This window comes from Lynx rufus, unplaced genomic scaffold (assembly GCF_022079265.1).
Source record: "Lynx rufus isolate CCGP_SWC_20201006 ecotype Redwood Valley unplaced genomic scaffold, mLynRuf1.p SCAF_16, whole genome shotgun sequence".
NCBI lineage: Eukaryota > Metazoa > Chordata > Mammalia > Carnivora > Felidae > Lynx > Lynx rufus.
The window spans coordinates 29,070,554-29,358,911 of record NW_025814830.1 but is presented as its reverse complement, the minus strand read 5'-3'; the positions used below and the strand labels follow the sequence as shown (position 1 = coordinate 29,358,911).

Sequence of the window (288,358 nt, the reverse complement as noted above, 5' to 3'; positions counted from 1 at the left end):
TCGCATCAATGAGTGGTAACCAGCTATTTGTGTAGTTTGCATTTGGAATGAATCTATTTTGGGGGAGGGGGAATTTTATAATCATTCAGCCTATAGTTGATATCTCAAGTGAGATACTTTACTATTGTGGACATTTCTGCCTCTGGCCATTGCTCTGTCCACAGTATTCACTGACTCTTCCCATGGGTTGACAGGGTTCTAGGATTTTCTTCATCTGGCCCTCTTTGCTGTTGGGGGCCCAGCAGTCATGGAATGGCCCTAAAATGGCAGCTTATGGTCGAGGAACTCACTGTGGCCTCTCTCTATGGTGGTGTGGCAAGTTCTTCTTAATTTTGCTTCAACTATATGGTAGGCTTATGGCTCAGATGAATTTTGGCCAGCACTGGACTTTCTCATCAGCAGAGTAGGAAGCTGTTGCCAGGACATTTTCTTTTTTTAATCTTAGAACTTAGGCTATTAGGCTATTATTTATAAAAATGTCCTCAAGCTGAAAACTCACCTCTGATTTTTTTTAACTGTTCCCGGAAAATAGCCCCCATTACTATGATGCCTATTATGGAAAATCCATCCAACTCAAGTTCTGGCAAATCTGAAATATTCTGTTTCCCTCTGTCATAACGGGAATCATGTCTGGATGCCATCCCTCTCACCTTGTTTGGCTTGGTCCATCTTTCATCTAATAAACACCAGCATCAGGTGGAGGCTGAGGAGGCTTGTGGCAGCACCTGTGGGGGCTGGCGATCCAAGCTGCTCAGCCCTGTGCTGGGGCCACAGGACATTGGAAGAGACCCTTGGTCGCCTCCAAGCCCCAGCTTCTGAAGTGAATTCAGCTCTAGTCTATCCAGGGATCTGCATTTTCATGTCTTTAAATAACAGCTCAGCTGCATGGGCTTGCTGCACAGGCTCCAAAACATTCATATATGGTGCCTTTGCTTTCTTTTGTATAATTAAAAAAAAGCAAGGCTTTGATACCCCTCAAAGCAAAGTGCTATAGAAATACAAGTCTTTCCTCTCACTTTAAGGAAATATGTACAATACTCAAGACACATTATCTCAGATGCTTGCATTATTTTTTTTTAAACCAAGAAGTCTGTCAGATTTCTTTTCTGTCCTCAACTTAATTTGATCTCCTCATCAAAAAACTATTTCTGCCCACTTTTTATTTTACATCTGGTGCTGCGTGAGTTTGTGCTTGAATAGAGACAACTTGGGTAGCCATTCAGAAGACAGGAGCTGCCCCCAGAGGATGCACTGCCAACAGAATAGCAACCACAGAGCAGAGCCATAGAACAGAATAGCAACCAGAGAACCAACACATAAAAAGAAATGAGGAAACCTTCCTGTCATATTGAAGTACAAGACAGTACCTTTTGGGAGAAACCATAAGGAGGACATTAGGTGGACCATCAGGTGTGTATGGTGCTTGGGGCAGAGAGGGGGATTCCTACCTTGTTCCCTCAGCACGGGCAGTCTGCCTGTAGGAGGTGGACACTCCTGACTCCTTCTGAAGAGCACCATTTTGGACATTACATTTGTGTCCTTCCCTTACTATCTTGTAGTTCAGTTCCTGTTGTTTCAGGTTGATTATTGTTGGGATGGGGGCTGGCATTCCCCTTACTGGCTGGAAGCCAGAACTCAAGACAGCTGTTTCCTCTGTCAGGTTCTGTTGCACCCACACCGAGTTGGACATAAAAGTCTCAACAAGTGTCAATGCAAGGCTGATAGTGTCTTTTTATTATTTTGGGGGCTAATGTGAGAAACTGAAAGGCAGAAGACATGTGGATAAATGTGGCAGATTGAGTATGTTCTGTACACTCTGCTCCCTCCCCAAACCTCACCAAAATGATGGCAAAGCAAAGGTATAAACTTACAAAGAAAAATGGAAAGAAAATGACACCAAACAAGAAAGACCCACAATACTTTGAGACATGGAAAGTGGAGGGTTCAGTGCTGTCTTGGCAGAGTAGAGACTGATGCCCACAGAGGAGAAAGCTAAGAAGAAGGAAACCAGGTAGCAACCAGAAACAGTGGGAAGGTTCAGCAATTAGAGGTACCAACCAACTCTCAAAGCTGGGAGAGGGTGGGAAGGAACAGAGGAGGATAGGCAGAAGATTTATCTCAGGAGGTCTCTTTTCCCAGTCCGAATAGCCAGACTGCTGTTCCTCTCCTGCTCTGGTGGCAAGTAGGAGATTTAATCACTGGTAATTGAGCCAGAAAGAATTCAAACTGAGGGAATAACAGGGAACAGCCCTAAACTGGATAGAAAACAGGGAATAAGATCCAAGTGTCCTTACTGGGGGACTCCTAGGATGCTGACCTGTATTTGCCCACTCCCTCCCAGCGGGGTATTAGAGCATACCTCCAGATACATAGACTTCCCCAAGAGGGAAGTCACAGATTCTGACATGTGAGGAATCCCATGATGAAATGGCTGGTCCCTGCTTAAGAACCCCACAGTGAAGCCACCACTGGTGAGCTGCATTTGGATGCAGAAATCCCAATCACTTTGTAGTGCCTTTTCCATATGTGAGCAGACAGCCAAAGATCAGCAGGAATAAATCACACCCTAGAGTGGGTAGCCTAAGAGAGATGAGAAGATAGAGAATCTACGGAATAAGACCAGGATGTCTTATTCTGCAATGCAGCAGAAGTAAAATAGCCAGAGAATGGGGTCAGAAGAGCAAATTGACTTTGTACAGGAAGTAGAACAAAAAGACAAAAATATAGAAAATAGAGAAAATGATGCAAAGATTAGAGGATTAAACCAGGAGGGCTAGCATCTGGCAGTCAACTGAACAGGGTTCATAGCCTTTTTGTGTGCCATAGATCCCTCTGGCAATCTGGTGAAGCCTTCTGACCTCTTCTTAGAATGTTTTAAAGGGCATAAAATACATAGGACTACAAAGGGAACCAATTATATTCGAGTGCAGTTGTCAAAATATCAGAGAGCAAAATGGTGATATAGTAATACATGTGCTTTTTATGAGCACATTCAAAACCAGATCTAGAGGTGGACTACTGCAATTTGGAAGTAGTGATGAGCATAAGTGATTATGTCCAGCTATTTCCAGCTATCTGCAACAGTGTGATGTGAGCTGCTGGGCTGAGCTTATTTTAGACATGGCATCCCTGGGAGACAAAGCCCGGACAGTTTCAGAGAGCTGCTGGTTTGCTGCTTGGAAGTACATCCATAGTCTTGACATTACCCATGTCTGAAATTATTTCCAAATCTGTCCCTTCATGTTGGCCAAAGGTCTTTCCCGGGGTGTTTGTCTATGTGAGCTGTAGATCTTCTTGTTTCTTGCCTCCATGTGGCCCCAGTGCAGCTGTCAGCCATGGTGCCTGGCTTCCCTCACCACACAGTTGGGCCAAAAAATGGTGTCACATCCCTGGACGCAGCGACTTGTCCAAGGGACACAGAACCCAAGGCCAGTCGGGGGCCTCCCAAGGAACCTTCCGATTGGAGGTGGAAGGCTAGTTTTTCTTAGTTTTAAATCATTAAGGGTTTGTCTCTAGAGTTGCTAGGAGCTATTTTTTTTTCTGATATGTGGAGAGAGATTTTCTGATGTAAAAGAGAATGGGATTAAAATAGAGACACAGTAAGATTGAGATGGAGAGAAAGAGAGAAGGAGAGAGAGAAGAGAGGGTGTGATGTGAGATGAACATGTCTGGGATTCAGATATAAAGAGGAGAGGGGAGGTAGAGCTGAGGAGAGGAGGAGAGAAGGGAAAAGAGGCATTTGCTAGGTTTCTAGTGGATTTGCACTTTATGTCTGGGGCTTTCTGTTCCTGGAACTCTTTGTTCTGTAAGCCACTCCAGTATCCTTCCCACCCATGAAAGCCAATACCTCCCTTCTTGCTTAAGCCAATTTGAGTTGACTTCCCTTGTGACTTGCAACCCAAAGGGTCCTAACTACCCTTTGGGGTCCTGCAGGTATTGAGGAGTGTCAGAATTTGCTTATAGAACCCCTCTTTCCCCTGGGTGGGGCCTCTGCTGCTCAAGAGCACACAGCACCCTCCAAACTTCCCAGGGTCCTTCCTGGGGCCCTCTTCAGACACACTCCAACAGAGCTATGCCTTTACATCTCCTCTGATTCCAAACCATCATTTGTTCATCTATTCATCAAGTGTTTATTGAACATAAACATGGTGGAAACACAGCAACCAGTAGAGTGGAAATAAAGACCTATCTAACTAAGAACCAATGTAAAAAGTAATTCATTTCTTAAAATAAATTAAAAGCTATGGGAGATCAGAGGAAGTAATAGCCATTATGGGTGAGTTCTGGAGAGGCTCCGTGGTGTTGTAGATGGGCTGAGAGGCAGGATTGGGGCAATGGAGTTGAAGGAAAATGTGTGAGCTCAGTGGAGGGTATGGAAGCTCCAGAAGGAAGAGGCCCAAACAATCATAGCAGAAGGCCAGACTTGTAAAGTGCTATGGGGAGGCTCAAACAAGGTGCTGGAGCAGCCCATCCTTTCATAGCCCTGCTATCCAGTTTAGGCCATAGGATAGTCCACTTTGAGCTTGACTGTTAATTCCTAGAGAAAGGCTCTGCATTTTGGTATTTTGATGGTATGAGGAGCTTTTAATCCTCTACCCAAGGGATTGGCTAAGGAAATAGTTTCATGCCTGTGGCGATGGGTGAGCTTGTTGTCTTGGGAACCCAGTGGCTTGTTGCCACTGTGTATAGTGCTACTACACCAAGGCTGGCACTGCCACTGCGGCTGTGCTTGGCTGGGTCTGGGTGAGGGCAGGGGCACTGGCTACTAAAGGAGGTTATCGGCAGCATGGCCGACATCCTGGGCAGGGACCCACCTTCTACCCCTTCTCTTTCTCCAACTGGAATTTTCCATGGTAAGATGGAAATATGACTTTCCCCCCGATACCATTTCTTGATACCAAGTCAGTGGGCTGAGAGGGGTTGGCTTCCTATGAGATAAGGAAGAGGACGGTATTTTTAGCTGGTTCTAGGAAGGAAAGATTCAACCTATTTTCTGTGTGTGTGTGTGTGTGTGTGTGTGTGTGTGTGTGTGTGTATCTCCCCAGAAAGCTTTTTTTTTTTCTGTAAAATAATTTAATGCAGATAAATCAGATAACTTTACTAACATTTCTTGAAACTAAATAATCCAGAATGGAGTATTGAAGTTCTTTGTTTTTCTTCTGTTTTAAAATTTTCTGTTACTCATAGAGCTTCAAGAAGACAATCAAATTAGTTTCATTTTCATTTTCATTTTTTAGAGAGAGACCGCATGCACGAGTCGGGGAGAGGGGCAGAGGGAGAGAGAGAGAGAATCTTTTTTAAAAATTATTTTGAAATGTTTATTTATTTTTGAGAGACAGAGGGAACATGAGCAGGGGAGGGGCAGAGAGAGAGAGGGAGATAGAGAATCTGAAGCAGGCTCCCTGCTGTCCGCGCAAAGCCTGACGCAGGGCCTGATCCCAAGAACTGCGAGATCATGATCAGAGCCAAAGTTGGACGTTCAACTCACTGAGCCACCCAGGCATCCCAATCAAGTCAGTTTTAAAATAACCTGGATAGGGCGCCTGGGTGACTCAGTTGGTTAAACATCCAACTTCAGCTCAGGTCATGATCTCATGGTCCATGGGTTCGACCCCCACTTTGGGCTCTTGTGCTGACAGCTCAGAGCTTGGAGTCTGCGTTCGATTCTGTGTCTCCCTCTCTCTTCCCCTCCTTTGCTTGCACTCTGTCTCTTAAAAATAAAATAAACATTAAAAAACTTTTTAAATAACTTGGATGATCAAACCTTTCCTTAAAGGTCCAGATTGCAACTGTAGCAAATATGAACCTGCCAAATATTCTCTGCCCCCATCTGGATTTCCAAATCCTGGAAGTCAGCCATTGTACATCCTTGCCTGGAAGACTAGAGACACTTTCAGGTGTTAAAAGTAAAAGGAGTGCCTTTGGACACCCAGCAGTAAGGCCCACTTCCTTCAGAACACTTCCTGACCATGACGGTCTATCTTCACCTCTTCTTTAGATGATGATGGTGATGATGGTGATGATGGTGATGGTGATGGTTATGATGAGGATGAGGATAAATGCAATTAATTGATAGCCTGTTGTGGTCTAGGAGTTCTGTATGTATTATCTTGTGGTAATCCCCACAAAGATCCTGTGATGCAGGAGTAATGATAATATAATGATGGTGATGATATGGTGATGTTGATAATGATGGAGCTAGAGGCAGATTTATCATGCAGCTAAGGAAGCTTAAATTTTACCTTTCAGTGTTCCTCACTTGCATGGACCCCGTTTGAGGGCCCAGAAGAACACCCAACAATGTTGACATGGTTACATGTTTTGTAAATTTTGCAAAAGTAAAATCTTTTAACTGCATTCAGTTAAGACTGCTGTCTGTTTTCATGCCAGTGTCCCCTCTGTCACCACCTTCTTGTGTTGAGTGGCTCTGTAGTAGCCATAGACATGTTTAAGATGTACCCAGGGGGAAGTGAGTTTGGATTAGCTTGGGTTCAGTGGGTGTGCTTAAGAGGTGTTCAGTTAATTCACAATCTAGTCAAGTTGTGGCATCCAAGAATACTCCTACTATCCTCTGAGCCAAGTCACCCAGTGTAAAGAAATGAGGATATCGAGGATAAGTAATTATGAGTGTTGACTTTTCAAAGGTATTTAAGATGAATCACTTCACAAGGAAACCTGAAATGCCTTGAAATCTTAGTTCATATATAGAAGAGACTTATTCAAGGTTTTTCTATATTTGATCACAATCCTAAAATTTGACATATCACTATAAATAAGAACTTGTAAAGCTGAAAGAAACTTTTCTGAACTATCGATAAGAAAAAGAAAATTTCTTCAACTGTGTTAGAGCAAGGGCTAAATTTAAGCCTTCTAGCCTCTCAATAGAAAATATCACAAAATTATTGTTGAATGAGCGGATGATTACAAAGTGTGAAAATGTAGGAAAAAGTATTCTGAAGGTGTGTCAGGCAGTTAACTAACAAAAATATTATATTCTAGATTTTGTAATGGTTTTGGTATTTGTTAAGCTTTTTATAATTGTATAAATTGTTTTGATCTCTTTTATCATTCTAAATAATCATTTTCATCCCTAAGTTTGTATTCATCATTCTGCATCCTTTTTCCTTAAGAAAAGGATCCCACTTAAAGAGGGACCCTAGAATTATATAAGTATCAAGCCGACAAAGCCTGGACCCAGCCCTGAAGAAAATTCAGGGAAGTCAGAGATAAGGGATTTCTCTTTTTTGTCTAGCCAACCATCTGGCAAATCAGCCAGTATGCTTTGTTCTTCACATGTGTTCTATCTCATACCAATGTAAGAAGGTACTATTAAGACCTCCTCATCATCAAATATCCCATTACTGTGAATAGCAAAGCTATTTTAGATGATAAGGTTCTAGAAAAATCTTTTTGGGGGGCTAGGAGAGATTATACTTTGCCTAATCCTGTTCCTGTTGTCCACAAGTTGCTTCCTTTCTGGAATCAAGATTGGGTGCTGTTCAGCACTGTCCCATGCCTGCAAGAAGCAGAGTATACCATTTTTCTAGAAGGTGTTAGGGTTTCAGTCATTAAGTAGGGAAGCACTTGGAGCCTTTGAGAAGGATGACAGAGCATCCATGCAGTAGACAGCTCACACAGTTGTCTACTAATGTAACTAAGGCTGGCCTTACAAATACAGAGGTTCCTGCACACAGAACAAAAATATAAAGGAAACAGTAGAAAAATTTATCCCAAAATGTGCTTCCCCATTAACCAGTCATTAAAAATCCTTATATTAGAAGGTTTCTTGGCTTTTAAGTAAACTCTTTTAAAACGTGAACTTTTCTGAGAGGGGTTTTCCCTGGATATTAGATGAAACATTTCTCTGCAAGATTTTCCAAGGTTCCTCTCAAGCTAAATGGTCTTCTTCCCTCAGTCCTTAGAAAAGATGAAGTTGACAGATAGAAATCTTAGCTTTCCCCTGATAAATTTTCCTTACAAGTTTAGCAATGGCAAATGATCAATCATAAAGAGAGAAAATAGGAACTGGGCATTTTTACCCCTATTCTCTCGTTTCACCTGTTTTCACCTCCACTCCTACACTTTAACCAGTTGGAACCACAGTTCACTTCTCTAGCAAGTACGAGAAAGTCAAGGTTTCTCATCTGTCCTGTCTTCCCCTCACTTCCAGGTCCATGTCACCAGTGAGTAGATGATCCCTTTTATAATTTTATGACTATATGTGGTCAGGCTGAATCATCTTAGCACATATCAAATAAATATCTAGAAACCCCCTCAAATAGACAAATTTCAGATGGATAGACGCTACAACTAAAGGTTTTCATAATCAACTGAGCTCACTTAGTGAAGGGCATGTGACTTAGAAATGTCATGTGTGTAAAGAAGCCCTTTTCCTATCTACAGGAGATACCAGAAGGTGGTTAAGAGCATGGACTCATAAGCACTCAGCCAGTCACTTAACTTGCTAGTGTTGTCTTAAGAAAATTGCCGTCTCTTTCTGTGGCTCAGTTTCCTCATCCATGAAATGGGTATAGTAATACTTTGCTAGTCAACTGCTAGTTTGTTCTCAGATCCATCCCTGCAACTTCCTTTGTTGTCCTCTGTATCACAGGGGAACTTGTTTCTGAGGATCCTTTGCCCTCTGCCTTCCATGCAGATTCTTTCACCAATAGGAGGCCTTGACAGAAAATTCCTTGGAAACGAGGCCAGGGGGAAGAGAGAGGTCAGGGTATTCGTTCCCCACTCTCTCTCAGCTTCCTGTGAAGAGTTGGTAGCAGTTGTGTCTCCTCTGTGGCTCTAGTGCCCTCCAGATAGTTCCTTCCTCCACAGTCTCAGCTTCCACATGCAGTCCTCAGGATAGTTCTACTTGTTGCCAGTTGATCCCAACTTTCTGGGCATTGGAAACACTAATCCCTCCTGTTGTCTCTCTAGCCGTAGGGTAGGCAGCAATTTCCTGTATTTGCTACTCTGTGAGCGGTCTCACAGCCCCACCCCCACCCTGTTTGGCTTCTCAGTGATTCTGTTACACGCATAACTAATTCCCTGCATTCAGTTCCTTCCATTTGAAAGACCTAGAGTGGTTTCCATTTTCCTAGATGGACCCTGATGGCTATAGATACCAAACCCACAGGGCTATCAGGAGGATTGAGTTAAGATCTATAATTTTGTAGTACATGTCCTAGAAAATAGCTATGGTAACTGTCAACATGACCTTCTCAGCAATGATTCTGAGAGTACAGTGGATGGATGATGATGATGATGATGATGATGATTACTTTAATCTTAGTGGTTACAATATGACATCACTTAAAGCAGAAAAATCTGAGATGGACACGCCTGCAAGGGAAGACTGTTGAGTGCCTCTAGCTCATGTGCAGTTTCTAGTTTCCATAGAAACCAAGCAAAGAAAATTTGCTAAAGGAAGCCTAGGAAATAAGTAGATTCAGGTCTGTATGATTATGTCTCAAACCCTTTAACATACAAGCAGACTCTTATTACTATTATCTTATTGTCTCTTTAATATCTTTTTTCCTTATAAGATGCAATAGAGCCAGACTCTTTCTATGCAGAGGATGACACAAAGTATAGGATTTCTTTGCCACAGCACATTCTGTATCACATCCCCAATAGGAATGCTTCTGAGGCCACTGTTATTATGTTTATCTGCCAAATTGCTGGCTAAACCCAGCTCTTGCCATTCTGTGAATATTCAGAGGTTGTTTGTTGTCTGCTGTTAAGATACAGGAGCAAAGAACCAAAAATACTAGTTTAAGCAAAATCCTAGAATGGAGACAGGCAAACTGAAATCCCAATTAACATTCTGGCAATGAGACCTCAGCTAGAATGGAAATATTAAATTCTCCTGCATGAGGAGGAGGTGGGGATTCTTGGGTTATTTGATTACAATTGAATTCGTTGGAATCCCTCTTTAGCCATCAGAATTGAAGGCAGGAATGACAGAGACAGGTCTGAGTCAGACCTGCCAGAATTTGAATCAATAACCAGACAATCATGCCTCTATTTCTAAGCAATTTTACATCTTTTCTTTAAAATACCTTTGAGAAGGAAGAAATTGAAGGGATGAGAGGGAATGGAAGCAACTAGAATACCAAGGTGAACTTCACCACTTTTCTGTGCAAAAAGAGGCTTGCAGGTGTCCACGAGATGACTCCTGGTGTGCTGGAGAGGCTGGGCTCAGTCATGGTTGCTCCTTGCATGATGGCCTCTCTTGGATGGTTCAGTGCACACTTAGCATAGATGGTTCAGTGCATATTTAACACAGAGAAACTGAAAACAAGCATGGAGGATAAGTCCCTGTACAATAATTATATATATATAATTATGAATTTATAAATAAATTTATAAATATATATAAATATATAAATTTATATAAATTATAAATCATACATAAAATTATCATTATAAATATATAATACATAATAATTATATATTATATATAATATATAATGATTATATATAACATATAATTATTATATATAATATATATAATATATAATCCCTCTCTCTCTCTCTCTCTCTCCCTATATATATATATATGTGTATATATATGTGTGTGTATATATATATATATATATATATATTTTTTTTTTTTTTTTGTTCTAACATTTAGTCTTTGACTCTGGCTCCTGAGGCAGAGCTCCTAAAACTTTTGTAATTTCCTGAATCATGGGAGCATCTGATACTAAGCTCCTAAATCCTTTGGAACTTCCTAGGTGATAAGAATGTCCTTTGTTCTAATAAGGGACTCTTAGTGGGCCCTGGGATAGGGGCAGTTCACCAGAAAGACCAAGCCATGATTTGAAGCTTGGAACTTTCATCTCCTCCTTCCCCCATCCTCTGGAGAAGGGAGAGGGGAGAGGAGCTGGAAATGGAATTAATAATCAATTATGCATATATGATGAAGTCTTCATAAAAATCCCAATAGTATGGGATTTGGAAAATTTCTGGGTTGATGAACACATCCATGTCAGGAAGGTGTTGCACCCCAACTCCACAGGACAGAAGCTCCTGAAACTTGGGACCCTTCCAGATCTCATCCTATGTATCTCTTCTTCTGGTTGTTCATCTGTAAACTTTATCATATCCTTTATTATATAATAAATGGTGAATATGTTTTCCTGAGCAAATGATGTTATCCAAGGAGGGGGAGGGTCATGGGAAATTCCTATTGGTAACCAAGTCAGATAGAAGTTGTAGGTAACCTGGGGACCTACAATTTGCAGTTGACATCTGAAGTAGGGGACCGTCTATGGGACTGAGACCTTAACCATGTGGGGCTCTGCACTAATTCCTGCTAGAGTCAGAATTGAATTGCACTGTAGGACACTCAGCTGGTGTCACTGAAAATTGCTTGGTGTAGGCAGCCCCTTCCCCTCTGGTGTTAGAAGTGCTGTGAGTGTGGTTAGTAGTGTGAGAGTGGAAGAGAAACACAGGAATGTGGTTTTCTACTACATTCCCCTTAAATGCATGTGATTGGGTTGGAGCATGGTTATGGGGGATGGGTGTCAGAGGGGGAGGAGCTCTAGGCTTGGAAGTTCTAGGTGTTGGAAGCTCTGGGGCCATCTTTGTTCTGCCACTTTCAAGCTGTGTGATCCTAGGCAAATCACTTCATTCATTCATGTATTTTTCTCAAGGGTCTTGGGACAGAGAGTATATGAGTCAGTACAAAACACTGCCAAAATTAGAAACGCTTGCTTGTGAGTAAGCACATGATACACATACAAATACCAGAACATCCATCAATCAGCATTTATTAAACACCTACTCTGAAACCACTATTACTATAACGATGACATTGTGAAAACAACACAGCATTTTCCATACAGACTGGCTATGAAAGTGGGTGAGAGAAAGCTAATGTTTCCCTGATGGCAGTAAATAGGAACTCCAGATCCGAACCACAGACTCAATGCTTCCTACATGGCCTCACTCATGCCCTCTCATGGCAGAGCCCCTGTAGGTATATCTTATTGCTTTTTTAAGGGTCAGTTTTCCACCCATGGCTTCTGCAACCACAGTGTTGTTGCACAGAGTGTGCACTAGCCAGAGTTCTTAAAAGCATCCCACATTTCCCCCATGCCTCTGCTTCCTGCCTGAAAGTCAAAAGCATTCTCAGTGCACTTTGATTTTTAAAGAAGGACAAGTCTTCACCTTACGGTTGAGGTAAGGAATATAGAATTGCACTGAGAATATAGAGATGAAGGTTTCCATCAGGCAGGCTTTGATTACCATGGCATCTAGATGGCCACTTAAATCACTCCAGGGAGAGTCATCCCAAAAGGAACAAGGGGACTCTCAAACATGCTATCATTTATGTTCCTTCATTGCAAAGTTCTTCACAATTGCCAATGAGCTAATCCTCCCAACAGGCCTAGCGAGGCAGATCAATACTGTTATCCCTTTTAGAGCTCAATATTATTATCCACTTTAGGGCTCATTATCTTATCAGCCCAATTACTTCATCTTTAAAGTCTCATCAATGTCCTCTCGAAGCAATACCCCATTTTGTGATTGTGAGTCTGTGTTACCTGTGAAACGCTGGATCTGCTCTCCGAAGAGAGGCTGGAGCCAGAGCATGTGTTATAAGAGACACCACGGAGCTGCATATTGTCAGCATTCAGAGTTACTCAAATGTGAGGATTCTGAGTAACAGGTCCTGGGCAGCAACCCAGGGGCCTGGACCACCTGCCCACCCCCCCCCCCCCAGGTAACCTCAGTAAGGCAGCTTCTTTCTGGGATTCTTTTTGTGCATCTGTAGAATGGAGACCAGAGTAATTCCCATCTCTCCTTCAGCTTCTCTTTTCTCTTTCAGAGTTGTTAGAATAAAATGGTACTATAGCTGTGAATATCCTTGGGAAGGAAGTGCAGTAGAGAAATACAAGAGGTGATAATATTGGTGTATATCAAAGCAATGATATCAACCAGCTTTGTTCTTTGTAGATATTTGGGCCCCAGAGTACTCAGTGGGCTCGATAGCATGCCTAAAATGGCTGATTTCAGTAGGATGAAAATCTGCCTTTGTCAAAGATGAAGAAATTAAGACTTGCTTGAAGTCACCCAGTGGAACAATTGGCAAGGTGTAGAAGTTAGAGTCAAAGGTCTCTTGTAAGTTGACCAACTCGTCTCAGTATTTCCCTGGCTTTCTCAGGAAACCAGGATGTCTTGTCACCCATCTCTGAGGTTGAAACCCAATGTCTGTATCCTCCCTAGACTGAGCCAGTCCAGGTGGACTGTGGCCAGCTTTCTCATATACAGTGTACCCAAGGGAAAGACAATAGATTCTTGGTCAATATGTGGTGGGTGATACCTGAATGTCAGAATCCTTAGTGGTTACCGAGCCCATCTTTCCATCACCAAGACCATCCTGGGTGTTGTTACTTTTCATAAAGACCCAGAGGAAGAGAACTTTATAACCTCTGTGAGGAGAGATTATAAAGGAATGAAGGAGTCAGTGAATTCACCCTCAGAAATGACCTGTTTTCCTCAGATCGTAGTCTCTGCCTTCAAAGACCTACTTCAGGGCCTAGGCCCTGCCCAGCAGCCTTGTCATATCTATGCTGGCTCTGAAAATCCACCTGGGCCACACACACATAATTATGTGATCACATTCTCTCACTAGGAAAGTTCAAGTACCCTATCAGAAGAAAAATATACATTTAGGATCTTAACTACATTGCCAGTTTGAGCAGTGTGTAGTTGGTGTCCTCCATATTTGTTCTAGAGGTGTATGTGAATGCCTTAGTCCAAAGCCATGTGACCATTCGAGGGTAGTATTTTGACTTCTATGGTCTTAAGTGGGGATTTGAGATCCACTCTGCATTTTAAATGGGGCAGTAAAAGAGACCCCACACATGAAGCCTAATGTGGCACTTCCTGTGTAAAGCAAGACAAGCTCCTCATCTTTCTTGGGTATGCAGGGAGAATATATACAACTAAGTAAAGGGGAAATTCCTATGGGAAGGCAATTAGGGAAAGGGCAGGTTTCCCTCTTGGTTTATTGGTCCCTGAACCTTGGCATTGCCATCACTCCCAACCTCCATCCTGGAACTGAGTCCCTGGGCCCAATGTCAGAGCCCTCCTGAAGCTGACTGGGCAAGGGTGGCTGGGAGGTTCAAGATGTAGGGTCCTAAAGGCATAGCAAAGACAGCCATTGATCAGCCAATACTGGGAGCCCCACAGGGAGGAGGGGAGGTGTAAGGAAAGTGTGAAGTGATAACTTGGGGTCAGCAGAGTACCAAAAATTTGCATTTGCAGGTGAGCTCTTCATTTCTAGCAGGTAGCTGGAAAGCAGGAAGTTGGTTCTAGACTTTTGCACAAGAGAACAGACCAGAGCTGAGTGAGGAATCAGGACCCTGGCAAATGGATTCTCATTCTCGTAGACCTGGGCTTTTTCCATTAGTGCCATCAGCCTTCTGGCAGTTTGGTGAGACCTATGAATCCCTTCCTAGAATAACGTTTTTAAATGCCTAAACCAGAATACATAGGATAACAATTACATTGAAATATAGTTATCAAAATATTTTTTAAAACCTTAAAAATATGTGATGTGGTGATATGTGTGCTGCTTTTTTAGTACTTTTACAATTGTTTTTTTTAATGTTTTATTTATTTTTGAGAGAGAGAGAGAGAGACAGAGTCAGGGAAGGGCAGAGAGAGAGAGAGGGAGACACAGAATCCGAAGCAGGCTCCAGGCTCTGAGCTGTTAGCACCAGAGCCTGATGTGGGGCTCAGACTCATGAACCATGAGATCATGACCTGAGATGAAGTTGGATGCTTAACCGACTGAGCCACCCAGTCGCCCCTGCTTTTTTAGTGCTTTTAAAATAAAATGAAATAAAATGGTGTATCTATTAATTGCCCAAAGTTTGAAATAATGATATAAATAAATAATATTTCAAGATATATAACAACTGTAATATGTCATGAAAATATCTCTGATCTCTACTGGTGACAGTCACAGGTATGTACTATATATACCAGTCTGGTTTGGTGCCTTCTATTCATAATTGAAGGGAATGCTAACTTTCAGCTAGAGCAGAAGTCAGCAAACTTTTTTTCCGAAAAGGGCCAGATAGTAAATATTTTAGACTTTGCAGGCCATATGGTCTCTGCTGCAACTAGTCAGCTCTGTTGATGTAGCATGAAAGTAGCCACAGATAATATGTAAATGAATGTGCGTGGCTATGTTCCAATAAAACTTTATTTATAGACCGTGAGTTGAATTTCATAGAATTTTTACAAGTCATGAAATATAATACCTCTTTTGATTGCGTTTTCTAACCATTTGAGAATGTAAAAAGACATTCTTAGCTCACAGGCTGTGAGAAAACAGGTGGTAAGCCAGACTTGGCCTGTGGACCTTAGTGTGCCAACCCATGACCTGGAGAGTAGTGAGAATAAAGACGCAGCCTTTGTTTATACTCCGGGTTTGTATATTCCAGGTTAACAACTGCCACCCTAGAGGAGACTGGGGAAAGTGGCAGATCACTGCTAGGGTCTGAATGTTTGCATCTCCTCAAAATTCATATATTGGAAGCTCAGTGCCCATGCTGTTGATTGTAGGAGGTGAGGCTTTTGGGAGGTGATTAACTCATGAGGGCTCTGCCCTCAGAAAAGGGATTAATGCCCTTTTCAAAGAGCTCCCAGAGAGCCAGCTCTCTCTTTCCTTTTGCTCTTCAAGGATACAGTGAGAAGTCTATGACCTGGAAGAGGGCCCCCACCTGATCCTGGTGCCTTCCTGATCCCTTACTTCCAGCCTCCAGAACTGTGAGAAATAAATTCCTGTTGTTTATAAGCTACCCAGCCTGTGGCATCTTGTTAGGCTAAGACAACCACAGAGTGGGAAGCTCATCAGAAATCCAGGCTCATGAACAGCCCACTTAAGGGAATTGGTGGGAGGAAAGGGCAAATGCAATCCTGGAGGCTTTATGGACCTCCACACCAGCCCTGCAAGGACTGGCTCCTGGGGAAACCGGCTGGGAAACATAGGTGGAGGTTCCCATCAAGTGGTGGGTGAAGGATACTGAAATGCTATTGCTGTGGTTGCAATCAGTGCTTTAGGAATCAGCTTATCTCCAGTGCCCAGCACAGGGTCTGGCACACAGTGGGTACTCAAACATTATGTGTTAAATAAACGAATGGAGCCAGCCAGGGTCCATAGGTGGGGTCAGTGGGAGATGCACTTTCGGGAGCTGAGGAAGACAAGGAAAAGAAGGGGTTGGTGATAGTCAATATCTTTTCTCTGACCAGGGCTATGGCCTGCAAGTCAGATCCTCAGATTCTTAGCACCAGCTGCATATGGTCTAACATTTACTTACTTTTACTCCATATCTGTCTTCATATTCAAAGTGGGTTTCTTATAGTCCATATATTAGTTGTATCTTTTTGTTTTTAACATTCTGACATTGGTGCATTTAAGACCATTGGCATTCAAAGTGATTATTGATGTAGTTGGATTAATATGTACCATATTTGTTGCTGTTTTTATTTATTGCCCTTTTTCTTTTTTCCTATTTTTGTGTTCCACTCTTTGTCTGCCTTTTATGGTTTTAATTCAGCATTTTATATGCTTCCATTTTCTCTTCTTTCTTAGCATGTCATTTATGTTTCTTTTTTTTAACTTATTTCATGGCTGTCCTTGAGTTTGCAATATACATTTACAACAAATCCAAATTCATATTCAAATAGCACTATATTACTTCACAGGTAGTGTTGACCATCTTATAATAACAACATAAGCCTGATCCCTTCCTCCTATACCTTGTTTTCACTTATATATAAGCATATATATGTATACATAAGATATATACATAAACACAATCAAATGCATTGTTGCAATCATTATTTTGAACAAACTATTCTATTAAATTAATGAAGAATAAGAAAAAAAGTTTTCATTTTACCTTTACTTATTCCTTCTGCAGTACTCTTCCTTTCTTTATGTAGGTCCAAGTTTATGACCTATATTATTTTCCTTCTTTTTAATGAGACTCATTTATTATTTCTTGCAAGGCAGGTCTACTAACAACAAATTCCTTCCATTTTTACTTGTCTGAGAAAGTCTTTATTTCTCCTTCACGTTTGAAGGAAAATTTTACAGAATACAGAATTTTAGGCTGGGGGGATTTATTTTTTCCACACTTTAAATATTTTCCCACCTCTCTCTTTTTGCTTTCATGTTTTCTGAGAAATTGGATATACTTCTTATGTTTATTTCTCTATAGGTAAGGTGCGTTTTTCATCTCTGGCTTCTTTGGGGATTTTTTTTTTCTTTATCTTTTATTTTCTAAAGTTTCAAAATGATATGCTTCGATGTAGAATTTTTTTGTGTGTGTTGTTTGTGTTGTTTGTTTCATTAATCTGCTTGGTGTTCTGTGAGCTTCCTGGATCTGAGATTAATTTGGGGGAAATTCCCAGTTACTATTGCTTTAGATATTTCTTCTGTTCCTTTCTCTCATTCTTCTTCTTCTGGTATTCCCATTACCTGTATGTTACACCTTTTGTAGTTGTCCCACAGTCCTTGGATATTATATTCTCTCTTTTTCTTTTCTTCAGTCTTTGTTCTTTTTGTTTTTCAGTTTTGGAAGCTTCTATTGAGATATCCTCAAGCCCATATTTTTTCCTCAGACATGTCCAGCCTACTCCTAAGCCCATCAAAGGCATTCTTCATTTCTGTCATAGTGTTTTTGATTTCTAGCATTTCTTTTTGGTTCTTTCATAGGATTTCCATCTCTCTGCTTACATTGCCCATGCATTCTTGAATGCTGTCTTCTTTATCCATTAGGGTCCTTAGCATATTAATCATATTTTTAAATTGTTACTCTGATAATTCCAACATCTGTGCCATGTCTGGTTCTGATGCTTGCTCTATCTCTCCAAATTTTGGTTTTCTGTCTTTTAGTATGCCTGGTAATTTTTTCTTGCTAACCAGACATGATGTACCAGGCAGAAGGAACTGCTATAAACTGGCCTCTAGTAATATGATGGTAAAGTGTGGTTTGGGAAGGGGAAGCATTCCATATTGGAATTGCATTGAATTTATAGATGAATTTAGTGAGGATTGACATTTTTAAACTTAAGTTGTCTCACCTAAAACAAGGCATATCTCTCCCACTTTTTCATATCTCATTTGATGCCCTTTACTTGTTTTGATTTTTTGAGTACATAAAAATTATATATATTGTTTGTAAGGTTAATTGAGAGATATTTATAGTTTTATTGCTGTTTTGGCCGATCTCTTATTTTCTAAGTTTCTGGTTGACTGTTGCCAATATGAACTGTGTTTCCTGTAGTAGAAACAGTAAGACAATCTGTCACACTCTTTCATTTCTCCCCGTTGGTGATGAAGGACTTATGTTTACAACCTAAAGGGATGGGGTTCAGGATGTGGTCTTAACAAAACTGAAACAAAACTGCTAGCTTATATGGAACCCTCAAACACAGACATTTAATTAAAGGTTTGAATCACTTAACTATCTGGCTACGGATGTCAAGTCTGAATCCTTCTCGAGAACATGGAACTCCAGAGCTGGGGTGGCTCTAAGGGTCATCTAGTTCGCCCACTGGATGCTCTTGTCCTCATATGAAATAGCTCAGTGGCTCCCCATCTGGTGCTTTAATGCTTCAGGAGAAGGAAATTTGCCACTTTGTGGAACAGTCTTATCAACATTCTTCAGCTCTCTTGGTACTTTTACCTTCTTTTTGACAGTAGATATGTTCTCTTTGTCACTTCTATGTATTATGCCCCACTGTACCTTGTGTATATATCTGCATAGTGTGTATATATTTTATATTGCAGTGATGTGCTCATGTGTTGCACTTTTAGGACGGTGAGTGACTTTGGGGAAGTGGCCATAACTTGGTGGTTTTTGTTTTTTTGGTTGTTTGGCTTTGTGTTCTTGGGTCTAGTAAGTGTCTGGTACTTAGTAGGCACTAAAAGATATTGAGTAAGGGAGGCTATGTAGAATACCTGTTATATACCTCTTCTGATTCTCTTGGTGCCCTGATCTAGACCCTCAGCTGCTTGTCCTCCTCAGCCAACAATATCTTCTTCCCTTATCTGAGAAGCCAGTCACAGTTATGCCACTATAGCCACTGAGTCAGCTTGGGTCCATGTGGCTTCATTTCCTGGTGTCAACCAGTTTCTTGCCCAGTAAACCATCCACCCCCTCTCCCTTGGCTGTTACTATGCAATGTGGCCAACAGATTATACATCTAGAATCTTTGGTTACTCCTGCCACTTCCATATTTAGGTGGAATGCCACACCATGGGGTATGGGATGTGGCTTTCCAAGCAGCTGCTGAGGGGCCAGATGATGTAACCTGCAAATGCAGAGGAATTTACTCCCTGTGGGGTCAAAATTGACCAATGGAAAACAGATAGTAGGATGGTAACTATCCTTTCTTAACTTACTTCCACAGACTCTTCCAAGGCAGTTTTGCCATCATATCTTTTTGGGGACAGCCTGTATGACCAAGCAGGAACTCCTAACAAATGACCAACTATGCCTCTTTCTGGTTCACAACAAAGCATCCCTCAGTATATTAACCCTTCACATGGCATTCTTTCCCTGCCTCACTTCACTTTTCCCTCACAGTGCCTTGAGATTGTACCTCCCAAATAAAGTCTAAGCATTTAATCCATACCTAAGCTCTCTGTCTTCTAGGAAATCCACACTAAGTGAAGGCCTATAGAAAAAACTCCAATTCTCCAAACTCATAGCAGTCTTTTAGGAATTTGACCTTAGCTATTATCATTGTATCTCTGCCCCTAAGTAGTGTTCCCCCCGCCACTTCCTTCTCCTCTTTCAGAGTGTCAATCTTTTTTTTTTTTTTTTTCATCTTGAACTCTCTTCCCTTAACTGGACTTAGCTTGTCAATATCCTTCTCAAATGTGGTGCTGAGAATGAAATGCCACCTACAATATGAAGCTTTGCTCTTAAAAGAAGCATAATGTGAGATCATTTGTTTCCTTGCTTTAGAAAGACAAAGAAATACAAGTAAACTGACGTGAGACTAGACTGTGTTAGATATATTGAGAAGACCTCTTTTATGATAATTATTATGGTTGGGGCATAAGGGGCAAGGAATTGGGATATGAGGAAAGACCATAGGTTTCTTGGAGACCTTTTGTAATGTACTTGTGCACTATAAATTCCTGTTGACAAAATATTTTCATCTTTATCTTCATTGACCCCCACAGCCACTGGGTAGTGCAAATATTCTATTCTTTCTTTGATGTCAGAATTTATCACCACACATTTAGAAAGGAACAGACCTATTAATTTTAGGTCTCTCCCCATCAGCAAACTGAAGAGTAGCTGATGAAATACCTGGGCTCAGAAGCACCAAGACAGCCTGACTGACATGGTGTTCCTGTGAGAATGACATCAGCCTGTTGTTTTCCCCAAGGCATTGCACTTTGGCTACTGAATCTAATTCCCAACAGGTGCCCCGTAGTTGGGAGAAATTAGTAAATAACACTTGACCTCGTGATTCAGGCAGGGTAATTGGAACAGAAGACAATCAGGGCAAGAAAACTTCCTTGTACTGTATCCAACCAGAGAAACTAGAACCTCTGTAAGTGAGAAACCTAAGGCACTTGATGAGACCAGGTTCACCCACAGAATGGTGAAAGAACAATATAGCAGAATATAATCAGTGTCCTAAAGTATGGCTGAGACTGTAGGTGCTACAGGGTTTGTGTGATACCCATGTGTCATAGCTATCAAGGAAGAAATTAAAGAATTGACTTAAACACTCTGACCTCAATGGTAGCACTATCATAGTTTTTTCTGTATGGCCACATGCAGGCCTCATTTATCTTTTATACTTTTCTTTTCTAGCAAAGGAACATCCTACTTAGGGTCAAAGACAGAAGATAAATAGCCACGTCTTGTAACACAAGGAAAAAAATGTTACGAATTGATAGCCCAGCATGGTTCAATCAATATCGCCAAGCAATGTCCATTATGGGTTTCCATCTAGTTATTTCTCAGAGTCAAACCTCTCCTAATGGAGAATTGGTTAACACATCCTCACTCTGTTCTCCTCCACTGCAACTTCTGCTGTTTTAGCTCATGCTCTTGTCATCTTGTGAATGAATTATAACCACAAACCAATCTTGCTTCTTTCCATTCACTCTTTACATTGTTGACAGAGTTATATTTTTAAAATACATCTTAGTGTGGGAGATTGCATTAATGTCCCCCAACTTCTCATTACTCCTTGCACCCGTACCCTTTGCCTCAGATTTTGCAGCTCCTCCCACAAAAGGGGAGGAGAATATTTTCCACACCTTGATTCTGGGTTTGACCATGTGGCTTGTTTCAGCCAATAGAATGTGGTGAAAGTGATGATGTGCTACTTCTCAGCCTGGGGCTTAAAGAACCTTGGGGCACCTCCTCTTGCTTACTTGTACTTCTGCCATTACTATGAGAGGGACATTCCCTGGCTAGCCCACTGGGTCCAGGAATAGATGAGAGACACATGGAGCAGAACTTTTCTAAGATACCTTAACTAAGCCTGGCCTAGAAGAGTCCCAGCCAAACTGCAGATACATCATGAGTGAACCCAGTCAAGATCAGATCAGCAAATGTAGCCTATAACAGAGCCCTACCTGGTTTGCAGATTCAAGTATATACAAATTACTTTTGCTTTAAGCTACTGAAATATTGGGGTGGTTTGTTATGTAGCAGTTAGATTTGTTATGTTATCAGTTAGATAGTTTGCTATCTTATCATCTTACTTAGACAATCCTTTAGGATTCCTTAATGTATAAAGGATAAAGTTAAAAACCCTCAGCATGGCATTGCATACCCTTCAAATTCCTCTCTATCCTCATCTGCCCCAGCTTTCACGTGCCCTCATTCTTCCCATCCTATACTTGCCATTCACCAAGTCTGTCAAGTGCTTTCCCCACCTCACTGCTCATTCTGGCTCCAGATCTCTGGATCATCCTCTTCTCTACCTGATGAAATCTTGGTCATTCCATAAGCCTAGTGCAATAGTCATTTTCACTGTGAAAGTATTTCTCTGTCAACCGTATTAGGTGTCACACAATAATTAATCCCTCATTCCTTTATGCTTTCACATCACTTGATTCCTATTTTTGTCACTGCTTCCAAATATTGTATTAGAGAAAAGTAGATTGTTGTGGCAGACTACCTAGTTGCCCACCCAAATCTGTGTTTCCCCAGTCTTCTTTAATGCTACAAATCCCAATTTTGTTCAGGGTGTCAATGTTCCCACGTAGCCCTGAATGCCTGTCCATGTTTTCAGGGTTCTGTTGAATGATTGCAATTCTGATGGATGCAGTGGTTTTCATTTCAGCTTTTTCCAAAAGGCATGACCTTCCATAAGGGCCTAGGAACTAAATCCTAACGATTTTTGCATCTTTAACACCAAGCAGAATGGTAGGCACAGTAAATCCTCATAAATGCTTGTTGAATTGATTTGAAATATTCACACAACTGGGAGCTGAAAGTTTGCAGGTTCTATGTCTGAGTTTTATCCTCTAAATTTTTTAAATGTTAATTTAAAACAGAGATAGAGTGAGAGAAAAAAAATGAGTGGGGGAGGGGCAGAGAGAAAGGGAGACACACAGAATCTGAAGCAGGTTCCAAGCTCTGAACTGTCAGTGCAGAGCCAATGCGGGGCTCAAACTGTGAGATCATGACCTGAGCCAAAGTTGGACGCTCACCCTACTGAGCCACGCAAGTGCCCCAAGTTTCTGTTTTCTTAAAACGCAACAACTCCCCCACTCCTTTTATGACTGGTCACTCTCCCTGATGGCCATCCCTTTTTATTTTTCTCCCTTTCTCTCTTATTGTGGCTCCAATTCTTACCCATCCATTCTCTTCTCAATTTGCTGAAACCTGGCTTCAGTCCCATGGTCTATTGTAATGGCTCTTGATAAGGTTTCCAGTGACTTCCATGTTACCAAGCCTGTTGGCTCTTTTTTTCATCTTAATCTTCACCTTTCCCCCACTTCCACTTGACTGTTTGAAATACTGGATGGGTGACCCACTCCAGGCCCACTTCTCCCAGTAAGTTTGCCATGATCATTGCCCATGGTGAGCTCCCCTTTCTCAGCAGAAAACACTGAGCAGTATATTCACCATATGTCTTATGGATATGTTTCTTCTTCTAATACATTACAGGCTTCTTTGTTTTAAAAAAAGTTTTGTTTATTTATTTTGAGAGAGAGAGAGAACACGAGCAGGGGAGTGTCAGAGAGAGAGAGGGAGAGAGAGAATCCCAAGCTGTCAGCACAGAGCCTGATGTGGGGCTCAAACTCATGAACCATGAGATCATGACCTGAACCAAAATCAAGAGTTGGATGCTTAACTAACTGAACCACCCAGGTGCCCCTACATTATTGGCTTCTTGAGACAGAGACCAAATGTTAAGGAATTTGGTCTCCCTATGGATGGAAGAACCTAGCACAAATATGAGTTCATGAAAGATGCTTAATAGAAACTTAACATTCTCAATATTGATCAGTTTAATGCTCTCATTTGTCTCTCCTTCATCAAATTTTATTCATGTTTAAATTTATCCTAAGTCTTTTCTCCCGAGGTCATCCCTTCCAGCTAAAGTTGATTAATTCCCTTCTAGAGCATTGATGCTATTGAGGACTGTGGTAGGCCAAATAATGGTGCCTCCCCCAAATCCATGTTTTTGTGAATGTTACCTTATATGGTAAAAGAGACATTGCAAATGTGATTCAATATCTTGAGATAGTAAGATTATCCTAGATTATTCAGGTGGACCCTACATGTAATTACAAATGTCCTTATAAGAGAGAGATGGAGGGAGATTTGACTACAGAAGAGACAGACGTGTGTCCAGGGAAGCAGAGATTGGAGTGGTGTGGCCACAAGCCAAGGAATGCTGGCAGCCACCAGATGCTGGAACAGGGCAAGGTACAGGTTTTCTCTTGAAGTCTACAAAAGAAACCAGCCCTGCTCACATCTTGACTTTGGCCCTAGTGCAACATATTTTGGACATCTGGCATCCAAAACTGTAAAAGAATAAATTTGTTGTTGTTTTAAACCACCAATCTGTAGCAATTTGTTACAACAACCATAGAAAACTAATACAAGGACTCTACATACTTCAATATTGCCTTGACATTTCTTTTGATTAACTCAAATAGGAGATTTTTGCTTCTCCAATCACACTGAAGGCTCCAAGAGGTCAGGACATCCACCCATAATTTCTAACCCAAATTTGGGCACAAAAGATTTTTGGGGTTGACTTTAGTTTGAATCTCTCAAATAGGTAGATCTGCCTCCTAGGTAGAAATACAGTGCTTAAGCTGATCAGAACATGAAGTTGATGGATTTTACTGTGAATTATTTGTCAGTGTAGTTATGGAGAAGACCTAAATATCAGTGAGGTCTTCTACTAACTAGATGCTCTCAGAGTTCCTCTTGATTTCAAGATACTTTGATTCCAAGAGACTATGGTTCTTTGAATACTGATAGGTGTTCCCTGTGTTGCAATGGTGATGGCCTCCATAAATCCCAGACCTGAAAGTTCATGCCCTACAGCCAATGATACCATTGTTTACATTGTTACAACAAACCTTCTCATGTGAAAAGTATTTCATAGCTTTCAAATCATTTCCCATCCATGATCTCACTTTATTCCCAGAACAAGTCTCTGAGGTGGCATGGCAGGAACTATTTTTCTGCTGAGAAGTTGATCTCCACCAAAGTCAAACATCTTGCCCAAAGTCATGCAGCCACAGTTTTATAGTATCAATGGCACCAAATAGCAATTTCAGTCTGATAGCAATCCTGCCAAGCAATCAGGGAGCCATAATGAAGACAGAACTTGAGAACCTATGTCTCCAGCACTGTGCATCTTGGTGCTCTGAAAGGCAAATTGAACAGTTTGTCTCTGCCTCAGTGAAGTACAAATAGAAGAATCCTGAAATTCTAGGACAATCACTCTGCCTCTTGGCATGCAAATGTCTAACAATACAGTATAGAAGATTGTCATCTGTTTTGTACTGTTCTTCGGGGTGAAAGGTCATAGTCAAATGTCAGTTTAAATTTCCATTTTATTATATCACATCAAACCCTTCAATATATCCAATTTCCATTAATCTTGTTTTTGACTAAACTCATATTCTTTTGAGGGGGACTTCTGTAGCCATAAAAATATCTGATTTACATCTGTTCGAGATTGAAATTTGGGGTGAAAGCCATTAGGAAATTATTTCCCACTTTTGTGAGAACATATCTCTGCAGTGAGAAAAAGAAGGAAGTAAGGAAGCTGAAGGAAACTTTCACTTCCATTTTCTCTAAGGCTGTGCAAGGATGTAATCCCTTTAAATTACCTGTAAGCTTTATTGTAATGCATTTTAAGGTGTATTTAAGTAATATATTCCTTTTTTAAAACAGCTTTATTGAGTTGTGGTTCATATACGATACATTTCACGCATTTAAAGTGGTTGAAATCTTTTGTTTTTGTTTTTTAGTATATTCACAGAGTTGAGCAACCACTATCACAAACTACGTTTAGAACATCTTATCTCTCTCTCTTTTTTAAAATATTTATTTATTTTTGAGAGAAAGAGACAGAATGTGAGTGGGGGAGAGGTAGAGAGAGAGGGAGACACAGAATCCAAAGCAGGCTCCAGGCTTCGAGCTGTCAGCACAGAGCCTGATGTGGGGCTTGAATTCCTGAGCAGTGAGATCATGACCTGAGCTGGAGTTGAACACTCAACCGACTGAACCACCCAGGTGCCCCACATCTTATCTCTTTTAAAAGAAACTACTCATTAGCAGTCAGTCCCCTATCTTCTCACCCCATCCCTAGGCAAGCCCTAAATACTTCTATAGTTTGCCCTATTTGAGACAGTTGCCCAATTTGGAACATAAATGGAATCATACACTATGTGCTCTTGTAATTGGCTTCTTTCATTTAGCATAATGTTTTCATCCACATTGTAACATATAAGTTCTTCATTCCTTTTTTACAGCCAAATAATATTCCATTGCATGGACTTACCACAGTGTGTTTACTCATTCATCCATTGATGACTATTTGAGTTGTTTCCACTTTTTGGCTATTTGAATAATACTGCAATGGACATTCACATGCAGGTGTTTGTGCAGCCATGTGTTTTCAGTTCTTCTGGGTAGATAATCTGGAGGTTGAATTGCTATTGGGTCACATGGCAGCTATGTTTACCTTTTTGAGGGACTTCAAAACCCTTTTCCAGTATATTCATTTTAAAGGATTGCATGAAAACTTTAGGAAAGAGAAACAGAGAAGAGAGAGAGCAGAGGCCCAGAGGAGAGGAGGATAGGGACGTTCTTGGTGGTGGAGCCTCTGGGAGCTGTAGAGGATGCTCAGCCCAGAGCATCAGGTCCCAGGCTGATTGCTGTCATGGAACTGATCCAAGTTAATCTACAGAAGTGCAGCACATCTCGAGGGGTGTTGGTTGTGCTTTGCCAAGCCCAAAGAGTGGCCTAGAATTAGATCTTTTGATTGGAATAAAGATGGAACAGAAGGTTCATTTTTGACCTTGGAGTGAGATGGGGAGACCAACACATTTTGTTTGTTAGCCAAGGAGATGGCTGTAAACAAAGGGGCTCATTGCCAAGTCTCTCTTCATACCAGCCCACCCCACTCCATGGCAGGCTTGGCTGGGATAATGTTTTCTGGCCACCTTTGTCCTTTCATCTGCTTAAGCTAGTTACACTGTCACTTTGAGCTCTGGCTCTGCTCTCTCTGGCTCTGATTCCTCTGGAAAGGCTGCTGTCCAGATGTTTAGGTATTTAGCAAATGCACTTTTCTGATGCCTTGGCAGGGTTACTCTCAGATAGGGATGAATATTTGATGCTGTTGGCTGTTGGGAACATGTACACTGAAATGACCAACAAAGTCCCTGCCTTGAACTCCCTGCATATCTAATTTTTTTTTATAGTGACAGCTGATACATCATTGAAAGGAAATTCACCAGGGAGCAGAGGGAAAGCCACTCCTGGATTTTTTTTTCTATTTGCCTTCCTGCATGGGTGCTACACAAACTCCCTCCCAGATTTTAGAGCTAAGAGCACTATGTGTGGGTCCCTTCACATTTCAGAGAAGGACAAAATGGCTATTTCTATCTTTGTTTGGAGTTTTTTTTCACCTCTTTTCACTCCTTGCCCATGCATATAAAAATTCCTACCCACTGTGATGCACTGCCTCACTCACTACTTCCATGTTTTTTACCTTTTTTGACCTTAGATCTTAGAGAATATTTAGACCATCCTCACATTTTGCAGATAGATAAACTGATGCTGGAGAGGGGAAGAGACTTTTTCAAAGCCAATAATGGATCAGTGACAGATCTATGTCCCATAACCCTTCCTACTGCCTCCTTGGCCTCAGGCTTAACCCATCACCATCCTGAGACTCTTTGGTGTTATCTGCCATTATATTCCCAAGTATCTAGCTCAGTCCCTGGTATGTGTTTCTGGGGCCAGACTGTGTGGGCTTGAATCTTGGCTCCAACCTGTGATACCTGTGTGTTCTTGTAGAACTGACTTAGCCATTTGCGTCTCAGATTAGAATAGTGCCTTTTACAGAGTAAAAGCCCAATAATTGTTGGTTCTTACCATTATTATTGAATGACCGAACAAACGAATGAATGAATGGTTCTTTGCTGATCCCTTCAGGGGCCATCTTAGTGTCTTCTAATCTGTTATTCCCTTTTCTAAGCAATCATGTCCTACACCTGGGCTGGGAGGCTGGGCTGAGGATGGCAGATCTGTAGGGCTAATGTTTTTGGTTGGAAGCCTTTTGGGTGTACTCTCTTGGATGTTAGTCTAACTCTGAGTACTTTCATGAGGATTTCATACGGATTAAGAGGCAGAAGCATAGGCTTTGAGGCCTGGATGCAATTCTTTGTTTTCATTTATCACCAATCTGTTATATAGTAGATATTATCTCAGGCACTTCATTCATGCAAAAGCCTTTGGACACTTAACATGATTTTGTGAAGGTTTCTAAGTCCTTTGCGCTTTACTTAGGAACAAAGCAAACAAAGTTTTCAGCATCTCAAAGGGAGGCTTAAGCTGATAAAAAATTGAATTGTAGGCAGCTAAAGCTTTGTTGAACATTTCACTTCTGGGTATGCAGAGCAACTGGTCTAACACAAATCTTGATATTTGGAAGTACCCTTGACGCATGATGACCAGTAACCTAGCTGCATTGTGTTCAGGGGCTTGGGGGTCTGTGCAAGAGGGTGTGTGGCCACAACTCCTGCAAAGCAGCTCAAAATGTGTAGCACACACAGGACTAGGTAGGGCAAGGGAAGATTGGACAGAGAAACCTGTTTCTGGCACTTTCTCCTCACTGACTGCATCACCTCCCCATCTCTCCTCTAATTCAATGAATTCATAGATGTCTGGGATGAAAGGGTTGGATGAAGTCATTGGACCCTTGGACAGAAACCTTCCAAATGAGGATGCTATGGGACAACGAATGGGCCCTAAATGTTGACGTTTCAGATGTGACCCTTACACCAGAAAGACAGAGAGGAGCTGAGCCTTTCTGAGACTCTTCAGCTTTTAACATGTGACAGGTACCTGTGGTTCCTAATTATCAGCCTGGGGCCTGGCTGCAATGGATTTACTTGGGAAGGTTTTGAAAACAGATTTCTTGGGCCCTAAACTTTCTGATTTAGTAAATCTGGAGTAAAGTTTAGGAATCTAAATTTTTATGAACATTCTCCCAAGTAATTCTGTCACACAATCAGGTCTGTGAAAGCCTAAGTCCATGTATCTTGTTCCTAGCTGGGGAATTCCTGGCAGCACTGCCTGGGGAGCTTTTAACATTTTAACAAAGTCCTGTTGCCTGGGGCTCACTTCCAGAGTCTCTGATTCAACTGATTTGTTGGGGGAGAAGGCCCTGAGAATTCATTATTTTTTTTAAAGGCTACCTTGTGAATCTAGGTGCAACAGTAGTTAAGAATCTTCAAAAAATAGACAAACAACTACTCCTTTTCTTGGTAAGGGTGGTGCTGAGCTTGGCCACTAGCAGTTGTGGCAGTCAGACACAGAGGGAATCCAAGCCATAAGGGGCTTAGAGAACATCCAATCTAGTTGTTCCCAGTCCTCTCAATTTGGTGGACCAGTATAATTGAGACAATATTTTCAGGACAAAGAGTTGAAGGTTTGTTTTATCTTGTTTGCCAAGTTAAGACAATAAAAACAGGGGCGCCTGGGTGGCGCAGTCGGTTAAGCGTCCGACTTCAGCCAGGTCACGATCTTGCGGTGCGTGAGTTCGAGCCCCGCGTCAGGCTCTGGGCTGATGGCTCAGAGCCTGGAGCCTGTTTCCGATTCTGTGTCTCCCTCTCTCTCTGCCCCTCCCCCGTTCATGCTCTGTCTCTCTCTGTCCCAAAAATAAATAAACGTTAAAAAAAAAAATTAAAAAAAAAGACAATAAAAACAAAACAAAGCAAAACAAAACTCTACTACCATTCATTTGCATTGTCATTTAATTTTTTAAAAATGAAGTTTTAACGCTACATATAGGAAAGACCTAAGGTCAAAGTCAAGAACAGTCCTTTAGACTGAATACATTTGGCTCTGAAAGGACTCACTGTATGTTCCCCATCTTTCCTCATTTCAGTAAGAAATTGGTTATGGACCACAGTTGGTTCAAGAGCAGCCTGTTTCCAAGCCAAAGTCATAATTTTACAGATGTGGATATTGAGACCTGGAGAATGGAGGGAACTTGGTTCAGTTTCCCACTAAGGCAGCAGCAGGGCGGCTGGGACCAGAACCCACTCTCCTGATGTCTGGTCACATCCCCTCTGCAGGGTTTTGATAAAAAGCCTGGCATTCCAGGCACCTCCCACTTTTAACATACTTGGGAAAGAGCTACTGGGCGTGCCTGCTCACTCTTCCTGGCCACAGCCTGTATACTAAGAGCAATACAAAGCTAACACTCAAAGACATGAACTCTGTTAGGAGGGCTTCATCCTTGAACCTCCAGAAGTGATGGAGAGTGTCCAGGTCTGAGTGACAGACGTTCATTTGCTTTTGTTGTAAAATGGGGAGCACATTGTTTGAAATGGGGAGCACATTGTTGCTCCATCACGATAGGGTACTGTGCTCTGAAAGCTACAAGTTTTGTAGAATTACTTTCTTGATTGTCTCCTATAAAGTCCAAGCCATCTCTTCCCATCTTATGCTGTTATTTTTAATAAGCCAACAAATTGGCTAATTCTCCTGGAAATGCTTTGATTTGAGGAAATGTGCATTTCACACAATTCCCTTAGAGAAGGAGGAAAACAGATTTCCAAATGCATTACCAGCAAGCAGGACATTTGGGCCCTGTGATCGGAAATGGAGAAGACACAGTGAGCTCTTGGGTTCAGATGTTCAATTCAATATGTGGAGGAGATGATGGAGAATGGGCACTGGCAGTACGCTCACTCCCTCTGGATGACTGCAGCACTCTGGAAGGGCAGGCTTAAAGCCAACTTGGATCTCAAGTCCACCTGAACTGGTGGCTTAGAATTATTCCCTAACAGAGGCAGGAAGGGACATTCTTGAGTGTGGGCTTTGGAGCTGCCTCTTTTGGAAAGGGCCATGTCCTATTTTGTCCACTGGCACAAGTCTGTTCCCGTGTAGATAGGGATACCTATTTGTTGAAATGAAGTGGCTTTTAGGGACCCAAAGGTATTTCCCTACACTGAAATCAGGTGACATCTAGAGAACTAGACTTAACCAGGGCAGTTTTGTGGGGGCGGGAAGAGTGTGCCTGAGAGCAGTCAGGAGGGAGTTGTGTCTGTCACGAAGCCATTGGATGGCTGTCCTGAAAATGGGTCATGAAGGTGCCCTCGATGGGAGGGAGAAACATAGAACAGAAATGTCACCGACCTCATAATTTTGTTGAAATCTGGCCCTGCTTCCCTCAGCCCATCCTTCTAAAGCCTATTTCCTAGAACAAAAATACCCCAGGTTTAATACCCCACTCCAAATCCCTCCATTAACTCAGGCTCCTATGGGATCCCACCTAGCAGAGGTAAAGACAGAATGAATTCAGTTTCCTTTAAAAGTATCATCTGACTTCCTTTTGACCTCTTTCCTGATTTCTAATTTAGTCAAATAAACCCAAACCCACATACCTTAAAACCATGCCCTGCACCCCACAGGTGCCTAAACTCATTTTAAGTACCTTTGGAAGGGAGGAAGGGAGCTCCTCAGCCCAGCTGGCTTCCTGTACTTGAGCACCTCTGTTTCTCAGGGACTATAGAGGGGGCACCTCTCTGTCCTTAGGAAGATGAAGGAAGCAGGGGGAGCCCAGAGCCACAGAGGTTAAAGTGTGCACCGAATGAGACCAACATTCTCATTTCACATCAGAGACAACTGGAGCACAGGGAGAGAAATGACAGGCCTCAGTCACGTCAGAAAGTGTCAGGAATGGGGCTAAAACGGGGTTTTGACCCCTACATAGAAGCAGCCAGGTCATTTGACTACAAGAACTCCTGGCTGCCTGGTGGAATGGGCCCTTCTCTTTCCTTTGTTAAAAAAAAAAACTCCAGACTTCCTAACTTTAAACAATAATCTTATTTTGGGGGGAAGGTGTTCAGTATAGATGTTAAAAGGCTTAAGCTACAGTAGTTTGTAGGGATTCATTTGGAAAATCCCCCCTGTATGTGTGTGCTTGTGTATATATGTATGTGATTGTGTATGTATGTATATATGTGTGTCCCTATGCCTGTGTGTGTGTGTATTTTGGCCTGGGTGTGGTGGTGGTGTAATTGTGGTTGGGGGGGAAGGTGGATCAGCAGGGCCAATCCCCAGTATCAGAGGGCCAAGCCCATGCTCCTGAACAGCTGCTCTGAGCACACACCCAGGAGGGCCTGCCACACCCCTCCAGACTGGCCTGGGTGTGGACTGCAGTGAGGGCACCACTGCCCTCTGCTGTACTGAGAGATGAATATTGCTGATAGGCCTGCCTCACCTTGTCCCAGGCGGGGTAGGGAAATGGAGGAGACGAAATAAAAGGCTGTGCCCCATCATGAGGCTCAGCTAATCTACCCCACTTGGGGTCTTTCCATTCTACCTTTGAAGTTCTTAGCTTCAGGTGGTGAAGCGGAAGTACCTGGTGCTTTGGTTGAAGGTGCTTGATTGGGGCAGAAGCAGTCATTGCCCCAAGGTTTTCCCAGAAGGGTCTGAAGATACAGGGATGGTTCTGGCAAAGCTTGCATTGCATTTCTTACCTTCTTGGCCCCATTGGGATCAACATTCAGGATTTTTTCCAGTGCTACAGATTGGATACTCTTTAAAGGTAAAGCCCCTGTTGGCCTTGGGCCAATCCTCTCAATTCTGCAAACACAGTGCCCTGGGGGAAGAAATGTAAGTACTGCTTTCAGATAAGTATACCCCACAGTTGCACAGTGCACTATAATTTGTCAGCTGTGTTCCCATAGCTGTCTCAGTGATCTTCACAAACTTGTGAGTTAAACAGAATAGCAATTATTATTCTCATTTAATAGATGGGGAAACTGAGGTCCAGACGTTTGTCATTCTTTGATTGCCTTGAATTTTAGCTAAGAGATAAAATGTACCTCCAGCTGGAATTGAATCTATCAGTCTTTAGATTAAAATAAAGCAAGGTACAAGGTAGTAATGCCAAGCAGAATACACAATAATCACTCAGGTATTATGAGGGGAGAATTCACAGCAGTGCTATCTAGTCACTTTCCAACAACTCTGGAGAGTTTGCAGCTTAGCCCCTGAGTTCCAGAGTGTCCATTTTTAACAGGGTCACTAGGATTTCATGGTTGGTGACTAAGAGCTAACAGCTTAACAGCTTTCCTTTCAATATTTAAAATGTTTATAGCTTTTGGTCTTAAATTTTAAAATAATCTCTCTATCTTGCTTTATCCCCCTAATATGTTTGTAATGCAAACGGGGCAGTAGCTACTCTTGCTCCCATTTTGCTGATGCAGAAACTAAGGTCTGAAGAACTTTCATACCTTCATTCAATCAACATTTGTTTGGGTGTTTATTCTGTACCAGTCACTCTGCAGTTCAGAGATTATAGTGAACAGGATGGCCATGGTCCTGGGTCCCATGGAACTCACAGTCAAATTTGAAGGGAGACGAATAGATAAGTACCTACTACAGTAGACGATGAATATACATACAGTGAGTGCCATGAAGTTGAACAGGGTGCTATGAGTACAAATGGCTGGAGACCTCACCTAATTGACGCATAGGGGAAGCTTCCTTGAAGTCAGATGGCTAATTGGAATGGGCCCAGTGTGTGTGTGTGTGTGTGTGTGTGTGTGTGTGTGGCAGGGCACTTCAGGTACAGAACAGTCCAGGCAGTGTGAAGTTCCTGAATAAGGAGTTATTTGGCGGTATTCAAGAACCTGAGTGAAAGCCAAATGAGCTAGAACCCAGAAAGAAAAGGAGAGAGTGGTTCAAGGTAAAGCCTATGAAACAGAAGTTAATCTTTGAGCTGAGTCCCATAGCTAGTTAGAGGCAAAGTGGGGGCTATAATTGTGTCTTCTTCCTGCCAAGCCATAAATCTCTACCTTTCTTTTCTCCCCTGATTCTTCTACTCTCTTTCCAAACCTGACTGCCTTGATTTTCCAGGGCCACAGCTTTTCCCCCTGTGTCATTGCTCCTGCTGTGCTTTCCACCTGGTATGCCTGCCTCCCTGTCTCCCCAAGTCAAAAAATCCTACTGACCCTGAAGCCAAGAATTTTAAACACAAATTTATCAGCAGGTGAAGTAAAAGAATGACATGGCCTAATATATTATCAGGTGGTAGGGAGTTGGCAAACTGGGACAGGCATGCCTCCATCATGTACAAGCTGAGTGCTGTACAACAGAACTTTTTACAGTGATGGAAATGTTCGATATCAGTAGCCTCCAGTCATATGTGGCTAGTGTAACTGGGGAAGTGAATTTTTAATTTATTTGATTTTACTTAATTTAAATTTAAAATTAAATAGTCACATATGGCTATTGGGCTATCGTATCAGACAGTGCAGCTCTGGCTGCCTCTTTCTATTCTGGAGTGTGGTCCAATATTGCCAGCTATGCCAGCTTTTTAAAGAGAAGGCACATCTCCAGATTCTTATTTGAAATCTTTTTGATTTTTAAATTTTGGCAATACATTCAAATTTTAAAGATATACCGTGGATGACTCCCACCTGTGGGAAGATGAAGTAGACATACTTTTCTCTATTACTCCTGCTAAGTACAACTGAAAACATGGACACTATATATAACATAAGAATATGACAACTCTAAAAAGTGGAGAGAAGAAGACAGACTGCCTAGGAATCTTGGGACCAAAGGACTGGCACAGTGTGAGTTCCCTGGGTTTTCTTTGTATGTCATATATCCCAGGTTTGTAATTGAAACAGCAGCCCAAACACCAATGAGCACAAACAAAGCCCCAACAAAAGCCTTCTTTCTCCGGCCTAAGTACTAGGAAAGGGACAGCCTAGTAAGAATACTTTTAGATAATAACCAATCTACACTTCAGCCAAACACCATGGGAAAAAAAAAAAAAAACTGTGGTCCTACCCAACATGTGCCAACACAGGCCAAGTGAGGAGCCTTGACTAACATCTTCATGAGGCAGTAATGAAACACCTAACATCCCTGCTGGCATGGTGTCAGATAAAGCCAAGTAGAGGACTGGGACTTTCATCCCTGTGATCTGGTCACAAGCTCGTGCCCCTCTTTCCCTCTGCAACCATGATGTCAGTAGAGACCCTTGGGGATATTGGGAGCTTGGACTTCCACTCCTACCTGACAGTGATAAGGCTCCCCTTCCCTCCTCCCTGGGACAGTATTGAGGACTTTTAGTGGAAAGTCAGGACTTTCATCATCACCCATTGGTAATAAGGCCATACCACTATGGAGACCTTCTGAGGAGCCAGAGCTCCTGGCACTGCCCATCAGTAACAAGGAGTTCCCTTACCACCACCGCCACTTTGGATGTCAACAAAAGCTGACTGGGAAACCTGGGCTTTTACTTCCAAATGGCAGTAACAAGCAGGTGCCACCCCTTCCCCTTCTGGAGTGGTATCAGAGAAAGGCAGTTAAAATGGAAAGTTTACATAAGATCCAGAGTCTCATAACTTAATACAAAAATGTCCAGGTGTCAATAGAAAATCACATACCAAGAACTGGAAGATCTCAAATTGAATGATTAGAAGACAGTCAATCGATGCCAACACTGAAACGATAGAGATCTTTAGAATTATCTGACAAAGATTTTTAAACATCCATGACAAAAATGCTGAATGAGAAATTATGAGCACAGCACACTCAAAACAAATGAAAGATCAAGAAGTCTCAGCAAATAAATAGAAAATATAAGGAAGAACCAAATGGAAAATGAAAAAGAAAATAACAGAAGGAAAAATAGCTTAGTGTATGGGCTCAATAGCAGAATAGAGAAGACAGAGGAAAGAATTAGTGAACTAGAAGATAGAGTAATAGAAATAACCAATCTGAATGGCAGAGAAAATAGACTGGAAAAAGAAAAACTTCAAACCGCAGAAGCTTGGTGACCTGTGGGACTATGATAAAGCATCTCACATTCATATCATCAGAATCCCAGAAGAAGAGAAAGAGAGGGGCTGATGAGTCACTCAAATAAGAAAAGCTGAAAAACCTCCTAACTTTAGTAAGAGACATACACCCACAGATTCAAGAAGCTTACTAACCCCATAATAGGATAAATCCAAAGAAATCCATGCCAAGATGCATAATAGTTGAACTTCTGAAATCTAAAGACAATGGAAAAATGTTGAAAGGAACTAGAGAATGACACCTTACTTGTGGGGGAAAACAAATGGAATGACACAGATTTCTCATTTTAAATCATGGAGGTTAGAAGAAAGTAGCACAGTAGATTTTTTTCCCTCCCAGATATGGAAAGAAAAGAACTGTTAACCCAGAATCCTATACCCACTGAAAATATTCTCCAAGACTGAAGGAAAATCAAGACATTTTCAAGTGAAGGAAATTTAAGAGCATTTGTTGCCAGGGAATTGGGGAGGAAATCACAAATGGCTCAGTACTTGGAGAGGATGTGCAGAACACTAGGAATGTTTTAAGCAGCCAAGATTGATTACCTTAGAAATGACACTGAAAAGAAGTTAATGAGAAATAAACACATCTTGGTGAGGAGAAAGGAACATTCTAGGATGCTGAAAAAGTTCATGAGGAAAATCTGAGGAAAGTAGGATTAGACCATGTTGCATAAATGACTGGGTGAGAGGAGGTATTTAATGATCATCTTCAAGGATACCTTGAGAAATTTTGTATTTTATGATGCAATCACCAAAAAATTTTCCCTAGTACCAGTGTGATTTTTTTCCCTAGACCACTTAAAAAGCAGTAATTTTCTTCTGATGAAATACCCAAAGACTACGAGAAGCATAGAATGATGAAGTGATTTGCCTCAGGTACCACTGACCACAGCAGAGAGATTAGAATATACCTTTTCATCCACTGTGCTTTTCGTTACCAAGGGAGTCACCATGTTCCAGCTCCTCGAGGATGGAAACAAGCCTTACATGATTAAGATGGTTTTAAGATTAGATGAGAAGATTTTCCTATAAATGACAGGTGTGAGAGAATGAATCTGGCCAGACAACTTCTCTAAATCTTTAAGATTAAGGTTCTGGGCTTTCAGGACTGTATGCCATATTTTACTTAAAGGCAGGAAGAAGAGTTGGTCTTTGGGAGAAAGAATTTTTAACTTCAGATACACTTGCAGGATAGTTTTTAGAGATAGAGTATTGGGGTAAGTTGTGCTAAAAACCTTTCATTTTCCTCTCCAGGTTCATTATCCATCATTCTCTGACTCAGGAGAATAATTTGTGTGGACAAAATCTAAGAGCTTTCTTGTTCTCTGGCTGATGGGAAGCCTTGCTGGAAAATGCTGAGGGAGGGAGAGAAAGCGGAGTCAGAGTATCTGTTGTCTCCCTATGGTTTCACCAAATAGAAGGCTGCTGCCTTCTCCTGAAAATCATACCTTTTGTTAGATGGTCTTTTCCACATAATGGTTTTTGCTTGTGGATCCATGACTGGTTCCTTTCCCCCACCCCTAAAGTCGTGGGTGGTAATTGCCCTGTTATTATTGGTCCTGGGGTACTACATTATCTCTTGTGGTTTTTCTACACTTTGGTCACAGCTATGTAAATATTTCCCTTATTAAGCTATCTCTAATTTAACATGACATGTGTGTGTGCCTTCTATTTTCCTCCATTACTCTGACTGATACGCATATTCAGCCAGGTGAAAGTTCCCAGTGACTGTATTAGAAAGGATAGAGATTGTAGCAAGGGTCTCACCAACTACAAAGTAAATGTGAATATAATGCTCTTTCCTTTCTGAAGCTGGGAACTTCTGGAGAAGACACTTCAGGAAGGCAGAGTATAATGTTCTAAAACAAAAACTATCTGTTATCTGACTCCATTATCAAAGTTACAGTAATCAGATCATAAATCAAAAATCAATAACTGTCTTTATCACTTTTAAGCACTTAGCAATAGTCATCAGTAAGTAGAATGATTCTAACGTCCTCCATATTTAGGGGAATTTGGAAGACTGGAAGTAGAACTACTTTAGAATCAGGATCCTTGAGCTCTGTCTTGATATATGTGGTCCTGGGCAAGTAGGATGCTTAATTTCTCTGAATCTTCTTCTACACATTTGTACAGTAGAGATATTGGGCAAATGATTCTTAAATTCTCTACTAGCTCTAATCGTCTATGTGATTATGAGGAGGTAGAGGGGAGGGTATCGTATGGTATATGGATGGGTAGTGATGAGGAATATAGCATGTAGACAGGGAGAACTGGGGAGTGTGGTGTGTAAGGACTCTGCCCTTAGGTCTAGGAACTGAGGTAAAGAATGGTGCTGAAAAGTCCATGTTGAAAGGATATATTTGAGATGCAATTGGGATATTTCTTGATGATGCTGAGCCAATCAGGACAATGACACCACTTCTGATTCCAACTAATACTGGGGCCAGAATGAAGAAATAATTATTGAATTATTTCATGTGGAAGTTACAAGGAAGATTGTAGTGACTCAAGGTTTGCGGACTTGATTCCTGCCACAGGTGTATGAACTGGTCAAGTCTTTTTCCTCTTTGAGTTCTTGGCTTGAAGTAAATAATACCAAATAATCTTTGAGGTCACTTCCAAAGTATAGAACCCTAGAAGCCCATAATACAAAATCCATGTTCTCAAGTAGTGTGTGATCTAACAGGGTGATAAGACAGATTCATATAAAGCAAGAGGTGGGAAGTGGGACTGGGACCAAGGGAAGAATAGTGGTGGGGGTGCAATAGTCTTCATCATCCTATTCCTCAGGCTTATTTTGAGGGCCAAACACTATCTTTCCCCAGGTTTGACATCATGTTGGAAAAGCAGTCACATACTAAAAGACTAATTTTATTTAAGCAATCTTATTTATTCACTGAACCTATTCACAAATATTCCAGTACTCCTTCCTGTACGGGGCACATTCAGGTTTTGTGGGGCCTACAGCTTGTACCAAACACTAAAACATATTTTACTTGCACATGACCATGTAAACACATTGTATTGGCCTCCCTTAGGGACCTGGAAAGGTCTCTGTGTGAGTGAGGGGACAGGAGCTAAGCTTTATTAGTTTCAAGATACATCCACCTTTGTTCCAGGCTCATGGAAGAATTGCACTTCTTTATATGACTTGGTTATATGACTTGATGTAGTCAAGAATGAAATATGAAAAGAATTGATATGTGCTACTTCCAGGTGGAAGATTTAAGACATGTCATGATTTATCACATCCATTTTCCACTGGCAGGAGGACTGTGGAAACAGTTGTCACACAGAACCCTCACCATCTGGGTCCCTGGGACTAGGAAGAGTTGAGCCCCACTGCCATGGAAAATGGGGAATGAGTGAAATAGACTTCTGTGGTGTTCACTTACTGAGATTTTGGGGACTGCTTCTTACTACAGCACATCCTAATGAAGCCTGACTAAAACAATATATTATGAAGTATTTCCATGGGCATAGCCTCCTTACTTTGTGGGAAGGACATGGGCATTTCTCATCCTCATTTTTGAGACTGAAGTCTGAGACTCAGAGGGGCTGGGTATCTTCAGGGAAGGTCAGAAGGTAAGTGGGTGGCATGCCTGGACTGGAGCCCACACCTTTTGGCTCTCAGGCTTTATTTTATCCACAATGGGATACTCGTTGTTGCGGTTCATTTGTGTGCCATCTACATTCCTCATTGTCTCCATCTGCCTACCCCAATTCATGATCCCTGCAGAAGCCCCAGCTGCCACTTGGGGCAAATGCCTCAGTTCCCTATGGCCCTGGTTTCTGTAGGGTCCATTCTCATGAAGCTCAGATGAAAAATCCTAAAGAGGGGCCACAAGACAAGAGAATCCTTTCTAGAGTCCAGATAGATTTTAATGTGTGCATTTATAATACAGAAATATCTTGATAGTTAAAAGGACTTTTCTCCTATTTATTTACAGACTATAAGTTATACTTTCATATAGTACCTTATCAACTTTTTCCCTAAACACACACACACACACACACACACACACACACACACACACACACTTACATGGAAAATTGGGATTAGATGAACACTAGCAATTTAATTGCATTGAAGAGAACAAGCCTTGGTTTGAACTCTTAGTCATTACTAAAATGTTTAATGAGTGATTGGGATGACTTTGACTTGGGGAGAAGGGGTATGTCTTAGTCCATTCTGGCTGTCATAACAAAATACCATACTGGAAGTCCAAGATCAGGGTGGCAGCCTGGTTAGGTTCTGGTGAGGGCTCTTTTCTGGGTTTCAGACTGCCTAGTTATTGCTGCACCTTCACATGGTAGAAGGGGCAAGGGAGATTTCTCAGTCAGCTTTTATAAGCTCATTCATGAAGGTTCCATCCTCATGACCTAATCACCTCCTAAAGGGCCCACCTCCTAATACCATCACCTTGGAAGTTAGGTTTCAACATATTAATTTTGGGGGAACACAAACATTTAGACCATAGCAAGGTAATTTAGGGTAAGAGTCACTTCCATGGAAGTGTAATACAAACCTCCACGTGTATATCCTGTTCTAATGATAAGGTAAGGGGGAAACAGGTGAGAGAGAAAAATTCTCCTATTTGGCTGAAGGGTGGTTAATATAGGGCATTGATCAAAACACTTCAGTAAACAACACACACACAGCTTCCCTGATCATCTGGCAGGAGATCAATAGACTTGAACTGAAATGAAAACCATCTGAAAAGCCAAGAAATATTGCCTGTAGAATTGCATTAGACAGCATTATACTCAATAAACTTTGGTCTTATCAGCTACTTGTCTTGCCTCAACTTCAGGAAGACTCTTTCTTATATTGGAACTGCCGTCGCTGAGGAAGGCAGTTGGACGCATGCAGACTCTTGCTTTATGAGAATTGGATCAAGCCCTATAAACTGCCTGGGGGTGGGGCTTACAAATCCTTTCACTTACAGGTGGGAACTTGATGGTGTAGGACTTACTAGAAGAGGTATTACTGTTGGCTCAATTTCCTTCTCCCTCTGTCTCCATCTTTCTGTCTCTGTCTTCCTGTCTCTCTCTCTGTATATATCTCTGTCTCTGTATCTCTCTCATTCTCCCCTTTTCTGTCCTTCTCTTGTATCCCTGAAAGCCTATCATTAGGTGAGACTTGCCACACCACATCTTGTAAAACATTGTCCATGGCAACCCATATAATATAAAACACAAAACTAGAGCAAAAGTTAAAACTCAGGAAAAATTGAATTTTTCTCCCCACTATACCCTCTCTCTTTAAAAAAGTCCATGACAAACCCAAATAATTCTTTAGTAATAGAATAAAATTCCCATGATCCAGAATAATTTTTAAAAATGCAATATTCTGTTAAAAGAGGACTGTCATGTATATTACACACAGATTGCCAATGTCCAAATAATTATACTACAATAAAATCTGCTGTATAAAACCCTAAGGACTACTTCTGGTGATTCAGAAGGCCCATCACGGTCTAGTAGGGCCTTGTTACATCATTATGAGTAATTCTCATTATTTAAGACTCCAACTGGGCAAATAGAGGAGGCTGAACTGAACCTTTGCTGACATGTGGACTCCCAGGGGAAAATTTGTATATAATCTGTCTGATGTAGGTTTGATTTCTTTGACATTTATCTCTTTCATGAAAGTAAAAGGCTGATTAAAAAAAAATATCTGTTTATTTTAGCTTTACTGTTGTTTGGGTTCTGAGAAGCAGGAGGCTTATAATCCTCTGAGCTTCTTACCATATTCCCAATCAATCATTTTCTCATCCACAATTTCACTCTATTGTTCTATCTGCCTCTGAGGCTAGAAAGAGGCAATTAGCATCATCCCCACATTATGGATTGGAAAGTAGAGCTCTTATCATAAGCAAGGTGTTTCCCAGGCTCTTCCCCACTTTCCTCCCCCACCCCTGCCCCTGGTCATTTAAATTGGGCCTCTTCGTCCATTGCCTTATCATAAAAAGCACAGTGGTACAGAGACATCCTTTCTTTTTCCAGGTTCTGTACCATGTGTCCCAACACTCTGCCACTTGGACAATTGGTCTGCAACCTTGGGAACTCTTACTAAAGAGGCAACATAGTGTAGGTGGAAGAAGCAGTAAGCTAGGAGTTGGGAAATCAAGTCTCAAATCCTGGCTTTGCCTGAAACTTTTCAGCCTTTACCAAGAGCAATTTACCAAAGACAAGTTCTGATATAAAATGAATGAGCTAATTGGCAGGGAAAACTGTGCAGGGCTAGCTGAATGAGAGGGCTTGGTCTTTATCTGTCTCTGGGACCCACTTTGTGGAGTTTCAGTGGGTGTCAGGTTCTCATGAAGAGGTGTTGGGAGCTTGGTCTGAGCTTTAGCATTTTGCAGGCACTCAGCTGCCTGAGTGATGAAGCGTCTGTGAAGAACTCCCTCTTAGTTGAGGTTCACATTCATCTCTTGATGGGGGTCTGGTGAGGTATGGAGGTCAGTATCCCAGGGAGACTGACCTGACCTCTTGCCACTTAGCTTCTGTCATTTACTCTGACTTTGCAAGTGGCCAGGTCTCACCTACAGATGCAGCATGTGAAAACTCAAGAGGTGTGATTTGAGAGCCTCCAGAAAGTACTTTTGTTCACATTATCTGCCTATCCTATCTGAATTACACAATCAATGTCAGCACTGTCCTAAAGAACTTTCTGAGATGGTGGGAATGTTCTTAATTGACCTGATACAGCAACCACTAGCCACATGTAGCTGTAGAATACTTGAAATCTGGCTAGCATGACTGAGGAACTGAATTTTAAATTTTATTTCATTTTAATTAATTTAAATAACCACACATGGATATTCAGGTAGTGTTTCTCCTTTTCAGTAAGGCATTGTGTCCAGAAGAGCCCTGTTAAATTGTTTGTGTATTATTATTATTATTTTTAAGTGAGGCCATATGGCCAAAAATGAGGTTCTGACATGTGCATGGGGACAAGGGAGGGGGAGAGGAGAGGTAACTTGCAAGGAAGGCCAGCTTGCTGGCTCCCATGAGGCCTGTAGGGGAACATCTGGCTCTCAACCTTGCAGGCTGAGAAACCTTATTTTTCAGGGCATGGAGAATCAAATTGATCTTCAGAGTTGTAAGCCCTTTCATAAAGTTCCCAAAACTGATACAACCAGTCAGAAAGCTAACATGTGGAAGTGCAAGGAAACAAGTACCCACCTAACCATGGTTTTCTGCATGGAATCTGGAGTCTGCAGAAGAGGTGCTTTCGTAAGCATGGTCCCAAAGCAGGTGTCCATAAGATGATTCAAATGGTTGATGGGGCCATGCACTCATTACAAAGTAGATCTTATCTGTCCTGGGAATGTTCTGTTTCTGTTTCTGACTACAGTTCTCTTTTCATAAATGGTGGTTGGGTGGTTATCCACATTTTTTTTTTGCATCAGACCCTATTTTCTAAGCTTTTATTGTTGAATACCCCACACCTATTGACACATTATTTCTTTAGTTATGTCCCACATACAGTGAGGTTTCTGTCTTGTATCGCACACCTGGGGGACATTTATCTCTTTAAAACAACTTAGCCTGCCTCTGCTCTGCACAACTGTGGGTTGACTTCACAATTTAACTGTCAGAGGAGAGTTGTGTTTCCCTTGCTTCCAAAGTCCTGACTGACTACATGTATTTGCTGCAAGGGGGAACATATTTATTAGCATATTGAAAAATAGCTCGGTGTGCTCAGGGGCTGATAATAGAAATGCTTATTGGGGCCAGATAGTAACTGAATGAACGAAGAAGGCATAATGGTGGGCTGGTTGGTGTGGATGCCTTAGAAGTAGACAGCTGGAGCTTAGCTGAGGCTGTTTATGGCAAGACTGTGGGCCCAGAATTGCTGGATCTTCTGATGTTTAAAGAGAAGTTGAACATCTGGAAGTTAATGTGGAATCTCCTGATTTTTCAGGGTTGGAAACTAATTCAGTTAAAACCCAACATTGGGTACAAGCCTAATGAAATATATAACCAAGGTGGATTGAACCCATGGTCACCATCTCAGAATTTCTGGGTGTCATGGGAGGTCCTGGCCTGGGAGTGTGCCTTGTTGGGTCCTAGTCTGAACCCTGAACCCTCTAAATCGGCATGAGGTCTTGGGGAAGGCACAATACCCTTGATGCTCAGACTCCTCTGTGATTCAAAAATGTCAGGTGGGACAATCTCTAAGGTTCCCTCTTGCTCTGCATTAGTCAGCCAGGGCTGCCATAACAAAGAACTACAGATTGGGTAGCTTAAACAACAGAAATTTATTTTTTTCACAGTTCTGGAGGCTAGAAGTCCAAGATCAAGGTGCTGGCAGGTTTGGTTTCTCCTGAGGCCTTTCTTCTTTGCTTGAAGTTGGGCACCTTCTAACTATGCCCTCACATGGCCTTTCCTTTGTGCACATGCATCACTGGGATCTCTTCCTCTTCTTGTAGGGCCATCACCAGTCCTTTTGGATTAGGGCCCCACCTGTATAACCTCATTTAATCTTAGTTACATCTCTACAGGCCATATCTCCAAATATAGTTACACTGAGGGTTAAGGGCTTCAACATAAGAATTTAGGGATGGGAAGACATGATTCAGTCCATAACATGCTCTTTGAGTGGGTACTTTGTTAACAAGGTCACTGAGGCTAGACCATGACTCTGACATCTGTTCTTCCCTTTGCTTCTCCAGATCTGCCCTCCACCTCATTCCACTGTGCCCTGAACCTGGGGAGACTGACTGGATGGTATCAGGGGAGACTGGATGATATCAGTGGGCTTCCTTGCTCTCTGGCTCTGGTTAGGTTCAGCCAATGGAGAAACTGAGAAGTAGATTGGATGGTGAAAGGAGAGTGAAGGTGGAATAATTTGCCCCCGAGCAACCTTGCTTTAAGGTTGTCATGGTCTAGCTGTGCCCCTTGTCTGAAGATCATTGCTCTCACCAGACAGTTTCTCTGTCTCCACTCTTTCCCTGCCCTCAGACACAATGGGTGGTAATGCCTCTACTGTTATGCACCCTGAGACATAGCACCACCCCTACAGCTTCCCTACACCCTACCACACTCTTGAGAAGGGTCTCTTTATTACACTTTTCTCAGATCTCTCAATTTGTGGGTGCTGGTACTTTCATACAATCAGAGTATGAAAGAATCTCATCCTTGGGTCATATGTCTATCCCCTCTTTTTGCATCCTCACCATCCTTGCTCCAGTTTCCGGACAACTCTGCCTAAGCCAGAGGTTTGGCTGGCTTCCCTCAGGCCACACATTTTTTTCTCTGAGATGAACCACATCATGACTTTTGCTCTCTCAGTGGGTTTGCTATTATCCCATCACAGTTCCTTTAGAGAAGGATAGAAGAAAGAGCTGGAAAATGCAGCCCTCTGCAGCTGGGCTCTAGGCTCTGTCTGGCTGAGGTGACTGTAGCTTCCTGACTCCTTGAACCAAGTAAGTAGGCATTGATTCAAAGCCTATGAAATGTATTTAGAATGAGATTTACCCTGTTCGCTCTCATGGTCACAGACCTCTGGGAATAGATCAAGTTCCTTCCTTCATCTAGAATACTCACATTGACAGCCTCCCTCCCCACTTGTCGAAGTTCCCTCCACTAAAGTTTCAGAAACTGTGCTGGTTATAGATATAGATGGATACAGCAAAGCTGATAATGCATTCACTAATCTGAGTGAAGGAAAGGAAGACAAATGCATAGAAGGTAATTATAATACAAGATGGAGGTAAAGTAAACAATGAGTTAGTCAAGCATTAGGGGTTGGGTGTAGCACCCAGGAGAGTGGTTCAAAGGTAAGGGCCCCAGACTCAGGTTTCCTGAGTTCAAATCCTGCTTCATTATTGAATAATTCTAATACCTTGGGCAAGAAACCCAACTTCTTAAACTTTGTTTTATTAATCTGCAAAATATGGGCTGTAATAGGTTGTTTTTGCTAAATAAATGATGTATAATGCCTATAATGTGTTTAGCCCAGTGCCTGGCATATCCTAAGTGCTTACTAAATGTCAGCTCTTATATTTACTTAGCAGAATTTGTACAAACAAGGATAAACTTGTTTAGGAATTATTAATCAATCCAGCTGCTATATGAGAGGATATTTATTAGGAAAAAGGGCAGGAAAAGCTGGTATAAATTATATCAAAGAGGACAGTGAATTCCAGGGTGAAGGGTTTGTATGTAATTCTATAGGCAGTTGAAGAGCCATTAAAAACCAGGGTTTTAATCAGGGCTATGTATGCATGGGTAAATTTTAAGAAAATTGATCTGGACAGCTTTGTATAAACTGGGTTGAGGGTGGGGGAAAAAGATGTAAAAGTGGGCATTGAGTCTATTATCCAGAGAAATAGTAACAAGACCTTCATTAGGGAAAAGCTGATAAATTATGATCAAACGCCTAATACCTAACAGAACTAGTTTGGCAGGAGGCAGAGCAGCTGGAAACTGAAGTGTTTAGAGCCATTCACAGTCAGGGGACAATTGGAAATTAAAAGGAGGCACTTAAAGCTAATGTCAATCCATGATAAAGTGACAAACACTTCACAAAATTCTGTTTTAACACATAATTTTTCAGGAATGAAACTACAGAGCTCACCTGTATTGCCACCAAGTGGTGCTGGCACTAAGGAGTCGAGAACCCTGGCTTGGAGAGAGGGTAGGGAAATGGGGCATAAATGCACATTCTCTTATGTGGGCAGCCACATGTAACAGCATGTGGCAGGAACTCAAGAAGCTGACGACAGTCATCAAAGAGCATGTACACATGTTTGTTCAGCCCCCCTCACAGCTCCTGCCCCATTCTGACGAAGAAGGCTGTTAACATTTAGTCAGTGTTCTATTTAGAAAGATAGTGCCTTGGCTGGTATTTTCACTTGTAAGAGCTGGCTGTCCTAAATGCAGTAGGAAACTGCCCTGAAACCCACACACCAGGCCAAGAAAGGTACAGGGTAGGGCCAGATTATTTTCCCTGAGAAATGAATGTTAGTCAAGAAATACAGTCTTTAGGGTTGGAGCCGGAGTAAAGAGCCCTAAGCCCTTTATACTCACCTGGAAGGAAGAAGGATCTCTAAAGAATGGTCAGCTGGAGACTTAGCCACAGGATACTGAAAAGAAACTCAAGTATCTAATCCAGCAAGACCTCTGAGCACTTAGATCCCTCTCTTAAGCCTCACATCTAATGGGGCGCACCTTCAGGCAGAGATGGAGATGGTTTCCTTGCCGCAAAGCCAGAGGTTGTCTAAGTGGTCAAGGTCCTTTTCAGAACCAGATAGTCCTCCATAAAGTAGGGTTACCTGGTAAGGCATCCAGCAAGACCTCGGAAATGGCTGACTATAGGAGCTGTCCATGGTGCTGTAGTTACCCTTGCTTGAGCCCATTGGATAGTTTGTATTAGCTGCTGTCTGACAGGTGCCGTGCCAGGTTCTTTACATACATGGTGTCCTTTAATCCTCCTGGCAACTCTGCAAGGTTAATATTGTAATCAGCTACCTTGTTTCTACAGATGAGGAAACTAATACTCTGAATGTCACTTTTTTGCCGTATTCAGTGTGAACAACCTGAATAACTTCTTCAGACATCATATTTGAAGACTTCCAGCCTAACGAAGAGAGGATATCTACTTAATACCCTTTCTCTGGTCTGTGTAAAGAGATATTGTTCCTTTCAAAGATGGTGGCAGTGGAGATATACACCAAAGGTGACAGAATTATGTCACAGGGGAGTCTAAAGTTAATGAGATGGGTTAAGCCTGTATAACCATATTTTAGCCTGTTGATTAGAAAGGAGTACAGGATCTTGAAAGCTGCTTGCCAAAAGAGAAATAAAAATCAACCCCTCCTAATTAGGAGAAAGCGAATCGTGGCTTTTTTGTGAAGATTAGCAAGACCTTGTTACTCTTTAAATTTTTTCTCCTTTTTCTTTTCCTGGCTATAGGGTGAAAAAATAATAGGTGCCGAGGCAGACAAGGTATAAGTCAGACAAAGGCTATCCTTCATTAAATTGGAAGAAATCTTTGCTAGGGCGGTTGAAACCATAATAAAGGAAAATGCACGTGAGCTTTTGATGCCAGACATTTCTAAATCTCAGGTCCTGACACATTTTTGGGGTTAGGGAAGAAGTTTTCTCAAACTCTAATGTTACAAAGACTCAAGGGGAGAAGCATAGGATTTAAGATAGGACTAGGGTGGAGAACCAAGCCAGAGGTTCTCAATCTGGGTCCATAGACCCTTAAGGTGGGGGTAAGAAGGGAGGTTTATGAAATGGCTCCATGGGATCTATGCAAACCTTCAAAATGTGACAAAATATTATTTATGGATGCAGTTTTTGCAGGAAGTGTTGATAACTTCCAAGAGATTCTCAGACTGCCCAAGAATATCTATAAAGTAGAGAGCCATTTGTTTAAATAGTCCACAAAGTTAAGCCTCAGTGAGCAAAACTTCTAATTATACCTACATATTTATATATCTGGGTTTGAAATAAGCAACCCATTTAAGTATGATATTTATGCTAGTTCAAATTAATGCCTATACTTGTATATTTTAGTAAAGAGCTCTAGTTTTGTACAAAACATATCTAATGAAGTAGAAACTGTGTGTTGTTTTCAATTGGACGTATTCCTTGAGGAGCCTATAGAGTGAGAGAAAACATCAATCAGTCAGGAAATATTTGATGAGAGCTTATGATGTGGGAACGCCTAAAATTCAATAAAGCTTCCCACATAAGACATTCACATTCTAGTACAAATGCTGGAGGTCACCCTATATCTCCATTTATCACCAAGTGGCTCATTAACATTGACGACACAAGACAGCAGGGGAAACACCAAATGTGGCCCACTCTTCTTGTTGCCCACTCAGCACAGTTGCTTACTGAACTCTGATTGCCAAATATTTTACTCAGCTTAATGCAGATAAGAGTCAGGAGTCAGCTGGATTTTTAAAGCCCACAGATTCAACTTGAAGGAAGAATGGGTGAGCGCATATAAAATTCTCCTCTTCGTGCACTTCAATCCTCCATCATTTCTTGACTCTTTCTATATGGTGATTTAAAAGGCTGTGTGTGTGTGTGTGTGTGTGTACATATGTGTGAGGTGTGTAGCAACACCATTTACAAAGAATATTTGATTTGTCTCAAGTGTCTTTGACAGCTCAGTGAGCTGACATAACCCAGAAAGCATATGCTGTTATTTTGGGCAGGGAAGAAAAACAAGTATAGTTTAGTCACCTTAGAGCTTCCCCTGAAAAGATCTTACTGAAGGCAAAAGAAGATGTGATCAGTAGGCTGTAATCCATGGGGTCCAGAAGATTTTGGGTACCTATGAAATAGGTGGGGATTCCACAAATGTGGCAGATTTATAAAGGACACAAGCCCTTCAGCGCCATCACATCATGTTAGGACAGAGGCGGTTATGAGTTGGAGGAAGCTGTGACCTGGAATAAGTTCAATCCTGTGTAATGAAGCAGGCATGAGAGCTGCAGATCAGGATTTTCAAAGGCCCAGCAGCCATGATGCTCAGCACCTCATTTCCCAAGACTGGTGTTGGGCAAGGATGCTGGGCTCCTGGATGTTAGAGTCTTAGAACTGGGAGGAACCATGAAAGCCATCCAGGTCAACCTCCACAGGGATTACATGCATCATCTAAGCCAGAACTGGGGCTGGAACCAAGTGTCTTCACTGTCCAGTCATTACTGTTGTCACTGCCCTGCATGTCTTAGGTCCTACTCCTAACTATCCTACTTCTTACTCCTCTTTCCTGGCTTAGGAGGAATGAGGCCAGGAGCTGTTCATAGCATGTGTATTTCCCTAGTGAGAAGGACCTGGAAAAGTTATTCTCGTTGGCTGGCTACAGTCTACTAGGAGACAAACCGGTGTGGAGCCAGCTTAATTTTAGGGTTATCTTGGTAGCTTCAGAAGCCCCAGAGCAACAAAATAGCCAACGTGGAATATGTGCCAGGAACTTCTCTAGTGCTTCATATGTGTGATGTCATTTAGTCATCCAATAGCCTCATGGTAGTAAGCACTGTTACTCTCCCTATTTTATTGATGTGGACACCTATGAACAGAGAGGTTAAGTAATGTGCCTGACTTCACGCTGCCAGCAAGTGGCAGAGCTGGGCTTCAAACCCAGACAATTAGGCTCCAGTATTTTAGCCACTATTCCTTGGCTCTTAGCCACCATTTCTTTATTCTTGGAATTGTTTCTTGATTCTTGGAATAAGGCATTATACTGTCCTTTTTCTACATGGTTGTCTTTTCCTCAAACAAACTCTTGTCCTTGCTTACCCCAAACTCTCACTTGCTCAAAGGAGAAAGGAAGGGAAAGCTTTGGGGCATACATCAGAGAACACATCAAAGCAAAGAGTCCAAAGTAAACTTTGCTTGGGTGGTCCATTTTAACACTACTTCCCACAAGTCAGGAATGGTGGCTATTTTCTTTTCTGAATCCTACTCGATTGTTCAGCAAGAGAGAAAAGTAATTCATGGTGCTGACTCACCTGACACAGATGAGGATAGCAACCCATTGAGATGATAGAAGGAGCATAATTTCTTTTTTTCCCTTTCTCTTTATTTATTTTTAAAAATTTACATCCAAGTTACTTAGCATATAGTGCAACAATGATTTCAGGAGTAGGTTCCTTAATGCCCCTTACCCATTTATCCCACCCCCCCTCCCACAACCCCTGCAGTAACCCTCTGTTTGTTCTCCATATTTAAGGGTCTCTTATGTTTTGTCCCCCTTCCTGTTTTTCTATTATTTTTGCTTCCCTTCCCTTATGTTCATCTGTTTTGTATCTTAAAGTCCTCATATGAGTGAAGTCATATGATATTTGTCTTTCTCTGACTGACTAATTTCGCTTAGTGTAATACCCTCTAGTTCCATCCATATAGTTGCAAATGGCAAGATTTCATTCTTTTTGATTGCCGAGTAATACTCTATTGTGTGTGTGTGTGTGTGTGTGTGTGTGTGTGTACCTATACACACACCACATCTTCTTTATCCATTCATCTGTCGATGGACATTTGGGCTCTTTCCATACTTTGGCTATTGTTGATAGTGCTGCTATAAACATTGGGGTGCATGTGTCCTAGAAGGAGCATAATTTCTGAGGGAGCATGGGCCGACCACATCCTAGTGTTAGCAAATGGTCCTGTTCTATCTGCACCCCAACCTCTGAGGCGGGGAGCCCTTGTTGATATATAGGAACACACATCTCAATACTCAAATCTGGGGGTATGGGGGCCTGCATTGTTGTGAAGTGTCATGTATTCTTAAATAAAACTGCTACTGTCTCCTCAAATTAAAGAACTGAGAACCCTCAGCTTATAAGTCAGTGAGTGGGCAATTCACTTTCTCATGAGCATCATGACTTCTTGCTTATAGTAAATTATAAGCCCTTAATAAGCTACTTAAGAATTAAGGTGAAGCTGAATATTGTTTTTCAAAATCATTGATATAAATGTACGGTGTGGTAAAATTAAGTTATATTACATTCCTAAGAGGGAAGAGAAAAATTCTGATGAAGAGAATTTCCTCTTTCTTAGTGAGTTCTAACAGTGTGTATGCATGATATTAAATCTAAATGTATTAATACATGTCAGCATGCAGTAATGAAGTTTGACCTCAAGAATGAGATATACAGGGAGAAACTGGGGTCACGGTTTCCAGAGGCTCCGGAGAAAAGTCCATTGTTGGGAATCTGAGATTTGATCTTACTCTCAGCCTAGCACCAAGTCATGCATAGCACTAGCCAAAACTGATGACGTTATCACTTAGAATTCTATGAGTGCATTTGAAGTTGATGGCAGATGAGTAAGATTCGGGTCCTACCTCATCCCTTTAGAATCACGAAGTGTCAGAGCTTCAAGCAATCTCAGAGATACTCTTCATTGTCCAGATGGAAAAAGTAAGGCTCAGTGAGGGAGAGTGATTTGCCCAAGTTCACACTGCAAGTTACCAGCAGGGTTAGGAATCCAGGTTAGCTAACGCTTTGGGAGCAATGCCTGTAATCCTTGTCTAACTCCAAATTCAGCCTTTCCCTAGAGGTTGAAATGGGATCAATTCTTTCACCCATTAACTCTGAGCTATGATCATGCTCTCCCACCTAATAGCAGCTTCATGGGTCCATCAATATTAATGGGAGGTGAGTGTATGGACTTTGCAGAGCTCATAAATGTAATGGGGGCTGTACTTTATGCACAGAAAGATGTGCCATTTGAATTCTTTGGAGATTTATTTCGATTTGATCCTTGCATTCTTTAGTCTCTAGTCAGCAAAGCAATGAGCTTGTGTGGCTGAAACAAATCAGTCACTGGTCTGTGGCAGAGAACATAGATCACACTGACCCTTGGCCTTCAGAGACATATTGGCAGTGTGGCTCAGAAGGCTGCCATTCAGAAGTACCTGCTCAAAGGCCAGATCTCAACCTTCCCAGTCAGACTTACTCCCCACTGTTCTCTTTAGGGCTCCCTACTTTCAAACTGGAGGCCTTCCTCTTCCTCCCCTTGCCTTCTCCCTGTGGTCTCGCTTCAGTGGCCTTGCTTTGATCATCTTATTCTCATTTTCTTTGATGCCCTTACTCCCAAACATGCATATATTCAAGTCCTATTCACCTAGCCTGTCTAAATTCAAGTAATTGTGCCATGTTTATGTAATATATTGATGCCTTTGATGAAATACAGTTTTTTCTGATCCACTTTGCTATGCCCCTTGGCATCTGCCACAGTACCTTATACAGAGGTATTCTTCATTGTGTTTAAGTTGGATGAATGAATGATTAAAGAAATGATTGAACAGAAACACAGTCCTTCCCAGAATCTTGAAGCAAATCAAGGACCACAGAAACTGAAGTTCTGTGATCTGACTTAAAAAAAAAAGTGTTATTGCTACATTACAAAACATTCCAAAACTTAGTATCTTAAAATACCACGTTATTATTTATTTTGATTCTGTGAACTGAATTAGTTTAGCTTGGTGTTTTTCATTTGAGGTCTGCCATACAGTTTGAATCATGTGGAGGCGGGGGCTGCAGTCATCTGAAGGCTCAACAGGGCTAGATGTCCACAATAGTACAGTTGTATGGCTGGTAGTTGATGCCAGCTATTGGACCCATAGTTCTTGACTAGGCTGGATAACCCAGTGATCTAACAGTGTGTATGATCTTAGCCTCTCTGTGTGGCTTGGATAGCTCACAGCATTATAGCTGGGTTTCCAAAGATAGCATTCCAAGAGTGAGTATTCCAAGACTGCTGGGAGGAAGATGCAAGGTTTCTTATGACCTGGCCTCAGAAGCCCCAGAATGTTACTTCTGCAATATTTTGTTGGTCAAGCAGGTCACTAAGGCCAGCCCAATTTTAAGAAGAGGGAGTAGCATATGTGTATGGAGAAGGAAGGCATTAATGGTGTCCATTTGCTATCCAGCAAATATATTATCCTGGAGAACAACCTACCTCTGTAAGCTCCTTCCTTCATCAGGTTAGCTACTTCACTGCAGAGCACTGGGGAAGGCTTTAATACTAGGAAGTATTTTGGGAAAGTAGCTGGCAGGAAAAAGGAGAGCAAGAAGTTGGTAGTTTGAGATAACAGTTAAGGAAATAGGCCAGGGAGAGATAATACAGGGTGTAAAATGAGGATATTAAGGAGCGGGTGTGGGAGAGCGAATGAAAAAAATTGCCTCCTTGTTTTATTGGCTCAATGTATGTTAGGAGTGTGTTGGAGAAAAGCGTAAGTACAGTTGATAAAAGTACTGCAGAATGCATTTATTTATTATTTTAATCACATATACTTATGATGATTCTTTTTAAAAAATTTTTAATGTTTATTTCTGAGAGAGAGAGACAGAGCATGAGGGGGGATGGGGCAGAGAGAGAAGGAGACCCAGAATCTGAAGCAGGCTCCAAGCTCTGAGCTGTCAGCACAGAGCCCGATGAGGGGCTCAAACCCACAAACCATGAGATCATGACCTGAACTGAAGTTGGACACTTAACCAACTGAACCACCCAGGTGCCCCTATAATGATTCTTTTTAAAGATGGAAAAATCACCTATGATCCCACCCACTGGTTATAGTTATATTCATTTTTCTTTCCAATCTTAATTCCTCCTATGTATATTTCACATCTCTGTCATTGTCCTGCTTTGTGCATGGGTTATCTACTTTTCATCCAGACTCATTTTATAAATGTTTCTCCATGTTAGCTGTTGTCTTCACCTGCCTTGTTTTAGAGGCTGAATCCAACTCTGGCTGAGGAAGATTTGTCATGGGCCAAAGAACTGAGTGTGATTAGCAAGGACGACTCAGGTCTCTTGTGGTCCTGTCATCCACTGGTGAATGGGTAAGGCTCTGGGGAAGTTGAACCGGATTCTTCCATGCCTTGGGGGGCTGTCCCTGCCCTGGTTGCCCTACTGGGGATGAAGACTTCCGGGTGCTTCATAAATGTTTATAGGTGCCAGTAGGAAATACTCTTCCTTTAAGAGGGGAGGCAAGCCAGGTTTTTTCTTCCCTCTCTCTTCAACCTTCCAAGGAGCTTTTGGTTTCTTAAAACAGTTAAGCTAGGGCACAAAGGTTTAGGTTTCTCATCTCTTACATGAGTTTACATTTCTTCCGGAAAGGAGATTTAATTTTACTGCTGTAGCAATTTTTCACCACAAGAATCTGCTTACTTCTTTTCCTGATACTGAGATGCCAGGCTTGGCACATTCTGGGAAGGTGGAGGGCATCCCCCTCCAGCTGCAATGCCCTCTACTTTCTGCCTGGTTAAATACCACTTCCCGTCATTTTGTGTCCTCCTTGAAGCCTTCCCTGGCTTTTTGCACCTACACTCAGATATATGACATCTGAAAGCATTTACTATTTGCTCATAGTGACATTCTCCTAGAGGGCAGCATGATGTCATAAACAGACCCTGGGCTGGAAATCAAGATACTTCAAATCATGTCCCATTGCTAAACCATCTGTGTGACCTTGGCGAAGTCTTTGCACTCCTTGGGCCTTAGCTTCTCCAATTTTAAAACAAGCGGTTGATCTTCATTGTTCCTTCCAGCTATGATTTTATGATCTGAGTGCTTTGACCCTAGAGGTCACTCTTGTACACTCTAGAGACTGCAGAAATTTTCCTGGTCAATTCATGCTCATTCTCCCCAAAGACTCTGAGTCTTCCTGCTCATAAGACATCATCTGGACAATGCTGAAATGCGTATGGCGATTGAAAACATGGATTGGGTCTCTTCCACAATCTGCCTCTTGCCCTATGCTCTATTTATCTGCTTCTTTTCATCCAATAAGTAGACTTCAGACCCTCCCCTTTTTTTTTTTTGGTGGAAGCTCTCAGTCTCTGATTATGATAAAGTACAACAAATAGAAGCCTACTTTCTGAAGGCCATACTTCAAACACTCTATTAATGCAACATGTCACATATGAATCCCAATAGAATGCCCACAAACCAATTTGATTCTCCTTTGATGAGACAGAGATGCAAGGCAATAACTACTCCTCTAAGAGGGAGAAGTGATTAGCTGGAGGGCAGCTGAATCTCTGCTATCTCTATCACCAGAGCATGAAAGCCCATTGCAAGGACAAGCAGTCAGTCCTGGAAGTCTGTGTTTACTCAGATCAAAATGGCTGAAGATTTGGTTATGCTTAAGAAAAGGATTATAGGAACACTGCTGAGGGTTGAGGGAAATAGACACAGTTTGGCCTAAAGTCAGAAAAAGCCAGAGCTTTCTAAGGTGGTTTTTATGTCTTAAAATGTGATGTCCTCTGGAGAAGCCACCATTCTGGTTAGCCAGTGGCCACCAAATGATAGGACCTCCTCAATATCCAGTCAGAAGCCCAGCCTATCTATATGAATTCTAACACATTCCCTTATCCTTCCACCCAAGGCACACACCCTACAGTTCTCTGCCTCCAAGTGTTTCCTCACTCTCTTCCCTCTGCTTGGGATGCACTGGTCCACATCACCCCTTATTAACATTCTGTTCACTCTTTGGGGCAAAAAGGAGTTCAAATTATGCCTCTAACATGGGCTTTGGAGTCTGAATTACTTGAGTTAAAATCCTAGTTCTTCTACTTCTAGGTCAAATTACTCAGCTTCTCTTAGCCTCAATTTTCTCATTTGTAAAATGAGACTAATAATACATCTTGCGGGCTGTTGTAAAGATAATATGAGATAGAAGAAGGCTTGCAGCACTGAACACAGTGCTTGACATGTAGTAGGGACCCAATGAGTGGCATTACCATTATTTTCCATTTTACCATTATTTTACCTTTTTAGAGCAGTAACGTAGTATTATATGTATACAGACATAGAACTTTATCCCACTGCAAAATAGAAAACTTGTTAAAGGCAGAATTTATTTGACACTCCTGTTTATCACTTTTCCTCGGAGAACTTTGAACAGAGTGGATTCTAAATATATTTTGTTCAAATGAATTAACAATTAATTATTATTATTTTACCTACCTTTTCCTCTTGGTGATACCAAATAAAGACAAGAGAAAGTCAACATTGAAAACACAGGCCAAGAAATTATTTCTACATTTTTAGGTCACATTATATAGAGTTCAGCTTTGGGGTCTTGCCTCTAAAGTTGTAAATTCCTGGGAATGGGAAGGGGATTGAGACCATGACCTTTTATGTGTACTTTTGGTATTTAATGCTCTGCAGGGCACTTGCTGAATATTTAAGTGTGTTTCCATTCATGATAAAAGCTTGGAGCAGAAAGACAACTTGGTAATGGTTTTCATCTGAGGCAAATACAGGAGAAAGACTGCTCAGGATTGTAATTGTCCTAACTACTCCAGCCCCATTCTAGAATCCTGTTTTCCCATGCAGCTCTGGAGTTTCTGGGTTTCATTTTTGTCATGAGCCCCCTGGACCTCTCTCCTGCAATTAGAGGCCTGGTGGTTAGGCAGCCCCTCTCCTGGCATGTCACAGTAATGTCTTTTAGGCAAGAATTATCTACATTCTCTTTAGGAGTGTTCCAGACTGTGAAGAAGCTGTTACCCAAACTGGGCTCCATGTTGGTGACCCTGGGAAAATAAATAAATTTTTGGGCTCAGCAGAAGCAGTGTCTCACAGTGGTTAAGAGCATGGACTCTGGAACCAGGTTCCCTGGGTTTGCATCCCAGCTCTTCCATTTCCTTGCTTGGTGACCTTGGGAAAATTATTCAATTTCACTGAGTCTCAGTTTCCCCATCTGTCAAATGGGGATGTGATAATAAGCATGTCCACCTCATAAGATTGCAATGAAGATCAAAGGTATTAATGTGCATAAATTACCTAGAGCTGTGTAAGTGCTCTATAAGTGTTGGCTATTATTATTTTTGAGCTATAAGGGCTATTCTCTAAAATTATATGAAAAGCATGAATCATGTGCTTCTTTTGTGCCTCAGCTTGGCTGTTCCTCATCCCTATGCAATGAGATGAACATGGAGGTGGAAAGGGGAAATTTCCACAATGGTACAGACAGGAGACAAAGTGAACAGTGGCAGCAAGGATAACTAGAGAGGACAGATTTGGAGATATATAGGAGGAGCCATGGTAGTTACATATGCAGCTGAGGAATGGGAGGATCCAGGGGTGGTTCTCATATGACTGAGACACAGGATCTGTGGGTGGTGATGCCATTAGTGAAATAGGAAGAGAGGTTCATATAGGGAGGGCTTCTCAGGTTTGAGAAGCCAGCAGAATATAGGGATAGTAGGTGAAAATGCCCAAAAGTGCTGCAAAGTTTGACTCTCATATTTGAAAGAGAGATCCAGATAGAGCTATAGATTTAACAGTCACCAATGCTTGCAATGAAGGCCAAGAGAACCAGTAAGAATCTTCAGACAACTTTCAGCCAAGTGCCTACTGTCTAGACTAAGGCAGATAGTAAATATTTCAGGCCTTGCAAGCCATATGATCTCTGTTGTAAGTGTTCAGCTCTGGTATCTTGGCTTGAAAGCTGCCATTGACAATACATAAACAAATGGTGTAGCTGTGTTCCAGTAAAATTTTATTTATAAAAACCCATGAGCCATAGTTTGCCCACCCCTGATCCAGACTAGTCTTACATATAGTAGGTATACAATTAGTATTTGTTGGATTAGTCTACTAGCAAGTGACACAAATTAGAGATAAGCCATTGAGTTGCAAAGTATACAATTGGAGATCTTTTCTGAACTAAGTCCTAGGTCCTCAGCCAAATATGATAGATCAGACTGGTGAATGACAGGGTGATGAGAGACCCATTTGATGTTAGACCCCTTGAGGGCCAGGGCTGGTGTGTAAGGCAAGAGGCCTCAGCTTCCAGGAGAGGGCACTCTTAGAGCCCTCAGGATCCTAGATGGCTCCCTTGTCCGGTCTGGGAAATTGACTGCAAATGTGTTAAATAATTAAGAAACTGCCTACAGGTATTTGTGGCTTCCAGTGCAAAGAAGTGGCGATAAGAGGAAATAGAAAATCAAACAGTAGATAAAGAATTGAAGCCATGAGAGGGAGTAGGCATTTTGCATGCAGGAAGCTAGTCACAGAAAAGTTGAGAGGGAGAGAGAGAGAGAGAAAGACCCCAGCCCTTTCCTTCAAATGGCAGGAAGATATAGCAGATGATGAGTGGTAGTTAAAACAGCTAACGCCAGGGCTGAAGGATTCGGCTACTAAATTACTGCTGAGCCATCCGGAGGGTGTTCCCACTCTTTCATGTCTTGTACTTTCAGTTGGTGGATCAAACTTCCCAAGTCTGTCTCTTGCTGTTGAAGACTGAAGTCACGCAGCTCAATTCCCTGGCCAGCTTTCTGGAGATTATTTCAGGGTCTTGGATACCAAGGAAGGGGAGAAAGTCTAGAGAAGAGAGCTGATATTTGACCACAGGTTGTGAATGGCTTCTCTGTGTGTTTCCAAAGAGAATGTGTGAGAATGTGATGAAGCTCATAGTTCCTGGGTGTCTGTGTGATTCTCAGGTACAGGTTGTTGTCTGTGGCTGCAGTGCTGGCAGCAGCTGCATGTCAAAATTGCTATATATATGTATGTATGTATGTATGTATGTATATGTACGTGTATGTACGTATATACAGATATGGGTATACATACATGTATACATGTATGTGATATCTATCTATAGATAGATAGATAGATAGATAGATAGATAGATATATGAGAGAGAGAGAGCACACGAGGGGCAGGGAGAGGGAGAGGGAGACAGAGGGAGAGAGGGAGAGAGGGAGAGAGAGCAGTATTTTTTAAATGCTTGAATTGGTTGCTAACACAAGGATCCTGCATGTCAAGATCTGTCCTATCTCTGATTTCCAGTAGTAAGTGCTCAGATACAAATGAGTGAGTGCAAGAGAGCAAGCAATTCTGCATTTGCTTCCTGGGTTTGGACAAGGGATTGAAAGGAATACCAGATTTAAAAACCCAAGATATTTTTTAAAATCTAAAGATTTAAAACTTTGTATTTCTGGGCCTGCTTTCCAACATGGCCATGCCCAGTGGAGCTGGGCAGGGATAGCTGACATGGCTTCAGCCTCAGCCCACACTCCACAGTCTGCATGGGCCTGCCTGGCTTGCTTCTCGGATTGGCGGTACCTGCTTGCCCTCAAGGCTTTGTGATTAGTCCCTTGGCTTCCATGCTCAAGCTCATCTTCCTCATTTTGCCATCAGACTGTTATTTCTAGAACCCCGTTTAAGCAGACCACATCTTGCTTTTAGGGCTCCCCAGTCCTTAAGACTAAGCTGGAGCTCCTTGCCTGGTATACAGGATTCGCCTCTCCTTCATCCACACAGCCTGCTTCTTCTCTTCCAGTTCTCAGCACTTCCCACCACATTCTCTACAACCCAACAACATTAACCTTCTGACTCTTCTAGGAAGTGGCCCTGCTCGCTCATTGCTCATTGGACCATTGCACAGGCTTTTGCCACTAACCTAAACTCCTGGTGGATTTCTACTTATGCTTCATGACTCAACTTATCTGCTACCTTCTGTGTGAATGTTTGCTTTATCTCTACTTCCTCCCCATGCTCCCACAGTCCTCTGTTGATGTTTCTTTAGCGTGCTACTTACTAATATATTGTAATTATCTGAGCAACTGGGGTTAAATCTAGATTTGAATCTTAGCTTTTCAGCTTTCTAGCTGCGTGACTATTGACAAGTTACATTAACTTCTTTGGGCCACAGTCTTATGATCTCCAAAGTGTGGCTGTTCAGACCCATCACAGGGTTTGTTGGGAGGTCTGTGTGCAGTTATGTGTGTCAAAAGGCTTACTTAGCACAATGCCAAAACACAGTAAGTATTCAGTTATTTTTAACTTTTCTTCTTTTTCTTCTCCACTTGACCTTGAGCTTTTATGGAGATCAGGTACATGACTTGAATATCTTTGTAACCCAAGTTCTTAGCTCTGTGTCTAGTGTATGGCTGGGTTCAATTTTGTTGCCTTGCTTCTGATGAAAATGCAACCCAGTGGAGAGTAGGAAATCAGTGCCCGTTTGGTTGAATGGTGTAGTAATTTGAATGATTGATCCCAAGTTTTTATCCCTTTATAGCAGATAGCCATACCCTTATCGTGGCCTCATGATATTCTCCATTTCTTGACTTTGGAACTATCCACATAACCTTTTGGCCATTGGGATGTTAGAAAATGTGATTCAAGAGGCTTTAAATGTCTTGTGTGAGTGGGTTTACCCTCCTGTGCTTCTTCCATTGCCAGAAAGAAGTCATGTCCTGGAGGCTGGTCTCAGAAGAATGAGGATTATTATGTAAAGCATGCCTGATTCTAACCCATGGCCTGGAGTCAAGCCTACTTGAGTCCAGTCTAGATCAAGCAAGCTCTGCCCCATCTTCAGTTAACTAAGTGATGTGGTGGTCTCTTACATAGCAAAGGCTGAATTACACACGCTTCTAGTCTGAGGAAAAGAACTGACTGCTACCACTTAGTTTTTGTAGACTGGCTTTAAAGACTAAATCATAAACATGACACAATAGCAAACAATACATGATGGGGAAAATTGAAAAGGTGGCACTGCTGAAATATGGGAGTGGGGTTGATAAAAAAATGTATTGAAATTCAGTCACATTAAGGGTGATGGCTGAGTCCCCTGTTTGAATTCTGTTTCCATATCTGGATGAAATCCTCCAATAGCTAGAGTGAGGATTGATCCTCTTCTGACTACCCGTTCCATACACGGACTCTTAGAATCTCCCTACTGGGAGAGATGTCCAGAGTTCATCTAGCCTAGCCTCTTGTCCCCTGAACAAATGAATTCTGTAGCATCCCTGGCAGAAGCTGATCCAAATTTACTTGCTGTATAATCTTGGGTAAGTGCAAAGACTGTGGGGTTTTTGGAGTCAAACAAACTTGGTTCAAAATCCCAGCATTGTGACCTTAAGAACATACCCCTCTCTGGGTCTCTTACCTCCACTAGACAATAGAGATAATGAGAATGCCGTCCTCACAGAGCTATCAGGAGAGTTAACTGGACAACAAAATGGCACATGCTGCCCAGCACCTATCACCAAATGTGAGGTCTCCCTTCTCGCTTTGGCGTAGCACAGAGTACATCATCCCTTTGCCATATGAAAGCCCTTCTGACATCTCTATAGAGAGGGGGTGGAAAACCATGCTGAGCTCCCAATTGGAGCTCCAGGCCAGATGCTGAACGTGTGGACTGAATTAGCTGTCTCCCTCCCAGCTCACTTTATGGGACATTTCAATCTAAAATTGTCAGTTGTCAGCACATTTAAATGTCCCAGGACTAAGAAAACATCAGAGGCAATTATTGACCATTTTATTGATTTAATCAGATGGTTTCGTACAAATTATGGTCCATAAAATTCTGGGTTCCCTGAAGTCTTCTACAAGCTGAGTTATAGTGTAACTTAAAATGGAAACTGCCCATCAGCCTTATAAGGTAGGATCTAGAAGAGCAGAGATGGGTCAGTGTGAGCTGAACTGATGCAGAAAATAGGGTGGGGGTTGTTCAGAGAACGAAGAGAAGTTGCTAAGTGAGCTAGTCAGTGAATCATCAGGGAGAAGAGAAAATGAGAAAGGCAGGTTGGGGCAGTTAAGGAACACCTTGAATAACATGAGGAGTTTGAACTTCGTAGGCACTAGGGAACCACTGGAAGTTTTTGAACATGGAAAGAGCATGGTCAGAGCTTTGCTTCAGGAAGATAACTCTGGCAAGAAGGTGAAAATGAATTGCTTTGGTAGGGGACAGAACAACCAGAGGCAGGAGAATACTTAGGAGTCCATTGCAATTGTCTGGATAGGAGTTGATAAAGGTTTTGCTTGGGTCCTGGAAAATATGAAACATACTGCAGTGCAAAATCCACAGGACTTATTAACTGACCAGGAAAGGCAAAGAGAGAAAGAAGGATGACTCAGGTTTTAAGCCTGGGGAAAGAGACCGAGTTACCTAATTTAACATACAGGATGTGAAGCATATCCATTGTCACCAGGCTTTTCTCATTTATTCTCAATGCATATATTTTTGCATATATAGTTCTGTGCACATATTGAACAGTATAAAATAAATCAGTAGCCTGATATCTTATATACACACATGTACACACACTCACTGTATTGCATTTCAATCTTCATTCACTTTAATTGTATATAAGCATGTATGTTGTGCAATGAAGGTCTGAGGCTTTCTACTTTCATCTGAGAAATTAGTTTCCATACTGACAATGTAGGGGATATATTCTAGGATCTTGAAAATATCTAAGCTAGTCCTGCTGATCATAGTAGCTTAATTGACTAAGTATTTATGTGCCAATGTTTTTCACACATCACCTCACTTGTCCTCCCAACATTCTATGAGATGAGCACTAGTAGGGGTCTCCCCAAGCCAGTCACAACTCGATCTTCCCTTCCTTCCCATGGTAAAGACTGACCTCTATTGCAGCAGGGGTGGCCACATAACCCAGGTCCAGACAACAAGAATGTAGATAGCATCTGCTTAGAGAGTTCTAGGTCAGACGCTGGCTGGCTGGGAGAAGGTAGCAGCATAAGAGGAAACAGCTGGCACTTCCTCTGTTCCCTCCTTCCTGGCCTGACCATGCTGCTTGTGATGGTTAAAGCTGGGACAGATCCTTGTAACCACAGATGACACACATGAAGATGAAAAGCCAGTGGCTCAGTCTATCAGAGCAAGAGACAGAAAAGGTGTGTGACCTCAGTGACATCCCTGAGCCACTGAATCAGTCTTGGGACCACTATGTCCAGGTTTCTTGAGAAGTCAAACAGTAAATATCTGCCACATTTAAGCCACCATTGGTTGATTTTTCTGTCACTTGCAGGCAAATGTATCCAGACGTTCAGTTACTTACTTGAGGCCAAGCCTGGAGCTGGGATTCAAATTCAGAACTTTCTGACTCGAGTTATGCTATTGACTTCTGCACTTTTTCCTTCTTCAAACACCCATAAAGAATAGTGTGCCGGACTTATTTTATATGTGGTGGGTACATCTGCTGTCCCTCCAATGGTCTCCCTCTCTTGCTTCTTCCTCCATGGTTTTGGATATCTCCTAGGTGTCAGGCACTGAAGCCAGCCTTAGGAAATAGTAAAATGATTATAATTCAGTCCCTGACTGCAAGCTGTTCATGATTTAGAGGAGGTATTGGCAAATTTTGGCCCATGGGCCTATTTGGCCCACTGCCTGTTTTTGTGCAACCTGCAAGCTAAGAATGTTTTTTTTTTTTTTATATTTTCAAATGGTTTGGAGAAAAATCAAAAGAAAAATAGTATTTTGCGAGCTATGGTAATTATATGAAATTCAGATTCATGTTTCAGTGTTCATAAATACAATTATACTGGAATACAGCCATGTCCATTTTCTTATGTATTGTCAATGGCAGTTCTTGCACTAAAACTGCAGAGTGGAATCATTGCAACAGATAGAATTTGGCCTGTGAAACCTAAAATATTTGCTACCTGGCCCTCTACATTTGCTGACCCCTGCTCTAGAGGAGTGGAGTTTGGAGAGGGATTTGAAAAATGACCAATTCATTCTAGATGAGAGAAAAGATGTATACTTGAGATACTTAGAAAAATTTCCCAAAGTAAAAGGAGACTCCAAAGTGTTAAGACTTATCTCTAGACTTTTCCCTTTTAAAGATAGATTCTATAAAAGAGGTTGGGGGTGGGAGTATACTGGGATATTTGCCAGGTTTAGTTACCTTTGTCTGCTGAATGTCTTGTGTTACTTGTTGTTCCTTAGACCCAGAACGGTATGCTTCAGTAGGTTTGAACTCCACCCAAAAGGAGAAAACAAATCATGAATTTTTTTAGTGCACACTGTAAAATTGTCTTGGAAAAATTGATTGACCTTTTAATTAACCCTCAGAGCCTCCCACATAATGGCTTTTACCTGAAACTCTTGTGTGCTAGATATTTCTGTGAGTACATGAGCCATTCCTCTTGGATCCTGGTTCCGGTCAAGCAAGTCCTGCTGTCCTGGGGGACACCACATACTTTATACACACCCCTGGGTTAGTGGAAAAAGACCTTTTCATAAACCCAACTCTAAAAATCAACAAGAAAGAGTGTTTAATTTTCTTTGTGGTTTTTTTCCCCAAAAGAAAGTAAGTGCCAGGAAGTCTCCTGGAATAAAAGTGGTGCTTGTTGTTTGCACAGTATTATCCAACTTAGAAAGCACTATTCTGTCTGTTTTTATTCTGACTCTTAAGCATGACACAAATAATTCGATTATAATGAAAAATGATGAAACTATATAAAAATATAATTCTGATATACCAACAAAAGAGGCCTTTTGAAATCAATGAACTCATGTCCTTTTTGTCTTCATTTTATAGAGGAGGAAACTGAGGCTTAGCAAGGAAGGCAGCTAATCAATGGCAGATCCAAGCATGTGCTTTCTAGTTATGATGATAATGAAGGCCAAGGTTACTTGGCATCTTTGTCAATCAAACATGTGTGGTCTATAGGTGGGGTGACACTCTGTAATTTGTTATTCAAACTGAAATACTTTGGCTCAACAACCATAAAGCAAAACTGTTCACAGAGACCTATGTCACTTTATATATAGATTAAGCAGGTACAATAAGCCACATAGACCTTTGACTCCTTCTGATAATGAGATGTATCTCTAAAGTTTACTTCTACCTCCAGTCCTATGGATCTTGTAACCTTTGCATTTGATGAGAGCCAGGAGTCTGGAACAATTTCTTTTCTTTTTTTAATTTTTTAAAAATGTTTTGTTTATTTTTGAGGGAGAGAGAGAGAGACAGAGACAGAGAACGAGTGGAAGAGGGACAGAGAGAGAGAGAGAGGGAGACACAGAATCTGAAGCAGGCTCCAGGCCCTGAGTTGTCAGCACAGAGCCCGACACAGGGCTTGAACCCACAAACTGTGAGATCATGACCTGAGCCGAAGTCAGAAGCTTAACTGACTGAGCCACCCAGGCGCCCCTGGAACAACTTCTTAGTAGAAATGCAGTCTTGGTTTTTACCACTGATTACTAGTTTTATGCCACCTCCAGGGCCTGGGAAATAGAGAAACCAGGAGTTGGACCTAGGAGGAGAGTATTGGTGTAACATGTGTTCCTACATTGACATAACCATTCTCTCTCTCCAAGGTGTTAGGATTCCTGTCTTTAGGTCCAGGGAAAATGTTTTAAAACAGATGTGGTGTCTGGTTCTAGATGAACAAGTTAGGGATATCCAGATGGAAGAGAGAAGAGAATGAATTTTTTCTTGACATTGTGTGTGTGTGTTTTATTGTGTTTTGTTTTAGAAAAAAGTAACAGTTAATCAATATTTATCGATTATAACAGTGTCCTCATCTTTGAGCTATGTGGGAAAACTAAGAAACATGACAGGGGAAAGGAAGGGAAAATATAACTTTCCCATTATTGTTTATGGTAGGTAACGAACTAAGAAAATAGAGTGTTAGAGCATTAAAATAATACTGTAAGCAACTATTAGAATAAACATACAAATCTTCCTAAACCTCAGAATAACTATGCATAAAAATAACAATAGACTACATTTTTAAAAGACTAAGAAATAGCACTATTCAACAGCATCATGGTACCAATAATATGATAGAACAAAGATGAAACATATTTGGATTGTTAACAAAAGTAAATCTTTATTAAGATAAAATAATTTTCAGAATGGACCAAAGCAAACACAGCTCTAAAGAGACACATTTAAAACATATCTTTCTAAAGAGATTCAGAGATTTTTAGAATTAAAGGATTGACAAATATATACTGGAGAAATACAAATACAGAGAAAGCAGGAGTTGCTATCCTAATATCAGATAAGGTGGAATTCAGGACAAAGATCATTACATGAGGCAAAGAGTACATTATAATGTAAGGGGTATAATTCAGTAAAGACAACTTTCTTCCCCAGCTTTATTGAGATACACTGACAAATAATAAAATTATATAAAGGTATACAGTGTGATGATTTCATATACATGTATTTTGTGAAATTATTACAGTAAGATTAGTTACATCCATCCCTTCACATAGTTACCTTAGTATGTGTGTGTGTGATAGAACATTTAAGATCTACTGTCTTAGCAAATGTCAAGTATACAATACAGAATTGTTAACTGTAGTCACCATGTTGTACATTAGTTACTCAGAACTTACTCATCTATAACTGAAAGTTTGTACCCTTTGACCATCATCTCCCCATTTCCCCCACCCCTCAGCTCCTGGCAATTCCCAATCTACTTTCTGTTTCTACGATTTTTACTTTTTTAAAAACAACATTTATAAATATCTCCACACCAAATAATATGTCATGAACATTTGTAAAACAGAAGGTACAAAAGACTCAAGAAACAAGCAGATGTACACTAGTAGAAAGGGAATTTAATTCACTTCTCTAGGTTTATAGTAGACTAAAAGGACAAAAGTAAGTAAGAGTATAGAATACTTAAATAACCAATTGATAAGATAGACCTGATCAAGTCATGTAACCAAAGAATAAAGCCTTTCTCTCCAAAAACTGAGAATCTTTATAGAAATTGATCATATATTAACCCATAAATAAATCTTCAATGAATTCTAAAAGTTAAATGTAGTATGGATAGCATTTTATAACTAGAGTTCCTTAAACTAAAGAGTGATAATAAAGAAGAAAACAAAAAGCTCCTTCCATCTGGGAATTTTTGAAAACACTCTTAAATAACTTTCAAAGGGGAAATAAAAACTGGAATGGAAGACTGTCTTAGGAACCATAATGAAAGTACCTTTTTTTAAAATCAGAATTTGTGCGATGCAGCTTGTTATGGACTGAATTGTGTCCCACAAATATTCATGTGTTGAAGTCCTAATTCCCAGTACCTCAGAATGTGACCTTATTTGGAGATAGGATCTTTACAGAGGTAGTCAACTTAAAATGAATTCATTAGGGTAGGCTAATATGACATCCTCATAAAAAGGGGAAATTTGGACACAGAGACACACACAGGGAAACTACTATGAAGACGAAGGTGTAGATTGGGGTTAATCTTCTGTAAGCCAAGGAGCATCATAGATTGCCAGCAAAACACCAGAGGCTAGGCAAGAGGAGCAACATGCTCTTCCTCACAGTCCTCAGAAGCAACCAGTCCTACTGCCTACTGCCACCTTGATCTTGGGCTTCTACCCTGTGGAGCTGTGAGACAATATATTTCTGTTATTTAACCCCCCCCACCCCCTCACCCCAACTAATGGTATTTTGTTATAGCAGCCCTAGGAAACTAAAACACAGCAGAGCAATGTAAGAGAAAAAAATCATAGCCTTAAATAACAAAATAAAGAAACAAAAGAAAGACAAATTAATTAAGCATTTTACTCAAAAAGTCAGGAAAACTATACCAAAATAAACTGAAAGACAGCAGAAGTCATTAGTGATGATAAAAGTAGAAATTAATGAATTGGAAAACAGATAAACAGTACTAATAAATAAATCCTAAATGTAGTTCTTTGAACCAATAAAATAGATAAAAACGTTAGATAAGATAACCAAGAAAGAAGGATCAGTATATAAATATACTGAATGAGAAACTGAAAGGGATAGGAAAACTTATCATAATAAAATGTCAATTCTCCTTGATTTAATTTATACATTTAATATTACCATAATAAGATATTCAGGGGTTTATTTTTTTAATCAAATGAGCTTATTTAAAAGTTCACTTGAAAAAATAAACTAGAAGTGCAACCGATTTCTGTACATTAATTTTGTACCCTGTGACTTTGCTGAATTCATGTATCAGTTCTAGCTGACTTTTGGTGGTGTCTGTCAGGTTTTCCTTTGGGACTGCAAACTGGTGCAGTTGCTCTGGAAAACAGTGTGGAGGTTCCTCAAAAAATTAAAAATAGAACTACCCTATGACCCAGCAATAGCACTGCTAGGGATTTACCCAAGGGATATAGGAGTGCTGATGCATAGGGACACTTGTGCCCCAATGTTTATAGCAGCACTTTCCACAATAGCCAAATTATGCAAAGAGCCTAAATGTCCATCAACTGATGAATGGATAAAGAAGATGTGGTTTATATATACAACAGAATACTACTTGGCAATGATAAAGAATGAAATCTGGCCATTGCAGCAACATGGATGGAACTGGAGGGTATTGTGCTAAGTGAAATAAGTCAGGCAGAGAAAGACAGATACCATATGTTTTCACTCATATGTGGATCCTGAGAAACTTAACAGAAGACCATGGGGGAGGGGAAGAGGAAAAAAAAAGTTACAGAGAGGGAGGGAGGCAAACCATAAGAGACTCTTAAATACTGAGAACAAACTGAGGGTTGATGGGGGCTGGGGGATAGGGGAAATTGGGTGATGGGTATTGAGGAGAGCACCTGTTGGGATGAGCACTGGGTGTTGTATGGAAACCAATTTGACAATAAATTATATTTAATAAAAAAAGAAAAAGGAAACTAGAAAATGAGAAAAATACAGAGAAATGACTAGCCTTACCAGATAGAAAAACTTATGATAAACGTTTAATAATTAAAGCAAGGTTGTTGTGGCAAATGAAGCATGCCCATGAAACAATAGAGACAATATAAAAAAGAGATATAAATACTATGGCAATTCAGAATATGATAAGATATTTCAAACTATAGGGGAAAGGACGAACAATTCGGTAAATGATGTTGGGATAATTGAATAGTCATTTGGAAAATTTTCAAAGGTAGCAAAGGCTTAAATCCTAAATATTAAACCATAAAGGTACACAAAGAAAACATGAAAGAATTCCTTTATAACATTGGAAAGGGAGAGGCCTTTCTAACTCTGACTCAAAATCTAGAAGCCATAAAAGACTGATAAATTAAATTTCATTAAAAACTCAAAAGTCTTCATGGGCAAAAAATATGAAAACAGCAAACTGGGAAAAAGTATTTGCAATTCTTAACAAAGATATAGTGGTATTTCAGTTATTTTTAAAAGCCTTATCCCTCATACAACTCAATAATAAAAAGACAAAATGTGGGCAAAGGATCTGAATAGACATTTATCCAAAGAAGACATACAAATGACTAATAAGCACATGAAAAATGTCAACATCATTAGCCATCAGGGAAATGCAAATGAAGACCACAATGAGATACCACTTTACAGCAATTAAGATGATGATAATAAAAAAGACAGAGGATAACAAGTGTTGGTGAGGATATGGAGAAATTGGAACCCTTATGCAATGCTGATGGGAAGGTAAATTGGCTCATCCACTTTGGAAAAGTGGTCTGGTAGTTCCTATAAATATTAAACTCAGTTACTCTATGACCCAACAGTTCCACTCCTATGTATATATCTGATAAAATTAAAAACATTTGTGCACACAAAAATTTGTATGCAAATATTCATAGCAGCATTATTCATAATAGCCCACAGGTGACAATATCTCAAACGTCCATCAACTGATGAATGGATATAAAATGTGGCATATCCATATAATACAATGTTATTCAACAATCAAAAGAAAGAAAGTATTGACAGATACCACAACATGGATGAACCTTGAGAACATTTGCTAAGTGAAAGAAGCTAGTCACAAAAGACCACATATGGTATGGTTCATTTATATGAAATATCCTGAATAGGCAAATGCATAAAGCAAGAAAATAGATGAATGACTGCCTGGGACTGAGGTGGAAGTTGGGGGAAAGTTGGAGAATGGTGGAGAGTTAGAGGGCAATGGCTAAAACGTATGGGTTTTCATTTGAGGGTGATGAAAATGTTCTAAAGTTTATTGTGGTTATGGTTGCACAAGTCAGAATATACTAAAAACCATTGAGTTGTATATTTTAAGTGCATGAATTAAATTGTTGTGAATTATACCTCAATAAAACACAACTTTTATATAGAAATTAAAGCTGTTAGGTTACCAAAAAGGAAAAGCCTTTATTCATGGTGTCATCCAAAATCATCTTGGTACCACTAAACCACCCCCACATATATCAGCAGTGATATACACCCCAATGTTTGGCAAACATTGAGTACCTAAGTAAAAACATCATGGGGTACACTTAGAACAACTGTTTAAACTGACTCTAATCATGAGGAAACAATGAGACAAACTCAGAATGTGAGACTTTGTATGGGACACCACACCTGCGTTCTACAGAAATATCAGTGTCATCAATGATTTTTTTAAAAAAAAGTAACTATTCTAAATAAAAGAGATACAATATATGTGACAGCTAAATTCAGTGTGTAATCCTTGAGTGGATCCTAGATTTTTAAAGAAGCCATAAAGACACTTTTGGGGAAATTGAGGAAGTTTGGATATGGACTTAATGTTATATAATATTATCAATGTTAAACTCCTTTTATGTGATAATGGTATTATCAATATTTAGGAGAATGTCCTCATTCATAGTAGAAATATAGTTGACTAATAGGGACTAAAATGTCATGATGTCTTCCATTTAAGCGGTTCAGCAAAAAACCCCTCATATATATAAATACATATATATGTGCAATATATGTGTATTATATATTCACAAACACATGTATATAGCAAAAGTGGCAAAATGTTAAACAGTCAGTGAATCTGTTAATAGGTGAAAGGTGTACAGGTGTTAACATGTATATGTAAATATACTATTCTTTCATCTTCTGTAGGTTTAACATTTTTCAAAATAGAAAGTTGGAAAAAATAAATTGAAATAGATTTAAGTATGAAAATATGAAGAACCAAAGCAGTGATAGCCTTTGGCTCACATGATTTAGATAATTGTCTTAATAGGAGGCTCACTTTTCCTTGTATGTGCATTTCACATTGTATGACATAATTCTCATTTTTGTTATCACTTTATGAAAAAATATTGTAATTTTATTACCACTGATTCTCCCAAGTTTAACTTGAAAGTAATTTATTATTACATAAAGCTATATCTTGGAATCCAAGTCATATAAGCTCTGCCCCCCCATATTATATGACCAACTTCTTGAAAAAACTTGGTCAAGTTGCCTCCCCATTTTGGGCCTTAGATATCCCATCTCTTAAAAAGAGTATTAAGTGAGTGAAACAGCAAGACACAGAGAGGGAGAAGATGTTTAAAATATAATATCCAGATTATATAAAGAACTCCTACCAAATTAAAAAATAGACAAACAATACAAAAATGTGCAAAAGACTTGAACAGGCACATCATGAAAGAGGATATCCACATGGCTAATAAACACATGACAAGGTGCTCAGCCTCAATAGTCATCAGGAAAGGGCAATTAAAAATACCACAAGATACTTTTCCACACCCATCAACATGACTGAAATAAAGATTTACAAAATCAAGTTCTGGCAAGGATGCAGAGAACTGGACTCCCACACACTCCTGGTTCAACTACAAATTAGAGCCATCACTTTGGAAAATAGTTCCAATATCTGATTATGCTGAATGTTCACCACTCTCTGACCCAGCATTCCTCTCCCAGTTATATATTCAACAGATACCTGTGTACATAAAAACTATTATTTGTATTATCCCCAAACTGAGAAAAACCCACATGTCCATCAACAGTAAAATGGATAAATAAATCAAGGTATTTTCATATAATGGGATACTATACAACAATGAAAATGAATAAGTGACTTAACAGAGAACAGTGTGGATGAAGTCCACCAATATGATGTTGAAAGAAGCCAGACCAAGAGCACACACTGTATGATTTTACTTATCAAAGTTCAAACACAGTCAAACTTAGTCTATGATATTACAAGTCAGAGTAATAGTTACTTTTGGGGAAAGGGGTGGTAGTAGTGAGCTTGAAGGAGTGTGATGGAGGTTTCTGAGGGGCCATTAATATTCTAATTATTGATCTAGGTGGTATGCGTGTGTTCACTTTGGAAAAATTCCAGTACTTTATGTATGACATGCTGTAATTTAGTGGAAATTTATTAAAATGAAATTTTAGGGGGCGCCTGGGTGGCTCAGTCAGTTAAGCATCTGACTTCTGCTCAGGCTGTGATCTCACAGCCTGTGGGTTTGAGCCCGCGTCAGGCTTCTGTGCTGACAGCTCAGAGCCTGGAGCCTGCTTTGGACTCTGTGTCTCCCTCTCTCTCTGCCTCTCCCCTGCTCACACTCTGTCTTTCTCTCCTTCAAAATTGAATAAACATTAAAAAAATGAAAATTTAAAATATTTATTGAAACAGAAGAAAAAAGATTTAAACATTTCTTCTATCAGATCTCACAGGATTACTTGCATCAAGGATATGAAAGGGCGATATATTTTAGTTTGAATTACACACTTATAACATACATCCAGATTACTTAGGTGCATATTTATTTTGTGTATACAATGTATAATGCATAATTAATAACACTCTTGGAACAGTTGCAATTTCCCATTCATTTTCTTATTTAATTCTCATTTAAAAATAGTGTAACAGGGGGGCGCCTGGGTGGCGCAGTCGGTTAAGCGTCCGACTTCAGCCAGGTCACGATCTCGCTGTCCGGGAGTTCGAGCCCCGCGTCAGGCTCTGGGCTGATGGCTCAGAGCCTGGAGCCTGTTTCCGATTCTGTGTCTCCCTCTCTCTCTGCCCCTCCCCCGTTCATGCTCTGTCTCTCTCTGTCCCAAAAATAAATAAACATTGAAAAAAAATTTTTTTAAATAAAAAATAAAAAAAAATAGTGTAACAGGAAGGCCAGAAATTATCTCAGTTTTACAGGGGACAAAATTAAGACTCAGAGAGGTTCAGGGACATATCCAAGGTTACCCAGCTAGAATTTGTATGTGATTTTAAAAAATTATAGGCAATTAGCTAACGGCATATAATCCACCGCATGCTTTTTAATCTTGTCTCACAGTTCAGAAATCCCAGGCAGAAGGAATTTGAGAGCTGAGATCCTTGGGTGCAGTTCTTCCCCTTTCCTAACACAGCCAGATTGCACAATCTTTCCATGTTGCAGTTGATACCCACTAATAGACTCTGGCTGGAACACGACATTTATCTCCTTCTCATTTGTACCACACAAATGAAGTTAGAATAATGGCACTTTGTTGGCACAAAGGAAAGCCAGTTCCTAAGTGTCCCACTTTTTCTCTTCTGTTCAGTGTTCAGAGTTGACGCAAAATAACAAATGCCCTGGCCCAGTTTGAGAACACAGCCCAGTCCTGTAATAAAAAGACCAGAATTTGTCCTTCCAGTGAGTGCTTAGTCATGGGACTTCCCATCCTATGTGGACATGCCACATCCCAGCCCCTTGGAGAGTGTCCTGAAGTAAGCATCTATGAGGTCAAGTAAGAGGGGGAGACTGAGCTGGTGACTAGGCAGAAGGTCCCACTGAGGCCCCAAGGGAGGTAGTGGGAAGGAGCCTGGATCAGAAGTTGGAGGACCCTGGTTGAAGTCTACTCCAATACCCACTAACTGTGGGAACAGGAGTAGGCCACAAACCATATCATCACACACAAACAGGTTCGAATTCTGACTGGGCATCTTGCCAGCTACGTCACCTTGGCCCAATGTGTCAGGATTTCTAGATCATTTTCCTCATCTGTAAACTGAAGGGGCTGTTTGGATGCCCTTGAAGGAGCCATTTTCTGCTAGTTCATATTATGATCTCCAAGGATCCACATCTTCATCTGTGAAATGGAGAAAATTATTCTTGCCTGTTTATTAGGTTGTTTGGAGAGACAAGGGGACCAGCATGTGGTAGGTGCCTGGTAGGTTTTCTTAGTACTCAATGTATTTGGCTTGAGAGTTCTTCCCTAGATTCTCAGCAACATAACCACTAACGCTGCCTCCTTTTTTTTTTTTTTTTAATGTTTATTTTTGAGAGAGAGAGAGACAGAGTGCAAGCAGGGGAGGGGAAGAAACAGAGGGAGACACAGAATCCAAAGCAGGCTCCAGGCTCTGAGCTGTCACCACAGAGCCTGACATGGGGCTCAAACCCATGAATCGTGAGATCATGACCTGAGCTGATGTCATACGCTCAACCAACTGAGCCATCCAGGTGCCCCAACCCTGCCTTGTTTTATGGTCCCTTTGATAAGCTGCATTTTGTAGGCCGTATCTTACATTAGCTGCCTTTATAAGGTCTATTCATTCTTCAGGGGAGAGGCAATTCAAATTCATCACATGGAACCAGCAGAACATTCCACTGGCTACCACAGGGAAGGAGAGGTCCTCTTGTTTCCAATTCCATGTATTCTCTCCTCTTTCACTGCTCAGCCAACTCATGCCTAAGTAGCCCAGAGACCTGGTCTATGGTACCCAGCTCCACAGGAGACTCTAAGAAAATGATCCCTGTCCTCTGCACACACACACACACACACACACACACACACATATTGTCTGAAGTTTACTGGGTTGTCTGGGGAGATAGTGAAAGCCAAAGTTATGACCCTCCGCAGAAGGACCAAGGATTCCTTGCAGGAAGTGTCTAGAACAACCAGACATGTGGGAAAGAAGGATGCTGGCTTCAGTGGTCTCCCTGTCTTGAGTTCATATGACTTCAGGCATATCCACGCCCTTGTGGTCAGTCTGGGTAGTAGGGATCTTATAGGGTCTGTGCCCTGTGGAGATGGACAGGAGCAAGGCAGGACCTTCCCTCTGAACATGAGGGGACCATCAGATTATCTGGCTATCTGTAAGTGTGTGTGTGTGTGTGTGTGTGTGTGTGTGTGTGTGTGTGAGTGCGCGCGCGCAGTGTTTTAAAGGAGGCACAGCGCCCCCCTGAGCCCAGCATGTTAGTTGCAGGAGAGGTCAGAGAAGGTCCCCAGGCTATGAGGTCCAGCCATGCTCCCTTATGGAGAGTGTCCCATTGGAGTCCTTTGAGGCTGTGCTGAGTTGATTAGTGTCCTCTAAAACTTCATGTCCACCTGGATCCTAAGAATGTGACCTTATTTGGAAATGGTGTTTTTGCAGATGTAATTAGTTAAGATAAATTCATATTGGATTAGGGTGGGACCTAATCCCATGACTGGTGTCTTTTAAGAAGAGGGAAGTTTGCACAGAGGAAAACATAGAGACAGAGGGAAGAAGGCCATGTGAAGACAGAGGCAGAGATTGGAGTGTTGCAGCTATAAACCAACCAATGTCAAGGATTTCTGGCAACCACCAGAAGCTAGGAAGAGGCAAGGAAGGATTCTTCCCTAGATCCTTCAGAGGCACCATGACCCTGTCAACACCTTGATTTTGGACTTCTAGACTTTAGAGGTGTGAGAGAAAAAAATTTCTGTTTTAAGCCACCCAGTTTGTGGTGCTTTGTTATGGCAAGTCCTGGGACACTAATAGAGTCCAAACTTTGATTCTTCTTGTAACTCTGACTATAGCCTTAACCCATGCTTCTCCCACTCTCTGCTGAGCTCTGATTCATTTCACTGGAAGCCCATACAGATATAAATCTGCCTCCCCCAAATCCCTCTTCCAGTGGAGAAAGGCACCCAGTTGCCTGTGGATCAGCTAGCACCGTATCATGGCTCTTTGAACATAAATGAAAAGAGGGACTATCTTGTCTCCACTCTGCTCCCCACTTTGCCCTCATCCTTGCAGGTTTAGGTAAAATCTCAGGGTTCATATAGATCTTCAAGATCCCTGGTCCACACTGATTGCTTGACTTCTCTTGGCGATATTCTCAGCAAGAGGTCATGCTGCCTCCTGTTTGGGACATTCTTGGATCTTTGTAATGTCATATTGCTCCTTCTTTCTCCCTCTTTCCTTTCCACAAACATTCACTGATTACTTATGCAGTGAACAGATTCAGTCTCCTCCCGCCCATGAGGTTTATATTCCAGTGGAGATTTAATACTGGAAAACTCTTCCTTTGTTGGCCCCTGATCTGCCACCAAAGCAAGGCTGTTCTTAGTCTAGCTAGGTGGGGATTGTGGTGGTGAACACCACAACACTCCCTTTGAGTCTGGGCACATCTTGTTTTCACATCTAGATTGATGCAGGTGTCAGGCAAGGGAAAGACTACTGAAATGGCATCTCCCTCCCCTCTGGTCAGCCTGAATTGCTGTAATTGTTCTAAAATTCATTTCATAAGGCAATTGGTGTTTAAACACTGTAACCACAAGAGATTGGCAACTTCCATGTTTTAGTTATCCCCAAATCAAATTAAGTATCTATGTGTATACTGGAGGGAATCATCACTTTTATTATGTGGGACAGACATTGTCATATCGTTTTGAGTTTTATTGGCACACATATATTTGAAAAAATGCAATTTACATGATGTAAATTATACAATATGGTCTACTAATTAAATGGATGGTTTCAATATACTATATCTTTTATTATATGAGATAAAATATTTGGCAAGTGTATCAAATTCATTGAACAATCTGAAGACATTTCATGGATGTTTAAAGATGACAAGAACCTTAGTAATTAACTAGGCTTCTCTGATTTTTATGACAGAGGAAACCAAAGTAGAAAGAACTAAACTAACTTGTTACACAAATAGAAATTGATTGGCAACTCAAACTCAGATCTCTGGGCATCTTCCCAGCAGCCTAGTGAGATGGATTCCACTTTGTAAATGAAGTTGCTGAAGTTCTTGAGAAGTGAGGACTTAACTGGTTGGCCAGGATCATGTGGCTGGTATTTCTATATATGTGAGGAGGACTGTGCTTGTTTTTTGAGATATCCACCTTAATCTCAGCTGGATAGAGACTATTTAACATGTGTTTCGTTTTTACTTTAAAGTTGTATGGTGGGAATTGGTCTTCCACTGATGACAGAACTCAGTGGAGAGGGGACCAAACTGACTGTGAGTAGGTCTTCTCTCCACTGCCTAATGTAGTCAAGATGGGTCATTCATTTGCTCTCAACAGGATGGTCCATGTGCTCAGAGAAACTCTCAGGGTTAATGGGGTCCCTTAGCTGGAAACTAGCTCAAGGAACCCATCCTCATGAAGGAGGTCCTAGAGATTATGAGGAATTCAGTTTGTATTATGCTGCTGGTCCAGAAACCAGTTGCCAGAGCTTTGTCCCAAGACCTCTGCTGCAGGGAGCAGCTCCTTCCAGCTTCTGATTTGGCTCCCTCAAGCTTCCAGACTGGTGATCATACATGGTTGCCAGAACAGTGACTGAGAGGGTTGAAATGGGGATAAGTCCATGGATGGTTCTGGGAAAGTTTGGTACTTAACATAGGTGAGGCAGTGAAGTGGCCAATTCATTTACTTGTTTGATTTATCCATTCAACAAATGTGTACTGAGTCTTTGCCGTGTACCATTCATTCATGCTTCAGGATGCTGCTAGATAACTGCAGTGAACAGACAAGATCGCTGCTCTCGTAAGCTCCAATTCTAAAAGAGGAGACAGAAAATAAGCAAGGAAACATTTTCATGTACAATATATTATCACAAAGTGGTATATGCTATGAAGAAACGCCAAGCACAGTGGAAGTATAGAGATTAATGAGATGCACAGGTTTAGATGGGATGTTCAGACACCTTTTAAGAGGGCACAGTCAGACAGAGAGCTGAATCAAGTGAGAAAGCAAACTGTAGGTATATTTGGGGGAATGACATTCTAGGCATAGCAAACTGGATGTGTACCGAGAGAGAAGGATGCTTGCTGTGCCAAGGAATAGCAGAGACACACATGTGGCTGGAGAGGGGTAAGCTGGGACAGAGGCAGTAGGAGCAAGGAGCAGAAGCACAGCCTTATTGTGAGCAAAATGGGGAGCCGTTGGAGGATTTTGAGCAGATTCTCTGGCTGTTGCATGGAAAAGAGACCTCCGGGGGCAAGATGAGAAATGAACATCAGCCTAGGATGCTCTGAAGGCATCCTGTGGGTTAGTGGCTGGATGAGTAGAAGTAGTTGTAAGATATTTGGAGGATCTTGTTTTGTGTGAAGAGATAAAACCATTTTCCCTGCTCCATCCTGACAGTTTTCTTCCAATAACTTTTGACATCCACCTCTTCTCTGAAGCCTCCCTGGGTAGGACAGGAGAGAATCAATGGCTTCCCACTCCCTGTGCTCCCTTTGTTCTTCCCCATGGTGGGAGGAAGGAGTACCAGGCAAGGGGTTAGGAAACCTTAATTCTGTTCCAGCCCTTTTATACCTGGCCCATGAACTTGGGCACATCAATCACCATTTCTGAGCCTTCATTTCAGCACTCTTAAAATTAGTCTTATCTTCTCTTTGTTTCTTACCCCAGGAGACGGTTGTTAGTGTCAAAGGAGCTAATGTGAGCATAAGGATTTTATAAACAATTAAGAAGTAAGCAAATGAAGGGGTGCCTGGGTGGCTCAGTCAGTTAAGTGTCCAATTCTTGGTTTCAGCTCAGGTCATGATCTCATGGTTAGTGAGTTCAAGCCCCAAGTCAGGCTCTGCATTGACAGTATGAAGCCTGCTTGGGATTTTCTCTCTCCCTCTCTCTCTCCCCATCCCTGCCTCAAAAAAATAAATAAGCCTTAAAAAAAAAAGTAAGCACGTGTAAAGGACTTTGGTCTTTTGTTTATTTTATCTGTATCCTGGCTATTCAGAAATAACCTTATCAAATGCTAACTCGATGGTGAAAATAGTTACAAGTTATAGTCTCAGTGAAGCAAACTAACAACTAAATAACTAACTGTTAACTAGTTAAACAGAGTCTTTTAAGAACATGGAAATAAGAAAAAGTGTGTTGATGGGAGTTTGGTATTTTTTCTTTAAGTTTTAGAGAATTCAGCTCCAACTCCCCCAAAACCTCCCTATCTCTGGGGGTAGATGGAATCAGTGCTATTCGGAACAATGGTCTTCACTACCCATCATCGAACCAGTATTCCTTTACAATCCCTGAGCTCTGTTAAGTGAGGAAGGAAAGTGATCTTGACTTTATCTTATAGAATCTCAGTAAAGTTTGGAAAGGAAAGCGACTTTATGCCATCTTCCATGTTAGAACTTGTTATTTGTCCACAATTCTTCCTTCTCTATGTCCTGGCCATGGCTTTTGTGTGGCTCTAGAGTATTTCCCTGACCCTTCAAGTTGGGGTTTGGTCATATGACTTGCTTTGGCCAATTGGGATGTGGATGGATTCTTGAGACTGTGAGAGGCATGGTAAGTTTCGCCAGCCCTCTTGGAGCTTCTGTTCTACATTTAAGAATAACATGCCGTAGCCCTGTAGGAAGACACACAGAGCAGATCTGAACCATCCCAGCCTGTGGGTCCAGTCTAGTTTCTTGAGCCCAGATAAGCCTCCCCGAGAATGGCCAACTCCAGCTGACCCATGAGTAGAAAATAAATACTTATTGTTGTAACCTAGTAAGATTTTAGGATTGTTTGACATTCAACATTATTACAGCAAAATCTGACTCATACCTTCTGAGATGACAGAAAGCTCTGTTAACCACATTAGCCTGTTCCAAGCTATTTTGATTCCTTGAGGTTACTCTAAGCTGTGTGAGAAGCTTCTCAGGCTTCTGTGGCTTTATCTTATCTATTCACATCAATGAACTTTTACTCCATAGAATAGTTTTAAAGAGCAATCTCCATGCCTTTTCCCAAGGCAGCGCCTCAACCAGAATCAGTCCCATGTTGATACCAAACTAAAAGCTTTAAAGTTAAGATGACCAATAGAATGTTTGGAGATGGAAGGCCAGACTGCACGTGTATCAGGCCCTTATGGATTCAAACAAGAAATAGATCAAGGCAGTCCAATAAAGAAAGACCATAGAAAATGACCTACAACTGCAATGTCACCTTCATGTTTGAAGAGTGACTCAGATCAAAAGCTTTGAGACTGGGTGAATCTGGAAATAACTTACCTCTTGTCAGAAATTACCATTAGCTATTGGTTTAAACAGTGAAATTTGAATCTCCAGCCCCTGTATGTCTGGCTATGCCTACCTGATGGAGGACCTAGTGGGTCCTCTAGCTTATTAGAACTGGATAGCTTCCCACAGAACTGACAGTGCAGGGAGAATGTAATGTGCCAGCCTGAAGGCACTGGAGATCCCTGGACCAGTCACCTTGGAATTCTCTGGTCTCCAGGACAACTGAGTCATAAATCCTGGGCATTTCAGAGCTGGAAGGGGCTTAAAGATCGTCTGCCAACTCCCTGTCCTGATGCTTGAGATCCTTAAAAACATCTGAGAAAAGTCAGGTATCCATTGCACTGAGAAAAACATATTCCTTTTCAAGGGTACATATATCATCTTTGGATAACATCCTGTGCTATGGAATGAATGTTTTTGTCCTCTAAAATTCATATTAAAGCCCTAATCCCAGTGTGGTATTTCCAGATGGGGTCTTTAGGAGATAAATAGGTTTGAATGAGGTCATGGGGGTGGGGCCCTCATTATGGGATTAGTACCTGCATAAGAAAAGACAGGAGATATCTTCCCCTCTCTCCTCTGCTCTCCACCGTGAAGATATAATGAGAGAAGATGGCCCTCTGCAAAGAGGAAGTGGGCTCTCACCAGACACCAGATCTGTCAGCACCTTGACCTTGGGCTTCCCAGCTTCCAGAACTGTGAGAAATAAATGTTGTGGGTATTTTCCCCCCAATCCACCCAGTCTATGGTAATTTGTTATAGCAGCCCAAATGGACTAAGATACTCTGGTTGTGGAGCAGTTCTCTCTTCTACCAAGATAATCTCTGTCTTACTCTCATTTGCTCATTCTCCCTTCACGTTTTTGAAGGCTTAGAAAAGGAGTTGGCAAACTTTTGCTGCAAAGAGTCTAAATATTTTAGGCTTCGTGGACCATTCGATCTCTGTCACTACTACTCAACTCTGCCATGTAGCAAGCAAAAATAGTCATCAATATGTAAACGAGTGGGCATGGCTGTGTTCCAATAAAACTCTATTTAGAAACACAGAAATTTGATGGGGCACCTGGGTGGCTCAGTCGGTTGAGTGTCTGGCTTCAGCTCAGGTCATGATCTCACGGTCTGTGGGTTCGAGCCCCGTGTTGGGCTCTGTGCTGACAGCTCAGAGCCTGGAGCCTGCCTCGGATTCTGTGTCTCCCTCTCTCTCTGCCCCTCCCCTGCTCATGCTCTGTCTCTCTCTCTCTGTTAAAAATAAACAAACATTTAAAAAAATTAAAAAACACACAGAAATTTGAATATAATTAGATTTTTACCTTGCACTAGATATTACTCTTCTTTAGATTTTTTCCCAACTAGTTAAAAATGTAAAAAACCATTCTTATCTTGTGGGCTGTACAAAAACAGGCGGGGGCTGATTTGGTCTGCGGGCTATAGTTTGCCAGCTCCTAGCAAAGATTTTTCCTCTTCTTTAAGACAGGCTTTCAATTACAAATAATTTCTGCTCCATCCTGGACACTTATCCAATAAGTACTGAGCACTCACTATGGGCTAGGGAGCAAGTTTGCATCAGGTGCTGGGGATATGCATCTGAAAATGACATGGTCCCCACCCCAAGGGGACTGGGTAGAGGCACTTTCTAATTGGACCTTCACAGCAGTCCTTTGTGGCACATGCTGTTATCATACAGAAGAGGAAATCAAGGCCAGAAAGGGTAAATAATTTGCCCAAGGTCTAAGAAGTGACGTAGCTTGGACTGGAACCCAGGCAATCTGGGTTCAGTGTCTGCCCTGCTGTCCCATCTCTGCATGGAAATCGAGACAGTCAGCTATATTTTACACATCTCTTTTGGGCTGGGCACTTTGCTCCTAATGTCTCAATCCAAATGACGTCTTAGGAGGTAAACGTTAGCATTCAAATTTTACAGATGAGACTTTTACAAGGCAGTGACTTGCCTGAGGCTATGCAGAGCCTTGAGCATTCCCCACATCCTGTCTGTCTGTCTGTCTGTCTGTTCTTAGCCCCCCACCAAGGGATAGGAGAGAAAAGGACTCAGAGCTGCCCTCATAACACATATAGTCCTGGTAGGAGACAGATTTACCCAACCCGCCATTAACTTTTGACATTTAGGACCCCTCACTGAGGTATGGAAGACAAAGTGTGCTCATTTCTGTGGCTTCATCCTATGCAGAGACTGGAGAACACTGGGTGCTGGTGCCTGATGGGTGGATGTTGGGATTTAAAAAGAAGGAGGAGGCATTATAAAAGGGTTATGGACTCTTGCTACGTAAAGTGTGGTCCCCAAATCAACAGCACTGACACCATCCAGGTGTACAATCTTCTGAAGGGTCATCCCCTGCAATGTGACAGTCATTCCAGGGCATAGGGCTCTTTCTTGGGTGCCACTGGCCATGCTGAGCTGAGCTTGGTCCTTCCCCACCCTTTCCTTTCTCCTTCACTTGCCCTATAACTTGGGGCAAGTTCTAAACCTTCTCTGGGCCTTAGTTTCTCTTTTGTAAAATGCCCAGATCACTGTTCTTTTCTCAATCCTGACTGTTCTGTTGTTACTGGGGAATTTTAAAATATTTTAATTCTGATGTCCAGGGCCTACAGCCAGAAATTCTGATTTAACAGGTTCTGGGTGAGGCCCAGGAATCAGTGCTATTTAAGATCCCTGAGCCATTATATCGTACAGCCAGTGTTGAAAACCGAGAAGCCAGATCCCTGATTCTCAAACATCTGGACGCGTCGGCATTACCTGGGTGCTTCTTAAGGATTCAGATGCCCAGGCCCACCCAGCACTTCTGAGCCAGAATTTCCCAGTGAGCGGCTCTGGGGCTGGGCATGAGTGTGTTTAACAAGCTCCCAAGATGATGCTCACAGGAAAGCTTGAGAACTCCTGGAATCAATGGCCTCCGAGGTCTCTTTCAGCTCTGACTCTGAGATTCCCCCAGTCAATGATTCTGTTCTTTCTCCCTGTGCTGGCATCGCCCGCTGGCAATGAGCAGAGGCATCATCAGCTTGTAAGCAAAGCTCCAGTGCCCCCTGAGAATGCAGCCAGCTGGCAACAGTGGAGAAAAGCGATAAACACATTTGACTTTTCTTTATCAGCTGTGCCATGTACATGATGTGCAAGAAGACTGGGTCTCTGTGTCAAGGCCGTCTGAGGCCTTGTGTTAGGACCAAGGGCAGGCCTGGGCCCTGCTCTGTTTGCCTGCTCCCTGCTTTGGCCCCAGGGTGGGTACTAGTGACAGGCTTCTACTGCCTAGATGCCAGTCCCCAATCCACTTGAAAGAGGAAAATGAGCCTTAGAGTAGATGCGAATTTTCTCACCTTTCTTCGCCTTTCCGGGTCAGCCCCCTTGGTAGGCTAGATCAATACCTTGACTCCCAGGAGGATCCACGGCTGGAATGAGGAACCCAGAGCCAGGCTTAGAACAGGCTCTAGGACAGGGCTCTGACCTTGCCCTGGCTCAGGGAGGCCATTCTGGAGTCTCCATTCCTTTATGTAGCATGTGGCGATTTAATGGCAGTGAAATTTATTGTGGGTAATGGAGTGTCAAGCTCCTTATTGCTAATGGATGATTTCAAATGTGGAGAAGGATTTATTAAATAACTCAAGCATACGCCTCCAAGAGACGATTACTGTGAGTAAAAACAATTATGTAGTTAAACAAGGAGTAAAGAAATTTTAAATTCATCTTTTTAAAGTTCTCTAAATCGGTTTAAATGTGTGATTTTAGAAGGTGGGGGGGGGATTAGTTTCGACAAATTACTCATCAAGTTGTTTTTCTTTTTTTTCCCTTCAATTCCACAGAAACCAATTGCCCTATTTGGCTGCCATTTAAAGAGGTTACAGATTGGTGTTTGGAGAGAAAAAAAAAATAACTAAGAGAGTGGGACCTAGTTTGGTAACTTCCTGCAGTTCCCAGGTTCAGATTTCCTTGTATAAGTGGCTCTCACCCTGAAATGGAAGGAAGGAGTCAAGGAGGCAGCAGGAACTGTCATGCAAAGAGAAGGATCAGAGATGTCTTCCTGACACTAGACAAGGGCCTTAGAGCTGGGAGGACTTTGGAGGACCAGTTTCATTGTGCAGATGGAGAGGCTGAGGCCCAGAGAGGGAAAGTGACTTTGTGAAGATCACACAGCTCGGAGATCACAAGGCTAGAAGCCAGAGTGCCCCATTGGTCTCTCTGTGAAATGGGATTATAAATAGTGACCTCACAGGGCTGTCTGGAAGGAGACAGGAAACAGGAGGGAAAGTGCTGTGGGAAGTGTACACATTTAGTACCCAGAAGGGGCTGTTTATGGGGGAAGGATTGGCTGTGAACCTCTGTGGTGGTTCATTTTGGTGAAGGGCTTGCCGCCCCTCAGTCGCTGCAGACATTCTGCAGCCAGGACCACAGCTGGCTGAGGTCCTTGGCCTCCTTTCTCTCCCACTGTGCCGAGGAAAGGCACAGGCAACCACAGCCCCCTGACATTTTCTTTGAGATGGTGACAGCTGGTAGGACTTTTGACTAAAGGCATAAAGAGCAAGCAGGGAAAAAAAATAAGTTACTGTGTTAAAAAGTGGTTTAAAAATGTGCTCTGCCATCTGTTTGGCCACAGTGGCTTTTTGGGGTGGGTGGGGAGGGGGACAGAAACCTTCCCCTCTCCCATTCCTGGGTCTTTCTGTGGTCAGGGCCCACATAAGAAACTTGACCAAGTCTGCAAGTTTTGTTTTCCATGTTTCCTTCTTTCTGCTCCTTTCTGTTCCTGACGCAGGCCCTCAGTTCTGCTTCCTGAAAAGACATTTCCTTAATTGCCCCAATTGCTAACGAAGTCCACCCTCTGCCAAAGCCTTGCACTCAAGAGGCAGGGTTTTTTGGTTTGGCCTTTTGCTGAGTCTGGTCCTAGTGTAGAGAAATGGGATTTGAAAAGACAGGTATTTAAGCCCTGCTCTACCTTGCAGTATTACAGCCTTTGTATTTACGCAGGTTTTCCCTCATGTCCTAAAGCTTTTTACTTTTCTCCTGCTGATATTTCTTACTGAGTTTGTCAGAAGCATTTTTCAGGTTCTGTTTTCTCCTTTTGTGAATAGGGTTATAAAATGCATATTCTAATTAGCCATTGCTGTGTAATACGAAAGTTATTAATCTTGTGCATGGATTTTTATATCTGTCACCTTGATGAATTCATATTTGATTATAATCACCCTTTGGTTTCTGTGGATTTTTTAGGTAAATGGTTATATTGACTGCAAATACTAACAGTTTTATCTCTTTCTGTTCAGTGTTAACATTTCTTATTTCCTTCTCTTGTTTTTCTCCATGGGCAGGCCCATGCTACAATATTGAAAAGTAGCAATGATCATGGGCATCCTTGCTTTGATCTTGACTATGATGGGATTACTTCTGGTAATTTACCATTAACTATGATGTGTGCTGTGGGTCAATAGTAGAAAACATTATCAAGTCAAGTTGTTGTTGTTGTTTTTGTTTTTAATCAGAAATGGGTACTGAATTCTATTAAACTTTAGCATCAATTGAGATGATCTGCTGAGATGATTTCAATCTAGTCAGAAACATAGATGGTGTTCAGATGTTGAACCATTCTTGTATTTCTGCTCATAATGCAATACTGGTTCTGATTTTCTAATACCTTACTTAGGATTTTTGTATCTTTGCTCATAAATGATATCGGCTTGTGTTTTTTTTCCTTTTGTCTGTGTTTTCCTTGTCCAGTTTTGGAATTGGGTTATGTTAGTCACATAAAATGAATTGGGTGGTTTCTATTTTCTATGCCCTGGAGTATGTGTTGCATGGAATTTTGGATTTCCTGAATGTTTGGTGGGATGTTCAAGACTGTAAACTTTTTTGCTTTGTGCATCTTAGCAGGATAGAGCTTTAGTTATGATTTCAATTTGTCCTATGATTATTAGTCTTACTTGATTTTCTTCTTTTTGAGCCAATTGTGATTTTTTGTTCTCCAGAAAACTATCCAATCCCCCTAGATTTTCAAATGCTTTGGTATAAAATTCTCTTTACTTTAAAGTATGTGTTATCTTTTCTGTCTCATTTCTTATTCTTCTCTTTAAAGTTCATTTATTTATTTTGAGAGAGAGAGAGTGAGCATGTGAGCTGGGGAGGGGCAGAGAGAAAGAGGGAGAGAGAATCCCAAGCAGGCTGTCAGCGCAGAGCACGGTGCAGGGCTTGATCTCATGAACCGTGAGATTAGTCAGGACCTGAGCCAAACTCAAGAGTCTGACACTTAACCGGCTGAGCCACCTAAGCATCCCACATTTCCCATTCTTAACATTGTATTTTTCTGTCCCTCTCTCCCATCATACCCTTGCCATAGACTATTCTAGTTTATTGGTATTTTCAAAGAATCAACTTTTAGTTTTATTAATCTACACTACTGCTGTGTTTCCTACTTTGTTAATTCTGCATTTTATCTTTATTAGCATTTCCCCAAATTTCATTGTTTTAATTTTTTTAACTTCTTGAAAAGCTTAGTTACTCTCCTTTTAACATTTTTTCTTTTTTCTGAGAACTTTAAGACTATAAGTTTCCCTGCATTAGGTATATGCCTCAGAATTTTGATATATGGACTCTCCTTGTCATTAATTTCTAAACAATAATATTAATTTTACTTAACTAAGAATTATTTAAAAGAAATTTAACATTTTCAGATGCATAGGAATTTTTTGGCTATTTCTTTGTTATTAACTTTAAATTTTACTGCATTTTGGCCTGAAAGTAACTTGCTTGACTTCTTTGTTATGGGATTTGTTGAAATTTCCTTTGTGACCTAATACAGAAGTTAATTTTTAATGTCCCACGTGTGACAGAAAATAATGAGCAGTCTTTTATTAACATCTATGTCTATTAAATCATGTTTTAAAATTATAGTATATATGCTATTCACATCCTCTCTGTACTTGATCTATATAGCTACTTGATCTAAGTGAGTGCTGAAAGCTAACTAACAAAATCTCTTACGATGATTGTGAATTATCATTTCTCCTTGTTCATCTTTTAATTTTTGCTTTATGTATTAAAACTATGTTATTGAGTGCATAAAAGTTTATGGCTGATATATCTTTTCTGTAGAATTTATATTTTATCTGTGTAAAATGTCTCTTAGCCCAGTCCCTTTCATTGTTCTTTGCCTTGATTTTTATTTTGTTTGATATTATTACTACTCTACCTACATTGTTTTTATTACTATTTGCATGGCATAGCTGTTTCCATTCTCTCATTTTTAACTTCCAACCGTCATTTTGCTTTTGTATAGTTTACAAGCAGCGTATACCAGGCTTTTATTTTTTAAACCTAGTTTAAGAGTTTCTTTCATCTGGGGTGCTTGCATGGCTCAGTCGGTTGAGTGTCCAACTCTTGATTTCAGATTAGGTCATAACCCCAGGGTCATGGGATCAAGCCCCACATTGGACTCCATGCTAAGCAAGGAGCCTGCTTATGATTCTCTCTCTCTCTCTCTCTCTCTCTCTCTCTCTCTCTCTCTCTCTTCCTCTCTCTCCCTCCCTCTGCCCCTCTCCCCTGCTCATATGCTCATGCTCTCTCTCTCTCAAATAAAAACATTAAATTTTTAAAAAAGAGTTTCTTTCATTAAATAGGGATTTAAACCAGTCATACTTATTGATATTATTGATATAGTTGGATTTACTCCTGTAATTTTTTTCCCTTTTTTAAATCATTATTTTGTTTTAATCATTTTAAATCATTATTTTGTTTTAATATAATCATGTATTTCAATTAGTAAAATCTTAATTTCTTTAGTTGTTTTCTTTTGTTTGTTGTTTTGTTTTGTTTTCCTTAACATTAATTCTTATAGCCCATGTTTTTCTCTTTGGTTCATTTTTTCATTTTATACTGTTTTATCCTGTCTAAGAATTCTTTCTGGAATGTTTGACAATATCTTTATTTTCCCCTTTTACTTCAAAGATAGTTTTACAGGGCATCAAATTCTAGGTTAAAAATAAATTGCTTCAGATATCCGAGATTATTATTGTTCTATTGTCTATTGCCATCTATGGCAGGATGAATTTTGATGATGCTTGATTCTCATTTCTTTGCAAGGAATCAGTTCTGTCTGTATGGAGGAATTTTCTCTTCTGTGTAAAATTTTCCACATGATACCTAAATGTAGATCTTTTTAAATTTAACTAGCTTAGCACTTGATGGACTTTTAAATATGGAGACTTTCATGTTTTTTTCAGGAGTTTTTTTCCCACATCTTACTTGAGCATTTCTTTTCCATTCTCACTATACCCTCTTTCTAGTCTCCTATTACATGGATTTTGTCACTGTTTTGATTCATTCTCCATTTCCCTTAATTTTTTCTTCTTTATCTCTGTTGCTTTCTATGCTTTGCTCTGGGTCAAGTCCTTTGTTCAATCTTGAAGTTTAGTAATCTGCTCTTTAGGTGTGTCTATCCTGATACTCCACCCATATATTGAGGTTTTTATTTCAATCCTAAAATGTGTCATATCCAAGACCTCTCATTGATTATCTTATATGTTTACAAATAGCTGCTCACATGAAAATACTAATTAAACTTTTCTAAAGGCTTTTTCTATTTGTTTTATTGATTCTTTCCATGGGTTTTAGTTCTTCAGGTTGTTATTTAGTTCTTTTTGTTAAATTTAGCTCCTCAGATTGTTAAATTTGGTACTTTTCTTTCATGGTGTTGATTTTTTTTTCAAGACCATTTACCCTATCAGTCATCCTTGGGTCCTCCTGCTGACTTCGGTGCCACAGAGCTGCTTTCCCAACTTGTTTGCAAAAATTCTTTCCTTTGTGCAACTGGGATGTGGTTTTCTTCTTCAGTTTTCCCTGTCTGCCTTACTTTTTTCAGGGATTTTTAATAATCTTTGGTCCACAGGGGGCACCTCTTCTTTTGTTCCAACACTGTTTGGGATTTTTATTATTCTTTCTTCTTCTTATATATATTATTTATTATTAACTTATTTGTATTGTTGTCATCAGCTATTATTGTTATTGTTATCATTATTATTATTTCTTCACTTTTTTTTTCCTAGGAGTCTAGGGTAAGAAGGAGAATGTAGAGCTTCTGCGTAGTTCACAATTGTTACCTGACCTCCTAAGCTTTTTATATGTTGAAGACTGATGTTTTACATCAAGACTCCAAAGGTGAAGGTGAGTTGCGCAACTACACTTAACCAAAGTTGGGTCTGCCCTCTGGGTCTGGCTGACAGCTGCACTGATAGACTCGGGGTCCACAGCGGTGTCCTTCCACCAGGAATTCCTTCTGTGTTTGTTTTCCATTGTTGGGATGTTTTCCTGCCTCACGTCTGGCTGGAAAACCCATGAAGTTGGACAGGGTTTCCATTTGCTGGCCAGCCGTGAATAATGAGTATGGGGCAGAACTGGACTTGAAGCACTAGCCTTCCTGGTGTCTGGCACGAGGGAATGTGGTGTACATTGTGCTGCACCCCCCAGATTCCCCTTCTGGAATAAAGAACCTAGCTGTTGGCCTAGCTGTAGTTTCCCTAGCTGTTGGCTATGTCTCTGGAATACAGATGTCAGCTGTCAGCCCTTTAGGGGTTGCCTCAGATAAAGAGAGTGACTTTGCTTCATGCCGCATCTTCCCACAGGAAGCCAGTGACCCTGTTGCCCGGCCTTCTTGCCCCAACTCAGGTGGTTCTGAAGGATCATCTCATTTTCAGAATTCCCCACACTTCCACTGATACTACATCATAGCTCTGTGTCTCCCTGGGCCCACTCTGCCTCCTTCCCTTCATCCCATGGGTGTTGATCTCAAGAGCACTCTAATAAACCTCCTGCATGCTAACTTCATGTCAGAGTCTGCTTCCTGGGGATTCTGACCTAGGACCAAGAATTTACTGGAAATTACTACATCTATCAGAGGAAAGCTGATGTTTAGTTACAGAAATGCTTTAACCTACCCTGGGCTTAGGTAGATGAGTTATGTAAGGACAAACACAGGAAATCAGAAAGCAAAGGAAACAATGGCCTCTTAAGCATGCCTGATTTGCTCACCCAAATCTGCTCCTTCTACAGCTTTCCCCAACTTAGAAAATGGTGACATCTTTTCAGTTGCTCAAGATGAAATCTTGGGTTCTTTTCTGACCTTGATCTCTAACACCACATTCACAACCCATCAGGGAAAAATCCTCAGCTTTACCACCACAACTGGTCCCAAGTCTGCTTCTTCCTTACCACCCAGAATGACAACCCCTGGTCCCAGTCCCCACTCCTTTGGATTACCGTGATTGCCTCCCAATGTGACCCTCAACCTCAATCTTTTGCCTCTGCAGTTTGTTCTCAACACAGCCAAAGGGATCTTTTAAACCTAAGTCCAATCATGTGTTTCCTTGGTTCAAAGCTTTCTGGTGCTTGCCGTCTCATTTGAAGCAAAACCCTAAGTCTTTCTATGGCCCCTGTCAGGGCCCACCAGAGAAGCAGAATCAGTAGGATCCAGATAGATACAGATGATGGGTATAAAGAGGAGATTTATTATAGGAATTGGCTCATGTGGTTATGGAGGCTGAGAAGTCCACAGTCTGCCATATGTAAGCTAGAGAACCAGGAAAGCCAGTAGTATGATTTAGTCCAAGGCTGAAGGCCTGAGGCCTAGGAGGCCACTGGTGTAAATCCCAAAAGCCTGAGAACCAGGAGCTCCATCCAACATCCCAGGAGCTTCACTGTCTGAGAACAGGAGAAGATGGTCATTTCAGCTCGAGAAGAGAGAGAGGAAATTTGCCCTTACTTCATCATTTTGTTCTGTTTGAGCCCTCCATGGATTGGATGATGCCCATCCACACTGGTGATGGCAGGTCTTTTTCACTTAGTCTGCTGAATCAAATGTTAATCACTTCCAGAAACACCTTCACAGACACACTCAGAACTAGTGTCAATACAGTCAAATTGACACGCAAAATTAATCATCACAGCCTTCTAGGCCCTACCCCCACACTGTCTTGCTGCCCTTTTCAGCCTTCTCTGTGCCAAACCTGTCCCTGACTCAGGGCCTTTGCACTTGCAGTTTCTTCTGCTGGAAAGGCCCAGATATTTTTCTCATGGCTCTCTAATTACTTTTTTCACTTCCCTGATTGTATTAGTCTGTTCAGGTTGCTGTACCAGAATATTGCAGACTGGGTGGCTTATGAACGACAGAAATTTACTTGTCAAGTTCTGGAGGCTGGAAGTCCAAGATCAGGGTGCCTACATGGTTGGGTGAAGGCCCTTGTTCAGGTCGTAGACTTGTCTTCCTTACTGGACAGAAGGGCGAGGGAGCTCTGTGGGGCCTCTACACTCTTAGTATCATTATTTTGAGGATTAGGATTTCAACATATGAATTTTTTTAACATTTATTTTTGAGAGTGAGAGAGAGAGAGCAGAGAGAGAGGGAGACACAGAATCCAAAGCAGGCTCCAGGTTCCGAGCTATCAGCACAGAGCCAGATGTGGGGCTCAAACTCATGAGCCCTGAGATCATGACCTGAGCTAAAGTCAGATGCTTAACCGACTAAGCCACCCAGGTGCCCATAATTTCAACATATGAATTTGATGGTGATGGGGAAGTGGGGGAGGGCACACAATTATTCAGACCATAGCACTGATCAAATGTCATCTTCTTTGTGAGACCTTCCTTGACCACCAGCACATGACCCCAACCTCCTTTCCCTACAACCCCAACTTGCCCTGCCCTGCTTATTTTTCTCATGGCACTTACTGCCATATGATTAATTCACTTGTTTACTTATTTATCATCTAACCCTTTCCTCAATAGAATGGAAGCTTCATGAGGGGTGTTTGTTTACTTCTTTATCCCCAACACCTACAACAGTGCTTGGCATGGAGTAAATGCTTAATAAGTACTTGTTGAATAAATGAAATCTTAATTACCTGGCTGTTTGGAGATGTCTCTAGTGGGAAAACTGCATAAGCACGGGTTGTATTCCTTGTTCTGCTGCTTACTTGCCTAATGACCTTCCCCAAACCCCTTTTCCTCTCTGAAAGCTGAGGAGGCAGGATAAGAGGGTCATCCAGAATCCCTTCCCAAGTCTGATATTTTTTAAAGCTGTGATTTTTTTTTTTAAAGCAAACAACCAGCTGTGGCAAAGAAGAGATCAGAATCCTCTCATGTGGTTTTTCTCACTTGGAGATGGGGAGAAGGAGCATTGAGAAAGTTGGGGTTCAGGCCGTGGTGTGCTGTGTAGTTGGAGATAGTTATGTTTTATTTTTTTCTGATTTACACTTTCTCCTTCCCTATAACCCTCCTCCCCAAGGAGATATTATTGCAGCTATGCTTCTATTGCTTGAGTGACTTCCACATGAAGCCTGGCTCCAGGATCCTTCTCTGTGTCATCCTACCTGAAGGAGTAGCTCCAAGGTGCTTGACTCCTTTTTTTCATCTTAAACTTCCTGCCCCTCATGTGTGTTCTGTGACTTGTTTTGGCCTCCTGTCAGGCGGAGTGAATGTCCTTGCCTTTTGATCTGGTCAATGGGATGTGAGCAGATGTGGCACCATCAGTGGCTTGAAATAAGCTTGGACTATGGACTTGTCTTTGTGAGCTTCTTCCACCAACATAAGAGAAACACACCCTGGCTAGCCCAGTGATCCAGGAAGAATGGAGGGATACCCAGAGCAGACCTGAACCAAACCCAAGGCTGGGACCAAACTCAGCTGAGCCGACCAACCCACACATGCATGAGCGAGCATAAATTATTGTTGTAAACCACTGAGTAGTGGGGTGGTTTCTTACATGGCATTATTGTGGTAATAGCTGACTGATACCAGTCTTAACAAAACCCAGCCCAGGGTACTCACTCTTCCAGAAAATATTCCCTTAACACAGATTTGGCCAACAGTAAGAATTTCAGGTATGTTTCAAGTCAGTGGGGTCACTCGTTTGTGGGGAATGAGAGAGGGACTGTAGCAGAAAGAAGGGAATGGGAGCAGCCAATATTGCTCAGTTGTACCATCTGATGAGTCTGAAAACAGGAAGAGCAAGGATGGAAGGGATTTATAGAGAAGCTGGTATGATGAGGCTGGTATTGGCGTTGTGTCTTGGGGCTTCTTCCTCAAGGCCTCCCTCCAGGTCATGGGGCTATTAACCCTGTCCATGGCCTGAAAGGTAGTCTGACCTAGGGCTCCTGGGTATTTCACACTGGAGCAGCAGGGCACTGCTATTCTGGCAGTGGAGATTATGCCTTCCACGTGGACACTGTGGACATTTAGAATCAAATCTTGTTAAAATATCCTGATTTGCATATTAAGAAAGTCAATGGAGAAGCTACTTTTTTTTTTCTTCTTACCCATTGAAAAGATGAGCCTTGGGGCGCCTGGGTGGCGCAGTCGGTTAAGCGTCCGACTTCAGCCAGGTCACGATCTCGCGGTCCGTGAGTTCGAGCCCCGCGTCAGGCTCTGGGCTGATGGCTCGGAGCCTGGAGCCTGTTTCCGATTCTGTGTCTCCCTCTCTCTCTGCCCCTCCCCCATTCATGCTCTGTCTCTCTCTGTCCCAAAAATAAATAAACGTTGAAAAAAAAAAAATTAAAACAAAAAAAAAAAAAAAAAAGAAAAGATGAGCCTTAAGGAGACTTTACTGCAACTACGTTTTTAGGGCTTAAGTGAATTCCAAGTGCTACTGTAAATTCCATTTATTATTTATACAGCTTCAGCTCCCTTGAGAAGCTGAGTGCCTTACAGGAAGGAAGGAGAGATCAAATCCATGTGGAATGGAGAGGTCTTAGGGGGGCAGACTGTGTGGCAAAGGGACAGGGTCTGTGGTGTTGATGGAGGTGTCTGTAGGGAGATGGGTCAGGAACCTGGTTGAGTAGCAGTGGGATCAAGATGGACAGAGCTAGGAGAGTCTCTAAGATCATCTGGGCCTATGATGTTTTGCTAACTTTTCTGGTCCTGAGAATCATGAGTTACTTGTTAAAAATACAGATGTCCAGATCCCTCCCTTGGAGATTCCATTTTAGCAGTTCAGAAGTAGGGTCCAAATATACATACTCTTAAGAAGGAGACCAGGTGATTTTGACAACTAAGCATGTGTGGAAAATAGCGATCTATCAAGATGCCTGTTTCATAAATGAGTAAGTTGAGGCTCAAGTAGGGGTCTTGCTCCAGATGAATGCTAGAGTGAAAGGCCCAGTGAATGCTAGAGTTGATGTAGGACAAGGTCTCCGAGACTTGAATGGCATGGTTTAGTATGGCCAATTTACAGCCAGTCTGAGACTGACAGTATAGTCTGCAGGTTTGCTAACCTTTTGATTCTCTGACTTTTGCTGCTCATTTTCTCTTTAAGAGTAGCTGAAGGCAGGAGTCATGGAGCCAGAACCCAGTTCAAATCCTATCTTTACTTCTAACTGCTGTGCCACCTTGGGCACATTGTTTAACTTCTCTGAGCCACTGGTATGATCATTAAATGAGATAATGTACCTATGCATAGCAGATGCTCAATAAATATTATTGCCTACAGAGTGCCAGGCCCTATTCCAAGCACCATAATAACCAGCATAACTCATTTAATAATTTTTTTTAAATTTTTTTAACACTTTATTTTTGAGACAGGGAGAGACAGAGCATGAACAGGGGAGGGTCAGAGAGAGGGAGACACAGAATCTGAAACAGGCTCCAGGCTCTGAGCTGTCAGCACAGAGCCCCATGCGGGGCTTGAACTCACGGACCGCGAGATCATGACCTGAGCCGAAGTCGGACACCCAACCGACTGAGCCACCCAGGCGCCCCTAATAATTTTTTTTTATTAATCCCATTATAAAATTAAGTAATGAACACAGAATGAGACTGGCTTGTTCAAAATCATGCATATAGCAGGTGAGGGGCAGGAGAAGATTCGAACTCAAGCAGTCTGTAGTTGTCCTTTCCTCTGAGGGCTGGCCCAAGTCACTCTTACTCAGTACGCCCCTGGTGTAAGTAGACAGAAGTGCCTGATGAACTCATTTGAGATTTAAAAGGCAGGACAAGAAATGCACTTCAAGTGTGCTTGAGGGTGGGGCAGTTGGAGAGGGACGTCCAGAGGCCTTGGGGGAGAAAGGCCTGTACTCCCAGAAGGTTGGGCAGGGGCCCCAGAACCAATTCCTGGGTGATAAAGACTGATCTCAGGCCAAGTAATTAGTATTGAAATGCGCAGAAGCCAGGAAGTTTCCTCGCATTGTCGTCCGCAATAGAGAAAAATCCAGACTGAACTGGCTGCTTCCATTAGAAGTGATGTAACGAGCCGGCTTTGGCCTAGTTTTCTTAAAGCAGGCGGCCCCCTGGCTCTCCCACACCCTTCTTTCTGGATCTGCAAGTGACAGCTACCGCCATCTAGCGGTCTAAGCGGCACTGCACAGGCACCAGGAAAGAACGGTTGGTTCTGGATCGCAAGGATTTAAAAGATGACTCTGGCCTGACTTAAAGATAAGAGCCCCTGATCTTGGTAGGGAGCTTTACTCTGCTCAAAGCACGTTGGCGATTTTTACTTCGTTAAGTCTTCTCAACAATCCAGGGAAGTAGGCAGGGACCATTGACTCCTTTTATGGACGAGGCAGCAAGTCCCTACAGGGGAGGGGTCTTTCTTAACAACTGCATTGCCAGCTATTAATGGAACTAGGACTGGGACCCACGTCTTCACGACTCCAGTTTATTGGATGAGAAGTGACACATAGAGGCTGTCAGGTCCCTTGAAGTCACTTTGGACAGGGGAACAGAAGATGATTCTTCCTGGAGGTCCCAGGTACTTCTCAACATGGAGTGGGGGGGGGGTGGTGGGAGGCATGGGGATCCTCTTCATCTCAGTGACTTACAAGAATTTTCTCTGGAATGAGCATTAAGGTGGATATCTGGGCTGATAGTTTTCACACGAGAGGTTTTGAGAAGAGATGAATACTACCTTTCCAGCTCTAGACCCTAGTGCAAGACACCTGGATCTTGTCTAGTCCGGGGCCTTTGTACTGAAGATGGGGAAACCAATACACTGAGAGGGGGAGTGACTAGGCTGACATCACACAGTGGCAACACCGTGATTAAGGACTTCCTCTCCAGCTGTTCTTTCGGGTTTAACTTCTCTGATGTAACAGCTGGAAATGCACCATTCCAGGCAGATATAACTGTTTTAGCCCAGAGTGAAAATCAGATTCCAGCGTCTTGCATGTCCTGCCACAGAGGGTGCAAAGGAAGAGAGGAGCCCCTGGACATTTATGTTTGTTTCATCATCTGTAACGTCAGCATTTCTCAGACTTTTCACATTAAAGCATAGGCAGGACTTGAGTAGGTGGAGGGCATAAAAGTGGAGAGAGTGGTGGAAGCAGACAATCACCCTGCCCCAGGCAGCTCTGCAATGCCCAGGGGTACAGGAGAACACAGGTTGAGAGTCGAGGAAGGAATGTGTAAGGAGCACTGTGGAGTCCCAACACCTGGGCTCTGGTCCTTGCTCTGACACAGGCTGTGTGGTCTTGGGGGTCCCTTTCTCACTCTGCTCCTCTGCCCGTTTCCTCATTCATAAGATAGTCCAATCTTCCCACTTCCCAGGGCTGCTGAGAAGATCAAATGGAGGGAACAGGGGAATGGGTGTGAAATGTTTTATAGAAAAGTCAAGTGCTATATTCATCGAGGATTTCTTTTCTTTGTACTAAATTGAGGTAAAAAGTGTATACAATAGAAATGCACAGGTCTTAAAATGTTCAGTTCTATGAGCTTGGACAGTTGTCATCAGCTGTGAAAACATTACCCAAAACAAGATAGAAAACATTTACACCAACCCAGAAAGTTCCCTTGGGCCCGTTTCCAGACAGCCTTTCCCTCAGGCAAGTACTGTTGTGATTTCTATCATCTTAGCTCAGTTGTGCCTGTTCTAGAACTTGGCATGGATGAAATCACACAGGATGTAATCTTTTATGCCCAACTTCTTTTCCCCACCATAATGTTTTTCAGTTTCATCCAAGTCGTTCTTTCCTTCAGTGCTAAATAGTATTCCTTCTGTATGGATGTACCTTTGTTTTTCTCTTTTCCCATTGAAAACATTTGAGTTACTTCTAGCTTGGGGGTATTATGATTACACCCACAATGAGCAGTCTTGTACATATCTTAAGTGCACATATGTATGCATTTCTGTTGAAATGGGAGTGGAATGTTGGAGCATATTATAAATGTGTAACTTTATTAGAAATTGCCACACAGATATCTAAGGTAGTGGCACCATTTCACATTCCCAACAGCAGCACTTGAGACTTCCAGTTAGTTCATAAACTCCACCTTGATATTGTCAGTCTTTTTGACGATAACCATTCTGATGGGCATCCATACCTGTTCCCAATCTAAGGGGAAAGCATGCAGTCCTTCACCATAAAGTATAATGTCAGCTGTAGGTTTTTTATAGCTACCTTTTATTACATTGAAGAAGACTCCTTCTATTCCAGTTTCACTGAGACTTCATTATGAATTGGTGTTGAATTTTATCAAATACTCTTCCTGCATTAATTGATATACTCATGTGGAGTTTTTTTTTCCCTTTTAAAGTTTGAATATGGGAATTAACTACATTCATGGATTTTTCTAATATTTAACCAGCCTTGTATTTCTGCCTTAAATGTAACTTGGTTGTGTTTTTTCTTCTTTTATGTATGGCTGGATTTGGTGGCTATCATTTTGTCAAGAAATTTTGCTTCTATGTTCATGAAAGATATTAGTCTATAGTTTTCTTTCTGTCACTATCTTTGTAAGTTCTTGGTCCCACGGTATTGCTGGCTTCATAAAATGCATGGGGGATATGTTCCCTTCACTTCATTTTTTCTGGAAGAGATTGTGTAGAATTAGTGTTATTTCTTTTTTATTTTGTAGAATTTGTCAGTGAAACCACGGAGCCTGGAAATTTTTTTCTTGAAAGATTTTAAACTACAAATTCAATTTCTCTAATATTTGTAGGACAATTTAGGTTGTCTTTTTCACCTTGAGTGATTTTGGTTTTTTTGTGCTTTTTTAGGAAATGTTCGATTTAATCTAAGTTATGGAATGTACATGTATTGGTGTGTTTGTGGTATTTCCTTATTATTCTTTTTAATGACTACAGGATCTGTGATGATATTCCCTTTTTCATTTTTGATGATAATTTGTGTCTTTTTTTGTGATTCTTGCTACCCACATTTCTATTTTATTGATTATTTAAGAAAAGAACAACTTTTGGCTTGATTTATTTTCTCTGTTATCTTTCTGTTTTCAATTTTCTTCACTCTGTATTAACTTTATTGTTTTCTTTCTTCTGGTTGCTTTGGTTTTAATTTGTTCTTCTTTTAATAGTTTCTTGTGGAAGTTTACTGATTTGAGACCTTTCTTCTTTACTAATGTAAGTACTCAATACAGATCTTCCTTGACTTACAATGGGGTTATGTCCAAATAAACCCATTGTAAGTTGAACATATCATGTCAAAAATTCATTCAATACATCTAACTTACCAAACATCATAGTTTAGCCCAGTCTACCTTAAATGTGAACAGAGCATTTACATTAGCCTATAGTTGGGAAAAATTATCTCATCCAAAACCTCTTTTATAACAAAGTTTTGAATATTTAATGTAATTTATTGAATAACATACTAAAAATTAAAAACAGAATGGCCATATGGATACAGAATGGTTGTAAGCATATCGGTTGATCACCCTCATGATCATGTGGCTGACTGGGAGCTGTGGCTTACAAGAGAGTGTTGCCAGCCCTGGAAAAGATCAAAATTCAAAATTGAAAGTAAAGTTTTTGTTGAATGCATATCTCTTTTCCACCATTATAAAGCTGAAAAATCATAAGTCAAACCATTATAAGCTGGGGACTGTATGTACTATAAATTTCCCTCTAAGCACTGCTTTAGATGCGTCCCACACATTTTGATATGTTGTATTTTCATTTTCATTTGGTTCAAATATTTTCTAATTTCCTCTGAGACTTCCTTTTGGACCCATGAGTTATATAGAAGCATGTTGTTTAATATGCTAGTGTTTGAGATTTTCCTCTTCTCTTTCTCTCGTTCATTTCCAGCTTAATTCCATTATTGTTTGAGGGCACACTTTGTATGACTTCAATTATTTTAAATTTGTTAAAGTTTATTATTTTAAATGTTCATTTGTTTTTGAGAAAGAGGGGGGAGGGGCAGAGAGAGAGGGAGACAGAGAATCCAAAACAGGCTCTGTGCTGTCAGCGCAAAGCCCAGCATGGGGCTCGAACCTACAAACCGTGAGATCATAACCTGAGCTGAAGTTGGACACTCAACTGACTGAGCCATCCAGGTGCCTCAAAGTTTATTTTATGGTCCAGGATATGGTCTATCTTGGTAAATATTTAATGTGCACTTTAAAAGGATGTGTATGATGCTTCTCTTTGAAAAGACAAGAAATCTGTAAATGTCAGTAAGATCTAATTTGTTGGTGGTGTTGTTCAATTCATCTGTATTTCCTTCTCATTCCCTGAGCCAGAACCCAAGAGCCTCTCCTAGAGCTCTGTAGGAGCTAATGCCCACTTCAGGGTTTGGCTGTGTTACGTTCAGGTCCAGGGATACGAGAGTGGGGAAAGGTGTCAGTGGTACTTTGAATCCTTGTCTTATTCCCCTTTCCACCTGTTATTACTTATTTCACAGAGTCCTCAGAATGCTCCATGCATTCTGTCTAGGTTTTAAAACGGACTTTTAGTGGGGGGATCTGAACTACCCCTGTACACTCTCAGTTCATCAGGCAAGAATGGGGGGCCCTCATTCTCAGTTCCATGTGCCCTACTCTAGCCAGTTAATGTATTCTACCCTAAGGCTACAACAATTAGTTGAGGAATGGCCATGTGACTCAAATTATGCAACAAGAGTTATTTCTGAGACTTTCGTTGAAACCAGTGGGAACCAGAATCTCTTTCCACTGGAGTTAACTGCTAGGAGAGAATCTTGTCAAGCTTGGGCAAAGTTTGCCTGAGAGTAAAAGAGCACATAGAGAGGGAGAGAGACAAATCCCCAGTGAGCTTACTTAAGTACCTAGATCCAGCCATTCCTGAAGCTAGTTGGGATCCCCATGTTCTGGACTTTTCAGGTATATGAGCCACAAGAAAAAGTTACCTTCTCTGTATTAATCTATATTAGTGTTCCTATCACTTAATACTAAAAGAATCTCAATACATATCTTAAGTTTCCTTTCAAACCACTTAAGTTCCTTAATCAAGATTCTAGGGACTCATTGTCCCCTTCAGCCCTCGGGTAGCATTCCCTTCCTTGAGCAAGCAAATAGCTGATTTCATAGTTGTCCAAACAGAAATGGTTGTCCTTAGAGAATCTCAGCATGAAAACTGGCCAGAGAAGCTGGGTCTCAGCACGGAGCCAGAGAGTGTGTGTGCATCTGTTGGCAAGATTAATGTGCAAGGCAGGCTGTGGGCCAGGGTTTATTTTTAATAATCAGAAGCCCTTCTTTCTTTTGCAAAATGCTACAGCTTCCTCTGACGAAAGGGAAAAGATCATTCACCCCTCCTTTTCTTTCACTCCCATGGAATCTAAATTTCTGAACATTTGGAGATGACATAACTTATTCACCCCTGAGACTCAATATTTAAGAAGGAAAAAAAAATGTGTGAGGGTGGAAAAAGACAGACGTTTTAAAGATAGGAAAAGGAATATTTGTTTCTCTATAGTGGTTTGCTGCATTTGCTAAGGTTCATCAGACACCCAAGTAATGGGGTAGGTAACATTTTTGGCATGTCGGTGAGCCAGGCTTGGTTGTCAGGATCATACAACTTTAGAACCACAGAGACCATGAACGTATAGCCCAAGGTTTTCCTGGTGGAGGAAAAGAGAACCATTGAGGGAAAAGGATGTGCCCAAAATCACGTGGAAAATTAACAGTAGAATTGGCATTATGTGCCCGTGTGGATTCCTCCGTGTGTCCCCAAACCTTCCCTTTGTAGCCTGCACAATACAGACCTCACTTACAACTTTCCCACATTACTGGAAGTGTCCCTTGTCGGGGGATTCCCAAGATGTGAATACGCTGAATTGGCTTGGTTACCTTCTGCCTGTCTGTCACTGATCCATCTAGCAGTCCCCATGGGGGTCTGTCTGACATAGCTGAGTTTTATCAGGCAAGGTCTGAGGTGTGAAAAGTGCAACCAGAAGCATGTAACTTGCTTTGGGCAATGGAATGTGAGTAGAAGTGACGTGCGTCACTTCAGGATGGAGGCCTTCAAGTAAGCCTGACTTACTGCTGTGTCATTCAGCCAGGGGTTATTGAGGACCTAGTGTGTGCCATGCTCTGTGCTGGGAAGGCCCTGGGTGCACTGTCTGCCTCTGCTCTCCAGGAGCTCACAGCCCAGTGAGGGGGGGCAGGCACGGAAGCCGTTGTTACACCGGGTGATCAGGCTGGGTCAGTGCTATGCCCCAGTCAAGTGGGTCAGCAAAGAGAGCGGCCATTTCTGCTGGGAGGTGGGGGTCACAGAAGGCTTTTCCAGAAAACGCAGACCCTGAGTTGGATCTTGAAGCATGCATACGATTCTTGAGGTAGGCAAGGCAGGTAAGGGAATTGCAGCGAGGGACCTAGCCTCTCCACTTTCCTCTTTTGTGGCATATATGTTACTCTGTCCTTGATATCACCTGTGTGTAGGCCTGGTGACCATTTGCTGCTGTACTTAACATCTTTGTGCCTCAGTTTCTTCATCTGTAAAGTGAGTGTAATAACAAATGCTCCTGATTAGAGTTGTTTTGATGATTAAATTGTTTAATATGTATGAATATGTATGAAGCATACCGGGGGAGTACCCTATGCACAGGAAGCACTCGGTAAAAGTTAAAGCACCATACTTTATATATAATGTATGCTCAAAAGATATTTTCTTCCTTAAAGTTTACCTAACTTCCATAATACCTCATCTAAACTAAAAACCTGACTCTGGCTGTTGGGACCTTCGGTAGCCTCATGCCTATCCTCAAAGGGCATGCCTTCCTTGAATGAGCTAATTCTCTGATCTGAATTTGTGTCACTCAGTGGTCAGCCAGGACTGAAGTAATACCTACTTCTAAAAGTCAAGGAGGCACAAAGGAAAAATTCTCCAGCCTGGCTCTAAGACTTAAGGGCCAGCTGGAGAAACACAACATATAGGTGGACCTGACCACAAAAAGATACCATAGAACCAGCCGGATTTCCAGCTTGTACATACTTTCGCATCAGTGCATTATCCCCAGGAAGGTGGGCATGGGGAGTTATCAGATTGGGCAGAGAGATCCCAGTGGATTCTCAAATGGATTCTTCAGCGAGCACTCTGAACAGACCCACTAAGAAAGGGAAGACGTTGGCCTGTGGAGCTGCAAAGACGGCATTGTGAAGAGTAAATACCAGGTCTCTCTTTTCTTGTTCTCTCCCATTAATTCTTTGAGGCATGGGAAATAGATTTCCAAATATGACAGGAAGTCAGGAGTGCTGCTGAGGATGATCCAGAAACAACAGCACAGTTACTGGGGTCCTGGGTGGACTGGAGATGGCAAAGGCCTTGCAGAGATAGGAGAGTTGAGATGCTGCCTCAGGGAATGCCGAACTGAAGTCCTGAGAACATGGGCTCTCCTTTTTGGTGACAGTGAAGGACCCATCTACAGATTGGAATTTTGGCAGCAAAGGCAATTTCAGCTTTTGTGTGTCATTTCTCTGACTCAGTGTTTTTATATGTTGCTTCCTGTTTATTAAATTCTATTCCTGATAATTTTTGATGAGAGTGTTGGCAGGCACGCCTGTCTCATAGTTTATGTGGTCCCAGGAGGATTGGGTGGAATGTGTGTGGAAGTGAGGATATGCCAAAAAAGGCATTAATCATTGAAAAAGATCACCAGGAGAGTTGATGGAAAGGTACACTGACAGAGCAGTTACACGCAAATATCTACCAAGAGAGAACCTGAGGTTGCCTGAGTTTACCCAAAAAAAAAAAAAAAAAAAAGATGTAGAGTTTAGAGCTGGGAGAGAGTAAGCTGGATGGTTCTGACTGGGCCTTGAAGGATGGGTGGAATTAGGTCATTTGAAGGAGAAGGGATGATATTCTAAGATGGGGAACAGAATTTGTGAAGCAAAGTTGTCCTAAACGAATGCTTACTGAGACTCTAATATGGCTCAAGCACTGTGCTTGTCATTTTCTGTGATCTCATTTCACCCCTAGGCTCATGTTGTGGGAAACATTTCAAAATCTGGCCTGTGGATCAATCTTGTACCAGTATTTATTGAGCATCTACTATGGGCAAGAGTTTTCTCCATCCCACCCGGTGGGAATTTCACATATCTGTTTATTTGATCAACAATTATTTACTTAGTGTCCACTAAGTGCTTGTAATGCATCAGAGGACAAAATAATGGTTCCTGTCCTCTTGACGTTTACAGTTGAGCTGGGAGAGACAGAACGATCAACAACAGATACAGCAAATAAGTTGACTAGATAGTATGTGAGAAAGTGACAAATGCCATAAAAATGCTGAGTATAGGAAAGGATTAAACATATTGAGGTAGGGTTACAATTTTAAATAGGTTAGTCAGTGAGGCCTTACTATGAAGGTAAAATTTGAGCAAAGAAGGGAGAAGGAGGTGAGGGAGTGAGCCATGCAGATGTCTGGGGGACAACAGACCAGGCTGAAGGAACAGCAGGTGCAAAGGTCCTAAGATGAGAACATGTCTGGTACATTGGGGGAATGGTAAGGAGACTGGTGTGGCTGGCCAAGAGTTTGTGAGGAGGACCCAGAGTAGGAGGTCAGGCCAAAGGTGAAAAAGGAGAGGTCAGAGTGTGTAGGGCTTTGTGCTCCATTGTAAGGAATGTGATTGTAACGCTGAGACAGGAGCCTTTGGAGGGTTTTTAGCAGAAAAATGACTTAATCTGCTTTACGTCGTAACAGAATCACTCTGACCCCCATGTGGTCATGGTCCAGGGGAAAGATGGTGGGGAGATGGGCCAAAGTAGCAGCAGTGGAGGTAAAGGAAGTGATCAGATTCTGGATATGTCTGTCTGTCTGTCTATCTATCTACCTACCTACCTACCTACCTACCTACCTACAGCTTTATTGTGATATAGCATACCATATAATTCACCCACTTAAAGTGTACATATTCAAGAAAGATGCCAAGGTATTTGAGCTGGGCAACCAGAAGCACGAACTTGCCAACAACTAAGATGGAAGAAGAAATTAGGTTCATGGTAGGGGAAGAGCAGTTTCTTTTTGGATGTGTTAACTCTATACCCGGTTGCCAAGGCCAGAAACCTGGGAATTATCCCTGACTCTTCCCATTGCCTCCCCACCACCACCTCCCGCCCTCACACCTGGTCCATCACGTCAGATCACCTCTGTCTCCAGTAATAAATACATTTCTGTGGTCCACGAAGTGCTCATTGGATAGCTCACATCCCCATTTGCCATTTTGCAGATGGAGTCATGTGACTGGTTCTGGCCAATGAATTATGAGCAGAGGTGACACAAGGCACTTCTTGGGCAAGGCAGTAAAGAACGGTGTGCCTCCTTTGCCTCTCTCTTTCCCTGACACGATATACTGGAGGCCACATGTTCCAGGCTCCAAGATGAAGGGCTGCCCTACCCACATTGATCTTTTGTGTGGGCAAGAAATAAACTATATGTACATGTGCTGAGTGTTAATTAACCACTGAGATTTCAGATCTTTCCCTAATACAATTTTACTTCTCTACTTCTACCTGAACATCCACCATTGTTACTGCATTTAGTGGAATGGCCACCTAGTGTCCCCACTTCTGCACTTACATCCCTGAAATCCATTTCTCACATAGCAGCCAGAGGGATTAGAAGTCAGAGCTCTTCAGTGGCATCCCATTAGAGTTGTGTTTGCCCTCCAGTCAATATGTGATCCTGATCACAAAGGCTTTGCCCTCATCATTTCCTTTGCCTGGCTCACTCACAGCTGGCTTCTCACCCTTCAGGTCTCACCTAAGATGCCGCTTCCTCAGAGAGGCCTCCTTGATGACTCTATCTACAGCTGCCCAACTATTCTCTATTTATTTGAAACACTAATAACAATCCATCCTTTAATGAACTAATTAAAACATCTACTCTGTCTCTCCCATTTGAAGTAAACTTCACAAGAACAGGGACTTCTATTCATCACTATACTGCCTGGGTCTGATACGTATTTCACAAGTAGTAGATACTCCATCGCTGTCCTATGATTCAGCATCAGAGATCAGAGGTGCCCAGGGCAAGGTCTCTGTCCTCCAGAAGCCCATGGCAGAGTAAGGAAGCAGGCCATTAAGAGCTCTGAGTGAGAGGCCAGGGCACCTCCCAATCTAAGGGGAGGTTGGAAGGGTTTCCTGGAGGAAGGAATGCCTGAGGCAGGCCCTGAAGGACTGGGGACCACTGTCCTGATGAAAATTAAGAAAAGGGCATTTTAGAGGATAGGGGTGGAATGCATGAGGTGGAATATGGTGGGCTCAGTCCAGAAATGGCCATGATGTGGAATATGAGTTGAAGCAATAGGCAATGAAGGTAGAGAGAGAGCAAGGACTGGTATGTCATACTAAGGAGCTGGGACTTGACCTAGAAGCAGTGAGCAGTTATCGACTGACCCAAGTGTCTTGTAGTCTTGGGCTAGCTCATTTTGGGCATCATGGTGAGATAAAAGACCTCTGATTGAAGACTCTGTGTTTGCTACCCATTAGCGTCCTGGGCTTTTCTTCCCCCATGGCTCTCTGATCTTTTCTTTATGGGGTATCCACGTTGGTGATCATGGCCTTGCCCCATCTCCAGGGCTAAGGGAATTTATAGATAGGATAAGAACACAGCGAGTGTTCCCTTTCTCCTCTAAAACCCTTAAATATTGCCAAATTATCCCTTCAAAAAATTTTTTTACATCACTTTTACTCCCCAACAGAGTACTTGTTTCACTACATCCTTATTTGCCAATGCTGAGTAGTCACAATTTTTTACATTTTTGGTGACTGAGTTACAATGATCTCATTGTTATTTTAATTATATTCCTTGAGTTCTGGCAAAATTAAACAACTTTACTTGTGTTTATTGACCGTCTTTATTTCCTCTTCTGTGTATTGCCCATTCATATGCTTTGCCCATTTTTTGAAGGGGGGAGGTTCTTTGTCATTTCATTGATTGATAGGAGCTCTTTACATATTATGGTGTTATCTTTTATTTCTTGCAAACACTTTCTCCCAGTTTTCCAATATGGCATTATATTTTGCTCAGGAAGCCTTTTCCCAGCCCAGATTTTTAAAAACTTCCTAAATGTACTTGTAAAAGCTTTTAGGGTCAGTTTTTGTTTAAGTGTATATTTAGGTCTTTACTTTGGCTGGAATGCATGTTTGTGTGTAGTGTGAGGAGGGGACTGTCATTTGAATAATTGTCCCCACTAGGTTTATTAAACATGGCATAGGATGAGGCCAGACAGGTGGCTATTGAGAATATTGCTTGGGCAAGATCTGGGGGTCCTGAGTTGGTCAGGCATTGATCCTTTGGTTGCTGGATTGTGGGAGGTTCTGACAGGATCCTGTGAGAGTAGCTAGGATGACAGGAGACCCTTGGAGTGAGGTGCTGGTGCTTCGGATTAGGAAGTATTCCAATATTTTAACAACCCCTATGGCCATATGGGTGTGTTCCAGCAGGCTACCAGTGGTTAGGATGGAGCAGTGGGCAGAGATCCAATCATGAGGACTTAGAAGAGTTTTGTTTGTATCTTGAAAATATTGGGAAGGCACTGCTAAGACTGAGGAGAGTGAGTGACCACATTTGGGTTTGTAGGACCAGGACCAAGATGAGGAAGGTGAGGTGCTTGCCTTGGATGAAGAATTTAAGGGGCATCTGGGTGGTGCAATCATTTGAGCATCTGACTCTTGATTTCGGCTCAGTTCATGATCCCAGGGTCGTGGGATCAAGCCCTGTGTTGGGCTCTGCACTGAGTGTGGAGTCTGCTTAAGATTTTCTCTCTCTTTCCTCTGCCCCTTTCCCTCACTCACATGCTGTCTCTCAAAAAAAAAAAAAGAATTTAAGTGGGGGCCAAAAATCAGTAATTAGAATAAATACTTTAATGCAGTATTAAAAATTTTTTTAATAATGCAAAAAAATCCATTATGGACGAAATACCAAAAATTTTTTAATGAAGGCATCTACCCCTGTACTTGTAGGATGAGGCCTTAATTTGCCTTAACCCAAACCCCACCTGTCCAAAACTGTCTTTTGTATAAATTTTTGATATTTGCTTATCATGCATATTTTTTGCATTAATTTTGATTTTTAAAAATATTGCGTGAAAATATTATTTATCTTGTTTGCTGAGTAATTTTGGCATCTACCTAAATTTTGTGCCTCATCCACCTCACCCTAGTCCCAGCCCTGATTTTGAGGTGGTAACTGAGGCTAGTTGGGGCTGGGGACCTGCAGGGCCAGCGTGGTCGGGAGAGATCAGTGGGGGTGGGGTTCACGTGAGAGATGCTGCCAGATTGTGTGAATGTGGCGTGGAAGAGATGGTGCGGGCAGGCCTGCGGCTCACTCCCCCTTTGGAGTTGTCTGAGGAGGGGGCAAGAGGGGGATGCTGTCAGCAGCCCATCTGCGCTGCATCCCTGCCAACCAGGCCTGTGAGCCAAGCGCCCACTTCCCTCAGCAAGGCTGCTGGAGAACCATTTTCTCTGAAAGTAGGAAGCGCCTTACGGTTGGACTTGGCCTTGCGTTGGGGTTGATCCCAGGTGGTCCTCAGGAGCAGATGGGCCCCTCTCTGCTCCTTTCCAATGTCCACTCTGACCCACTCTCCTCCCCAGTACAGCACATGTGAGCCCTGTTCCTGCCTATGACTTCTCTCATGTGGTCTGTGTGAAACCCTCCAGCCACAGGCCCTGAGACCCCATGGGCAGGTGGACCTGCTTGTGTCACTGAGATCTGAGATTGTACCCAGACCTTGAACATAACCTACCTCTGTGGTCCTGCAGGCTGTGGCTGGAAAGCAGAGCTTGGACATCCACAGAGGGCCTTGAGTGCATGGGCCTTCAAAAGTCATTCCCTGATGCAAGGCCAGAGTCACGTGGGATCTCTGAGTCTTGAGGTCACGCTTGTCAGGACAGTGCAGGTCACAAGAATGTTTTCCGAGGCTCTGAATAAAGAAATAAGAGGGGAGGAGGGGATAGGGGAAAGACACTGGCTCAGAAGTCAGCAGCTGTTCTACTTCTGCCTGCTGGCCTACCTACTCAGTGTGATCTTAAACAAAGCTCTTGTTTCTCTGAGCTTCAGTTTCCCGATCTGTCATATTGAGAAATTAGAATGGAGGAGTCTTGTTGTTTTTCTACCTGAGTGGACACGAGGTACTGCTTGGGGAGCTCAAAAGGAAAAGAATTTATTGTCCCATTTTTGAGGGTGAATTATTAAGCTGGTGTATTAGCTACTGCCACCGTGATGCTGTGTGACAAAACAACCCCAACTCAGTCTCAGTGACTTGACACAGCAATCATTTATTCTCTTGCTCACAGTCTTGCAGATCAGCTGCCTCTCAGCTGGGCTAGGCTGGGCCCCAGGCTCTAGGCTGCAGATTGGGTACAGACTCATTCCACATGTCTCGTCTTCCATAGGCCAGCAGCCACTGGGGACATGCTCAGGATGTGTGCTCTACTCCATGGCCACCGTGGCACAAGACAGTAAGCCAAACTGGGCAAGCAGGTTTCCAGCCTCTGCAGGTTTCACCCCACCCACTATGGAGCTATGGCAAAGATGTAGATATATAACATTGCTGCAGGGGAATGAAGAATTGGGACCAAATTGCCACAGTTAAGGAAGAATAGAATAACCCAGGGAATTTGAAAATGTACTGCAACACATCAGGGTGTGGTCACTTCATCTCTATTCGCTCCTTAGCAAATCCGCCTGGTGGCATTGGCATCACGAGCCCGCTCAGACTTTAAGGACACCCAGGTCGGGCGTGGAGTGATGAGACACTTGGAGCCTGCCATGTAGGAGAAAGTTCCAGCTTGTCAGGACCATCCCACCGTGTCTTCATTCCTCTGGCAGCCTTCGTATCACTATGTAGAGCCTGGGAATGAAGGCTTCCCAGCCTGGGAATGAAGGCTTCGTGTTGGCACGAAGTGCAAACTGAGCAGTTTTGAAAAACCAGGTCCTCATACATCATCAGAGCATCTAGATACAGCCTTGCCTGAAGCCAGGACTTCCAGTTACATTAACAAATAAATTCCTTTTTTGTCTTAAACCAATGTTTGAATTGGGTTTTCAGTTACTTGCAATGGCAAGGGTGGTCTGTGCTCAATGCAAGAACTTACCTACCCAGGAGGATCTGATGTCAGTGAGTGGGTGGCAGGTACTTTCCAGATGGAGCGTGGTATAGAACCTCACCACACTCAGTGTTAGCATTGCTTGGGGGCTTGTTAGAGATGCAGAATCTTGGGCCCTTCCCAGACCTACAGAATCAAAATCTTCATTTTAATACATTTTAGTTAGACCCCCAAGTGATTTCCATGCATATTAAAATTTAAGAAGTATTTGTATGAAAGAGCAGGACGAGTCTCTTCACCTCCCTGGGCCTTCCTTTGTGACTGGGTGTGACTGAGCAATTGACTGGAGTTGGTGACCAGGGTTCAAATTCTGGCTTTGCTACTTAATATGTTGAGGGGCAATGAATAGGGGTGTTTTAAAATATCTCTGACCCTCAGTTTTCTCTTCCGGAGAATGAGGATAATAGCAATAGCTACCTCCCAGGACTTTTGAAAGAAATTCAACTCACAGAAAGCGCTTGGCACACCTCTAGGCAAAAAGGAAGAGCTCAAAATTTGCCAGGTATGGTTATTTCCACAACTCTACAGTGGAGCTGCTTTATGTTCAGCCCACCTAATAGCTTTTGATCGATCAACAGCAGATGGGAAAACATTTTTGGAAAGTATAAATTGATTAAAAAGTAGTGATTTTTCTAAATCTTAAAAGAAGATAATTCATGGGGCACCTGGGTGGCTCAGTTGGTTAAGCGTCCAACTTCAGTTCAGGTCATGATCTCACGGTTCATGAGTTCGAGCTCTGCCATTGGGCTGTGTACTGGCAAATTGGAGCCTGGAGCCTGCTTCAGATTCCATATCTCCCCCTCTCTCTGCCCCTCCCCTGCTTGTGCTCTCTCTCTGTCTCAAAAATAAACATTAAAAAATTAAAAAAAAAAAGAAGATAATGCACAAATGTTGCTTAACCATTATGTGGTTAATGGTTGTTTTTGACCTGTACCTCTGGGCAAGGGTATGAGGCAGTAAAGGGGTAAGGAGAGGTCACCAGGAAGGGGGACAATGCTCTGAGCTGAGTCAAAGGGGCAAAAGGGCCCATGTCTTCCAGGGAGAGGGAGGATCAGAGCATTTGTACAGTGAGTCCTGGCTGAAGACAGACCTCAGAGAGCTCTGACAGTAGGTGAGGATGTTGGGCTTTACCCAGCAGGCGCTGGAGATGAAACTAATCATAGTGACACGGGCTTCTCTGTGGCCCTTTGACTTGCTGGATTACAAGTCTGTTTCTCCGACTGCATAGCTTCTGAGTTGCATAAACCTCAGAAGAGCTCCAAATGACGCTCCTTGAAGGCCTGACACAGCCCAGCCCTACTGCAGGCGAACACAAGATATAGTTGCCTGCAAGCGGGTGAGGGCCATGAAGAGGGGAGGCCTGCTGCCTGGGAGTCGCCTGGCCTCTGTGATAAACACGGCCCAGCTGCAGGTTTGGTCTGTGGCCTGGTGCCTTGTGTTGTTGATTTTGTGTGGGGTTGAGAGATGGGCCACCAGCCCACCTGAGATTGTGAGCTGAGAGAGGAGTGGGGTAGAAAGAGGCCCCGGCAGGGCACTGCTCAGGGTCCAGAATGAAATCTGCCACCTAGTCTTGGAGAGGACACATGGATCCTCGGCTCAAAAGAATCCTGAGCATCCTCGATTCTACTCCAGATCCTCCCCAGGGGAGATGGCTCTTGAGATCTGTTGGGGCAGGCACGTCACAGTACTGAGTAAATGCTCAGTGCTCACAACCAGTGTGAGGTACTAGTGATAAAGACACTGAGCCAGATGTAGAGAAGCTCTCCCAATGCCAGCTTCAGGCACAGGGAGGTGTTATATGTGATGAAGAGAATGGAGTAGAAGTCAGGCAGCACTGGGTTCTGATCCCCCTTTTACCATCTGTTTCATAGCTTACTCTGTGGGATCACGGGAAGATCACATCACCTCTTTGTGCTTTCATTTCCCCATCAAAAAAGTAGGTATAAATATGCCCTTTTTGCGGAAGTATCCATGGCAGCACAATTACACAATATTGTGCAGATGAGACATAGTAAAGTGGTAAGGTTGGCTAATAATGATCTCATTCAGAATCTGATGGTCTGAGAAATTAGAACATGGACAGGGTGGTGAATTTAGGAAAGGCCTGTCTGAGGAGGTGACACTTCAACTGAGAGCAAAAGGAGACAGCAGTATAGGATAAAGCATTCATTATAAGAATTCATTGTCTTATAACGGGAGATCCTGGGGCAGTGAAGTTTGGAAGGGGAAGGGTGAATTGAAGGGTCAGAGAAAGAGCCAACAACAGTCCTGAAGCCCGTGTGGAGCAGTGGGGACATCCAAGAAATCAAGCATATCCAGCTAGCAAGATGAGGCCATGAGGAGACTCATGGAGAGGGCTCTGGGGTGCTGTTGCCTCTGGGAATCTACCACCTCCCTGGGGCCACAGCCACACATCTGGACGTGGGCCTGGAGTAGCTGTTGGTCAGTTGTTGGCCAGCAGTTAGGAAGATAAGCTGGACACAAAGCAGAGGAGATATGGACAAACCGCAAGGCTCCAGGTACCTCTGTCTGCTCAGCAGTATATGTGACTTACACGATCTTTCAATAATAATGACTGATGCTTCACTTCCTTCCTCCAAATCCTGTGCCGGTTCCCTCTTTGGCCAACTCTATCCCAGAACCATGCACTAAGGAGATTCTGGGAGATGTAGTTCCAGCTTATCCAAATTGATAGTACACTCCATTCCGATGCTAGTGCACTAGTTACTAAGATAGAGAAAATACGGAGAGGAGCAAGTTTGGGGTGGGAGATGTTAGGAGTTCTTTCATGGGCACGTTTAATTAGAGATGCCTATTTAAGATGGCCATCAATGATCCTGCTCTTCATGCCCTGTGTGATCTTCTCCCCTTGGGGTGGGCTGGATTTAGTGACTCACTTCCAACAAACAGAATTGGGCAAAGAGGATGGAATGTCACTCCTGAGAACAGGTTACAAAAAGACCCTGGCTTCTGTCTTGGGTACTCCTCCTTGTCCTCTTGCTCACTTTCTCTGAAACAAGGCAGCTGCCATGTTGTGAGTTTATGGAGAGACTCCCATGGAACAGCCATGTGAGTGAACTTGGAAGCAGAACCTCCTGCATCACACCTTCTGATGAGACTGCAGCCCCCACTGGCAGCTTGAGAACATCAGCCAGAAGCACCCAGGTAAGTGGCATCCAGATTCCTGACTCACAGAAACTTGAGATAACACGTTTATTTTTTCAAACTGTTACATTTGGGGGTAGTTTGTTATGCAGCAATAGATAGCTGTAGACACCAAAGTGGATATTTATGCTTGAAGCTTAAGGGGAAGGTCAAGGATGGATGTGTTTGTTTAGGAACCATTAGTGTTTGATGGCATTTAAAGCCACGGAATGGAATAATGTTAAGTAGAAACAGTAGTCAGAGAAGAGCAGAGGTCTGAGGAGTGAGCCTTGGGGATTCCCACCGTTCAGTGGTCAGACAAATGCGGGAGATTCAGCAAAGCAAGTGGACACCAAGTGGCTAACGTGGAAGGAGGAAAAACAGAAGGGTGTGGTATCAGGAATCAAGAGAAGGTCATGTATCAAGGAAGTGGGGGAGCTCAATGCTGCTACAGGTCAGTCAAGGTGAAGGCAGAGAAGTGCCTGTTGGCTTTGACCACGTGGATTTGGTTAGCAACCTGGACAAGGCCGTTTGAGTGGAGCAGGAGCTCACGTGGACAGGACTGAGGAAGGTGGGGGTGTTCCGTGCTTAGCTGTGTAGCATGAGGCATGCCCAAACAAATGGGACTCCCCCTTTCGGTTCTACTATCGCTGTGTTTGCTTCCCTCTCTGGTTCTTGGCTTTGGGAGATGATGACAGAAGATGACAGGGGTTGGGCAGAATGGATGGTGGCTGTGAGGAACAGGAGCAAGTTTGGTAGCACAGCTGGGGAGCTCCAGTGGACATGTTTGTTCGCTAAGATCATTTCTTTGTTTGGCCTGAGCTAGAAATTTGAGTGAAAATCAGTCATTTGACAGACCCTTACTGTGTGCAGAGTCTGCCAGGCAGGAGTGATCTGTCATCGAGTGAGACATTACCCCGAAAGGAGCAGATTCAAGGTCCAGGGGGAGGCACATGTTTAAATAAACATTATAGGACCTTGTGATTAGTCATGTATGACAGAGGTACATCCTGTGCTGTGGGAGAGTAAGAGAAGGAGGGCCTGAGCTTGCTACAGGGGGTTGGGAGTGGGTGGGTAAAGAATGAAGGCTTTCTGGAGGAGGTGGCCCTGAGGCAGAGGCTTAGAGAGTGCCCACTGAGTTTTTAAACTTAAAGTCTGGGAAGATTATTCCAGGTCCCTTCTCTCATCTCCCCTCCAACCCACCTGCTTGCCCTCCTTTTCCAACTCATACCCCTGCCCCTCTCTCCCTCCTTCTCCTCTTCTCCTTCTCTCCCTCCTCCTTCCCTGGCCCATGATGAAAGGCTTTAGTGGCTTCCCAGTTAATGAATTATGCATGCCCTTCAGCGGGTGTGCCTGACATCCAATTAGGGCCTTGGCCAGGTTGATAACATAGATTAAAATGTAATTCATTGAGGTTGACATTTAAGCCCCAGTGTGAGTGGCAGGAAAGAGAAGCAATGCTTCCCCAGAACCTGGTGTTTTGGGTGGGGGATGGGGAGGCTCTCAGCTACCAGCATTTGCTTAACTAATGCTGGTTTAGAGTCCAGCCAGCCTGCGGGCTGGGCCTTCTGATGCACCTTTGTGCCGGGGAAAGGTGCAAGGCAGGCTTTGAGTCAAAATAAGCTTTTTTAAAAAAAAATTTATTTAGAAATAATTTGAGATTTACACAAGAGTTGTGATGACAGTACAGAGAGTTCCCATATACCCTTCACTGAGTTTTCCCTCATGTTAACATCTTATGTTACTATGGTACAGTGATCAAAACCAAGAAATTAACATGGGTACAATACCCATTAACTAAACTACTAATGTTTCTTCAGATTTCACCCAGTTTCCCACTAATGTCCCTTTTCAGTTCCAGGACCCAGGATTGCCAGGATCCCATATGTCAGTGCAGGCTTTGGTGACTGCGTCTCAGCAGGGACAGCAGTCCCTCTCCACGTGCCAAGCCAGGGGTTCTCAAACTCTTGAGTCCAGGGAGTTTCTGGGGATTTTGTTGAAAAGGCACATTCTTCCCTAGACATTCTGATTCATTAAATCTTGCAGAGAGCCCTGACATCTATATTTTTAACAAGCACCCCAGGCAATGGAGAACTGTTGACCCTGACCAGCACTCCAAGCAAAGTTGGTTTGATTCCTAGTTCCTTTGGCAACCCAGTTGTCAACCTGCAGATTTCCCTCATCCCCCAACTGAGCCTTTGGGCTTCGCAGGGTTATCCTCACCCAGACCCTGGGGGGAGGACGACTAACACGCTGGGCAGGGCAAAATCCCAGGTAAGTCTTATGAGAGAGAAGAAGGAAGAATATTTATCTGCCAGTCATTAATATACAAGTTTTCTGGTTTAATCCACACAACAACCCCTATGAGTAGATACTACTTTCCCCATTTTATAGATGAGGAAACCAAACAATCATGATATTAAGTGTGAGGTTGCCAGATTTAACAAATAAAAAAATCGGAGGTCCAGTTAAACTTGAACCTGAGATAAGGCAATGTTGGGGTTATACTTATATTTTGAAAACATTGTAGTTCATCTGACATGCAAATTTAACTGGGCCTCCTGTATTTTATCTTGCGGCCCTACTAATATCCTTTGGTTGCAGAGCTCACTAGTAGGCTTCGACCAGATCTGGCTTCAATGTGTGTAGCAAAGGGGCACCCTGTGCTTACCTGTTTAGTGCCCGTCTCACCTGTTGGACCACAAGCAACAGGAGGTGGGGGCCATATGTAATTATCCCCCGCTGTATCTTCAAAGCTTGGCAGTGTGGCAGTAGGTGCCTAGTAAATATTTATTGAATAAATGAATGGCTAAATGCATGCACGAGTAGAATCTCTGCTTCCTTTGTACCATCATGGTGGTTGACGGAGAGCTAAGCTGGTGAGGTGTCATGTGATCAACTTGCTGATAGAGATGTGGGAGGAGTTAGAGGGTCCAAGGTGCCATGCCCACATCTGGAACCCTAGCCCTTGCACCCTGAACAAGGACAAAGTGCCAGCTCTTCTCATCTCATCCTCTCAGGGCCTCTGCTCTCCCAACTGGGAAATGAGATTGGGTCCCTTCCAGCTCTAGGCTTCTGCGATTCTGTGATTCCTAACCCCACCCTCCCGTGGAGATAAAAAAAATATGGCCAAATAAGAGGATGTGCTGCCGACTATATTTACTTCCCAGCTCATTCTTATCTCTCCTCTTCTTCCTCTCCTCCCTCCTCCTCCATAATGATTTTCTCCCCACCCCGTGGTGCCTGGCTTTGGGTTCCTTTCCTCGAATGCTCCCTTCCGCCCTGTCAGACGAAATCAGAACCCCAGAGAGACCCGGCACCGCACAGTTCTTCACATTCAAGGGAGACATTGGGAGCGCATTGTATCTTTTAAAATAGACCCGTTGTCGTCGGAATGTATTTTTAGCTGTGGGAGAGATTGGCATGCTCTCCGTGCCACCATCTGCCAAAGGCAGTTGCTAGGCAACTGACACTGACGACAGCAAGGGGATGACTTCATGGAGGATCTGGGGACCCTGATGGCCCCATCCCTCTCCACTGTCTAACTCCTGCATGCGAACAGCCAGGCCCAAGGGAATAAGCACTCCTTGCTTTCTGGGAGAGGCCAGGGAGCTGGTTCAAGGCCTGTGGGCAAAGTACGGGAGATGCTATACAGGTAACAAGAGACAACGGGCCATCACTGCCACCCTGACTGGTGGATTTTCTATTTAGAAATTTAGATGCTATTGTGATTTAGGGCTGGGATCCGGACTCAGTGAATCCAAAGGATACATATCCTTCTTCTCAGCAGCCCCACAGGCACTGGTCTGAGTCACAGCAGGAGCTGTTTGGAGGTCATCAGCCCAGAGCAGGATTCATGGATGAAGTAGCCAACTGGTGGCCAGAACCCCTAGGTTTTTGCTCTCTGAGTGATTTGGGGTGAGTCTCTGCCCTTCTGTGTCCCCCAGTTTTGTTATCTTCAAAGTAAGGATATTGAGCCAGAGTATAATTCACGGATAGGGATAAAAAGCAGAAGAACCACAGAGTAGAAAAACCCACGAGCCAGACGTCGGTTTGGAGCCCAACTTTGCCCCTTAAAGCTCATGTGTGACTTAGGTGAGATGCTGAACTTGTCAGAACAGTCCCAATCTGAGAACAACGTCAGTAATGGGCTCATTTTGTGTTGTGGGCGTTCAGCAAAGCAGAGCAGGGAAGGTACGCAGCAGGACGCCTTCACTCTGGGGCCCGGTAAATGGGCAGGTAGATTCCATTTCTGCAGCAGAGCCTGTAAAGCATCTGCTGCAATTATTTCCCTTCATGCATATTAACACTTCATGCTGGGCACATTTCCAGCCTCCCTTGCAGCTAAGTTCTCAACAAGGACACGTGAAAGGAAGGGACAGCTGCAATTTCTACCTCCCTCACTTAGAAGAAATTGCTTCCCTGGATGTCCTTTCTCCTTTCCTTTCTGGAATCCAGGGCATGGATAGGCCCGTGACACCACTTTGACCCTGCGGAGCAGGATGATCTGCTTGGGGTAGGGGAGCAAGGAGAGCAACAAGATGAAAGGACCCTGGGTCGCTGTTCTAAGAAGAGGACTGAGCACGTGTGGTTTGTTTGCTTGGGGGAGGGCAAGAGCACTGGCAGGTGAGTGGGGAGGCGACAAAAGGAAGAGAAGGTAGCCAATAAAGGCCAGCCACCTCAGCAGGTGACAAGAGCTTAATTCCCTGGGGAAGCTCTGCAAAACAGAGTAGGCCAGGAGCTTCAGAGATAGCCGAGGGTGAAGGAACTGGGCCATGTTGCCCCCCACCCCCTTGATCCCTGGACCACTCTTCCAGTCTCCTGTGTGCCCGTGGGCAGAGTGAACGCCTCCAGCCCGAGGGCAGCCCTTTGCCATCAGAAGCCAGGCTGGTGGGCATGGCGATGATAAGGGGATCTGAGCGGATGTGGCACAGCAAGAGAGCAGCAGCTGAAAGAGAAATAAACTTCTGTGTTCTTCAGGCCACGTAGTGAGGATTGTTTTTTTGCAGCTCGACTTTTACCCTAGCCAATTCAATTTCCAAATGCTATGCATATTAGGAAGTCTCAGTTTTATGTAATCCCTCTAAGCTCCTAGACTCCATGCGACATTCGTGGAGGTTACGTCACGGTCGGGAAAGCAAGGTTAATGCTAAGGAGCACAAGTATCTCAACGGAGCGTGCGTCACATGGCACTGCTGGGATTTGGGGAGAAAATGACGTAGGTCCTCAGAGAAGGGCAGATGAGTATAGACCAGCACAGTCACAGGAGTCTTCTTGGCGGAGGTGAACTGAAGCTGAGCACTGTCGGCTGGGGTGGAGGGCACCCTGGCTGAGCCCTGGGTAGCTCCTCACGTGAGGTATGGGGCAAGCAGGTACCTGGCTCACAGCACCGCCGTGTGGTCTCCACCAGTGGACGCTGGGTTAAGCTGCACTGTGCGTTTAAGGAGTGGGCTGCTTGGTGCCTGTTAGCTGGGAGTTCTTCCTGGTGTCTGACTGCAGTCAGTCCTGCTTTACTTCAGGTTTTATTTTAACCTCTAAGCATGGGTTGGATTTGACGATGACTGCGAGGAGTGGGTTAAAATTAGCAAGCCCATGTCACCCCCATTCTCTGTGGGAAAGGGGGTGTAGAGAAGAGCCCAGCCCTCCCCCCTACCCCCATGGATTGGGGACAAATAGGAAAGAATGAGGCAGTCCACCCAGGCTCCCAGAGCCCCAGTCATCCCCAAGGCTGGGAGAAAGAGCAGAGGGCAGTGTCTCTTAGGCGAGTGGACTGTACGGCCTTGATCCAAATGCAGGTAACTCAAACTCACCCTTGCCTGCTTGTTGCCAATGCCACCACCAACTCATGTCTGTAAACATGGGGCATTTCCACCCCATTCTAGATTTTCCTGGCATTTTATTCTCTTTGAGAAAATAAGAGCAGCTTTCTTTGTTCTCTTTGGGAAATATGTGTGGAATGGGGAGAAAAGAAGGGGTGCAGCCTTTAGAACTGAGGGCAAAAGGAGGGTCTCTCTGTAGCTAGTACTAATTCCCTGTGCCCAGGGAAGATGGGGACATAGGAGGCTCCGTGAAGCACCCTGTCTCTGGAGAGTAAGAGCCACAGGCCAGGGTACTTATGGCCAATACAAGACATAAGATGGACTAAACTGCGGGGCTTGGGGCCCATCTGAATATACCAGAAGCAAGAAAGGAAAGATCGGGGACACCTGGGTGGCTCAGTGGGTTAAGCGTCTGACTTCGGCTCAGGTCATGATGTCACGGTTTGTGAGCCCCACATCGGGCTCTCTGCTGTCGGCACAGAGCCTGCTTCAGATCCTCTGTCCCCATCTCTCTCTGCCCCTCCCCCACTGGTTCTGTCTGTCTGTCTGTCTGTCTCTCTCAAAAATAAATTATTTTTTTTTTAAAAGAAAGGAAAGATCAGTGTGGACTGTAATAGAGAGGGCACTATGAACAAGAAATGTTCATGGGATGCTGACCCAGAGGATTTGGGCAGGAACAAGAAGCTGGAGTGTTTAGGGGGAGCAGTGAACACAGCAGAGGCCCCCTGCTCTGAAGGAGTAGGAATGGAGCAGGAGAGTTAAGCTAATTCCGGGGGTGAATGCAGGGTGCTGAGGGAGGGGGAAAATTGGCAAGGAACCAGGCAGGGAAGGGAAGGGAGGGGACGGTTACCCAATGCCCAGGCCAGACAGGAGGCCATTTGGTCAACACTTCATGGGCTGGGAGTATCCATATTCACGTCCCAGGAGCTTTGGGGAGTGAGTGCGGATGGAGAAGCCCAGTGAGTGGGGCATAAAGAAGAGATACGGACTGTCCCTGGTGGATTACGATGTGCCTCAAATCCCAGGAGGCCTGGAGATGTCCTCGCAAGTCCCACACAGCATGCACATGAGGGACAGTGACAGGCGCTGGATGGCGGGGGGGGTGTCCTCCTGCCAGGTTGAGCTCATGTCTCTCCACCCTGCTCCAAGAATCCCTGCAGTGAGTGAGCTGGCCTTGCCATGTCTCAGAGCAATACCTTTACCAAGGCTGGGGGGGGGGGTGCTCACCTGAAAGTAATAGGTGTGGAATCACTGTACTGAGTCTAAAACTCTTCTGTCTGCTGCAGTGTCATTCTGGAGCTGGAGAATGGAATTGTCCATTCTTTCCCATACATAGCATTTGAAGCTGTCAATAACTTGGATCTCACCTCATTTTTCATTACTATCTTCCATCGTCATCGTCGTCATCACCATCATCATCATCATCATCATGTTAATAACAAAATTAAAATTAACTAGCTTTTGTTGAGTATCTGTATGTGCCAGGAACTCTTTTAAGCATTACACATATAATAGCATTTAATCTTTGTGGCAACCCTATGGGTAGGAACTATTTTTTCTCCCCATCTCACAAGAGGCAACTGAGGCACAAAGAAAAGAACCGGCCTAAGGTCTGTACACCAGCCTGTGACAGGCCGGCGGATGTATCAGACGCCAGAACGTATTGCATATGGTGCACATTCGTGCCCCCAGCCTTTCTGCAGGCTGCCTACCATGCCTGGACTGCCTCCCCACTTCTCAGCTTCTCATTCACCTGATGGACAACCATGCAAACCCTAGCCGGCAAGACCTAGCTTAAAAGTCACCTCTTCTAGAAAGTCTTCCCTACCTCCTGGGGAGCAACTTTCTTTAAGCTCCCCCAGCACACCCTGATTATGGTGTCAGTCACATCACGTTGCTGGGTTTTGTTCGTGTGCTTGTTATTTCCCACAAAGGAAGAAACCACTCTTTTTTTTTTTTTTTAATTTTTGCACTTTGTAAGTAAACAATTAATTGATATATAAAGAAGCTGCATTTTTGTTCAAGTTCATGCTTTCCCTCTCCCTTCCCCACCCAGGTCTGGTGTAGAGCAAGGCTACAATAAATATTCATTGAATGGAGATGTCTTTCTGCCCCCACTCAGCTCCTTTCCTGACCACCCTGTTCCCGACTCTTTGCTGTGTGGGAGAATCCAGACATCTTGTACAGCTGCAGCTCAGTGTGGCCCATTTTGGCTGGGATTCAAGGAGTAATTGCAGACAAATAAGTATTATTACAACCCGCATCAATCAACATCCCTCTCCTCAAATGCTCTTGCCAGGAAACAGGGGATCTCAGTAAGAATCTTTCTTGTTTAAACTTAAGCATTTTTCTGGTGCCCATGGAGTATGTGATACTCAGAGGGTCACCAGCACTGACCATCTGCAGCCGAGTTTGTAAAACATCCTGCCCATATTATTTGAGATTCCAGGCCCCTAGAGGCAGACATACTTGGATTCAAATCCTGTCAGTCACTGTATCTCTCTGTGAACTTCACAAGGGGCTTGCCTTCTCTGGGTTTCAGTGTTCTCACAGGTAACATGGAATCACTAATACTTCCTGGGTACATGTTGCAATGATTAAATGAGATAGCACGTTTGAAGCATCAGGAGATTTTCTGGGCAATTAATAATTAAAAACTTTCTTTTTCTCTCACTTCTTAGTTAATAATTTCGTTCTTTGTACTTTATTGGAGGTAGGGCTTTGTGTCAGCAGCTAAATGTTAAGTTCCAACCCTATCTACATTCCAGAACTTGCAGAGCCCAGAGTAACCAGTGTAGAGAAGCTGTCCTGGAGAAATAGGGGCTTGATCTGGGCATGGGAGGAAGAATCATGTTTAAAATAAAATTTATAGGGGCACCTGGGGGCTTAGTTGGTTAAGTGTATGACTCTTGATTTCGGCCCAGGTGATGATATCACAGTTTCATAGATTCGAGGCCCATATCGGGCTCTGCACTCAGCACAGAGCCTGCTTGGGATTCTCTCTCCCTCTCTCTCTGCCCCTCCCTCACTCATACTGTCTCTGTCTCTCTCAAACTAAATTAATAAACTTAAAAAAGGTTTGAAAAATAAATAAAATTTATAGATCTTTTGTGGGGTGCTAGAGTATTCTGGAGACAAGGAAAACAGGGAATTAGAAGACCCCAACCACAAAACTCCCCTCCCTTGACAACACCTTCAGAACCATCCATGATATTTCTGCAGAGGAAGTTGCCTGTATGATGAGGCCTGGAAGGTGGGTCTGGGGGCACTATGGATGTCCAGGGCAGCACTCTGAAGCTAAAGGAGAAAGAGCTTTCCCTGGGTCACTGGCTCATCTAGCAACCTGTTTTGCAAAATAAGGTTTTAAAACTTAACATTCAAGTGGCCAAGTGGCTCTGTTTGCATGGATGGTGCTCGTGTGTGGTAGAATTTGGCTTCTTTTTGCCAATCGTTCAATTCAGTTGAATAAAATGTCCTGATTACTCTCTTTGGGTCAGACATAGTGCTAAGAGTTGAGGATCCGGGGCAGGAAAGACAACTTGCCACTCTTGTGGTGCTTACTGTCTTCTAGAGTGATCTAGGGGAAGGCATGAACTAGAAACATGAGTGCTGACTTCTGCCTGGGGGCAAAGGGACACCTGACCTGAGATTTGAAGGATGAGTGATCGGTTATTATTATGTGTCAGGTGAGTGTTTTCAGTTCATTGGCCCAAAAAAAGAAAGAAAACAGTGTCCTTTAGTCAAACAAACCTGGGTTCAATCCCAATTCTGTCACTTATTAGCTGTGTCACTATAGGCTAATCACTGAATTTTTCTGAACCTCAGCTCCTTTTCTGTATGATGAGGATAGTTGTAAAAGCTCCTACTTGAAATGGGTTTTGTGAAGATTAATAGAGGCATATATGTAACTTACACAGTACCTACGTAATCACTCGATAACTGGTGGTGGGGATGGTGGTAGTGATTTTACCCTGAGAAACCGAGGAATGGAGGCCCAGAATCTCAAAGTTAATGTACAGTTGGTGCTTTATGATGTGTTTTCCCCTGGCCTTGTGATATTTTCTATGAAACTCATAAATTCTCTTCCTCCTCTGCCATCAATAACTGGCTGACTCACTGCAACTCAGTTCAGATGTTCCATTATCTGGGTGATCATCCGTGGCAGGTCTAGTAAGAGAGTTACAGAGAAAAAGCACAAGCACAGACACATTTCAGTATTAACTTGTACTTTGACCCCAAATTCCAATGGAATCATAGTGAGTTGGGCTGGACTCGTCTCATGATCAAACCCTTCATCTCCACAGGGTAACTAAAATCCAGAAGCCTCCTATTCCTCATTTTAAGCCATGATAGATTTCTTTCTGGGGTGACCAAGTATAATCGGGTTCCCTTATTTAGCAAATACTGTGTTGTTCAAATCATCTCACTATGAGTATAGATTTTTTCAACTTCCTCATATTTTTCTGTCAGTTAACTCACTGTTTTCTCCCTTATTTGGGGTGTGTGTGTCAGGTTTGCTTTATGTATTTTGAAGCTTGTTAGTGGGTGCCTACAAGTTTTTGATTGCATTAAAATCTTAGTGGATTTTTTTTTTAATCATAGAGTTCCCATCCTTATCCTTATTCATGTTTTTCAACTTAAATTCCATTTTGTCTGATTTCACTATTGTGAAATACCTTCTCTATCTTTTCATTTTCAACACTTTTCTTATTTTGTTTCAGGTATATCTTTTGTAAGCTAAGTGCAATCTGGTGACTTCCAACTTTTTTTAATTGAATATATTTGACATATAATGGGTAAATGTAAGGTGTACAGTGTGTTATTTTGATACATTTATGTATTGTAATATGATTGTCATTGTAGCAATATTTAGCACCTTTATCATGTTACATAATTGTCTTTCTTTTTTAATGGTTGAGATAATTAAGTTTTAGTCTCTTAGCAAGTTTGATGATTGTAGTACAATATTATTATCTAATTCATTATATAAGGAATTAGATCTCTATGGCTTATATATTACTCACTGCAAGTTTGCACCCTTAAACAACATCAGTCTTATCATCCAACCCCCCAATCCCCTAGGCAACCACCATTTTGCTCTATGCCTTTTATGGGTTTGACTTTTTTAGATGCCAAAATAAGTGATATCATACAGTACTTGTCTTTTTCTGTCTGACTTATCTCACCTAGCATAATGTCTCAGGGTCCATCCATGTTATTGCAAATGGCAAGATATCCTTCTTTCTCATGGCTGAATATTCCATTGTATTACATATGCAAACATATATGTCACTAACATTTTTAATGACCTCTGACTTTTAATAAGTGAGTTTAAGCCATTTACATCTATTGTGATTACCATTATATTTGGTTTTATTTTCGCAATCTTGTATTTACCTCACCTGCTTTCCTTTTTTCTTCTTTTACTTCCTTTTGTTTGTTAATGTTTTCTTTGTTTTCTCCTTTTTCCTTCCTCTGCTAGTATAAATTCTCTTGTTTCTTGCCTACCTTTTCATGATATTGTTTTGTGAGTTCACATTTGTTGGTGAGAGTTTTTGTTTTCTTTTTTTCTCTCTGTGCTCATCACTGTCTGTTATGTGTGTGTGTGTGTGTGTGTGTGTGTGTGTGTATGCATGTGTGTGTGTGTGTGTTGCTTCCATTCAGCTCTCTTGGCCTTTAGATTCAGGCCTTATATAATCAGTTATGTGTGTAGGTGTCTTATTCTATATGAATATTACAAACTAAGTGACTGAGCCAGCAAATCACTTAGATAAGTCCATGTTGCCAGGGTTTCTATGCCTGTCCAGCCCCATTTCAGTCAAATAGCTTAGAATGGGACATAGCCCTAGGCAGGAAGAATACCTTTCCCTAGCTCAGATATAGGTCTGAGAGCCTGGCTTTGGCCTCCCAGAGTTCATTGCCCCTCTTAGGCTTCAATAGTTGAACTTTTTGCTTATTTCAGGTCTGGGAGTACAGCAGGTCTGCAACTTCTCTTCATACCTTTATTCTCTCTCTCTCTCTCTCTCTTTATCTCCCCGCAAACCTTTAAAACAGGTCCAGCTTAGGGATCTATATCCAAAGGAGTCTCAATTAAGACTGATGAGTAGAAGGAGTAAAATGACCTTCCCCAGGCTGACCTTTTGTCAGAATTGTGAAAGAAGCAGTTATTCTTTGTTACCTCCTCTTTCTTATATCTTTATTTCATCCTTCTCTCTCAATTCCCTTCTTTCACTACTTCTATATTGACCTGGATTCTTCTTGTCTGAAAAACTCATCCCCCTCATCTGGGGGCCTTGAGCTTCACCACCACTCATTCTCCCCCAAGGTATTTGTGTTGTAAAGAAGAAATGACCAATGGTGACATTTGAAGTAACAGGTGGAGATGGAAATTTGGATGATACTCTCCATGTTTTATTATAAATGCAGGGGCATGAGGTTGTATCTGGTGGGGACTACTCTTTTGTATCCTTTGAGTCCCCTTCAAAGGCACTGGGCTAAGGACTCTGACAGCTGTGGATGATGCCTCTGATAACCCTATATATTGTGACTATCTTCTTGGGAATGTTTGAATAGACAATGATTTCACAGAATGTTGGTCAGGACCGAGAGAAGAAACCAAAGTGATCTCTTCTTTCATTTGCTTCGTGTCTTCTATTGAGCAGGTCTCTAGGAGGCCAGTCTGTGTCTTCTGTGGGCAGGTTTCTAGGAGGTCAGTCCTAATGGTCAGTGAAGAAGTTGTGCCATCTCTTTCTGTCTGAGGGTGGAGGACAGCCCTCCTGCTTAACCAAACTGGACATAAGGCAGCATGTAAGAAAATTTCTACTGTCCGTTCCAGGCCCCATTGGTCATAGCCTCCCCAAATGTCCAGTCACTGTTAGAAAGCAGATGTTCATGTTTCTCATTCCCTACCACTGGCTGTCCTGACCTGCCAGGTGGCAAAGTTTCTGTTTCATTCTAAATGGAGCAGAGAATGTGGGAAATCTTTGGTGGCTTCTGGCAGGCAAAGGATCAAAGCAGTGTTTAGCAGCCAAAGGCACAATCAGAAAGGCCAACATCAAAGGGGAAGGGTTTCATTTGAGAGTAAACTCTTCTGTTCCTCATTACAGTCCTTGCCAAGGCTTCTATCATTCTGTGTTGAAAGGAACAAGGATGAGGAATTTGGGCTGCGGCTGGCTGCTGAAGCCACGTGCTGACAGACAGTCCTGGAACAGCTACAATTTAATTGTAAACCTTAAAATTAAAATAAAATCCACTGACTTATAAGAGGGAAAGAGGGTCAACACTAGTGGGGTCAGAAAAACCATTTTCAAGAGCCCTTGGGTTGGCCTAAATTCTATATATAAAATGGAAGGTGAAAGTGTTTGCCATGGAAACCATCAGAAGGAAGATGAGGGAATTCAGGTCTTGGAAAGTGATTCCAGTTTTTGTTGTGGGCACTCAGTGCACCAGGGGAAATAATTGAGGCCTTGATAAATAGGAAATCTGGAGAGACTATACCTGAGGCTCAATGCATTTTGTAAGGGGAAGGATTCCTCACTAAGGATGGGGAATCTGCTTCCCAAACTCTGTGGTGGGTAGCTTAGGATATTTTGTGTTTGTAGGGGTTTATTTTAACTTTATAGGGTAGCTCTCTCTCTTTTTTTTTTTTTACAACTATGACCAAAAAAAACTTTGAATAGGATGCCCACAGGTATCTGCCTGCTGGCTTTTTTTCCTTTTCTGTCTGAGAAAGGACCCTAGCTTGGGTAGGGGTGAGGTGAGAAGCTCTTCTCCTGACTCAGGCAAACCTCTCCCCTCTTTGTGCCTCAGTTTCCCTATCATCCAATGGGGATGTGAGATGAGATGAGTGCTCCCTGGATGCACTTTTTAGAAAAGTGAACAAAACTTGGGCATGGCAGTGGGTGGATGGGGTTTAAGTGTCAAAGTACTAAAACGAGGATGTGCAGGTTAAGTTGGCATGCAAAATGCCACAGAGCTCCCCAGCTTTTGACTGCAGGCTGAGGGAAAGCTTGACTCTTGTTCCTCATCCCAAATCTGCTTCACGCAGACCATCTCCCAGATTCTTCCCAGCTCTGGAAAGCAGAGCTCTTCGACAGGCTGTGTGTCCTCAGCCTCTGGAAGTGGCTGTGGCATCACAATTGCATTTTTCCTGGAGGACAAGTTCCCCTGCACTCCTGCAGGCCCCTGCACAAGCCTTATTATGGGATGGCACCGAGCTCATTCTTTCAGAGTGAAAGGTTCCCTGTCCATCTGAAGCAAAGCTATTATTCCTTGATAGGAAAGCCTTGTCATTCTCAATGTGCTTCTCATATGCCTTTTCTCTCTTCATCAACGTGAGCGGGTATTAATCTCACTTAATTCCCTGCAGCTGGCCTCACTTTGCATGGCTGTTTGGGGATGAGGTTCTTTTGTTCCCCTCTTCTTTTTTCTTAGGCAAACAGATTTTCTTTTGAGTTCTGGATGAATATCACTCCAAGTTTTCGGTGGGAAGCAGCCCTCTCAGAAACAACTTCTCCTGGGGCAGAGCATTAGAGCAGCAAATAGGGAAGCAGCATTTCCTGTGGTTGTCCTGCAGTGGAGGCCAGGCTTCTGTGGTAACAGAAAGGGTTAACAGAGGTGAAGGGGGCCCATGTTCAGGTCTAGATCCATGCTTGTTTGCTGTGTGACCTTGGGAAATCCCCTTATTCTCTCTGAGCTACATTCTGACTGTCTTGCAACAGAGATTTGGATTTAATCGTTGGCAATGTTTAAGACTACTTTAGAACCCTCTTTTAATGAAAGCTATAGAAAGCCAATATGAATCATGTGAAATCACTGCTTTTGTAAGTCAAAAATGTCAAGTGTATCATATGGTTTATCCCAGGGTTTCTTAACCTCAGCGCTATTGACTATGGGGGTGGATAATTGTGGAAGTCTGTTCTAAGTAGAGTGGTCAGTAGCATCCTTGGCCCCTACTCACTGGATGCCAGTAGCACTCCCCAAGTTTTAATAATAAAACATGTCGTTAGACATTGCCAAATGTTTCCTGCAATGGGGAGGGGTACAAAATCGCTCCTGGTTGAGATCCATTTTTTTGTTTTGTTTTGTTTTGTTTTTGTTTTGAGAGAGAGAGGAGGAGGAGGAGGAGGAGGAGGAGGAGGAGGAGGAGGAGGAAGGGCAGAGAGAGAGGGGGACAGAAGATCTGAAGTGGGCTCTGTGCTGACAGCAGCGAGCCCGATGTGGGGTTCGAACTCACAAACCACGAGATCATGATCTGAGCTGAAGTCAGATGCTCAACCGACTGAGCCACCCACGTGCCCCAAGACCCACTGTTTGATCTAATAAGATAAAATAAAATCTAATAATTGAGAGGTGAGAGTGTCCTTGGAAGTCGGGGTGGGAAGGAGCATTACCTCGATCGGTTCTCTGTGGCTCCAGAGGCTGCTCTGATATACCAGTGTTTTAGAAGACACAGTTTAAAAACTGATAGACTCAAAGCCCAGAGTGTCTCTCAGCTCAAAACTTCCAGATGAATCCAGGGTCCTCTTTCCAAGTTAGAAATTTAACGTGAAAGGCAGGGGAGGTAGCTCCTGAGGGATAGCCGGCCGCATCCTTTGTGCTCCCAGCTTCCATTTTGGAAGGATGTATAACAGTATAAGCTGCTTTTTCTAGGCATCCTCATTTGGACACCTTCTCCAGGAAGGCTTCCATCATAACAACGAGAGAACGTGCTCTTGACTTCTGTATCTGTTCTGAAAGGGACCTCTCCATTCTGTTCCACCAAACCAAGCCTTCTCTTCCTGCAGGCCCAACCACTGAGGCTCTTTGAGATGTTGGCCTTGGGACCTAGGGCAGGTGCTTGAGCATGAGGATCTCTAGAAAGGCAGGTCAGGCACTTGGTGTGCTTGCCCAGGCTTGGGGCTTGGCAGGAAACAAATCCATGGTTGTATTTGGATCCATGCTGAGTCATAGGCAGTGCCTCTAAAGCCCTTACGGCAGGACCTCTGTCCCAGCCTCCACCTCATTTTGCCAGACCAGCTGTGGGACCTTGGATGAACCTTGCTTCCTCATCTGCAAAATGCAGCCATCAAGATTTCTTTTACATGACGATTGAGAAGAGTAAATTTAGATTACCTACTTAAATACCTACACAGTGCCAGGCACGCAGCAGTCTCTTTGAAAACAATCACGAGTGTGATGATTCCTCTGAAGATTTTGGTGTTGGCAGCGCAGCCCGGGCACATGGGTCAGGCTATCATCCCAGGAAGCCCCTAGCCCCCCTGTCATGGTGAGAGAGAGCTGGCCAGACTAGGACAGAGATTCCTGGGCTCTGGGTGCCCCCCAGGGACACATCCCTTCATGAAGACTAACCTTTTCTTCCATAATTGGAGATGAGGTTTCAATTCTTACTTGTACTCACTGGATCTCAATTTCCTGGTTTAATGAAACAACCTTATGGGGTCAAACATCTATTCTACAGGTAATTACAGAGTGTCCATGATATAGCACTATACTTTACTTGGAGCCTTCCTTCTTTGTTCTTAAGGATTATTTGCTCTTATGTTGCCTTAATTCTCTCATTCCTCAAATAAAAATAGCCATTTTTTTCTGATTATAAAAATAGTACATGCTCATAATAAATACAGTTGCAAACAATACAGAAAAGTATGAAAAAAGTAAAAAAAATCACTCCAATTTTTGTCTCAAGATTTTCTCTCTCTTGATATCTTGTGGTGGGCCTTTTAGAGTTTCTGGAAGCACGTACACATGATTTCACATGCACACACTCAAGGAATATTCACTATTTGCTTTTATGTTTTAATTTAGGTATAATGTGTAACATGCATATAGAAAAGTGCACAGATACTTCGTGTACAAATCAAATCGTCACAAAATTTTGCTCATGCAACCATACCACCACATCAAAATACAGAGCATTTCCCAGAACCCCCGAAGTCTTGCAGTCATTACCCATGTCCCCGCTATTCTGACTTCTGTCACCATAGGTTAGCCTGACTAATTTTGAACTTTACACTATGGGAATTATGCAGTATATACTCTTTTGTGTCTGGCTTTTTAACTTTGACATTGGGAGATTCATTCAATCCATGGCTTATAGTAGCACTTTGTTCTTTTTCTTCGCTGTAAACTATTCCACATATATTGTGGATATACCACATTTATTCATCCTACTTGTACACTTATTTTTTCTACTAATGCTGGACTTTTGAGTTGATTCCAGTTTTTGACCATTAGCAAATAATGCTGCTATGCCTGGTAAGTTAATTGTCTAAACCCTGATGGTAAAGACACCTTATCATCTCTAAGTACCTCTTAAGCAAAAAGGAAACGTGGAAATACCTGCCCTATGCAGGATCTTGGCTTCTCTGTGGTACATTTAGAATCTTGGAGGAGATAATCTGTCAAGGTTCTTCCATCAGGAACATGAGGGATTTAGGGATTGCATCTTTATATTCAGACACATGCTTGATCTTTCTCTACTCGAAGGTAGATGTATTATTAGTCAGGGTTCTCCAGAAGAACAAACCCAATAGGATATATGGAGATATGGAGATCTATATCTATATCTATATCGATATCTATATCTATCTATGGAGAATGATTGCAGGTCAGTGGTTGTAGAGGTGAAGAAGTCTCATGATCTGCTGTCTGCAAACCGGAGAACCAGGAAAGCCAGTGGTGTAATTCAGTATGGGTCTGAAGGCCTGAGAGCTGGGGTGGCTAATGGCTTAAGTCCCAGTCGGAGTCCGATGGCTAGGAGGTCAGGAAAAGCTGCGTGTCTCAGCTCAAGCAAAAAGCAAAGTGCCCATCCTCCATTTTCTTTGTTCTATTCAGGCCCTCAACAGATTGGATGATGCCCACCCACATTGGTGAGGGCAATCTTTTTACACAGTCTACTCATTAAAATGCTAATCTCTTTCAGAAACACCCTCACAGACACTCAGAAATAATGTCTTACTAGCTCTCTGGGCACCCTTTCATCCCTTCAAGTTGACATATAAAATTAACCATTGCAGCAGGCTTCCTTAGGACCTGCCCTTCTATTTGGGTATTGACCAACATCTTCTAAGTGAAACAAAGTAACTCTTTATCTTGCCCCCACTCTAACCCTGGGTCACTTAAAGGGTCCCAGCACCATTTCTTCCCCTTGCAGAAAACCTCTGCCCCTGGCCCCCAGCCCTGGAGGTGCCTTGGCCTTTTGGCCAGAGGAATGAATAGATCATGACCCCTATCCCCCTCCTCCCCCTTGAGTGCTGGTTCTCCCCTCCCCCCTCCAAGTGCTTTGTTTTCCATTGAGGATAGCAGGCAGTGATCCCTGGCAGTTAGATGCTCTTGGCATGGGCCTGGGCAAGCAGAACACTTAGCAGTCCCCTGGAGACACAAGCTGGAGAAGAGCTTTTTGCACACAAGTGAGCAGGAGGGCCTTAGGCAGGCCCCTGAGGTGGGGCCTGGAGAGGTGGGGGCTACTGTAGGCATGTGAGGAAGCTCCTGGGGCCCCAACTAATAGAAAATCTTCCCTTGCGAATTCATTCCCTGGGATGATTGCCACTCCCCAGGCAGGCAGAGTAGGAGTTAAAAAAACAGGCTTCCCTAATAGAGTGTTACTTTCAAATGCTGACTCTGCCATTCAGCATCCAGGACCTTGGGCAAGACAGTAACTTTTTGAAACCAGTTTTGTCATATTTAAAATATCTCCCAGTGTTGTCATCAGGATGAAATGAGACAATGCATATCACCCTTTTGCTCCACGGTGCTTGCACATTGTAAGGTCAGCACCGTCAGGGAGGAAAGTGAGAACCCTCTGTGTAGAGAAGAGCGGTCAGGGGTCAGGAGCCATGGTCCTGGTGTGAGCCCTGACCCCTCTAACCCTCAGCGTCCACATCATTCTGATGAGGAGGCTGGCTTTGGTCATCTCTGAATCCCTCCTAACTGTAACTTTCTTGACATCTGTGTAGCCATGATTGCTGCTTCTAAAGACAAATTTGCAACATAGGGGAATGGGTTAAACAGACTTAGAAGTCTGGGAACTAAATACTTAGTTCCCCTAAGCCTTAATTCTCTCATCTATAAAATGGAGTAGTAATACCCACTTCATACAGTTGTAGGAAGATTAAATAAAATAACTTATGTAAAGCACTTAGCACCGCAGAAGTCATGATAATAATAATGAAACAGTCAATATTACATAATAATTATATAATATTAATATAACCCATAAATAATTTAAATATTTCCTCCAGTCGCAAGGAGTTGAACTTTTATTTTTTTTAATTTTTTTTTTTCAACGTTTATTTATTTTTGGGACAGAGAGAGACAGAGCATGAACGGGGGAGGGGCAGAGAGAGAGGGAGACACAGAATCGGAAACAGGCTCCAGGCTCTGAGCCATCAGCCCAGAGCCTGACGCGGGGCTCGAACTCACGGACCGCAAGATCGTGACCTGGCTGAAGTCGGACGCTTAACCGACTGCGCCACCCAGGCGCCCCTGAGTTGAACTTTTAAAGCTTGACTCCCATGGCCATCATTGAGAGCAAAGGAGTGTGTTGTAATGTAACTACCCCAAAGTAAGCCCAAAAGTATAATGTTTATAATTATAATTCATAATTCATAATTATTCTTTATAATGCTGTTAGGATGTAGAGCTCTCACTCCACACAAGTGGTGGGAAAGCTTAGCCTGACCTTTTTCTGGATTCCCTAGCCCCCTCCCTAGTTCTGCAGATTGGGTCCTAATCCCTGGACCCAATGCCACGCCATGGCATGGTTTAGGGGCAAGAGGTTTGCAGGACCACGTACTTCTCAATCATTGGTCCACAAAGGGTCCACCATCCATCATCCAGAAGACCTATGCCTTTTGTGAGTTACATTTGGGGCAGGGGACTTGGCCATTTGTGTGATGGCTTCTGAGATCTTGTGCCTGGGGACATGTTACCATCTGGCTTGGGGTCCAGGACTCATCTCCTCTCCAGCCAGGAAGCATGACGCAGATCAGGTTTCTCCTTCTCTCCACTCTCCTCCACCGTTCTCTGTTCCTTCTCGCGCATGACCTTTTGGAAACAACAGTGTGGAACTGAAATGTTTGCCAGACATTGATTCTTTTTCTGCCTTGCTACATGCTTTTTATCTTATCGTAAGCAGCTAAGAGCACACTAAAGATACAACATTCTGTCTCAGGAGTTTTAGGGGTTTTTTTTAGGCAGCATCTAACATCTACATACCAACTTCTGTCTCAGTTATATATTGCTGTGCAACAAACCAACCCAGAACATAGTGGCTTTAAAAAAATAACCATTTATTCAGCTCAAGTTTCTGTGGGTCTGGGCACAGCAATTTGGTCTGGGCTTACTCAAGCAGTTCTGTTGGTTTTAGCTAGCCTCACTCATGCATCAGGTCTGCTGTCAGTCAGCTAGGAGACCCCACGATCAGCTGGAGCGATGGGGACACTGGTGCCCTGACTTCCATCATCCAGTAGGCTAGCCAGACTGGTTCACACATGGTAATTGCAGGGTTCTGAAGGGCCGAAAGAGAAGCCAAACCCATATAAGCACTTTTCAATTCTTTGCTTGTATGATATTTGCTGTTGTTTCATTGTCCAAAGCAAGTCACATGATGAAGCTCAGCGTCAATGTAGAAGAAGAGTCAATGCCAAGAGTGTAGATATAGGTAGGTGTGGACAAATTTGAGCCTTTCCTGCAATAGTCTTCCAGAACACCTTCCCACTCCTTACCCGCTCCTTAAAAAAATTTTTTTTAACTGTTCATTTATTTTTGAGAAGCAGAGAGAGACAGAGCACGAGCAGGGGAAGGGCAGAGAGAGAGGGAAACACAGAGTCTGAAGCAGGCTCCAGGCTCTGAGCTGTCAGCACAGAGCCCGATGCGTGACCCGAACTCACAAACTCCAAGATCATGACCTGAGCCGAAGTCAGACGCTTAACTGACTGAGCCACCCAGGCGCCCCATGCCCTCTTTCTGGTAAGTGTTGAAACACTATTTCTTCCTTGACACAGCCCCACAATCGTCTGGGGTTAGGTCTCACAGTTTTAAGGTCAAAGAGGAAGGATAATGTATGAACTACCCTCAAAGCTGTGGAGAGGACTAGGCTAGGAGCAGGGAGCTCCCTGATGAGGAGCCCTGAAGCCATTGGTCAACAGCTCTAGGTGCAAGGGTGAAAAATAAGTGGGTGTCTGCCGTGTTGCCTCGGATTAATCATCTTCCTTCTTTGCACACCATCTCGGTCCAAAATGCAGTTGGGGCAATTACCACATTCTGTCTTCTGTTAGAGTTACCTACATTCACACAGTAACTCCCTCTAAGGTGAAACTTATGCCTTATTTTCCTCCTGCCCTTGTGCCCTCCTGCCCACAGACCCTTGCACATATTAGTTTCTCAGCAAAGTTCACAGGAGGTCCCAACACTCTCCAAGGATGTGTGGAGGGATGATATTTTGAAGTGTCACATTCTCCTGCATTCCTTGTACCTATTTGGCCCTTTCCCCATTCAGTTCGTGAGGCCATTCTGCATTCTTCTCCTCAAGGAAGGATGGCATGGCATAAGGCAGCCCAAATGGGAATCAGTTCTGAACTTCTGAGGTTCAAAAGCCTTAGCCTTCAGTAGCTGGAGAAGGCGTGTGCTCATGAACATTATTAAGTTTGAAATTTCTGGGTCAGCATATGCTGGGAATTTGTTTGTGCCTCGACATCCTCCTCCGGTCCAAATCCACTGCAATGACAGACAACACAGAAAGGGAACCTTGGGAAGGTGGAGCTCTGCTCAAACTCCAGACCAGAAAAGGAGCAGAGACAAAGAGCAGTGAGCCAGGAGGGAGCTGCCGGCTTGGATCTGAAAACAGCAATAGTGGCAGGTGACTCCACTCTACAGGGTGGTGACGGGCACGCAGTATAGAAATTCAGTTCACTTGGAGAAAAATAGAGTCTCATTTATTGTGCTGCCAAGTTTGGAGAGTGGGATTCACACACACACACACACACACACACACACACACCTACATGCAGACGGTATAGTACACCTGGACACTTACTGATTCTTTCCTAGTGGAAATCAGAGGCCTCACCTGCACTGGTGAATGGGCTTGTGCTGTTGACAGAGAGCTGAGCCATTCCAGGAAGTGCCCGGTGTGTTTTCAGGGCTGTGGCCTGAGCTCAGGGTTTAGCCACAGGATGTGAGGATGAAAAACTGACTAAATCCAGGGGTTGGCTTTTAGAGCACGTCCAGGGCGGAGGGCAGATGTGGAAGTCAGCAAAGTATCCTGTCTAGCTGGGGTACCAGCATACAAGCTATAATAACAGTGACCCAGGCTTGACAGTGAGTGAATCTAGAAATGGCCTTGACTTCTGACCCTCAGCAAAATCCGTAGAAATGAGACCTCGCTGATTTATCTTTCAGCCAGTTGTTGAAATATAATTTACCTAGAGACAAAGCGTCAGTGTTCAGCTTCATACATCTTTACGTAGGTTGACACCCATGTGATCACCAGATTAAGACACAAAACGTTTGCATAACCCCCCAAAGTTCCCGTGCCCCTTTCTGCTCAATTCTCCCCACTGGCATGACCACCATTCTGACTTCTGTTACCAGAGGTTAGTTTTGCCTGTTGGTGTCTGGTGTCTTTCAATCGAAAGAATGTTTCTGAGATTCACTCATATTGTACATTTCAGGAGTTTTTTGTTTATTTTATGGCTGAGTGGTAGTATTCAGTTGTATGAACACACCACAGTTTATCCATTCTCTTGTCGATGAACATTGGTCTCTAGTTTGGGGCTAGTATGAATAAAACTTCTGTAAACATTCTTGCACAAGTCTTTTTGTGGACACATACATTTATTTCTCTTTGGAGTATAAGTGCTCAGTCACAGGGTTGGTGAATGTCTACCTTATTAGAAACTGACGTACAGTTTTACAAAGTGGTTTTTACCATTTTAACCTTTCTCTCCTAGCAATGGACTCTGCATCCTTGCCAATACATGATATAGTTAGTTTTTTTATTTTTTATTTTTTATTGTTATCCCTTTTGGTGATGTATAATGGTACTCACTGTGTTTTTAATCACATTACCTTGATGGCTAATGATATGGAATACCTGTTCATGCGCTCATTAACTATTTGGCTAGGTTCTTTTGTACAATGCTTGCTCAAGTCTTTTGCCCAATTTTTAAAATTGAGGTATGATTACCATAGAACATTATACTAGTTTTAGGTGTACAATATAGTGATTCAGTTTGTACACAGTGTGAAACGATCATCGCAGTAAGTTGAGATACCATCCGTCACCGCCCATAGTTATAAAATTTTTTTTCTTGTGATGAGAACTTTTCAGATTTACTCTGTTAGCATCTTTCAAATGGTTAACTATAGTCACCATGATGTACATTAAATTCTTAGGACTTATTTATCTGATAACTGGAAGTTTGTATCTTTTGACCTTCTTCATCCATTTTGCCCAGCCCTCCCCCACTGTTTTTGCCCATTTTTAATTAGGTTATTTGTGGGAAATCTTACATATTCCAGGTATGATTCCTTTGTCAAGTATATGTATTGTGAATGTTTTCACTCAATCTGTGTCTCATCTTTTCACATTCTTAATGATGTCTCTTGATGAGCAGAAGTTTTAAATTTTAATAAAATACAATTTATAAATGTTTTTCTTTTCTGATTAATGCCTTTTGTTTCTCTCAGAAACCTTTGCCTATTCTGATATTATAAAAATGTTCTCCTATGTTTTCACATTTAGGTTTTGGTATGTCTAAATTAATTTCAGTGTGTGATGAGGTAAGGGTCAAGTTACTTTTATAGTAAGTCTTGATGCCTGGTAGTGTAAGTCCTCCAAATTTTTTTAAGGTTTTACATTTTAGAATCAGTTTTTCAATTTATTTTTGAAAAAAAAAAGAAAGGCCTGCTGGAGTTTTTATTTGGGTTGAATTCATTCTATAGATCAATTTGGTTGAAATGACATCTTAATAATACTGAGTCCTTGAATCCATGAACATGGTTTATCTTCCCCATTTATTTATTCATTTATTCCTCTTAGCATTGTTTTGTAGTTTTGAGTCAGAGGTCTTTCAAATCTTCCATTAAATGTATCACTGAACATTTGATGTTTATGATACCATTATAATTTCATTTTCTAATTTTTTTAAGTAGAAAAAATAGATTTTTCATATTGAAAATAAACACGTTCTCTCAAATTTAATAATAAATGGATTATTCTATAGCTATGGTAGCAAGTAGCCACCAGAATTGGTTTTAAACTTGTTCAACTGATCAATGACAACTTGCTTCAGTGAACATGCTATTGAAAATCACAAATCATCATTATTTGCTTGCTTTTGAAAATCAGCCATCAGGGACACACTCACTTCAGTAAACACACTTCTGAGGGGCAACCAGTCAACAATAGTCTCACCTGAGTAAGGATGCTTCCAAAGATGATGTCAGTCCACTTATGGTATCTGAAAGTCCTCCAATCCCTGAACTCCAGTGTCTAATTTACTTTGTTATGTGAAGGCGTGTTGCTTAATTTACAAGTGTTTGGAATTTTCTAATTATCTTTTGTTATCAACTTTGGCATTGTGCATATATCAGAGAATATACTTATTTTAATTTAATTTTAATTACTTTAATACTTTGCAATTTATTAAAACTTGATTTAGGGCCCAGAATATGGTTCCTGTTAGTAAATGTTCTATGTGCCCCTGAAAAGAAAGTGTAACCTGCAGTTGTTAGTCTAGCATATATCAGTTAGATCAAATTGATTATTAATACGTTGCTCAAGTCTCTCTCTTAACTGAAATTTTCCTGCTTATTCTACTAATTGTATGGAGAGAGCTGTATTAAAATTTCTAACTATGATTGTAATATTTTCCATTTCTTCGTATACTTCAATTTTTTTCTTCATTTCTTTTGGCTCATTGTTAGGTGCATCACAATTAGGATTATTTTATTTTGGGGCACCTGGGTGATTCAGTTGGTTGAGCATCCAACTTCAGCTCAGGTGATGATCTCATGGTTTGTGAGTTTGAGCTCCGCGTTGGGCTATATGCGGACAGCTCAGAGCCTGGAGCCTGCTTCAGATTCTGTGTCTCTGTCTGTCTCTGCCCCTCCCCTGCTCATGCTCTGTCTCTTCTCTCTCTCTGTCTCAAAAATAAATAAACATTAAAAAAAAAGGATTGTTTTATTTTTCTGGTCGCCGTATTTTCTTTTTGTCACTAAAAAAATGCTTCTGTTTGTCTTTGGTAAGATTTCTTATCTTGAAATCTCCTATATTGAATGCACTGAAAAACCACGGTCTTAACTTATAGTGTTTAATCCGTTTTTATTAAAAGTGTTTACTAAAGTGGGTAGGCTGAAGTCTATCACTTGGCTGTTATTTCTTTCCACCAGTTCTTTTGTAGTTTCCCTTATTCCTCTTTTCCTATTTTCTTTTAGATTAATAGAGTACTTTCTGTGATTCTTCCTTTGGTCTCTGCTGTTGAATTTTTTAGCTACATAATATAAGGAATTTAATATAATATTATCCCTTTTACCCCCTCCTCTCATGCTTTGTTTTGTCATACATATTACTTCTGTGTGTCTTAGAGCTCCGTCATACATTTGCATTCTACTTGATTTATCATTTCCTTTCAGCCTGAAAAACAGCCCATAAGATTGGTAGTAATGTTCCCAATTTCATTACTGACCTTAGTATTTTGAATCTTTTCTCTTTGTGTTTTGCTCTATCTAGAAAAAAAGTGTTGTTGTTATTTTTCCCCCAATTTTGTTAATCTTCCCAAAGAACCAGTTTTTGTTTCATTGATTCTTATTTTTCTGCTCTTTTATCTGCACTCTAACATTTGTTGCTTCTTTCCTTCCACTTGCTTTGGAATTAGTCTGCTCTTCTGTATCTAGTCCCTTAAAGTGGAAGTTTAGATTAGTTTTTTAACATTTATTTATTTATTTTGAGAGAGAGAGAGAGACAGAGAGAGAGAGAGAGAGAGAGAGAATGTGAGTGGAGGAGGGGCAGAGAGAGAGAAGGCCGGGTGGGGGGTGGGGGAGAATCCCAACAGCCCCATGCAGGGCTTGGCCTCATAACCATGAGATGATGAGCTTAGCCGAAATCAAGAGTCAGTTGCTCAACTGGCTGAGCCACCCAGGTGCTCCAGAAGTTTAGATTATTTATTCCAGATCTTCTTCTTTTTTCAACGTAGGCATTTAGAGCACTGCTTTCACAGCACCTCATAAGTTGTGCTGTGATGTGCCTCTATCTCATTCATCTCAAAGTATTATTTTTTAAGTCACAAGTGTATACTTTCAGAGAACATCTCAAAGTATTTTTTAATTCCCTGGTGATTTTTTCTTTGACCTGTTGGTTGTTTGAGTGTCTTTCTTAGATTTCACATATTTGTGAATTGTCTGAATTTTCTGTTGTCATTGATTTCTGTTTTAATTCCATCATGGTAGAAGATACTTTGTATGATTTCAAACTTTTAAAAATTTATTGAGACTTGTTTTGTGGTCTAACATATGGTATACTTTGGAGAATGTTCTATTTGCACTGGAGCAGAATGTGTATTCTGCTGTTGTTGGATATAGCATGCTATGCGTGTCTGTTAGGTCTAGTTGGTGTTGGTTTGCAAACTGGCTCCTGTACATGGAAGGCAAGGAAAAGACCAAAGAAAGAGGCAGAGCACCCCAGATTGGTGGCAGGTTTAATAAGCAAGGGAACTTACTTTTCAGTCTTGTCTTAGGTGGCAACAACATGAGTAGATCTTGGCATCCCCTCACCAGAATCTTACAAGTTTATATGTAGGTCTTAACTGGATTCAGTCATGTATACCATCCAGATGGTCTCCACAATGTCTTACTCTGTCAAGGTTCTGTCCTTCAAAATGGCACCCACTGTGGGAACGGTGGGCAGAGTGTATATTTCAAGGACAGGGGAGGGGGTGACGAGCCTCCAATTGCCCAGGTCCAGTTCCAGGGTTAACTGGTGGTCACATCCTCTCAATGACCTCCTCTAGCATTCCATACCTTGGGACAGGCTCTTACACTCTTACACCCCCCCCCACTTCCTCAGTGTGCCTTGAGATGTCAACAAAGGATTTTGCTTGCATGTAGGCTGTTGGTTTGGTGGCTATCTGGCTATACGGGAGGCAGATACCACAACAACAATAGAGGCATATGCAAGAGAAAACACAAATCAAGATAATTACCAAAATAAGTACCTTTTTTTTTTTTTTCTCCAAGAGCCCAACCACTGATTTATTTAAGTCCCCTAGACTGAGGGTTGATCACTCAGGGCATTTCACTTGTGTCCTCGTGTGATTTAATAAAGATGATACATTAGCAGCCTCATCAGGTATGGACACACAGCATTCTATTTGGATAACAGTACAGGTGCCTCCTTGGGAGACAATAATAAGGTCCAAGGCCATCCTATCTTGGAGGACAACTTTTCTTATTATAGACATTTCAGTGTTCAGTAAAGACATGTTTAGTTGACTATCATTTAAGGCTTGTTGGATGAATTTAGTAAGGGCTTTTACGTGTGTTATAATGTCTTCCAGGCCAATGGAGAAAAAAAGATGGTGGCCAAATGATCGTACCAGTGGAAAATAGAACTTGCCCACCTGGCCTTGAGGAGTGTGGGGTTGACAGCTTTGGAGCTTAGCCTGGCTGTATATACCATACATGTTGACTGAGAGAGACAGCACTGTCAGGCATGAAGAGATGGACTGGGGGCAGGATATGCCAGATCAGGACTACTACCTTCTCCCCTTTCAATGGTGCGTGTTCTATTGCAGGCCTAGTACTTTTCAACAGATCTGGCTTGCATCAGGAGAATAGGATCCCAGTGGAGACTGAGTAGTTCCCCCTCACCTAGGGGGTGAAGTAACTTGTCCATCCCAATGGGACGTCTTATTGCAAGTTCTAGTGGTGATACCTTTCTCTGGCGTGATGGGACTTGGTGTTCTTAGCAGCATATAGCACATTGATCCATGGTGAGAGCCAAGGCAATGGCTGCCCCCATAGCTTCCATACCTTTACAGTGTTGGGTGTCTGAGCAGGAGTCCCTAGTGTGGCGTATGGGGCAACAAGCCCTACTGGTTGATCATGTAAATGTATTAAAGCCTGGGACAGGACTTTAGTCCATCTGACCAATGTGTTTTACCTGTTAGTAATTTAACTTGCATCTTTAATGTTCCATTCTTTCTATCAACCCTGCTGCTTGCAAGTGATGGGGGGAATGAAACCTCCATTCAATGGCATATTCTTTTGTCCAGTCTTATATATCACGACCTTTGAAATGTGACCCCCAATCACTGTCTAGTTGACAAGGGTATTTGTATATGGTATTCAGCTGGCCCAAGTCCTGAGTGACATGAAAGGGTGCCGGCTTTGAGTGGGGTCTGGAGAGGAAGTGGCACGATGGACCAATCATCCCAGCTATTGAATGATAGGACCTGGCAGGCCTTAGGATATTGGAGATGTTGGGGATGGGAAAAGATGCAGTGTAGAGTTTATGGAAAACTCTAGGGGGAGACTCATGATATAGGTCCCTGGAATTCTGGAGTAAGTCCTTGCTAACTGCAGCAGAGAATTATATGCCCTTTGAGAAGCATCTATTGGAGTCTTACTGACTGGGTCCTGGTTGAGAAGAAAGACTAGATCATGGGCATCAAATGACCATGCATCTGGAATTTCCCATGATGAGGTGGGTCCTGGCTACAAATTCCTTTAGAGAAGGATTGAGGGAATGAATATATATATATATATATATATATATATTTGTAGTGGCATTACATAGTTCTTCTTTAAGAAGACCCAGAATCCTTTAATCAATGGATTCAGTAAGTTTGAGAGATGGTTTATTTATTTAAATTTTTTTTCTCAACGTTTATTTTTTAAAAAATTTTTTAAATATTTATTTTTGAGAGAGGGAGAGAGACAGAATGTGAGCAAGGGAGGGGCAGAGAGATAGAGGGAGACACAGAATCCAAAGCAGGCTCCAGGCTCTGAGCTGTCAGCACAGAGCCCAATGCGGGGCTCGAACTCAACGAACTGTGAGATCATGACCTGAGTGGAAGTCGGATGCTTAACCAACTGAGCCACCCAGGCGCCCCAACGTTTATTTATTTTTGAGAGAGAGAGAGAGAGGGAGCGAGAGAACATGCGCAAGCAGGGGAGGGGCAGAAAGAGAAGGAGACAACAGAATCCGAAGCAGGCTCCAAGCTCCGAGCTGTCAGCAAAGAGCCTGACACAGGGCTCAAACCCATTAACCCTGAGATCATGACCTGAGCCAGTTAGATGCTTAGCTGAGCCACCCAGAGAAGTGGTTTAGATCTGGAAACATCTGGCAAGGCATTGTGATCTTTCACTGTTATGGCTGGAATGCAACTTCTGCTCACCAGCTCTTGGCTTTTTCTGGTTTTACAACTGAAGCAACATTCAAGTTGGCTGCCTACTTATTTCTAGGAATACCATGGTCTATTAATCACTGTCATAGATCTCAGTGGGACAAGGCACCCTGGTTGCCATTGCCTTTGCTGTCCATTGAGGTAGCTATTTCCACGTTATCTCTGGTGGTTAAGTAGCACTACCTGGCTTCTGCTATTCCAGATTCACTCACATTGACTGAATCGGAACAAAGCCTATTTTCATGGTAGCATTGCCTACTGTCAACCTTTACTTACCAAGAACTGTCACCATTGGGCTTCTCAAAGGTATAGGTGCCCTCTACACTGGTACATTCCTCACTACCCTAGTGAAGAGAGTCCCTGGGCACTCCTAGTAAATATCACCAGGTGGTGAGTTCCCTCATTCTAGGAAATAAATTTATTCTAATAGACCCATATCCCGAACCTTCTGATCACTTTATCAATACTTGGCCATGGCAATTCTAGCATTTCCATCTCATTTTTTTGTAGGCTGTCATCGTGTTCAAGCTTCAAGAAGCCATTCCTGCAGCATATTAGACCAGCTCGAGACATTCTTTCAGGACAATAAATCCCGAGTCCTGAGAATGTGCTCTTGTGTTAAATTCTCTCCTATCCAGTCTTATCTTCTGCTCCACCCTTCAGGTCCACCACCCTCAGGATTCACTCCCACACATGTTTTTCTCAGTTTTTACCAGGACATATTGGCCATGTTATGCAACTAATTCAGTGAGAAAGCCATTTCCTCCCAGAGAAGGGGCTACATTCCCTTGTTCAAGCTCTGCTGAAACCTGGCTTTCATGACTGGCCAGGGGCAATGCATGAAATCGGGTGATCTTGAAGTAGAAAAGCATTTTCATGTGAGACACACATCACAAATCAAGTCTGTCCTCCTCTAGTAAGAAGGAGAGGTTGGTTTCCGCTCATTTGGAGAGTTTAGGAGAATCTGCATGTTCATGGTTCTCAAACACATCCATCCACATGTCTCCACCCCAGGTCTTGGGGTCCTAATCATCTTACCTGGGCCCTGGCTTTAGTATAAGAGATCTTCCACAGCTACGCATTGAACCTTCTTTGTAGCTCTCTCACTCTTATGTTGAAATCTTGGGCCTCACAGCATGGCCTAACTGTGGTTCAAGGAGATAAGGTTATCTTTAAAAGCTGCCAGGAAGCCTACCAATTTTCACTCTGTATTGATAGCAGATTGACCAGAGCCTGTCTTTTTTTTTTCTTCAGGGTTTCCAAGGCAGTTAATGAAATCCAGCCAACACCACAACCCTTGTAATTAGCATCACCTCTATACCTTAGAGATGCTAGGGTTAAGGCATACATCAATGGTCCCCTCCAGCTGGACCGCATCCCAACCCATCCCTGAGAGTCTTTATGACATGATGCTGTCTGAATGGTGAGGGATCCACTCACATATTCCCACTGATAATCTACTTCCTAGGTCTCCTTCTGGTGCCCACTGACTTAGTTTTGTTCCCTGAGAGCAGAGCTTGGGGCTGGGAGAAGAGAGAGAAAAGACAAGAAAGGATGTATTACTGAGACTGCTGCTGTGAGCAATGAGAACTCAATTTTTCTGGAACCCTCTGCCTCCTGAGCAGCACACAGAATGCCTTCAGAGGCTGGAGTGTGTATCTCCCAGACCTCGTTCTCCCTTCCTTGAGAGTGTTACTCCTGGGTTATTCTAGTTCCAATCTCACTTAGACAAAGTCAGAGGGGATATTTGTGACAAGGGAGAAGGCCCTGGGGCAGAAAATAGAAAGTCACATGGCCCACCCGTGCTTCAAGTGGTGTGCAGTCAGTGCAAGGTGAGACTGAGCCTGCACAGAACTGTCCACTGCAGCTGTGACTTAAAGCAGAGTGGCCTGAGGTTATGTGACCAGGAGACAAGTGATATCGGCATCATCATCCTCAGCCTCATCATCATTTGTGGCTAAACAGCCACAGAACGAGGACGGAGCATTGTAAATCATATAATAGAAACATTGACAAAGCACACAGGAGGAAAGGAGAAAACGGTTGTAGCACTTGAGAATAAGGGGCTCTGCATGGAGGAGACGGTGTTGCTGTGGGAGCTTGAAAGACAAATAGGATTTTGCCAGGTGAAGAAGTCAAGGCAAAACATTCCAGGAGAGGAAAATGTAATTAACAAAGGATGGTTGCCAATGGGGTGCAGTGATGGGACCCACAGTGATGGGAATAAATGATGGTAGTATGATGATGAGGTTGTAGGGATGGGGTGAGGTGATGGGGGTGCAGGGATGGGGTAAAGTGATGAGGCTATAGGGATGGGGGTGAGGTAATGGAAGCACAGTTATGGGGGTGCAGCAATGGGGTGCAGTGAGGCATCCATCTGGAATGGCAGGATGAAGCCAGATGGGAAAGGATTTGAACATCCTGTTGAAGCATTTGCATTGAGCAGCAATGTGAAGTGGGATTGAAGAAAGGCTGTGGGAAGGAAGCCCCAGGGTACCCAGCTCTGGGCCCATGTTGGGTGACGGGGATTGCCCCCTGTGACCCGAGTCCATCCCAGAGCACCCTCCCTTTGTTTTGTCCACCTGCAGTCCAGTCTGCACCCGAGGCCATTGGTAGCAGGGTCGATTAGCATATGTTTTAAGCCAAAGCTGAGCCTCACACTGAGGTCCTCTCTCATTCCGGTTTCTCCCACAGGGTTTCAGCAGAGCAGTCTGGGAGGACAGAGAGAGCCCATCAAAGGTCTGTGTCTCAGGGGCCATCCAGGCCACTGGTCTGTACTACTGATGGGAACATCAAGGTCCAAGGAGGTGACGTCAGGGGGTTACTCAGCTTCCTAGAAGATTAAATGATTTTTAACAGCCCAAGAACTGCAGGAGTCAGTCATGCTCCCTGACCTTCATTCCTCCTTCTTTCTCTTCTCTAAATGGCTAAGCCTGCAGTTTGGAAGCAGGAAGTCTGGGATCAAGTCCCAGCTGTGCTGGCTTGTCAGCCTTGTGATATTTCGCAATTCCTTCTACCTTGCAGAGCCTCAGTTTTCTCATCTGCAAAGTGGGAATAATGGCATTAAATAAGGTAAGGGTTGCAAAACGTTTAGCCCAGGTTCTGATAGCCTAGAAAGCATTCCGTAAATGAAAACTAGTATCATTATTACAGACCGTATTAGTTTCCCAGAGTGCAGGCCCTGTCCATTAGCGGGCACCTGAGATAATCAGAGGTGGCACCTTGACAGAAGAGCAAATATAAGATATGCAGTTAGGAAGTCATGCCCTCCACAGTTCTCTTTCAGCGCTGGGTTTGTAGAAAAGATAGCATCAGTTTGCCCACAGTGTGTTTCTTGTTTTAATCTTTTTTTCAGTTTATGTATTTATTTTGAGAGACAGAACGTGAGCCGGGGAGGGAACAGAGAGAGGGAGAGAGAATCCCAAGCAGGCTCCACACTGACAGATGGAGCCCGATGCGGGGCTTGATCTCACTAACCATGAGATCATGATCTGAGCCTAAGTCAAGAGTCGGACCCTCAACTAACTCAATCAACTGAGCCGCCCAGGCACCCCGCAACCTGTGTCTTAAATATATCTATAACACTTACTAGTTTTTCTTTCTAACAAAGAGAGAACACCTCATCCCTCGTGGTTAATGGTACATATTTACATTGAGCTCTCTCTGGTAAATTCAGTCCTATTCAATAATTTAAGCAATCTCTTTAAGTAACATAAGCTTTTTCAAATAAATGCATGACCTCAGATTTACTTCCCATCCTCCCTGCTCCTCTCCAAGATGGCATCTGGATGCATGAATTGGGGGAAACTTATGTGACCACACAAATAGAAGCGTGGAGGGAGCCTGGCCCTACTTGCAATAGTCCTAGGATTATTGGGCTGTCCACAGCAACTTCCCTGTGCACCAAATTCCTGGGAAGATGATTAATTCTAACATGGCGAGCTTGTGGTCTATCCTGTTGTCTTGGTCAAAGCCCATGGATCCTCACTGACTCAGTGCCCCACCTCAGCTCTGAACAGCACTCAGCACTGTGCTCCACCTAAGTCAGGCTGTGGTTCACTTTGTCCTCAAGCCCAGGAAGCACCTCTGTGGGTCCCCTGATCTCCTTCCTATCCAGCTCCCGACCATATTCCAAGTACCTCTGAGTTCCCTTCAAGGCCATGTTTGGGGCCCTTCCAAGGACTAACTGATCCAGGATAAGCAGGAGCATCACCTGAGGCCTCTCTTTGCCCAACCTCTTCTACTCGGTTTTGGCTGCCACAGTCTGGCTTAAGGATTTGGGGCACCTCTGTGGCAGTCTTCTCCTGGAGAAACAAGTCTGCCTTCAACTTCCCTGTCTAGCACATCTCCCACTTTTGGACTTAAGTCTAAGAGGGGCTCAGGGCACCTGGTATTGCTCCCTGTTTTCCCTACCATTGTTCCGTTCTCTTTCCCAAGATCCATGGTGCAGGAGGGGCAGAGTCTCCACTCTGTCTTTTTGGGGTCCTCTACACGATACCCTACAGCTTTACTATAATGGTTACCAGAGGTGGGGGGATGATTTTTCAGTATAGAAATGCAAAATATACTGATTTACTCCTTTCAAAACACTATTTCCATTGCATTAGCTATATACAAATTTCTTGATAATAAGTCATTTTTTAAGTCAATTTAAAGAAAACTTCTGAGTGAATCGATAGTCAAGTTAGTAGTGGGAATGGTACCAACTGTGAAGTTACAAGGCCAATGGCTAAGTTGAGGGAAACACCAGGACCCACGGAAGAAGCTGTGATGGATACATAAATGGAAAAGACCTTTTGTCTAGGAGGAAGGCAATCCTATTCGCAGGTAATTAGGAAACAAGAGGGACAAGAAAAGCAAAGTTCTAAGGAGTTCAGGAGAATCTAAGAAAGGTTCTTGAAAGAGGTGGGTGTTGAATTGAGCTTTAAAGGGTAAGAAGCTAGAGAAGAAAGGCATCAGCATATGTGTGTGTGTGTGTGTGTGTGTGTGTGTGTGTCTTAATAAGCTAGGGTTAGATTCCAGTCTAGCAAATACCACTGACGACCTACTCTATGGCCCGGACCCAAGCTAAGGTCTTTGATGCCTAAAACACTGTAAGTACCTGAACCTAGAAGCAACCAGCATGTCTATACATAGGATTTTGGTATGCTTAATCTTGAGCCTAAACCAGTAAACTCTGCAGGCACATCAGAAACATTTTAGAAATTCCCACCCCATCCCCCATTCATCTCCCAGGATTTGTGATCACTTCAAAGGTGGGCAGTTTGAATATCCAGACGTCTGGTATAGACAGTCTCTTTCTTCCTTACTCCTCAACAGCATACGTAGGGCCTGTTCAATGGATTTCAGGGGCAATTTGAGGGATTTTCAAGATTTATTTGAACCATAAGTGATTTTTGCTGAATTAAGAATCAAACCTTCAGAAAGGACTGCACTCAAGTCCTGTTTCTGTAATTCCTGGTGCTGTCATAGGCGTATCAGAAATGGAGCTGGAATTGAGGTGAAAGATATTATTTGCTGGAAGCCTTCTATTCTGCAGAGGTTTACAGAGCACCTGCCTTTAGCCAAATGCATCAGGCAGCCCCTTGCTCTGAGCTCGAGGAAGCCTTTCCTTGCCTATTATGCAGAGTTCTGTAGCCAGCAGGCTCCTAATATGTGCTTGTGACAATCCTGCGTTTCTCAGGAGGTGACCACTCTGGGAAACCTGTGCATTAGGTTGATGCTTCCCAAACCCACTATGGATACTCTCCTGCCCCCATATCTCCAGGGGGAGTGGAGCAGAAGGACACAATATCAGCAAGTACCCCCAGATAATTCTGATTCTACCCATCCAGCCCCAAGCATTTGGAAAACCCCATCCCAGGCCCTTTACCCTGAGGGCAGCATGGACCCTGTTGGGAGCAGGATGGTGATGCTCCTGGGTCCTGAGCCGGATCTTCTATGACCCACCAGCAGCGCAGCGAGAACCCAGAATGCTAAGGACATGCTCCAGCAGAACCACGTGTGGTAACTTCACCTCTTTGGGCTTGTCTCCTCATATTTACACAGGGGTGCTGGGTCTAGATCAGAATTGCAGCCAGTAGAAATACTGCATTGTGTTCATATCAGGACTTTTAAAAAGTGAGGACTTATAAAAATTGAGAGAGACCATAGACTTCTGGTTTGGTGTACCTACATTGTCATAAGCCAAATGTTTACTGGCGTTGAGAAGCCATTGCCCCTTTAAGACAGGGCATGTGCTATCCAGTTTTCCACAGTCCCCACTGCTTCCAATTGATCTCTCTTGGACAGCTTCATTCACTGCTTGTTTGCTGCTTTCCTGACCTTTGCAGGCATCAGAGCTGAGGTCTTTGACTTACCTGATCCCAAATGTCTTTTCTATTTGTGTCATCCCATGAGCCCAGAACCTACCACATTATCCTTCACCAGCTCACTAGTTAATCATCAGCTTCTCCTTCTATAAATCGGAACAGGAAAGTCTTGCTTGGCCAATTCCTCTGCAGATCTTGGTCTGATGCCCTTTCTCCACCAACCCTGCATCCTGTGTCTGCCTGCTCAACATTTGTTGAGCCCTTTCTTTCTTTGACTGAAGCTCTCTGAGGCCAGCGGAGGCCGCGGATGTGCGAGGAGTTCAGGCGGTCCAGCTGGATGAGTGGGATGTGGGTGCACCCAGGCCAGACCCTGATCTGGGCTCTTTGGGTCCTTGCAGCTGTCATTAAGGGTGAGACACCCAGTGGGAGAGGAGGGCCCTCAGAAGATAGGGTAGGGGGATTTCCTTATCTTGGATGTTTTTTTCTACTAGTGCAAACAAACTTATTTCTCAGAGGTCTCATGGTGCATGGAAAGCCATGTAGTAACCTCAGGGCACCTGACCAATGTCCTGGTGTCACTGAAAGCCCCCCAACAGAGTGTCCTTTGTGGGTGTGGGTATTGCACAGAAGATTCAGGTCCTATCCTTGGGTGCTCATACCTTGTCGAGGCTTGCAGAGCCCTCTGTCCTGGGTACAAAGGATAGAGCCCATGCTTTGTGGTACTGGCTGCCCGGATAGGACTTTCACTGTCACAGTGACGCTAGAGCAGGTAGCACCAAGACACCTGAGTCCTGCCAAGCAAGTAGCTGGGCAGTGAACTTCTCAATGCTCTATATTCTATGTGGAAACCAAGAAGCTTGCACTCTCGGTTTCCCAGAATGTCCTCCTCATATCCTGGAGGTGGATGAGCTGATGTCAGGTGGCATCTGTATGAGAACTTTTTATTTTCATTGACATCTACTTATTTTCATGCGTATTCAAAAGCGTATACTTAACTCATCAGAAGCACAGTTCCGTAGACGTTAATGCTTAGGAATCCTCTAGGTAAGATTTTTTAAGTTTATTAAAATTTAATTTTAAGAAAAATTAAAGCTAGTAGTCAGACAGGGGATGCACAGACATGCCAGCAAATGTGATGGTGAGTATGAAAATGACCCGCATGTGGGGACTCTGGGTTAGATGACTTTGTGGGATCCTAGGATCTGCAGCCCTGGCATGGTTCCAGAGTAAGAGAAATCTGTGCTGCAGAAGGGAGAGGCTACTTGTGCCCTAAGGTGACCGGAAACTTTTGTGGGTCGGTGCTATACTCCTAGTAGAAACTAAGTCGGTGTTCTTATGCAGGTGGCAATCTTGAAGGAAGCAGTGGACCTGGGTTCATTGCCGGGGAGTCTAGATACTTCCTGTTGCACCGCGTCTGGGCCAACAAAGAGTGCCCCCACTGAGGGGAGCTCCTAGTTGAGCTTATTCTGGTTCTCTACCCGGCCAGCATCTGATTCCTCCCTGTGTGTCCCCTCAGGGCCAGCTGCTGATGCACCAGTGAGGAGCACCAGGCTGGGATGGGTCCGGGGGAAGCAAACCACTGTACTGGGAAGCACCGTGCCTGTGAACATGTTCCTCGGGATCCCCTATGCTGCACCTCCTCTAGGGCCCCTGCGATTTAAGCAACCAAAGCCTGCTGTGCCCTGGAATGACTTCCGAAATGCCACATCCTACCCTAAATTGTAAGAGCAGGCTCGGTCTCATGGGTGGAATGTGAACTAGGAGTGGGGACAGAGCACTGAGGGGGAATAAAGGTCATGCAGCCCCCCTGGGAAAGGTGGGGAGCAAGGAGGAGGAGGAGGAGACGGAGGAGGACGAGGAGGACGAGGAGGAGGGTGGGTACGGGAGTAGACAAGACCTTCGGTAATCTCATGGCTCCCCAACTGGCTGACCAGCAGAATCAGTGGTGGCGGTGTTCAGAGCATGCAGATTTCCTGGGCTCCCTTCTTGAACTTCCTAAATTGGAATCTCCAGAGCTGGGCCCAAAACACTAGAGTCACTGAAAGCTCTCTAGGGATTTGTGGACCAATCAGGTTTGGGAACCACGACGACGGACTTACTGAGTCTTTGTCCGCGTGATTCCATGTCACCTCTCACCCAGGCTGAGGGCTTTAGGGTGAAGAACCACCTTGCAAGAGATTTCAGCTCTAGCACTCTGTGCCCAGCGCAGGGAAATCCATAGACACCTATGGAGTACGTGAGTGTGTTCTGGGCCGGGAGCTCCCAGTCACTGCAAATTTTCAAGCTGACTGAGGTGGGCGAATCCTGAGAACTTGAGCATAGGTTGAGATGGGAGACTTGAAAATCCTCAAGAATCTTCTGACACTCAGATTTTGTGAAGTCCTCACATTGGGCCACGCTGGTTCCTTGCCTTGGCAGTCCCAGGCAGAAGGAGTACCCTGGTTTTAGGAAGTGCCCTAAGCCACAGAGGAGACCCCATGTGGCCCAGGGACTGAGGACACTAAGCTGAAACTCATCTGTTCATTCATTCAGTTATTCATTCAACTAATATCCATTAAGAGCCAGCTCAGTAACTTCCTCTCCATTGAGCTCTGGCAGATACCACAGTGGGCTGGTCACAGCTTCCCTGAAGGAACCTGGGGGCTGGTGGGGGTGGCAGGGGTGGAAATAACAGCAATAATTAAAATATAGAGTGTCAAGGGCAACCTTAGGGGATCAGAAAAGGGTGCTGAGAAGGAACCACCTAGCCTCACCTTGTGGGGAGGTCAGGGATGGCTGTGTTGAAAGCAGCGAGGGCTTGATTTCTGATAAACAACATACGAAAGGGCAAAAAGGCATAAGCACTTGTCTGGGGGTAAATTTGCAGCGATGGTTTCCCACCGCCTAATCTGTACACTGTTTTATTAAAAAAAGAATTAACATTCATGGAGCACTGAAGTATAGTAGAAATCACATATGTAGACTCCTTCAATCTTATTGCATAGCAAGCAGGCTCAGTGCTAGGGGCTATGAAGTACTGAGGTGACCAAAACAGAGTCCTAAGCTTTAAGCTGCTCCCGTTTGAGTGGGAAAGCTGGTAACACCCATGTACAAGCCCAGGAGAACTTCTAGGAAAGAACACAACATGTACAGCGGTCTCTAAAGAAGAGCTGTGGTCTAACTGGAGAAATCTCAGAAGGCTTCTTGAAGGAGGTGGCACTTGCACTGAATCTGAAAGAAAGGAAAGAACACGAGCAAACAGACATGAGGAGAGAACAGTCTGGGCATAGGGACCAGCTTGAGCAAAGGTTTGAATGCAGGAATCTCCTTGTACATATACCTCTATTGGTCCCTGGTAGAAAAGCCTAGAGATGTCCTTTTGTTCCTCTGGGTGCAGAAAAGGGAGCTACTATAGCAATACCTTTGATTTGCAACCCAGGGTCTTGCCCTCTAGTTTGGGGAATTGTTGAGTCATCTTGAATCTCTATGTGTGTGTCTGGGGTTATGGTAGTGGGTGTAGGCATGGGTGGGTACTGGAGGTTAATGGCACAATTATTCTGCACAACATACTTTCCTACCCCCAAACCAGATCAAAGAGAATCATAGTTTGTTTCTTTGTCTGTGCCACTATGGCGGGGGCCAGGGAGACGATTAGACTCTGTACCAATAGCTCCCATATGCCTCTTCTGCTCAGACATAGGACACCAGGCCTCCCTGCCGTCACGGGACCTGGCCCCTCCCAGGCAAGTGTGACAGCAACTCTGAGGATTTTTCCTTTTTTTCCTCCAAGATGCTTCCAGGACTTAGAGTGGCTGGTCTCCTATCAACACGTTCTCAAAGTGCGTTACCCCAAATTGGAAACGTCCGAAGACTGCCTGTACCTTAACATCTATGCGCCAGCCCATGCGGACAATGGCTCCAACCTCCCTGTAAGGCTGCCTGCCATGCGGGGGGCTCCAGCTAGCAGGTTCTCAGCCAGGGACCCAGGAGGAGTGGCTGGATGTCTAGAATCCAACCTACCCCCTGTTGGGTAAAAGAGAAATGTAATCACTTGCACATCAATAATTTTCTTAAAAAGTCATTTAATGACAGATTCCCTCTATCTTCCTTTCTGATTGCTTCTTTATTGGCAGCAACTTGACCTTCAATTTTTATTTTGTTTTGTTTTTCCCCTCTGTTGAGTATTTAATGGTCTGTAAACATTTAGAAAGACTGCTTACAAGGACTCTGTTTGGGAAATCCTTTAAAGAGGATATACACCTTCCAATTTTTCTGTTTGCAACGAGGACAGGTAATAATACTAAGTATTTCATTTAGGAATGTAAAATATCTCTGTATTAGTGAGTAGGAAAGCCATCATCTCTCCCCCATGCCACTGCGATGAGAGACTCACTCTATTGGATCATAACAACAACATATATTGAGCAGTTGACTGTGTGCCAGGCACAGTACATTATCTCATTTAACCCCCACAGTAATCATGGGTAAAGATTACTGGACCCATAGTACAGATTAAGAAGATGAGGCACAGGGATGGCATAAATGCCTTGTACACACAACGAGTAGAAATTCCCATGTCAAAGCCAGTGCTTTGTCTGGTTCTCCCTTATCCCCCATGGCTGGCCCAAGACTTGTAGTCCCTAATATGACCTTAAAAAAGAGAATGAAAAAGATATATTTGTAAGTATATGAATCATGATAGTACCATGTGAATGTTTTATGTTGCCCAGTCCCAATTTTTCTAATTGATATAGTAAAGTTTTCACACTTCTCTTCCCTTTTTTTTTTTCTCTCCTCGCTTCGCTTCTCTCTGTAGGTAGTGGAAAGAGTAAAGTTAAAACAGTTTAAGTGGATTTTGCTCTCCACAGGGCTTACGATGATTTCTGTCTTCGTGTGGGTCACAAGTTCAGTGATATTTGGTTAATACTTTCTGAGCACTTGAAATTGTTCTAAGAACTTAAATGCAGAATCTTGTTGAAATCTCATGATAGCCCATAAAATGAGATACTTTCATTCTTCACATCTTATAGATGAGAAAAATGAGCCTCAGAGAGGTTAAGTAATCTGCCCAGCATCACACAGTTTGTCAGTGGCAGAGCTGGGAATCAAACTCAAGCCTCCATGCTCACCCCTTGGCCTTCTTCAAAAGACATAATCTCTCATGCTTTTAGAAAGGAAAGTGAGACACCTATATTTCCCTAAAGAAGGAAGGTCCCAAATGTATAGGGAGGGGGTGTGAATGCCTGGCAGGCCAACTGGAGAGTTCCTCTCCCTTCTACAGGTCATGGTGTGGTTCCCCGGGGGTGCCTTCAAGGTTGGCTCAGCCTCCTCCTTCGATGGGTCCGCCTTGGCTGCCTACGAGGACGTGCTGGTCGTGACTACCCAGTACCGGCTAGGAATATTTGGTTTTTTCAAGTAAGTGTCCCTGAGAGCTTGACACCCCAGGTCCCTGAGGCACAGCTGTATGGCAGCCACAGGGGATTCAGTGCCCAGCTGCGTAAGGAAGAATGAGCCTTCAGTGACACTGAATAACTGTGACCCGAATTAGTGAGGTAATCTTTGCAGCTATGACAGATAAACTCCCAAGTCTTGGTGGCTTAAAACAATAAAAATCTCTTTCTCACTCAAGTAAGGTCCAACTGAGTGATCCTGACTGACAGACATCTTTTCACATGGTCAGTCAAGGACCTGGCTCCTTCCCGTCTTGTGACTCTGCCCTCCTTTCCGGGCCTAGACCCTCTGCGTCTGGCCAGCAGATGGACGAACAGCAGGGAAGGTCCTGCAAAGGAGTGGCCACCCACCCGCAGCCTCCACCTTGAACTCCTTGAGCGGCAGGAAGCAGATTGCAGCCCACTGAGTATTCTCACCCTACTTCTTGCCCCAGCACAGGGGATGAGCATGCCCGGGGGAACTGGGCCTTCCTGGACCAGGTGGCTGCCCTAACCTGGGTCCAGGACAACATCAAGTTCTTCGGTGGTGACCCACGCTCCGTGACCATCTTCGGAGAGTCAGCGGGAGCCATCAGTGTTTCCAGCCTCGTGAGTTCTTCTCTTTGGGATTTGAACAGACCTTGGTGGGGGAGGTTACAAAAATGAGGACCATGAATCACTTATAGCTGACCGGTGCTTTCCTGTGAAACAAACGCTTTTATACACATTGTCTCCCTCAAGCCTCACAGAGAGAGTTAGGGGCTCTCTGTCATTTTGTGGACAAGAGCTGTCATCAGGAAGAGTTTAAATGAATTACCCAAGATCACATCCTGAGTAATAGTTTGAAGAAAAATCCCTTATATTTATAGGGTGGAAGCCCTGGTGTCCAATTACCAGGACTGGTAATTACTTGTTTAATAGAAAAGTTCAGCTAAAACTTTAAAAAAAAAAAGGATGCATATAACATTTAATTTTTTTTTAATTTTTTTAACGTTTTTTATTTATTTTTGAGACAGAGAGAGACAGAGCATGAACGGGGGGGGGGGCGGGGGGCAGAGAGAGAGGGAGACACAGAATCAGAAGCAGGCTCCAGGCTCTGAGCCATCAGCCCAGAGCCCGACGCGGGGCTCGAACTCACGGACCGCGAGATCGTGACCTGAGCTGAAGTCGGACGCTTAACTGACTGAGCCACCCAGGCGCCCCTATAACATTTTATTTTAACTTCAAAGAGAAAGTGTACATTTCTCTATCAGTGGTTTGGTATATAGTGTGGTATCTTTTCAAGGTTGGTCTGCTGGCTAGAGGTCCAACATGGTTCTCTGGCATAAACCACCCATTGGAATCATGGTCCTCTAATTACAGTTTCAGCTTCTTTACAGTGAGCATGAATTTTAAAAGATGCGTGCTTTGTAGTCTGTGAATGAGGTGCATTTATGGAATTTTCCGCTCCCCCCCCCCCGCCCCCGCCGCACCCAACGTATTTTACTCTTACCTTTTTCACACCTAATTTGCCGGCAGTATTTTTCAGCTACTTGTCTTTATCACAGGTTTCTTTCCCCCAAACATAGTTTTGTTTTCTTTTCTTACACACATACTTCACTGGTTCCCACGGTATTTCGTTGATTATGTAATTACAGTAGCAAGTGTAACTGACCAAACAAGTGAGGAAGCAAACACACCTGCCTCTTGGCCAGAAACTTGTGGGAATAGAAACCTGTGGTGGTGCTAGAAAATAGCCCACTGGCTCTGAGTGCTTGGCATCTCCAGGGTCACATGTTCATCACAAAACTCTGTTACATAGAAGTGGGTTAAGAGAGCTTCCACGGTGTAACACTTGACAATACACAAGATATTTTTGTATCTTCAAAATAATTCAGTAAGGTGAATTATAATAACTCAACTTTGCATATATGATGACAACCCCCGTTTCGTGGGTGCATGCTGTCTGACCAGGCGTTGTGCAAAGCCTTCTATATTTGTTACTTCTGCTCTATGCCACAATTCTGTGATATGTGCTCCATTTTTCCTTCCAGTTTTGGAAGAAGTAAATTGATGCTCGGAAATATGAAACAATTTGCCTGAGATTCCCCCAGCTAGGAAATGAAGGAGCTAGCAAGCAATCACACACCAGGATGTTTGACCTCAAAGTTCCTGAGGCACCTGGGGCTCAGACAGGTTAAATAATTTGTCCATACATCCATGGCTAGTCCTTGAGTCCCCAAACCAGGGCTTTTTTTTTTTTTTTTTTTTTTTTTTTTCTGTAAGCACAAAGCTTTTAAGGAGGCTTCCTGGGAAGGTTTCTTTAAGGAAAGGTGGATGGTGTATGTGCTGGATGGAGAGTCCCCTGCATAATTTTTCCTGGTCTCCTGTGTTCTCTCTCCAGATTCTGTCCCCCATGGCCAATGGCTTATTCCACAAAGCCATCATGCAGAGTGGGGTGGCCATCCTGCCTATGCTGATGATATCCCCTGGTGATGACAGGAAGAAGGATGTAGGTATCTCGTTAACACCTCTCCTCTACTTGGTCAGGGGAGAATGTGGTCAGGTGTCGATAGACCATGTGCTTGGCGGTCCTACTGACCATGGTCAAAAGAATCTGATGCTGGCCGAGGTGAACCTTATTGCTCTATGGGAGGCCTGGTTTGACAGAAAATAGGTCCCCAGTGAAATACTGTTGGTGTGTGTGAATGTGTGTGTGTGTGTGTGTGTGTGTGTGTGTGTACATGAGTGTCTATGTAATTGTTCTGACATCTTATTCATTACTCTTCACTTAGGATATATAACTCAGTCCCCTGTGTTATATACGGCTCATCTCCTATATTGACTCCACTCTATCTAGAGTACTCTGTTAAGAAAGATTCTTAGGCTGTTTCCAATTCAGTGGGAAATAACACTGTGACTGATTCTTGTTGCCTGGCATGAGATTGTGAGGGGGCGGTGAGGCATATGCCCCAGACTTTTGTCATCTGTCATCTTGGTTAGTGCTCTAGCAGACAGTGAGGACCTGGAGACCAAGGTCTCTGTATCTTTCATGTCCCGGCATGATTCCTGGTGCATATTAGGTGACTGTTGCTGTTTGCTGAATGAATGAGTTAACAAATGAGCTGATTCGGTCAATGAAGATTAAGCACGGGGCTGTGGAGCCACCTCCTGGGGACTATGCATTTTCGTGGTGCATTTGCTTGAACACCTGATAGAAAATGACAGTGCACACCACAAGCAGAGACATGGAGTCATAATATTGTAAAAATACTCTCAATGCATCGGGAATATTGATTTGGGGAACATGACATACCAACTTTCAGTTTGTGCCTCTGTTTGTTCATTTAGCACACGTACGCTGAGTGTCCATAGTCCTCCTAGCTCTGTGCTAGGACCTGTGGGTTTGTAAATGGGAAGGGCTACACTGACTTCAGAAGACCATAATCATTTTATGACAAAGGTTTTTAACCTGAAATCCATGGGTAGTTGGGAGATGGTCCTTGCGCTCCTACAGTTGTACGTTGTGTGTAGATTCTATATGTTTGTGCATTTTCCCAGGGAGCGGGTTTGTAGCTTTCATTGGATTCTCAGAGCATTCATGACTCCCAGACACTTGGGGGGCCACCACTTTCAAGGGATGAGCTCCCACGGAAAGTTCGACGACTGTGCAAGGCAGTGTTTGTGAAAAGGCTAGGTAGAGAAGGTGGGAATCCTTGAGGTAACAGGAAATCAGAGGAGGAAGGGGTTTATGGGAGCTGCAGTGGTCTGAAAGGACATCTCGGAGGAGCTAGGGATGAGTGGAATTGATGCGAGACAGGAAAAGCTGTTCAGGGTATTCTAGGCTGTGGTGGGGGTGAGGCTTAACAGAGCCGACAAGCTGACACTGAGCCAGAGTCATGCCTCAACTGACCGTTAAGTCATGCTTGCAAAGCTGCTCCTCACGCTTGGGGCTCCTGGCTCCACTCAGCATCCCAGAGTTGGGCGTCTGGACTCAGTGAGGCCTACTGCCAGTGAAGCCAACACCATCAGACTGGTCTCTCCATGGCCAGGAATCTTGACTCTGTTCCACAGCCACAGGCTGACATACCACCTCCCCCTACTCCAGCGGTTGCTAAAGATGACAAAGAGAGTCAGGCAAGAGAACAAAGAGGTACAGTGCCCGCCTGTCCTCAGGGGGTGGGGAGGGGCAGCAGGCTTCATGTATGAAGGATCTAGGACTCTTTTCACTTTGCATTTTCTTGGCGACTTTCCATGCTGTGCTCTGACCTGGTCCTTCTCTGGCAACAGTTGCAGGTGCTTGCGCATATCTGTGGTTGCCAGGCGTCTGACTCTGCTGCCCTGCTGCAGTGCCTGAGGGCAAAACCCTCCGAGGAGTTGTTGGACATCAGCAAGGTGAAGAGGGGCGGGAGGGTTTGGGGGCAGGGTTGTGCTTGGAATGGAATGGCAGACAAACCCCACCACTCTCTTACTTACTTTGATATGGGATTTGGAAAGATGGAGGTTGGGATTCATAGTAATGGCTGTAGAATGTACAGAACCATGATAGGTAATTTAAAGAACTTGATGGGCCAGGGATGCTGCTTAGCCAGGAGAAGATCCAGGAAAACACAAATGTTGTCTTTAAGTCACTGGGAAGAGGGACTTCCCCTGTTCCACATGCTGCCAGAGGCTAAAATCAGTGTCAAGAGTGTGAGTTCTGTTAGGAAGCCATTTTGGCTTGGTATAACCAGGAAATTTCTAAAAACTCTGAAAAAGGGCCAGCACCTTTAGAAGATAGTGAGACACCCACCTCTGTAGGTATGCAAGCAGAGTCTAGATGACCACTGACAAATTTCAGTCACTGGACTGAATGAGCTCTTTGTGCCCCTTCCACTCGTGAGAGCTTCTGATGGTCCTTGGAAGAGCAAGGCCATTATCTGTCAGATTCTAACAATTGTGAAATACTTTGTTGGCATGGATGAAGGGTCCGCTGTGAGTTGTGCTGGAGTCTGGGAGCTGGATAACAAGTCCTTGACCCGATGGAGTGTGAAAGGTCTTCTGTGTGCTCCCCGCCATCCCCACTCCCAAACAGAGACCCCCAAAAATGTGGATAAAGCCAGGTGTTTCCTCCTGAGACCCAAGACTCAGCCAGATCAAAGGCACAGTGCTGAGGAGGACATCTCAGGAAGATGTGCATACTAATCCCCACTACTGTGGCCACTCCCCTGTCCCCTGCTCACCACTCTGCCTGCTGCATTTGGTCAGTGGTTCTCAAAGAATTTGAGCCCCTTTGCCTAAGCAAGTGCAGGGCCGGCCAAGCAGAACTGATACATCAGGATGGGCCAACTGTGGCTTTTTCCTTTCTTAATGTAGTTTGACCACTGCTCGGCGGGTTGGGTCTCCTTGGCTGGGGGCTTGGGGACAGCAGATTTTGTGAACAGAAGCAGATGCTGATTTTTCTCTTCTTCCTTATTCCAGAAAATCACGTGTTCCATTCCAGTGGTTGATGAGTTTTTCTTTCCTGATGAGCCTCTAGCCCTATTGACTCAAAAAGCATTTAATTCAGTTCCTTCTATCATCGGAATCAATAACCACGACTGTGCCTTCCTGCTGTCCACGGTAAGGATCCCAGCTGTCCTTCCTGTCGCTTCCTCAGCGGTGTGGCAGCTGTATATGCTTCCACAGCTCAGCACTGCCAGCAAGGATGCCAAGTGTTATCCGGGAGCCCGGAAGCCAAGGACACGGTGATGCCCCTTCCCCTCTCTGAAGGAGGGTAGCTGAGGACTGAGGGCAGCCGGAGTCAGCATCTGCCCGGCTCCTCATACAAGGTTCATGGAGAAAGAAACAACTCTATGAAAAAAGTAAGAGAGGATGGATCCATTTGAGCTTTGTTCAAAACATCACAAATGATTGTTTCAAATGAGCACAGTTACTACTTCAAAGATGAATTTCATGCAGGTTTGGAAAATGTTCAGGCCTTTACATTTTCGTGTGCGGTTATGAAATTTTGACTTCCAAGAATGCTCTCTGGGTTTGTACAAGTTGCGAAATCACTGAATTGTCTTATTCATTCAACAAGTATGAAGGGAACATTTACTTTACGCTCTACACCCTGGTAAAAAGCAAGCACTCAACAGTGAACAAGTCGCGCAGTCCCAGCTTTCTGCAGGCTCACATCCTACTGGGGAGGCCCAGATGAAATGGACAGTTGAAAAGATAGTTTCCGAAAGTGTAAGTGCTAGGAAGGACATAAACTGGTGGGAGAAGATCTTTAGGGAGGAGAAGGGGTGGTCAAGAAAGGCTTCTCCAAGGAGGGATTATTTGTGCTCAGGCTGAGTCCTGAGAAGGAGCCATGATTTCTTGACCCTGCCATTTAAAGAAGACCCTCTTGATTTGAAAGAAACTTTTCATCTGTCCTCATAAGGGTAGGAATGCTCAAACCCATAACATCATCACAGCGTAATCATGGAGACCAACCTCCTCCTTTTAAGCTGAGGGAAATGTGGTTATGAAATCCAGAGGCTTGTCAAGGTTCAAGGCTAGTTGGTGGCTGGTTAGAACCAGAACCCTGAGTTCATCAGGCTATTAAAGGCCTGTTCTACCATTATTAATGGGACTTACAGAGCAATGTTTTGGAGTAAGTGGGAGTGAGGATCTTTCTGCTCGTGTTGCACATGAGGCATCTGAGTCACAGACTGTGGCTTCAGCAAGGCCTTTCGATGCTACCAGGTTTGTGCTAGAAAGAAAAAGGCATGCGCTACCGATGACACCACCACCATAACCACTGCAGCCAGTCCCGAGTTCTTCCACGTGCCCAGTGTGTACCATCTGTCCAACAACTTGCAAATGGGCATTGTTATTCCTGTTTTTCAGTTAAAGAAACTTAGTCTCAGAAAGGCTAAAATTCCTTCCCCAAAGTCTCCCAGCTGGGGGAGGAGACAGTGTTGTGTAATTTCTTCATGCGTTTAGGCTCTGCCATTAAATGTTGGGTTCTCTGGTAACCTGCTGTGTGACCTTAAGTGAACTGCCCAACCTCTCTGAACCTTCGTTCCTTAATCCGTGGTATAGGATGATCTTAACTACCTGCTTCACAAGCACACGTCAGTAAATGTTAGCTATTGGAATTATTCAAGTGGCAGGATGGGAATTGGTGCCTGGGTCTGCATAGCTCAAGAGCCTGCATCAGTGTGGATAGTTCATGTGACCTCGCAGTGACATCCACTGCTGACCATTGGAGACCATAGGAAATCCTCCAAAATTCCCTCCAAATCCTTCAGCTGCTGAACATATAGAGAGGTTCTTAGTGGTTGAAATACACGTGTAGATAAATTGAATGATTCAGGAGTTTCCCTCAGATTCCAGGAGACAGAGATGTTTAAATATTTACCCTCGTGATTTATTATCTCAAGATTTTCAGCAGAAAATGTCAAAGTGAAATTCATTTGACAAGTGGAGAGTATTTCTACCCTCTCATGTTTTTAAGCTGTAATACTGGCCAGGGAGGGGTCTTTTAACAAGTAATTACTCCTAGCCCTTACTATGTACCAAGCATAGCCTATGTTCTTTTTTAAAAATATTTATTTATTTATTTATTTATTTATTTATTTACTTAGAGCACGCGTGCACGACCAGGGGAGGGGCAGAGAGAGAGGGAGAGAGAGACTGGGCCCAAGCAGCCTCAGCACTGTTAGTTAGCAAAGAGCACGACGTGGGACTCGATCTCACGAGCTGGGAGATCATGACCTGAGCTGAAATCAAGAGTCAGACGCTTAACCGACTGAGCCACCCAGGCACCCAAGCAAAGCCTCTGCTCTTCACCACCAGTCTTGCCACCTCACTGGCTCTCTGCAAACTGCTGGCATCTCAGAGGCCCTAATTGTAAAGATCTCTAGAAAGAGAACAATAAACCACTAGTTTGAGATTTTTCTGGCCTCTCTTTGAATGTGGTGTCAAAGCCAAGCTGTAGCCTGTATTAGTTTGCCCGGGCTGCCACAGCAAAACACCACAGACCAGGTGGCTTAAACAACAGAAACTTATTTTCTCACAATCCCAGGGGCTGGATGTCCAAGATCAAAGTGTCAGCAGGCTTAATTTCTTGTGGGGCCTCCCTCCTTGGCTTGCACGAAGCCATCTTCTCCCTGTGTCCCCACATGGTCTTTCTTCTGTATGCACACGCCCCTGGTGTCTCTGTGTGTCAGAATTTCCTCTTCCTATAAGGACACCAGTCAGGTTGGATTAGGGCCCAACTAAAGTCCTCCCTTTCATTTCATCACTTCTTGAAAAACGTGGTCTCCACTCCATCACATTCTGGAGTACTGGGGGTTAGGTCTTCAACGTGGGAATGGGGGTTGGGGGGCACATTTCAGCTTGTAACACGGTCTTTCCACAGGGCAGCCACTCGGGCCCCACAAGGCCACAGGTATGGCAGGGAATGGCTGCCTTTTAGCAAGTGTGAGAAGAGACTGTCATTGCTCCGACCCACTGAGGCCACTCCTGCATGTCGCCCCTTGGGGACTAAATGGGTTCCTGCTCTTCCCAGCCTCCCCTCTAAAAGGCAGGCCCCTCAGCCCTCAGCGAGACCACTTTCCCTTCTGGTGTCTTGAGGTGCTCACAGAGGATGCCCTACTTCTCTCCACAGGAGTTTCCTGAGATCCTCGAGGGCTCCAATAGGTCTCTGGCCCTCTACTTCGCACACAGGTTCCTGGTAAGTGAGCCTGGGCAACTGTGACTCGTCAGAGATTCACCTATTTAACAGACCTCCTTGGGGCACACTCAGCAGTAGGGGCTGGGGCTGCAGTCATTCCTCGTTCACTCATTCAGTGAATCTTTGCCAAATAGAGTACCACAGTCCCTTATTCACAATCTCAAAATCCAAGGAGCTCTGAAAAACAGACTGTAGGACAACCGAACCTTCCTTAGCTGATAGGTGGCCCTTGGTATTTATTGTTCTCATCCACTTCATTCATCCCCCTATTCATGTGCTTCTCTGATGACATAAGTAGTGTGGGCGCTGGGGCAGCCACCCCCCAGAGCACGTGACATGACACGTAGCCTATATACTGAATTATTTATGCACAGTCAGCAAAGTTCTGAATTCTGAAACACACCCAGAACTAAGGACCAGTATTCACTCCATGCCAGCCGGGCACTGTATTAGGTTCCAGCGAGGCCCAGGATCCTGACTCAACTGTTTATTCATTCACTCCCTGAACAGATGTGTCAGTATCAGGTCTTAAGCCAGACACTAGATGTAGGAATGGATTCCTTTCTCTTCTTCCCTCCTTCTTGCCGTAAACGTCCAGTGTGAACTCTGTACCAGGTTCCCTTCATGCACTTATTCATTGACTGGCTGCTTCTTGAGAGCCCAGCGCTTCCCTAGGCACTGAGGTACAGTGATGAGCAGGCACTCCTTCTACACTTGCAGAACCTGGAGAGTGTGTGGTGGATGAAGTGAAGGAGGCACTTCAGTAGTGTCTGCAAACCAGAGCAGAGGAATGTTTGAAGCCCCGTGTGGCCCACAGGAGGAAGCAGGTGGCTGCCTCAAGGAGAAGAGCCTTGAAGGATGAGTTAGGTTTGTCTGGCTGGTAGAGGAACAGGGGCCAGGGGGGCTGGAGGTCCAGGCCGGAGGACCCAAGATTAGAAGCAGAGGAGTGTGATGAGGTCAGCTGCAGGGTAGGCTGCAGTAGAAGAGGGTGCTTGCAGCTGTTATATGCTCTGAAAGGAAGGTGAAGTTCATCCCAGGGGCTGGGAACAGAGGAAGAGTGGCATGATTTGATTTCCATTTTGAAAAGAGCCTTCTGGCCACAGAGTGAGCCAGACCAGAGGCAGCAGATCCTTCGGGCCCCAAGGCCCAGAGGTAATGTTTGATGAGTCTTGGCTATCTAGTGGTCCAAACTGGGATTGAGGTTTGAGAGATACTTAAAATATATATACACCAGACAGTGAGACCTCGCAGGCTGGATTGGAGATGGCCTCATGGAGGAGGCCATCTGGTTTAGGAAAGGGAAACATTTGAGCAGAGGGCATTTCAAGAGGAGTAGGTATGTTGAACCAGGTCCTAGGAGTGGGAAGTGGGCTTTGTGGGGAGGTGCAGGAGGACTGGAAGGGCACGCAGTCTCTCCTAGGTGGCAGAGCAAGTACTTTTCAAATGATTAAGTTGTTCTCTGATGCAGATGGCATAGCCTTGCTCTGGAACCCCAGGGGTCTGCACTGTGAGTATCCCACTGGGGCTCACCAGAGGGTCCACAGAGCATCCGGACCCTCCTTGGGTACCGTGAGCACCTAGGGGTCTGCTGGTCACATGGTCCAAGTCAGAGGCACTTGCACCAGAGCCTGGACTTGCTCTGGGCCTGATTAAAAACACTCAGCCTTCAGAGGACCTGATGAACAAGTCTGAGTGTGCTGTATACTGCCTCCAAATTCCAGAGAAACATCTGTAGGACCATGCTTGTTTTCATGTTGGGGGGTGGGGATGGTGGTTGAGGTGCCATAACTTATCCCAGCATTCCCTAGACCCCCCAGATCCCCAAGAACATCATTGATGTGGCAGACCCTGAATCTTCATGAAGTTTACGTTGCATCCTCTGGCATTTGCGCTGGGGGCAAGTTGAGGGATTGAAGACTGGGAGGCAGCCCAGTGTCGGGTCAAGAAGTCACGGAATGCCCCGTTAAGGGTTTTGGCAATAGGTCTTGAGGCAAACCAATAGAGCAGAAGACCTGCTCTGTGCCAGACAGCATGTTTCTTTCTTCATATCTCATGTGATTCCAGCACAGCCTGTTTTTTATAGATGAGGGAACTCCAAGAGAGCAACTAGCTCGAACCAGCAAAGGACTGGAGGCAATGCTACTACCTGAAGCTGGCCTCCTGGGTGTGAGACCTGTGTTGGCACAAAGGTCTACACTCAGAAGAGTTCTACACTTGACTGAATGCTATGTTGTCACCATCTTGAAATTGGTATCATTTTTGAACAACGTTGCCCTGCAAACCATGTTGCCAGGGGTGGCCGTTTCTGGAGCATCTCAGAGAGGCATGTGCACGGTGATTAGTAGCATGAAATTTGGCTGCAAGTGAAAGAATGGTTGTACCAGTTTGGACAACCCCTTAACCTCTCTAAACCTCAGTGCCCTCATCTGGGAAATGGGGCTAATTTTGATATTTGCATCATGGGATCACTGTGTGCATTAAATGAGGCGATGCATGTAAAGACCTCAGAATCATGTCTGCCCAGGCAAACGCTTGACGTGTTGGATGTTGCTGACCTGGATCTTCTGTGGCCATGATTTCTTACAGAATATTCCCACCCAGTATTTGCACCTTGTGGCTGATCATTACTTCTACAACAAGCACTCCCCGGTTGAAATACGAGATAGTTTTCTGGACTTGCTTGGAGATGTGGTCTTTGTGGTCCCTGGGGTGGTCACAGCTCGATATCATAGAGGTGAGTCTCTCAGCACTACCCCCGCTCCCGACACAGCAGGGTCACAGCTCAGCAAGGTCAGTGGCCGCAGGAATTCTTGTTGCCTGATGACTGGCCCTGCTCCACCCTTCTGTTCCCTCAGTTAGAGGGAGTTCCCAAGGATGTCTGGGATACAACCCTGCAGGCTGACCTTTGCAATTGCCGTCCCTTTCAGAGTTCAGGGATGCTGATCAGTTTTTGTTGTTTCTGTTTCTCCTCCTTTGTCAGGACCATCCAGAAAATTCCCACCTCCCCATAATTTTATTTCCCACATTCCTTTCTCTGAAAGTGTCTTCCCAAACATTTTAAGTATCAGCAATAGTGGAGCAATCAGAAAGGGAGTATAACTTGTGGCGACACAAACCTTGTTTCCCTCCTTACCCCTGCCCTGCCCTTATTCTCTCTCCATCTCTCTCTCTCTCTCTCTCTCTCTCTCTCTCTTCCATTCCCCTTTCCTTCTGTTTCCACAATTTTTTATCAAGAGCCTACTATGTTCCTGACAGTATTCTGGGCCCTGAGGATACATCAGAGAACAAAACAAAGACACCATGTAACTCACATTCTAGTTGGGGAGACTAACAAACAAGTCAAGATAGAATATATATGTGTTAGATGGTAATATAAGTAAAAAAACACAGGGCAGGGGATAGCAGTGGCAGGGCACTATAAGATTCTGTATCAAAAGGTCTGCAAAGGTGACAAGGGAATGAGGACCAAGAACGGACTCTTGAATTTGGGAACACAGAGGTCACTGGTGACCTTGACAGGAACTATTGTGATAGGATGATGAGAGTAAAAGCCTGGTTAAAACGGATTCAAGAGAAAATGAGCAAACTGATCTCCAGAGAATACAATCCCAATCTCAAACTTTCACCAGTGGTTTCGGAGAAATGAATGAACTGATTCGAAAAATTTACATGGAAATGCAAGGGTAGCCAAAACAATCTTGAACAAGAACACCAAAGTTAGTGGACTTACAAGTTATCTGATTTCAAGTGTTATTTTTGAGTACAGTCATTAAGAAAGTCTGGTACTGGCTGAAGAATAGACACATCGAACAGAGTGGAGAGTCCAGAAAATCGACAGTTAACCAGTTTTTGACAGAGGTGCCAAGATAATTCAATGGAGAAAGGAAATTCTGTTCAAAAAACAGAGCTGAAATGACTGGATATCTATGTAGAAAAAGTGAGCCTCAACCCTCTAACTCACACTATACACAAAAATCAACGTGAGTTGAGCTGTAGACCCAAATGCAAAAGCTTAACTTGTACTTAAGCAAAATAAACTTTTTTCTCATCAAAAAACACTATTAACAATGTTAGCAAAAGTGGTGGAGGCGGAAACTCCAAAATCTGTCCCACCACAAAAGCAGTGAATAAATTGGCAAGTACTGTCAGAATCAATTTTACCAGAACTCTGGAAATAAATCAAGGGTGTATAGCAAGCAAATGAGCATTTTATCAAAATATAGACCCTGGAGTCTCAGTGAGAGTGTTTGTGGCATGTTAACTTACTCTGCACCATTTCCTGCCACCAGCTAGGCAATGGCCTTAAAGACAGCAGCCCATATTTATAGTCTAGGCTGCTAGTACTGGAGGGAGAAAAAAGAACCTATTCTCAAAGACTTGTGGTTGTTTGCTTTGACCTATCTGGTGGCTCCCTAAACAACTAAGCTAAAAGGGCTTGCTTTTATTTCCCCTAATGTAGATCTTTCTCAGGGAGTAGACACCTACCTGGAGGGCATTTTTCATAAACATTTAAAGGTAAATGCATTTGCTGATACCACTAGGGGCAAGGGATAACAGTTGGAATAAATAAGAGACAACACTTAGGAGGAAAAGCTGGGCAATGAGCTGCTCTGGGAATAAAGGATTGAGAAGGTCTCCATATACCTGGGAATTTAGAAGGCCTTGTGCATATTCAGAGTAGGGAGCATGCTCATAAAAGCCCTGAGATGGCCCTAAGCTGTTATATCTGGCTGACCTGGAGGCTATCCTCAAACAGAAAGTGAAAACTAAGTAAGAGTTGTAAACTGTCTGGCTGAGTGTTGAGGAATGTTCCAACACACACACAATGCCCATCTTCAAAGACTGGGAGATTTTGTTTGTTTGTTTTAGGCTTTTATGAAAACCTCAGCTGACCCATAAAATTATTAGTTGACCACTAAGAAAACAGGAGAAAGACTTTGGTGGCTACACATGACCAAGAAACATTTATCTTTTTAATTTTTGTAATGTTTTATTTTATTTTTGAGAGAGAGAGAGAGAGAGCGAGCAGGGGAGAGGCAGAGAGAGAGGGAGACACAGAATCCAAAGCAGGCTCCAGGCTCTGAGCTGTCAGCACGGAGCCCAACGCAGGGCTCAAACCCACAAACTGTGAGATCATGACCTGAGCTGAAGTCGGACGCTTAACCTACTGAGCCACCCAGGCATCCCAGTACAGAAACATTTCTAAACAAACAAACGACCACAACCACAACAAGCAGTAACAACAAACCATGGAAAGGAGGTAGAATCTGATGTTCAGTGTTGTCACATTATAATATTCAAAATCTCCAGTTTTCAACAAAATATTACAAGGCATGCAAAGAAATGGGAAAGTATGGCCCACAGACAGGAAAATAATTAATAGAAACTGTCCCTGAAGAACCCCAGACATTAGATTTACTGAAGGCTTTAAACCAACTATTAAACATGCTCAAATAGCTGAAGGAAACCACATATAAAAAATTAAAGGAAACCATGAGAATGATGTTTCACCACATACAGAAGCAATAAAGAGAGAATTTATAAAAGTATAAAAAGGACCAAATAGATATTCTGGCATTGAAAAATACAACTGGAATGGAAAATTCACTAGAGGGACTCCACAGCAGATTTGAACATAGAGAAGAAAGAAACAGAGAACTTGGACACAAATCCATTGATCTTACCCAATGTGAGGATCAGAAAGAAAAAGGAATGAAGAAAAGTGAACAGAGCTCAAGAGGCCTGTGGAACACCATTAAACATCTCAACATATGCATGATAGGACTTCCAGAAGGAGAGGAGAGAAAAAGAGGTAAAAATAATATTAAAAAAGTAATTATCAAAATGTCTCAAATTTGATGAAAGATGTAAATATTCATGTACATGAATTTCAGTGACTCCCAAGTAGGAGGAAACTCAAAGAGATGTATGTAGAGACATATTACAATCAATCAAAAACCAAAACCAGAAATTCCTGAAAAAGGTAAGAGAGAATAGACTGATCATGTACAAAGTAGTTTCAATAAGATTAACAGCTGATTTCTCAACAGAAACCACAGAGGCCAGAATGGCATATTCAAAGTGCTGAACTAATAATAATAATAATAATAATAATAATAAAGTGCCTGCCAACCAAGATTTCCATATGTCAAAACTATCTTGAAAAATGAAGGAGTAATCAAGACATTGCCAGATAAACAAAACCTGAGAGATTTTGTCACTAGTAAACCTGCCTGATAAGAATGATAAAGGGAGTCCCTAAGGCTGAAATGAAAGGACACTAGACAGTATCTCAAACCCACAAGAAGAAAAAAGAGCACCACTAAAGGTACTCACATTACTTATGTTTACTTGTAGAAGTCAGTATTAATTCATTTTTGGTTCTCTAATGTCTTTTCTTCCTATATGATTTAAAAGACAGTGTAAAGAACAATAATTTTAAATCTATGTTTTGACATACAGTGCATCAAGGTGCAATTTGTGACAACAACAACATAAAGGCACAGAGCTATAAAGGGGGAAAGTTTTTGTATACCATTGAGACAAAGTTGGTATTCATTGAAAATACATTATTTTAAATTAGGATGTTAATTATAATCCCCAGAACAACCACTTAGAAAATAACTACAAATATGTAGAGTAAAAGACACAAGAGGGGAATCAAACTGGTACACTAGAAAATATTATCTAACACAAAAGAAAGTAGTAATGGAAGAATTGAAGAATAAAAAATATATGACATATTGAGGAGCAAATAGTAAAATGGCAGAAATAAACCCTTCCTAATCAGTAATTACACTAAATATAAATGGATTCTCTCAAAAGGCAGAGATTGCAGAATGAATGGATTATAAAAACAGAGTCCAACTGTATGCTGTTCTAAAAGAGGCTCACTTTAGAAATAAAGATACAAATAGTTTGGAAGTAACAATGGATTCTTGGATATAATGCCAAAAGTGTAATGAAAAGAGAAAAAATAGATAAATTGGACTTCATAAAAATTAAAAATTATTGTGCATCAAAGCACAATATAAAGGAAGTGAAAAGACAACCCACAGAATGGGAGAAGATATTTACAAATCATATACAGTAAAACCTTGGATTGAGAGCAACTTGTTCTGTGAGTGTTCCACAAGACAAGCAAACATTTCTAATAAAATTTAGCTTGATAAATGAGCAATGTCTTGCAATACAAATAGTACATGACACCAAACATCACATGATCACAGCTGAGCCATTGATTCTTCTCTCTCTCTCTCTTGCTGTGGGATTGTGGGTGATTGTCTCCCATGCTCAGATGCTCAGTCTCAGGCCAGAGTGTTTGGCAGAAATCAGTGATTTTTCAAAACATTGGAAGGTGCCTACAACTGGCACTAGTATATTTTTTGTCACTTGAAAGCACCTATGGATAGTCCTTTGCTTTTCCATACAAGAGTAAGCTTAGGAATGCTTTGCTTCATTCTAGGTCAGGCTGCCTGAGATATAGACCCTTTCCTCTGCTGCCTTGCCAGTTACATTAAATACAGTATATGACAAGAGTTTATTAATATTGTGCTGTAGTCAACATCTGTGTGAACATAGACAATGGTCCCCATGCAGAAAAATGTTGAAAGGAAAGGCAGTAAGAAGGAGATGATTATGGTGGAAGTTAAGGAAATCATTGAGAGGTCAGAATGAGGTATGTGGGTGGCCAAAATTGCAAGGTTTTATAGGAAATCTACGTTGAGCATTTGCACAATATTAAAGCAGAAACAAGAAATAAGGGGGCTAGATGCAGCAAAAGGAGTCAGGAGAATATCAAAGCAATGGCCACATGTTCTGGAAGATGTAGAAAAGTTGCTTCTGGTTTGGATAAATGGGAAGCAACTAGCAGGTGATACTGTGACCAAGAACTTTATCTATGAGACGGAAAATGCCTTGTACGCTGACCTCATAAGTAAACTGCCAGGTACGTCAACAGAAAATGAAAAAGTCTTCAAGGCAGGCAGGGGTTGGTTTGATAACTTTAAGAGGACAAGTGGCATCCATAGTGTTGTGAGGCATGGAGAGGCTTTGAGTTCGGATGCTAAAGCAGCTGACGCGTTCACTACCAAGTTCAAGAAGCTCATGGTTTCCGAGTGTTACCTGCCGGAGTAAGTTTTTAACTGTGATGAGATGGGGCTGTTTTGGAAAAAGATGCCAAAGAGGACCTACATTACAGAAGAAGGGAATGCAATGCACAGTCACAAGCCGGTGAAAGACCATCTCCCCCTCTTGTTTTGTAATAATGCAGGCGAGAGTTTTAAAGTCAAACACCTGCTCATGTATCATTCCACGAATTCACAAACCTTCAAGAAATGCAAGGGGCAGACAAGCCAGTTAAACGTTGTATGGAGGTCCAACAGCAAGGCTTGGGTCACTCATAGCTTGTTCATTGAGTAGCTCAACGAGGGCTTCAGTCCTGCAGTGAAGAAATACCTTTTTAAAATAATCTGCCACTCGAAGCTTTGCTGATTATGGATAACACTCCTGCTCATCCTCCAGGCTTTGAGGATGACTTACTGGAGGAATTCGAGTTCCTTAAGGTCAAGTTCCTTCCTCCCAACACCACTCCAGTCCTCCAGCTCATGGATCAACAGGTCATTTCAAACTTTGAAAGGCTTTACACCAAAGCACTATTTCAGCAATGCTTTGAGGTAACCGAAGGAACAAACCTTGCCCTGTGAGCATTTTGGAAAAATCATTTCCACATCATGAGCTGCCTCAAGATCATCGATAAAGCCTGGGATGGGGTCACCAAGAGAACTCTCAGTTCTGCTTGGAGAAAACTATGGCCTAACTGCATTCTTGGACATGACTTGGAGGGGCTTGCTCGTGAACAGGAGCCGTCAGTTGGCCATGTTTGTGGGGAAGTCCATGGGACTGGAGGTGAATGAGGACAATATTCAAGAGCTTGTGGAGACACATGGCCAGGAGCTGACCACCGACGAACTGAAGGATCTGCATCACGAGCAACAGCAAGAGGTTACGGAAGGGATCTCGTTGGCAGCGGAGGAGAAAAAGGCAGAGGAATCCCTCACTTCCAATGAGATTAGGGAGACATGTAAAATGTGGGAGACAGTGAAACATTTTGTAGAAAAGCACCATCCAAATAAGGCTGCAGCGGTGCGAGTGACGGATCTATTTAATGACAATGCAATGTCATATTTCTGTGAAGTCCTCAAAAGGAGGCAAAAGCAAGTGTCATTGGATGGGTTCCTTATTGAAGCTGCATGAAAAGAAAATGATTCCATTGAGCCAATGGATAGCAGTGATGCTAATAGTGATAGTGAAATTCTTCCTACACAATAACCCTCCTCTAGTCTCCCTCACATCAGCCGTGAAGGTTTTCAAAGGCAAGTGCAGGTTACTTTGCTTATTTTTCTTTCTATTTTGTATTTTCTTTATTATTTTGTATTATATTATAGTATTGTAATCATTTTATGTGAGTATTTTTGGGTTGTGGAATGAATCATCTGAGTTTCCATTATTTTTTATGGGGAAATTTACTTTGATATACAAGTGCTTTGGATTACAAGCATGTTCCAGGACAAATTATGCTCACCAACCAAGGTTTTACTGTATATGATAAGGGTCTGTTATTCGGAATATATGAAGGACTCAACAAAAAGCCAAATAACTCAATTCAAAAATGGGCAAAGAACTGAATGGACATCTCTCTAAAATAGATATACAAATGACTAATGAGCACATGAAAGGGTGATCAACATTATTAGCCATCAGGGAAGGCAAATCAGATCAAGTCACAGTAACATACCACTTCATAACCACCAGAGTTGCTGCAATAAAAGAACAAATAAACAAACAAAACCCAGAAAACCACAATGTTATTGAGAATGTGGAGAAACTGGAACTCTCATATACAGCTGGTGGGAACGGTAAATGGTACATGCAAATGTGGAAAGAGGGTTTGGCTGGTCCTCAAAAACTTAAACATAAAATTACCTTATAACTCAGCAATTCCACTCTAGGGATATACCCAAGATAACTGAAAACAATAGTTTGACATGAATGTTCACAGCAGCCTTCTTTAAAGAGATCAAACAGTGGTAACAAAGCCAAAGGTCCATCAGCCCATGAAAGGATAAACAAAATGTGGTGTCTATATACAATGGATTATTATGTGGCCATAGTGAGCAATGAAATGCTGATACATGCTACAACATTGTTGCACTATGAAAACATGCTAAGTGAAAGAAGCCAGACATAAAAGGCCACATGTGTGATTCCATTTATATAAAATGTCCGAATTGGCAAATCCATAGAGACAGAAAGTAGTCTCCGAACGAAGGGCAAATGGGGAGTGACTGCATAAAGGCTTCTGTTTGGGGTGCAGAAAACGTTCTGGACCTAGATAGTGGTGATGGTTGCACAACATTCCGAACCTACTAAAAGCCACTGATTTGCACACTTAGAAATGGTTACAGTGGTGAATTTTACATTACGTGTATTTTACATTAAAAGAAAAAAAAAAAAAAACCAGAGCGCTGTTACAAAAATGAAGAGGCAAGCCACAGACTGGACCAAAATATTCACAACATAATTGTCTGACAAAAAATTCGTATCCAGAATGTGAGAACTCTTACAATTCAATAACGAAGAGACAAACAATCCAATTACAAATGGATAAAAGGCTTGAAGGGATACTTCACAAAACAAGATATCTGAACGCTGAAAAGGTGCTCAACGTTATTAGTCATCAGGAAAATGCAAAATAAACTTCAAATGAGGAAACCATTTACACCTCTGGAACGGCTAATATTAAAAACACAGAGGCGCCTGGGTGGCTCAGTCGGTTTAGCCTCTGACTCTTGGTTTTGGCTCAGGTCATGATCTCACAGTTCGTGAGTTCGAGCCCCACATTGGGCTTGCACTAACAGTGCGGAGCCTGCTTGGGATTCTCTTTCTCCCTCTTTCTCTGCCCCTCTGTGCTCTCTCTCTCTCTTAAAATTTTTAAAAACTGAAAAAAAACAACCTACAAACTATATACCCAGAAGTATTCCACATCCAAGGATGTGGAATATTCAGAAGTGTCATATACTTCTGGAAAGAATGTAAAATGATATAACCATTCTGGAAAGCTGTCAAGTTTCTTACACAGTTTAATGTACACCTACCCTGTTACTCAACCATTCTACTCTTAGATATTCACTGAAGACAAGTGAAAGCATATGTCCTTACAAAAGACTTGTATATGGATATCCCTAGCGGCTTTAACCATAATACCACCAAACTAGAAAGAACCTAAAAGTCTATCATCAGACAAATGGATAAATACATTGTGATATATTAATGCAGTAGTATACTACTTGTTGATGAAAAAACAATCAACTACTGATGCATGCAATAACATGCATGAATCTCAAAAACATTACACTGAAGAAAAGAAGCCAGACACAAAAAAGTCTATATAATTCCGTTTACACGGAGGTCAAGCACAGGCGAAATTAATCTGTGGTGACAGGAATAAAAACATTGATTGTTTCTTGGTAGAGTGACTACAAAGACACCAAAGGAATTTTCCAGGCTGATAGAAACGGTCTGTATACCTGGGCATGGTGATGTCATGTCGTGAATGTCAGTGCATTTGTAAAATCTCATCAAACTGTACAATTAAAATCTGCGTTTTTTTATTGCCCCTAAATGATACTTCAGTTAATGGAGAGAAAGAGAGAGACAATGAGAGGAGAGGAAGCAGAGATGATGAGTAATGTCAGGTCTTGCTAGAAGGGATTTAGAGAGATAAGGCGGTAACCAGAGGGGAAACGGAGACCAAGAGTACGTGTGTTTGTGTGTGCCTGTGTGTGTGCATGTGTATGTGTGCGCATGTGTGTGTCGGTGCGTGTGTACGTTGCACATGTGTGTATGCATGTTAACGGGAGACTCTGGAAGCCTGTTGGCTACTGATGGCAGTGGTGCAGTAGAGAAAAATTGATGATGCAGGGAAGGAAGAGGGGATTACAAAGCAAAGGCCTTCAGCTGAAGAGAGATGAAACAATGTTGAAAGCAGGGAGTAACTTTGTTCGCTTTGTCTCCAGACAGCCGAACCAGAGTTAGTGACAAGAAGTCACAGGGAGGTAGGTCTTGGCTCAGTAAGAAAGGCTTTTAGAGAAGTAAAAAACTATTGCCCTCTCAGACTGCCCCGAGGGGTGCTGAGCTCTTGCCACCAGAGGCGTAGGGGCTGCTGTGGCAGGAAGTGCTGGCCTCCGACAAAGAAGAAGGAAGTTAGCATGGTTCGAGTCACCTGTCTTCTCCCAGCCATCCCACCCGTGGGTCTGTGGAGCCAGGACCAGCCCGGGTGGGGACGCAGGGCCGCCCCTGCTCCGCTGCGCATGCGCACCGGCCGCAGGCCCTTTCCTGCCTCTCCACAGATGCTGGCGCACCTGTCTACTTCTATGAGTTTCAACACCGGCCCCAGTGTTTAAACGACACAAGGCCAGCTTTCGTGAAAGCCGATCACACTGATGAAATCCGCTTCGTCTTTGGAGGTGCCTTCCTGAAAGGCGACATTGTCATGTTCGGTAAGAAACGGCTTCGGGGGCTTCTGCTCTCGCAGGAACTGGAGTTTGGGATGAGCTGGGGAGAAGGCACTGTTAGCACGAAGTCCCTCAACCGCCCAATACTATGCAAGAGTCCAGAAGACTGGTGGGTTAGGATTTAATCTATGGTTTACAGACATAGCCATTCCCTGGAAAATGCCCCCCTCTTATTTTTAGGAAAAGGAGTTGCCAGCGTTTGCTTGATAAGTGTTTCTCTTCATACTAAAGCCTAAAGGCGTGGGCCCTTGAGGGCACTCATGCAATCTAATTTTTTTGTTTTTAGTTAGAACCTCTTTCTTCTCTCTGACCACTAGTCTCAACCCTCCTTGCCCTTTCTAGAATCACTGATGCTACCCAGGGCTTTAAAAGGAAAACAAACAAACAAACAAACATGTTTTTCATAATTCCAGCCCAAAGTAGTGGGACCCAGGTGATCTAATGTAGATGCTTGCAAACTGTTGCTAGCAAGGTTAGCTCATTCATTCCTGAATTTATGACCTGTGCAGTGCCTAAAATAAGAAGCCAGTCATATGAGGTTATCAATAGAGAAAATATAGGAACTACACACTATAGATATCACTAAAATATTTTGTTTAAGAAATTACACAATACAGGCTCTTAAGCAGTTCGCGCTGGCTTCTCGACAATGAGGACAGAGCCTCCGCCTAAATATGCGCTCTGTTTATTCATTATGTGATTTATTCATTCCCATCCTCGTAATACAGGTAATGACACAACTACCTCCTACGTTGTCTTAAGGATTAAGTGAAACAATTCTCATAAGGTATACAGTGAGTGCTTAATAAATGTCCCTGTTACTATTACTCAGCAGCCATCACTGAGCATATAACTGTGTGATGGGCACAGGAATCTCCAAATGGGAAAAAATGAACCGCATGTGTATCAAAGGCTAAATTCCTTAATATCTAAGGAGCTCTTGGGGCACCTGGGTGGCTCAGTTAACCGTCCAACTCTTGATCTCAGCTCAGGTCTTGATCTCAGGGTCATGAGTTCAGGCCTCTCATTGGGCTCCACACTGGGCATGAAGCCTACTTAAAAAATATAGATAGATAGAGATAGAGATAGAGAGATATATGGTATATATATCTATAAATATATATGGTACATAACATATATAAAGAACGCCCAAAATCAATGGGAAAATAACAACCCAGTCAAACACTGGGCAATATATAAATAGTTTATGGAAGAAGAAACATGTGACTTTTAAGCATGAAAATCCACTGGACCTCACCCATATCAAGAGGAATGAACATTAACCTTGACTGAGGAATTCTCTCTCAACTATCAAGGTTGGGGAGAGCAATACATTTTACATAATATATTTCAGCAGGTGTGGGGAGACCGACAACCTCATATATTAATGGAAAATTTAAAATGCAGATAGTCTTTACCCTAGCAGTTCAACTTCTAGAATTTTTTGCACAATTATATACAGGCGAAGGTTTAGGCACACACTGAAGCATTGCTTCCACCAGCAAAAGATTGGAAACGATGCTAAGATCCACCAAGAGAATATTGGATGCCTGAATTGTATATTCATAGATAAGTGAATATATACATACTTACGTGGTATACATTTATAGAACAATAAATGGCAATGAATGGAAGGTTTATAGACAACAGTGTGGGCCTATCTCCTGGATACAGTTTTAGTACAAAGAGAAAGACGCAGGATATATGTTCGTATTATACCGAGTATGTAAAAAGGCATCTGCCAGAAACCCTTGCACGAGGCTAGCCTGCCTTCGGAGGACACTCAAGAAGCCGGTAGCTATGGTTGCCTCTGAGGCTGGTAACTAACTGGGTGTCTGGAGGGAAGAGACAGGAGGGAAACTTACTTTCGTTAGATACCCTGCCTGCATTTTGGATTTGTCCTTTGAGCAAGTATTACTTTCTCAAATAGAGAAATGCCATAATTAATTAATTGTTTGAGGGGGAGTGGTAGAAGGAGAGAGAGAGAGGTGGCCTCTGACCCGAGGAAACCTGCAGCCTCATGGGAATTTCTGGAAGAGCACTGGTTAGACAGGGAAGCTGTGTGATCCACCTCCTCCATTTGGAAGCCAGGATCCCTCGGGCGAACCCTGGCGGCTCTAGGCCTCAGTATGTGCAGACACAAAATGAGCCCAACAATTGAGGATTGAGCGGTGGGCCAGTGAGAGGATCCCGGTGGGAAGGGAGGTGTGAACGAGATTCAGCAGGCCCGAAGCACCTTGGGCTTCTGGCAAATCCGTGTGAGAGCCGGATTTTGTGATTGTCTCCTTCAGAAGGAGCCACCGAGGAGGAGAAATTGCTGAGCAGGAAGATGATGAGGTACTGGGCCAACTTTGCTCGGACCGGGTAAGTGAGCACTGCCTTGGTGCGGGCTTTCCCCACAGCCGGGTGTCTGGGGGGTAGCAATCTCACCCCCACCTCTGCCCTCACTTCCAGGGACCCTAACGGGGAAGGTGTGCCTCTGTGGCCAGCCTACACCCAGAGCGAGCAGTACCTGAAGCTGGATCTGAATGTGAGCGTGGGACAGAAACTGAGGGAGCAAGGGGTGGAGTTTTGGACGAATACCATCCCCTGATACCCTCCAGTTCCACAGCCCTCCCCAGTCCTCCTTCTCCCTTACTCTCCCTTTCTCTGCTCCCGCCTGGCTTCTTCTCTTCTGCTCCATGGGAAGTTCTCTCTGTGTGATTTGGTTTTCCTTCTTCCACAATTTCACCCGCGATCCTTAGCTCCGTTTCTGTGTTTAGCTACTTCGTGGAATCAGCTGCTTTCACCGATGTTTTATGGTCTTGAGGGTGATTCTTAGGGGAATTCTTTTAAACATCAAACAATGCTACCGGCCTTGGAAGGCTACCAGATTTCTTCAATAAATCACTGTGATGGCTGGCATATTACTTGGTATCATAATGACCTTGTTAGTCAGATGAAACACAATCAGAATGTAAAATATGTACAAGGAACAGAATTTAATTCTGTGTTCAGAACATTCTCACAACCCCCAGCATTCAAGATGATGTGGACTTCCTATGAGAGAAGGTGTCTGTGTGTGTTAAGTGAAATGTGAGTGCTTCAGCTCCGATCCAGGCGAGTCTCAGCCACAAGCCAAACATGGATGTCCTGAACACCAATGGCCTGAACCGGATCTTTCCTCCAGCTCAGGAGATATGTGGGGGAGGGGTGGGGGAGGCCAGAGAGCCTCCTTCTCAGAAATGGAAACCAGACATCCTCCAAGGTCAGGGGCCCAGAAGTCAGACGCCAGGCAGTAAGGTCAGGTCAGGGAGATACTGAGGAGAAAAGATGTTTGATGGGGCTGAGACTAATCCATCCTTCCATAAACCTATAATGGGTGCCTGAGGTGTACCAGACATATCCCCACTGGAGCTACAGTGGTAAGCAAGACACATTCGCCACCAGTGGTAAGAAAACAAACAGTAAGCAAACATTCACGCAGGCGAATATCTGATGATAGAAATTTGATAAGTTCACCTAGGGAGAGTAAGGTGTTTTATTAAAGTGTAACGGGGGACCTAATTTAGATGGAAGTCTTAGGAGGTTCCCTCTGGAGAAATAATATTTATCTTAAGAAAGGGTGAATTAGAGTTAGCCAGTTGATAGGTAGGGATGCACTTGTACCCTTGATATCCATATAATTCATATTAAAACCACATAATCCCTATTCTATTCATGTCATTTACCAGGGTAGTTAGTTTTTCCTTGTGATTGCTCCAAGAGTACGTATGTGCATAGAATAGGAGGGTTCCCGAAATGTCAGTAATGTAGAGTTCCTCCGGGTCAGAGATCTCCTAATCCTAGCCTGAGTTTGGCCCCAAGAAATGCTTTGTTTAGCCCACACATGTCAAAAACATTTTGGAATTAATTTCCAGTTAATATGAAGTTAGGGGAATTTCACTTTGGAAGCCATGTGTCCAGCTTCTCCAGAGTAGAAGAAGAAGGTAAAAAAAAAAAAGGAGGTGGAGGTGGAAGAGGAGGAGCAAGAAGAAGAAATCTGGCATCAGCGGAGCTGAATTCCCACCTGGTAACCAGGGTTTCTGACAGCCCACACATCACCTTTGAGCCAATTAGAAGGCACTCTTTCTTCAAAACCCTCCACAGACAGACTTCCTCCAGGAAATCATCATTGATAAATAACTACGTCTATGATGTGAAAAATATCTCCTCTGAAGTAGTGCCCCTGTGCAGTGCACAACCTGCACAACTGTTCTCAATGATCCTGATAGAATAAATCTTCAGAACTGAGTAGAGTCTACCCCTTTACAAAGGCGTGAGCTCTCAACTTTCTACAGTCCTCACCATTCCCCTTTGTCTTATGCCTGGCCCATTTCACTCATTGATATTACCTGGTCCCAGAAGGTGTTTAAGCCTGGGCCCCTGGCCTCTCATTTTACAGAAATCTATGGAGAAGTAAAGGAATTCATCCAAGATCATTCAGTGAATTAGCAGCAAGTAAAAACCAGGCCTTGAGTCTCTTGTCTTTCCAGATCAGGACACTCTGCCATGCTGCCTGCCTCCCTTAGCATATGGTTCAAATCTGTTGGATTGTTTCTGGCCTAGGTGGTTGTGGAAGGGGTAGATCAACAATCCTTGGGGCATTTTATGGTTCTAGGAAGAGGAACCAAGCCACACACAAGCAAGCTGGAAATTCAATTGCCTGTGCAGCTGCAGAAGGCTAATTTCTACATTGATATTTGGCTTAACTAACAGCTAGAAAACACCACTCAACTCATTTTTTAAAATACTATCATATTAAATGACATTACACTTATTTATATACTGCACACAGTCCCAGTATCCTCAAATATGATTCTAATTTTGGTAGGTGTCTTGCAAGAGGGAGCATATTTCCAACTCATCCAGATACAGGGCCCTCTTTCCTCCTTATTCCTGTCCACATGTGATCAGATGTTGTATTGAGTTAAAGTTGAAATATGAGTGTCAGTTGGCATCCTGCTTTTTTCATTTAATTCAGGATTTTCTATCAGAAGTGTAAGTAGAATAATCACCCAGGGAGCTCTTCCAAAATTCCAGTGCCCAACCTACTCCCCAGTCCAACCAAACCAGAAACCTGTATTTTCATTTGTTGGGCATTTGACGCACACCCCTGGTTAAGAGCTGCTGAGTACTCACAGTGTGGTGGATGAATTCCAGGTTGCTAGAAGATCTTCAAAAACTCAGCTTACATATCTGCCTGATGTGGCTACATCACAATCTCTAGCTGTTAGTCTGCTCCTGGACATTTATGGATATAATTTGATAAGGAACTTTGGGAAGGAGTGCTTTTCCTTTTTTTTTTTTTAATTTATTTTGAGAGAGAGAGAGAGAGAGAGAGAGAGAGAGAGCAAGCAGGGGAGGGGCACAGAGAGAGGAAGACAGAAATCCAAGCAGGCTCCACACTGTCAGCTCAGAACCCCATGTGGGGCTCGAATCCATGAACCGTAAGGTCATGACCTGGGCCTAAATCAAGAGTCAGATGCTTAACTGACCAAGCCACCCAGGCACCCCCGAGTACTTTTGCTTTTTAAAGTTATGTCTGGCATCTGGATTTGCAGCAGATGGACCCGGGAAAAGGCCCTGCCCTTTTTCAATTGCTCTTATGGTCTACAAATGCACTTCCCCCAAAGGGTCCTTTCATTTCCTCCTCATCAACAGCACAGATACATGTATTTTGCAATCACCTCTGCTTTTCCATCAACATAAAAACAGAAAATTTAATTACTTATTGTAAATTAAACAACTTACTTTTTTACAGAAAATATATACTTTTTTTGAACAATCTTGGATCTGAATCACTAAATCAAATCAAATCAAATCGAACAAAACTCTGGAGACAAACCAAATATTTGCCTGTGAATTTCCTAATGTGCAGCAGAGGGCAGCATTATAAAAAGGGAAAAAAGTGCTTTCCTCCTCTGAGGCTCCTGGGGTGCTAGTGAGGTGATATTGCAGAACTTGGAAGAAAAAGAAAACCAAACGAAATAGTTAAGTTATAAACCAATACCATTTATCATTGTCCCTTTCCTCTGTAACACTTGGAAAGGGGAAAATTCCAACCCATTGCCTCAAAAGTCTAATTTCAATGACTGTACTCACAGGGAGAGCAGAGATTGGGGCCAGCAGGGTTTCTTCTTTCCTAAGTTTTATACTTTCCCATCAAGACCCCAGGAGCCTGCCTTAGATGGGCAGAAAGGTGTCCCTTTCCTGGTGTCTCCCCGTCCCTGCTCCTCTTCCCTCAAAGACCCTTTAGATTCCAGACCTTTCTGCCCAACCCCAAGGCCCAACTCTCAGCCCTGTGGCCCTGGCTACAGGTCACAAACAGGCAGAGGTAGGAGGGGGGGTGTGTTCTCATATCATGTATGACATTTATCCACATAGCATATGGTTATAGTTTTTTGTCACTGCTGTAGAGTCGCTATTTGTGTGAATATGCCATAATTTACCCATTCTGCTAGTGATGGACATTTGGATAACTCCTAGTTTCAGGTTATTATGAAAAGAGTTGCCATGAATACTTCAGGACACGCATTTTAGTAACTACACCCATGCATTGCCCTTGGATATTTACCTAATAATGGCTTTGCTGGCTCACCAGGGTTGCATATGTCAACTTTAGTAGATACTCCTGTCATAAACCCTAAGTCTAACATTCTCTTTAGGACATCAAAGAGCAGGACGTGGGATGAAAAGTGAGAGATGGCTAATATCCAGGAAAAGACAAGAGCCCTGAATAAGGGTCCTTGCCCCATATTTATTAAGATTAGAAGGCTTACAAATGTGATGGGCGTGCACAAAGAGACAAAGAAACTGGGAACATTAACTTGGGGACGTGAGGGAAAAGGGGGGTTTTGAAGATATACGGTGTTTGGGGCTTGGGTCCATATAAAACAAAATCTTGGTGCCAGGCAGATGAGCAGATGGTTGTTAATGGCAGACAGGAGTCGCCATGTCTGTTTATCTTAGCTAGCCTAGGGGATAAGACAGATAGGGCAAATTATCTCAGGGTTAACAAGGCACCTTTTCTTATGTGAACCATCTCCACTCTAGGCTGCTTCCCCTGCAGTGCAGCGGTCCATAGTCCAATTCACCTGTTTACTTAACTTTGCCCTTTCCTCCTGTGAAAGCAGCTTTTTCTGTTATAGTACTAAATTGGGGGGCATTTTTGCCCTGCATGCCTAATTTTGTTTACCTCATATACCTTTGTATTGGGAGCCTTTGCTCCCGTTCCTATTTTGGGGCCTTTGCCCCTCCCTCTCTATTCTGGGAGCTTTGCACCCCTCTCTATTCTGGGGTGCCTTTGCACCTCCCTATTTTGGGGGTGCCAATCTTGTTTATCCAAACTTGGGTGTGAGCATTCTATGGCTTTGTATTTCTTTATGCCTTGTTAACCCATTGGTGTAAGCCCGGGAGATTCCTAAACTTATTCCCCACAACTCCAAAAAGCTTTCCAGAGTGGGTGCGCCCTCATACCAGCAGAGTAAGAAATTTCTAGCTGCTCCATATTGTCAATACTTGGTATTTTCTCAAGGATTCTTTCACTTTTATTCTTATTCATTACTGTATTTCCTTGTTTAGCTTTGCTGTAATGCAACAATTGATTTACAAAATTGCATTCCTGAAAATAAGTTACTCAATGGGAAAAGTGGACCACTGATGGTCAGTTAGTAATATAAAGGCAAGGACAACTTTGTCCACCACCATGGCCACTAGTTAGGTGACCAGGCATTGACTTCATCAAGGGTCGTTTTTACTGCAGCCATTACCTTGAAACCTCAGGGAATGTCTTTTGACACTCAGATCTCTGGATGGAAACCACACTATGTTGATGTTGCCAAGGCTCTTTTGATGCTGTCTTGTAAGCAAGTGATTGGATTCCCCAGATTCAACCCATTCTGGAACTGGCAGAGGCAGAGCACAGTAGGAACTTTGGTCTGGAGGTGGATCTCAGAGGGGACAGCCGCACCTCCATGTGCGTGGGAGGGGGGGGGTGTATCTGCATTCCCGCTCTCACAGATACACAGTAGCTCTAAATCCAGAGGGTTTATCTACTGCTACATTTTAAATGTGTTTGTCCAGCTGGGGGGAGGGTTCCTCCTCATGTATCGGTTTTCCCTTTCTCTTCTCTAAAAGCAGTCATCACTCCTCTGTCTACCTTCCTACTTCTAAAATGCTGACTGATGTCATTGTCTCTCCTCTTCCATTCTGTTTGTACACATGCTTGTGGACGTTATTTTTTGACCTTTTAGAAGAATGTGGGGAGGGAGTGGAAATAAATGCAGCCACTGATCCTTCTTTAATAGGAAGTGGCAAAATGCTTTAAAAAATTTTTTTAAATGTTTTTATTTATTTTTGAGAGACAGAGAGACAGACAGAACATGAGTGGGAAAGAGGCAGAGAGAGAGGAGACACAGAATCTGAAGCAGGCTCCAGGCTCTGAGCTGTCAGCACAGATCCTGACATGGTACTTGAACCTAGAACCATGAGATCGTGACCTGAGCTGAAGTCGGATGCTTAACAGACTGAGCCACCCAGGCACCCTGGCAAGATGCTTTTTTATTAAACAATTAAAAATAGATATGTTTCTACATTTTTGACAGCCACACAGCATCCCATAATAGGAATACTTGATAAATTATTTAACCACTCACTATAATTGGTCATTCAAGTTATTTCACAGGTTTTACTACTGTTAGTATTACAGAGGTGAACAATTTGATGCATTCTCCTTTGGGCTCATTCATAATTATTCCTTGTTAGAGAATAACAAGAACGTGGAGATGCCCCTTTGAAGTGTTTGGATGGATTTTTCCAAATTGCCCCGAATAAAGCTTGTACTAGTTTATCACTCAGAACAATGGTTCCTGTTTTTCCACACTTTTGTCAGTATTTGGCACAAGCACTAACATAGTAGTGGTAGAAATCCTTGCCAGTTTGATAGTGGCAATTTGAGTGTCTGCTTTTAATTTGCATGTCTTTTTTTAAGTTTATTTCTTTATTTGGAGCAAGACAGATACAGTGCAAGTGGGGGAGGAGCAGAGAGAGAAGGATAGAGAGAATCCCAAGCAGGCTTCGTGTTGCCAGTGCAGAGCCCGACAGGGGTCTTGAACTCATGAAACTGCGAGATCATGACCTGAGCTGAAACCGAGAGCTGGACACTCAACCGACTGAGCCACCCAGGTGCCAATTTTCATGTCTTGATGTTCGTGTTTATTGGTATGTTGAAATGACATTTTATAGGTGTATAGCTTCAAAGTCCCTTGGAATGTAGGTGATAGGATGAAGGGGGTTGACTCACTCATCCTTCCCTCCACCACAACCTTATGTTCACACCTGATGTGCTCCTGACCTGCTTCCATACAAAAACAAGTAGGCACAGAGCAGACGATGATTTGGGAATGGGGTTACATCTCCCCACCCCTAGCTGCCAACCAGCCCATTGGGCATTCTAAAGATTTCATGGCCCCCTGGACCTTCTGAAGTGAGTGCTGAAGGCCAGCCTTGGTAGATTCTGAGATTTGGGCAAACCATTGTGCAGCCCAGCATTTTGAAGAAGCTTATGTCACTCTTCTTGCTGAGGCCTGTGGGAGCCCAAAGGCCAAACTTTCTCATGCATGCAGAGAACTTAGCCTTCTCTGGAGAGCAGAACTCGCCTCCAGCCCCTCCAGTGAATATTTAGGAGGAACCCTCTTGACCTCTCCAGTGGTTTGCCTGCTTCTGCCAGATTCTACTTTCAGAAACACCTTTTTTTTTCTTGTCACTCCCAGAATTAAAGACTTTTGGTGGCTTCCTGTTGTTCAAGGTGAAATCCAGTTCTCCTTAGCTTGCCATTCAAGCCTTCTGACCTCCATTCACCCTTCTGGCCCAAATGTTCTCCTCAAGAGGCCCCCAAATCTACCTTGCACCAGTGACCACGTGCTCTCTTCTCTGATACAACAAATCCTGTTCACCTCTCAATGCCCTCTACAATCAGAAAATCGTGGATGGCTTGGGCATTAATATATATAAACTCTAACAGAGCTCAGAGTAAGAAAACACACAAAACCCTTCTCTCATTCAAGGTCACTGTATCACCCAGATGTCTATTAATACAATCTATAATAATTTGAGTTTGCTCAAATAATTTCCAGAAGAACTTAATTCAATCTTAACTTTCTGGGGCCTCAATTTTTATGTCTTTCTGATTCACCCTTTTTCCTTTTTTACTCTTAGAAGGCTGAAGGAAGCCTTTATAGCATAGCCCTAGCAAGCAAGGACTAGGTTTGCAATCTTTTATTTAGAATTTGAATAAAAGAAATACACAAGCTCCTTGTTTACCAAAGTATAGTACACTTATTCCTGGAGTTATGCAAGATTACTTCAGATGGTGCACAAACAAACTTCAAAGCATTATCAAAATTCTTTTAATGTTTATTCATTTTTGAGAGACAGAGAGACAGAGTGCAAGTGGGGGTTGGGCAGAGAGAGAGGGAGACACAGAATCTGAAGCAGGTTGCAGGCTGTGAGCTGTCAGCACAGAGACCAACGTGGGGCTTGAACTCACAAACCGTGAGCTCATGACCTGAACTGAATTTGGACGCTTAACCGACTGAGCCACCCAGGCATCCCCAAAGCATTATATAATGGTTATGTATCTATTTTGCTATATATTAGAAAAAAGCTCTAATATCAAATCTGTGATTTAATGGATATTAGTATCTGTGGCAGGAACTACCATTAAAATCTGTCTGACCTTCTTTGGCACACAACCAGACCATGTTTCCTAGACTTCCTTGCAATTAGTTTGGCTGTATGGCTAAATTATTTCCAGTGGGATGTGAGTGACAGTGAGGTATGCCACATTCAGGCCTGGCCCACCCACCCTGTTCACTCCTCTGTGCTTGCCGTCATTCCAGCTGCCTAGAATTGGCACCCGTAACAACATTAGAAACTATGAATTAAAGGTGGTAAAGCTGCCATGTTCTAGGTCAGGAGTTAGCAAGCTGCCCATGGGCCAAATCTAGCTGGCCACCTGTTTTTTTCAATAAGGTTTTATTAAAACCCAACCATGCCCATTTGCCTAGGTATTATCTATGGCTGCTTTGGCTACAATGGCAGATTGGACAGTTGCCACAGAGACCGACCACATGACCCTCAACGACAAAAGTATTTACTATCTGGCCCTTTACAGAGAAACTTTGCCGACCCCCCTGGTTAGATCACTGGAGGGCAGCCACCTTGTTGACCTAAACAGCACCACATTTCTTCACATAAACATGAAATAAGCCACTGAAATTCTAGGACGATCTGCTACCATAGTTTACCCTGCTCTCAGTATATTCTTACTCACAACTGCCCAGCTAGGCAGTCCCATGAGATTGCCTGATGGAGACAGCATGAATGTCAGTTGCTTGTGCCTTGTGGGATGACCATTTATGTCCGTGGTGAGTGAAGCACTCCCCTCCAGACCACACCCCCAGGCCAAAACTTCCCACAGGTGCTCTGCCTCAGTCTACCCTAGGACATGGCTCATATTTCTTCTGGTGTTTGTTCTAGTAGGTGCTCTCCATATGTCTGTTGAGTAATTTGATGGAGAGAATGAGGGGGGGATAATTTGGAGGCCTCAGAGTTGTCTTCCCTCCTAAGACCTGCCTAAATGCTTGAGAGTTAAGGCCAGTTTCTAGGACTTTACTTTTTAGACCATCTCGCTCCACAAGAGAAACCTTAGGGAGTTTCCCACAGGAAAAGCAATAATCCCAGTCAAGTGCCAATGAAACAAGAAGAACTGTATTATTTACAGAGCTAATGTAGTGCAAGGAGAGCGTAAACATTAAGCAAAATTGAGTTCTGGCATGAGGCTTTGTGAACTCCAGCCTCACTTGTGCAGAATCATCGTGAGCCAGAAATGGGCTGGCAGACTGCAGCCAGACATGACAAGGTCTGGGAATGGCTTTCTCTGTTTGTAGAATTGGCCAGTGTCACAAGCAGGCATGTGATTAAGTGGGACTGGGAGAATAATTCATCCCCACCTTTTGTATTTTGCTAAGACAGCATCCTAGAATTTTTTTATGCTAAAAACCAGGGCTGTGTTCCAGGCTGCAAAGACCAGCTGGCCAGGTCAAAAGGCATAATGACTATGCCTTAACTGGTTGTGTGTGTGTGTGTGTGTGTGTGTGTGTGTGTGTGTGTGTGTTCTGCTGATTAGAAAGAGGCTTATTGTCTGCTTAGGAAGACAACCCAGATTGTCCCATGTGGATAGAGATGGGGTCCTCTTTCTTAGGGTGGTCTTTAGGACTCAGGTTTCTTTCCTGGATGAAAGGGAGGAACCCCAGCCCAGGTCAGTCTTCAGAGAAGCAATCACCTCTGGGGACTGACTCTATTGCTGTCACAATGTTCTCACCCCTATCACAGAGCTCCCCACACTGTCCTGCCACGGTGACTAGAATGAGTGAAAATTAACATCCTTTTTTGAATTTGAGTCTCCTGAAACTTCATTTCAGCTATAACCTGTGGCCTTGGCCAAGAACCCATGAGCTTCCCTGAATGTCATGTGCTTTATGGCTGCTGGTTGCCCAATGTTCTCAGATGTCAATACTGGTCTGGCCTGGACAAGGGCAGCCTTGCCAGATGACACCACAAAATAGTGTCAGCGTAGAGAAGGCACGGCTGCCTGTTCAAGGCACCAGCCGGAAGACAACTGTCCTCCACATCTGTTTCCTGTCCATTGACATCTCATGTCTCCAGTTCAATGCAGGGGGATCAGGGCATGCAATTTCTGGCTGGACAGCGACTTCTCAACAGCAAGTCAGAGCCAGCAGCAAATGCCTCTGCTGCCGGGCTACCTGTCCCAAGAGCCTGTTTCCACCTGTTTCAACTGCCATCCCTCCAGGCAGCCTAAGGGCCCAGGAGGTGCCAGTAGGGCATCATGGGTGCTTTGAAGGGTGGAGGTAGAGACGGTTCCAGGAGAGAGAAGCTACCAGAGCTCACCCACAGGCGAGTCAAGCATGTGCTTAGGGCATCAACACAGTCTGTCAACAAGGTTTTGACACCACAGCAGAATGGTTAAGAATAGGGGCTGTAACAGGGGCGCCTGGGTGACTCAGTCCGCTGGGCATCCGACTTCAGCTCAGGTCATGATCTCATGGTTCGTGGGGTCGAGCCCCGCGTAGGGTTCTGTGCTGACAGCTCAGAGCCTGGAGCCTGCTTCCGATTCTGTGTCTCCCTCTCTCTATGCCCTCCCCAACTCGTGCTCTGTCTCTCTCTGTCTCAAGAATAAATAAATGTTTTAAAAAAATTAAAAAAAATGAATATGGGCTGTAACATTATGCAGCTTTTGTTCAGCCCTCAGCTCTTCCTGTACTTGATGTTCCTTGCCCTGCTGAGCCCCGGGATATCATAGAATCAATTCACGGGGTTAATTTTGAGAACTAAGTGAGGCACAGAATACAAAACGCTCAGCACCTCGTTTGCCACACAGAGAGCTCTCAATAAATCTCTGTCGAATGAAGTCCTGAAAGAATAGAAGTGGAAAATATGAAGTAAAAACACGATACTGCAGCCAGGAAAATGGCTGTGGTAATACAAATTAGATGTATAACCTTCCAGAACTTTTCCCATGCAAAGATCTGTTTTTACTAAAATGGGATGTTAGTATGGAAATAGAATTCATAGACCATACAATTCACCTTTTCCAAAGTGTGCAGTTCAGTGTTCTTTTAGTATATTCACACAGTTGTGTAACGACCCCCACCGCCCCCCCCATCTAAACCCAGAACATTTCGTCACTCCACAAAAAAGCCTCCTACCCATTCTGAGTCAGTCCTTATGCCCTCCCTCCTCTGCCCCTAGCACCCTCTAATCTACTTTTTGTCTCAATGGATTTACTTATTCTGGACTTTTCCTATAAATAGAATTCTATAATATGTGGCCTACTGCTGTCCAGTTCTTATTGTCAGGCAAGAATCGTGGTTCCTTTCTTTTCATGGCTGAATAATATTCCATTGTATGGAGAGATCAGACTTGGTTTATCCATTCATCAGTTGAATGGTCACTTGGGTTGTTCCCACTTTGGGGTATTACAAATAATGCTTTTCTTTGTATCTCATTTTGTATGGATATGTTTTCAATGATCTTGGGTATACCTAGGAGTGGAATCGCTGGGGGTATGGTAACTCTACGTTCGATTTCTGAGGAACTACTCAGTTATATCCTAAAGCAGCCGCAGCTATTTCATAACCTGATTTTGCCCCTTTTGTAATAGATCAAGGCTGTCTGTCCTTGCCAATAAAAGGGGTGTGCCTCACTAGTTTGAGTGAATGCATGCATAATATTTCCTTAGCCAGCTGTACCAGACTGTATTTAACGAATTCCCTTTTGTTGAACATTTAATAATCTTGTGAAAGAGGCATTGAGCATCTAACTTGTGTCCCCAGCAGATACATGACACCTTCCCAGGTATATTCAGGGCACTTTGTATCCCCCTGTTGTAGTGCTTTCACAATGTGCAGTAATCCACTCTCCCCGACACCACGGAGTCTTATCTACTCCATGGTGAGGTCCTTGAGAAGGAACATCCCTTGAATTCATCTCTGTATCCATATCACCTGGCATAGCACCAGGCTTTTGGTAAATGGAGAATAAATGAATAGATGGAATAATGACTAAATGGAAGGAAGGATGAATGCATGATTAGAGCCAGGGACTAGGGAGAGAAAGAGTTCACTTGTGGTAAGAGCTGTCTGCCCAAAGATCCCCACCTGGAGATGTAGTGAGTTCCCTGACCCTGGAGGTATGTGATAGGAAGCTGAGTCACTTGGAGAGAATATCATAAAGTTAATTTAGACATCAGAAGGGAAACCGGATGAATTTAAGGTGCTTCCAAACTTGACAGCATAGAACTCCATAGAAAAGAAAACCAGGCAGCTAAGAGATTTGTCGCGAGTTCCTTAGCTGAGCGGCTGTGAGGCTGGCAGTTGCTCTAGAAGTTTTCAAGTTTGTTCTGAGAACTTTGGACTAAAGCCTCTCCCTCTCTAAAGGCATCCAACTGTTCATGCCTGCTTGTGAAACCCAGAGTACACTGAGGTTAGAGTCCTGCAAGGCAGAAACCCTTATATAACAGGCTGCTGGACGAGTCCGTGGCTATCTGTAATCGGAGAGGCAGTCCTGGCAGTTTGGACGAAGAGGGTAAACTGAGCGGGTGTGGCTTAGAGGCCCTGCCACTTGTGGAGCCACAGAGCGGTGGGGGCGGGAGTGGGACCAGGGGGTGGGACCCGCACAGCCTCTATAAGCGTCATGGACACCTTGAGGCTCTGAAGCTGCAGTCCTTCCATGATGTGGCTCTTAGCTCTGGTCTTGACCTCCCTCACCACTTCCATGACTTGGGGTGAGTCCTTCTGAAACAAAATAGCGAGGGGCATTTGGAAATTCTTGTCCAGGCACGAGGTGGGGAGATGCATGAGGGCAAGGGTGTGTGTGGCAGGACTGGTTCCGCAGCAGCCCATGCCCTCCAGACTTGGTGCGCTTGGGACCCAGCGGGTCCCCGCCAACCCGAGACGCAGGGGAGCATGAACACCCTGAGACTGCAGCTGTGTGCACAGGAGGGCACCCAGCTAACCTCATGCCTCATGGATGAGGGTTTCAGAGACTCCGTTTATTTTCCGCTTGATTATTTGTCTGAGTATGGCTGAATCACAGAGGGTGGCTTGGAAGAGTAGTAAGAGTACCCCTGGCTTTCTGCAAGTTGCATTAAGCCACTTTGCTTTTAGGAAAGACCTATATTGGTACCTGTTATCGTAAGCCAGAGAAATCCGAAGAGGCTCTTCACTGTTCTGTTACTGTACTCATGTAGGTCTTTTCTAAAAAGAAAGAGGCCTTATGCAACTTGCAGAAAAAGAGGTGGGCGGGGGGCGGGGCGGGGGTCGCTCTTCACTTCATGCCATTTCGACTTCGGAAAGATTTCATAGGAATGCTTTACCTTTGGCTGGCACACAGAGAGCCTGGATGGACTGTATATCCAGAGTGCATGGGTTTGAATTACTAGCTGGGTGTCCTTAGACTCCCTGCTTTAGTTTTCTGTGGCTCGGTTTCCCCCTCTCTAAAATGGGAATGACAGTACCTACCTCATTATGCTGTTGTGAAAGGTAAAACAGGTTGTTTCTAAAAAGTGCCTGCTATGGAGAGTGCAAATAAAGGATTCCTAAATAAAGAAGTTGTTTTCAAATGTAGTGCGGTTGTAGAAAACTTGAGGTATGTTAAGGCCAACAGATCAGGAGCCAGCCGCAATAGCTCGCTACTCACAGTTCCCAGGACGGGGAGGCATGCCACCAGCATGTTGCAGGGCAAGGTGATGCTCAGGCGGGGTGGGAGGAAGAGGGAGGAGGAAGGAATTTCGGGAATTACCGTAGTTGCCAGGGGAAGGAAGAGGTAAGACAGGATAAGCAAGTTTAGGATTGGGAAACTAACCAATTTCAGGGAGTTCTCAGGCACAAGAGCGGCTGGCTGTTGTTGGGTACCTGGCCCTGGAGTGATTAGGGCAGGATGGTAGTGGCTTGGCCTGGGAGAGCCCCATAAGAAGGTGGTAGGGGTACGGGTTCTGCTTGCCCAAAGGGAAATTGACTCCTGTCTCTAGAATTGGCTCCCTCTGAGAGGGGCAGTGCCTCCGGGGTCAGCAAGGCCCCAGATGTCAAGCATCAGCATACACAAAATAAAACACGAGATAACACAAGAGTGTAGCACGGGACCCCGAATGCATCTGTGCCCGTTTACAGGCAGAGAAACAGACTCAAGAGAGGGAAATGTATTTGCTCAAGGTCAACTGGAAAATCACGCTCCGGAATCTGTCTGTGGTTCATGAATGGAGAGCCAGGGCTGTGACCATCAGAACTGTGAGGGTCCAGACCTCACCTGCATTTTATCTTCATTCTGATGGGGACATGGTGAGAAACCTGGAACTACATATAAGGGCAGAGTAAGAACCCAATTAGGAATGGATCTATCCCTTCCTGCTGGTTACCCCCTGGCAAGGCCATCCCATTTCCATCCTCAGAAAGTCCATACTGGCTGCCTCCGTTTCCTCAGCTTCTTCATCTGTAAAATGGGCATATTGTAAAGATAAATGGGAAATGGACCGGAATGCACACGTGGCACATAGTGAGCGCTCAGCATACAAACATTACATCTATACTTACGTCGTACATCGAGTGCACACTGCTCCTGTCACCATAACCCTTATGCCTCTCGCTCCATCCACCCGCTTTTTCACCCTCGCCGATTGTGCTTCTGTCCACTTCATCTGTCTTGAGGATTATCACTGGATATTCTCCTATAAGACCAAACCTGGATTCTCCTTTTCTGTTCTGCCCTCACATTTTGAGGGAGAAGTTGGCCTTTTGTCTATGCCTAAAAGGGAGCAATTGGAAGGATGCCAGGCTAGAAATGGTTTCAGATGAGAAATTTACACACACAGGCTGCTTGGGGGATGGGCCGTGATCAAGAGTCTGAGCAGCCACTTGCACATGCAAATCCAGAAAGAAACCAGGACTGGGTGGAAGCTTCAGGGAGACGGGTGCAGCTGGGTGGGGAAGAACTGCCTGCCCAACAAGGGTGGAACAGGTAGGAATCGGACCCCCAGTCTCCCCTCTGGACGACCCTGTGCAGAGCCACCAGAAGAACCCCCTTCAAGCTGATTGGGTCACTCTGGCATACTCCTGGACTGTTCACTGCCTCTCATTTACCCACTAAATAAAGGCCCAACTGTTAGGCTGGCGCTGAGGCCCTCCCAGGACTGAACCTGACTCATTACAGGCTGCCACCCGCTCCCCAGCGACTCCCTTCGCTCTTCCTCAGGCTGGCCTTGCATTTTGCTCTCAGAGCCTCGCCTAGGCACGTTCTCTTCTCTGCTTTATACCTTTATCCCCACTCTCCCCTCTGCTGCTTGTTGGGTCCCCCTCTCCCACTGCCAGTCTCAGCTCCAAGTTCACTGTCCCCATGATGCCACCAATCAGAAGGTCCCCCTGCCTCTTCTGACTCCTGTAGGGCCTCACTGGGACCTCTCTCAGGACACCAACCCCCTTGCTTCCCTCTGAGTGGGGTCAGGTGTGTTTATGACTCATTCTCCCTACAAGGTTCAGAGACACTGAGAGGAGGGAGTGCCTCTTGTTCATCCTCTCGGCCAGCATGCAGCTCAGCGCCTGGGTCCTAATGGATACCTGTTTCTAGAGTCTTCTAAGGGTGGAATCAAAAGGCTTGATCCTCTCAGCAGCTCTTTTTCTTGCATTTCCTTTTTACTTGATGGTATTATACCTCCAATACCAATACCAATCCAGATAGCCCCGAGTAAGGGGCTGTTTACAAAGAAGAAACCGAGGCCCAGAGGGTTTCAGTGACTCATTCAAGGTCACATGCTGAAAGCAGAAAACCCACCTGCAGTCCAGGTCAAACTTTTCCTCTCTTTCCTCTGGATGTCCAGCAGGGCACCCGTCCTCACCTCCTGTGGTGGACACCTCTCAAGGCAAAGTCCTGGGCAAGCACGTCAGCGTAGAAGGATTTGCACAGCCTGTGGCCGTCTTCCTGGGAATCCCTTTTGCCAGGCCTCCTCTTGGATCCCTGAGGTTTGCTCCACCACAGCCTGCAGAGCCATGGAACTTCGTGAAGAATACCACCTCCTACCCTCCTATGTAAGCTGGCATCTTTTCAATGGGAATGTTTGCCTCAAAGTGATACAGGAAGGAGCCAAGGCAACACCCTGAGTGGCTTTGTTCTGAAATCTCTGAGCTGTTGTAGATCCTTAAAAAGCTTGCAGAACTCACAGCATTCTAGAGCCCTTTGTTCAACAAACGTTTATTGAGCATGTTCTGGGTTCCTAGGACCCATGCATGAAAATTATCCCTATGTTCGTGGCGCTTGCATTCGAGCAGGGAGAGTTAGATAACAAACAAAAAATATGCAAATTAATAAATTATGTACTATGTTAGAATATGATAAATGTCTTGGGAAAGAATTAGAAGTTGAGTCAGTGAGGGAGATCAGCTGTAATGATTCTGTTTATTCTCTCGTCTCGAACTTTGCTAAAATGGGGGAGCAGGGTGGGTGAAGGAGGTTTGTGGGTGGGGAGTCCTGAGGGGAGTTGACTGGGAAAGTTCTCAACTCCCAGGTGTGTCTAAGTACCTAGTCATGAGCAGAGCAGTGGTTGGTATGTCCCAATCACCCTGACCAAAGGGGCGCCTGGGTGGCTCAGTCGGTTGAGCATCTGACTTTGGCTCAGGTCATGATCTCGAGGTTCATGAATTCAAGTCCCGCGTCGGGCTCTGTGCTGACAGCTCAGAGCCTGGAGCCTGCTTTGGATTCTGTATCTCCATGTCTCTCTGCCCCTTCCCTGCTCATGCTCTCTCTCTCTCTCTCTCTCTCTCTCTCTCTCAAAGATAAATAAGCATTAAAGTATTTTTAAAATGTATGTATGTTTATTTCCTGATTGCAAAGGTAATAACATACTTAGTACAGAAAAGGGAGGAAGCACAGGTAAGTAAAGGTAAGACAATGAAAATCATACACAATTCCCCCATAGAGAGAACTGCTGTTCACATTCTAGATTCTGCTTTTCTGGTCTTTTATCTATTGCATATTTTCTCCATTAAAAATAGAATCCATAAGATTCTGCACTGAATTCCAATGCGTGGGTTTCTTTTCCCCCACATCAAGAAACAATTCTCTGACACCAGCTGTGTGTCCTACAATTCAACTCATTCTTACACTGTTCTGCCCGGAGATAGTGTCAGATCCCACAGGTTAAAGACTCAGCCCCACAAGACTGCTGTCTGCTTCTGATGCCAATCACAAGTAGTCCAAGCTGTCAACTGTGCTTGTAACCTTGGCTCTAAATCACAGGTTCCCATGACCCCCTTCTTGGGTTCTATTAATTCGCTAGAGTGGTCACAGATCTCGGGAAACTGGTTTATTCACTAGATTACCAGTTTATTACAAGGTTTTCAAAGAGTATGTATCAACAGTTAAACAAAGAGATCCGTGGGGTGAGGTCCTGAACAAAGGAGATTCTGTGTCCTTCTAGAGTTTGGGTTCTGGCACGGTGGCCTTAAAACATTCTGATTCAACAACTTGGGAACTCTCTGAACCCTGTCCTGTGGGTATTTTGGGGAAGGCTTTGTTACGTAGGCATGATTGATGAAACCAGTGGCCACTGGCCAGGATTCCACCTCCAGCCCCTCCTGCCTCCCCAGAGGCCAGGGGGCAGGACTGAAAGTTCCAGGCCTTTAATAAGTGTTTCATTTACCTGACAACCAGCTCCCATCTGAAGTGTGATCAAAAGTCACCTTATTAACACAACAAAAATATCTTTGCTGTTTTCTTCACAGAGGAAATGCCAGAGGTTTTAGGGAGTCTGTTCCAGAAATAGGATGGAGGCCAGATAGATATTTCTTATGATAAAAAAACAATATCACCTCACACGATAAAGGTAGTTTAGATGCCTGCTTTGCTCATTTATAAATATATCATGAACATTGTTCTATGTCATTAAATATCATAGCCTGACATAGAAATAGCTACATTACATTGAGTATTGAATCATACTTTATTTACCCAATCTCTTATATGGGGTCATTAAGTTGTTTTTGATAGTATAAATAACACCCTGATGAATATCCTGCAGCTAAATCTTTATGCCCACCAATGAATATTTTTGGATAAGTTCGAAGAAATGACATTTCTGAGTAAAAGAGTATGCACCTCCTGTTAAATTCCTTTCCAGAAATGTTCCAACCACACTCTTCCTTTTAATATATGAACACCTCCATTCACCAGAACTTTGGCAATGCGTGGGGTTATTAAAAAATACCTTTGGGCTGTTGGATAGGCAAAATAATAATAATTATTATTATCATTATAGTTATATATAATTTTGCTATTTATTCCCCATTGATTTGAACACTAGTGACGTTGAACTCTTTTCTCTCTTTTGACGTTTGATTTTCTTCTTTTATGACTATTAAGCTCCTTGTTCTGGTGATCAGGAGAAAGTTCCCTTACGGTGGAAATTAAGAAGTCACCATTGGGGGCCCTGATTCTGCCACTTGATAACTATGTCATCCAAGTGCCTCACGTACCTAATTTACATACAGAGGGCAGTGATACCTGCCTTCTGTTACCTTGAGATTGAGAAGCGTTGCTTATTATGTCCTTAGGAATATAATGCACTACATAGTAAAGATCTTTCCGGCTGTGTGACCTTGGGTAGTTCTCTAACCTCTCTGTGCTTCAGTTTTCTCAACTGTAAAATGGGGATAGTAATAGAATCTATGTTATGGGCTTGTCATGGGAGGATTAAAGGGGTTAGTACATAAGGAGTACTTAAAACAGCACCTGGCATGCTGGGAGGGCCATGAATATTACCAGTTTTAATCTATGTTGGAGCTTTAAGATCTGTTATTAGGGAAACCAATAGTGCTTGTCTGGGTTGGATAGATTCTTAGCATGTCAGGGCTGCAAGACCTTTTTTTTTTCTTTTTTTTTTAATGTTTATTTTACTTATTTTGAGAGAGAGACAGCACAAGCAGGGGAGGGGCAGAGAGAGAGGGAGAGAGGGAATCCCAAGCAGGCTCCATGCTGTCAGTGCAGAGCCTTAACGCGGGGCTCCAACTCACGAAGAGCGAGATCGTGACCTGATCTGAAATCAAGTGTCAGACAAGCTTAACCGACTGAACCCCCCCAGGCGCCCCTGCAAGGCCCTTATAGAAATCCCTTCCCTCACAGAGACCTGGCAGATTCAAGCCAAAGCAGGCAAGGGATTCACCCTGGGTCTCCCCGAAAATTAGTGAGGGAGGCAGGACCAGAGTACAGTTCTCCTGATATGGCCCCACACACATTTCACCCCTGACCTGTTGTGGTCCTTAAACGCCTGCCATGTGAGTGACTTTGCAGGGATTATGGAAGTCTACCATGAACTAGGACATGCTCACCTGGTGGAGGACACGTTTACCTGGAACACGGAGAGCTGGGATGCTTCTGGGGCTGTTTCCTCTGGCATTGAAACAGTCCTCTCCCAGGCAGTCAGCATACTGGCAGCCTCCTTTCCTTGACCCAGGGCCCCTCAAAGCCTCCAGGAAGGGGAGAGGTGCTTCTCACCGTACATGGTCCCGGGAGACCTTAGTGAGCCTCAGGCCCCCTACCCAGACTCTCCCTCACCGCCTCTCCTGAGAGAGTCTCCGAACCATTCCAATGTCTCCAGCCTCGTAAGAACAGCTTTACTTACCAGCCTAAACCCACCAGCCCAAGGCCTGGCCTGACCGCAGAAGGCATTTGCTCAGCTCCGAGTGAACCTCACAAGCTCCTCTTTCTTGTCCCCTCCCTAGGTGCTCCCAGGATGCAGTGGGAGGGCAGGAGCTGTCAGACCTCTTTACCAACAGGAAGGAAAACATTTCTCTCAAGTTTTCCGAAGACTGCCTGTACCTAAATATTTACACTCCTGCTGACTTGAGGAAGAAGAACAGGCTGCCGGTAAGCAGAAGCTTCCAGCACTGCGGGTCTTCTGGTGTAGACCAGAAGAGCGAGAAGGCAGCTTGGGTGGGGGCTGTTTCAGGGACCCCCTGCTTCCCTTACCTCCCACGGTCAGACCCCATGACCCCAAGAAACACAAGCTCTCCACACCTCAGTCTCCCCTAGTGACAGACACGGGGCCTTTGGGCGAGTTTGCTGTGCCTCTGTCATGCACATTGTGATTTTTGCCAAATTGTTTCTTGCTGATAGGAGGACAAGAATGATTACTCTTAGAGTTAAGCCGCCAGTCCAATCCTTCCTTTACAAGTAGAGAAACTGAGGTCCAGAATGGGGGAGGGGAGGTCACGCTGCGGGATTGGCGGGATGAGAGCATAGGCCTTCTGAGTCTCAAACCAGTGCTCCCTGGCACAGACTGAGAAAGTGAGCCTGTGGGTGGCCTTTCCTCAGCACTTAAGATGCTCCTCTGTCAACTTCCAGGGTCCCCTGAGAGATGTTAGGGGAAGAGCCTGGGGCAACCCATGAAGCTCTTTCTTTTACCTCTGGCCAAATTTCTGGGATTTTATTGTAGCTAATCTCCTTCCTTAATTGTCTTTGGCACCGACCTATGACCCCATGAGTCAGCATTTCCACAATAAAAGAGGCCTAGAGGTGGGGCAGCTTCCAAACTCACGCTGAAGCTTGGAGGAAGGTCTCCTGGAAAAGGAGGTATTCCCTGGGGTGGAGAGGCGTGGGGATGTTAGCACCCAGCCATCTCCCAGAAGCACACCTGGCATGATGCCCTGGAGTGGGGGGAGGGCACCTGTGGACTTGTGAGCAGAAACTAGCACTGTATATGCTCAGCTCAGTGAGATGGGACAACGTTTCACTCACTCATTCATTCATCCATTCTTCGGTTACGTGCCCTCCCATGCATAGCTACACCTGGGGGTTAGGACAAAGGAGGGACCAAAAAGCCATCACCAGACAGCCATTACTGTGGAGGATGACTCCATCTGCGATGCTCAAACGCTGACCAGCTTCTTCAGTGAATCACTACTGACCAGCCCTTGCCTCAGCTTTCACGCAGATGACTGCAAACTCAGTCCCTCTCGGCAGAGGCGGGCAGGGATCAGAGGTGTGGGAGGAACAGAGGGAGGACCCCTACTTACGGACACAGGACTACAGGGTCTGGTCTTAAGCCTTGGTTCTGCCTTTTACTAGCAGAGAGACCTGGCTCTGTTTCCTTAGAATAGCGTTAGTCACATATTCGATGACGCATGTCAAGCTTTGTCTCAGTGGCTGGTGAGTGTGCAAGGCAAGTACTCCTGAAGCATTAGTTAGAGTTGAAGGGAAGATCTTACTCCTGTCCTAACGGCCAGCCCACTGCACCAGGCTGGGGGCCACACTGTGCTGGGTGGCTCAACGGATGGACTCCAGAGCCAGACTGGGTGGGTCAAGTCCTGCTTCTGCTGCTTATTAGTTGTGTGACTTCAGGCGGGTTAAATGCCTCAGTTTTCTTGTCTGTTAACGGGACAGCATTAGTCCCTACTTCATGGAATGGTACTTGGCACTTAGTGTTACAAATTCTTTTTTTTTCAAGTTTATTATTTTTGGGGACACCTGGGTGGCTTGGTCGGTTAAGTGTCCGACTTTGGCTCAGGCCACGATCTCCCAGTCCGTGGGCTCGAACCCCACGTCGGGCTCCGTGCTGACAGCTCAGAGCCTGGAGCCTGCTTCGGATTCCGTGTCTCCCTCTCTCTCTGACCCTCCCCCACTCATGCTCTGTCTGTCTCTCTCTCTCAAAAATAAATAATCATTAAAAAATTTTTAAGCTTATTATTTATTTTAAGAAAGAGAGAGAGAGAGAGAGAGAGAGAGAGACAGTGGGGGAGGGGCAGAGAGAGAGAGAGGGGGAGAGAGAGAGAGAGAGAGAGACAGTGGGGGAGGGGCAGAGAGAGAGAGAGGGAGAGAGAGAATCCCAAGCAGACTCCGTGCTGCCAGTGCAGAGCCCAATGCGAGCCTCCATCTCACCAACTGAGATCATGACCTGAGCCGAAGTTGGATGCTTGACTGACTGAGCCACCCAGGTGCCCACCCCCAATTTTTTTTATTAATAAAACTATTACAGTATTATTTTTCAAGCACTCTTACTCCCTGGCTGTGTGAGCGCCTACATGCCAGAGCCGAGCATTATGAAGTGCCATGTCTACCCTCATCCGCAAGGCTTATCGTGGTCCCTGGCACATAGTAGGTTCTCACATCATATCGGTCAAATGAATGACGACTTACTGGAGGAGGTGGCTTTTAGGCTGGGCTTTGGAAGATGGGTGGGATTTGGGGTTGCAGAGGAGGCAGAAGGAAGGTGTAGTTGAAAGAAATCCCACTGGGGGCACGTGTGCTTCTCGAGACAGTCATTCATGTGCCAGAGCCGTTTAATTCACCGCACACGAGGTAAGTAAGATGAGGCTGAAATACAGGGCTGCGGCAGGCAGGGCGTGCAGGGCTGTGGGAACAGTCCGAGCATGAGGACAATGGGAGTGTTGGGTGTTGGGGAGAACGTGGTACTCTCAACCTCGGCTGCTCCCATGATGAAGTTCTCAGCGTGAGGAGCCTGGTGACACTGGAGCTGGGGACCCAGGAAGGGACAGCCAGGGTGTACCGAGTAGGGTGGTGGCCCAGGCCCCGGTTGGGAGCACAGAAGAAAGGAGCACCTGCCTGCTCCCACTTTGCTGGGGACTAGTGGACTTCAGGGATCGGCCCCCTTGGGTCACGGTCAAGAGGTAGGCGACCAAACCAGATAACCTGTTGAGGCCCTTCCTGGCTTTGCTTCCTCTAACCAGGACGGTTGCTTCCCTCCTGTCCAGGTGATGGTGTGGATCCACGGAGGGGGTCTGATGGTGGGCGGAGCATCAACCTATAGTGGACTGGTCCTCTCTGCCCATGAAAATGTGGTGGTGGTGACCATTCAGTACCGCCTGGGCATCTGGGGATACTTCAGGTAAGATACATTGACCCCCAAAGCAAGGATGCAAGGATTCAGCTCTGATCATGTCAGCCCTCGAGGGGATCTTGGCCAGGTTCCCTAGTGAAGCATCCAAGTCCCTTCATATTTGGGCTCTACCTATCTTCTCCTTCCCCAGCCACACGGGTCCACTTGCTTCCGAGCTTTTTGTAGGTGTATCCTCTCTACCTAGAATGCCCGTTCTACCTGATGGACTTCTTCCTTTTTTTTTTTTTTCAATGTTTGTTTATTTTTGGGGGGAGAGGCAGAAAGAGGGGGACAGAGGATCTGAAGCAGGCTCTGTGCTGACAGCAGAGCCTGACGTGGGGCTCGAACTCATGAACCGTGAGATCATGACCTGACCCGAAGTTGGACACCTCAACCGACTGAGCCACCCAGGCGCCGGTACCTGATGAACTTCTATTCATCCTGCAAGGCCCAACCCAAATGTTACACCCTCTGAAATACTCTTCTCTTTCTCACTTGTGCTGTCCCAGCACATTGCACACATCTATCGAGACAGCATGCGGCGGGGCACTTAGAGGCTACCACGTGAGAAAGGAAGGAAGGAACGTGGTCCGGGCAGGAACTCAGTGCATCCTTGTGGGTGAAGGAAAAGGAACGGGTGTCTGGAGCTGAAGGTTGTCGGTGCATCTGACTCCAGTGGACAGCCCCCCAGGGAGGAATGTCAGACCCACTCCTCCTGTTTCCTTTTTTGGAATTTGGCCCAAATGAGTGAAGGCAGGTGTCTTCCCGATTGAGTCTCCATGGGGCAGGGACCAGTTTCCCTGCAGGACACAGTTACCTCTGTGTTACACAGTCCCTCTGACCCTGAGATGGCTGAAGGGTGGGCCGGGGGTGGGCTGCTCCCAAGAAAGACCCCCAGGGCTGGAGGAGGGCTACCCCAGGTGAGTGCTGCCTCGGGATGAATCGCCATCATTGAGACTCCTCTCCTCTCTCAGCCGTGGCCCGTCTCTCTGCTCCCCGTTACAGTCAAACCGCTATATTAGCTATTTCTGCTGCTGCTGCCCCTCCCAGTCCGCCCTCTGCCCACCCCACCCCGGTCAGGGTTCCTCCCCAAACACACCACTGCGTTCTGGCCGAGGTCACGAGTGACCCAACAGCTCTTGGGCCAACCTCGGCAGCATCCACACATGGCTCTTCACATGAGACCTTCTGACCTCCATGTGTATCTCTCTCTCCGTCTCCACTGGCCCCCTGGTTGACCTCAGGGGCCGCATTCAAAGCTCCCTGTTTCAGCCCCTGCCTCTCCTTGGAAATCCAGATGTGTAAGGCATTAACTAGTACCTGCACCTGCTGCCATCTCCACTGGACGTCTGAAGGGCCCCACACTCCACGGGGACAAACTTAACCCTTGACCCCCACCGCTCCTTGCTCCGCACTTTCCTACTCTCCTGACAGTGCCTCCTGTTGGCTACTGGAAGCCCCTCCTTCCACCTGCTCCAGATAGAAGACTAGCGGGCACCCTTGACTTGTCTTCTTCTTACTCCTCACATCCAGTCGGGTCAGCAAATCCTCTTGGTTCCACCTTCAGAATATATTCAGGATCCAACCACTTCTCGCCTCCACCCTTATGGCCCCTAACCAGCCCTCTGTGTCTCTCTCTTAGATGATTGTAATAACCACCTACTTTTATAACCCTGCTTCTTGGATGCTTACGTCTAATCCAGACAGTAGCCAGGGCGATCATTGAAGACATAAATGGAACCTCGTTGTTGCCCTGAAATGGATTCCCACATTGCTAACAATGACATCAAAGGTCTTACCAAGGCCCACAGAGCCCTCTAGCTGCATGTCCGACACTCCTACTTTTGTCCACTGGACCCCAGGGCCTTTGCACTGGCTGTTTTTTCAGCCTGGCATTCCCTTCTTTGGATATGTGCAAGGCTCACGCGCTCATCCATTCAAGTCTCTACTCAAACGCCACCACCTCAAAGAGGCCTTTCTTGGTCATGTGATCTGAGATAGGACCCAGCTGCTCCACTCCTGCCTTTTCCCTCACCCTGTTTTATTTTTCCTGAGAATACTTTTATTATCTGACATCATATTCTGTATTTATCTGTTTGTGTGTGATCTGTAGTGTGAGCTCTGTATATCAGAGATTTTGCCTGCTTTGTTGTCAGATGTGCTCCTAGCTCTTAGAACAGTGTTTTGCATAAAGTAGACACTCAGTAAATAGATCCCAGTTGAATGACTATAGAGCCCTACAACAGAACAAGGCTACAGAAATGAAGATGGGAGATGACCCTTGTGTCAGGGTTGTGGAAGCCCAGTCTTTTACTAGAAGACTCACCTAGGGCCCCCAGCCCCATTTATGGTCCTGAGAGCCCTGCCATGAAGTCTGTGCTCCCGCCTCCACCCTGTTCTTAACAGCACAGGGGACGAACACAGCCGGGGAAACTGGGGTCAGTTGGACCAGGTGGCCGCACTTCGCTGGGTCCAGGAGAACATTGCCAACTTTGGAGGGAACCCGGGTTCTGTCACTATCTTCGGAGAGTCAGCAGGAGGTATCAGCGTCTCTATTCTTGTAAGTGTTCCTGGCCTTGGTACGGCTACTGATGAGACTCCTTGGAGACTTTTGCCCTGTTGGCACCTTTCCCTACGAGATCTGGATCTAGGGCTGCCCCTACTCTGCATGGCATTAGATGGTGGGGAGGGCTAATGGTCAAACTCTCCTTGGCCCCCGGGAGGCTCAGAGCCCAGGCTAGTGTCCTGGGTCCTCGAGAGTCTCCAGCCCCAGCCACAGCGGCGACATTCCTCCTCTTCTAACGTGGCTGAGCTCCAGCTCTCTCTCTCCTTCCTACTCATCTTAACATTAGGATTCACTGCATTTCTCCTGGAAGGTAGGGGTGAGCATGGATTATGAATAAGAGTTGGACAGCGTCACTGTTCGGCCTGAAGCCAGGTCTGCCTGTCGGGGGATGTGAGCGCTCAGAGCAGGGCAGAGGTGGAGCCAGGATGGGGGGAGTGTGTGACCAGGGGAGGGTGGTGGGAGTGGGATCGGGAAGGGATGGGGGAGCCGTGTGGGCTCCTGGGGCCCCTGGGGACCAGGTGTGGGGAATGAGGCTGGGGAGCCGCTGAGAGAAGCAGGGATGGAAACCAGCTGACAAAGTGCTAGGAGCCATAGAACACCCTCCAGCCCCTTCACCGTTGAGGGTGAGCACCATTACTGTATTTTGAATGTATGTATTGGTTTCCTTGTGGAACACTCAGAAGGAAATGTTTTTATATCGTATGGAGAAATAGGAAAAGTACAGACAAACCCAAAGAAAAAAAAGTCATCCATAGCCCCATTACCCAGGGAAGCTCACCATGGACATTTTGACACTTTTCTAGTTTTTTCCTCCATGATTCGCTTACCCTGTCTCTCTCTCTGTCTCTGTCTCTGTCTCTCTCTCTCTCTCTCTCTCATCTATCTATCTATCTATTTATCTATCTATCATCTATCTCTGATTGATCTATCTATCATTTATCTACCTAAGATTTTTTAAACAAAACTCTTCCTTAGCATATCTTATAATGGAAACATTTCCCTGAACATTAAACACTCTTCCACTAATATCATTTTGTTGTAGATTCCATGGTATTCCATGGTATAGTATTCCACGGTAAGAACGGAAAATGGTTTATTCTCTCAACTGCATGATTTTGGAAGCTTAGGTTATTCCCAATTATATTATAAACGTTATGATCACTTTTCTTAGGATAAATCCTGAGTAATGGAAATGGGGAATCGGAACTGTGTCTTTAAAGTGTGGCCAGGAGTTGCCACACTGTGTTTAGATAGTTCTGATTGTTATGATCAGTGCGATCGTAACACTTCCTCTTCTCCCCTCTTTCTGTGCTGCTGGCTCTCTCCAGCTAAGGTTCTCTTGGAGAAACCAGTCCCAGGATCGGCCTGGGACCAGGCCAGGCCAGGCAAGGACCTGCTGTGTCTACTGAGTGCCAGGGTCTTCAAGGGAATGGGCCAGAGTAGAGCTGTGGATGGGATAGCTCTTGAAAAGCCCTCCACACAAGCAGAAACTCTCTTTCTGTCCACTCTCCTGCCAGGTGTTATCTCCACTGGCCAAGAACCTCTTCCACCGGGCCATCTCCGAGAGTGGCGTGGCCCTCACTACTGCCCTGGTCAAGAAAGACATGAAGGATGCAGCTCAGGTGGGTCACACTGGGTCACCTGACACCCTCTGCTCCGCTCCCCTGGAGTCTTCAGGGGACTTTCCTGCCAGGGCATCCAGAGTCATGAAACTGGAAGGGCGAGGAGACGTGGCAGCCAGCCTCCCAGTTTTACCACTGAGCAAACTGGGGCGGACGGTGGAAGCAGCTTGCCAGGGACCACGAGGGATCGGGGCAGAGCTGGGATTCGAGCACATGGCTCTGGACCGCCAGCATGGTGCTCTGTCCACTGAGCACTCTTCCCAAAGTGTGCCAAGGCGGGCTGCCAGGCCACACAGTGGGCAGCGGACTGTCCCCACGTCTCGTCTCTCAGGGTCTCAGTTCTGGTGAACCCACTAGCAGGATGTCTCCTCCTTAAGTGCCTCATGGCTGGGGTGGGTTCCTGGAGAATTCATTCATTCACTCGTTCATTCATTCATCACATAATTTGGGGATAGCCAGACATCTAACAGCCTCGTGAATTTTGCATTGTAATGGAGGAGGCAGATTAATGATTCCATAATCACACAGATTATAAAGTCTCAGCTGATAAGAGCAATAAAACAGAGGTGTCTGATGTCATAACGTAATCCAAAAGAAGCACCTAAGCTAGTGTGTAGGGTGTAAGGCTTCCTGAAAAGACATCTGAAACCAGGCAGTGTGGTTCTGGATTCCATGCTCTTACAGCCCCCCCCACCCCACGGCCGCCCCGATCCCCCGCCCTGTGCTCCCTCCCTCTAGACGCTCAGCTTGGAGATCTTTACACCCATTTTAACAGAGACAGGGGAATAAGGACAAAGCTTGTCTAATTGGCACGACGGGACCCAGGACCCCCACCTGCTGGTCTCAAGTATTCTCTGCTCCCCCACCACTGTCTTTAAAAATGAAGGTCGGGGTAGAACAGCTCTTTATTGATGGAGGGAAGGGACATGGCTCTTGAATTCTGCTGTTCCTTGTGATCTCTGCAGCAAATTGCTTTCTTTGCTGGGTGTAAAACCACCACCTCGGCTGTCACTGTTCGCTGCCTGCGCCAGAAGACAGAAGAGGAGCTCCTGGAGATATCGCGGAAGATGGTAGGTGTATCCATTCTCGTGGCCACGCGAGCACCCCACCCAGGCTTCATTATTTCAGCAGTCCCCTTGACCTAGAAACCTGCCTGGGACAGTGTCTCTCCCCTGGGGAACAGTGTCAGCCTCTGGATCTGAATGGGAATTTCTTTCTTTTTTTTTTTTTCTTTATTTAATTTGAGAGACAGAGAGAGAGAGGGAGCATGCAAGCTGGGGAGAGGGGCAGAGGCAGAGACAGAGAATCTTAAGCAGGCCCCATGCTCATGCCGAGCCCAACTTGGGCTTGATCCCATGACCCTGGGATCATAACCTGAGCCAAAATCTAGAGTCAGATGCTCACCCGGCTGAGCCACCCAGGTGCCCCTCTTTTTTTTCTTTTTTATGATGAAATATCTCAAACATTTGCAAAGTTGAAAAACAGCATAATGAACAAATTGTATCATAATCTCTCACCTCTATCAAAACTTACTACTTTCCCATTCTTGTTTCCAAATGTATTTTTAAGAAATGAAGCATTACATATTCCCTACTGTTCTGAATTTTGAGGATGGGATATTAAGAACAAAGATTTTAAGGAAGGTTGTCACAATTTATCTTGCTTAATTTAGAAACTACCTCAATTATATCCCAGTAGTGGCCCAATTTTCTGGCTTTTCTGAGACTCTGCCTCCATTGTGATTCTAGAACAACCATCCATCCATCAATTCATTCATCATCTTATTTGTCTACTCATCCACCAGTCTGTCCAATTCATCAATGTTCTTTTATCAGTTTAATATCAGTCCATCCCTAACTTTCGTTCATTTCAGTCATCTCTACATTATCCAACCACCGTGTATCTTCACTTACCATCCACTTATCATCCAAAATCAGTGATCCATCCCTCACCTAGTTATTGTTGATCTATCTACCAATCCGTCTGATTCACCCTTACGCCATTGTATTGACCAACTCCACCCATCATCTACATCCATCCATCTGTCTATCTGTCCATCCATCCGTCCCTCCCTCCATCCATCCTAGGTGTATGGAGAAGGGTAATTGGGTGGGTGATGCAGACATTAATCAGATACAGTCCTTGCTTATGAGGATCTGTCCAAGGAGAAACACACTCATATGCTTCATGGGTTAAGGGCGATGGGAGTATACAGAGAGGAAACATTCATAATAGTCAGTAGGGATGCTTCACAGAGGAGGGACATTTGAGGACTGATGGATGGCTATGACAGTGTCATCACAAGGACGCGCAGAAAATACAGCATGTAAGCCCAATGGGAACTATTCCCTCTGTGGGAGAAGGGTATGAATGTGAGCTAAGGTGTATCCTAAGCCCCTGGACTCTCAGCTGAACCCTCAGCCTCTAAGGATATTCCCGGACCCTCCAGGGCTAGGCCTCTGGCCCTGGACTCTTGTTTTATTTCCTGGCTTAACTCCAACGTCCAAAGCCTTGGGGCTTGGATCTTGGTTTCTCAGTCTCAAATAAGGTGATCAGTGCATTCAAAGAATAAAAACACAATTATTTCCGATTCCTGGAAAGAGGTAGGTTTATTTCAGCAATTCTCCATTGACTTAAGAAGACTCAGTTTATAAGGAGAGACTTGGCGATTTTGAGAAAACCCAGAGAAATTAACAGCCCATGTTATGTTTCTGAGTTGATATAGAGTGTCTCCCCAAAACACACCCACACACTCCCCCCCCACACACACACACAGATACACAGACATACAACTCACTGACTGGTAGGGCTACAGCCCTAATAAAGAATACCTTACTGGTCACTTGCTACATTCTAGTGAGACCTGTTAGCTACAGTGTAGCAAATACACAGCAAAAAGGAGCCAGGGTTGGGGTGAATTTCAGGGAGTTTGCTTAAGTCAGGACTTTCTTATACACGAGGAGACTCCTCTCAAAATGCCTTGAGTGGAAAAAGAAATGTGTTGTAACAAAATCTTCATGAAACTAACTGAAAACTAAACCACAGTTGAGGAATACGTGGCTTCAGGCATGGCTGGATCCAGATGCACATATGATATTATTAAGAATATACCTGCTCTATCTTTCAGCTTTTTTTTTTTTTTTCTCTCAGGCAAGTTTGTTCCCTGGGGAGGTTAAAGATAGCAACAGCATCTAGACTTACATTCCTATCCATTTAGAAACTTTCACAATAATTCCAGCAACAGTTTGGGGGGTAAAGTCTATTGGAGTAACATGGGCCTGTGCCCATACCCGAACTAATCTCTATGGTCAGGGAGATGGGGCACCCCAGGTCACATACAGATGCCTGGATTTATGGAGTGAGAGTGGGGAAGAGGGAGGTCCCCCAAAAGAATACTGGGGTCGTGTTGCCTGGGGAAACAAGTAGGGGAAATGGATGGAGGGCAGGGCAGGCACAAACAACAGACGTTTTCTCCAGTGCCTCCCTCCCCCATCCCACACCTACACCTGTGCCCCTGCCCAGGGGAGCCAGTGTCCTGCCCACTTCCTCTCAGTCCAGCCAGGGTGGCACCAGGAGGGAGAACCTGACACCTTTGGCTCACCTCTCATGGCTTTTGTCCCTGGAAGCCTTCTCACCCACACCCTCTGCCTTTGTCTTCACAGAAATTTTTCACTATTGATTTATATGGAGACCCCAGAGAGGTAAGGACTTTTGGTTTCTTGATTACAGGTTTCTTGACACCTTTAAGCTCTAGTCAAATAGGAATGAATGAACCCTGCCTTGTGGGCTCTTGGTAACTCCTTGTGTTTACGTTGCCGAGGCTCAGAGAGGGGCAGTGACCTGCCTGGATAATGCAGCCAGGTGGACTAGTCATGGGACTGGAACAGGTTTCCCTGATTCCCAATCCAGAGCTCCCAGTTACCAACTCTGTGTCCCTTGGCCCCAGCCTACTGCCCACTTCTTGTTTACATTTCCTGCTCCCAGAAATTCCCCTCAGGAGAGGGCTGGGACTAGAAACTTCCACCATGGGGTCGTGGAGCTAGCTGGATGAAGTGTTTCTTAAGGAGCCTTTACTGAGGAGCTCACGCCTTTCCCAGGAGGCTGCTGGGTTGATGAGCTGTCCAAGCTACACTGTTGGAGGGGGCGTCCGGAAGGGGCTGAGAATCTCAGTCCTGAGGATATACCAACTTCCTCCCAGCCACACCAGAACCCCATAGCAGCCTCCCCATCTCCTTCCTCCTCCCCTCCTACTTTCCAGCACGTTGACAGGTTCTGAGACATTATCTCTGCAACATTTACAGTCCTGTGCTCTCTGCTCTCTCTTGGGGATGGACAGCAGCACCTGCCTTCAAAGGTGTTGTGAGCATTCAGGGAGATTCATTCATTCATTCAGCAAAGATTTAAGTAGCACTTAATGTGTGAAAGGACCTGATTTAGGAGCTGGGGAAACAGCAACAAAACAGGCAAAGCAGATACAATGCCCTTGGAGTGAAGGAAGAGTACAGTAACAGAAAAAGGTCCTTGTTATGGGGGGAAAGAAAGTGAGAAATGGGTATAGAGTTTGCTGTGGTTTGAATCTGCATAGCAGAGTTAGGGTAGTCTCAAGAAGAAGGTGACATCTGGGCCAAGTTCTGGAGGCAGAGAGGAAGGCAGCTGTCAGGTAAACTGGAGGAAGAGTATCCTAGGCAGAGAGAACAGCAGCTGCAAAGGTCCTGAGGCAGGAGGCCTGTGTGGCTGGTGTGGAGGGGGTCAGAGGAGAGAACAGGCTTGAAGCTAGAAAGGAAAGGGAGGTGGGGACAGTCCCTTTAAAGGAATTGGATTTTGATTTCAAGTGAGATGAGGAAGTGTTGGGAGCAATTTGAACAGAGGAGTGAGTTGACCTTGGGTTTTACAAAAGGGCTCTTTGATTGCTGCATTGAAATTGAAGGTAGGGAAGGGTAGGCAGCCCCGGGAGACCATCTGGGAGGCCGCTGAGCTGCAGTAGTCAAGGCCAGAGGTCATGGCAGCCTGGGCTGGGCCCGTAGCAGAGGGGGTGGTGAGACAGTGGGGTGGCATCTGGGTATTTTTGAAGTCGTGGCTGGTGGGATTTGCTAATGGACAGGATATGGGGCAGAAGAGAAAGAGGGTGGTGAAGCATGCCCCTGGGATTTTGACCCGAGCCTGGGAATGCCCGAGGCCCACACAGGGCAGCCACTGGGAAGCGATCATGTTGTTCTTGGTGTCACTTGTCAGCCTCCGTGGGACGTCACCTCGGTCAGATCATGGCCCCTCTGTCCCTCTCCTGGACTTTGATTATCTTCCACGTTTACTTCCCCCCACCCTCGTCCCCCGGTGCCGCAGACTGACCCTTGTAAACACAGGTCAGGGCATGTCACTTCCTTCTTAAAAGGCTGACCCTTCTTACAAGACAAACGCCCTCGCCCCCATGGAGTTATCCCTTCAGGACACGTCCATGTGCCTGCTGTGTGCCAGGCATTGTGCAAAAAGTATGCCGCAACATCCCCAGACGGGCCCAGACGGGCCGTGCCCATTCTGGATTAGGCTTTGGGCGCCGGTCCCGCTGAGCCCCTTCTGTGGCTGCCAGAAATGGCCCGTCATCTCTTCATTGGCCCTTGCAGGGCAGGTGCAGTTTCCTGGAGCCACAGGGGTCTGTCCAACGCCGCCTGCCATCCGGTGGGGGGGATCAGGCACATGGCACGTGGAGCTGGAAATACGGCTCATGGAGCTGGCGAGGGCTCCGGAGCACTGCCAGCGAGTTTTAGGAGTGATCTCTAACGTGTATCGAGCTGCCTCTGGGACCAGGTACTGTGCCGAGCATTCTGCACCGGTTCAGTCACTTAATCCCTATTCCAACCTGTCTCACAGATGACACAACTAAAGCACAAACAGATGAAATAACTTTCCCAAGCTACCAGCCAGTAGGTGGCAGAGCCAGGATTCAAGTCCAGATAATCTGGCTCCAAAACCCACATTCTTAATAACGACTGTGGCCAAATATGCGTTATAACCACGCCCAGAGCCGGTTCCCCGGATGGTGACATGGGGGTCAGGTGCTGCTGAATCTGTGCCCATGTAACTGATCTTCATCAAAGGTAAAACCTCAAATGGAGACATTTTTTTCAATACAATGCGAGCCCATCCCTGATGATTTTATTCATGCTTTTTCTCTCTAAGAAGGAATCGGGTCTCTGTTTAGGCACCTTGAGTGATGGGGGGCTCACTACCTCCTCGAAGCGAACTGTTTATCAATAGCAGCTTGTGTTTAATTAAATATAGACCGATAAGTACAATTGATTCTTATTAATTGTGAATTCTGTGTTTGTGAATTCATCTACTCTGTAAAATTAATGTGTGACCCCAAAACTGATACTCCTGACACTGCTTTTTTTAACGTTTATTTATTTTTGAGAGAGAGACAGAGCATGGACAGGGGAGGGGCAGAGAGAGAGGGAGACACAGAATCTGAAGCAGGCTCCAGGCTCTGAGCTGTCAGCACAGAGCCTGATGTAGGGCTTGAACCCACGAACTGTGAGATCATGACCCGAGCCAAAGTTGGACGCTTAACCAAGGGAGCCACCCAGGCGCCCTGATACTCCTGACACTTTTTACTGTCATTCATGGACATGGAGTGGCGAGAAGGCTGAGAGACCATGTGTAGGCTCCCGTTCGAGATGCAGCAAAGCCTCTGGCTTCTGTCTCATGTCTCATACTCTTAACACATGTCCTTTCCACTGTCTACTCAGTGCCACGTTTTCCGCATTTTTGTGCTTTCTGTTGATGGTTTCACTGTGGCAAGTGGCCCCTCAGGCACTGTCCCATGCTCCCGAGGGAGGGCTTGTTCTAGGCTGTGATGCGCCTTCGTGTGTTAGTTAGATCAGCTACTTCCAGGGCGGCTGACTGTGCTGTGGGCTGTGAGTTCAGCCGCAAGGGATCAATAAGGCAGCCCATCCAGGAACAGGAAGGGGCAACTTGCCGATCTGTCTGTGAGGCGGCTTGGGAAAGCACTAAAATACCATCTAGTGTGTGATGACAGCTGTGGGAAATCGGGCACATTCGTGGTTTTGTGAGATGACCACGGATACGAAAGCATAACAACCCTGCCGTGAGGCTGAAGGCGAGGAAGTTCCAGGCATGTTCCCGAGGGCCCAGGAAGATGGTGAGGCCTCAGCTGGTGTTTTATTATAAATAAATACTACATATAATTAGTTATTTGTAAACAATGCATATTCCATCAAGGTGTCTTTAAGTACACGGAAAACGGAGTTGATGAAAATGTGACCAGATAGTTGCAGGAATCTGACGTCGTATTTCCCCATGAGCAGTGGCCCCGCATTTGCCAGTTCAGAGCCCACGGTGCCTTTAGAGAACCGAACGGCCACGGATAACAGAATTGACTCTAGAGACCCACATAGGCAAATGTAAACTGCAAATTGAGAGATATAAATTTTTACATATACGTGCGGTATATATATATGTGTGTGTGTGTATATATATATATATATATACGTATATATTTTATGTATTTATATAAAGTTATATAAAATGTATATGTTTATAGATTTTAATACTAAAATATATTTGCATATTTATATTTATATATTTAATATATTTATATTTAATAAATTTAATGTATGCTTATATGTACATAAATGTATGGAAATATGTAGAGATATGTATACATGTATTTCAGTTTGAGTGAGTTTTGCCCCCCTCAGACTTCCCACTGCTAGTTCTGCCTCTGCCTCACATGCACTTGGCCCTGTTTGGAAGAGCCTGGGTTCTGTGGCCACCGCCTGTGGCCGTGCAGGTGTGGGGTGCTGGCCCCCTGCTCTGACAGGTGGAGAGGGGGATATGCGTGTGGCCTTGACAGCAGAAGCCCAGACACCATGATGCCCTCCTTCCCAGAGCCATCCCTTCCTGCCCATCGTGGTGGACGGAGTACTGTTACCAAAGATGCCTGAAGAGATTCTGGCAGAAAAGAAATTCAACTTTGTTCCCTATATCATCGGAATCAACAAGCATGAGTTTGGTTGGCTTCTTCCAAAGGTGAGAATGTGGGGTCCCCTTAGGCTCCCCTCCCCCACCCATCACATCACCCCTCCCATCTCTGCTCACAGAGGCTCCTCCTTCTCGAGGCCCCCCTCTGAATCCAGGGCAGCTGTCCCCTTCATGACGCTTTCCATGAGGGGGGCATTGACATTTCCGTGGGGAAACTTCTCCAGGATGGCCCCACTGCCACCTGGGGACCCCTCTCCCCAAGCACTCTGTCTTCCAATCTAAGAATCCCACAACGTGGGTGCCGGGAGAGTCTGTAAGGATAATCACTGGGCAGATGGGCAGACCGAGACTGGGAGAGGGACGGACTCCCAGTTAAGGAGTGAGGCCTGAGCCCCTGCGGCCCGTCCACCTGGGCTGGTGCTCTCCCTGCCCCTCCATAAATCCTGCACCTGCTCTTTCTTGGTCATCTAACTGGGGGAGTCAGAGGAGCTTTCTCCCTCTGGGGTGAAAGTTCGAAAAGTCAGAAGTGCTCTCCCTCTGTCAGAAATAAACACAGCCAATGCCAGGTAAAGCGGTGAGGACAGTCTTATTTAGTTCTACCCCCGCAGCAGGGAGGAGAGACCAGTGTGAGCTGAACTCAGGTCCCTGCAACAAAAGGCTGGAGCCTGGTTAAAGGCCTGAATGTGCCAAGGAAAGACGCTGTGGGGGTGTGACAGGGGCACGGAGGGCGGGGGAGTCTGTCCACGGGACTAGGCCACCTCGATTTGTTAAGTGCTGTTTTTCCAGAAACAAATTTCTGTCTCTTTGTCCAGAGGCAGTGGTGTGCAGGCTGCAGCAGGGTGCCCACCAGAGTCACAGGGACTGAGAGGGAGAAAGGAGACTTAGGGGCTGAATGTCTGCATTTCAAAAGGTGGCCCTAAGGTCCTGGAAGAAACAGTTTTGGGTGGTAGATTTACATCTCAAAGGGCAGAGAAAGAATTGTAATTGCAAGCTTTCTAAAGTAGCTGCTCTAAAGGGGGTTCAGGGACCTATCAACCTATCACCAGGTTTGGGCCAGAATAAATAATACATTCCCCTGGTGTCCGGGAGCTCGTTAAGGGGAACTGGGATAATCTTAGGGACAAGATCTTAAGCTCTGGCAGTGAAGCTAGAGTTTGGTCAAGTTCTACAGTGCAGAAGTTTGGATGGAGCACAGAAATTTCAGAGGTCACTGATGGACCAAAGCCATAATGGCAGGATTTGATGCTTCCTTGGTCATCTGAGACAGTGGGGGTATTTGTGAGGTCGGTGTTCTTTGTCTCAGAGCCCTCTACTTCAACACTAGCCAGGCATAAATCTCTCCTGTGTGTCTCCATGTCCAGGGTGGGGATTCTTGCCTATGATTGATACACACACACACACACACACACACACACACACACACACAGTGCAAGGCCCTGGGACAGCTTCTCTTCACATTTACTTTATCCTTTTGCACCTGCTTGGATATAATAAGCTTGTTTGTCTCATGATTTTACCCAACTCATCAAGAACCCATGTCTGTCAAGTCATGACAAAGTGACCTTTGGTTGGTTGGTAAGTGTGGTTCTTCGTGCTAATTCTTGATGATTCACACTTGTGTCACTTGTTTTAACAGCTGATGGGTTACCCACTCTCTGAAGGCAAGCTGGACCAGAAGACAGCCATGTCACTCCTGTGGAAGTCTTACCCGCTTATTGTAAGAGTCTGGGGAACCATGGGAACTGGCTGAGACCCAAGGAGGGGCAGAGGCTTGCCTCAAATAGCTGAACAATTCAATGGCAGAATGCAGACTGGGGCTGGAGGGTTCTGCCCCCACTTTTCTGCTTTTCCCACCTCACCACGCAGGGTAGTGCTGGAGAGATTTATCACTAATGCAAGCCATTCTCTATGTCATTCACTGGGGTGGGGGCCAGGGCCACTTTTACTTGTGCTCCATTTCAGGGCATCCCTGAGGAATTGATTCCACTGGCCGCTGAGAAGTATTTAGAAGGGACAGATGACCCTGTCAAAAAGAAAGACCTGTTCTTGGAAGCACTTGGAGATGTGATATTTGGTGTCCCATCTGTGACTGTGGCCCGTTACCACAGAGGTGAGTCCCACAGGTTGGGCAGGAGAGGAACGCTGAACCCACCAGCTTCACTGTCGGTCCTACTCACTTCTCAGCATAGACAGATATGTGGAAACCACCAATGGTCAAGCCTCCAAGGCCAATTCCATATGGCCGGGGGTGGAACACTGTGTAACTTTGGTTCTGCCAGAAGCCAACTCTGAGAAAAGAATCTGAATGCAAGTAGCTTATTTGGGAGGTGACCCCAGAAAACACCAGCAGAAGAATGGAGACATGGCCCCGAAAGGAGAAGGAAACCAATCAGACTTCCCTGGACACCTGGAGCTGTCGTGTCTCCAGTCACGTCTCAGGGCTATTCCGTGTGAGTGGCAAGAGGCAGAGGTATTTATTCTTTCACTCTCATGAGCCATGAGTTGAAGGCTGTTCCCAAGGGGCTGGTAATTCCCTGGAGCTCTCACCTGCCTCACATACGGGCAGTGTGGTCTCTTGCTGGCCAAAGGGACGCCGGAGGTGGAAGTCAGGCTGGCACGTCCAGAAGTTGGATATGTGGTGAGGCACCAGCAGCACCTGCCACAGGGACCCCTCCCCTGAAGTTACAGTGGTCTGTGGGGCCAGAGGGCAGGTCTTAGAAGATATGCCTTGACAGGTTTCCAAGGTCAGAGCTAGCTGCAAACTGGTTAACTGGTAGAGCTGGGGATAGACTGAAGCCAAGCATATAATCAGGAGGCTTGTCTGGGACCAAAAAACAAACAAAGCAAAAAAGAAAAAAAAACAAAAAACAAACAAACCCAAAACAACAACAACAACAAAACAAAAGAAAACCAAACCAAAATAAAACAAAAGAAACGAGCAGTGGGAGGTGTGGGGGCAGGTGTTCTAGAGAGTGTCCATGCACACAGCTGGCTTCTGTCCGTCCCGATGTGTGCCGACTCTACCACAGGACCTTCCTGCACTGATCCAAGGCTGTGAGGTGGATCCAGGGTTGGATAAGCTCATCTAGAAAGGATGCATCGCTTCTGGGCGTCTTTACGAGGTCCTCACAGGACCCTTCCTTCACCTAGTCTGCAAGCCAGGAAATGGTTCTCTATCTAACCATGCCGGAGGGGTTTTAAAATTCAGGACTTTCTGTGCACGATAAAAAAGCAGCTAGAGCTGACCTACCCTGTCCCCAAGCCCTCGGTATAGTGATGTGCAGGAGCCAGTTACTGTCTCTTCCTCCCGGGGGTCCTGATGAAACGCTTCAGCCAGGGGCCGCCTGGGGTCAAATTTGCTCTTTCATAACCTTGGTCTTGCCTCTGGATACATGCCTGGCTTGTGGCATCTTCTTCTGCTTCGTCTGCTGGTCCCAGCTATACTGGACTTGTGTTTTTTATCTGGTATCCTATGACTTTGAATTCGGGGTCTTCTTGCCAGGACCACACAGATTTTTGTCATTGTTATTCTTTCATTTTGTATTTGTCTCGATCTCTTTTTGATAAACAGAAAGTTTTCTGAATATAAAATTAATATCCTACATGTGTGGAAAATTTTTAAGATATGGAAACACATGAAGAAGGAAATTAGATATTACTCTAAATTCCTCCACCTAGAAACATCTGCTATACGTTCTCTTTTAAATTTTTTTTTAACATTTATTTTAATTTTGAGACAGAGAGAGACAGAGCAGAGCAGGGAGGGGCAGAGAGAGGGAGACACAGAATCTGAAGCAGGCTCCAGGCTCTGAGCTACCAGCACAGAGCCTGACACAGGGCTCGAACTCGCAGACGTCATGATCGTGACCTGAGCCAACGTTGGACACCCAACTGACTGAGCCACCTAGGCTCCCCTGCTATACATTTTTGATATATCTTCTTTGAATAATCTTTCCATGTCTTACATATAATTTAGAAATTAATTTGATATCGTATGTCATATTTTTGTTCATAGAACACTATTTTGTGTTCAAAAACAACCACTATTTCATGGAATGATGCATCAAAATTTACTTTAGTATCCCTGTCCCATTGGATATTTAGTCTGGCTGCTTATATTTCGATGCAAGAAAAATATATTATGCTCAGCCTTTAAAGTCAGACTTTAACCAAGTCTCTAATAATTTTCTTAGGATTGGTTATTAGAAGTGAAGTTCCCAAGTGGGGCCGTCAGACCATTTTAAAGTTCTTGATACATGGTGTGAAATTGCCTTCCAGTGCATGCCTGGGATTTCTTAATTCTCTCACTTGCAAAACTCAGATTAAAAAATAAAGACAATGCTGCCAATTTCACAAGCTCTTCTTTAAAAAAAAAAAAGGGGGGCCATCCCCATGCTTTAATGGCAAACTTAGTACAAAGTCTGTCCTTTCTGCTTCTCCTATTCTTCTTCTGCTATTGTCCTATTATCCTAATCTGTGCCCTACCTTCCTTTGAAAACATGTGTTGTGCTTGTAGGAATTTTATACCTCCTCTTGGTTTTAGGCAGAAAGTTAAAAGAGAGAGAGAGAGAGAGAGAGAGAGAGAATTCTCTTTTGTGCCGCATGCTGGCTGCCCCAAAGGAGTTCTCTCATTCACAGAAGGTCTTCCCTCTGTGGCAAAGAGCTCCTTTCTAAAACTCCCGAGTGGTGGAGGGACGTTACGGCCCCCTCCCTCAGTGAGTTCTGCTTGACCTTGAAGCAGCTGTTTAACATGTGGATTTAAAAACCACAGAAGGGTTGCTTCTTCCAGACAGCACCTCTGGCTAAATCAAGGGTGCACTGTTGGGGGGTCGGGGAGGCATTCCAATAAATTATTCTACCTCCTCATGTGGGTATGGCATATAACGTTAAATCATTTGGGGACAAATATTTAATGATATGGAGAAATGATTTTAGTATATTACAAAATGACATATACACTATCATCCCATTTGTATATGCATAGAAAGATACATGCTAAAATATTAACAGAGGTGTCTTCAAGTGGTGCTAGGATTATAAGTGATCTTTTTGGTCATTTGCCTTTTTTCTGCACTTTCCAAGTTTGTTACAGCACCCAAAGGGGAAAAAAGCTGTATCATTTCTCCTCCAGCCAGACTAGGGACCCAACCCTTCCCCATCAGCCATTCTGCCGTGGGCATTGGGGTCCATGCAAAGTGCCAGTTCCATGTACCACCCTAGACTGGTGGCCCCCAGCTTAGCCCTGAAGGGGCAGGCAGAGTGGACAGCTCTGGATAAAGCTATCTGAGGGAAAATCGACACCTTCTGGGGGCTTGGAGAGGGGTGCTGAGAGTGGGGGTTGGGAAAGCAAGAGAAAGGCACCGTTGTCCTCCCTCAGAGCCCTCTTTCTCTCTTCTGTCACCACCCCAGGCCCAGCAGGAAGCAAGATATGAGGTGACGAGGTGATGGAGCAACAGAAAATGCTGAGTTTTCGGCTTCCCCAGATACAAGAGACAGATTATGCCCTTCCCCCATGTTTGTATAAATATCTGAGCTGTCAAGCCAGCAACTAGGATTTGCTTCCCTCTTCCCTAGGAATTAGCTGACAAGCACACTGGAAACTCTCCAAACTGGGTAGAATAAAAGGCACCTGTTGGGCTGCAGATAGTCTCCAAAGGAATCAAAACGAGCCCATTTTTCAATGAAATACAGTAGCGTAAACAGTGTGTATGGAGATGTTCTTGCGTGTGAACCCATCAATAGGCAACAGGATCTGTGTGTAATTGGCCCAAGGCCCCTATAATGATACTATTTTGAATGGATTTACTCAGAATTTCAACATTTCATTCATTCAATCTTCATTCATTGACTCATTCAACAAATATCTGACGTAAAGCCAGTTGATCACCGGTTTATCACCAGTTTATCACCGCCAATATCACCTCCTCCAACTGTGCATCTTTAAGCAAATCGCAGAGCTTTCCCAAAGCTTTGTTTCTGTGTTGTGCTGGTAACCAAGGGTTTTCTGTAGGGCCACACAATGTCTAGTACACAGTTGGCTCTCACGATGGGCAGCTATTAATGTTGCTGCTGTTGTGTACCCAGGACCCAGGTGTGCCACCAATTCCCGGAGTGTTCAGGGCCCCCTTGGTGCCATCCAGGTGTGCATCTGGGGAAATGAACTGTGCATGAATCCATGTCTTTACAGATGCCGGAGCCCCCACGTACATGTATGAGTTCCAGTATCATCCAAGCTTCTCATCAGACATGAAACCCAAGACGTTGATAGGGGACCATGGCGATGAGCTGTTCTCAGTCTTCGGGGCACCATTTTTAAAAGGTGATGGCCCTTCGGTGATGACAAATTTGGAGTTAGAAGATATGGGTTTAAGCCTCAGTTTGGTGGCCATGGGTCAAGTTCCCCCTTCTCTCTTGACCTTACTTAGCCAAATACATCGGAGCAGGGCTGAACTATGAAAATTTCCAACCTTTCTCCTACCCTGACACATCTGGTGGAGAAGGTATATCCAAGTGCCCCCGTTCATACTCTAAGAATTCAGGCCTGGGTATCAATAAGCCACATGGCAGGTCACCTGCTCAAGCGCTAGAGAGCCCTGCTCTAGCCCTCACCATGCAGGGCCCTGCTCAAGCACTAGAATGTCACCACTCACTTCCCACTGTGAGTGAGGGTAAGGTTAGAATTGGTGTTGACCTTGAAGCGGGGCTAATGTGCACGTGTGTGTCTGTCTGTCCAACCATCTACCCACCTAAAATTCCTAACTTTCTCAACTTAATATATTTAATAATATATACAATACTTTATTATTTTTTAATGTTTATTTTTCAGAGAGAGAGAGAGAGCGCAAGTGAGTGAGGGAGGGGCAGACAGAGAGGGAGACACAGAATTCGAAGCAGGCTCCAGGCTCTGAGCTGTCAGCACAGACAAGCTGAGAGATCATGACCTGAGCCACAGTTGGACGCTTAACCGACTGAGCTCCCCAGGCACCTAGATAATATAATACTTTAAAGAAGACCTTTCACAAATATCTCCAATGCCTTCACTATCACCAGTTACAGATGACTTGCGTGTGACCCACCTCAGGCTGTTTGTGGCCGACACAGCAGTGCCTCTGGGCATTTCCTGCTTGGCTGACTCATTAGGGCCACTGCACATCAATGATATTTCAGGTTTTATGAGAACGTGGGTGGGTGAAGGAGAGTGAGCAAAGGCCCAGACAGGAGCAATCCCAAGGTGGGGTCTCTGTAATGAACATTCTGGGTGTAGCCCTGGAGACCTTGATAGGTGCGGAGAGGCGTGGCTGTCTAGGCACTGAGGAGACTGCAGCCACCCCCGAGTCCCTCATCAGCAACGCCCAAGCTTAGAGTGCACACAAATTACCCAGATCTTCTGGAAATGCAGATTTTGACACAGTCGGTCTGAAGCAAGGGCTCAAATTCTGAGTTTCTAACAAGCTGTCCCGTGCTGCTGGCCATAAACCACACTTTGAGTAGCAAAGGCTTTTTTTCTTCTTCCCCACAGGAGGTGCTTCAGAAGAGGAGGTCAGACTCAGCAAGACGATGATGAAATTTTGGGCCAATTTTGCTCGGAGTGGGTGAGGCTGGTGACAGAGATGGAGCAGGGTTGGGACAGGCGGGGGTGTTTACTGGCAAAGGTAGTTCCCAGCCCTGTAACCCTGACAAGGAGCCGCGAGAGTTCTCTAAAAGTGGACAGGCTGCCTAGGATTTGGTGAGCTCCCTGCCTCTGGAGGTGAAGGAGCCTCCTGGGGGAAATGAAACCAAGAAGTCCTGCAAATCTCAAAGTGTTGTTGGGTCCCCACAGTCACTTTGGGCAATTCTCATTTGATTCTGTTCCTAGGAACCCCAATGGGGAAGGACTGCCCTCTTGGCCGGCATATGACCAGAAGGAAGGGTATCTGCAGATTGGAGCCACCACTCAGCCGGCCCAGAAGCTGAAAGACAAGGAAGTGGCTTTCTGGACCGAGCTCCTGGCCCAGGGGGCAGCAAAAAAGCCACCCCACAAAGAGCACGTTGAGCTGTGAATGGGTGGCCTGCCTGGCCATGGGCCCTGGGGGAGCCCAGACTGGGGTAGTCTATGAAGGTGTTTATGAGCCAAAGAGGGATCTTATTGGAGGAGGCTGGGAATATGTCTGGTGGGGGAGGGCAGAGGCCGGGGAAGAGGAATTGTGGCCAATTTAGGGAATAAATGTTCTCTCGGAGACCACGTCAGTGTCTGTGTCTTGGGCTCAGGGAGAGAAGATGAATAGGATGGGCATGATTGTCTGGAAGGTGCCTCCGGTGGGGATGGCTTGGCCCCAGGAGCTGCCAAGGATAATTGTGCATCCGCCCCATGTCTCTGGGCCCTCAACAACTTTCAGCAACAGGATGTGGGGTGGCCAGAATGTAATGTCTCTCTTGTCCATGTGGAGCTCCAGTCTACATATGTACCTGCAGTGGTGGAGAAAGGAGGTGTCGTGGTGACCCTGTGGCACCGTCATGTGGCCCTTACTGACCCTTCCAGAGATCCGCAGTTTTTCTCCAATGTACACAGCATCCTCCCGGGCCCTTCCCTGAGGTCATCTCATCCAGCAACTTGTCTGAACCCCTCCTATAGCCGGGATCACTTCAGGATTTATCGTTAGCATATCTGTGCTGGCTGCCCATTAGAATCACCTGAACAACTTTTTAAAAAATGCCATTGCCCAGGCCCCATCCTGATTCTAATTCCTTTGTCCGGGGGAGGGTCCTGGACAGCAGGATTTTTTTTTTTTTAACTCCCTATGTTTAGCTGGTGTGCGGCTAGAGTTGAGAACCACTGACCTGGTCCATGAGTTCTTCAAGGCAGGACTCTTTTTAGGAGTCTCTATGTCTCCTGGGCCCTCCACAGTGTGTGTGCTGAATATGTGCATGGATGGATGGTTGAATGCATAAGCCAGCGAATAAAGGAGAGTTCCCAGGTTCTTGAAGATTGCAAAATAAATAAATAAATAAATTATATATATATATATATAGAGAGAGAGAGAGAGAGAGAGATGGTGGTCAGATGGAACTTTACAAGGTGAAGGTGGGCATCAGCCTTCAGGTATCCGATGATTATACCTTTGAATCCTATAATAACAGTAACTAGAAGTTATTGGATATTTATTATGTGCCTTCATAATAAAGTACTTTTTATATTAATTCAGATAATCTTCACAGACACCCTTTGAGGTGAATGCTTGCTATCAACCCCATGGAAGTTAACACAAGGCCCCAGAAAACTCAACTAGTAAGCGACAGACAAGACCACGTACATAATTTGCTGTGCAATTTTATTAACAATAAAAATAACTATTTAAAAATTGTTAAGAATTTCAAGATGGCGACTGCAGAATTTTAAAGCCACCGTGAGCCTAGAGTCCTGAGTGAATGCACGGGTCTCGCACCTATGAAGCCCATCCTGGTGACGCAGCTGGAATTAGCCCTTAGCAGGCTGGCTCTAGAGCTGGAGCCGGTAAGTGCGAAGCAATCCTTCCTTTGTAAGCAGGACACTTCAAAACTCCTATTCTGGGCTTGTCCTGACCTCTCCAGTTCATCGGATTCGGCCAAAGGCACCCATTTGACTGGTGGTTCTTTGCTGCCCTCTAGTGGGAAGTGTCCAGATAGCCACACTTGCTTCCTGGAGGGATCCAGGACTGTAAGGGGGCTGAGACTCCCAACTCTGTCCCCACCGCGGTGACTACGCCTGAGCTGACAGGTCAGGGGCAGCATTCAGATTGGTCTCTTGGCGCCTCCAGAGTCCTAACCACGCAGGGGCAGCTTGGGTAGGAGCTCCTCAAGTCTTATTCCTACTTCAAACTGAGATGAAATGTTTCCTGGCCCTGGTGGTCTCCCCAGCCTCCAACAGAACGAATCCAGTTCCGGGCACCTCAGAAGTGCTCGGAAAACTCCGCTCGCACAGCACTTCTCTGCAAAGCGTCTGTCCTTTGCCTCTCATCCGGGCTGATGAAAGTCCTAACTGGCCTCCCTGCCTTTTTTTCTCTGTGCTATAGCGCCAGGGTGATCCATCTGAACGGCCACCCTGGTTTTCCCTTGCTATGCACATCCTTTGCCGTCTGATTTTGCAGCTCCACTCATAAAGAGTCTGGGTTGGCCTCTTCACTGGCTTTGACAATAAAATATGGCAGAAGTGATGCTGTGCCTCAAGAGGTCTTGCACGTGTTCGCACACTGTCTTGAACCCGCATGACTGCCGTGTGAACGAGCCCAGGCCAGCCTGCCAGGAATGAGGCAGCACACAGAGGGGAGGCATCCCAGGAGAGGCTATCCAAGACCAGTCGGCCTCCAGCCTCCCAGTCAGGATCAGCTGAGGCCGGCCAGATCCGCGGACCTTCCTGGGTGGTCCACAGACCCCTCGGCCGAATACACGGCTGTTGTTTTAAGCTTTGGGCCGGTTTGTTCCACAGCAGTCACTTCCTGATACACTATGTGACACCCAAGTATGGACATCTGCTCCACTCCTATCGAAAACTTATTAATGACTCCTCATTGCCCTCTGGAAAAAAGTTCCATCTCCCTATTGCAAGTTGGGAAGGCCCTCATCTTCTAGATCTTACTTGCCTCTGCAGCCCTTCTATTTGGAAATTTCCACTGCAAATTTCTTCAGATCCTTGTGTCCCCTGTAGTCCTGCGTGCATCTGTGCTGTCACTTTTGCTATTCTCATGACCTGGAATTTTCCTCCTGACTCAGCTCAAGTATCACCTGTTGCAGGGCACTCTATGATCTCCCCAGGTGGGGTTCTGTGCATGATTTCTCTGCCAGTTTTGAGATGGCCTTGTCCCCCTCATCTCTGTAAACCCCACCATCTACTGAGGGCCCACCATGTGCCAGATACTCGTCTCGACACTGGAGAGATAAATATCAGTGGTTGCTGTCTTCTGTCCCCAAAGTTGCTGGCCCCCTGAAAATTCATTTCAACAAATTGTGGTAAGTTTGGTGAGAGGGGTGGGTTAGGAAAGGCTTTTTAGGGGCGATACCATGAGGGACAGGTAAGAGTTGGCCAGTTTCAGACAGATGGGGAAAGGCCCAGGGATGAGGCCCAGGGGGACAGGGTGTCCTTGGGTACACATCTGCAGCTAGTGTAGGGTGACCAGAACAGAGAGGGGGAATGAAATAAGGATAGTCTGGGTTTACTTTGAAGGCACTGGGGAGACGCCAGCGGGCTACAAATAAGCACGCAGTAGGTGCTTAATATACGTTTCCTGATCAGCACACCATCTGCCTCCTCTATCAGACTGAGAGTTTCTCAGTGACAGGGTTATTCCTTCTTTCTATAGTCCAGTTCCTCCCTGGTATGCACTAGGACCAGGTAGGGTTTTCATCAGTGAATAAGTGAATGAAAGAGTAAATAAATCCACCCGAGAGATAACAATACAAAACCAAATGGATCTTTTCATCCAGACAAAAACTACTCTCTGCTCCCCTGGTTCAGGGAAGTGTGGAAGGTTTGGATGGGCTCTGAGGGGGGTCTAGAGAACAAAGACCCCCATCCTCCTGGCTTCTCTCAGCCTCTGCTCTGCAGGAGGAATGTGCATTGGTGCCATCTGGCGGCCACAGCGCCCATATTCTATTTTAATCCGCTTCCTCTGTTGCTAAGGTGTGGTCAAGCCAGAGAAGGTAAGCGGGAACCTGGGATGGCAGAAACCTTCTGTCAGCAGACACACATCCCCACCTGCTCAGCCAGCCCCAGGTCTGCCTGTCCTCGCCCTGCAAGACCTGAGCCCTGAGTCCAAGAGAGTAATTGATTTCAGCCCATGGGACAGAGAAGCCCTTATCTACGGCCACTCAGACCCTGGTGCTTTCCACAAGGGCCCCCACACTTCTCAGCAGATGATGGATTCCAGGGGTGAAGAAGCCACGGGAAAGGAGGCAATGACCAGTGTTTTCCCAATATCCTTCGTGTCTTCTTCCTGAGAGAACCCTGATTTTGTCCAAAGCAGCAATGTACCCAGTTACAAATTCCAGACACCCTGATAGCTAGAAATTGCCGTGATGCATGGATCTGGCCCATGAGATACAGGCAGACATCCAGGTAGGGTTCTAGGAGACCCACCCTTCTGAGTAAAGAATCACAGACACAGCTGGTCTCTGCCTTTTGCCCCTTCTCTTTATTTCCCCTCCTCCTGCCTGAAAGGTGGGCAAGATGTCTGCAGGTGAATTTGCCTGCCCCCCTCCCCCACCACCCATGAGCATGAGAACCACATGCTATGGATGTGGATGGTGAAACAGAAAGCTACAAATAGTCCACATCCTTGACGACTTTTCTTAAGTGTCTCCACAGTCATCCCAGGCTACTGGGCATGTCTGGGCAGAGACCCTCACTAAAGTTCTTCTCCGAGAGCAGACACTTCTCTTCTTCCTGCTGAAGAACATGTCTCTCCCTGACCCATTGCCTATCTGTCACAAGAGCATGAGAAAAATCTCATTTGTTAAGGGACCATATGTAGATTCCTGTTATATTGTCATCCTAACATATAGAGGATAAGGATAGGGAACCCAAGTGGAACCTGTATCCGACATAAAGAACCAGACAGCATGGGATTAGGGTGTGTTCAGAGAAAGCATAGGTATTTTCTCCGGGAGCCAGGAACTGTCTGTTCAAGATGAACTCTCTTACTGTAGTGACCTTGGGCAAGTCTTTTGCTTCCTAGCACATTGGAGGCACTTAAATGCATACATATTTAAATATGTTTGTGTGTATATATACATATATAATGTGTGTATATAAATTACATATGTGTGTACAGATTACAGATTGTTTGTAATGAAGAGGGTGTTGGAACTCGTTGAGGACCATGCCCCTACCGGCTGAATCATGTTATGCCTGTATGGCCAGGGCCCAGAGACAATGGCATACCGGGGTGATTAAGAACACAAGACTCCCAGGGTGCCTGAGTGGCTCAGTCAGGTAAGCGTCTGACTTCAGCTCAGGTCATGATCTCACGGTTTATGGGTTTGAGCCCCACATCGGGCTCTGTGCTGACAGCTCAGAGCCTGGAGCCTCCTTAGGATTCTGTGTCTCCCTCTGTCTCTGTCCCCGCCCCTCCTTGTGCTCTGTCCCTCAAAATAAATAAACATTAAAAAAAATTAAAAAAAACAAACAAACACAAGACTCCCTGGGTTCAAACCCCAGTTTCACCAACTGGTGAGTTATTTCATCTCTTTGTGTCTCAGTTTCCCCCATTTGCAAATGGAGATAATCATACTACCTCCTGGCCTCATCAGGAGAATTCAATGAGATGAAATTTGCAAAGCACCTGGAACAGTAACTGGCACTGGATAAGCCAATGTTTGGCTAATTAAATGTCGACTCAGTGCATTGGCCTTGTCCAAGGTGCTGATGTTCCTAAGGTCACAGCACCTCAGGGGATCCGTGGCTGTGAGACCAGGGCTCCATTCTCTCTTTAACAAACCCAGGGACTCCTTGTGCCCTGTTTCCCTTCTAATTCCATAACGTCAGTGGGGCCGCTCTAAATGTAACTAATTAACAATTCTAATCTTCGCTGTGATGCTCCCTGATCTGACTCTGCGGCTCATTTGAAATGTCGGAGTTGCCTTGCCCTTCCTTACCTGTGAGCATGCCTCAGATACCACCCACCACCCACTCTTCTCTCCTGATAGGGTGTCATTACTGTCATGTGACTGCAGATGGCGGATCAGGGCTTAATGGCAACTACCCGGGAGCCTGGGGGGCTGTGACGCAAGAAAAGAAGTTTAGCACGGACCTGGGAATATGCTCGGGTGGGCGGCAGGTAGGTGCCCCAATGTTGGGCTGACCATGGCCTCCAAGTCTGCACCAGGCTTCCTGTGGCCAGGGGCTGGGCGTGTGTCAGGCCTCTCCTCTTCTGATTCTGAGTCTGCCCATTCTCAGCTGGTACTCTGGACTGGGGCCCGAAGCTGCAGGGTGTGTGGGGTCATTCTTGGCTACAGAAACGATCCATTTGTGGCCCCTGGGTATGTCCAGGCAATGGACTTTGCTTGGGCCTTCTCAGGGGACAGAGATGGTCTTCCTTGATTTCCTGCAGCCCACCCCATTACCTCCATGCCCTGCTGGTCTGGCCCAGCTCAGCCCCTCCCAGGCCTGAGGCCGACAGAGCCAGGAGCTGAGAAGCAGGACGCCAGAAGTCACTTAGTTGCCAGCTCTTCCAGGAGTCTCTGGTCACCACACCTCTGTCTGCTCCTCCTCTGGGCTGGAGTTGAGGTCAAGGCTGCCCGAGCTGATGCCCGGCTCGGGGAGCCTCTCCCGTGCTATCAGTCTAATGGAGGCTGACAGCAGAGGGCTTGTGGGGCAGGCGGGTCCTGCAGAAGGCTGGCTGTTGGACGCTGGCATTTCCCGAAGCTTGAACTTCCTGCCCGGGGGGGTCACATGCACCGGGGCCCAGGGAGAAAGACTTGGGTTTGGCTACCCAGACCCAGTTCAAACCTCAGAGGCAGCATCTGAAGGAGGGGACAAAGGAACAGAGACCCTGTTTTGGCTGCAGGAAAACCCAACAGTAACTGGGCTGCCTTTGAAATGGGCAGAGGTGGGGGAGGGGGAGGAGATAGACGCTCATCATGGAGCTGATCTGCCCTGAACACAAGCTATGGAGCAGACACTATCCTGAACATAATACTAACATCTAGTCCTCCCCACGGCCCCACCAAGTGGCCACTCAGGCAGAAATCACAAACCGAAGCAGAGGAGGCTAAGGGGACTCACTCTAGTTTTTGCCCTATTGAGTGATGGGACCAGGGTTTGGATCCAGCCACTGCGGCTCCCGGGATGTCACTCCTAAGTGCACACTGTCTTGTCTGATCCTCCCGGCATAGCTCTCTTATGCACACTTATTCCTGCCCTTCAGGTACAAGAAAGCCTCACATATCTTATTTAACTTTCTCCAGGATTCCACGGCAGGAAGTAGTAGAGATGGGATTCAAACCCAGGTCCAGTTTGCTAAAGAAACCTTTTGTTCTTTCCACCAGACCCAAGCAGACTATAAACTGCAGGCCAAATCCAGCCCCCCAGATGTTTCATCAATAAAGCTACTGTTATGCTATAATAGCAGTTCAATAGTTGTGACAGAGACTTTTGCAGAAAATGTTTGCTGACCCCTGCACTAAATCTGTAGGGTGAATGAAAGGCAGCAGCAAACACCTCTGTTTATTAGTGTCTGCCTAGAAAGGTAGTCATTCACATCTTAGTGTGAATTAGTCCATAGGCCCTGTGACAGCTTCTGGAGATATCTCATAGAGTCAAAAACAGAAAGGACTTCAAAGTATCACCTAACCCAACTCTTTCTCTCTATTGATGGGGAAACCAGTGCTTAATGTTGACTTTTCTAACGTGACTCGGTCCTAACATCAGAGTAGCTGGTCCCAAGTGGGCTCTGAAACTTTTCCATAGCCTTGACTCCTAACAATACTGACCCATCCAGACACACCTTGACTACCCTACTAGAGACTGTGTGACAAAAAATCCTCTTCAGTCCCCTGCAATGTATCCTCAACCTGAATTTCAAGTCCTCATAGCCCCACTGTGTTTTCCCACAGCTCAAGGCACCTGTTGGAACTGATCCCTCCCCCACCTCAACTTCAGAGGACACCCCATAATGCAGAGAGCAAACACTCACCCTTCAGTGGCTGTGTGTCCTTGGGTGGGTCACTTCTCAACCCGAGCCCTCAGTTTCCTCATCTGTCCAGTGGGTACATTGTTCTTTTTGCCCCTTACCTCACCTCACAGGGTCATTGTCAGGAAAACAAATGACATGTTGGATGGTGGGATGGATTATGTCATGTTCACTTGGTTGGGGGTGGTGACCAGAGACCAACGCCGTGTATCATCAGAAGAGGGAGGCCCCCAAAGCTTATATGCACATATACCCAAGAGTCGCAAACATCCGAGACTCTGAAGGACATGTGCATTCTGTCTCCCAGAGGAGTAGACACAGACTCATCGAAGACAAAATTTGCGTTTCATTTCAAAAAGTTCTGACATTTTTCAAGTCCATCCATAAACAGTTTTAATAACTCCTGACCCATTATACAGATGGACAAATTGAGTCCCAGAGAGAGAGATGACACATATCAGTGCTTTTGGAAAGAGATAAAAATGAAGCTACGTCCCTCCAAAAGGCTGTGATTAAATGGGGGAGAATTTAAAAGACTAGCAGTTGCCCAAAGTGAGGCTCACTGGTGAGTCTTCTCCTACCACACTTGTCAGCCTAGGGCACAGGGTGGCAGCCAGGGTCACCAGGTGCCCCACTGTTCCCAGAAGAGCTGCCCTTTCAGCTTCTGACCCAACCTCCGTCCGCTCCACCCGCAGGGCTGCAGACACTCGTTAAATGTCAGCATGCACAAAGGGAAGGCTGGAAGCATGCCTGCCTTTTGTTTGATTCACTATAATAAACCCCAACTCTGATTTCGGAGTCAAAACCAAATGGTCAGAATCATAAAACCCTCCCTGGGATGTCCGCCCAGCTGCAATTCAACAGGGCAAACCAGTCCTCACCTCAAGACCCTTGGTATGTGTGTTTACCTGTCCTACTGCCGCTGCGTGAGGTTGGGCTCGTGATTCTCCTAAAAGAAGCTCCACGGAGGGGCCTTTAGAGTTTGTGCACCCTCTCTCCCCCGCCCCTATGTGACACCGAGTCCCCTCCATAACCTACCCAAGAGACATTGCCTGCTTGCATGTCTCCAGTGATGGGGAGCTCACCACTTCCAGCAACAGCCCATTCTCCGTTCTGGTCTAATCTTCTTTTTTTTTTTTTAATTTTTTTTTTCAACGTTTATTTATTTTTTGGGACAGAGAGAGACAGAGCATGAATTGGGGAGGGGCAGAGAGAGAGGGAGACACAGAATCGGAAACAGGCTCCAGGCTCTGAGCCATCAGCCAAGAGCCTGACGCGGGGCTCGAACTCACGGGCCGCGAGATCGTGACCTGGCTGAAGTCGGACGCTTAACCGACTGCGCCACCCAGGCGCCCCTGGTCTAATCTTCTTGTAAGTTGTTTACCACCCATCCCTGACTGCCTTTTACATATTTAAAGACATAGACTGGATTTTTTTTTTTTTGTCAATACCTCATTTATATTGATGTCACTGTGTCTGCTTGTTGACTTGCATTGAAAATCATAATGTGAGCTCACACCTTCCCCTATAATGACAGTACTTAGCAATGAGGACCTACGCGTTAATGTATCCTTCTCCCCAGGAAAGTGTAGTAATAGATTGTGCATTGAATTCAATCGAATTCAGCCCTAGAAATGGAATGCAAAACTAGATAACTCTGTGTCACTTGGACACAGAGTTATTCATTAAAAATATGTCTTAAGAAATAAAACCAATGGAGGCTCCTGGGTGGCTCATTTGGTTAAGTGTTCAACTTTGGCTCAGGCCATGATCTCATGGTTCATGAGTTTGAGCCCCTCATTGGGCTTCCTGCTGTCAGCCTGTCAGCACAGAGCCCGCTTTGGATCTCCTGTCCCCCACTCTCTCTGCCCCCCCCCAACTCTCATGTGCTCTCTCTCTCTCCAAAATAAATAAACATTAAAAAAAAAAATAAAAACAATGTAACTACGTTAGTGGCTTGAATTTCAATCAATCAAAAAAAATAAACATACGTGTCAATCTCAGAGCTGGGATTTCATATTTAACCCCCTCCAGTCTCCTGTTCCATGGGTTATAAAAAGAGTTATTTGGGTGAAAAGTGGACCACTCTGACCAGAAGCTCTTCCTTACTAGCTGGAGGCTGATCACAGACACTCCCATCTGCCTTACATAATTCATAGCATTTTACCTTCGTGACCGAGAGAACCCACCACTAGACACACGGCACAGGAAATCTCCTTTATTATTCTGTACACTGATTTTTCCATGAAGAGAACAGCTTTTAAAATAAATCCACACCAGACACAGACACCTGCATGACATGGGAACAGTCCGTGACACAGAGAGGGCACCACTGGGACAATCCTTATTTACACAGAAGTGGAGAAACAGAGGGCTGAGGGCGGGTACCCCAAAAGCAACTTCACGTTGACCAGTGTTTCGGTGCTTTCTGACGTGGCGGCAATAAATATGCTGATACCCACACAGCTGTGGATCCTGGGACTCACCGGGGCCTCACATGTTACCCTCAAGATCTTGAGCACAAGTGGGTTGGATTGATTTATTTATTTTTAAATACCAAGTGTTTCTGGCACCAGTGGAAGAAATACTGGAGAAGGAGGAACTACTGAATGTCCAGAAAAATCAAAGTTCTGGAGGCCAGAAACCTGACATTTCTCTACTCAGTAGGTTATTGGCCACCAGATCATTCTGGAAAGACTCACAGCCAGCGAGGTGCTTCCCTCATTGTAAATTTAGCACAAGTACGTTGTCGTGGAGACCGGAACATTTTTTAACTGGATGGGACCTTTGATGGTCTGATCTGACCCTTGCTTTTCGGCTTCTGAAGCCGAAGCCCAGAGAGATGAAGAGACCCCTCCCTAGGAACCCCGCTGGGCAGCGGTAGACCCAGATCCCTGCAGACTCTGAAAGCTGTGCTGTTTCTACGCGCTTCCTCTCTGTTCTCCATCCCATGGCTTTCAAAGGAAGTAAACATACGAAACGAGCTCCGTGGGCTTCTTTGCTAGGAAATGACGTCTTTGGTAAAGAGTGCTTCGGTCTCACATCACCAGGGCCGCCATATGGATCATACGGCCAGAGACAGCCTCCCCCCCACCGGGCAGGGGCGCCCTCTGAGAATTAAGGCAGCTTTGGGGACCTTTACTCAGCAGGAAATTGGCAAGAGTTGGTGGCTCCCTTCTCCTTTGTCTCATCTGCATCTAGAATGACGATCCACTGACGGGTGGTCGCGAAATGACTAGACATCCAGTAGATGTGAAGGCGATGGTCTTAAACGGAGAGTTTACATTTCATGGAAAATAATAATTCTTTAAAAACCCGGTAAAATAGCAAAAGTGTCATATACAGTACACAGGAACACCCTTACCTCGGGTAACCTCTGCTATCAAAAAAAGGCCACAAAAAAGAAGTCAAACGTTACTCAGGATAAAGCACATACTCCTCCTCCGTTAAGTGTGGGTGGAAGGTGAGTCCAGAAGGCCTGCCAGCACCTCCATGAGAACTTCCAAGGGCTTCCTGGGGCCCCCATCCCCCCCCGGGGGGCCCGGGCTCGGGGCCAGACCCCCCTCACCCCAAGCTCAGGAGCCGACTCCCGAAACAAGGCAGCACCATGGCGTTGGTTTGGTGTTGGGTCAGCTAGCACCGCATCTCTGATTCACCCTCAGGACAGATGCCTGGAGGCAGAAGGGCCACATGCAGATGGAAAGAGAAAACTGCAGGTTCGTGCCCCGCTGTTCCCCAGAGTGACTGAGTCCATCAAAAAGGGGACAGCTGTGAACAAATGACGCCCTCTCCCCTCTTCCCTTCTTCCAATACATTGCTCTTTTGCTAAGAAACACTCCCTGGCCACTTGACTGGGTTTTGTTTATTTTTTAACGACAGCCCTGGGTGGGGTAAACCATAGTGTGCTGGGGATTTCAAAGTGCTCTGGGCTAAGAGGCACGGGATCCGACTTGAGGGTCTGACTGGATCCCTTAGGAGCTGAGAAAACTTGAACAAGAGCGGCCGAAATACTGAGCCTTGGTGTTCCCACCTGGGAAATGGGACAGCCCTGCAATCCTTGCTGGGAAGATGGGAGGTGACGGGGATGAAGGGACTTTGTGTAAAACGACTAGAACACCTAGGGAGGAGTTACTCTTCACGGGAGGATTTGAAGTCGCTTACGGGACCAGATCCCACCTGTGATGGGTCGCCCTTCCCTCATCTCCCTCGCCCCCACCTTATTGTTCAGCTCCGTTGGATGCCCTGAGGCCCCGCCTTCCACAGCAGTCCAAGACACCTGCCACTTGGGCTTAGCCTTTGAACTGGCCTTTTTACATAAAAATATCAGAAGTCTTCTGATTCTCCCACTTTTCTCCAAAAAATGACCCAAGGACACTGACTTAGTAGGGAAACCTCAGGACCTTCAGAGAGAAGACCACCTCCCTGCCCCACCACTCCCCCCCCGCCCCCAACATAACCCTCTTCCACAAACTGCATGATTGATTGATCGGGCTCAGGGACACCCCAGTCTTATGCAAAGTACCTTCTGGATGTGAATCTTCCTACACTCCCAGTATGAGCAGCCTATTTATTTATTTATTTATGGCCCAAGATTCCTCAGTAGGGGCTTCCTCAGTCACAACAAGAACCTCTGAATCTAGATTTCCAAGGAAGGCATAAGAGACTCAAACCATAAACAGAAACCCCAAATAGATGCCACCAACTTCCCAAACTACAAATCTGTTCTCTGAGCTGAAACGCACCACCACCACCACCACCACCACCAGAGGGCGCCACTTGCAAATGTGTATCAGAAGTCAACCTGCAAATTCTCTAAAACCATCATCCTGCTCCATCAGCTCAGAATATTGTCCCCTCGACTGACTTGAATGACCAGGTTGCTATCTGCTTGGCTCCACCATGCCCTCAGATGCCAAGTTAAGACCATCAGGAGAGACAAAGGGAGTTTTCAGGGCCAACTCCCCACCACTTGAGAGCCCTGGTCTGTGCTGGGTGGGATTCCCAGGGAAGACCTTTGCAGGTGTCTGCGGACAACAGATAAACAAACAGCCTATCAGGATGCCCTTGGGCATCCACCTGTCCCTGTGAGGACGGCAGAGAATTCCGTAGTACAGACACACTTCTGGCCTCGCTGGGTTCCTGTCCCAAGTCCCCCAGAAAGATCTCAGAAGCCACAGATGGGTTTCTGGGCCCCATGTGCCCGACAGACCAAGCCCTGCACGTGGCCTCTATGAGCTCCTCTGGTACTTCTGCAAAACCTCCTCACTGCGGCTCATCTACATTTTGCCTCGTGACACCCATGGCTCTGGACCCTCTGACCACCAGAAGCTGGAAGAATGTTCCAGAACACGCACAAATCAGATTCAGCTTAGCCAGAGTGAAAACTAACCATGAAGGATTCTTCTCACAAGCCTCCAAAGCATCTATCCAGACTGATGACCGGAACAAACCAAGCCACGCTCCCTGATCAAGGTTCAGACACCAGAATGCTGACTGGGTGGCAAGAGAGAGAGAGGATCCCCTGCCCCAGACGCAGCCGGCCTTTTTGTTTGTGTTCGGTTTTATGGTATCTGGCCAAAAGCGACATCCTCTCTCTGATTTGGCGGGCGGGATTTCTCCTGTGGCCCCAAAGCACAGCAAAGGTAGTGGTGAATTCTGCCCGAGCCGTGGATGGAGCTCAGCTTGGGCCAGATCCCAGGGTGGGTGAGGCTTTCCCAAAGCAAAAGGGGCTCGATGGAAGTCACTTTTCCTGTTCCCTCCCCTCCTCCTCCCCCTCCAGACTTTCCAATCCAAGCTCAAAGCCTCCGGGCCAGATGAACAGAAGGTGAATAAAAACGAGGTCACTAAATCATTTGTAACTGGGGAAAGAGGGGTAGGGATGGAGAGAACATCTTTCGGGAGAGGAGTCCCAAGACTGTGTCCGGGGTGGCAGCAAAGCCTTGGACCTGGACGTCGGCACGGCAGGGTCCCTCCTTGGGGCTCAGATGGCCAGCCAGTGCTGCAGCTGCAGAGGAAGATGGCAGGGTCGTGATGCCAAGGCCAGAGGCGGGTGGGGACGAGAGGACCCGGGGCCCAGAAGGACAGCGGAAGCACGGGGAGGCAGAGAACACGGCCCCTCCCTCCAAAGACCCCGGAGAACGTGCAGGCTGACTCCCTAACCGTCACTTGGGTCCAGAAAGGGCGAGGAAGCCTCGCAAAGTGGCACAGCAAGTCTGAAGCAGGGGGCTCACCAGGACCCTCCCCCAGCCCCCAACCCCCAGGGTTTTAAAGTTAAAGGACTTAGGTCATCCTGTGGCTCATCCTGCGAGATAAGAGATCCCCAGCCTAGGGTGACAACTTACAGAGAGGAAATAAAGCTTCGGAAAGACTGGACGTGTGGTTTCCCAGGACCAAGGAGCAGAGGGGCAGCTGGAAGCTAGTAGAAGCAGGGGACAGGCCCCTCTCCGCCATTCCTGACACCACACCCCTGGGACGATAGCCCCACAGCTGCTCAGGGTTTTGTAGCATGTGGTATGTGCAGCCAGCATACAGTGGGGGGGCAGCTAGGGCCCCCCGCCCGGAACGGTCCGGCCTCCCGCCCAGAGCGGTCCGGCCTGCACCTACTTGGAACTGCCTGACATCCCTCTGGGCCACCAGGTGATGCTCGTTCTCCGGGGTGATGCCATAGGCCAGCCTCTGTGAGAAGACGGGGAGGGGGAGGAGGCCTCAGCCGGGCCCAGGGGCACCTCCCGGGAGCCCAGACACAGGCCACCTGCTATCTGGCCCTGAAGTCCCACAAGGACAGCGTGTGAGGTCCACACAAGACACACTGTCCTTGTTTGTGGCCTGGGTCGGTTCACGCGGACTCATTGGTCTAGTCCGTGTTTATGGGGTCGACTACTGTGGTCAGACACGAGGTGAGGCCCTGCGGCTGCAGAGCTCAAGGAGACGCACACGGTCTGTGCTTTGGGGAACACACACGCACAGGGGCAATTTTGAAACCACAACTGAAGTGTTGCAGAGGACAGGCTCGGAGCACAACGAGGGCCCAGAAGATGGAGTGGCGTTGCTGGGGATCAGGGCAGGCCCTCCCTGGGGTGCAGACACAGGGCGGGGACTCAGGAAGGCATCTGGATCAATGACTGATCCTGCAAGGTGGGACGCCCTCCCTGCTCCCACAGTGTGACAAATAAAAAGCGCAAAGCAGATCGTGGTTCTCAGGCCCAGGATGCGCTGACCGAGCACAGACCCTCCCGGTGACCCGGAGGCTCCTGGATGTGGGATTTCAAGGACAGGAAACATGTCACAAGGAGCCGGGGGAGGGGACAGACAAGCCCGGCCTGGGACCCTCTTCCCCCAGCCCTGTGTGGCCCGCTTCCTGATGCCCTCATTTGTCTGTCTGTCCCCCTCATTAGAATGTGAGCTCTGGGGAGTTTCATCTGGTGCCCAGCGGACTGCTGGGGCCTTGTAGACTCACACCAAATAGCTGGAAAGTCAGGGCATGAAGGGATGAAGGAATGAAACTTCATCTTCTGAAGTAAGGACATTAGGAAAAGACCGTCACCATTATTTATGAAAGAAAAGGCCTATCAACGAAATAGGACAGACATAATTTCAGAGTGAGGGCACTCTTCCCTCAACCTTTCTCCGCGCACATGCACACACAACGCGTACAAGTAAGAGAGGAAGGTGTCGGGTTCAGGAAGGAGGCAGGTAAAAGCTTTGATGACCAGATCACAGTGAGCTCAGATTGGGAGAGTGGGGGCATCTGGGACACGACAGACCTGAGTGTCACCTCCTCACATAAACACCGGTAGGGACTGACTGCAGTCAGAGCACGTGTGCACCCGACACAGACATAACAGTGGGCAGCAAGCCTTGAACGTGTCCTCTGTGCCCGGCACTGTGCTGAGCGCTTCCTGTGTCTTCTCAAGATCCATAGCGCTAACCCCAGGGTACCAGTGTGGAAACTGGGGGCGGGGGGCGGGAAACGACCTGGCCGTGGTGGCGGCTCTGGGGTCCGTGTCCTCGTGTCTGTCCTCTCCCGTCGCATCGGGGATGACCGGGGACATCCCTCCCGTCCTGTCCCCCACACCGCCTGGTGGCCCCAAGCTTACCTCCCGAAGGGAGCCCCGCGTGCTGAAGAACTTGTAGATGCTGTAGGCAGGCACCAGGACCATGGAGGACAGCGCGATGCCCCATCCAACCCAGTTGGCCCAGAGCGGGAAGATGTAGTCATCGTAGGTGAGTGGCTTGAAGTTGACGACACTCATCACCACCACAAACTGTGGGACAGCGGGCAGTGGGAAGGGACAGGAGGAGGGACGTGAAGACAGAGCAGGACGGGGAGCCATGGGGAGAGGACAGAGGAAGCGGGTGGGAGAGAGGCAGTGGAAGATCCGTGGGAAGTGAGGGGCCAGGGGACGGAGACAAGAAAGAAAGAGAAAAAGAGAAAGGAGGTAGAGAAGGAGGAAGAATTCATTCAGCAAGCAAATGATGACCAAAGGGGACAAAGGGAGCCAGAAACAGAGAAAAGGAGTGGCAAGGTGACCCTGGAGCTGGGCCGAGTGGTGGTGCCACGGCGGGGCTGAGTGTCCTGAGTGTCCCGTCTGCATAACCCGGGCTCTGCTCCCCAGAACCTCCACCCGCAAAGCAAAGATCCCCACGCCCCGCCCCCCCAGCCCAGACACAGCCCCCTCTCCCCAGGAAGGCCGGGCCACGCGGTACGCACCAGGAGGAAGGCGGGGCTCACGAACTTCCAGCACAGTCTCCAGTACAGGCCTGGCTTGAACCCCATCATCTGCTGGATGTCGTTGCTGAACCTGTCCACACCTGTGCACACACAGGGCAGGCTGTTACACCGGTCCCTGAGGAGCGCTGGGCCGCCCCCTGCTGCCCTCCCCTGAGAGTCAGGCTGCCCAGGGGGCAGCGGGGCAAGGCTCGGACACGCTGGCACTTAGGAGCCCCGGGCGCCGGCAGTGGCTGGCGAAGAACAGGGAAGAAGAGACACCCAGCAAGTGCCATTTGTGACAACACGGACGGGCCTAGAGGTCACCACGTCCGCCACAGAGACACAAAGGCCATATGACTTCGCTTCTATGTGGAATCTAAAACACAAACCAAAGGAACAAAGTAAAAAAGAAACAAAGAAAAAAACACACACACTCTCGAATACACTGGTGGTTGCTGGAGGGGAGCCAGGCGGGAAAGGGATACAAGACACAGACAGAAGGGATTAAGAGGTTCAAACTTCCAGTTAGAAAATAAGTCAGTCATGAACGCAGGGAAGATAATGAACAGTACTGTAGTGCCATTGTTTGGTGACAGATGGTGACTGTACTTCTCCTGGGGAGCACTGAGTAATGGACAGGGGTGTCCAATCACGATGCCTTGCACCTGAAACTAATGTAACACTGTGTGTCGACTGTATTGCAGTTAAAAAGTTAAGAAAAACAGTATCACCTTTTATGTGCCATTCTGATTTGTTTTTCAGGGGGAACACAGTGCTCCGGGAGCAGAGGGGACTTGCTCCAGGTAACACAGCCAGGGCGGCCTGGCTCCCAAGCCTGCCACTTTGCCCTGTTCCCTGTCTTTTAGAACAGTGATGATGGGGGTACCTGGGTGGCTCAGTCGGTTAAGCTTCCGACTTTGGCTCAGGTCATGATCTCACGGTTCGAGCCCTGAGTCGGGCTCCATGCTGACAGCTGGGAGCCTGGAACCTGCTTCGGATTCTGTGTCTTCCTCTCTCTCTTCCCCTCCCCTGTCCACACTCTGTCTGTCTCTCTCTCTCTCTCTCTGTCTCTCTCAAAAGTAAACATTAAAAAAAAAAAACAAACAGTGATGAAAGAGTCCAGACTCACGTGAATTAACTCTTTGATGCGACACGTGGGGAAAAAAGAAAACAGAACACATTTGACAGTTTGTAACGCTTTCTCCCCATTCAGCTCCAGAATAAGGTCATCAGAGAAACAGTAAGACACTCGGTTATATCTGAATTTCAGAAAGATAACGGGAGAGATTTTGGTTTAACTCCATCCCATGCAATATTTGGGACATACTTAACAGTAAATCAATTACCAATTACTCATTGCTTATCTGAAATTCAAGTTTAACTGGGCGTCTTGTATTCTGTTTGCTAAATGCGGCGATCTCACTCTAGAATGAATTGCACGGCTTGGGGATCAGCAGCTCCCTGAGTCCCTTGCTAAAAGCTGGCACTGGGTGCCCCTGGGGGGCTTTCCTTTCCGTTAAAAGGAATTCATGCAAAGATGAGCTGGGGGCTGGAAGACCTATTCCCTGACAAGCTACTTGCTCGACTCTGGAATCAGGCCGTGGCCGTGCTGGAAAAGGAGAGCCCCTTTGCCTCTGCGGGTGGGGGTGAGGCTTTTCCAGGGCCCTGCTCGTACCATAAAACCAGGAGACTCCGATGGCTTCCATGAGCACGGCAAACAGAATGGAGGTCCCCGCCGCAAAGGTGTCCAGCAGGGTCAGCACGTATATCCCGCCCTGGGCACGGAGAGACAAAGCCTGAGGCCATCCCGGCCAGAAATGGCCCACTGACCGTCGCATCCATCCCAACTCACCTGCCCCCTGTCCCGCTGGCTCAGAACCCTGTTTGAGAAGGCAGGTGACAGGGTTGTTTGTGGTTCTACTGTCTCCATGTAGCCTATTTGCTTTCTACTGCAGGTCTTCTGTAGTCCCTGGCCTGAGGGTGGGTATTTCAGCCAGGAAATGTAACAGGGCTTTCACAGGGACTTTGGCTGCCCCTCACACAAACAAGCAGTTGAAAGAGTCGCCTGGAATTCTCCAGGCTCAGAGGCGGGAGACTGAGGACACTGGGGGGTTAGCCCCAGGGGATCGGGCTGCAGGGCTGAGGTCCCGCCTCCCTTCCCCGCTGAGCTCACCCTGGCCCTCCCCACCCCAGCTCCAAGGCCCTCCAGCTGCCCGACTGGATTGAAATGCAGCCTCCAGAGCTCCAAGTGACCCAGGGCCCAGCCCCTCCTCACCTTGGTTATGCAGAACAGGGCCAGAAGGAAGGTTCCAAAGGTGACACCAAATGTGAAGAGTTTCCGGTGTCTCTTCAGGACCTGGAAGTCGTCCGCCAGGCCTGTGATGACGGCCTCCATGCCTCCCATCTGCACGGAGCCAGGCAGGGCGAGGAGCACGGATGAGAGACTGCCCGCACCTGGGTCCCAGGCCCCAACTCCCTGGCACCTCCCGAAGCCCAGGGGACACGGGCACCCTGGTGGCGGCCTTGCCTTCCTCCTCATCCTCCCCCCACTCTGCCCTGTCCTCAACCAAACTCAGAACTCCCAAACTATGTGGGGGAGCCTGGAAAGTTAACTCCTGTGCCCTCTGATCACAGGTACCTGTCTCCGGTCCCACGCAGTTGGCCTGAGCCGGTACTGACTAGCCCAGGAAGAGGGCAGGGGGTAAAATGCCAAACTGCTCATGCATGGAATCTACCTGCATATAAGCAGAGGGCTTTCTGGAAACAACCACCAAAAGAGCGTTTCTGGTGGCTGGAACTTGAGGCAGCGGTTTCTGACAAGGATTTTTCACGCCAGACTCTCAAAGTCAGAAAGGGTCTCATACGAGTAATAATCATGTGCTCACTCCAGTGATCCCCCAAGCCTGGGATGGCAGATAAGAGGTGCACACGCTGTCACTCTCTACCTATACGTGTCCCCTGTCCCCTCGGCAGACGGTGTTAATCAAAATCAGTTTTCCTTCCTACGAGCCTGGAAGCAGCCTCAGAATCCTTCTCAACACACTTCCCTACGCAGAGACTTCTTGCAAATTTCCAGGCGTGACGTACGGAAGGTGGACACAGACATAAAGAGGTCCGTAAATCTAATCTTGCATATGGGTTAACAAAAAAGAAACTAATGAGACTCAAAGTGTTCTGTCGGCCATTGGTGATGAAATATAATGGGAAGGGTGCTTGGTTAGAGAAGAAAAGTTCCATCCGGGCCCCCTCCGAATTCAGCTCCCCTAGGTGTGAGAGGAGGGCGCCCGGCTGGCTCCGAGGAGGTCTCTTCTGGTGTGAATTCTGTGATGCCACCATGTTTCTACTGGGTCTTAACTTTGGCCTAAGTCTTGCCCTTTTTTTGAGTGAGGGCTTGTCTGCATTTAATTAGGGCTTTCTGGAAACAACCGGTAACCAAGCGGGGACATCAGGCTGAGTAGTTGGGGGATGGGGAGGGTCAGGCCCGGCGTGTGTGCGGTGGGGTACCCCGAGCAGGGTCACTCACCGAGCTGTCAATTCCCAGAGCCAGAAGCATGATGAAGAACACGACAGCCCAGAATGTGGATCCCGACAGGGTGGAAATGGCTTCTGGGTACAGGATGAAAACCAGGCCGGCTCCTGTAAGAAACACCGAGGACCTCGTCAGCGGCTGGGCCCGCTGGTCGGAGATGCCGATGGGACAAGGGTAGCTGAGGCCGTCAGCCCAGCCAGCCCCGCGGAACTTGGCCAGTCACCTGAGGCAGAGCAACCAAGGGTCTGCGGGTGACAGGAGAAGCTGGACCCAGCTCGTAGTTTGTCATGGTTCCGGGGAGGTTGACCTCAAACAGCCAGGCCAGAGAGCAGCGCCTCGCCCGGGCAGCTCCAGGCTCCAGGCCATGAGGCCCATCCCCGCACACCCTCGGGGAGCCTCCTACCCTGAAAAGTTTGTGGTCCTCGGGGTCCATTAGAGTTCCCTCCCGGGCCTCAACCTCTTTGTGGCCATAAGACTACGAGAAATAGTAGGGAAGGCCAGTCTCCAGAGTCGGACAGCTCAGGGCTTGAACACTAGCACCACTGCTCACTAGCTGGGTGACCTTGGGCAGCTCACACAGCCTGAGTCTCAGTTTTCTCACCTGTAAAGTGGGCCGATTAACACTTTACCACCCACGGCGGTGTGAGAACTAATGAAGGGCTGTCAAGCGCTCAGCTTCAAAATCGATCCTGCCTAGCCTGACTCAGGGAAGGTTCCGTTACATAAGCAGGGGCCAGGGCTGCCGGGAACTCCCAACTGACAGCCTCAGAGGCAGCTGGAAGATTTGGAAGCCTCCACGCCCAGCCCTCTCGTTCCCACAGCCCCCGCCCTTCGTGGGCTGTGTCCGCCCACCCACCTTCGGTGGCAACGTCCTCAATGTTGACCTTGTGTTCATGGGCCATGTAACCAAGGATGGAGAAGATGGCGAACCCAGAGATGAAGCTGGTGACACAGTTGATGGTGCTGGTGAGCAGGGCGTCCCTGGGGGAGAGAAGCGCCGTTCATTCACGTCACCCGATGCCCCACCTGCTCCCTGAGCCCCGCACTGGCTACGCAATGGCTGCTTCAAATGCCAACCCCCCCCCCGAGTTTCCCTGCCGCCACAGGGACCCCGGCGTCCCAGCGGGTCAGGACGTGCAGGTTCAGGAGACGGACTGACAGCTTTTGGATGAAACACCTTGGGACCAGGGGCTGGTAGCAAGCTCTTGTTGGGGAATCACATGCCGCCTTCCACTTCCACCAACTGTCTGTAGCTCCCCCGTGCTGCTCAACTTCAAGGCCTTCAAGAGCTTCATTGAGATGCCCCAACCTTGGGGCACCCTAGGTGGCTCAGTCGGTCAAGCGTCCGACTCTTGACTTCGGCTCAAGTCATGATCTCGTGGTTTGTGGGTTCGAGCCCCGCGTCGGGCTCTGCACTGACGCTATGGAGCCGGCTTAGGATTCTCTCTGTCCCCCCCCCGCCCCTCCCCCTGCATGTGCTCTCTCTCTCTCTCTCTCTACCAAAATAAATAAATAAGCTTCAAAAAAAAGTGACCCAACCTTCCTGCCTGCCTTCCTTTCCATGATGCAGTCTTAGGACAAAACATACCAGTCGACTTGCTGGCCCACGAACACAGCACCTCCCTGGCTTCGCTCAGGCGTCTCCCCACCACGCGTGCCCTCCACTCTGTGTCCCTCCGTCACAATCCCCAGCCATCTTGCAAGGCTCACCTCACACTCCCCTCCATGCTCCTGCCGACCACCCCACTTCCCTGGCCCGCCTACAGCCTGCCCGCTGGCATGCATCCATCCCACTTTGTCACGCACCAGAGGATGGTGTGCTTCTGTCTTTTAGAAAAATGTTTACTTATTTATTTTTGAGAGAGAAAGAGCTCGAGCAGGGGAGGAGCAGAGACAGAGGGGGAGAGAGGGAACCCCAAGCAGCAGCCGAGATTGAGAGTCGGACACTTAACTGACTGAGCCACACAGGCGTCTCTTTTATTTTTTTAATGTTTATTCATTTGAGGGGGAGAGTGAGTGTGCAGGGGAGGGGCAGAGAGAGAGGGAGAGAGAGAATCCCAAGCAGGCTCCACACTGTCGGTGATGTTTAACCGACTGAGCCACCCAGGTGCCCCAGTGTGATTCTGTCTTAAGCCTTCGCCGGGTGATGGGACCCAGCCCAATTTGTGCCCAAGTCCGAGACTGTCACGGCACTGGGCCCAGGGGAGGCAATGTTAACTGCTGACGTAGAACCGAGCTAGAACGTGGAATGTGGCCTTTTGACTCTGGGGTCCTACACAGACTTCTCTGTCCACCCTGCAGTCTTACCTCTGACCCTGCCAGACCCGCACCTCCCATGTGACCAGTCCTTGCCTGTCTGGGCCTCCGGACGGTGTTGTCTGCTCTTGAAAGGCACACGGTGCTCCTCTGCCCCAACTACCCGTCCCATGACCTCCCAGGTCTTGTGGCCTCACTTTTCCCAGCACCCACCTTGCCTGTTGAAGAGGTGTCCTGAATTAAAATACATTCGTTAGGACCCCCTTAGGCCATGTCAGAGGTCACCCACTCTGCAGTTCGTGGAAGGTCCACTCTGCCTCATTTGACAGAAGAAGAAGAGTGGACTCGCCCCAGACCGGAACCCTCTTTCCCACCCCTGCGGGAGTCGGTCCCCAGGTCTAGAGTTTTCCAGAGCCCCACCAAGGATCTTACCTGTAACAGTTGTTGTCAAATTTGTTGTAACTGGCAAATGCAATCAGGACTCCAAATCCAGCCCCCAAGGAAAAAAATATCTGAGTCGCCGCGTCGATCCACACCTGAAACAGGCAGACAAAAGCCATCACCCTCTGCTGCCTACAGAACAGCACCACCTCACTGCTCCGGGATGGCTGGCGGGCCCCAGGGATGCTCTTGAGACCTGAGGAAACGAGGTCGGAACCAGCGACGGGCAGCCACGCCACTGCCCCGAAACTTGCACAAAGCGACCTTGGAGAGAGGCCTGCGGTCCCTCTAGCAGCTCCGGCCTTCGGTGGCCACGAATGAGCTCACCCTGGAGGAACTCACTGGTTCAGTTTGATGTCCTGACTTCCAAAGAAAGTTTATAAACTCACAGTTCTAGGCTAGAATGTGGATGGAGTGAGGGCAAAGGGTATGAACATCTCAGGAGTTACAGAGACGGCATCTTCAGAAAAGAGACAGGGACTCCTACTGTCTCAAAACCAGCCCGCAGGCCGCGGTGACTTCCTCGGGGGGCCAGTGGAGTTACTTTTCCCATCTTTTGGGTGATGGAAGCACATGGCTGGAACCCCGGAGATCTGAGCCCCCCTCCAACTTCTAGCCCTGGTCATTTTCACCTCTTTATATACCAGTTTCCTCACCCGCACGGGGTCGGGGGGGGGCGGGAAATTACACCCAGCTCACTCGGGCAGAGATCTGCACGCGGGTTGGACCTCCCTCACGTCTCCTAGGCTTCCCCTACTCTGCAAGCCGACGTTGTAACAAGAGACGCAATCTGACGGAGGAGATCGGGTCTGCTCCCTGAGACAGCATATGGGCTCAGCGTCTACGCGTCACGAAGACAAGATATTTAAACGGGTGCAGAACAAACCGAACTCCGGCTTGCTTCACAATTTACAAGACTGGTTCGGGTCTTAAGCTCTGTCATCTTTCTGACACTTACTAAGGAAATAGGTTTCCCTCTTGGTTATTGGACTGTAACACTGTGGTGTGTTGGAGCGTTATCGCTATGGGAGGTGAGTACTAAGCTGCGTCCCGCCTAAGCCTATGTGGCTCCCACCTGCCAGGATCGCTGTGGGTTCAGACAGAGTGTGAAGAAGCCTTTGGGAAGAGGGAGGGGCAATGCTGAGCTGCTGTCCCTGAGGCCGGCCTCAGGGAGGAGGGGGGAATGATCTCAGCCGCGGCTGGAATGTGCTCAAGGCACCGGATACCTCCAACACTCCGATCCCAGCCTCGTTCCACTGCTGCGGACACCACTCCGCGTTCACCCCATCTTCACTTAGTCTGTGTCTCTGGGTAGGACAGTGAGCTGGAGGAGGCTGTGGCAGGGTGGGGGGAGAGTCAGCGGGGTCCAGAGCGCCCTGTGGCTTCAGCTGCTACTTCTGCTGACATCATGGGATGGCAGCAGAGGCAGGGCTGGGGGCTGGAGGCAGGAATTAAGGCTGGGGTGGCTGGGGTGGGCTAGGAGGCCAGAGCAGGTGTCAGGACCCGGGACGGAGCATTGCCTCCCTTTGGAAAGTTCTGCACAGAACACCACATGGAGCCACAGAATCCCGGGCCATCACAGCTGGGAGACCAGCAGGGGCGAATCAAATGGGCGTCGGTCAGACGGAGAAGCAGCAGCAGGGAGAGGGAAGGGTCTACCCTCCATCCCAGGCTATGCCACAAGTTTACGGCAGACCTAGGACCAGGGTGCCTACGGCTGCCCACGCTGAGACCCCTCCCCAACCCTGACCCACGGGCGCGTGGTCCCTCGTCACTGACCGTGGCCTCTCTCAGGCGGTAGAAGTCGATGTGCAGGTAGGCGTTGATGCCGTTGGAGGCACCAGGCAGCGTGATGCCGTGGACCAGGAGCACAAACAGCACGAGGTAGGGCAGCGTGGCCGTGATCCACACCACCTGGCGGCGGACAAGCTTGCTGTGAGAGCCGGGCTCCGCCGCCACGCGGGCGCTGGGGGTGGGGTGGGGGTCAGGCTCTCGCCCAGGGGGCCGGCCGTGCCCTCCCCACTCCTTCCTTCACGCGTGCCACAAGCCCCCTCTCTGGGTGAGGCCGCTCCCGCGGCGCAGGACCAAGTGGGAGAGTCCGCACACCGGGGTAGCACGGCCGTGGAGCGGGGGCAGCCGGGACGAAGACTAGGTTCTCACGGTACCCGGTGCCTCCTCTTTGATGAGCGGCCTCTACTGACCCCTTCAAGTTGCCCCAGGCAGATCTAAGCACACCCACGTCCAATGCTCTCCACCCTTGCTCCCTCCTCCCTCCTTCCCTCCTCCCTTCCTCCCTCCCGCCTCCCTCCGGCTCCTCTTTCTTCATTCAAACATCTCCTCCCAACTCACTGCCCGAGAAGGGAGATGTGGCTGATCAGAAAGAAGGCTCTCTGGCCGTTCTTTATCTCGGGACAGATTTGGGACGACGACAAACCTCACTGTCCCTGCTCACCCCTGACTACGCATCAGAATACTCTGGGGGAAGTTATTGTTAAAAATGTCAAAGTTCAGATCCCATGCTTGGGGTTTCTGATTTAATTGGCTTGGAGTGTGGCCTGTACTTTAGTATGTTTTATAAGTTCCCCCTCTCCCCCCGCGTGATGTCAATGTGCAGTCAAGGTTTAAAAATCACTGCTATAGGCAGGTGCAGCCATGGAGAGCCTTAGAGAAAGAAGACTGTGAAATGTGCTCAGGGCTGGGTTAGGCAGGACCCAAGAAGACCCAGCTGAAACAAAGGAGGACACATGACGTAAGAACCAGAGAGCCCCTCCTCCCCAAGCCCTGGCACTATGCAGTCCCCAGAATCTTCACACACTCCTGGGGAGAATATGGAAGCCCTGAAACATGACCACAGGTTAAGTTCTTTGCTGGCCTAGAAAGATAATGGGCTCAACCCAAAAACTGAGATATGCAAAACAAAATTCTGTTTTCCATACCGACATTGAAGGACCGGGATTTATCCTCTCTGTCTGTCTTTCCTGGTAGACCAGGAGCTCCTTGGAAGCAAAATCCCTATATTTTTCCAGTTTGTACCCCCAGCACATGGCATACATGAATGCTTAAAAAAACATTTGTTGGATAGATGGATGGATGACTGGACAGTGGTACAGATGAATGATTGGATGGTTGGATGGTTGGATGGTTGGATATATAGTTGGGTAGACGTGTGGTTAGGTAAGTGAATTATTCAGCACATGGGTGAGTAGATGGATGAGTGAGTCAGTGATAATTCTGAGGGTCAGTGGATGAGCGAGTTAGTCAAAGAACAAATGAAAGAAGGAGCAAGTGAATGAACGAGCAACTGAGCAGGGAATAACTAAACGCATCAGTGGTTGGTCATGTCTTCTGAGGGAACCAGAAGAGGAATCAGCATCTTGTTTCATGTTATCCAGCCGTTCCTCCATCGTTCCCTGATTCTATGGGAGGGGGGGGTGGTCTTTGTGGATATAGGATTTAGGTCTCCGTTCTCTTTCAAAAGTGCAGGAACGGGAGGACAAATTGCCAAAAACAAATAAGGAGGGAGACATGCCTTGGAAAGTGAAACCATTGCATCTGGGTGGCTCCGCATTAATCCTGGATTTATTCCCCTAAACTGGAACAAATGAGTCTAACTCCTTGGTGACAGGCACAGGAGGAGCCCTCACACATCCTTGCGTTGGTCCTAACTGCTGTGTTCCCCTACACTTCACGTCCACAGCTGCAGGCCAGGTGAGACCATAATCCACGCACCAAAAAACATCCTTGGTGTGACTCCAAGGCACCTCCCAGGGGATGTGCAGGCAGCACTCATTAGTCATGTCTGAGGCTCCAACATGGATTTAATTTGGAACCTATCAGGACACAAGGACCATGGGGACGTGACTGAGCTGTAACCCTGACTGCAGTCAAGCATCAAGAAAGGGGAACTTCTCTCGTCCATGCATATGTATTCAAAGCGAAACCATCTGAATCTTATTGAAAGTTCTCAGAATGGAAGGTGGTAGTGAGTTCGGCTGCCTAAAATCTTGTGTGAAAAGATCCTCGGCCAACTGCGAGCGCATACTAACATGTGCCCAGTCTGTACTCCGAGCCCTGTCATCTCTGCTCTCCAAATTTTAACTGGCAGTGCGTCTCTGGCCACAAGAAGCCAGACTTGGTCCATCTGGGACCAGGAGATGAAAAGGCAGACGAGCAGCCCATTGTTTGGGCAAAGTGTCCTCAGTCCCCAAGGGAGGCCGCTGCTTTCCACTGCCTCAAATCCAGCTTCTCACCCACCTTGTGCTTCTACGCACAGGGGCTAGAATTTGCCTGGCTCCAGGCTGCCAAACTCAAACCAACGGTTGGTAATCACAACGAAGATCTTCGCCCTATAAAAGGAAGAACTTTCTAATGACTGGATCTCTCTAAAGAGAGAATGAGCTTCCCAGGGAGACGGCACGGTCCCTGTTATTGAAGGTGTGCAAATCTTGCCAGAGAACCAGGCATGGGGCAAAGGATTGCCTACATCAAGGTGAGGCCCATGAACCACAGACATCAGCATTGCCTGGGAACTTGTCATAAATGCAAACTCCCACCCCACCCTCAAGGAGTCAGACTCCCAAGGAGACACCCAAAAATCTGGGTTTTGACAAGCCCTCCCTGTGATTCTTATGGGCACTAAAGGTTGAGAAGCACTGCTTGGGGTCACCACTGAAGTCTACTCTAACACAGAGATGAGAAATGTCTGTGCTTTGTCACCACAACACTGCACTGATTTAGCCTCTACTGATTCCAAACGTGTGACCCTCCGAACTGGGCTTTAGGGACAGTTGCACTAATAATGAAGACCTACAAGGTTCATGAGGTGAGGAGTATGTACTGATGTTACATGAGAAAACACCAGGGTATAAAAATTGTAGCACATTCATTGCTCCTACGCAAGTGATATTCTCCATTATACCGGGTCCAGTCGAGTCACTAAAGCAAGCGAGGAACAGCTTGTATTGAACCATTAGTGGGAAGACTTGGGTAGAATAATGACCAGAGGGGCAGGTGCCTGGGTAGCTCAGTTGGTTAAGCGTCCAGCTCTTGGTTTTGGCTCAGGTCGTGATCTCACGGTTTGGGGGTTTGAGCCCCGCATTGGTCTCCTCACTGGCAGCACAGAGCCTGCTTGGGATTCTCTCTCTGCCCCTCCCTAGCTCTTGCTTTCTCTCTCTCCCTCTCTCTCAAAATAAATAAGTAAACTTAAAAAAATTATGACTTGAAACTTCCAAGTAACAAAATGACCTTTCTACTTAAAAATTCTAAAACTCAGGGTGCCTGGGTGGCTCAGTTGGTTAAGCATCCAACTTCAGCTCAGGTTATGATCTCGTGATTCGTGAGTTCGAGCCCGGAGTCAGGCTCTGTGCTGACGGCTCAGAGCTTACCGCCTGCTTTGGATTCTGTGTCTCCCTCTCTCCCTACCCTTCTCCACTCCCCCCGCCCCTCTCTTTCTCTCAAAAAGAAATATTAAAAATTTAAAAATTCTTAAAAATAAAAATTCTAAAACTCGGGTGGCTTTTTATTAATCGGTCCAGTTTTCTCCCCAACCCCACCACACTCTGCCAGAATTTGAGGGGTGTTCTGTCTCTTCCCGTCCGCCCAAACAGCCCATAGCCTGGCAGTCCAGTGGGCAGAGCATGGTGGCCACGCCCAGCCAGTTCTGTTGTCTTGATTTATCTCCAGGCCTAGGGGAACCCAAGATGTCTGAACACTTAGTACAATATGTAAACAGAGCAGGTGGGAGCCTGAGCCCGCGCCTCCCTCCAATGCACACAGAGTCTACGGAGCCTTTAGTCCTCTGAGGGGGGGAAAGAGCACTGGAAGGGGTGCTGGGGAAGGAGACAAAGGCAGGATGGAGATCATTTATTGATCGATTTCCATCTGCCAGCGTGGTACCAAGGACCTCTCCTCCATCCTCCCAGTGGCCCTGGAGGTTGGCACAAATATATCAGTTGAGAGCGGCATTAATTCCGGGGTCACCCAGCAGGAAATGATGGCGCCCGGACTCCAACCCAGGTGGTCTGGCCACAAAGCCATGTTGTCGATCACTCACTCCAGTGTATACATGGGACCCAGGATCAAGTCTTAGCCACGCGAGAGACTGCGGTGAAATCCTGTCCCCCTCCAGGCCTCAGCTTCCCCGTGTGTCCAAGCAGGTTGGAGTAGATGGCCTGAAGGTGCCTTCTGGTCTGACACTTAGGGAGCTCGGTGACTGGGCTTATGGTTTAAGAGCCAGTTCAACTAAGGACTCATGAGATGGGGGGGCGGGGGGGGCAGGCAGGACTCCAGGATTGCCAACAACAGTGCCCGTGCTTCCAGAGTGACTCCCTGGGGGCCAACTCCCCACTCAAGCCTCTGCCCTCTACCCCGAGGTGGTCAATGGGCCAAGGTCAGTGTGTGTGTGATCTGGGGCAGCCCCTCTCCCTGATTCAGACCGTGCCCTGCCCCCCACCATCATAGCTGTCCCATGGAGTCACAACTCCGCCCAGACACAGAGCCTTCACTTGCCAAGACAGGAAGTGTGAACATTTGCAACTCATTTTGGGCCGTCTCTGTGGCTGTGGAAGCCTGCTAAGAACAGCTCCGTCCCGTTCCAGATGTAGTCTGGGCAGATACACGCAACGCTCTTGATTTTCTCATGAGCTAGTTTATAAAAGCAATTCAAGACGGGGCACAGGAACGTCCTGAGTGAAGCTTCCCATTCTGGAAAGCTCCCTCCCCACGGACTGTCAGGGGCCTTTTCCCTTTCAGCCACCAGAGGCCAGAACGCTGGGGGGGATTTACGCAAAATGTGGGGTGGAGGGTTTCCCTAAGGCAATATCCCCCCCTCCCCGCCCAACTCATTACACTCTGAAGGGGAGGGCTTACCTCCTTAAAGGAGGTGCGGAGGAACTGAGCGGGCTCAGCTGTGCTCTTTCTTATCATCCGGCTCCCTGCAGACAACTCACACTCTGCTCCCAGCAAGTGCTACCCTAGGTGGGGCCGGCTGTACCAACTTCGGCGATGGCTGTCGGGCACTTAACCTTGGGATGCAATGTTAGAGGCTGTGGTGGCCTCAGGCTCAGGCCAGAAGCAGTGGCAAAGATCATGCGTCTTGCAATTCTGCCACCCACAGAGGCCGGGAGAGCCCTTCTCCTGATACCCAGGAAAGGTGCAGAGAGGCTGGACAAGGCTGGCCCGGGCTTCCGCGCCTCTGTGGCTTTACTCAGGCAGTTTCTTCCACTGAAAACCCCTTCCCTCTGTCCCATCCCTACCTGCTCCTGTCCTTAGAGACCTGGGCCAAATGTCCCTTTCTCGTGGTCTTTACGACCCCTGTCAGGTTCCAAGAGCTCATTCTGATGCCACATCTCTCACTTTTTTGACCACTCACGGTAAGAAAAAATCTTGAACAACCGAGACGAAATCCACACCAACGTGTGGCTCGCTAGGGCTGAAATCCAAATTCTGCAAGCCAGCCAGCTCTTCCTTTACTACGTGCAATGCATTCTGTTACGATCTAGGCCATTTTCTTGTTAAAAAACCGTGGTGACCTGCTAAATCGATATAAGGACAGCTGAAAAATCCAGTTTGTATTTCAACTAAAATGCATCTTGACTCCCGGATGCGAAGGTATCTCCACGGTACAGTAAAAAAGACAAAAAGCAAAAGCAAACAAACAAACAAAAAACCAGGACATAGAATAGTGTGCACAGTTTGTGACCGTCACTGTTTATTTAGAGGGGACACACACATGTCTCTGGATGAAGACTCAAGAAACTAGTGGCACTGGTTGACCTATGTCTGTCCGTAACACACATAAGACCATAAGCACCTGGAGAAGGAATCTGTCTGGTCTATTCTTGCATCACTAGCATCAAGCCCGGCACATAGTAGGTGTTCATAAATGCTTAGTAAGTTGTACTGAATTCGAAAGAACACTTCATGAGCCTCCCCAACTTATTTATCCACCCATCCTTCTTTCTTTCTGCCTACTTACCCTCCTTTGCTCATGAATCCTTCAATTAGTATTTATTGAAGACCTACTATGTGCCGGGTGTCAGGATGGTAGTGGTCCTAGCCTGGTTTTGCCCTACCTCGGAATTGCTCCCAGCTCCGGTCCGCATTTTATTTGGGTTCCTCCTTGGGGCAGACACTGGGTCTCCAACATGCTGACAGAAAGCTCCACATCAAGCCTTTCTTGACAGATTTCATCCCCACTGGCTGCTGGACCCCTGCCATTACCTCTGCTCTCAATGGCATTACCAAGGACTCTAGGAATACCAGGGATACCAAGGACTCTAGGATACCAAGGACTCAGGAATACCCTGATGCACGCCACTTTCCACATCACTCGCCTAACGAAGCTTCTCACAAATCCCCACCTGCCTGATTATGGTAGATTGCTGCCTCGTGACCCCCAGTGAACCCACACCGGTGTCAGTCCCCTCCGTTACCGACGCTGGGCTTTCCCACAACACTTATCTTGGCTACCGGGCCAACGGCAAGCATGATGCAAGCAGAGGCCGGAAGAGCTACTTGCACATTGGGGCTTGTCTGCTTGGAACTTGCTCTTGGAACTCGGTGCCATGCTGTGAGGAGCCCAGACCGCTTGGAGAGGCTACGTGGAAACAGCCCAAGATGCTCTGGTTGACGGCTCCAGCTGGGCTCCCAGCCAGTACCAGCTGCCGTCCATGAGCACGCACCATCTTGGACGCTCCAGCTCGGCCGGACCCCCAGATACGCAGCCAGGCAGTATCACGTGGGGCAGCAGACCCACCGAACTGATCTCAGTCAACCCACGGGGTCATGAGACATAACAAAATGGTTACTGTACGTCACGGCATCTTGGGGTGTGTTGTTACACAGCAACTGCCAATCAAAACGTGGGAAAGAGGGTTTTTCAACTACAGCCTCTTTGGTACAGTGAAGTTCCACGTGGACCCCACGGGGCCCAAACGGGGTTGTTGTTCTCATGATGCTGCCCGGGCTCAGAGTCAACATGGATCACGAAGCAGATACACTCCACCCCGAGGGACATACAGGGGACAGGAGGAAGGGTCACCCAGGACAAAAGGCCAACTCCCGTGGCCCTCCTACGTCATTTTACCCTGTGCCCCTCTCCCCAGGAAACCTAGACCCCTGTGGGCACTCAGCACTGTGCCAGACTACACACACCGATTTTTACAGTGAAGGAAATGGCTATGTTCCAGAGAAGGATGCAAGTTTGCATCAAGTTTGGGGCCAGAATTCATGATTTATCAATCACACGTCAATGGGTTGCTTTAGGCCTTTTCCGAGCCCCTTGTGGTGTCCCATTCCCTGGTCTCTGCTATCGGGGAGCTTTGGCTTGAATGTGGGAGCCCTGATGCACCCCCCACCCTACTGCTGGGGAGCCTTGGGCTTGGGGAAGGGGAGGGACTTGTCTGGGGTCTCCCGGTTAGCCAGCGGCAGAGCTGGGGTGGGGGCAGACCCAGGCTCTGTCCTTCTATGTCCGCCTTTTCTTTTCCCCAACCAGCTAATTATAGCTAGAAAATAATTGTTGTTTTCCAGCCAACCTCCGAACTGAAAGAGAAAGAAAGGTATTACCTTTCCTGATGTCTTCACTCCTTTCCAGAGGCTAAAAAACAGGATGACAACGACGACCATCAGACACAGCAAGAGCTGCCACTGGGGCAGGCCGATGTCGTGGATCCCGCCGCTCTCGTGAAGGTGCAGGACGCCACGCCTGCCCGGAGGAGGAGAGGGGGCCAGGGAAGACGGTGTCGTCACACAGGGTGACCGAGGCCTTGACCACAGGCCGGCCCCCCGAAAGCGCACGTTGACGGAAGCCGGCCGTGGGCCGCCCCACCCCCGGCCCCTGCCCTGCATCGTTTGGGCCTGCTCGACGCCATCCTGCCCTGGGCCAGGAAACCATCGGGGAGGTCTTCCCACTCCAGGCTGTCTTTTTTAAGCAATAACAAAAATTTTCAGTGTGACAAAAATCTCTTGAGTGCCACCTGCATGCCTGGTCCTGGAGAGAAGATGGAAATAACAGGAAAAGTCCGGAGGCTGTGTTACTGGCATCTGGAGGATAGTGGCCAGGGACATCCTACAACGCACGGGACAGCCTTCACGTCCTTTCACGGGCAGGACGGCCTCCGACAACAAAGAATTGTTGCTGAGCTTACGAATCCCTTGGTCCAGAAACTGAGATGACAATAAACGTTTCTCATCTAAAAGCTAAAGGCGTGCATATCCCGAGCCCTAGCAAGTCCACTCCTGGGTATTTACTCAGTAGACATGTGTACGTATGTTCACCAAAACACATGTTCTAGAATGTTCCCAGCAGCATTAATCACAATAATCTCAAATTGGAGAATACTCATATATCCATCAATAGTAGCATGGATCGATCATGATATGTTCATAAAATGGAATATTACAAAACCACCGGCTGTCTGTGGATGGACCCCTCACGTACAATCCTATGAGAAGGAAGTGAACACCGAACCTGAGGAAGTCAGGACTTTCTGTCTGATTCCGCTCACACAAACTATAACGGGCCAAAGTAACCTAAGGTGTTAGAAGTCAGGAAGGGTGCAGCCAGGGTGGGGATGCGGGTACTGAACGGGAGGGGACACAGTAGGAGTTTCTGGGACGCCGGTCAGTTATGTTTCTGGGTGCTTGGGAACATGGCTGTGTTCAGTTTGTGACATTCTGGAACCGTCCCTTACTGACATGCACTCCCCTACAATACGGCATATCCTATTTTAGAGTAAGGAAAACAAATAAAATACAAATGAGGTTTGAGAATAGCGGGGTTAGAGTAAGGAAAACAAATAAAACACAGATGAGGTTTGAGAAGAGCGGGGTCTCTCACACAATCTACGGTGAAGAAACAGTAAACAGAATCGCACGCAAAATGACCGGCTGCTCATGGCTAATCAACGTCATTAGGGTCTAACCAAACGTCAAGGAAGACCAACCGATGAAACCGCAGACCGGGGAAGACAAAGAAAGCAGAATTGTTTCTGAGGAAGAGGGAACAGCTTGGTAAGGCAGAGCCGTCTGCACCCCGATCATTCATTCCTTAGTGAGTGCCTGCTGTAAACAGCCTCATCCCGGGCCTCAGCAGCACAGTGCGGACTCCTTGCACGTGGTGCCTTGTGTGGGGGGCTTATAGTGTAGCAACCGAGGCAGCATTGAATGCACAGTCCCAATAAAGTGTGACAAGTATCGGGAGCGGAGGGAGCTTCGAGGGCACCCAGAACTGGTCCCTGCCTGCCCTCCACAGCACTCCACACTCAGAGGCTGCAAACTGTCAACACCCTTCAAGGCCCAGCTCCAATGTCACCTCTTCTGGGAGGGCTCCGTGATCACCCCCGGCACGGGCCTTTCAACCCTCCCAGTTCCTGCGGCTCCTGGCTCATTCCCCAGGCCATGTCTGCCCCTGAGGCGTTAGGGCTGACCGCATGCAAGGTTCTCCCAGGGTGAGAGGGTGGACGAGCCATCCTGGGTCCCGGGTCTGCAGTGCTAAGCCTGGGCCTGGCACTCAGGCCTGGTTAGCTCAGAGCAGACTGTTGGATCAGGGACACGTGCTCACCACCTCACTGGCTAAATTCAATAATCCACCTTCTAAAGCAAGAGGACCCAGGAAGGACAGAGGGTCAGCCTCCCCCGCGCCCTCACTCCACCTCTCAGCAGCTCCTCCTCCGACCTGGGGGAGTCCTCACCCTTTGACACCCTCCAGGGCAACCAGCCACTTTCCACGCGGGAACCTAACTTCCCTTTGTCTCGTCCTGCAGGGCCTTTTGCTCTCGGCCAGCGGTCCTTTCAGAAAGTGGCTGATTGATACGCGCACACCAGCGATACAGGCCAGAGGCAGCTTCACCATCCGTCCTTCCCCACAGTAGTGCCTTCACGCAAAAGAAGGTCACACTAAAGGCAAAAGTTCACACGCCCACAGTGGATAAACCGGCGGTAGTCGACCATCTCTCTGCCTGTCTGTATCTCTGTCTCTCTCCCACCCCTCCCCACCCCTCTTCCGTTCCCTCCTTTTTCTCCTCACTCCCTCCCTCCAGAAGAGAAATACGAGGTACAGAGAATGTAACCTGCAGGCCCATCAACAAAACAGGGTTCTCAACCTGCTCATGAGAATCACGCAGAGGGGCCCCTGGGGGGCTCGGTCGGTTAAGCGTCCAGACCCTTGATTTCGGCTCAGGTCGTGTTCTCAGTTTGTGAGTTCCAGTTCCACTTGGAATTCTGTCTCTCCTCTCTCTGCCCCTCACCCACTCGTGAACTCCCTCTCTTTCTCTTGCTCTCTCTCTCTCTCTGAAAATAAATAAATAAACCCTTAAAAAAATCACACAGAGAAGCTTTGTGACAATTACTGACGTCTGGGCCCCCCTCTCAACCAACTGAATTAGATGCTGGGCACCAGCATCTTTTAAATTCTCCAGGTGATTCTACTGGGCAGCCAAAGGTGAGACCCCTTGAACAACAGGCCCCCTCAGCAAACCTGAGTTACAGGTTTTCCTTAGAGGAAACGTGAGTCTTCCAGAAACTGTCTTTACTTTCCTGGCAAAATAAAATTGGCTTTCTGTGCCTAAGGGGAAGAAAAGGCTCCAGAGCAGCTTAAAAAATGCAGGCTTGGAATAGTTTGGACGCCTGGGTCTCAGAGGAGCCCACAGAATCAGAGGCAGATAGATGGCCACTCTCACTGGGAGCAGAGGCACCGGAAGATGCTACCCTGGTGGGGAAACCCGTACCCTGAGTCTGGAAACTTGGTTAGCTTATCCTTGGGCAGGAGTTTAAATTTGTGGAGGCCACCGCCATTTAAATTTGTGGAGGCATGTTTCATTCACTCATTTGATCATTTACTCATCCATTTCAAGACCGATGTCTATTATTTGCAAGAACGTGAAAGCAAATAGAAGAACCTGGAACAGAACTGGGATCAGACAGACCTGGGATCCCACCCTGGCCCTGCCACCAGTGATGGGGTGGCCCGAACCCTCTCACTGATTCCGCAAACTCATTCTGCACATCTTCTGTGAGCCGGAGAGGGTTGGGGGCCCGTGACACGGCTGCAGACAAGCCACGTGGAGCTCCTGCGGGGTAGCGGGCGACAAAACCTGGTGCCAACCTTCCCCCTGTTGAGCCTTGTTCCTTTTCAGCAACATGCTCTTGTGCGGATTAAATTCCAGAATGTAGACAATGCCTAGAACTCAGGAAATGTTCAACAAATGATAACTCTAATGATCATGATCCGGTCCCAGCCTTCCAGGAGCAGGAGTGCCCCCAAAGGAGCTAAGGAGTGCCCCCAAAATGACCGGGGAGTTAGGTTAGTCCGAGGAAGTCAGCTGGCGGGTTCACTGAGGGGTGGCCGGTGCCTTCTCTGCAGAGTGCGGGAGGACAGGTGAGCTGAGAGGAGGTGCACAGGTGTGGCAGAAGGAGAGATGGACAGAGGGGGTGTGGGCGGGCACATGCATCTATCTGCAAGTGAGCAAGTGTGAACGAATGGGCAGAGCTGTGTGGTCCACAAAGGCCCATATGTCCCCTCCCCAGATGGCCCCTATCCCTGCGGCCCCCAGGCCAGACGTCATGGCTTTAAAGGACTCGCCTAGCATCAGCACACCCCCCCCCCCACCATGCAATCGGTTTCAGTGTCTGGCCCGTCCTAATCCCGCCTCCTGGTCTGCTACCACCCCCCACCCTTGCTGCCCTGTCCCAGGCCAGACCCACATTCTCTCCCTTGCTGCTATAGAAGTCTCCCCATCTCCCCATGCCACGGCCCCTTAAATCCATCTGTCTGATCTGCCCTTCTGTCAGTCTCCTGCCCCTAAGTCTTCCAGGGCTCCTTATCACCTGGAACAGTGGCTCCCACTGCCTCCCCAGGGCTGTTTGGCAATGTCTGGGCTCTCATATCTGGAGTGGAGGAGACGCTGCCCGTATCTCATGGGCAGAGGCCAGAGATGTCACCGAACATCCCAAATGCACAGGACAGCCCTGCCCCAATGTAGAATTGCCCAGCCCATAATGCTAAAAGTGGGGAGGTTAGGAAATCCTGGTCTAAAGGATAAAAACATAAACGTTTCAGAACCTGAGACTTTTCATAACTGTCCCCTGCCCAGCGTATCCCCTGTCTCAGCATACCCTGCCTTGGGCTTCTGGCCCCAGCGAGCCACCGTCACTTCTCAAGCATATGAGGCTCTGGTTGCTCTGGCCCTTAGGACTTCCTGTTCCTTTCCACCTAGAACACACTTCCCGGCCCAATTTGTCTGCCTGGCAAACTTCTCCCCTTGCTGGTCTCAACTCAAAATCATGTCCTGACTTAGTTTCCTCTCTTATGTCCTGAGAGAGAGACAGGGAGGAGGAGAGAGGGGGAGGGGAGGGAGAGGGAGGGAAGGAGGAGGGGAGGTAGGGGTGGGGAGAGGAGAAACAGCTCAAGGGAAGGGAAAGGAAAGAAAGCAGGTGGGTGCATCCAAAAATTGACAGAGAACTAGAATCAGGTCCTGAACCCACCTGACTCTTAATTCTCCTTCCTCATTGTTTCATGGGCCAAATATTGAATGGTGTCAATAACCCTTTGGCCAATTTGACTATTAAAAGCATGAGAAAAAGGCACCGGACCAGCTGTACTTGTCCTGAAAGTTGCTAAAATGACGTAAGTGCGTGTCCAACCAGATGGCTGAAATGCCCCCACGCGCGTGTGAAATCCATGGTCAGGCTCTCAGGCTTTGTCTAGAGAGTTCGCCAGTGTAAAGGCCAGACTCCTGAGCTGATTCCCAGGAAAAGAAATGTGACCCCAGTCTCTCCCCAGCAGGCCCCAAGCCTCAGGGGTTTAGTACAAGTAACTTGGGTTTGTTGGACTCTTCCAGCAGTTTAATGAAAATGAATCATCGTGAAGTATCTGGTCCAGGCTTTCCAAAGTCCGCGGGCCAAACGGGCTCAGTTTCTTACTTGACATTTGAGCACAGAAGGTTGGTGCCGGGGAGGAGGAAGCTTCTCTGTCCCACCAGGAACAGGCAGGGGGTAGAAGTTTTCTGTCTCCGGAGCATGTTCACCAAGGGTGCCCTTTGGAAAGTTCCAGAGAGCGTCAGGGTTTCTTTTAGCTGCGGGTTGTCTGGCTTCAGGCCCAGAGCCTGGGGAGAATAGTGGTTTTGTTCCCTTGGATGGTTTTTCCAATCCATCAGCCTAAATGAGTACAAGATGGCAACGACACTGGCCAGCGGGCTCTGAGGGAAGAGAAGAAACGACCTAGCCTTCCTCAGGGCTGGCACCGGGGGTCCCACTTGCTGGCTCCCCAGACTGAGATGGGGGTGACTCTCTTAAAGCAGAAACATCTAGATACCAGGGCCATGCGCCGTTAAGAAAAATCCACTTGTTGGGGCGCCTGGGTGGCTCAGTCGGTTGAGCGTCCGACTTCAGCCAGGTCACGATCTCGCGGTCCGTGAGTTCGAGCCCCGCGTCGGGCTCCGGGCTGATGGCTCAGAGCCTGGAGCCTGCTTCCGATTCTGTGTCTCCCTCTCTCTCTGCCCCTCCCCCATTCATGCTCTGTCTCTCTCTGTCCCCAAAATAAATAAACATTAAAAAAAAATTAAAAACAAAAATCCACTTGCAGTTCATGACTTACGGACTGCAAAGCACACGACAGCAAGCTCAGGGTGAGAAAGACGTGCGCGAAATGGGCTGCCGTCTACCTGCAGAGACGCCTGCACTCGGGTCCCCGGCACAGGCCCCAAGACTCTGTCGGGCGGGAGGAGGAAGACCAGAGAAGCCTGGGTGTGGGGTGAGAGCCCTGATCCAGACGACCTGGCTTCGGATCCCAGCCCTGCCACTTGCCGAAAACCCGACCCGCCACCTTCTTATCTGCGAGAGAGGAGTCATTTCCAACCCCGCCGCCTCCGAAAACTAAACGGGTCTTGGGTGGAAAGAGATCCGGGGTGCCCAGCTCATGGTGCTGTGAGGCTTGTGGGGGGTGGGGGAGGCGGCGAGCCCTGCGGAGCACGGGGCTGCTGAAATACGCCCCGGATGCCGCTCCCCGCCGCGTGCCCCAAGTCCCCAGGTCCCGCACGGAAGACCGGTGTCTTTATGCACCACATTCTGCTCACATCTGAGCCGGGAGGGAGTTTAGGGCTGTAACTGAAGTGACCCGGGTCTCAAAACCCAACTGGCCTCTCTCTCTCCTGCCGGGGCAGACCTGCCGGCCGTTAGGACTTCAGAAGAGGAACCAAATAATGACTAGACTAGAGACGACCAACGCTATTGTTTTCCGTTTTAACTTACAAGGACAAGGGTTGCCCAGAGCAGAAAGAAAAGTCATGGTTTTTTCCTCTAGCACAAGATGATGAAGGGGAGGGCTTGGAAGCAATTAAACGTATCGGCAGCACCCTCTGTCCCGGCTCCTTTGCTGCCTCCTGGTCCAAAACCACACTCATAAAGTCAGGAGGCCTAAAACTTCCATCCGCAAGCTCCCCAAAGGTTCTGGGGTTTTCTGAGGCCCCGCTCCTCAGAAGCAGAGTGAAGGAGGGGTGCCTGGGTGGCTCAGGCGGTTGGGCGTCTGATTTTGGCCCAGGTCATGATCTCGTGGTTCACGAGTTTGAGCCCCGCGTCGGGCTCTGGGCTGACGGCTCGGAGCCTGGAGCCTGCTTGGGATTCTGTGTCTCCCTCTCTCTCTCTCTCTGCCCCTCCCCTGCTCACGCTCTGTCTCTCTCACAAAAATAAATAAAACATAAAAAAATTAAAAAAATAAATAAATAAATAAAAGTGAAGGCGGCCCTAGATTTCCCACAACAGGACACTGTTGGGATGTCAGCCTGAAGCGGGAAAAGTCTTGCCCTGTCTGAGACCGAAGAGCACAGTGGTCAAGACAGTGGTTGTCATAGTAGAATCACCAGAGGAACTGTCAATAAAACCCCCCATGTTCTGGCTGCACCCAGAACGATGAAATCGGCGTCTCTGGGTGCAGGGTCCAGGCATCTGTATGTTTCTGGGTGGTTCTGAATCGCTGGGCTGGGAGCCTGGCTTTTCCACCCAGACTTCCTGGGTTCAAACCCATTCCAAATGTCACTTCTAAACTACATGACCCTGGACAAGTCGTTTCCTGCTTGCCCCTGTTTCTTCTTTCGTGACACAATGATAGTTCTAGACTGGCCACGGTGGTCAGGGTGAAAAGGCACCGTGCATAGTGACTGGGACATAATCTAGGCCGGACAAAGGTTAGCTGTGACTGTGGCAATGTTTCTGAGTAGTCATGGCCATTTATAATGGCTCGAATCCAATACGACCCAGAGGTTAGGACTGCAGGCTCTGGATGTCACTGCCTGGCGAGGCAGGGGCTGGGGTGGGGAGAGGGAGGGTCCCAGGGGCAAAGCAGAGGCAGGTGTTCACTCACGGCCTATAGCACAAGCTGCCTGGGCCCAAATCTTGGCTCTGTGCAGTACTGGCCGTGGGGCCCTGGGGCCCTGGGGCAGTGCTTATATTCACAGCCTCCTCGTGCGTGCACTTGGGGAGGCAGGGGGTAGTTACAGAAACCTCGTGGGGTTGGGGTGAGGCTTAAATTGAAATAACACATGCAAAGAAGTCAGCAGAAAGCTGGACACACGTGCGTGATGGGGAGGGAGACAGGGATAACACTGTTAATGTAAACGGATGTTTGCTTTAAGCAACGGCAACGCCTCAGTCCTCGAGGGGTTTCAGATGTGCTTCAATCTGCATTTGATGACAACTTTGGACCCTCTCCCCTCCAAGTCCCAAACCTATGTCATTTTGCACATGCCTGCTGGAACCCCACAGGAAACACAGATGGTGGAGGGGACATGCAGGTCAGGGACCGGCAAGTTCTCGGCACTGGCTCGTTGAGGGCAGCTCCTAGGCCCTGAGCGCTTAATTTCCCAAGCCCCAGGAGGCACAAGGCTCTCCAGAGGCCACTTTTAACCAAACTGTATCTCTTTGGCCCTACTTCCCTGAGATGGAAGGGATGGAAACTGGCCTAGGATAAGCCCAGTCTCCAGACAATCAGGACTCATCCCCAGGGCCTTGGTGTAGAGAATCCATAGCACTGAAGGAAGCTGGTCCTCGCGTTTTGTCTTTTATGAATCTGTCTTTTCTCATCCTCTGGACCAGAACTATCCAACGTGGTAGCCACGGGCCACATGTGGCTCTTTAAAGGTAAATTGATGAAGATTAAATAAAATTTAAAAATTTAACTCTTCAGTCACACTGGCCATGTTTCAATGGCTCCACTGGCCACATGTGGCCCCCTCTTGAGCTGCACAGATAGAGAACATTCCTATCACCGCAGGGCAGCACTGCTCTAGACCAGGAGTCGGCGAGCCGTGGCCCCCAAGCCAAGTCCAGCCTGTGAGCTAAGAATGGTCTTTCTCTTTGGAAAGGATAAAATGAAACAAAGCAGAATATGCGAGAGACATATACGGTCCTCAAGGCCTCAAATATTTGCTATCTGGTTTTTACAGAGCAGCTTGTCACAGCCTACTCCAGACCCCGTACGCCTCACGAGTGAGGTCCCGGTGAGATTTCCCTGTCCCACCCCACAGCTTGTAAGGGGACTTCCTGCTTGTCTGTGAACACTTGTGTCTCGATTGCTAAAACGGGGCTTGTCCCCGCCCGAGGAAAAAAGACAACACAAGCTGCATTCTGAAGAGCCCGACGTGCAAACATTTTCACATTAGGTGACCAAAACCAAGTTGACCTCAAGACATAAAAGGATGGAGTTGAGGATGACAGGGGAACCACAAATAAATATTGACGGTTCTGGACGAAAACCACAGAATAAAACCACTCTCCGCGAGCCCGTACAGATGTCAATGAATGACGGAGGAGATGCAAATCAAAGCCACCATTGAGATATCAGAACCTGACACCTGTTAGAATGACCACCATCAAAAAAAACAAGAGGTAACAAGAGCTGGTGAGGATGTGGAGAAAAGGAACCCTCGTGCACCGTTGGCGGGAATGCAAACGGGTGCAGCCGCTGTGGGAAAGAGTATGGAGGCTCCTCAGAGAGTTACGAATAGAACTGCTAGCTGATCCAGCAATTTCACGGCTGGGTATTTATCTGGAGGAAGTGGAAACACGAACTCAAAAAGATGTCTGCACCCCTGTGTTCACAGCATTATTTATAATAGCCAAGACATGGAAACAAGATATCCATGGATGTATGAATGTATAAAAATGATGGTGTGTGTGTGTGTGTGTGTGTGTGTACGGAGAGACAAAGTGTGATATACACATATGTATACACACACATGTACACACACACACACATACAAACTATGGTGTATTGTATATATGTATTGTGTAGATATGTATATATGTATTGGGCATATATATATACACACAATACAAAATATATATGTAATATACAATATTTTATACTTATATAAAATTTATGTAAGTGTATATAAAATATAAAATTTATCTATATACATAAAATATCCATGTGAAAAAAATGGATATCCTTCCATTTGTGACAACATGGACAGCCCTGGAGGGCGTTACGCAAAGCGAAATAAGTCAGACAGAGAAAGACAAATACCATAGGATCCCACTTACACATGGAAACTAAAACATTTTTTACAAAGATAAAGAAAACGAACTGGTAGTTGCCAGAGGCAGGGGGTGGGAATGGTCAAACTGGGTGAAGGTGGTAAAAAGGTACAAACTTCCAGAAGCTATAAAATAAAGAAATCATGGGGATGTAATGTACAGCGTGGTGAGTCCAGTTAACAATACTACTGTATATTTGAAAGTTGCTAAGAGGGCAGATCTTGAAAGTTCTCATCACAAGGAAAAAAAATTCGTAACTGTGGGTAGTGATGAATGCTAACTAAACTTATTGTAGGAATCATTTTGCAATATATACATGTGTCAAATCATTGTACACGTGAAACTATTATGAAGTTATACGTCAATTATATCTCAATAAAAAAATGCATCAGTAAATGATAGAATGAAGACATAAATAGGGGGAAAGGGACAACTCTTCCTTACAAAAGAATCCCAATCAATTAATCTAGAGGGAATGATGGGAACGGAGAATCACAATTAGCAAACGCTATGATAATAATCTTTTCTGGCAAGAATCATTGAAGGATGCTGAGGATTTGGGGTAAGGATGATGAGAAACAAGATATTTACATAACCTCCAGAGGTTCCCCCAGAAGACACTTGTTAATTACAAAGGGAATAATGGTCTCTCCACACAGAAGGAAGCTGGCAGGTACCGTCTTAGCCAAACGATCAAGGTTACCATCCCCAGTAATAAGAGGCATCGTGTCCCTCCTGATACGATGCACTGAGAAGGACACAGCATCATCTCTATGGTATTCTTATCAAAAATGCCTAGCCTCAGTTTAATCGGGAGAAAATAGCAAACCAACCCACACTGAGGCCTAATTCACAGAATAACTGACCAGTACTCTTCAAAAGTGTCAAGGTCATGACACTCAAGGAAAGACCAGAGAACTCTCACAGACTGGGGACTAAGGGGAATGGACAGCTAAATGCCACGTGGCACTCTGGGCTGGATCCTGGACCAGAAAAGGACGTTAGTGGGAAAACTGATGAATTCGAAAAAAGGCCTTTAGCAGGTTAGTTAGCAGTATACGAATGCTAATTTTCAGATTTCAATCATTGCACTAGGGTTATATAAGGTGTCGACAGACGAAACTGAATGCAGGGTGTACAAGAGCTCTACATGTTACTTACCCAACTTTTCTGTATCTACAATGATTTATTCAACATAAAACGTGTCTTTTTAAAAAAGATATTCTGTTTTCTACCACCAGTCAGTGCCTCTCAGGCACACATGGTCCACATACTTCCCCCGAGCCACACATAGCTGGCCTGCTTCTCGCTTTCTGAATTTCACCGACAACCTTCAACCTGGAAGCCCCAGAGGGACAGCAGCGCAGGTGGGCCACGTGGCAGCTTCAGGACCAGTTCCGTTTGGGTTCAAGCTCCAGTTCCATCAGCTGCTGGCTGAGCCCCTAGATGTTCCCTTGGCTGGCTTCATCAGTGTTCATGTCACCTCCTCAGACAAGCCCTCCCTGGCCACCCGAGCTAATGGTCCTTTCCCCCCATATACCTGGTTTTCGTTCTTTAAGAGCACCTACACTCCCTAAAATGTGTTTTATTTCCTGAAGGGCACATCGACTCTCTAGAGAAACGTTCTTGCTTCCTTACATGTTTACTAGGGTATTTCCCCGCACCCCCACTCTCCCGGGCCGGAACACAGGGTCCTCCACTGCCCTGGCCAGGGCTGTATCCTCAGCTCCCAGCCCAGGGTCAGGCCTGTGGTGGCTTCTCAGCGCCCCCTACAAATGCCGACCGGGGTGGTTTTCCTTAGTGGTCGGCCCAGGTCCTGCCCCGCACAGGTCTCGGCGCGCTCGAGTGAATAGGACAAGGGGTCGATGACTTACTCGTAAAACTCTGCTGCCGGCGTGAACTTGTACTTGGAGTACTTGGTGTGGTTGCCCAGCACAGAGCTGTTGAGGAGCTTGGGGTCGGTGCAGTTGGGGCTGTTCCAGGCATGGCCGCAGTCGGTCCAAGGCAGCTTGAGGGTGAAGGAGGAGAAGAGGTAGTAGAGAGACCAGGCGATGATGACGTTGTAGTAGAAGCCAACGTAGATGGCGATGAGGATCACGGCGTAGCCAACTCCTGGGCGGGGGCAGAGAGGGATCAGGCGTGGGCTTCCCCGGGCCCAGCCCCAGAGCCACCTCTCTCGGGGAGCCAGCTCCAACCATGGCACCACCCAACCCCTATGCCCCTCCTTCTCTGCAGCAGGTTGTCAGAGCCCCACCTCCATGCCCTGGGAGCCCACGACCCCTTCGCCTGAGTGCTCTCTCTTGCCTCTCTTGCCCACTCCTCAGGCGGGCCACAAGTGTCAGGACCCTAATGTCCCCAGGGAGCAGCCAGAGTGTGAGTATCCCAGACCCCTCAGCCCCTGGGCCGAGTAAGCGTCAGGCATGCTGACAGTCTCTCCCAGTGGGATGGGCCCCTGCTCCACGGTGGAACAGGCTTGACTGACACACCTTTGATTGGCTGACACCCTCCCTCTGTCCCTCACAGTCTTTCCTAGAATCGACTCCCCAAATAACTCCCTCCACAAATCCTTGTCTCAGGACGTGCTTCTGGGAAACCCCAAACAAGCAGTCCCTGATTAGCACTTCAGTCCTGGGTGTTCTCTGGGCCCTCCTTTCAACCATCTGCTCCATGCGTGGGCCAATCTCATCTTCCTGAATACGCTGGAAGCTCTTCTTGGGCTAGCCAGTTCTGGGGCTTTTGCCTACAGTAGACATTTTTTTTTTTTGGCCTGTGCAATATTGATTCAGGGAGTAGCCTTAAGTGTTCTTAGCATGTGAGGTTTGAGTGAGGCTAATCCCTCACTTCCTTGATCTGGCTGTAGACACACGACTCAGGCCTGGCCAACCAGAGTTCTGCTTCCCCACAGCCAGAGGGATTGGTTGCTAGGTAAACATACGACTCAAGTTAAACCAATGAGAGTCTTCTCTGGGATCTTTACTGATGATAAAAAGGTGTTTTCGATTTACTCTGTCACTGGTAAACTTGGTAGGATTTAATCTTGCCGTTAATGGCCGGTTTTGCTAGCACCTGAGAAGAACATGCCTGAGACGGATGCTAACACCGACTTCAGACGGAGAGAGGTGGAGAGAGATTCCAGGTAATACTGTTCAAGGACCTGGATCAAGCTGTACCCGAAGCTAGCAGAAACTCTTGGACTGAACCATATCATAAGCCAAAAATTCTTTTTACATTAAAGCCACTCTGCGCGGGATTTCTGGAAGTTAAACTAAAAAATCCTAACTAACACACACGTCTTATAAGCCTCTTACCAGCCTGTGTCTACTACACGACTGAGTACATAGAAGGCAGTCGGGAGACAGGTGCCAGCTGAGAAGAGGCTCATAAGAATCATATGGGCCCTCAGTGCCACCTGGGCCCAGTTCACTAAGCAGTGCTTGGGAGACACAAATTCTGATTCCATACCCTTCTCGTAGACATATGGCGGCCAAGAAATGGCGGCTGCTATGGCTATTTTTCCCAGACGTGCTCCAAGTCCCAAATGCAAGCAGGCTTCATCACCTGTCCCAGATGTGATCGATTAGTCGTGGCTGCTGTATTCAGGACTGTGACACAATTTCCTAGCTGAGCCCAGAAAGGTCTACGATCTATTTATCATGTCTGCCATGGGAGCAAGAGGGGAGAGTAGAGGCATATGTGTTGAGTACTTCTAGCACTTCTGTAAATATTTCCCATACAGGAAACAGACACCCTCTGGTCAGTCAGCAGCGGAGGCTCGACTGGTACCCAGGCTCCCAGACTTTCCAGGCTAAGCTGGCCTTGACACACCAAGGGCTCTCCGTGTAGCCTGCAATGGTGGATGCTTTTGACCTTGCCAATATCTACGAATCCCACAAGAGAGCTGGTCTACCCCTCGGATCCCACCTTTGGAGCAGTTTCTCCAGGGGCACCAAGGAAATCTTTTGGACACTGCTTGACTCCCCTGCACCCATCCTTTACCTTTGAAAATTGGGCAGATCTTCCACACTGTGGCTGCCCCTTCTCGGTTGTACTGGCCCAGAGCCAACTCCATGTAGAACAGGGGCATCCCAGCAATGATAAGGAACAGGGTGTACGGGATCAGAAAGGCACCTGGAGGACATAGAGGCAGAGCGTGACTCCCTGGACCCCTGGCCAGCCTTGCGTCTGCCCCCTGCACCTGCTTGGATCAAAGTCTACCAGAGCCTAAGTGTCCTCATTTATCTGCTCCCCGGCCACTTCCCAAGGGGTGTTTTGTGGTAGGGAAATAGATTTAACACAGAGCACTCAAGACAAATAATCGTAACAGTAACAGTAACAGTAATTGTTGTGGGACCAGGAAAAACCATCACTAGGATAATGAGGTTGTGTGGTCAAATCAGTAAAATCTGGGTTAATCAAAGCTGAACGAGCTTGTTCCTGGCAGGATTCTTCTGGCCTTGGATACACATAGGCACACACTATGAAGCACCATGAAGACGCTTAGAGGTACAGTCTTTACCAAATTCATTTAAATGCAGAACCTTTTCTTTCATGGATCACCACTCTGGGGAATGCCAGTTGCCCCAAACCCTCCTTTTAAAGGTCAGAAAATTGACATCAGTGAGGGAGAGACAGTGCCCAAAGCCGCACACGACTGAGTTTCTAACTTTGCTTATATCTGCCTCATTTTCAGGTCACATGGGGCTTTCCCAAACACAATCTCACTGGATTATTAGTTTCACAGCTGCTCAGAGACATGATCAGACAGGGTCATTATGTCCCCCACCTCCAGGGGAAACTGAGGGCAGAGAAGGGAGTTGAATCAGGCCTGTTCTTGCTACTGGTAAGGGACAGAAGCAGGATTCACATTCAGGTCTTCGAACGCATCAGGCTCCCCCTGCTACAGGCGACTGAAGGCAAATAATCCCTAGAGCGAGCGTCTGACCAGGGAAGAAACCCACCCAGAGCATCACAGAAACCAGTGAGAGCCCCTGGCCATGGGCAGCAACTCATCCCCAAGAGAATTCCTGCTGGGATGAGACGTGTGTGAGTCTCAGAGATGATGCTCAGCGTGTCCGGCAGCCTGGGGCGAGCTTACCGGGCTCTGACGCCGTTAGGTGACTCACTGGGATACGTGCCATGTCAGCCCAGGCTGCCAGCGTGACCGAAGCAAAATGCCAGCTCCTTTTCCTGACGCAGCTGGAGGTGGCCAGGCCAGATCCACACTCGTCCCCGCCTCTGGCCTTTGGCGGAGATGCAGTAACCTTGGAAACCAAACACTCTCTGGCCCGCCCACACCAGGAAAGTGCAGAAGCCGGGAAATATTTAATGACAGTAGCAGGAGGAATATAACATCCTGTGCTGTGTTCCAGGTGCTTTCCATGCAAGGTCTCATTCGACCTTCACAGTGACCCTAAGATGCAGCGATGATTGCTATCTCCATTTTCCAGACGTGGAAACTGAGGCTCCAAGCTAGCGGAGACTTATGCCAAAGTCACGCGGCACCCCAGGTTCAAACTCACCCAGTCTCACTTACTCAGACTGAGCCCCCACTTTCTTCCCAGGGCTGCTCCTCGGGAAGCCCAGGGATCTTAAGGACAAAGCGTGAAGTGTCGGCCCCAGTGCTCTGGGATCCAGTCCCTTCCGAAGCAAGAGAAGGACCAGCACTGTGGGCACAGGAAAGACACTAGCAGGAAGTGAGTCCCTCCTACGTATCATGTAGGCACTGGGCCCTGGACATCCGTGATCCCATCGACCCTAAGTCTGAGGTAGCAACTGCTATGCCCATTTCTCGGAGGGGGAAACTGAGGCTTGGAGAAATCCAGTGACTTGACCAAGGTCACCCAGCCAGTAAGTGATGGATCTGGGGTTTGGCCCTAGGTCTGCCTGCCTCCAGAGCTCCAGAGCCATTCCCAACATAATTTGTAGATGCCAGAATATTCCAGCTTCAGTGAGGGACATGAGGCTGAACAGGGTCTCAGAGGGGAGGTTGTCCTGGAACTGGGGATCTGGGGCCAGCTTAGCCATCTCGTCAGTTGGTCATATATACTGGTCCAATACCCCATCCCCTGCTCCCTGCTGGACTTCTTTGAATGCCCACGTGGGACCCTCTCTTGTCCCTTCCTCATTTCTTGCTTTCAGATTCCACCTTGTCCTTCTCCGTCTCCCACACGCAGAGAGGGCTGACCTGGTACCTGAGCTCTCGTCTGTCCACGGTGCTGGCAGTAATGGTGGTGGTGATGGAACTGACGCTGGTAATGTGACAGAGGTAGTTGGTGGTGGTGACGGTGACATTGGTGAACATCTGTTATATGACGAGCCACACACTGAGCTTTTATGTAATTCTTCATTTGAAATCATCCCTGAGACATAATTACGGCTATTTCCACTCAACAGATGAGGAAACTGAGGCTAAGAAAGGTTAAGTTGCTTGTCCAGACTAGAATAATCTGGACTTCCCTTTGAGCCCCACTCTGTCTCCCACCGCCTTGCTACTGCCCTCGGGAGACGGGAGCCAGAGAGTAGGGGAAACAGACGCATCTGACTGTTGAATAGGTCTGAAGACTGAGGTCGGTGGCCCGGGGGACGGCAGGGAAGGAAAGAGCGGGGCTCACGGCTCAGATGTTGGCACTGGCGTTCTTTTCCACAGCGAAGGGAAAGAGCAGCGTCAGCCAACTAACCAGGTGTCTCACTCGGGCCAATGTCCCCCACTCCAAACCTCCGGGTGGCCGGAGGTTTACAACAGGTTTACAACAGGTAGGTAAATTGCCCAGTTGGACATTCGTCTCCTCTTGTGCTCGGCTGGGAGTACCAGCAGAGGAGATTAGGAGGGAGGATGACAGGTCTGCACAAGCCCGAGGCTCTTCTCTGTGAGCGCCTGTGATGTGAGCCCAGCCACTGCTTCAGGAGGAAACAGCCCAAGAACACTCCAGAATGATGGAGCAGCTGAGTGTGAATAAAAACCAGAAAGCTGCCCAGGGGCCAGTGCCTTATTCCGAAAGAAGACACTGACCAGCTGGCTGGTCCAAGCCCCCTTGCAGAAAGATCTGGAGGAAGCTGGGGCAGGGCTGGAGAACCAGAAAGGGGTTTCAGGGATGCCTGAGGTCAGCCGAGGAGCCCTTAGCCCTAAGGTCGCTTAGAAACAGCCCTGCAGCAGCTCCTGGGAAACTGAGGCTGGACTGCAAACTTTCCAGAAGCTACTGCCCTGCAAGGCCCATAACCACCACATCCCCAAGGCCCTGCTACATCTTCACGCGTGACAGTACCAGCTGCCACCGGCCTTGCACAGGGTCTGAGAGCTGGGAACCTCAGACGCCACAGCCCACAATCCTGTCTTGATTCTGGAATGCCCTGGTTACGCAGGTCCTGGTGTACAGACCCGGAGAAGCACCCACAGGGCATATCTCCTGAGGCTCTCAGCTCCTGGCAGTCTTCGCACAAATGCATGCACACAGATGCACACCCGTGCACACTCGTGACCCTTCTGCACAGTGACACACACGAACACCCGAGGAAAGACCTGTGGGCCGTAAAAGAGACTCTGACAAATGGCCTTCGGATGAATTCAGTAAGGAAAGCGTCCGTCCCATCACCGCTAGCCCAGGGCACACTGCCTGCCACCTCACCATTAAAGAGGCACCGCACTGGTCAGAGAGGGGTTCTGGAATCTTCTGTACAAATGCCAAGCCCTCAGGAAGTGAAGCCCAGGGGCACCAAGTTCCGAGTGGGATGCGCTGGGGCAGATGAGGAGGGCAAATGAGAGGAGCTCAGGAAAGGGGAGGGAATGTCTGCAGGGCCCTCAGCAGGAGGCAGAAGGGAGGAGGCCCACTGGGAATCCGGGGTGAGCTGGAGAGAGTGTGACCAGGGAGGGGCTGCAGGAAGGAGAGCTGGGTCCCTCAGGGAACCCACTTCCCAGTCCGCTGAGGGCCAGATTCCTCCAACTGTGCCTTCTGGCCACGGCCTGATATATCAAGAAGTGAAGACTCGTGGGACTGTTCCCTCGGCGCCCGTGGCCCAGCTGTGGATGGGCAGCGGCTGCGGCTTTCGCCAGAGTTCCAAGAAAACCTCGGTCAATGCCGAGAGTAGCCAGATTTGTGCCCTCGCCCTGAACACCCTGAAGGCATAGGAGACATAAGGGCGCAAGAGAGGGTGACATCTGCATGAGAGCCGGTGCTGCTCGTGGCAGGCACGCGGGTGGGGCCGGGGGGCAAGGGTGGCCCTGGCATTGGACACCGCACATGGCCACGGTTTTCCACATGACCAATCAGGCTGCACCTTTTAAATCAAACATGCTCTATCTTCGTGCCTCGACAAGGGCACGTTCATAACGGTTCTATCATAAGGTTCCGTTTTGGAGCCCTCGCCTCTGAGAGCCCTGTGCCACAATGGGGCGGCGAAGGGGGGGGGCCCACCTCAGCTCTGTCCAGAGACACGCAAGGCCTTTTGCACGTATGTATGGACTCTTGCATATACATGTCTAAGCTCTGTCCACACCCCTGCAGACCACAGGCCTCTGGCCTGCCCTGGGGCCTGCGGCCTGTGCACATTACAGAAGGAATGAAGCGAGAGGCCCGTTCAGACCCAGAAGGAGGTTGGGACGTTTGCACAGGGAATGACTGGGAACCGGTATCTGGAGTGGTGGCGGGGGTGGGGGGAGGGGGGGCAGTGTTCTCGGTGGGCAGGCCTCGGTGAGAAGGGAAAGAGGGCGGAGCAGGGCTGTCTAAAGCACAGGGCCCCAGGGAAGACCCCCTGTGACACAGTATGGAATACGGATACAGTAAAACCTTGGTTTGCAAGCATAATTCATTCCAGAAACATGTGTCCAAATCCAAAGCACTTGTATATCAACGCGAATTTCCCCATAAGAAATAAGGGAAACTCAGATGATTCATTCCACAGCCCCAAAATATTCATATAAAAATGATTACAATATGGTAATAGGACGCAAAATAAGAAAGAAAATTCAAAACATAAAGAAAAATAAACAAATTAACCTGCGCTTACCTTGGAAAACCTTCGTGGCTGGTGTAAGGGAGACGAGAGAGAGGAGAGTTACTGTGTGGGACGACTTTCACTATCCCTAACAGAATCACTGCTATCTATCGGCTCAATGGAATCTTTTTCTTTTAGCACAACTTTAACAAGGAGCTTATCCAATGACCTAGAAGGAAGCCAAGCATTCCTAAGCTTACTCTTGTATAGAAAAGCAAAGGACTGTCCATCGGTGCTTTGAAGGGACAAAAATACACTACTGCCAGTCATGGGCACCTTCCAACGTTCTGAAAAATCGCTGATTTCTGCCAAACACCGCGGCCTGAGACGGAGCACCTGAGCCTAGGAGACGATTACCTATAATCCCGCAGTGAGAGAGAGAGAGAGAGAGAGAGAGAGAGAAGAACCATTGGCTCCGAATCATTGGCTCCGTTGTGATCATGTGACATTCAACATCACGTACTACTCGTATTGCAAGACATCATTCCTTTATCAAGTTAAAATTTTTTAGAAATGTGTGCCTCGTCTTGCGGAAACACTCGAAAAACAAGTTAACTCGCCATCCGAGGTTTTACTATATTTGGTCTCTGCTCTGGGTTTCTGAGACAGAGCTCTTAAAAACCCCTTGTAATTGTCTTCTTCTTCTCTTTTAACGTGTATTCATTTATTCTGAGAGAGAGAGAGAGAGAGACAGAGAGGGAGAGAGAACACGAACACACGAGCAGGGGAGGAGCAGAAGAGAAAATCCCACGCAGGCTCCACGCCTCTGTCAGCGCACAGCCCCACACTGGGCTCCATCTCACCAAGTGAGAGACCATGACCTGAGCCCAAATCACGAGTCAGATGCCCAACCGAGCAACCCAGGTGCCCCAAACCCTTGTAATTTTCTGAGTGGGGGTGATAGGAATGTCTTACATAGGGCTCCTAAGTCCCTTGGAATTTTCTGGGTGATACGAGTATCTTTCATTCTAATGAGACAATTCCCGGTGAGCTCCTGGACGGGGGCTGGTCACCAGAAGAGCCAAGCCCTGATTAGAAGCTTGGAACTTTCAGCCCCAGGTTCCAACCTCCAGGAAAGAAAGAAGGGCTGGAGATAAATAAAGCTAATATCGATTACGCCCGCGTGATGAAGCTTCCATAAAAACCTCTGAACTACGGAACCTGGAAAACCTCCAGGCTGGTGCAGCCCAACTCCATGAGGACAGAAGCTCCCGCACTCAAGACTCGTCCAGGACTTGCCCCATACACCTCCTCATTGGTATCCTTTACCATACCCTTTATAACAAACTGGAAAATGTAAGTGAACGCTTCCCTGAGTTCTTTGAGCTGCTGTGGCACATTACTGACCTGAAGAGAGGATCATGGAAACCCCTGAGTTATAGCCAGGTGGTCAGAAGCACAGGTGACAGCTTGAGACCCGTGGGTGGCCTCTGAAGTGGGGGCAGTCTTGCGGGCCTGAGTCCTTAACCTGAGGGGTCTGCCAACTCCCGGTCGCCAGTGTCAGGACTGAATTGTAGGACACCCCGCTGGGGTCTGGAGAGCCGGAGAATTGGCCATTGCATCTCTGGTTTGCTGTGATAATTGGAGACGATGGAGAAGTAAGTACCTGGCGCTTAGCGGGCGCTCTGTAAACGGGAATCACATCCCACCGTCACACCGCAGAGCGCGCACAGTGCAACTTTGTAAACTGGAAATCGCCAAGTTGACAAGTGCCCGTGCAGGGGACGGTGGCCGTGTCCTGCACGGAGCACAGCGCCGAATGCCTGCTGGAGGCTCACCAGCACAGGAGGACTTGGAGGCGGTCCCCCGGACCCTTCACGTCCCTATCCCGAGTGAGGCCGGTTACTCCCCCTGTGGCCGTCCCCCTTTCAGAGGTGCCCACGGCCAGCTGAGGCTCTGCTGAACCTGGCAGCCGACCTCTCCCTCTGGCCGGCACTGCTTTTTCGCCTTCCCCAAATCCCTCCCCCGCAGCCTTCACTTTCCACCTTCTTTTTGTCCTTCGCACCATGGAGAACGGAACAGATCAGTCTTGTCCAAAGCAATGCTGTGCACGCTGGGTGTCGGGCATAGGGCCACCCGCCACCCCCACCCCCAAGTCTCTGCCAGTTAAACAGCTGGCTTCACACGGCCATTTCTTTAGAGAAACACTCCGCTTCTCACAATAAACGAAGCCCAGATCATTCATGTTTGTCAACACAGACTCTGCCCAGGGTAGGATATTGGAACCATGCAGTGACCACTCATGTTTCCTCCTCCCCGAGACTCATCTGCCCCTGCCCACTGGCCCCAGGATCCCTTTAACCTCAGCCCAAGTGGAGCCTCGCAGCTCTTGAGTCCTCCTGACTTTTACTGAGATTGGCCAGGAGCACGGGTGCACCCCTCTGCAGAAATGCCTGCTGCTCCGGGAGGAAGTTCCACACAAAACGAGCAGCACGGTCACTTTAGGGGCTTCCTGCTGACCTCCGGGCCTTCGATCTGAGACCGGGGAACATCCCCAGCAAGGAGAAACGCCCACTTCCTGACGGATTAACACCCCTGCTCCCTTAAGGAGGGCAAAGGGGGTTAAAAGCAGGGAGACTAGCATTGGGGCTCCCCTCCGCATGGGGCGATTCTCTCTCTGCTGTCAACTTTGCAGGGTCTGACCTGATATTTATTAAGAATTCTGGGGCTTTCCATATAGCTCCTTGAAGGTTCTGGTTTCCTATCTCCATTCTGGTCTCTTTAAAATGAACAAATAAGAGGGCGTTTGGGATGCTCAGAACTGTATTTTGGAAGGCAACACAACTCACAGAGATCAGTAGAACCTCATCCCCCTCATCTGGGATATAATACTTCCAATCACAGAACCCCAAATGACGTTAGCTTTTAGGATGTTTACAATAGACTAAGAGCTCTCTCAAGATGGGGATTGCCTTTTGCTCATCTCCACGTTCCTGGCATATGATGAGCACATCGGAAATGTTTTCTGGTTAAATAAATGGTTCCCAGAAGGGAGTCACAGGGAGGATGCAGCTAATGAAATCCCCAGGGCCTTCCTCTACTTGCATGGTGACCTAATCCTTAGTTAGGCAGCTGGGTCTGGGACCACAGGACAGGGTGCAGCATTTATCCCCACGAAATCCCATCTTGTTGGAAACAGCTTCTCTAGATCTTTTATGGCCAGCTCAGAGCAGTGAGCCCCCTCCTGCTGATGACCCCGGATTAAAGTCTCAGCTCTAGCCCCCGATGAGCACCTCATTCCTGCAAACTCGTCAGCGGAGGGCCACGCCAGCTGGCCGGCTCATGTGTACCTGAGCCGAACCGTCAGTGTCAGGGTCAGGCTTGGCAAGCTCAGGGTGTAGACGGCCTTCTACAGCCAGGCCGGAGGTGAGGGCATTGAGTCTGCAAACCTCTGACCTCTGTACCAGCCACGCTTCACACCCAGCCTCCAGAAGCCCAGATATTTTGGCCGAGAGGGTTGCCCCCCACGGGCTGTGCATACCCGAGATGCTCAGCTTACTCGGGAAAGGAGGAGAACCCTATCCGGGACCAGAACCACGTCTCACGGGACCTGGTGCGGGACTGTTAATCCCGCTTTTCCAGGTGAGGAAAGTGCAGTGGGGCGAGGCTGGGCTGCCAGGACCTGGAACAAAGCCTAGGTCTTGCCTCTTGCTTTCCCGTGACCCAGATGTGCCTAATTTCCAGCCTTATTCCCCTTCCTCAGTTCTTCCTTAGAATTAGTTCTGCTCCCTCCGAAACCAGGACGCCACTGGGTCTAGCCTGCAGTTAAAAATCACCCAATGATAACAATAATAGGCGCGGGTCCATTTTTTGAACCCCCACTATGTTGCACACGTCATCACCCTGCTGATGAGAAAGTATACTCTTTCCCCTTCTCTGCACAAGAAAACTGAGGCCCAGAGAGGAGGAGTCCAAGACTACATTTCCAGGAAGTGTCAGGCTCAGATGCAAACGTGGGTCTGTCTGAACCTAGAGACCACGTGCCTGACGGCACAGGACTTGTCTCAAACTGAAGCGGCCGTTGCCGAGACCCCTTCCCTCGCAGGGAGGCAGACACGGGGACCCGGTCGATCTGCCTACGCCTCCCCGGACGTCAGCGCGGCCAGGCCCAAGACCACCACCGGTGCAGGGGGAGTATCTAGCACCCTGAAAATAGCCCCACGGCCCGGCGCTCCGTTTGAGAAGGTTCCGAACCCTGGAAATTTCAAGGCACTCCCCATCGGCAGCTTCCCGTATTTGTGCGTCCCAGCAGCTGGCCTATGGGAAGATGTTCAGGCAGGCTCATCTTTCCCAGGAATTAACTCAGAAAGTATTAGCCGGGGGCCTAAACTCCTGGCACCTTTACTATTTCAAAACACCCTCCAGTATGGGCCAGCGCGAGCAGCCAGGCGCGGAGGTTACTTTGGTCAAACTGGCACCAGAGGAGCACACAGGCCATGAAATAAACAGGGCGGGTGAGTCCGGGCTTAAGTGCAGAGCCGAGCCAGGTCATTGGAGAGGGACAGATCTTGGGGGTCACCTACGCTCACCTCCAGCTGTAGTGGGGAACTCGGGCATAGAGACGGGCTGGGCTGTGCCCACAGAAACGGAGCTGGGATTCAAACTTGGGTCTTTTGGCTGCTTGCCAACCTGCTTGCCCGTCTCAGGGGCTGACGTTAGAATTACATTTAAGAATTGATCCCCAAGAAGCAGCCAGGGGGTCTCCGCAGAGATCAAGCTCAGAAGGGGCCAGCTGAGCTCCCCCAGAGGGGTGAGGAGAAAAGGATCTGCCTTCGAGTCTGCGAAGGAAATGGGAGGCTGCCTCGCTCCCCTGTGTCATCCATGGCCACCCCAGCCAGAAATGGAAATTCACTGGGACAACTTCTCCACCCCTTAGCCTGGCATTCAAGGTCTCCGGGGCCGGGCCCCAACTTGTCTCTCCGCCCTTATCGCTGATGGCTTGCCCTCCCGCCAGCCCGCACTCCTAGTCTCTGCGATGATCGCACGTGCATTCTCGAATAAAATGCCTCCTATCTTCTTCTCAAGGCTTGTCCATGCACCTCCCTTCCCTTCCTTGGGGCGGTGCTCCAAGCACAGTCCACCTCCGAATCTTTCCCAAGCAGCCCCTCTTCGGGCCTTTAGAGCGCCTGTCACCTCTCCCACCCATGTCACACGTCATCAAAATGTTGTTAAGGAAAAGCAGCAGCTACCTTTCCTAAGGCCATGCTCTCTGCCTGGCTCTCCACCGGCATTATCACATCATCACGTCCTTACCTTCTGAGCTGAAAGCCATTCTTTCCATTTGACAGATGAGGACACTGAGGCTTCAGAGGCTGCCCCAAATCACTTTGCCAGAAGTTGGAACCCGGGACTCCACGGCCAAGGCCCCTAACTTCTAGATTGCTGGCCCCACCCCTCCCAGCGCATGCTGCCTCTCTGGGTTAGTTAGTGTTTCTGGATAGGCATTAGGTCTCTGAGGACTTGGACCATTTTCATTCATTTATTCACTCAACAGAAGTTTGTTGGGGACCTACTATCGCATTCCTAGGATCTAGTCTTTACTTTGGGCATTAGAAATGGAGGAAGAAGTGACAGTCTGTGCCCTCAATGTGCCCCAGTCTGTGTGGGTGACAGATACACAAAGCAATAAATGACCGAACAACGCAGGTGGGTGATATACAGGGCTAGCAGACCCAAGAGAGGGAGCTTCTGGACAAATTTACCTACAAATTGGAACCTGTGACAAATCGGCTATGTTTGTGCCCTGAGCCCCTGGTATGTCACCTTGCAGGCAGCAGGTGGTCACAATTGGTGGCAATGACCAAGTGAGCACACAGTGTCAGTGGGGCCCCAGAATATCCATCTAGCTGATGTGTGCGGCTGGCCATCCGGGATCCTTGGAGTTTCACCCAACGCTTATAACAGTGGCAGTGGCGTGGGGATGGCATATGACACTTCAGGTGACTGAAGTTCCTGGCAGGCAGGTGTGGTGATGAATCTATCTAGGTGACCCCTGCAGAGCCCAGCACTGTGCCTCACACCAGGGAGGAACTTGTAAATATTGCTGATTATTGATAGAGGCTCCTGCTGTCTGGGGACACACGGTCTCAGATGGTCACTGAGGTCATGCTGGATGGCACATCTCAGGGTCTCTCAGTCTGTCTTCCATTCATCACCTCCCCACCTGCTAAAAATATATGCAATCTGCATTTCCTCCCTTCCTGGGTCCAAAGGGCCAGAATTCTTAAACCTGACCAGAGACTCTTGAGAGGCCACAGCAGCCGAACACGGAAGAGTGTCACCTCTGGGTCATGTTTCCCATTTCTCCACCAAAGCAAGTGTCCAGAGCAAACACTGAAGCAAACAGCTGGGTCCCAGACCCTATGGGGCAGATCACAAGCTTTCCCTTTCCCTGGTTCCAGGTAAGGAAACATCTGCCCTGCCTCCCTCTGAGCCCCTGGAGTCCTGAGCTACAGTTACTGCCAGGCGGGCTGGCCCAGGGAATAGAGAGAAGTTTCCAGAGCTGAGCCCCCGTGTGCCAACTTCTTCCTTCCCGTCATTTTTCCAGGCTCTCTGCAGGGCACACCTGAACTCTAGCAAATGAGCGCAGGACTGGTGTGGTTTAGGCACCCAGGAGCAAAGGCCCTCGAGAAGGAGCTAGGGTCTTAGGACCTTGTGTCCTGTCCCCCCAGGCTGCTTCTTCCAGGGCTCTGCCATTTGGTTGGGCTATAGTTGGTCTCTAGACTTGCATCCCAGGCAAGTGGGTGTCATGTCACCCTGCACGGGAAAGGGGAGAGAGCCTCGCCACTTCCACTGGAGTTTTCTCCAGGCCCCTCTCCTACTCCACCCTGCATCGGAGCCAAGGACCCCAGGCGGCGGCAGGGGGCAAAGGCTTCACCTGCCTCAAGCATCGGGCCAGTTCTTGGTCCCTAATGACCCATTCCTACCTAGACTGTGCACTCCGGCCCCTCCATCAAAACAAGCACCAACATGACAGTGGAGCTCTCTGACATTAGCTTCTCTTTGTGGGTCTCAGTTCCAGAGTCTCTGTCCCCAAGAGAGCAAGGCCTCCCAAGTGCCTTCAGGGAACCCACATCCTCTCTCCCCTTCTGGCCCAGAGGTCCCTGCCCCAAGACTCAAAGTGCTGGAGTTAGGATCACTGTGTGCCTGGCTGTCACATCCTGTGCACTCCAAATCTTCTTGCGAACCATCAAAAGATCACCTACATTCCTCATGCACCTATCACTGTCCAGGGGCAAGCCTCCACTTCCCTTTTCCACTGAGGACTCCAATTCTGTTTCCGTGAGCCCCGTCCAGACCCTTCTGCGCTCCAGACTCGCTCGCGTGCTTCCTCTTCTCCCGCGCATCCCAGCTCCTCCATCCCGGCCCCGGTCCTGGCCACTGCTGCGGTCAGGTAGCCTCCCAAGTCCAAACCCCAGCCCATCAGGGGGCTCACCGCCACCATTCTTGTAGCAGAGGTAGGGGAAGCGCCACACGTTGGCCAGGTCCACCGCGAAGCCGATCACTGACAGCAGGAAGTCGATCTTCTTGCCCCAGGTCTCCCGGGGCTGCTCGTCGCCATCGCGGGACGCCAGGAGACACTGGACGCCGTTGCGCTCTTTCACCACCAACAGCTCCGCGGCTTTGCGCCCTTGCACCGGCTGCTCCGGCCCCGGGTCCGCCCCGCCGTTCTCCGGCTGCACCTGCGGCTTCATCCGCGCCAGAAGCATGGGTGCGGTTGGCGAGGGGAACGTCAGCCGTACTGGGAGCGCGCCGAGGCTCTGCTTGGATAAAAGGAAAAGATGTGGTCACTAGGCCATCCAGCCCTCCATGCGCCTCCCGAGACCTCCCGGGAGCGCGGGGATAGAGCGGCCAGCGCGCGCACCGAGCGGACGCAGGGTTCCCCCAGACCCGCGCGCGTCTGTTGGTAAAATTTGGAAACAGCGGTAGTGGCGCGGAACTGAGACGGAACTTAGAGTTGGAGACCAACCCTGCCGGCCCTGTGGGTCTGGTCCCGGACCCCACAGCGCTTCCCTCATTCGCCCGCTCCCTCTCGCCCCCAAATGGCTGGGTTGGGACACGCGGAGGCGGAGGTTTCCCAGGGCGGTGACCCTGCCCGTGCCGTTGGCTGCCCCCTGTCCCCCAGCTCGGGGTCTGTGCCACCTCCGGCAGCCCCAGGAGCCTCCCGACACTTACCCCTCCGCACTTCAAAGTCGCTACCGCTCTCGCTCTGCGCACGCAGCCGGGGTCTCCGGCACACCTCGGCCGGGCGGCGCGCAGGGCGCACTCACGTGTCCGGCAGCGCCGCGGTCCCGGGTGCCCCGCCTGGCCGCGACGGGCTGTGGGGCGCCGGCCGGGGCTGGGCTCCGCCGCGTGGCGCTCGGGCGCGGCCCGAGGAGCGCGGGAGGCGCGGGGCGGCCGGCGGGGCGCGCGCTGGCTGCTTCTGGCCGCGCCGGGCGGGGGCCGGGCTGGTAATGTAGCCTGCGCCCCAGGTAACGCGCCGATTGCATTAAGCCCGCGCCGGGCCCGCTCCGTCTGGAGCCTGTTAGCGCTAATGGAGACTGACAGCGTGGCCGGGGCCGGGCAGGGGCGGGGGCGCGGCGCGGGCTCGGGGGGCGACTCGGGGACCCGGGTGCCCGCTCCCTTTCCAGCACGCACCGGCGCGCCAGGCGCAGCTCCCGGGGGCCACCGGGCTCTGACTTCCCACCGCGGGAAGAGAGCGAGACGCCCAGAACTGGGGGTCAGAGTCGCGTCTGAGAGGGGGCCGGGAGAGCAAACGACCCGAGTCAGCACCAGCTCTGTCATCCGCCGCAGGCCATTTAAACTTACCCTGCCAGAGTTTCTCCGTCAACGAAGTGGGAATGTTCTGCTCAGCGCATTGCCGCGGTCGGCAAACAGGCAAACGCGATGGCCGGCCAGTTGGCCGGCTCGGGGTTGAAAGGTCACGCCCCAACCCTTACTCCTACATCTCTGTTACGAGCAGGCTAGCCCAGATTTGCAGTTCTGACCCTGGTTCTATCAGGCTTCATTCATTTCTCCACGCATTCATTTACCCCTAACTCATTTGTTCCTATCTGTGCCTGCTATGTGCCAGGCACTGTTCTAGGCCTGCACAACTTAACTCCAAAATCCCTGCCCGGGGGGCGTGGATATTCTGCCAGGGAGAGACAGGGGAATCAAGAAGCGAAATAAATGCACACATTCTATGGTATGTGAGGTGATATTTGCACAGGGAAAAACAGCATGGTAGGGGATGCGCAGTGCTGTGTGCGGGGAGGGTGGGGAGGCAGGTGGGTCAGGGAATCTGAGAAGGCGACGTTTAAGCAGGTAAATGGACCTGGTAGTCACGGATGCATTCCCTTGTTTGTCTATCGGTTAATTGATCCATTCTTCCAACGATCACCTGCTACATGCCTGATCAGTGCTGGTTAATGGAGCTAGTTCCTGCCATCAAGGAGCTAACAGTCCAGTGTGTAAAGAGTCCATCACGACCCAGATTGGTCAGGGCCGGTTGTAACCACAGGGGTATGGAAACTGGTTGGAGCCGAGTCGGCAAGTAAGGGGTGAGGTGGTAATCCAAGAAGGCGTCACAGAAGTGACAACGCTTAAGTGGGATGGACAGGAATCTGGATAAACCCAGGCATGCTGACCTCTCTGTCCTTTAAACATTCCAAGCTCAGACCCACCCCAGGACCTTTACACTTGCTGTTTCCTTTGCCTGAGTTGTTCAGATCTCAGTTCAGTGGTCCCTTCCTGTCCAGTCAAACCTGAAATACACCCCCACTCTCTATCATGTTGCCCTGTTTTATTCCCTTCATTACATCAGTACACAAATTTATTTGTTCATTTCTTGTATGTCTTCTCTTGGGTAGCATATGACTCCATGAGGGGAGGAACCTTGGCTGTCCTACACACCACTCTGTTCCTAATACCTGGAACATACTAGGGCACCAATTAGTATGGAAACCGAATGGATTAATGGTAGTGCATGGAGGTGCTTAGAGCATTTTCGCCAGGGGAACCAGCAGGACAAATATCCTCTGTGAAGGATGTGGAGAGAAGAGGACGGGAAATGAAGGATGGTGAGCCTGCCCTGGCCTTCTGGGGGCTGATGATGGGTAGAGGCAGAAGGTCAGGGAAAGGACTGAGCAAAGGTCTCAGGAGTGCCCGGCACCACGGGTTCCCATCCACCAAGGATGTTAATCTTCTTTGGCCCATGGACAGTCTTGACAAGCCTGTGAGGAAAGCAGGGAAGAAAACACCTTTCCATTTCTCAGGTCAGGAAACTGTGGCTCTGAGGATCCAAGGGACCTGCCTGAGGTCCCACAGGTTGGAAATGACAAAGTTGAAATGAGAACCCAGGCCTCCCGGCTCCCAGCCCCTGTCCCCTCCACCAGTTTATGGAGGGAGACACTCAGAATGTCTCTAGTGATCACGTTTCCCTCCTCTCCTTTTACCCCATGCCCCACCCAGCTGGCCCTGAACACCCACCTCTGAACACCTCAGCCTTCCCCCCGCCGTAGCACCCCCATGGAGGATCCCCATCGCCTCACTGCAAAACCCTCCCGGCTGGCCACCTCACATCCAGTATCACCTCCCTCTTCCGTCTCCTCTTCTGTCTCCTCCGAGAGACGACACACAAAATGTGATTTAATTAACCGCGGATTGAAGGTCATTTTATTTTCTTCTTTATACTTGTCTTTGTGTGCCAACTTGTCTACAATGAGCATCTGATACTCGTGCAATCAGAAGAAGATAAGCCACAGTTTCTCGAAATCCTCCAATCTTTTCGAGATAATATCGAAACACCTTTAGCAGGACGGACAAGACTCCGCCCGTCCGTTCAGGTACCCTGGATACCTTGTGCCTCTGGATTTTTAACTACGCTGTTCCTTTCTTCGTCTACCCGGAGAACTCCTATTCATCCTTCAAAACCTCAGAAGTCATGCCCGCTGTAAAGCCTTTCCTGGTAACCACCTCCCAACCACCTCCTTCTTTATACTGCTTTGTGTATTTGTCTAGTACAGTTATCGGTGTGATTTCCCTACTAGGGGTAAGGAAAGTGCCCAATATTTCCTGTTACACAGCTTGTGCTATGGAGATGTGTACAAAACAGAACTAGAAGAGATCTCAATCATCGGTTGGGTTTGGGTTATCGGTCGTTTATGTTGGATTCCTCCAGAAGCCTAACCTGAAACAAAGATTGGAGTTCAAATAGTTTACTTAGGAGGCAGTTCCTGGAAGCACTGGTATAGGAGTGGGGAGGAGAGGCGAGAAAGGAAAAGGAACCAAGAGAGGGGACGTTAAGGGGCAGTTACAGCTGTGGGCAGCTGGTGTTTAACCCTGCTAGGGATCTCCGGGAGGCTGCGTAGAGCAGGCCTCTGTCGTCCCACTCCTGGGCAAGGAAGTTGGAGTATTTACCCATTAAGGCTGTTCCCAGGGTGCTAACTTGCCGGCATTTCCAGCCTGCCTGGCGTGTGGGCTGAACATGTTCCAGCTGCCAGGAAGAGGCTTCTAGCAGAGTCCGGGTACCGGCGGTGAGGAGCTGGTGGTGGGGTCTGCGTTGGCAGGCACGGCGTGGGCGGGGCGCTGCAAGTGAGCCACGGGGCTGGAGGGAGGCATCCCCCCACTCACGCACACCATCAGAGGGCCAGTCAGCAAGCCCAGAGGGTTCCACCTGGTGGTTTCAGAGACTTCTGGGGGACAGCAGTGGAAACACCAGGCTGGGACTGGGCCGAAGGGGAAGGCGTCTCTCTCCATTTCTGACCCAGACTCCCTGCGCATCTCTCCAAGAGCCACGGGGCCATGTGGCTTCTCTCCATACCCTGCATTCTGCCCTGCCAGGTGGCCTGAGGGCAAGTGGGTGGGAAGACGGCTGGAGCATTATCAGAGCTAACTTGATCTCGGGGGAGGCGTCACTTCCACTTACCATGGCACTTGGTGACACAGGCCATGGGCACAAGGCGATGGCTGGTGCTGTCAGTCCAGCTCTGGACATCTCCCGGCAGACGCCAAGACCCTGACATGCAACGGATAGGCTGGAGGACGTTTGGAAGCCAAGGGTCTGGGTACTGGGTGTGTCTTGAGAACAGTGTCAGAACTTGGACCTTCATTGCACGGATGGGGGAACTAAGGCCAGAGAAGAGGAGAGGTTTGCCTGCAAATTTTCTGCCTGCCTTCCTTCCTTCCTTCCTTCCTTCCTTCCTTCCTTTTTCTTTGCCTGTTTGTTTTGTTTGGTTTGGTTTTGTCTTTTAACCAGGGGCATTAGACCTATGTCCTTGCACATGACCTGCCCTGGGGCCATTGGTCACCGGCATAACTTACATTGTATTTACAAATAGCATAAAAGTCCCCTTAATAAAAGACCCAGAGAAGCTGAAATCGGTCTCCTCCAGAACACCTCCCACTAAAGCCCCTCAGTCCTTGAGGCTTCTAACTCACCCACAGGCGGCTCAGACCTTAGAGTCTCCTCTGTTGAGCACCTACCCCAACTGGCCACATCCGGGCCCTGGCATGAAAGAGCATCCATCCGTCACTGACGTCCACGTTTACATCCTCTGCCCGAATCCAACCACAGACTGCACGTCTCTACGTGGGTGATAAAAGGCACCTGGAATTCACCGTGTCCGAAATAGAATTCTTGAGCTCCCCTTCCTGACTTTCCCACAAACATGCTCTTCCTCCTTCTACCTCATCTCAGGTGATGACATCTTCTTCCTTCTAGGTCCTCAAGCCAAAAAACCTTGGAGTTGGCCCTGACTCCTCTTTTTCATCCTTCCACATCCAATGCTATTGCAAACTCTTTGCGTCCAAGTGGCCTCACCCCTCCCCACCTCCGCGGGGACCGGGCTGCTCCAGGCCATGCCGTCTCTCACCTGGATTACTGTGCAGTCTCCGAGTGGCCTCCCTCACTCCCCCCTTTGCCCTGAAGTTTAAGCCCTACACCGTTGCCAGACCTTTTGGAGACGAGCTCAGATCCTGTCCCTCTATCTCCATGCTCTCATCTTACTCGGGGGAAAACCAAAGTCCTTCCAAGGGTGGTATGGATGAACAAGTAAACACATCCTTTTGCGGACTCGCCAATGCAAGTCCAGCTAAGCCCTGTGGCCCCCGAGGTGTGGGAATCAGGCAAGGACACAGGCCCTGGGCAAGAAGAGAACGGGACGGGCAGGTGGTATGGCAGAAAGAACCCCCGGGGCTGGGAGTCAGCACCCAGGGTCCCGACTCCTGCTCGGCTTGATTTCAGGCTTTGGGTAATGGCCAAGTCCAATGACAACACGGGGATGAACCACAGGAAGAAGAAAAACAGAAAAAAGGGAGGTCAGGAGAGGAGCTGGGGAGGGAGAAAAGGAAAGGAGGGGTTCGAGGCAAAGGGACTCCTTCCCTTGGGAAGAAAGGTGGTCCTCCCTCCTCTGCAAGAGCCCCTTAAGACATCCCTTGGCCTTAAGGTAGTCATGAGTTATGGCGACATGGCACTCACACCTAGTTTGCGCCCATCTCCACGGCAGAGGGGATTTGTGCTCAGCTGAGCAGAATGAGCCATACATAGCCAGGTTGGCACAAGGACTTTGCATCCCTGGGGAATACCAGAGCAAGGGGGGACCCCCCCAGGAACCTTCATGCCCAGGTACCCTCCGTTAGAAGACCAGAAATGCCTTAGGTAATCTGATGAAATGTGGATTCTCCCAGAAATATGCACATACACACAGCATTTCTAACTTAGTGTGAAATGTATCATACGTGAGCAAAAGTATATAGAACAGGTATGAACAGTTTACAGTTTAAATAATATTAATGATATGAACATAGAAGAAGCCACCTCCATGGGTTAAGAAATAGAGCATTTCCATAGTCAGTTAAGCGTCTGACTTCGGCTCGGGTCATGATCTCACGGCTTGTGAGTTCGAGCCCCATTATCGGGTTCTGTGCTAATAGCTCAGAGCCTGGAGCCTGCTTGGGATTCTGTGTCTCCCTCTCTCTCTCTGCCTCTGCCCCGCTCATGCCCTGTCTCTCTCACACGCACAAAAAGAAATAAACATTAAAAAAAAAAAAAAGGAAAAAGAGCGTTTCCGGTTCCCCATCAGCCCCTATGTGCCCCTCCTCAACAGCCCCCTTCACTGCTCTCCCCCACTCCGAGGCAACCACCACCCCTTGCTTAGCAAGTAATCATTTCTTTGTCTTTCTTTACCACCTACCGATATCTCCCCAACAATACATAGTTTCCTTTTGTCCTTCTTTGAACTTTATATACAGAGAATCACACTACAGACATTTCTGTGACTTCTTTGGCTGAATATAACATTTTTGAGATTCATCCGTGATGGAGTGAGCTGTAGTTCACTCATTCTTATTGTTGGATATATTCGTTGTATCGGAGGAAGAGTAACTAATTCATTTATTCATTCAACTGTTGAAGGACATTTGGATTATTTCCATGTGTTTAATATTTGAACAACGCTGCCCATAAACTTCGGTACAGACTACTCCTGTGCATGTGTGCATGGGTTTCTAGAGTTTCTATACTTAGCAAACCGCTGGTTTGTAGTGTCTGTGTCTGTTCTGCTTTATCAAGGAATGACAAACTATTTTCTAAGATGGTTGTACCAAATACAACTCTCTCCAGCAGAGTTATTACTTCACTTCCAGTTTCTCACATCCTCCCCAAAGCTGGGTATTATTTACACTTTGAATTTTTGCTAGTCTTTTACTATTTTTTAAAAAATTTTTAACATTTATTCATTTTTGAGGGACAGAGAGAGACAGAGTGCGAGTGGGGGAGGGGCAGAGAGAGAGGGAGACACAGAATCTGAAGCAGGCTCCAGGCGTTAGCTGTCAGCACAGAGCCTGATGCAGGGCTCGAACCCATGAACTGTGAGATCATGACCTGAGCTAAAGTCAGGTGCTTAACCGACTGAGCCACCCAATTGCCCCTGAATTTTTGCCAATCTTTTATTTTTTTTAATTAAAAAAAAATTTTTTTTAATGTTTATTTATTTCTGAGACAGAGAGAGACAGAGCATGAGTAGGGGAGGGTCAGAAAGAGAGGGAGACACAGAATCAGAAGCAGGCTCCAGGCTCCAAGCCGTCAGCACATAGCCCGACGCGGGGCTCAAACTCACAGACTGCGAGGTCATGACCTGGGCTGAAGTCGGACGCTTAACGGACTGAGCCACCCAGGCACCCCTTTGCCAGTCTTTTAGATGTAGCTTAACCTGCATCTTCCTGACTTTATTGTCCATGTGTGTTTCTTTTTGTCCTGTAAAATGATGACGTGGTTGGTGCAATTTGCTTGTTTGTTTGTTATTTTCTATTGGCTTGTTCGTCTTCATGATTCATAGTAGTTCTTAGTATTCTGGGTACAAATATTTGTCAGTTTTATTGCAAACATCTTTTCTTGGTTGCATGATAAGTCTTTTTTCCCTACGTGGTAGGGAAAACCTTTATTTTCACATAAATAAAGGTTATTAATGTTAATGTAATGTTCATTTAATTTAGCTTTTCTTTTGGTTTAAGTATTTATGTTTCAGTTAAGAAATCCTTCCCTACCTAGGGGGCACCTGGGTGGCTCAGTCGGTTAAACGTCCGACTTCGGCTCAGGTCATGATCTCACAGTCCATGATTTCGAGCCCCGAGTCAGGCTGTGTGCTGACAGCTCAGAGCCTGGAGCCTGCTTCCAATTCTGTGTCTCCTCTCCCTCTGACCGTCCCCCGCTTGCACTCTGTCTCTCTCTCAAAATAAAATAAAAACATAAAAAATTAAAAAAAAAAACCTTCCCTACCTGATATTTTCCTAAATTACAATTTAAAGTTTGCCAGGTTTTCCCTTTATACTCCCCTTCAATAGCTTAACTAACGTTACTGCCTCGGTACAGACTTTCACTTGTAAGATGAGTGATGGGGCCTAACGTAAAGCATGGTGACCATAGGTAACAACAGCATGTTACATATCTGAAATTTGCTAATACGGTAGAGCTAATGTGTTGTGACCATACCCCAAAAAAGAGAACTCTATGTGAGGTGATGGATATGTTAATTAACTTAATTATGGCAACCGTATCACAATGTGTATGTATATCAGGTGATCGCATCGTACACTTTAAATACATACAATTCTATCTGTCAATTGTACCTCAATAAAGCCAGGAAAACAAACAGACGAACAGCATTGCTTTGTAATATGGTTTTGCTACCTGATGGGGCAAGATGCTTCAGTTCTCCTTCAGGAGTGTCGTGGCCGTGCTATTCCTCACGAATTTCAGAATCAGCTTGCCGAGCTCCTTGAAAAATCCCACTGGAGGTTCCACCGCGATTACACTGATTGTAGAGATCGATATGGGGAGACCTGACATTTCTACAGGATTCGGTCTTTCTATCCAAGAGCACAGCGCATACCTCTGTGTATCTGTCATCTTTAACGTACTAAGCATTTTAAGCAGAGGTTAGGGGATCTTCAGATTCCCACATGCAACCCATCTCAGAATCCCTTGACATTGCCTCCTGCTAGCCTCCAGGCTCTCTTTTCTCCGTGTCATACACGTGAACCCATTCTTACAGCTGCCTCTCACCCCCTCCCGGTTCGTCCTTCGGGTGGACCAGCCTCAGCTTCTTCTGCAGCTTGGAGATACAAGACGGTGAACTGGCTGAAAGCGTGGTTTTAGGAGCCACGATGCACGAGCTCTAATCCTCGTTCCGCCCCGCACTGTCTGGGAAATCTTGGCTAAGTTCCCCTACTTCTTTTGTGTGTCTCAGTTTCTTCATCTATAAAATGGGTGAGATGGGGATGGCAACCGTACCCATCCACAGCATTGTCGAGAGGATTAAATGAATAAATACATGTAAAGCACTTAGAGCCATATACCAGCACAGCGTAACGTGTTAACTTCTGTTGTTTCAAAACCTTTATTTCTTATGTCTGTGGGAGATAGAGGTCTCCTCCAGAATTTTTTTTTTTTAATTTTTTTTTTCAACGTTTATTTTTGGGACAGAGAGAGACAGAGCATGAACGGGGGAGGGTCAGAGAGAGAGGGAGACACAGAATCGGAAGCAGGCTCCAGGATCTGAGCCATCAGCCCAGAGCTTGACGCGGGGCTCGAACTCACGGACTGCGAGATCGTGACCTGGCTGAAGTCGGACGCTTAACCGACTGCGCCACCCAGGCGCCCCTCCTCCAGAATTTTAAATTAGGTTTATCAGACATCACCATTCAGGCCATGGATGGAATCACAAATATACGTCGATATGACAATGATGA

At 45.9% G+C, this 288,358-nt stretch overlaps 3 protein-coding genes across 4 annotated transcripts; 2 read left to right on the top strand and 1 right to left on the bottom strand.

Annotated features, from left to right (window-relative positions):
• The first annotated feature begins 147,904 nt into the window (after positions 1-147,904).
• CES5A (carboxylesterase 5A) lies at positions 147,905-177,277 on the top strand. The gene is made up of 13 exons (XM_047079214.1): positions 147,905-148,136; positions 149,243-149,447; positions 151,496-151,634; positions 152,987-153,120; positions 153,590-153,743; positions 155,518-155,625; positions 157,404-157,508; positions 158,574-158,714; positions 161,734-161,799; positions 164,386-164,533; positions 174,210-174,359; positions 176,666-176,738; positions 176,829-177,277. Exons 1-13 carry the CDS (start codon positions 148,034-148,036, stop codon positions 176,965-176,967), a joined length of 1,665 nt encoding a protein of 554 aa, XP_046935170.1. The 5' UTR covers positions 147,905-148,033; the 3' UTR covers positions 176,968-177,277.
• A 12,418-nt stretch (positions 177,278-189,695) lies between these two features.
• CES1 (carboxylesterase 1) lies at positions 189,696-220,258 on the top strand. 2 transcript variants are annotated; one of them, XM_047079212.1, is made up of 14 exons: positions 189,696-189,759; positions 192,844-193,051; positions 196,739-196,883; positions 199,727-199,860; positions 202,258-202,411; positions 203,935-204,039; positions 205,005-205,109; positions 207,702-207,740; positions 211,945-212,085; positions 213,674-213,754; positions 214,000-214,147; positions 218,225-218,356; positions 219,557-219,629; positions 219,893-220,258. In XM_047079212.1, the coding sequence occupies exons 1-14, from the start codon at positions 189,705-189,707 to the stop codon at positions 220,074-220,076; spliced, it is 1,704 nt and encodes a 567-aa protein (XP_046935168.1). In that variant the 5' UTR covers positions 189,696-189,704; the 3' UTR covers positions 220,077-220,258. The 2 variants fall into 2 exon arrangements, with proteins under 2 accessions (XP_046935168.1, XP_046935169.1); XM_047079213.1 differs by having other exon boundaries at positions 189,708-189,759; positions 192,847-193,051; positions 219,893-220,076.
• Positions 220,259-233,658: 13,400 nt separating this feature from the next.
• Positions 233,659-278,838, bottom strand: SLC6A2 (solute carrier family 6 member 2). The gene is made up of 14 exons (XM_047079211.1): positions 278,565-278,838; positions 266,138-266,269; positions 264,016-264,253; positions 252,179-252,317; positions 244,394-244,528; positions 242,606-242,709; positions 240,774-240,898; positions 239,912-240,024; positions 238,664-238,792; positions 238,064-238,163; positions 236,389-236,489; positions 235,775-235,942; positions 234,282-234,353; positions 233,659-233,682 (listed from the first exon to the last, which is right to left on the bottom strand). The coding sequence occupies exons 1-14, from the start codon at positions 278,836-278,838 to the stop codon at positions 233,659-233,661; spliced, it is 1,854 nt and encodes a 617-aa protein (XP_046935167.1).
• Positions 278,839-288,358: the final 9,520 nt, after the last annotated feature.

Excerpts from the sequence above, each read along its gene's own strand:
- CES5A (XM_047079214.1), top strand. The coding sequence starts at position 148,034 with ATGTGCGAGGAGTTCAGGCGGTCCAGCTGGATGAGTGGGATGTGGGTG. Across the intron at positions 148,137-149,242 it reads CCTTGCAGCTGTCATTAAGG|GGCCAGCTGCTGATGCACCA; the intron begins GTGAGACACCCA and ends GTGTCCCCTCAG. Across the intron at positions 153,744-155,517 it reads CCATCAGTGTTTCCAGCCTC|ATTCTGTCCCCCATGGCCAA; the intron begins GTGAGTTCTTCT and ends TTCTCTCTCCAG.
- CES1 (XM_047079212.1), top strand. The coding sequence starts at position 189,705 with ATGATGTGGCTCTTAGCTCTGGTCTTGACCTCCCTCACCACTTCCATG. Across the intron at positions 196,884-199,726 it reads GGAAGAAGAACAGGCTGCCG|GTGATGGTGTGGATCCACGG; the intron begins GTAAGCAGAAGC and ends CCTCCTGTCCAG. Across the intron at positions 218,357-219,556 it reads CGGGGCACCATTTTTAAAAG|GAGGTGCTTCAGAAGAGGAG; the intron begins GTGATGGCCCTT and ends TCTTCCCCACAG.
- SLC6A2 (XM_047079211.1), bottom strand. The coding sequence starts at position 278,838 with ATGCTTCTGGCGCGGATGAAGCCGCAGGTGCAGCCGGAGAACGGCGGG. Across the intron at positions 238,793-239,911 it reads CTCTGGGAATTGACAGCTCG|ATGGGAGGCATGGAGGCCGT; the intron begins GTGAGTGACCCT and ends GGCTCCGTGCAG. Across the intron at positions 235,943-236,388 it reads TGAGCCCCGCCTTCCTCCTG|TTTGTGGTGGTGATGAGTGT; the intron begins GTGCGTACCGCG and ends GCTGTCCCACAG.